Below are 288,358 nucleotides of genomic sequence, written 5' to 3' on the forward strand. Positions count from 1 at the left end.
CGCGACAATAAATGGACTTTTCCTGTTAATAGAGGGTTTTAGCTTAACGTTTCCTGAGGTAAACATTCAATTTTCATCTGTTTTAAATAAAAACATAAAACAATTCAATTTAAAATCGATAATGAGATTACAAAACCATTTAAAGCGAGTAATAAAGCTTTTGTAGGCATGAGCGACAGTAAATGGACTTTTCTTGTCAATAGAGGGTTTTAGCTTCACGTTTCCCAAGGTAAGCATTCAGTTATAATCTGCTTTAACAAAAAATGTAAAAAATTCAACTTGAAATCAATAATGAGATTATAAAACCATTTAAAGCGAGTAATAAGGCTTTTGACGGCATGAGCGACAATAAATGGTCTTTTCCTGTTAATAGAGGGTTTTAGCTTAACGTTTCCTGAGGTAAACAGTCAATTTTAATCTGTTTTAACTAAAAACATAAAACAATTCAATTTAAAATCAATAATGAGATTATAAAACCATTTAAAGTGTGTAATAAAGCTTTTGTAGGCATAAACAACAATAAATGGACTTTTCTTGACAATAGAGAGTTTTAGCTTCACGTTTCCCAAGGTAAGCATTCAATTATAATATGTTTTCACAAAAAATGTAAAAAATTAAACTTGAAATCAATAATGAGATTATAAAACCATTTAAAGCGAGTAATAAGGCTTTTGGCGGCATGAGCGACAATAAATGGACTTTTCCTGTTAATAGAGGGTTTTAGCTTAACGTTTCCTGAGGTAAAGATTCAATTTTAATCTGTTTTAAATAAAAACATAAAACAATTATATTTAAAATCAATAATGAGATTATAAAACCATTTAAAGCGAGTAATAAAGCTTTTGTAGGCATGAGCAACAGTAAATGGACTTTTCTTGTCAATAGAGAGTTTTAGCTTCACGTTTCCCAAGGTAAGCATTCAATTATAATATGTTTTCACAAAAAATGTAAAAAATTCAACTTGAAATCAATAATGAGATTATAAAAGCATTTAAAGCGAGTAATAAGGCTTTTGACGGCATGAGCGACAGTAAATGGACTTTTCCTGTTAATAGAGGGTTTTAGCTTAATGTTTCCTGAGGTAAACATTCAATTTTAATCTGTTTTAAATAAAAACATAAAACAATTCAATTTAAAATCAATAATGAGATTATAAAACCATTTAAAGTGAGTAATAAAGCTTTTGTAGGCATGAACGACAATAAATGGACTTTTCTTGTCAATAGAGGGTTTTAGCTTCACGTTTCCCAAGGTAAGCATTCAACTATAATCTGTTTTAGTAAAAAATGTAAAAAATTCAACTTGAAATCAATAATGAGATTATAAAACCATTTAAAGCGCGTAATAAGGCTTTTGAAGGCATGAGCGACAATAAATGCATTTTTCCTGTTAATAAAGGGTTTTAGCCTAAAGTTTCCTTAGGTAAACATTCAATTTTAAACTGTTTCAACTAAAAATGTAAAAAAATTCAACTTGAAATAAATAATGAGACTATAAAACCATTGAAAGCGAGTAATAAGGATTTTGAAGGCATAAGTGACTATAAATGCTCTTTTTATGTCAAATGTGGGCTTTAGCCGCATGTTTCTCGAGGTCAACATTCAATTATAATTAATTTTAAAAAAATGTAAAAAAATTCAACTCAAAATCAATAATGAGATTAGGAAACCATTTAAAGCGTGTAATAAGCCTTTTGAAGGCATGAGCGACAATAAATGGAGTTTTCCTATTAATAGAGGGTTTTAGCTTAACGTTTCCCGAGGTAAACATTCAATTATAATTTGTTTTAACTAAAGATGAAAAAAATTCCACTTGAAATCAATAATGAGACTATAAAATCATTGAAAGCGAGTAACAAAGATTTTGAAGGCATGAGTGACTATAAATCCATTTTTTATGTCAAATGAAGGCTTTAGCCACACGTTTCCCGAGGTAAACATTCAATTATAATTAGTTTTTAAAAAAATATAAAAAAATTCAACTCAAAATCAATAATGAGATCATGTAACCATTTAAGGTGAGTGATAAGGCTTTTGTAGGCATGAGCGATAATAAATTGATTTTTCTTGTCAATAAAGAGTTTTAGCTTCACGTTTCCCAAGGTAAGCATTCAATTATAATCTGTTTTAACGAAAAATGTAAAAAATTCAACTTGAAATCAATAATGAGATTATAAAAGCATTTAAAGCGACTAATAAGGCTTTTGACGGCATGAGCGACAATAAATGGACTTTTCCTGTTAATAGAGGGTTTTAGCTTAACGTTTCCTGAGGTAAACATTCAATTTTAATCTGTTTTAAATAAAAACATAAAACAATTCAATTTAAAATCAATAATGAGATTATAAAACCATTTAAAGCGAGTAATAAAGCTTTTGTAGGCATGAGCGACAGTAAATGGACTTTTCTTGTCAATAGAGGGTTTTAGCTTCACGTTTCCCAAGGTAAGCATTCAATTATAATCTGTTTTAACAAAAAATGTTAAAAATTCAACTTGAAATCAATAATGAGATTATAAAACCATTTAAAGCGTTTAATAAGGCTTTTGACGGCATGAGCGACAATAAATGGACTTTTCCTGTTAATAGAGGGTTTTAGCTTAACGTTTCCTGAGGTAAACATTCAATTTTAATCTATTTTAAATAAAAACATAAAACAATTCAATTTAAAATCGATAATGAGATTACAAAACCATTTAAAGCGAGTAATAAAGCTTTTGTAGGCATGAGAGACAGTAAATGGACTTTTCTTGTCAATAGAGGGTTTTAGCTTAACGTTCCCCAAGGTAAGCATTCAGTTATAATCTGTTTTAACAAAAAATGTAAAAAGTTCAACTTGAAATCAATAATGAGATTATAAAACCATTTAAAGCGAGTAATAAGGCTTTTGAAGGCATGAGTGACAATAAATGCAATTTTCCTGTTAATAGAGGGTTTTAGCCTAAAGTTTCCTGAGGTAAACATTCAATTTTAAACTGTTTCAACTAAAAATGTAAAAAAATTCAACTTGAAATAAATAATGAGACTATAAAACCATTGAAAGCGAGTAATAAGGATTTTTAAGGCATGAGTGACTGTAAATGCTCTTTTTATGTCAAATGAGGGCTTTAGCCCCACGTTTCTTGAGGTCAACATTCAATTATAATTAGTTTTAAAAAAATGTAAAAAAATTCAACTCAAAATCAATAATGAGATTAGGAAACCATTTAAAGCGTGTAATAAGCCTTTTGAAGGCATGAGCGACAATAAATGGACTTTTCCTATTAATAAAGAGTTTTTAGCTTCACGTTTCCCAAGGTAAGCATTCAATTATAATCTATTTTAACAAAAAAATGTAAAAAATTCAACTTGAAATCAATACTGAGATTATAAAACCATTTAAAGCGAATAATAAGGCTTTTGAAGGCATGAGCGACAATAAATTGACTTTTCGTATTAATAGAGGGTTTTAGCTTAACGTTTCCTGAGGTTAACATTCAATTTTAATCTGTTTTAAATAAAAATATAAAAAAATTCAATCTAAAATCAATAATGAAATTATAAAACCATTTAAAGCGAGTAATAAGACTTTTGTAGGCAAGAGCGACAGTAAATGGACTTTTCTTGTCAATAGAGGGTTTTAGCTTCACGTTTCCCAAGGTAAGCATTCAATTATAATCTGTTTTAACGAAAAATGTAAACAATTCAACTTGAAATCAATAATGAGATTATAAACCCATTTAAAGCGAGTAATAAGGCTTTTGAAGGCATGAGCGATAATAAATGGACTTTTCTTGTCAATAGAGCGTTTTAGCTTCACGTTTCCCAAGGTAATCATTCAATTATAATCTGTTTTAACAAAAAATGTAAAAAATTCAACTTGAAGTCAATAATGAGATTATAAAACCATTTAAAGCAAGTAATAAGGCTTTTGAAGGAATGAGCGACAATAAATGAACTTTTCCTTGTTAACAGAGGGTTTTAGCTTAACGTTTCCTCAGGTAAACATTCAATTTTAGTCTGTATTAAATAAATATAGAAAAAAATTGAATTTAAAATCAATAATGAGATTATAAAACTATTTAAAGCGAGTAATAAGGCTTTTGTAGGCATGAGCGACAGTAAATGAACTTTTCTTGTCAATAGAGGGTTTTAGCTTCACGTTTCCCAAGGTAAGCATTCAATTATAATCTGTTTTAACAAAAAATGTAAAAAATTCAACTTGAAATCAATAGTGAGATTATAAAACCATTTAAAGTGAGTTATATGGCTTTTGAAGGCATTAGCAACAATAAATGCATTTTTCCTGTTAATAGAGGGTTTTAGCCTAACGTTTCCTGAGGTAAACATTCAATTTTAAACTGCTTCAACTAAAAATGTACAAAAATTCAACTTGAAATAAATAATGAGACTATAAAACCATTGAAAGCGAGTAATAAGGATTTTGAAGGCATGAGTGACTATAAATGCTCTTTTTATGTCAAATGAGGGCTTTAGCCCCACGTTTCTCGAGGTCAACATTCAATTATAATTAGTTTTAAAAAAAATGTAAAAAAATTCAACTCAAAATCAATAATGAGATTAGGAAACCATTTAAAGCGTGTAATAAGCCTTTTGAAGGCATGAGCGACAATAAATGGAGTTTTCCTATTAATAGAGGGTTTTAGCTTAACGTTTCCGGGGTAAACATTCAATTATAATCTGTTTTAACTAAAGATGTAAAAAAATTCCACTTGAAATCAATAATGAGACTATAAAACCATTGAAAGCGAGTAATAAAGATTTTCAAGGCATGAGTGACTATAAATCCTTTTTTTATGTCAAATGAAGGCTTTAGCCACACGTTTCCCGAGGTAAACATTCAATTATAATCAATTTTAAAAAAAATATAAAAAAATTCAATTTAAAATCAATAATGAGATCATGAAACCATTTAAAGCCAATAATAAGGCTTTTGAAGGCATGAACGATAATAAAAGGACTTTTCTTGTCAATAAAGAGTTTCAACTTCACGTTTCCCAAGGTAAGCATTCAACTATAATCTGTTTTAACAAAAAATGTAAAAAATTCAACTTGAAATCAATAATGAGATTATAAAACCATTTAAAGCGCGTAATAAGGCTTTCGAAGGCATGAACGACAATAAATGCATTTTTCCTGTTAATAGAGGGTTTTAGCCTAAAGTTTCCTGAGGTAAACATTCAATTTTAAACTGTTTCAACTAAAAATGTAAAAAAATTCAACTTGAAATAAATAATGAGACTATAAAACCATTGAAAGCGAGTAATAAGGATTTTGAAGGCATAAGTGACTATAAATGCTCTTTTTATGTCAAATGTGGGCTTTAGCCGCATGTTTCTCGAGGTCAACATTCAATTATAATTAATTTTAAAAAAATGTAAAAAAATTCAACTCAAAATCAATAATGAGATTAGGAAACCATTTAAAGCGTGTAACAAGCCTTTTGAAGGCATGAGCGACAATAAATGGAGTTTTCCTATTAATAGAGGGTTTTAGCTTAACGTTTCCTGAGGTAAACAATCAATTATAATCTGTTTTAAATAAAAACATAAAACAATTCAATTTAAAATCAATAATGAGATTATAAAACCATTTAAAGTGAGTAATAAAGCTTTTGTAGGCATGAACGACAATAAATGGACTTTTCTTGTCAATAGAGGGTTTTAGCTTCACGTTTCTCAAGGTAAGCATTCAATTATAATCTGTTTTAACAAAAAATGTAAAAAATTCAACTTGAAATCAATAATGAGATTATAAAACCATTTAAAGCGAGTAATATGGCTTTTGAAGGCATTAGCAACAATAAATGCATTTTTCCTGTTAATAGAGGGTTTTAGCCTAACCTTTCCTGAGGTAAACATTCAATTTTAAACTGTTTCAACTAAAAATGTAAAAAAATTCAACTTGAAATAAATAATGAGACTATAAAACCATTGAAAGCGAGTAATAAGGATTTTGAAGGCATAAGTGACTATAAATGCTCTTTTTATGTCAAATGTGGGCTTTAGCCGCATGTTTCTCGAGGTCAACATTCAATTATAATTAATTTTAAAAAAATGTGAAAAAATTCAACTCAAAATCAATAATGAGATTAGGAAACCATTTAAAGCGTGTAACAAGCCTTTTGAAGGCATGAGCGACAATAAATGGAGTTTTCCTATTAATAGAGGGTTTTAGCTTAACGTTTCCCGAGGTAAACATTCAATTATAATCTGTTTTAACTAAAGATGAAAAAAATTCCACTTGAAATCAATAATGAGACTATAAAACCATTGAAAGCGAGTAATAAAGATTTTGAAGGCATGAGTGACTATAAATCCATTTTTTATGTCAAATGAAGGCTTTAGCAACACGTTTCCCGAGGTAAACATTCAATTATAATCAGTTTTAAAAAAAATAAAAAAAAAATCAACTCAAAATCAATAATGAGATCATGAAACCATTTAAGGCGAGTAATAAGGCTTTTGAAGGCATGAGCGATAATAAATTGATTTTTCTTGTCAATAAAGAGTTTTAGCTTCACGTTTCCCAAGGTAAGCATTCAATTATAATCTGTTTTAACGAAAAATGTAAAAAATTCAACTTGAAATCAATAATAAGATTATAAAAGCATTTAAAGCGAGTAATAAGGCTTTTGACGGCATGAGCGACAATAAATGGACTTTTCCTGTTAATAGAGGGTTTTAGCTTAACGTTTCCTGAGGTAAACATTCAATTTTAATCTGTTTTAAAAAAAAACATAAAACAATTCAATTTAAAATCAATAATGAGATTATAAAACCATTTAAAGCGAGTAATAAAGCTTTTGTAGGCATGAGCGACAATAAATGGACTTTTCCTGTTAATAGAGGGTTTTAGCTTAACGTTTCCTGAGGTAAACATTCAATTTTAATCTGTTTTAAATAAAAATAGAAAAAAATTCAATTTAAAATCAATAAAGAGATGATAAAACCATTTAAACGAGTAATAAGGCTTTTGTAGGCATGAGCGACGGTAAATGAACTTTTCTTGTCAATAGAGGGTTTTAGCTTCACGTTTCCCAAGGTAAGCATTCAATTATAATCTGTTTTAACAAAAAATGTAAAAAATTCAACTTGAAATCAATAATGTGATTATAAAACCATTTAAATCGAGTAATAAGGCTTTTGAAGACATGAGCGACAATAAATGCATTTTCCCTGTTAATAGAGGGTTTTAGCCTAACGTTTCCTAAGGTAAACATTCAATTTTAATCTGTTTTAAATAAAAATATAAAAAAATTTAAAATGAATAATGAGATTATAAAACCATTTAAAGTGAGTAATAAGGCTTTTGTACGCATCAGCGACAGTAAATGGAGTTTTCTCGTCAATAGAGGGTTTTTGCTTCACGTTTCCCAAGGTAAGCATTCAATTATAATATGTTTTAACAAAAAATGTAAAAAATTCAACTTGAAATCAATAATGAGATTATAAAACCATTTAAAGCGAGTAGTAAGGCTTTTGACGGCATGAGCGAACATAAATGGACTTTTCTTGTCAATAGAGGGTTTTAGCTTCACGTTTCTCAAGGTAAGCATTCAACTATTATCTGTTTTAACAAAAAATGTAAAAAATTAAAATTGAAAACAATAATGAGATTATAAAACCATTTAAAGCGAGTAATAAGACTTTTGAAAACATGAGCGACAATAAATACATTTTTCCTGTTAATAGAGGGTTTTAGCCTAACGTTTCCTGAGGTAAACATTCAATTTTAATCTGTTTTAAATAAAAACATAAAACAATTCAATTTAAAATCGATAATGAGATTAAAAAACCATTTAAAGCGAGTAATAAAGCTTTTGTAGGCATGAGCGACAGTAAACGGACTTTTCTTGTCAATAGAGGGTTTTAGCTTCACGTTTCCCAAGGTAAGCATTTAGTTATAATCTGCTTTAACAAAAAATGTAAAAAATTCAACTTGAAATCAATAATGAGATTATAAAACCATTTAAAGCGAGTAATAAGGCTTTTGAAGGCATGAGCGACAATAAATGTATTTTTCCTGTTAATAGAGGGTTTTAGCCTAACGTTTCCTGCGGTAAACATTCAATTTTATACTGTTTCAACTAAAAATGTAAAAAAATTCAACTTGAAATAAATAATGAGACTATAAAACCATTGAAAGCGTGTAATAAGGATTTTGAAGGCATGAATGACTATAAATGCTCTTTTTATGTCAAATGAGGGCTTCAGCCCCATGTTTCTCGAGGTTAACATTCAATTATAATTAGTTTTAAAAAAAATGTAAAAAAATTCAACTATAAATCAATAATGAGATTAGGAAACCATTTAAAGCGTGTAATAAGCCTTTTGAAGGCATGAGCGACAATAAATGGAGTTTTCCTATTAATAGAGGGTTTTAGCTTAACGTTTCCCGAGGTAAACATTCAATTATAATCTGTTTTAACTAAAGAAGTAAAAAAATTCCACTTGAAATCAATAATGAGATAATAAAACCATTGAAAGCGAGTAATAAAGATTTTGAAGGCATAACTGACTATAAATCCTTTTTTTATGTCAAATGAAGGCTTTAGCCACACGTTTCCCGAGATAAACAATTAATTATAATCAGTTTTAAAAGAAATACAAAAAAATTCAGCCTAAAATCAATAATGAGATCATGAAACCATTTAAAGCGAGTAATAAGGCTTTTGAAGGCATGAGCGATAATAAATGGACTTTTCTTGTCAATAAAGAGATTTAGCTTCACGTTTCCCAAGGTAAGCATTCAATTATAATCTGTTTTAACAAAAAATGTAAAAAATTCAACTTGAAATCAATAATGAGATTATAAAACCATTTAAAGCGAGTAATAAGGCTTTTGACGGCATGAGCGACAATAAGTGGACTTTTCCTGTTAATAGAGGGTTTTAGCTTAACGTTTCCTGAGGTAAACATTCAATTTTAATCTGTTTTAAATAAAAACATAAAACAATTCAATTTAAAATCAATAATGAGATTATAAAACCATTTAAAACGAGTAATAAAGCTTTTGTAGGCATGAGCGACAGTAAATGGACTTTTCTTGTCAATAGAGGGTTTTAGCTTCACGTTTCCCAAGGTAAGCATTCAATTATAATCTGTTTTAACAAAAAATGTAAAAAATTCAACTTGAAATCAATAATGAGATTATAAAACCATTTAAAGCGAGTAATAAGGCTTTTGACTGCATGAGCGACAATAAATGGACTTTTCCTGTTAATAGAGGGTTTTATCTTAACGTTTCCTGAGGTAAACATTCAATTTTAATCTGTTTTAAATAAAAACATAAAACAATTATATTTAAATTAATAATGAGATTATAAAACCATTTAAAGCGAGTAATAAAGCTTTTGTAGGCATGAGCAACAGTAAATGGACTTTTCTTGTCAATAGAGAGTTTTAGCTTCACGTTTCCCAAGGTAAGCATTCAATTACAATATGTTTTCATAAAAAATGTAAAAAATTCAACTTGAAATCAATAATGAGATTATAAACTATTTAAAGCGAGTAATAAGGCTTTTGACAGCATGAGCGACAATAAATGGACTTTTCCTGTTAATAGAGGGTTTTAGCTTAACGTTTCCTGAGGTAAACATTCAATTTTAATCTGTTTTAAATAAAAACATAAAACAATTCAATTTAAAATCAATAATGAGATTATAAAACCATTTAAAGTGAGTAATAAAGCTTTTGTAGGCATGAACGACAATAAATGGACTTTTCTTGTCAATAGAGGGTTTTAGCTTCACGTTTCCCAAGGTAAGCATTCAACTATAATCTGTTTTAACAAAAAATGTAAAAAATTCAACTTGAAATCAATAATGAGATTATAAAACCATTTAAAGCGCGTAATAAGGCTTTTGAAAGCATGAGCGACAATAAATGCATTTTTCCTGTTAATAGAGGGTTTTAGCCTAAAGTATCCTGAGGTAAACATTCAATTTTAAACTGTTTCAACTAAAAATGTAAAAAAATTCAACTTGAAATAAATAATGAGACTATAAAACCATTGAAAGCGAGTAATAAGGATTTTGAAGGCATAAGTGACTATAAATGCTCTTTTTATGTCAAATGTGGGCTTTAGCCGCATGTTTCTCGAGGTCAACATTCAATTATAATTAATTTTAAAAAAATGTAAAAAAATTCAACTCAAAATCAATAATGAGATTAGGAAACCATTTAAAGCGTGTAATAAGCCTTTTGAAGGCATGAGCGACAATAAATGGAGTTTTCCTATTAATAGAGGGTTTTAGCTAAACGTTTCCCAAGGTAAACATTCAATTATAATCTGTTTTAACTAAAGATGAAAAAAATTCCACTTGAAATCAATAATGAGACTATAAAATCATTGAAAGCGAGTAACAAAGATTTTGAAGGCATGAGTGACGATAAATCCATTTTTTATGTCAAATGAAGGCTTTAGCCACTCGTTTCCCGAGGTAAACATTCAATTATAATCAGTTTTTAAAAAAATATAAAAAAATTCAACTCAAAATCAATAATGAGATCATGAAACCATTTAAGGCGAGTAATAAGGCTTTTGAAGGCATGAGCGATAATAAATTGATTTTTCTTGTCAATAAAGAGTTTTAGCTTCACGTTTCCCAAGGTAAGCATTCAATTATAATCTGTTTTAACGAAAAAAGTAAAAAATTCAACTTGAAATCAATAATGAGATTATAAAAGCATTTAAAGCGAGTAATAAGGCTTTTGACGGCATGAGCGACAATAAATGGACTTTTCCTATTAATAGAGGGTTTTAGCTTAACGTTTCCTGAGGTAAACATTCAATTTTAATCAGTTTTAAATAAAAACATAAAACAATTCAATTTAAAATCAATAATGAGATTATAAAACCATTTAAAGCGAGTAATAAAGCTTTTGTAGGCATGAGCGACAGTAAATGGACTTTTCTTGTCAATAGAGGGATTTAGCTTCACGTTTCCCAAGGTAAGCATTCAATTATAATCTGTTTTAACAAAAAATGTAAAAAATTCAACTTGAAATCAATAATGAGATTATAAAACCATTTAAAGCGTGTAATAAGGCTTTTGACGGCATGAGCGACAATAAATGGACTTTCCCTGTTAATAGAGGGTTTTAGCTTAACGTTTCCTGAGGTAAACATTCAATTTTAATCTGTTTTAAATAAAAACATAAAATAATTCAATTTAAAATCGATAATGAGATTACAAAACCATTTAAAGCAAGTAATAAAGCTTTTGTAGGCATGAGAGACAGTAAATGGACTTTTCTTGTCAATAGAGGGTTTTAGCTTAACGTTCCCCAAGGTAAGCATTCAGTTATAATCTGCTTTAACAAAAAATGTAAAAAATTCAACTTGAAATCAATAATGAGATTATAAAACCATTCAAAGCGAGTAATAAGGCTTTTGAAGGCATGAGTGACAATAAATGCAATTTTCCTGTTAATAGAAGGTTTTAGCCTAAAGTTTCCTGAGGTAAACATTCAATTTTAAACTGTTTCAACTAAAAATGTAAAAAAATTCAACTTGAAATAAATAATGAGACTATTAAACCATTGAAAGCGAGTAATAAGGATTTTTAAGGCATGAGTGACTATAAATGCTCTTTTTATGTCAAATGAGGGCTTTAGCCCCACGTTTCTTGAGGTCAACATTCAATTATAATTAGTTTTAAAAAAATGTAAAAAAATTCAACTCAAAATCAATAATGAGATTAGGAAACCATTTAAAGCGTGTAATAAGCCTTTTGAAGGCATGAGCGACAATAAATGGACTTTTCCTATTAATAAAGAGTTTTAGCTTCACGTTTCCTAAGGTAAGCATTCAATTATAATCTATTTTAACAAAAAAATGTAAAAAATTCAACTTGAAATCAATACTGAGATTATAAAACCATTTAAAGCGAATAATAAGGCTTTTGAAGGCATGAGCGACAATAAATTGACTTTTCCTGTTAATAGAGGGTTTTAGCTTAACGTTTCCTGAGGTTAACATTCAATTTTAATCTGTTTTAAATAAAAATATAAAAAAATTCAATCTAAAATCAATAATGAAATTATAAAACCATTTAAAGCGAGTAATAAGACTTTTGTAGGCAAGAGCCACAGTAAATGGACTTTTCTTGTCAATAGAGGGTTTTAGCTTCACGTTTCCCAAGGTAAGCATTCAATTATAATCTGTTTTCACAAAAAATGTAAACAATTCAACTTGAAATCAATAATGAGATTATAAAGCCATTTAAAGCGAGTAATAAGGCTTTTGAAGGCATGAACGATAATAACTGGACTTTTCTTGTCAATAGAGAGTTTTAACTTCACGTTTCCCAAGGTAAGCATTCAATTATAATCTGTTTTAACAAAAAATGTAAAAAATTCAACTTGAAGTCAATAATGAGATTATAAAACCATTTAAAGCAAGTAATAAGGCTTTTGAAGGCATGAGCGACAATAAATGAACTTTTTCATGTTAATAGAGGGTTTTAGCTTAACGTTTCCTGAGGTAAACATTCAATTTTAGTCTGTATTAAATAAATATAGAAAAAAATTCAATTTAAAATCAATAATGAGATTATAAAACTATTTAAAGTGAGTAATAAGGCTTTTGTAGGCATGAGCGACAGTAAATGGACTTTTCTTGTCAATAGAGGGTTTTAGCTTCACGTTTCCCAAGGTAAGCTTTCAATTATAATCTGTTTTAACAAAAAATATAAAAAATTCAACTTGAAATCAATAATGAGATTATAAAACCATTTAAAGCGAGTTATATGGCTTTTGAAGGCATTAGCAACAAAAAATGCATTTTTCCTGTTAATAGAGGGTTTTAGCCTAACGTTTCCTGAGGTAAACATTCAATTTTAAACTGTTTCAACTAAAAATGTACAAAAATTCAACTTGAAATAAATAATGAGACTATAAAACCATTGAAAGCGAGTAATAAGGATTTTGAAGGCATGAGTGACTATAAATGCTCTTTTTATGTCAAATGTGGGCTTTAGCCGCATGTTTCTCGAGGATAACATTCAATTATAATTAATTTTAAAAAACCGTAAAAAAATTCAACTCAAAATCAATAATGAGATTAGGAAACCATTTAAAGCGTGTAACAAGCCTTTTGAAGGCATGAGCGACAATAAATGGAGTTTTCCTATTAATAGAGGGTTTTAGCTTAACGTTTCCCGAGGTAAACATTCAATTATAATCTGTTTTAACTAAAGATGAAAAAAATTCCACTTGAAATCAATAATGAGACTATAAAACCATTGAAAGCGAGTAATAAAGATTTTCAAGGCATGAGTGACTATAAATCCTTTTTTTATGTCAAATGAAGGCTTTAGCCACACGTTTCCCGAGGTAAACATTCAATTATAATCAGTTTTAAAAAAAATATAAAAAAATTCAACTCAAAATCAATAATGAGATCATGAAACCATTTAAGGCGTGTAATAAAGCTTTTGAAGGCATGAGCGATAATAAATTGATTTTTCTTGTCAATAAAGAGTTTTAGCTTCACGTTTCCCAAGGTAAGCATTCAATTATAATCTGTTTTCACAAAAAATGTAAAAAATTCAACTTGAAATCAATAATAAGATTATAAAAGCATTTAAAGCGAGTAATAAGGCTTTTGACGGCATGAGCGACAATAAATGGACTTTTCCTGTTAATAGAGGGTTTTAGCTTAACGTTTCCTGAGGTAAACATTCAATTTTAATCTGTTTTAAATAAAAACATAAAACAATTCAATTTAAAATCAATAATGAGATTATAAAACCATTTAAAGCGAGTAATAAAGCTTTTGTAGGCATGAGCGACAGTAAATGGACTTTTCTTGTCAATAGAGGGTTTTAGCTTCACGTTTCCCACGGTAAGCATTCAATTATTATCTGTTTTAACAAAAAATGTAAAAAAATCAACTTGAAATCAATAATGAGATTATAAAACCATTTAAAGCGTGTAATAAGGCTTTTGACGGCATGAGCGACAATAAATGGACTTTTCCTGTTAATAGAGGGTTTTAGCTTAACGTTTCCTGAGGTAAACATTCAATTTTAATCTGTTTTAAATAAAAACATAAAACAATTCAATTTAAAATCGATAATGAGATTACAAAACCATTTAAAGCGAGTAATAAAGCTTTTGTAGGCATGAGCGACAGTAAATGGACTTTTCTTGTCAATAGAGGGTTTTAGCTTCACGTTTCCCAAGGTAAGCATTCAGTTATAATCTGCTTTAACAAAAAATGTAAAAAATTCAACTTAAAATCAATAATAAGATTATAAAACCATTTAAAGCGAGTAATAAGGCTTTTGACGGCATGAGCGACAATAAATGGACTTTTCCTGTTAATAGAGGGTTTTAGCTTAACGTTTCCTGAGGTAAACATTCAATTTTAATCTGTTTTAACTAAAAACATAAAACAATTCAATTTAAAATCAATAATGAGATTATAAAACCATTTAAAGTGTGTAATAAAGCTTTTGTAGGCATAAACGACAATAAATGGACTTTTCTTGACAATAGAGAGTTTTAGCTTCACGTTTCCCAAGGTAAGCATTCAATTATAATATGTTTTCTCAAAAAATGTAAAAAATTCAACTTGAAATCAATAATGAGATTATGAAACCATTTAAAGCGAGTAATAAGGCTTTTGGCGGCATGAGCGACAATAAATGAACTTTTCCTGTTAATAGAGGGTTTTAGCTTAACGTTTCCTGAGGTAAACATTCAATTTTAATCTGTTTTAAATAAAAACATAAAACAATTATATTTAAAATCAATAATGAGATTATAAAACCATTTAAAGCGAGTAATAAAGCTTTTGTAGGCATGAGCAACAGTAAATGGACTTTTCTTGTCAATAGAGAGTTTTAGCTTCACGTTTCCCAAGGTAAGCATTCAATTATAATATGTTTTCACAAAAAATGTAAAAAATTCAACTTGAAATCAATAATGAGATTATAAAAGCATTTAAAGCGAGTAATAAGGCTTTTGACGGCATGAGCGACAATAAATGGACTTTTCCTGTTAATAGAGGGTTTTAGCTTAACGTTTCCTGAGGTAAACATTCAATTTTAATCTGTTTTAAATAAAAACATAAAACAATTCAATTTAAAATCAATAATGAGATTATAAAACCATTTAAAGTGAGTAATAAAGCTTTTGTAGGCATGAACGACAATAAATGGACTTTTCTTGTCAATAAAGGGTTTTAGCTTCACGTTTCCCAAGGTAAGCATTCAGTTATAATCTGCTTTAACAAAAAATGTAAAAAATTCAACTTGAAATCAATAATGAGATTATAAAACCATTTAAAGCGAGTAATAAGGCTTTTGAAGGCATGAGCGACAATAAATGTATTTTTCCTGTTAATAGAGGGTTTTAGCCTAACGTTTCCTGCGGTAAACATTCAATTTTATACTGTTTCAACTAAAAATGTAAAAAAATTCAACTTGAAATAAATAATGAGACTATAAAACCATTGAAAGCGTGTAATAAGGATTTTGAAGGCATGAATGACTATAAATGCTCTTTTTATGTCAAATGAGGGCTTCAGCCCCATGTTTCTCGAGGTTAACATTCAATTATAATTAGTTTTAAAAAAAATGTAAAAAAATTCAACTATAAATCAATAATGAGATTAGGAAACCATTTAAAGCGTGTAATAAGCCTTTTGAAGGCATGAGCGACAATAAATGGAGTTTTCCTATTAATAGAGGGTTTTAGCTTAACGTTTCCCGAGGTAAACATTCAATTATAATCTGTTTTAACTAAAGAAGTAAAAAAATTCCACTTGAAATCAATAATGAGATAATAAAACCATTGAAAGCGAGTAATAAAGATTTTGAAGGCATAACTGACTATAAATCCTTTTTTTATGTCAAATGAAGGCTTTAGCCACACGTTTCCCGAGATAAACAATTAATTATAATCAGTTTTAAAAGAAATACAAAAAAATTCAGCCTAAAATCAATAATGAGATCATGAAACCATTTAAAGCGAGTAATAAGGCTTTTGAAGGCATGAGCGATAATAAATGGACTTTTCTTGTCAATAAAGAGATTTAGCTTCACGTTTCCCAAGGTAAGCATTCAATTATAATCTGTTTTAACAAAAAATGTAAAAAATTCAACTTGAAATCAATAATGAGATTATAAAACCATTTAAAGCGAGTAATAAGGCTTTTGACGGCATGAGCGACAATAAGTGGACTTTTCCTGTTAATAGAGGGTTTTAGCTTAACGTTTCCTGAGGTAAACATTCAATTTTAATCTGTTTTAAATAAAAACATAAAACAATTCAATTTAAAATCAATAATGAGATTATAAAACCATTTAAAACGAGTAATAAAGCTTTTGTAGGCATGAGCGACAGTAAATGGACTTTTCTTGTCAATAGAGGGTTTTAGCTTCACGTTTCCCAAGGTAAGCATTCAATTATAATCTGTTTTAACAAAAAATGTAAAAAATTCAACTTGAAATCAATAATGAGATTATAAAACCATTTAAAGCGAGTAATAAGGCTTTTGACTGCATGAGCGACAATAAATGGACTTTTCCTGTTAATAGAGGGTTTTATCTTAACGTTTCCTGAGGTAAACATTCAATTTTAATCTGTTTTAAATAAAAACATAAAACAATTATATTTAAAATCAATAATGAGATTATAAAACCATTTAAAGCGAGTAATAAAGCTTTTGTAGGCATGAGCAACAGTAAATGGACTTTTCTTGTCAATAGAGAGTTTTAGCTTCACGTTTCCCAAGGTAAGCATTCAATTACAATATGTTTTCATAAAAAATGTAAAAAATTCAACTTGAAATCAATAATGAGATTATAAAACCATTTAAAGCGAGTAATAAGGCTTTTGACAGCATGAGCGACAATAAATGGACTTTTCCTGTTAATAGAGGGTTTTAGCTTAACGTTTCCTGAGGTAAACATTCAATTTTAATCTGTTTTAAATAAAAACATAAAACAATTCAATTTAAAATCAATAATGAGATTATAAAACCATTTAAAGTGAGTAATAAAGCTTTTGTAGGCATGAACGACAATAAATGGACTTTTCTTGTCAATAGAGGGTTTTAGCTTCACGTTTCCCAAGGTAAGCATTCAACTATAATCTGTTTTAACAAAAAATGTAAAAAATTCAACTTGAAATCAATAATGAGATTATAAAACCATTTAAAGCGCGTAATAAGGCTTTTGAAAGCATGAGCGACAATAAATGCATTTTTCCTGTTAATAGAGGGTTTTAGCCTAAAGTATCCTGAGGTAAACATTCAATTTTAAACTGTTTCAACTAAAAATGTAAAAAAATTCAACTTGAAATAAATAATGAGACTATAAAACCATTGAAAGCGAGTAATAAGGATTTTGAAGGCATAAGTGACTATAAATGCTCTTTTTATGTCAAATGTGGGCTTTAGCCGCATGTTTCTCGAGGTCAACATTCAATTATAATTAATTTTAAAAAAATGTAAAAAAATTCAACTCAAAATCAATAATGAGATTAGGAAACCATTTAAAGCGTGTAATAAGCCTTTTGAAGGCATGAGCGACAATAAATGGAGTTTTCCTATTAATAGAGGGTTTTAGCTTAACGTTTCCCAAGGTAAACATTCAATTATAATCTGTTTTAACTAAAGATGAAAAAAATTCCACTTGAAATCAATAATGAGACTATAAAATCATTGAAAGCGAGTAACAAAGATTTTGAAGGCATGAGTGACGATAAATCCATTTTTTATGTCAAATGAAGGCTTTAGCCACTCGTTTCCCGAGGTAAACATTCAATTATAATCAGTTTTTAAAAAAATATAAAAAAATTCAACTCAAAATCAATAATGAGATCATGAAACCATTTAAGGCGAGTAATAAGGCTTTTGAAGGCATGAGCGATAATAAATTGATTTTTCTTGTCAATAAAGAGTTTTAGCTTCACGTTTCCCAAGGTAAGCATTCAATTATAATCTGTTTTAACGAAAAAAGTAAAAAATTCAACTTGAAATCAATAATGAGATTATAAAAGCATTTAAAGCGAGTAATAAGGCTTTTGACGGCATGAGCGACAATAAATGGACTTTTCCTATTAATAGAGGGTTTTAGCTTAACGTTTCCTGAGGTAAACATTCAATTTTAATCAGTTTTAAATAAAAACATAAAACAATTCAATTTAAAATCAATAATGAGATTATAAAACCATTTAAAGCGAGTAATAAAGCTTTTGTAGGCATGAGCGACAGTAAATGGACTTTTCTTGTCAATAGAGGGATTTAGCTTCACGTTTCCCAAGGTAAGCATTCAATTATAATCTGTTTTAACAAAAAATGTAAAAAATTCAACTTGAAATCAATAATGAGATTATAAAACCATTTAAAGCGTGTAATAAGGCTTTTGACGGCATGAGCGACAATAAATGGACTTTCCCTGTTAATAGAGGGTTTTAGCTTAACGTTTCCTGAGGTAAACATTCAATTTTAATCTGTTTTAAATAAAAACATAAAATAATTCAATTTAAAATCGATAATGAGATTACAAAACCATTTAAAGCAAGTAATAAAGCTTTTGTAGGCATGAGAGACAGTAAATGGACTTTTCTTGTCAATAGAGGGTTTTAGCTTAACGTTCCCCAAGGTAAGCATTCAGTTATAATCTGCTTTAACAAAAAATGTAAAAAATTCAACTTGAAATCAATAATGAGATTATAAAACCATTCAAAGCGAGTAATAAGGCTTTTGAAGGCATGAGTGACAATAAATGCAATTTTCCTGTTAATAGAGGGTTTTAGCCTAAAGTTTCCTGAGGTAAACATTCAATTTTAAACTGTTTCAACTAAAAATGTAAAAAAATTCAACTTGAAATAAATAATGAGACTATAAAACCATTGAAAGCGAGTAATAAGGATTTTTAAGGCATGAGTGACTATAAATGCTCTTTTTATGTCAAATGAGGGCTTTAGCCCCACGTTTCTTGAGGTCAACATTCAATTATAATTAGTTTTAAAAAAATGTAAAAAAATTCAACTCAAAATCAATAATGAGATTAGGAAACCATTTAAAGCGTGTAATAAGCCTTTTGAAGGCATGAGCGACAATAAATGGACTTTTCCTATTAATAAAGAGTTTTAGCTTCACGTTTCCTAAGGTAAGCATTCAATTATAATCTATTTTAACAAAAAAATGTAAAAAATTCAACTTGAAATCAATACTGAGATTATAAAACCATTTAAAGCGAATAATAAGGCTTTTGAAGGCATGAGCGACAATAAATTGACTTTTCCTGTTAATAGAGGGTTTTAGCTTAACGTTTCCTGAGGTTAACATTCAATTTTAATCTGTTTTAAATAAAAATATAAAAAAATTCAATCTAAAATCAATAATGAAATTATAAAACCATTTAAAGCGAGTAATAAGACTTTTGTAGGCAAGAGCCACAGTAAATGGACTTTTCTTGTCAATAGAGGGTTTTAGCTTCACGTTTCCCAAGGTAAGCATTCAATTATAATCTGTTTTCACAAAAAATGTAAACAATTCAACTTGAAATCAATAATGAGATTATAAAGCCATTTAAAGCGAGTAATAAGGCTTTTGAAGGCATGAACGATAATAACTGGACTTTTCTTGTCAATAGAGAGTTTTAACTTCACGTTTCCCAAGGTAAGCATTCAATTATAATCTGTTTTAACAAAAAATGTAAAAAATTCAACTTGAAGTCAATAATGAGATTATAAAACCATTTAAAGCAAGTAATAAGGCTTTTGAAGGCATGAGCGACAATAAATGAACTTTTTCATGTTAATAGAGGGTTTTAGCTTAACGTTTCCTGAGGTAAACATTCAATTTTAGTCTGTATTAAATAAATATAGAAAAAAATTCAATTTAAAATCAATAATGAGATTATAAAACTATTTAAAGTGAGTAATAAGGCTTTTGTAGGCATGAGCGACAGTAAATGGACTTTTCTTGTCAATAGAGGGTTTTAGCTTCACGTTTCCCAAGGTAAGCTTTCAATTATAATCTGTTTTAACAAAAAATATAAAAAATTCAACTTGAAATCAATAATGAGATTATAAAACCATTTAAAGCGAGTTATATGGCTTTTGAAGGCATTGGCAACAAAAAATGCATTTTTCCTGTTAATAGAGGGTTTTAGCCTAACGTTTCCTGAGGTAAACATTCAATTTTAAACTGTTTCAACTAAAAATGTACAAAAATTCAACTTGAAATAAATAATGAGACTATAAAACCATTGAAAGCGAGTAATAAGGATTTTGAAGGCATGGGTGACTATAAATGCTCTTTTTATGTCAAATGTGGGCTTTAGCCGCATGTTTCTCGAGGATAACATTCAATTATAATTAATTTTAAAAAACCGTAAAAAAATTCAACTCAAAATCAATAATGAGATTAGGAAACCATTTAAAGCGTGTAACAAGCCTTTTGAAGGCATGAGCGACAATAAATGGAGTTTTCCTATTAATAGAGGGTTTTAGCTTAACGTTTCCCGAGGTAAACATTCAATTATAATCTGTTTTAACTAAAGATGAAAAAAATTCCACTTGAAATCAATAATGAGACTATAAAACCATTGAAAGCGAGTAATAAAGATTTTCAAGGCATGAGTGACTATAAATCCTTTTTTTATGTCAAATGAAGGCTTTAGCCACACGTTTCCCGAGGTAAACATTCAATTATAATCAGTTTTAAAAAAAATATAAAAAAATTCAACTCAAAATCAATAATGAGATCATGAAACCATTTAAGGCGTGTAATAAAGCTTTTGAAGGCATGAGCGATAATAAATTGATTTTTCTTGTCAATAAAGAGTTTTAGCTTCACGTTTCCCAAGGTAAGCATTCAATTATAATCTGTTTTCACAAAAAATGTAAAAAATTCAACTTGAAATCAATAATAAGATTATAAAAGCATTTAAAGCGAGTAATAAGGCTTTTGACGGCATGAGCGACAATAAATGGACTTTTCCTGTTAATAGAGGGTTTTAGCTTAACGTTTCCTGAGGTAAACATTCAATTTTAATCTGTTTTAAATAAAAACATAAAACAATTCAATTTAAAATCAATAATGAGATTATAAAACCATTTAAAGCGAGTAATAAAGCTTTTGTAGGCATGAGCGACAGTAAATGGACTTTTCTTGTCAATAGAGGGTTTTAGCTTCACGTTTCCCACGGTAAGCATTCAATTATTATCTGTTTTAACAAAAAATGTAAAAAAATCAACTTGAAATCAATAATGAGATTATAAAACCATTTAAAGCGTGTAATAAGGCTTTTGACGGCATGAGCGACAATAAATGGACTTTTCCTGTTAATAGAGGGTTTTAGCTTAACGTTTCCTGAGGTAAACATTCAATTTTAATCTGTTTTAAATAAAAACATAAAACAATTCAATTTAAAATCGATAATGAGATTACAAAACCATTTAAAGCGAGTAATAAAGCTTTTGTAGGCATGAGCGACAGTAAATGGACTTTTCTTGTCAATAGAGGGTTTTAGCTTCACGTTTCCCAAGGTAAGCATTCAGTTATAATCTGCTTTAACAAAAAATGTAAAAAATTCAACTTAAAATCAATAATAAGATTATAAAACCATTTAAAGCGAGTAATAAGGCTTTTGACGGCATGAGCGACAATAAATGGACTTTTCCTGTTAATAGAGGGTTTTAGCTTAACGTTTCCTGAGGTAAACATTCAATTTTAATCTGTTTTAACTAAAAACATAAAACAATTCAATTTAAAATCAATAATGAGATTATAAAACCATTTAAAGTGTGTAATAAAGCTTTTGTAGGCATAAACGACAATAAATGGACTTTTCTTGACAATAGAGAGTTTTAGCTTCACGTTTCCCAAGGTAAGCATTCAATTATAATATGTTTTCTCAAAAAATGTAAAAAATTCAACTTGAAATCAATAATGAGATTATGAAACCATTTAAAGCGAGTAATAAGGCTTTTGGCGGCATGAGCGACAATAAATGAACTTTTCCTGTTAATAGAGGGTTTTAGCTTAACGTTTCCTGAGGTAAACATTCAATTTTAATCTGTTTTAAATAAAAACATAAAACAATTATATTTAAAATCAATAATGAGATTATAAAACCATTTAAAGCGAGTAATAAAGCTTTTGTAGGCATGAGCAACAGTAAATGGACTTTTCTTGTCAATAGAGAGTTTTAGCTTCACGTTTCCCAAGGTAAGCATTCAATTATAATATGTTTTCACAAAAAATGTAAAAAATTCAACTTGAAATCAATAATGAGATTATAAAAGCATTTAAAGCGAGTAATAAGGCTTTTGACGGCATGAGCGACAATAAATGGACTTTTCCTGTTAATAGAGGGTTTTAGCTTAACGTTTCCTGAGGTAAACATTCAATTTTAATCTGTTTTAAATAAAAACATAAAACAATTCAATTTAAAATCAATAATGAGATTATAAAACCATTTAAAGTGAGTAATAAAGCTTTTGTAGGCATGAACGACAATAAATGGACTTTTCTTGTCAATAAAGGGTTTTAGCTTCATGTTTCCCAAGGTAAGCATTCAGTTATAATCTGCTTTAACAAAAAATGTAAAAAATTCAACTTGAAATCAATAATGAGATTATAAAACCATTTAAAGCGAGTAATAAGGCTTTTGAAGGCATGAGCGACAATAAATGTATTTTTCCTGTTAATAGAGGGTTTTAGCCTAACGTTTCCTGCGGTAAACATTCAATTTTATACTGTTTCAACTAAAAATGTAAAAAAATTCAACTTGAAATAAATAATGAGACTATAAAACCATTGAAAGCGTGTAATAAGGATTTTGAAGGCATGAATGACTATAAATGCTCTTTTTATGTCAAATGAGGGCTTCAGCCCCATGTTTCTCGAGGTTAACATTCAATTATAATTAGTTTTAAAAAAAATGTAAAAAAATTCAACTATAAATCAATAATGAGATTAGGAAACCATTTAAAGCGTGTAATAAGCCTTTTGAAGGCATGAGCGACAATAAATGGAGTTTTCCTATTAATAGAGGGTTTTAGCTTAACGTTTCCCGAGGTAAACATTCAATTATAATCTGTTTTAACTAAAGAAGTAAAAAAATTCCACTTGAAATCAATAATGAGATAATAAAACCATTGAAAGCGAGTAATAAAGATTTTGAAGGCATAACTGACTATAAATCCTTTTTTTATGTCAAATGAAGGCTTTAGCCACACGTTTCCCGAGATAAACAATTAATTATAATCAGTTTTAAAAGAAATACAAAAAAATTCAGCCTAAAATCAATAATGAGATCATGAAACCATTTAAAGCGAGTAATAAGGCTTTTGAAGGCATGAGCGATAATAAATGGACTTTTCTTGTCAATAAAGAGATTTAGCTTCACGTTTCCCAAGGTAAGCATTCAATTATAATCTGTTTTAACAAAAAATGTAAAAAATTCAACTTGAAATCAATAATGAGATTATAAAACCATTTAAAGCGAGTAATAAGGCTTTTGACGGCATGAGCGACAATAAGTGGACTTTTCCTGTTAATAGAGGGTTTTAGCTTAACGTTTCCTGAGGTAAACATTCAATTTTAATCTGTTTTAAATAAAAACATAAAACAATTCAATTTAAAATCAATAATGAGATTATAAAACCATTTAAAACGAGTAATAAAGCTTTTGTAGGCATGAGCGACAGTAAATGGACTTTTCTTGTCAATAGAGGGTTTTAGCTTCACGTTTCCCAAGGTAAGCATTCAATTATAATCTGTTTTAACAAAAAATGTAAAAAATTCAACTTGAAATCAATAATGAGATTATAAAACCATTTAAAGCGAGTAATAAGGCTTTTGACTGCATGAGCGACAATAAATGGACTTTTCCTGTTAATAGAGGGTTTTATCTTAACGTTTCCTGAGGTAAACATTCAATTTTAATCTGTTTTAAATAAAAACATAAAACAATTATATTTAAAATCAATAATGAGATTATAAAACCATTTAAAGCGAGTAATAAAGCTTTTGTAGGCATGAGCAACAGTAAATGGACTTTTCTTGTCAATAGAGAGTTTTAGCTTCACGTTTCCCAAGGTAAGCATTCAATTACAATATGTTTTCATAAAAAATGTAAAAAATTCAACTTGAAATCAATAATGAGATTATAAAACCATTTAAAGCGAGTAATAAGGCTTTTGACAGCATGAGCGACAATAAATGGACTTTTCCTGTTAATAGAGGGTTTTAGCTTAACGTTTCCTGAGGTAAACATTCAATTTTAATCTGTTTTAAATAAAAACATAAAACAATTCAATTTAAAATCAATAATGAGATTATAAAACCATTTAAAGTGAGTAATAAAGCTTTTGTAGGCATGAACGACAATAAATGGACTTTTCTTGTCAATAGAGGGTTTTAGCTTCACGTTTCCCAAGGTAAGCATTCAACTATAATCTGTTTTAACAAAAAATGTAAAAAATTCAACTTGAAATCAATAATGAGATTATAAAACCATTTAAAGCGCGTAATAAGGCTTTTGAAAGCATGAGCGACAATAAATGCATTTTTCCTGTTAATAGAGGGTTTTAGCCTAAAGTATCCTGAGGTAAACATTCAATTTTAAACTGTTTCAACTAAAAATGTAAAAAAATTCAACTTGAAATAAATAATGAGACTATAAAACCATTGAAAGCGAGTAATAAGGATTTTGAAGGCATAAGTGACTATAAATGCTCTTTTTATGTCAAATGTGGGCTTTAGCCGCATGTTTCTCGAGGTCAACATTCAATTATAATTAATTTTAAAAAAATGTAAAAAAATTCAACTCAAAATCAATAATGAGATTAGGAAACCATTTAAAGCGTGTAATAAGCCTTTTGAAGGCATGAGCGACAATAAATGGAGTTTTCCTATTAATAGAGGGTTTTAGCTTAACGTTTCCCAAGGTAAACATTCAATTATAATCTGTTTTAACTAAAGATGAAAAAAATTCCACTTGAAATCAATAATGAGACTATAAAATCATTGAAAGCGAGTAACAAAGATTTTGAAGGCATGAGTGACGATAAATCCATTTTTTATGTCAAATGAAGGCTTTAGCCACTCGTTTCCCGAGGTAAACATTCAATTATAATCAGTTTTTAAAAAAATATAAAAAAATTCAACTCAAAATCAATAATGAGATCATGAAACCATTTAAGGCGAGTAATAAGGCTTTTGAAGGCATGAGCGATAATAAATTGATTTTTCTTGTCAATAAAGAGTTTTAGCTTCACGTTTCCCAAGGTAAGCATTCAATTATAATCTGTTTTAACGAAAAAAGTAAAAAATTCAACTTGAAATCAATAATGAGATTATAAAAGCATTTAAAGCGAGTAATAAGGCTTTTGACGGCATGAGCGACAATAAATGGACTTTTCCTATTAATAGAGGGTTTTAGCTTAACGTTTCCTGAGGTAAACATTCAATTTTAATCAGTTTTAAATAAAAACATAAAACAATTCAATTTAAAATCAATAATGAGATTATAAAACCATTTAAAGCGAGTAATAAAGCTTTTGTAGGCATGAGCGACAGTAAATGGACTTTTCTTGTCAATAGAGGGATTTAGCTTCACGTTTCCCAAGGTAAGCATTCAATTATAATCTGTTTTAACAAAAAATGTAAAAAATTCAACTTGAAATCAATAATGAGATTATAAAACCATTTAAAGCGTGTAATAAGGCTTTTGACGGCATGAGCGACAATAAATGGACTTTCCCTGTTAATAGAGGGTTTTAGCTTAACGTTTCCTGAGGTAAACATTCAATTTTAATCTGTTTTAAATAAAAACATAAAATAATTCAATTTAAAATCGATAATGAGATTACAAAACCATTTAAAGCAAGTAATAAAGCTTTTGTAGGCATGAGAGACAGTAAATGGACTTTTCTTGTCAATAGAGGGTTTTAGCTTAACGTTCCCCAAGGTAAGCATTCAGTTATAATCTGCTTTAACAAAAAATGTAAAAAATTCAACTTGAAATCAATAATGAGATTATAAAACCATTCAAAGCGAGTAATAAGGCTTTTGAAGGCATGAGTGACAATAAATGCAATTTTCCTGTTAATAGAGGGTTTTAGCCTAAAGTTTCCTGAGGTAAACATTCAATTTTAAACTGTTTCAACTAAAAATGTAAAAAAATTCAACTTGAAATAAATAATGAGACTATAAAACCATTGAAAGCGAGTAATAAGGATTTTTAAGGCATGAGTGACTATAAATGCTCTTTTTATGTCAAATGAGGGCTTTAGCCCCACGTTTCTTGAGGTCAACATTCAATTATAATTAGTTTTAAAAAAATGTAAAAAAATTCAACTCAAAATCAATAATGAGATTAGGAAACCATTTAAAGCGTGTAATAAGCCTTTTGAAGGCATGAGCGACAATAAATGGACTTTTCCTATTAATAAAGAGTTTTAGCTTCACGTTTCCTAAGGTAAGCATTCAATTATAATCTATTTTAACAAAAAAATGTAAAAAATTCAACTTGAAATCAATACTGAGATTATAAAACCATTTAAAGCGAATAATAAGGCTTTTGAAGGCATGAGCGACAATAAATTGACTTTTCCTGTTAATAGAGGGTTTTAGCTTAACGTTTCCTGAGGTTAACATTCAATTTTAATCTGTTTTAAATAAAAATATAAAAAAATTCAATCTAAAATCAATAATGAAATTATAAAACCATTTAAAGCGAGTAATAAGACTTTTGTAGGCAAGAGCCACAGTAAATGGACTTTTCTTGTCAATAGAGGGTTTTAGCTTCACGTTTCCCAAGGTAAGCATTCAATTATAATCTGTTTTCACAAAAAATGTAAACAATTCAACTTGAAATCAATAATGAGATTATAAAGCCATTTAAAGCGAGTAATAAGGCTTTTGAAGGCATGAACGATAATAACTGGACTTTTCTTGTCAATAGAGAGTTTTAACTTCACGTTTCCCAAGGTAAGCATTCAATTATAATCTGTTTTAACAAAAAATGTAAAAAATTCAACTTGAAGTCAATAATGAGATTATAAAACCATTTAAAGCAAGTAATAAGGCTTTTGAAGGCATGAGCGACAATAAATGAACTTTTTCATGTTAATAGAGGGTTTTAGCTTAACGTTTCCTGAGGTAAACATTCAATTTTAGTCTGTATTAAATAAATATAGAAAAAAATTCAATTTAAAATCAATAATGAGATTATAAAACTATTTAAAGTGAGTAATAAGGCTTTTGTAGGCATGAGCGACAGTAAATGGACTTTTCTTGTCAATAGAGGGTTTTAGCTTCACGTTTCCCAAGGTAAGCTTTCAATTATAATCTGTTTTAACAAAAAATATAAAAAATTCAACTTGAAATCAATAATGAGATTATAAAACCATTTAAAGCGAGTTATATGGCTTTTGAAGGCATTAGCAACAAAAAATGCATTTTTCCTGTTAATAGAGGGTTTTAGCCTAACGTTTCCTGAGGTAAACATTCAATTTTAAACTGTTTCAACTAAAAATGTACAAAAATTCAACTTGAAATAAATAATGAGACTATAAAACCATTGAAAGCGAGTAATAAGGATTTTGAAGGCATGGGTGACTATAAATGCTCTTTTTATGTCAAATGTGGGCTTTAGCCGCATGTTTCTCGAGGATAACATTCAATTATAATTAATTTTAAAAAACCGTAAAAAAATTCAACTCAAAATCAATAATGAGATTAGGAAACCATTTAAAGCGTGTAACAAGCCTTTTGAAGGCATGAGCGACAATAAATGGAGTTTTCCTATTAATAGAGGGTTTTAGCTTAACGTTTCCCGAGGTAAACATTCAATTATAATCTGTTTTAACTAAAGATGAAAAAAATTCCACTTGAAATCAATAATGAGACTATAAAACCATTGAAAGCGAGTAATAAAGATTTTCAAGGCATGAGTGACTATAAATCCTTTTTTTATGTCAAATGAAGGCTTTAGCCACACGTTTCCCGAGGTAAACATTCAATTATAATCAGTTTTAAAAAAAATATAAAAAAATTCAACTCAAAATCAATAATGAGATCATGAAACCATTTAAGGCGTGTAATAAAGCTTTTGAAGGCATGAGCGATAATAAATTGATTTTTCTTGTCAATAAAGAGTTTTAGCTTCACGTTTCCCAAGGTAAGCATTCAATTATAATCTGTTTTCACAAAAAATGTAAAAAATTCAACTTGAAATCAATAATAAGATTATAAAAGCATTTAAAGCGAGTAATAAGGCTTTTGACGGCATGAGCGACAATAAATGGACTTTTCCTGTTAATAGAGGGTTTTAGCTTAACGTTTCCTGAGGTAAACATTCAATTTTAATCTGTTTTAAATAAAAACATAAAACAATTCAATTTAAAATCAATAATGAGATTATAAAACCATTTAAAGCGAGTAATAAAGCTTTTGTAGGCATGAGCGACAGTAAATGGACTTTTCTTGTCAATAGAGGGTTTTAGCTTCACGTTTCCCACGGTAAGCATTCAATTATTATCTGTTTTAACAAAAAATGTAAAAAAATCAACTTGAAATCAATAATGAGATTATAAAACCATTTAAAGCGTGTAATAAGGCTTTTGACGGCATGAGCGACAATAAATGGACTTTTCCTGTTAATAGAGGGTTTTAGCTTAACGTTTCCTGAGGTAAACATTCAATTTTAATCTGTTTTAAATAAAAACATAAAACAATTCAATTTAAAATCGATAATGAGATTACAAAACCATTTAAAGCGAGTAATAAAGCTTTTGTAGGCATGAGCGACAGTAAATGGACTTTTCTTGTCAATAGAGGGTTTTAGCTTCACGTTTCCCAAGGTAAGCATTCAGTTATAATCTGCTTTAACAAAAAATGTAAAAAATTCAACTTAAAATCAATAATAAGATTATAAAACCATTTAAAGCGAGTAATAAGGCTTTTGACGGCATGAGCGACAATAAATGGACTTTTCCTGTTAATAGAGGGTTTTAGCTTAACGTTTCCTGAGGTAAACATTCAATTTTAATCTGTTTTAACTAAAAACATAAAACAATTCAATTTAAAATCAATAATGAGATTATAAAACCATTTAAAGTGTGTAATAAAGCTTTTGTAGGCATAAACGACAATAAATGGACTTTTCTTGACAATAGAGAGTTTTAGCTTCACGTTTCCCAAGGTAAGCATTCAATTATAATATGTTTTCTCAAAAAATGTAAAAAATTCAACTTGAAATCAATAATGAGATTATGAAACCATTTAAAGCGAGTAATAAGGCTTTTGGCGGCATGAGCGACAATAAATGAACTTTTCCTGTTAATAGAGGGTTTTAGCTTAACGTTTCCTGAGGTAAACATTCAATTTTAATCTGTTTTAAATAAAAACATAAAACAATTATATTTAAAATCAATAATGAGATTATAAAACCATTTAAAGCGAGTAATAAAGCTTTTGTAGGCATGAGCAACAGTAAATGGACTTTTCTTGTCAATAGAGAGTTTTAGCTTCACGTTTCCCAAGGTAAGCATTCAATTATAATATGTTTTCACAAAAAATGTAAAAAATTCAACTTGAAATCAATAATGAGATTATAAAAGCATTTAAAGCGAGTAATAAGGCTTTTGACGGCATGAGCGACAATAAATGGACTTTTCCTGTTAATAGAGGGTTTTAGCTTAACGTTTCCTGAGGTAAACATTCAATTTTAATCTGTTTTAAATAAAAACATAAAACAATTCAATTTAAAATCAATAATGAGATTATAAAACCATTTAAAGTGAGTAATAAAGCTTTTGTAGGCATGAACGACAATAAATGGACTTTTCTTGTCAATAAAGGGTTTTAGCTTCACGTTTCCCAAGGTAAGCATTCAGTTATAATCTGCTTTAACAAAAAATGTAAAAAATTCAACTTGAAATCAATAATGAGATTATAAAACCATTTAAAGCGAGTAATAAGGCTTTTGAAGGCATGAGCGACAATAAATGTATTTTTCCTGTTAATAGAGGGTTTTAGCCTAACGTTTCCTGCGGTAAACATTCAATTTTATACTGTTTCAACTAAAAATGTAAAAAAATTCAACTTGAAATAAATAATGAGACTATAAAACCATTGAAAGCGTGTAATAAGGATTTTGAAGGCATGAATGACTATAAATGCTCTTTTTATGTCAAATGAGGGCTTCAGCCCCATGTTTCTCGAGGTTAACATTCAATTATAATTAGTTTTAAAAAAAATGTAAAAAAATTCAACTATAAATCAATAATGAGATTAGGAAACCATTTAAAGCGTGTAATAAGCCTTTTGAAGGCATGAGCGACAATAAATGGAGTTTTCCTATTAATAGAGGGTTTTAGCTTAACGTTTCCCGAGGTAAACATTCAATTATAATCTGTTTTAACTAAAGAAGTAAAAAAATTCCACTTGAAATCAATAATGAGATAATAAAACCATTGAAAGCGAGTAATAAAGATTTTGAAGGCATAACTGACTATAAATCCTTTTTTTATGTCAAATGAAGGCTTTAGCCACACGTTTCCCGAGATAAACAATTAATTATAATCAGTTTTAAAAGAAATACAAAAAAATTCAGCCTAAAATCAATAATGAGATCATGAAACCATTTAAAGCGAGTAATAAGGCTTTTGAAGGCATGAGCGATAATAAATGGACTTTTCTTGTCAATAAAGAGATTTAGCTTCACGTTTCCCAAGGTAAGCATTCAATTATAATCTGTTTTAACAAAAAATGTAAAAAATTCAACTTGAAATCAATAATGAGATTATAAAACCATTTAAAGCGAGTAATAAGGCTTTTGACGGCATGAGCGACAATAAGTGGACTTTTCCTGTTAATAGAGGGTTTTAGCTTAACGTTTCCTGAGGTAAACATTCAATTTTAATCTGTTTTAAATAAAAACATAAAACAATTCAATTTAAAATCAATAATGAGATTATAAAACCATTTAAAACGAGTAATAAAGCTTTTGTAGGCATGAGCGACAGTAAATGGACTTTTCTTGTCAATAGAGGGTTTTAGCTTCACGTTTCCCAAGGTAAGCATTCAATTATAATCTGTTTTAACAAAAAATGTAAAAAATTCAACTTGAAATCAATAATGAGATTATAAAACCATTTAAAGCGAGTAATAAGGCTTTTGACTGCATGAGCGACAATAAATGGACTTTTCCTGTTAATAGAGGGTTTTATCTTAACGTTTCCTGAGGTAAACATTCAATTTTAATCTGTTTTAAATAAAAACATAAAACAATTATATTTAAAATCAATAATGAGATTATAAAACCATTTAAAGCGAGTAATAAAGCTTTTGTAGGCATGAGCAACAGTAAATGGACTTTTCTTGTCAATAGAGAGTTTTAGCTTCACGTTTCCCAAGGTAAGCATTCAATTACAATATGTTTTCATAAAAAATGTAAAAAATTCAACTTGAAATCAATAATGAGATTATAAAACCATTTAAAGCGAGTAATAAGGCTTTTGACAGCATGAGCGACAATAAATGGACTTTTCCTGTTAATAGAGGGTTTTAGCTTAACGTTTCCTGAGGTAAACATTCAATTTTAATCTGTTTTAAATAAAAACATAAAACAATTCAATTTAAAATCAATAATGAGATTATAAAACCATTTAAAGTGAGTAATAAAGCTTTTGTAGGCATGAACGACAATAAATGGACTTTTCTTGTCAATAGAGGGTTTTAGCTTCACGTTTCCCAAGGTAAGCATTCAACTATAATCTGTTTTAACAAAAAATGTAAAAAATTCAACTTGAAATCAATAATGAGATTATAAAACCATTTAAAGCGCGTAATAAGGCTTTTGAAAGCATGAGCGACAATAAATGCATTTTTCCTGTTAATAGAGGGTTTTAGCCTAAAGTATCCTGAGGTAAACATTCAATTTTAAACTGTTTCAACTAAAAATGTAAAAAAATTCAACTTGAAATAAATAATGAGACTATAAAACCATTGAAAGCGAGTAATAAGGATTTTGAAGGCATAAGTGACTATAAATGCTCTTTTTATGTCAAATGTGGGCTTTAGCCGCATGTTTCTCGAGGTCAACATTCAATTATAATTAATTTTAAAAAAATGTAAAAAAATTCAACTCAAAATCAATAATGAGATTAGGAAACCATTTAAAGCGTGTAATAAGCCTTTTGAAGGCATGAGCGACAATAAATGGAGTTTTCCTATTAATAGAGGGTTTTAGCTTAACGTTTCCCAAGGTAAACATTCAATTATAATCTGTTTTAACTAAAGATGAAAAAAATTCCACTTGAAATCAATAATGAGACTATAAAATCATTGAAAGCGAGTAACAAAGATTTTGAAGGCATGAGTGACGATAAATCCATTTTTTATGTCAAATGAAGGCTTTAGCCACTCGTTTCCCGAGGTAAACATTCAATTATAATCAGTTTTTAAAAAAATATAAAAAAATTCAACTCAAAATCAATAATGAGATCATGAAACCATTTAAGGCGAGTAATAAGGCTTTTGAAGGCATGAGCGATAATAAATTGATTTTTCTTGTCAATAAAGAGTTTTAGCTTCACGTTTCCCAAGGTAAGCATTCAATTATAATCTGTTTTAACGAAAAAAGTAAAAAATTCAACTTGAAATCAATAATGAGATTATAAAAGCATTTAAAGCGAGTAATAAGGCTTTTGACGGCATGAGCGACAATAAATGGACTTTTCCTATTAATAGAGGGTTTTAGCTTAACGTTTCCTGAGGTAAACATTCAATTTTAATCAGTTTTAAATAAAAACATAAAACAATTCAATTTAAAATCAATAATGAGATTATAAAACCATTTAAAGCGAGTAATAAAGCTTTTGTAGGCATGAGCGACAGTAAATGGACTTTTCTTGTCAATAGAGGGATTTAGCTTCACGTTTCCCAAGGTAAGCATTCAATTATAATCTGTTTTAACAAAAAATGTAAAAAATTCAACTTGAAATCAATAATGAGATTATAAAACCATTTAAAGCGTGTAATAAGGCTTTTGACGGCATGAGCGACAATAAATGGACTTTCCCTGTTAATAGAGGGTTTTAGCTTAACGTTTCCTGAGGTAAACATTCAATTTTAATCTGTTTTAAATAAAAACATAAAATAATTCAATTTAAAATCGATAATGAGATTACAAAACCATTTAAAGCAAGTAATAAAGCTTTTGTAGGCATGAGAGACAGTAAATGGACTTTTCTTGTCAATAGAGGGTTTTAGCTTAACGTTCCCCAAGGTAAGCATTCAGTTATAATCTGCTTTAACAAAAAATGTAAAAAATTCAACTTGAAATCAATAATGAGATTATAAAACCATTCAAAGCGAGTAATAAGGCTTTTGAAGGCATGAGTGACAATAAATGCAATTTTCCTGTTAATAGAGGGTTTTAGCCTAAAGTTTCCTGAGGTAAACATTCAATTTTAAACTGTTTCAACTAAAAATGTAAAAAAATTCAACTTGAAATAAATAATGAGACTATAAAACCATTGAAAGCGAGTAATAAGGATTTTTAAGGCATGAGTGACTATAAATGCTCTTTTTATGTCAAATGAGGGCTTTAGCCCCACGTTTCTTGAGGTCAACATTCAATTATAATTAGTTTTAAAAAAATGTAAAAAAATTCAACTCAAAATCAATAATGAGATTAGGAAACCATTTAAAGCGTGTAATAAGCCTTTTGAAGGCATGAGCGACAATAAATGGACTTTTCCTATTAATAAAGAGTTTTAGCTTCACGTTTCCTAAGGTAAGCATTCAATTATAATCTATTTTAACAAAAAAATGTAAAAAATTCAACTTGAAATCAATACTGAGATTATAAAACCATTTAAAGCGAATAATAAGGCTTTTGAAGGCATGAGCGACAATAAATTGACTTTTCCTGTTAATAGAGGGTTTTAGCTTAACGTTTCCTGAGGTTAACATTCAATTTTAATCTGTTTTAAATAAAAATATAAAAAAATTCAATCTAAAATCAATAATGAAATTATAAAACCATTTAAAGCGAGTAATAAGACTTTTGTAGGCAAGAGCCACAGTAAATGGACTTTTCTTGTCAATAGAGGGTTTTAGCTTCACGTTTCCCAAGGTAAGCATTCAATTATAATCTGTTTTCACAAAAAAATGTAAACAATTCAACTTGAAATCAATAATGAGATTATAAAGCCATTTAAAGCGAGTAATAAGGCTTTTGAAGGCATGAACGATAATAACTGGACTTTTCTTGTCAATAGAGAGTTTTAACTTCACGTTTCCCAAGGTAAGCATTCAATTATAATCTGTTTTAACAAAAAATGTAAAAAATTCAACTTGAAGTCAATAATGAGATTATAAAACCATTTAAAGCAAGTAATAAGGCTTTTGAAGGCATGAGCGACAATAAATGAACTTTTTCATGTTAATAGAGGGTTTTAGCTTAACGTTTCCTGAGGTAAACATTCAATTTTAGTCTGTATTAAATAAATATAGAAAAAAATTCAATTTAAAATCAATAATGAGATTATAAAACTATTTAAAGTGAGTAATAAGGCTTTTGTAGGCATGAGCGACAGTAAATGGACTTTTCTTGTGAATAGAGGGTTTTAGCTTCACGTTTCCCAAGGTAAGCTTTCAATTATAATCTGTTTTAACAAAAAATATAAAAAATTCAACTTGAAATCAATAATGAGATTATAAAACCATTTAAAGCGAGTTATATGGCTTTTGAAGGCATTAGCAACAAAAAATGCATTTTTCCTGTTAATAGAGGGTTTTAGCCTAACGTTTCCTGAGGTAAACATTCAATTTTAAACTGTTTTAACTAAAAATGTACAAAAATTCAACTTGAAATAAATAATGAGACTATAAAACCATTGAAAGCGAGTAATAAGGATTTTGAAGGCATGAGTGACTATAAATGCTCTTTTTATGTCAAATGTGGGCTTTAGCCGCATGTTTCTCGAGGATAACATTCAATTATAATTAATTTTAAAAAACCGTAAAAAAATTCAACTCAAAATCAATAATGAGATTAGGAAACCATTTAAAGCGTGTAACAAGCCTTTTGAAGGCATGAGCGACAATAAATGGAGTTTTCCTATTAATAGAGGGTTTTAGCTTAACGTTTCCCGAGGTAAACATTCATATATAATCTGTTTTAACTAAAGATGAAAAAAATTCCACTTGAAATCAATAATGAGACTATAAAACCATTGAAAGCGAGTAATAAAGATTTTCAAGGCATGAGTGACTATAAATCCTTTTTTTATGTCAAATGAAGGCTTTAGCCACACGTTTCCCGAGGTAAACATTCAATTATAATCAGTTTTAAAAAAAATATAAAAAAATTCAACTCAAAATCAATAATGAGATCATGAAACCATTTAAGGCGTGTAATAAAGCTTTTGAAGGCATGAGCGATAATAAATTGATTTTTCTTGTCAATAAAGAGTTTTAGCTTCACGTTTCCCAAGGTAAGCATTCAATTATAATCTGTTTTCACAAAAAATGTAAAAAATTCAACTTGAAATCAATAATAAGATTATAAAAGCATTTAAAGCGAGTAATAAGGCTTTTGACGGCATGAGCGACAATAAATGGACTTTTCCTGTTAATAGAGGGTTTTAGCTTAACGTTTCCTGAGGTAAACATTCAATTTTAATCTGTTTTAAATAAAAACATAAAACAATTCAATTTAAAATCAATAATGAGATTATAAAACCATTTAAAGCGAGTAATAAAGCTTTTGTAGGCATGAGCGACAGTAAATGGACTTTTCTTGTCAATAGAGGGTTTTAGCTTCACGTTTCCCACGGTAAGCATTCAATTATTATCTGTTTTAACAAAAAATGTAAAAAAATCAACTTGAAATCAATAATGAGATTATAAAACCATTTAAAGCGTGTAATAAGGCTTTTGACGGCATGAGCGACAATAAATGGACTTTTCCTGTTAATAGAGGGTTTTAGCTTAACGTTTCCTGAGGTAAACATTAAATTTTAATCTGTTTTAAATAAAAACATAAAACAATTCAATTTAAAATCGATAATGAGATTACAAAACCATTTAAAGCGAGTAATAAAGCTTTTGTAGGCATGAGCGACAGTAAATGGACTTTTCTTGTCAATAGAGGGTTTTAGCTTCACGTTTCCCAAGGTAAGCATTCAGTTATAATCTGCTTTAACAAAAAATGTAAAAAATTCAACTTAAAATCAATAATAAGATTATAAAACCATTTAAAGCGAGTAATAAGGCTTTTGACGGCATGAGCGACAATAAATGGACTTTTCCTGTTAATAGAGGGTTTTAGCTTAACGTTTCCTGAGGTAAACATTCAATTTTAATCTGTTTTAACTAAAAACATAAAACAATTCAATTTAAAATCAATAATGAGATTATAAAACCATTTAAAGTGTGTAATAAAGCTTTTGTAGGCATAAACGACAATAAATGGACTTTTCTTGACAATAGAGAGTTTTAGCTTCACGTTTCCCAAGGTAAGCATTCAATTATAATATGTTTTCTCAAAAAATGTAAAAAATTCAACTTGAAATCAATAATGAGATTATGAAACCATTTAAAGCGAGTAATAAGGCTTTTGGCGGCATGAGCGACAATAAATGGACTTTTCCTGTTAATAGAGGGTTTTAGCTTAACGTTTCCTGAGGTAAACATTCAATTTTAATCTGTTTTAAATAAAAACATAAAACAATTATATTTAAAACCAATAATGAGATTATAAAACCATTTAAAGCGAGTAATAAAGCTTTTGTAGGCATGAGCAACAGTAAATGGACTTTTCTTGTCAATAGAGAGTTTTAGCTTCACGTTTCCCAAGGTAAGCATTCAATTATAATATGTTTTCACAAAAAATGTAAAAAATTCAACTTGAAATCAATAATGAGATTATAAAAGCATTTAAAGCGAGTAATAAGGCTTTTGACGGCATGAGCGACAATAAATGGACTTTTCCTGTTAATAGAGGGTTTTAGCTTAACGTTTCCTGAGGTAAACATTCAATTTTAATCTGTTTTAAATAAAAACATAAAACAATTCAATTTAAAATCAATAATGAGATTATAAAACCATTTAAAGTGAGTAATAAAGCTTTTGTAGGCATGAACGACAATAAATGGACTTTTCTTGTCAATAGAGGGTTTTAGCTTCACGTTTCCCAAGGTAAGCATTCAACTATAATCTGTTTTAACAAAAAATGTAAAAAATTCAACTTGAAATCAATAATGAGATTATAAAACCATTTAAAGCGCGTAATAAGGCTTTTGAAGGCATGAGCGACAATAAATGCATTTTTCCTGTTAATAGAGGGTTGTAGCCTAAAGTTTCCTTAGGTAAACATTCAATTTTAAACTGTTTCAACTAAAAATGTAAAAAAATTCAACTTGAAATAAATAATGAGACTATAAAACCATTGAAAGCGAGTAATAAGGATTTTGAAGGCATAAGTGACTATAAATGCTCTTTTTATGTCAAATGTGGGCTTTAGCCGCATGTTTCTCGAGGTCAACATTCAATTATAATTAATTTTAAAAAAATGTAAAAAAATTCAACTCAAAATCAATAATGAGATTAGGAAACCATTTAAAGCGTGTAATAAGCCTTTTGAAGGCATGAGCGACAATAAATGGAGTTTTCCTATTAATAGAGGGTTTTAGCTTAACGTTTCCCGAGGTAAACATTCAATTATAATTTGTTTTAACTAAAGATGAAAAAAATTCCACTTGAAATCAATAATGAGACTATAAAATCATTGAAAGCGAGTAACAAAGATTTTGAAGGCATGAGTGACTATAAATCCATTTTTTATGTCAAATGAAGGCTTTAGCCACACGTTTCCCGAGGTAAACATTCAATTATAATCAGTTTTTAAAAAAATATAAAAAAATTCAACTCAAAATCAATAATGAGATCATGTAACCATTTAAGGCGAGTAATAAGGCTTTTGTAGGCATGAGCGATAATAAATTGATTTTTCTTGTCAATAAAGAGTTTTAGCTTCACGTTTCCCAAGGTAAGCATTCAATTATAATCTGTTTTAACGAAAAATGTAAAAAATTCAACTTGAAATCAATAATGAGATTATAAAAGCATTTAAAGCGAGTAATAAGGCTTTTGACGGCATGAGCGACAATAAATGGACTTTTCCTATTAATAGAGGGTTTTAGCTTAACGTTTCCTGAGGTAAACATTCAATTTTAATCTGTTTTAAATAAAAACATAAAACAATTCAGTTTAAAATCAATAATGAGATTATAAAACCATTTAAAGCGAGTAATAAAGCTTTTGTAGGCATGAGCGACAGTAAATGGACTTTTCTTGTCAATAGAGGGTTTTAGCTTCACGTTTCCCAAGGTAAGCATTCAATTATAATCTGTTTTAACAAAAAATATAAAAAATTCAACTTGAAATCAATAATGAGATTATAAAACCATTTAAAGCGTGTAATAAGGCTTTTGACGACATGAGCGACAATAAATGGACTTTTCCTATTAATAGAGGGTTTTAGCTTAACGTTTCCTGAGGTAAACATTCAATTTTAATCTATTTTAAATAAAAACATAAAACAATTCAATTTAAAATCGATAATGAGATTACAAAACCATTTAAAGCAAGTAATAAAGCTTTTGTAGGCATGAGAGACAGTAAATGGACTTTTCTTGTCAATAGAGGGTTTTAGCTTAACGTTCCCCAAGGTAAGCATTCAGTTATAATCTGCTTTAACAAAAAATGTAAAAAATTCAACTCGAAATCAATAATGAGATTATAAAACCATTTAAAGCGAGTAATAAGGATTTTTAAGGCATGAGTGACTATAAATGCTATTTTTATGTCAAATGAGGGCTTTAGCCCCACGTTTCTTGAGGTCAACATTCAATTATAATTAGTTTTAAAAAAATGTAAAAAACTTCAACTCAAAATCAATAATGAGATTAGGAAACCATTTAAAGCGTGTAATAAGCCTTTTGAAGGCATGAGCGACAATAAATGGACTTTTCCTATTAATAAAGAGTTTTAGCTTCACGTTTCCCAAGGTAAGCATTCAATTATAATCTATTTTAACAAAAAAATGTAAAAAATTCAACTTGAAATCAATACTGAGATTATAAAACCATTTAAAGCGAATAATAAGGCTTTTGAAGGCATGAGCGACAATAAATTGACTTTTCCTATTAATAGAGGGTTTTAGCTTAACGTTTCCTGAGGTTAACATTCAATTTTAATCTGTTTTAAATAAAAATATAAAAAAATTCAATCTAAAATCAATAATGAAATTATAAAACCATTTAAAGCGAGTAATAAGACTTTTGTAGGCAAGAGCGACAGTAAATGGACTTTTCTTGTCAAGAGAGGGTTTTAGCTTCACGTTTCCCAAGGTAAGCATTCAATTATAATCTGTTTTAACGAGAAATGTAAACAATTCAACTTGAAATCAATAATAAGATTATAAAGCCATTTAAAGCGAGTAATAAGGCTTTTGAAGGCATGAGCGATAATAAATGGACTTTTCTTGTCAATAGAGCGTTTTAGCTTCACGTTTCCCAAGGTAATCATTCAATTATAATCTGTTTTAACAAAAAATGTAAAAAATTCAACTTGAAGTCAATAATGAGATTATAAAACCATTTAAAGCAAGTAATAAGGCTTTTGAAGGCATGAGCGACAATAAATGAACTTTTCCTTGTTAACAGAGGGTTTTAGCTTAACGTTTCCTCAGGTAAACATTCAATTTTAGTCTGTATTAAATAAATATAGAAAAAAATTGAATTTAAAATCAATAATGAGATTATAAAACTATTTAAAGCGAGTAATAAGGCTTTTGTAGGCATGAGCGACAGTAAATGGACTTTTCTTGTCAATAGAGGGTTTTAGCTTCACGTTTCCTAAGGTAAGCATTCAATTATAATCTGTTTTAACAAAAAATGTAAAAAATTCAACTTGAAATCAATAGTGAGATTATAAAACCATTTAAAGTGAGTTATATGGCTTTTGAAGGCATTAGCAACAATAAATGCATTTTTCCTGTTAATAGAGGGTTTTAGCCTAACGTTTCCTGAGGTAAACATTCAATTTTAAACTGCTTCAACTAAAAATGTACAAAAATTCAACTTGAAATAAATAATGAGACTATAAAACCATTGAAAGCGAGTAATAAGGATTTTGAAGGCATGAGTGACTATAAATGCTCTTTTTATGTCAAATGAGGGCTTTAGCCCCACGTTTCTCGAGGTCAACATTCAATTATAATTAGTTTTAAAAAAAATGTAAAAATATTCAACTCAAAATCAATAATGAGATTAGGAAACCTTTTAAAGCGTGTAATAAGCCTTTTGAAGGCATGAGCGACAATAAATGGAGTTTTCCTATTAATAGAGGGTTTTAGCTTAACCTTTCCCGGGGTAAACATTCAATTATAATCTGTTTTAACTAAAGATGTAAAAAAATTCCACTTGAAATCAATAATGAGACTATAAAACCATTGAAAGCGAGTAATAAAGATTTTCAAGGCATGAGTGACTATAAATCCTTTTTTTATGTCAAATGAAGGCTTTAGCCACACGCTTCCCGAGGTAAACATTCAATTATAATCAGTTTTAAAAAAAATATAAAAAAATTCAACTTAAAATCAATAATGAGATCATGAAACCATTTAAAGCCAATAATAAGGCTTTTGAAGGCATGAGCGATAATAAAAGGACTTTTCTTGTCAATAAAGAGTTTCAACTTCACGTTTCCCAAGGTAAGCATTCAATTATAATCTGTTTTAACAAAAAATGTAAAAAATTCAACTTGAAATCAATAATGAGATTATAAAACCATTTAAAGCGAGTAATAAGGCTTTTGAAGGCATGAGCGACAATAAATGCATTCTTCCTGTTAATAGAGGGTTTTAGCCTAAAGTTTCCTGAGGTCAACATTCAATTTTAAACTGTTTCAATTAAAAATGTAAAAAAATTCAACTTTAAATAAATAATGAGACTATAAAACCATTGAAAGCGAGTAATAAGGATTTCGAAGGCATGAGTGACTATAAATGCTCTTTTTATGTCAAATGAGGGCTTTAGCCCCACGTTTCTCGAGGTCAACATTCAATTATAAATAGTTTTTAAAAAAATGTAAAAAAATTCAACTCAAAATCAATAATGAGATTAGAAAACCATTTAAAGCGTGTAATAAGTCTTTTGAAGGCATGAGCGACAATAAATGGACTTTTCCTATTAATAGAGAGTTTTAGCTTCATGTTTCCCAAGTTAAGAATTCAATTATAATCTATTTTAACAAAAAAATGTAAAAAATTCAACTTGAAATCAATACTGAGATTATAAAACCATTTAAAGCGAACAATAAGGCTTTTGAAGGCATGAGCGACAATAAATGGACTTTTCTTGTTAATAGAGGGTTTTAGCTTAACGTTTCCTGAGGTTAACATTCAATTTTAATCTGTTTTAAATAAAAATATAAAAAAATTCAATCTAAAATCAATAATGAGATTATAAAACCATTTAAAGCGAGTAATAAGACTTTTGTAGGCAAGAGCGACAGTAAATTGACTTTTCTTGTTAATAGTGGGTTTTAGCTTCACATTTCCCAAGGTAAGCATTCAATTATAATCTGTTTTAACGAAAAATGTAAAAAATTCAACTTGAAATCAATAATGAGATTATAAAAACATTTAAAGTGAGTAATAAGGCTTTTGACGGCATGAGTGACAATAAATGGACTTTTCCTGTTAATAGAGGGTTTTAGCTTAACGTTTCCTGAGGTAAATATTCAATTTTAATCTGTTTTAAATAAAAACATAAAACAATTCAATTTAAAATCAATAATGAGATTATAAAACCATTTAAAGCGAGTAATAAAGCTTTTGTAGGCATGAGCGACAGTAAATGGACTTTTCTTGTCAATAGAGGGTTTTAGCTTCACGTTTCCCAAGGTAAGCATTCAGTTATAATCTGCTTTAACAAAAAATGTAAAAAATTCAACTTGAAATCAATAATGAGATTATAGAACCATTTAAAGCGAGTAATAAGGCTTTTGAAGGCATGAGCGATAATAAATGCAATTTTCCTGTTAATAGAGGGTTTTAGCCTAAAGTTTCCTGAGGTAAACATTCAATTTTAAACTGTTTCAACTAAAAATGTAAAACAATTCAACTTGAAATAAATAGTGAGACTATAAAACCATTGAAAGCGAGTAATAAGGATTTTTAAGGCATGAGTGACTATAAATGCTCTTTTTTATGTCAAATGAGGGCTTTGGCCCCACGTTTTTCGAGGTCAACATTCAATTATAATTACTTTAAAAAAATGTAAAAAAATTCAACTCAAAATCAATAATGAGATTAGGAAACCATTTAAAGCGTGTAATAAGCCTTTTGAAGGCATGAGCGACAATAAATGGACTTTTCCTATTAATAGAGAGTTTTAGCTTCACGTTTCCCAAGGTAAGCATTCAATTATAATCTATTTTAACAAAAAAATGTAAAAAATTCAACTTGAAATCAATACTGAGATTATAAAACCATTGAAAGCGAGTAATAAGGCTTTTGAAGGCATGAGTGACAATAAATCCTTTTTTTATGTCAAATGAAGGCTTTAGCCACACGTTTCCCGAGGTAAATATTCAATTATAATCAGTTTTAAAAAAAATATAAAAAAATTCAACTCAAAATCAATAATGAGATCATGAAACCATTTAAAGCGAGTAATAAGGCTTTTGAAGGCATGAGCAATAATAAATGGACTTTTCTTGTCAATAAAGAGTTTTAGCTTCACGTTTCCCAAGGTAAGCATTCAATTATAATCTGTTTTAACGAAAAATGTAAAAAATTCAACTTGAAATCAATAATGAGATTATAAAAGCATTTAAAGTGAGTAATAAGGCTTTTGACGGCATGAGTGAAAATAAATGGACTTTTCCTGTTAATAGAGGGTTTTAGCTTAACGTTTCCTGAGGTAAATATTCAATTTTAATCTGTTTTAAATAAAAACATAAAACAATTCAATTTAAAATCAATAATGAGATTATAAAACCATTTAAAGCGAGTAATAAAGCTTTTGTAGGCATGAGCGACAGTAAATGGACTTTTCTTGTCAATAGAGGGTTTTAGCTTCACGTTTCCCAAGGTAAGCATTCAGTTATAATCTGCTTTAACAAAAAATGTAAAAAATTCAACTTGAAATCAATAATGAGATTATAGAACCATTTAAAGCGAGTAATAAGGCTTTTGAAGGCATGAGCGATAATAAATGCAATTTTCCTGTTAATAGAGGGTTTTAGCCTAAAGTTTCCTGAGGTCAACATTCAATTTTAAACTGTTTCAACTAAAAATGTAAAACAATTCAACTTGAAATAAATAGTGAGACTATAAAACCATTGAAAGCGAGTAATAAGGATTTTTAAGGCATGAGTGACTATAAATGCTCTCTTTTATGTCAAATGAGGGCTTTAGCCCCACGTTTCTCGAGGTCAACATTCAATTATAATTACTTTAAAAAAATGTAAAAAAATTCAACTCAAAATCAATAATGAGATTAGGAAACCATTTAAAGCGTGTAATAAGCCTTTTGAAGGCATGAGCGACAATAAATGGACTTTTCCTATTAATAGAGAGTTTTAGCTTCACGTTTCCCAAGGTAAGCATTCAATTATAATCTATTTTAACAAAAAAATGTAAAAAATTCAACTTGAAATCAATACTGAGATTATAAAACCATTTAAAGCGAATAATAAGGCTTTTGAAGGCATGAGCGACAATAAATTGACTTTTCTTGTTAATAGAGGGTTTTAGCTTAACGTTTTCTGAGGTTAACATTCAATTTTAATCTGTTTTAAATAAAAATATAAAAAAAATTCAATCTAAAATCAATAATGAGATTATAAAACCATTTAAAGCGAGTAATAAGACTTTTGTAGGCAAGAGCGACAGTAAATTGACTTTTCTTGTTAATAGTGGGTTTTAGCTTCACATTTCCCAAGGTAAGCATTCAATTATAATCTGTTTTAACGAAAAATGTAAAAAATTCAACTTGAAATCAATAATGAGATTATAAAACCATTTAAAGCGAGTAATAAGGCTTTTGAAGGCATGAGCGACAATAAATGCAATTTTCCTGTTAATAGAGGGTTTTAGCCTAAAGTTTCCTGAGGTCAACATTCAATTTTAAACTGTTTCAACTAAAAATGTAAAACAATTCAACTTGAAATAAATAATGAGACTATAAAACCATTGAAAGCGAGTAATAAGGATTTCGAAGGCATGAGTGACTATAAATGCTCTTTTTATGTCAAATGAGGGCTTTGGCCCCACGTTTCTCGAGGTCAACATTCAATTATAATTAGTTTTAAAAAAAATGTAAAAATATTCAACTCAAAATCAATAATGAGATTAGGAAACCGTTGAAAGCGTGTAATAAGCCTTTTGAAGGCATGAGCGACAATAAATGGACTTTTCCTATTAATAGAGAGTTTTAGCTTCACGTTTCCCGAGGTAAGCATTCAATTATAATCTATTTTAACTAAAGATGTAAAAAAATTCCACTCGAAATCAATAATGAGACTATAAAACCATTGAAAGCGAGTAATAAAGATTTTGAAGGCATGAGTGACAATAAATCCTTTTTTTATGTCAAATGAAGGCTTTAGCCACACGTTTCCCGAGGTAAATATTCAATTATAATCAGTTTTAAAAAAAATATAAAAAAATTCAACTCAAAATCAATAATGAGATCATGAAACCATTTAAAGCGAGTAATAAGGCTTTTGAAGGCATGAGCAATAATAAATGGACTTTTCTTGTCAATAAAGAGTTTTAGCTTCACGTTTCCCAAGGTAAGCATTCAATTATAATCAGTTTTAACGAAAAATGTAAAAAATTCAACGTGAAATCAATAATGAGATTATAAAAGCATTTAAAGTGAGTAATAAGGCTTTTGACGGCATGAGTGAAAATAAATGGACTTTTCCTGTTAATAGAGGGTTTTAGCTTAACGTTTCCTGAGGTAAATATTCAATTTTAATCTGTTTTAAATAAAAACATAAAACAATTCAATTTAAAATCAATAATGAGATTATAAAACCATTTAAAGCGAGTAATAAAGCTTTTGTAGGCATGAGCGACAGTAAATGGACTTTTCTTGTCAATAGAGGGTTTTAGCTTCACGTTTCCCAAGGTAAGCATTCAGTTATAATCTGCTTTAACAAAAAATGTAAAAAATTCAACTTGAAATCAATAATGAGATTATAGAACCATTTAAAGCGAGTAATAAGGCTTTTGAAGGCATGAGCGATAATAAATGCAATTTTCCTGTTAATAGAGGGTTTTAGCCTAAAGTTTCCTGAGGTCAACATTCAATTTTAAACTGTTTCAACTAAAAATGTAAAACAATTCAACTTGAAATAAATAGTGAGACTATAAAACCATTGAAAGCGAGTAATAAGGATTTTTAAGGCATGAGTGACTATAAATGCTCTCTTTTATGTCAAATGAGGGCTTTAGCCCCACGTTTCTCGAGGTCAACATTCAATTATAATTACTTTAAAAAAATGTAAAAAAATTCAACTCAAAATCAATAATGAGATTAGGAAACCATTTAAAGCGTGTAATAAGCCTTTTGAAGGCATGAGCGACAATAAATGGACTTTTCCTATTAATAGAGAGTTTTAGCTTCACGTTTCCCAAGGTAAGCATTCAATTATAATCTATTTTAACAAAAAAATGTAAAAAATTCAACTTGAAATCAATACTGAGATTATAAAACCATTTAAAGCGAATAATAAGGCTTTTGAAGGCATGAGCGACAATAAATTGACTTTTCTTGTTAATAGAGGGTTTTAGCTTAACGTTTTCTGAGGTTAACATTCAATTTTAATCTGTTTAAAATAAAAATATAAAAAAAATTCAATCTAAAATCAATAATGAGATTATAAAACCATTTAAAGCGAGTAATAAGACTTTTGTAGGCAAGAGCGACAGTAAATTGACTTTTCTTGTTAATAGTGGGTTTTAGCTTCACATTTCCCAAGGTAAGCATTCAATTATAATCTGTTTTAACGAAAAATGTAAAAAATTCAACTTGAAATCAATAATGAGATTATAAAACCATTTAAAGCGAGTAATAAGGCTTTTGAAGGCATGAGCGACAATAAATGCATTCTTCCTGTTAATAGAGGGTTTTAGCCTAAAGTTTCCTGAGGTCAACATTCAATTTTAAACTGTTTCAACTAAAAATGTAAAAAATTTCAACTTGAAATAAATAATGAGACTATAAAACCATTGAAAGCGAGTAATAAGGATTTCGAAGGCATGAGTGACTATAAATGCTCTTTTTATGTCAAATGAGGGCTTTAGCCCCACGTTTCTCGAGGTCAACATTCAATTATAATTAGTTTTAAAAAAAATGTAAAAATATTCAACTCAAAATCAATAATGAGATTAGGAAACCGTTGAAAGCGTGTAATAAGCCTTTTGAAGGCATGAGCGACAATAAATGGAGTTTTCCTATTAATAGAGGGTTTTAGCTTAACGTTTCCCGAGGTAAACATTCAATTATAATCTGTTTTAACTAAAGATGTAAAAAAATTCCACTCGAAATCAATAATGAGACTATAAAACCATTGAAAGCGAGTAATAAAGATTTTGAAGGCATGAGTGACTATAAATCCTTTTTTTATGTCAAATGAAGGCTTTAGCCACACGTTTCCCGAGGTAAATATTCAATTATAATCAGTTTTAAAAAAAATATAAAAAAATTCAACTCAAAATCAATAATGAGATCATGAAACCATTTAAAGCGAGTAATAAGGCTTTTGAAGGCATGAGCAATAATAAATGGACTTTTCTTGTCAATAAAGAGTTTTAGCTTCACGTTTCCCAAGGTAAGCATTCAATTATAATCAGTTTTAACGAAAAATGTAAAAAATTCAACGTGAAATCAATAATGAGATTATAAAAGCATTTAAAGTGAGTAATAAGGCTTTTGACGGCATGAGTGAAAATAAATGGACTTTTCCTGTTAATAGAGGGTTTTAGCTTAACGTTTCCTGAGGTAAATATTCAATTTTAATCTGTTTTAAATAAAAACATAAAACAATTCAATTTAAAATCAATAATGAGATTATAAAACCATTTAAAGCGAGTAATAAAGCTTTTGTAGGCATGAGCGACAGTAAATGGACTTTTCTTGTCAATAGAGGGTTTTAGCTTCACGTTTCCCAAGGTAAGCATTCAGTTATAATCTGCTTTAACAAAAAATGTAAAAAATTCAACTTGAAATCAATAATGAGATTATAGAACCATTTAAAGCGAGTAATAAGGCTTTTGAAGGCATGAGCGATAATAAATGCAATTTTCCTGTTAATAGAGGGTTTTAGCCTAAAGTTTCCTGAGGTCAACATTCAATTTTAAACTGTTTCAACTAAAAATGTAAAACAATTCAACTTGAAATAAATAGTGAGACTATAAAACCATTGAAAGCGAGTAATAAGGATTTTTAAGGCATGAGTGACTATAAATGCTCTCTTTTATGTCAAATGAGGGCTTTAGCCCCACGTTTCTCGAGGTCAACATTCAATTATAATTACTTTAAAAAAATGTAAAAAAATTCAACTCAAAATCAATAATGAGATTAGGAAACCATTTAAAGCGTGTAATAAGCCTTTTGAAGGCATGAGCGACAATAAATGGACTTTTCCTATTAATAGAGAGTTTTAGCTTCACGTTTCCCAAGGTAAGCATTCAATTATAATCTATTTTAACAAAAAAATGTAAAAAATTCAACTTGAAATCAATACTGAGATTATAAAACCATTTAAAGCGAATAATAAGGCTTTTGAAGGCATGAGCGACAATAAATTGACTTTTCTTGTTAATAGAGGGTTTTAGCTTAACGTTTTCTGAGGTTAACATTCAATTTTAATCTGTTTAAAATAAAAATATAAAAAAAATTCAATCTAAAATCAATAATGAGATTATAAAACCATTTAAAGCGAGTAATAAGACTTTTGTAGGCAAGAGCGACAGTAAATTGACTTTTCTTGTTAATAGTGGGTTTTAGCTTCACATTTCCCAAGGTAAGCATTCAATTATAATCTGTTTTAACGAAAAATGTAAAAAATTCAACTTGAAATCAATAATGAGATTATAAAACCATTTAAAGCGAGTAATAAGGCTTTTGAAGGCATGAGCGACAATAAATGCATTCTTCCTGTTAATAGAGGGTTTTAGCCTAAAGTTTCCTGAGGTCAACATTCAATTTTAAACTGTTTCAACTAAAAATGTAAAAAATTTCAACTTGAAATAAATAATGAGACTATAAAACCATTGAAAGCGAGTAATAAGGATTTCGAAGGCATGAGTGACTATAAATGCTCTTTTTATGTCAAATGAGGGCTTTAGCCCCACGTTTCTCGAGGTCAACATTCAATTATAATTAGTTTTAAAAAAAATGTAAAAATATTCAACTCAAAATCAATAATGAGATTAGGAAACCGTTGAAAGCGTGTAATAAGCCTTTTGAAGGCATGAGCGACAATAAATGGAGTTTTCCTATTAATAGAGGGTTTTAGCTTAACGTTTCCCGAGGTAAACATTCAATTATAATCTGTTTTAACTAAAGATGTAAAAAAATTCCACTCGAAATCAATAATGAGACTATAAAACCATTGAAAGCGAGTAATAAAGATTTTGAAGGCATGAGTGACTATAAATCCTTTTTTTATGTCAAATGAAGGCTTTAGCCACACGTTTCCCGAGGTAAATATTCAATTATAATCAGTTTTAAAAAAAATATAAAAAAATTCAACTCAAAATTAATAATGAGATCATGAAACCATTTAAAGCGAGTAATAAGGCTTTTGAAGGCATGAGCAATAATAAATGGACTTTTCTTGTCAATAAAGAGTTTTAGCTTCACGTTTCCCAAGGTAAGCATTCAATTATAATCAGTTTTAACGAAAAATGTAAAAAATTCAACGTGAAATCAATAATGAGATTATAAAAGCATTTAAAGTGAGTAATAAGGCTTTTGACGGCATGAGTGACAATAAATGGACTTTTCCTGTTAATAGAGGGTTTTAGCTTAACGTTTCCTGAGGTAAATATTCAATTTTAATCTGTTTTAAATAAAAACATAAAACAATTCAATTTAAAATCAATAATGAGATTATAAAACCATTTAAAGCGAGTAATAAAGCTTTTGTAGGCATGAGCGACAGTAAATGGACTTTTCTTGTCAATAGAGGGTTTTAGCTTCACGTTTCCCAAGGTAAGCATTCAGTTATAATCTGCTTTAACAAAAAATGTAAAAAATTCAACTTGAAATCAATAATGAGATTATAGAACCATTTAAAGCGAGTAATAAGGCTTTTGAAGGCATGAGCGATAATAAATGCAATTTTCCTGTTAATAGAGGGTTTTAGCCTAAAGTTTCCTGAGGTCAACATTCAATTTTAAACTGTTTCAACTAAAAATGTAAAACAATTCAACTTGAAATAAATAGTGAGACTATAAAACCATTGAAAGCGAGTAATAAGGATTTTTAAGGCATGAGTGACTATAAATGCTCTCTTTTATGTCAAATGAGGGCTTTAGCCCCACGTTTCTCGAGGTCAACATTCAATTATAATTACTTTAAAAAAATGTAAAAAAATTCAACTCAAAATCAATAATGAGATTAGGAAACCATTTAAAGCGTGTAATAAGCCTTTTGAAGGCATGAGCGACAATAAATGGACTTTTCCTATTAATAGAGAGTTTTAGCTTCACGTTTCCCAAGGTAAGCATTCAATTATAATCTATTTTAACAAAAAAATGTAAAAAATTCAACTTGAAATCAATACTGAGATTATAAAACCATTTAAAGCGAATAATAAGGCTTTTGACGGCATGAGCGACAATAAATTGACTTTTCTTGTTAATAGAGGGTTTTAGCTTAACGTTTTCTGAGGTTAACATTCAATTTTAATCTGTTTAAAATAAAAATATAAAAAAAATTCAATCTAAAATCAATAATGAGATTATAAAACCATTTAAAGCGAGTAATAAGACTTTTGTAGGCAAGAGCGACAGTAAATTGACTTTTCTTGTTAATAGTGGGTTTTAGCTTCACATTTCCCAAGGTAAGCATTCAATTATAATCTGTTTTAACGAAAAATGTAAAAAATTCAACTTGAAATCAATAATGAGATTATAAAACCATTTAAAGCGAGTAATAAGGCTTTTGAAGGCATGAGCGACAATAAATGCATTCTTCCTGTTAATAGAGGGTTTTAGCCTAAAGTTTCCTGAGGTCAACATTCAATTTTAAACTGTTTCAACTAAAAATGTAAAAAATTTCAACTTGAAATAAATAATGAGACTATAAAACCATTGAAAGCGAGTAATAAGGATTTCGAAGGCATGAGTGACTATAAATGCTCTTTTTATGTCAAATGAGGGCTTTAGCCCCACGTTTCTCGAGGTCAACATTCAATTATAATTAGTTTTAAAAAAAATGTAAAAATATTCAACTCAAAATCAATAATGAGATTAGGAAACCGTTGAAAGCGTGTAATAAGCCTTTTGAAGGCATGAGCGACAATAAATGGAGTTTTCCTATTAATAGAGGGTTTTAGCTTAACGTTTCCCGAGGTAAACATTCAATTATAATCTGTTTTAACTAAAGATGTAAAAAAATTCCACTCGAAATCAATAATGAGACTATAAAACCATTGAAAGCGAGTAATAAAGATTTTGAAGGCATGAGTGACTATAAATCCTTTTTTTATGTCAAATGAAGGCTTTAGCCACACGTTTCCCGAGGTAAATATTCAATTATAATCAGTTTTAAAAAAAATATAAAAAAATTCAACTCAAAATCAATAATGAGATCATGAAACCATTTAAAGCGAGTAATAAGGCTTTTGAAGGCATGAGCAATAATAAATGGACTTTTCTTGTCAATAAAGAGTTTTAGCTTCTCGTTTCCCAAGGTAAGCATTCAATTATAATCAGTTTTAACGAAAAATGTAAAAAATTCAACGTGAAATCAATAATGAGATTATAAAAGCATTTAAAGTGAGTAATAAGGCTTTTGACGGCATGAGTGACAATAAATGGACTTTTCCTGTTAATAGAGGGTTTTAGCTTAACGTTTCCTGAGGTAAATATTCAATTTTAATCTGTTTTAAATAAAAACATAAAACAATTCAATTTAAAATCAATAATGAGATTATAAAACCATTTAAAGCGAGTAATAAAGCTTTTGTAGGCATGAGCGACAGTAAATGGACTTTTCTTGTCAATAGAGGGTTTTAGCTTCACGTTTCCCAAGGTAAGCATTCAGTTATAATCTGCTTTAACAAAAAATGTAAAAAATTCAACTTGAAATCAATAATGAGATTATAGAACCATTTAAAGCGAGTAATAAGGCTTTTGAAGGCATGAGCGATAATAAATGCAATTTTCCTGTTAATAGAGGGTTTTAGCCTAAAGTTTCCTGAGGTCAACATTCAATTTTAAACTGTTTCAACTAAAAATGTAAAACAATTCAACTTGAAATAAATAGTGAGACTATAAAACCATTGAAAGCGAGTAATAAGGATTTTTAAGGCATGAGTGACTATAAATGCTCTCTTTTATGTCAAATGAGGGCTTTAGCCCCACGTTTCTCGAGGTCAACATTCAATTATAATTACTTTAAAAAAATGTAAAAAAATTCAACTTAAAATCAATAATGAGATTAGGAAACCATTTAAAGCGTGTAATAAGCCTTTTGAAGGCATGAGCGACAATAAATGGACTTTTCCTATTAATAGAGAGTTTTAGCTTCACGTTTCCCAAGGTAAGCATTCAATTATAATTTATTTTAACAAAAAAATGTAAAAAATTCAACTTGAAATCAATACTGAGATTATAAAACCATTTAAAGCGAATAATAAGGCTTTTGAAGGCATGAGCGACAATAAATTGACTTTTCTTGTTAATAGAGGGTTTTAGCTTAACGTTTTCTGAGGTTAACATTCAATTTTAATCTGTTTTAAATAAAAATATAAAAAAAATTCAATCTAAAATCAATAATGAGATTATAAAACCATTTAAAGCGAGTAATAAGACTTTTGTAGGCAAGAGCGACAGTAAATTGACTTTTCTTGTTAATAGTGGGTTTTAGCTTCACATTTCCCAAGGTAAGCATTCAATTATAATCTGTTTTAACGAAAAATGTAAAAAATTCAACTTGAAATCAATAATGAGATTATAAAACCATTTAAAGCGAGTAATAAGGCTTTTGAAGGCATGAGCGACAATAAATGCATTCTTCCTGTTAATAGAGGGTTTTAGCCTAAAGTTTCCTGAGGTCAACATTCAATTTTAAACTGTTTCAACTAAAAATGTAAAAAATTTCAACTTGAAATAAATAATGAGACTATAAAACCATTGAAAGCGAGTAATAAGGATTTCGAAGGCATGAGTGACTATAAATGCTCTTTTTATGTCAAATGAGGGCTTTAGCCCCACGTTTCTCGAGGTCAACATTCAATTATAATTAGTTTTAAAAAAAATGTAAAAATATTCAACTCAAAATCAATAATGAGATTAGGAAACCGTTGAAAGCGTGTAATAAGCCTTTTGAAGGCATGAGCGACAATAAATGGAGTTTTCCTATTAATAGAGGGTTTTAGCTTAACGTTTCCCGAGGTAAACATTCAATTATAATCTGTTTTAACTAAAGATGTAAAAAAATTCCACTCGAAATCAATAATGAGACTATAAAACCATTGAAAGCGAGTAATAAAGATTTTGAAGGCATGAGTGACTATAAATCCTTTTTTTATGTCAAATGAAGGCTTTAGCCACACGTTTCCCGAGGTAAATATTCAATTATAATCAGTTTTAAAAAAAATATAAAAAAATTCAACTCAAAATCAATAATGAGATCATGAAACCATTTAAAGCGAGTAATAAGGCTTTTGAAGGCATGAGCAATAATAAATGGACTTTTCTTGTCAATAAAGAGTTTTAGCTTCACGTTTCCCAAGGTAAGCATTCAATTATAATCAGTTTTAACGAAAAATGTAAAAAATTCAACGTGAAATCAATAATGAGATTATAAAAGCATTTAAAGTGAGTAATAAGGCTTTTGACGGCATGAGTGACAATAAATGGACTTTTCCTGTTAATAGAGGGTTTTAGCTGAACGTTTCCTGAGGTAAATATTCAATTTTAATCTGTTTTAAATAAAAACATAAAACAATTCAATTTAAAATCAATAATGAGATTATAAAACCATTTAAAGCGAGTAATAAAGCTTTTGTAGGCATGAGCGACAGTAAATGGACTTTTCTTGTCAATAGAGGGTTTTAGCTTCACGTTTCCCAAGGTAAGCATTCAGTTATAATCTGCTTTAACAAAAAATGTAAAAAATTCAACTTGAAATCAATAATGAGATTATAGAACCATTTAAAGCGAGTAATAAGGCTTTTGAAGGCATGAGCGATAATAAATGCAATTTTCCTGTTAATAGAGGGTTTTAGCCTAAAGTTTCCTGAGGTCAACATTCAATTTTAAACTGTTTCAACTAAAAATGTAAAACAATTCAACTTGAAATAAATAGTGAGACTATAAAACCATTGAAAGCGAGTAATAAGGATTTTTAAGGCATGAGTGACTATAAATGCTCTTTTTTATGTCAAATGAGGGCTTTAGCCCCACGTTTCTCGAGGTCAACATTCAATTATAATTACTTTAAAAAAATGTAAAAAAATTCAACTCAAAATCAATAATGAGATTAGGAAACCTTTTAAAGCGTGTAATAAGCCTTTTGAAGGCATGAGCGACAATAAATGGACTTTTCCTATTAATAGAGAGTTTTAGCTTCACGTTTCCCAAGGTAAGCATTCAATTATAATCTATTTTAACAAAAAAATGTAAAAAATTCAACTTGAAATCAATACTGAGATTATAAAACCATTTAAAGCGAATAATAAGGCTTTTGAAGGCATGAGCGACAATAAATTGACTTTTCTTGTTAATAGAGGGTTTTAGCTTAACGTTTCCTGAGGTTAACATTCAATTTTAATCTGTTTTAAATAAAAATATAAAAAAATTCAATCTAAAATCAATAATGAGATTATAAAACCATTTAAAGCGAGTAATAAGGCTTTTGAAGGCATGAGCGACAATAAATGCATTCTTCCTGTTAATAGAGGGTTTTAGCCTAAAGTTTCCTGAGGTCAACATTCAATTTTAAACTGTTTCAACTAAAAATGTAAAAAATTTCAACTTGAAATAAATAATGAGACTATAAAACCATTGAAAGCGAGTAATAAGGATTTCGAAGGCATGAGTGACTATAAATGCTCTTTTTATGTCAAATGAGGGCTTTAGCCCCACGTTTCTCGAGGTCAACATTCAATTATAATTAGTTTTAAAAAAAATGTAAAAATATTCAACTCAAAATCAATAATGAGATTAGGAAACCGTTTAAAGCGTGTAATAAGCCTTTTGAAGGCATGAGCGACAATAAATGGAGTTTTCCTATTAATAGAGGGTTTTAGCTTAACGTTTCCCGAGGTAAACATTCAATTATAATCTGTTTTAACTAAAGATGTAAAAAAATTCCACTCGAAATCAATAATGAGACTATAAAACCATTGAAAGCGAGTAATAAAGATTTTGAAGGCATGAGTGACTATAAATCCTTTTTTTATGTCAAATGAAGGCTTTAGCCACACGTTTCCCGAGGTAAATATTCAATTATAATCAGTTTTAAAAAAAATATAAAAAAATTCAACTCAAAATCAATAATGAGATCATGAAACCATTTAAAGCGAGTAATAAGGCTTTTGAAGGCATGAGCAATAATAAATGGACTTTTCTTGTCAATAAAGAGTTTTAGCTTCACGTTTCCCAAGGTAAGCATTCAATTATAATCTGTTTTAACGAAAAATTTAAAAAATTCAACTTGAAATCAATAATGAGATTAGAAAAGCATTTAAAGTGAGTAATAAGGCTTTTGACGGCATGAGTGACAATAAATGGACTTTTCCTGTTAATAGAGGGTTTTAACTTAACGTTTCCTGAGGTAAATATTCAATTTTAATCTGTTTTAAATAAAAACATAAAACAATTCAATTTAAAATCAATAATGAGATTATAAAACCATTTAAAGCGAGTAATAAAGCTTTTGTAGGCATGAGCGACAGTAAATGGACTTTTCTTGTCAATAGAGGGTTTTAGCTTCACGTTTCCCAAGGTAAGCATTCAGTTATAATCTGCTTTAACAAAAAATGTAAAAAATTCAACTTGAAATCAATAATGAGATTATAGAACCATTTAAAGCGAGTAATAAGGCTTTTGAAGGCATGAGCGATAATAAATGCAATTTTCCTGTTAATAGAGGGTTTTAGCCTAAAGTTTCCTGAGGTAAACATTCAATTTTAAACTGTTTCAACTAAAAATGTAAAACAATTCAACTTGAAATAAATAGTGAGACTATAAAACCATTGAAAGCGAGTAATAAGGATTTTTCAGGCATGAGTGACTATAAATGCTCTTTTTTATGTCAAATGAGGGCTTTAGCCCCACGTTTCTCGAGGTCAACATTCAATTATAATTACTTTAAAAAAATGTAAAAAAATTCAACTCAAAATCAATAATGAGATTAGGAAACAATTTAAAGCGTGTAATAAGCCTTTTGAAGGCATGAGCGACAATAAATGGACTTTTCCTATTAATAGAGAGTTTTAGCCTCACGTTTCGCAAGGTAAGCATTCAATTATAATCTATTTTAACAAAAAAATGTAAAAAATTCAACTTGAAATCAATACTGAGATTATAAAACCATTTAAAGCGAATAATAAGGCTTTTGAAGGCATGAGCGACAATAAATTGACTTTTCTTGTTAATAGAGGGTTTTAGCTTAACGTTTCCTGAGGTTAACATTCAATTTTAATCTGTTTTAAATAAAAATATAAAAAAATTCAATCTAAAATCAATAATGAGATTATAAAACCATTTAAAGCGAGTAATAAGACTTTTGTAGGCAAGAGCGAAAGTAAATTGACTTTTCTTGTTAATAGTGGGTTTTAGCTTCACATTTCCCAAGGTAAGCATTCAATTATAATCTGTTTTAACGAAAAATGTAAAAAATTCAACTTGAAATCAATAATGAGATTATAAAACCATTTAAAGCGAGTAATAAGGCTTTTGAAGGCATGAGCGACAATAAATGCATTCTTCCTGTTAATAGAGGGTTTCAGCCTAAAGTTTCCTGAGGTCAACATTCAATTTTAAACTGTTTCAACTAAAAATGTAAAAAATTTCAACTTGAAATAAATAATGAGACTATAAAACCATTGAAAGCGAGTAATAAGGATTTCGAAGGCATGAGTGACTATAAATGCTCTTTTTATGTCAAATGAGGGCTTTAGCCCCACGTTTCTCGAGGTCAACATTCAATTATAATTAGTTTTAAAAAAAATGTAAAAATATTCAACTCAAAATCAATAATGAGATTAGGAAACCGTTTAAAACGTGTAATAAGCCTTTTGAAGGCATGAGCGACAATAAATGGAGTTTTCCTATTAATAGAGGGTTTTAGCTTAACGTTTCCCGAGGTAAACATTCAATTATAATCTGTTTTAACTAAAGATGTAAAAAAATTCCACTTGAAATCAATAATGAGACTATAAAACCATTGAAAGCGAGTAATAAAGATTTTGAAGGCATGAGTGACTATAAATCCTTTTTTTATGTCAAATGAAGGCTTTAGCCACATGTTTCCCGAGGTAAATTTTCAATTATAATCAGTTTTAAAAAAAATATAAAAAAATTCAACTCAAAATCAATAATGAGATCATGAAACCATTTAAAGCGAGTAATAAGGCTTTTGAAGGCATGAGCAATAATAAATGGACTTTTCTTGTCAATAAAGAGTTTTAGCTTCACGTTTCCCAAGGTAAGCATTCAATTATAATCTGTTTTAATAAAAAATGTAAAAAATTCAACTTGAAATCAATATTGAGATTATAAAAGCATTTAAAGTGAGTAATAAGGCTTTTGACGGCATGAGTGACAATAAATGGACTTTTCCTGTTAATAGAGGGTTTTAACTTAACGTTTCCTGAGGTAAATATTCAATTTTAATCTGTTTTAAATAAAAACATAAAACAATTCAATTTAAAATCAATAATGAGATTATAAAACCATTTAAAGCGAGTAATAAAGCTTTTGTAGGCATGAGCGACAGTAAATGGACTTTTCTTGTCAATAGAGGGTTTTAGCTTCACGTTTCCTAAGGTAAGCATTCAGTTATAATCTGCTTTAACAAAAAATGTAAAAAATTCAACTTGAAATCAATAATGAGATTATAGAACCATTTAAAGCGAGTAATAAGGCTTTTGAAGGCATGAGCGATAATAAATGCAATTTTCCTGTTAATAGAGGGTTTTAGCCTAAAGATTCCTGAGGTAAACATTCAATTTTAAACTGTTTCAACTAAAAATGTAAAACAATTCAACTTGAAATAAATAGTGAGACTATAAAACCATTGAAAGCGAGTAATAAGGATTTTTAAGGCATGAGTGACTATAAATGCTCTTTTTTATGTCAAATGAGGGCTTTAGCTCCACATTTCTCGAGGTCAACATTCAATTATAAATAGTTTTAAAAAAAATGTAAAAAAATTCAACTTAAAATCAATAACGAGATTAGGAAACCATTTAAAGCGTGTAATAAGCCTTTTGAAGGCATGAGCGACAATAAATGGAGTTTTCCTATTAATAGAGATTTTTAGCTTCACGTTTCCCAAGGTAAGAATTCAATTATAATCTGTTTTAACAAAAAAATGTAAAAAATTCAACTTGAAATCAATACTGAGATTATAAAACCATTTAAAGCGAATAATAAGGCTTTTGAAGGTATGAGCGACAATAAATGGACTTTTCTTGTTAATAGAGGGTTTTAGCTTAACGTTTCCTGAGGTTAACATTCAATTTTAATCTGTTTTAAATAAAAATATAAAAAAATTCAATCTAAAATCAATAATGAGATTATAAAACCATTTAAAGCGAGTAATAAGACTTTTGTAGGCAAGAGCGACAGTAAATTGACTTTTCTTGTTAATAGAGGGTTTTAGCTTCACGTTTCCCAAGGTAAGCATTCAATTATAATCTGTTTTAACGAAAAATGTAAAAAATTCAACTTGAAATCAATAATGAGATTATAAAACCATTTAAAGTGAGTCATAAGGCTTTTGAAGGCATGAGCGATAATAAATCGATTTTTCTTGTCAATAGAGGGTTTTAGCTTCACGTTTCCCAAGGTAAGCATCAATTATAATCTGTTTTAACAAAAAATGTAAAAAATTCAACTTGAAATCAATAATGAGATTATAAAACCATTTAAAGCAAGTAATAAGGCTTTTGAAGGCATGAGCGACAATAAATTCATTTTTGCTGTTAATAGAGGGTTTTAGTCAAACGTTTCCTGAGGTAAACATTCAATTTTAAACTGTGTCAACTAAAAATGTAAAAAAATTCAACTTGAAATAAATAATGAGATTATAAAACAATTGAAAGCTTGTAATAAGGATTTTGAAGGCATGAGGGACTATAAATGCTCTTTTTATGTCAAATAAAGGCTTTAGCCCCACGTTTCTCGAGGTCGACATTCAATTATAATTAGTTTTAAAAAAAATATAAAAAAATTTAACTCAAAATCAACAATGAGATTAGGAAACCATTTAAAGCGTGTAATAAGCCTTATGAAGGCATGGGCGGCAATAAATGCACTTTTCCTATTAATAGAGGGTTTTAGCTTAACGTTTCCCGAGGTAAACATTCAATTATAATCTGTTTTAACAAAAGATGTAAAAAAATTCCACTTGAAATCAATAATGAGACTATAAAACCATTGAAAGCGAGTAATAAAGATTTTGAAGGCATGAGTGACTATAAATGCTCTTTTTATGTCAAATGAAGGCTTTAGCCATACGTTTCTCGAGGTAAACATTCAATTATAATCAGTTTCAAAAAAAATATAAAAAAATTCAACTTAAAATCAATAATCAGATCATGAAACCATTTAAAGCGAGTAATAAGGCTTTTGAAGGCATGAGCTATAATAAATAGACTTTTCCTATTAATACAGGGTTTTAGCTTAACGTTTCCCGAGGTAAACATTCAATTATAAGCTATTTTAACAACATATATAAAAAAATTCCACTTGAAATCAATAATGAGGCTATAAAACCATTGAAAGCGAGTAATAAGGATTTTGAAGACGTGAGTGATTATAAATGCTTTTTTTATGTCAAATGAAGGCTTTAGCCCCACGTTTCCCGAGGTAAACATTCAATTATAATCAGTTTTAAAAAATATATAAAAAAATTAAACTTAAAATAACTAATGAGATCATGAAACCATTTAAAGCGAGTAATAAGGCTTTTGAAGGCATGAGCAATAATAAATGGACTTTCTTGTCAATAGAGAGTTTTAGCTTCACGTTTCCCAAGGTAAGCATTCAATTATAATCTGTTTTAACAAAAAATGTGAAAAATTCAACTTGAAATCATTAATGAGATTATAAAACCATTTAAAGCGAGTAATAAGGCTTTTGAAGGCATGAGCGATAATAAATGGACTTTTCTTGTCAATAGAGGGTTTTTGCTTCACGTTTCCCAAGGTAAGCATTCAATTATAATATGTTTTAACAAAAAATGTAAAAAATTCAACTTGACATCAATAATGAGATTATAAAACCATTTAAAGCGAGTAATAAGGCTTTTGAAGGCATGAGCGATAATAAATGGACTTTTCTTGTCAATAGAGAGTTTTAGTTTCACGTTTCCCAAGGTAAGCATTCAATTATAATCAGTTGTAACAAAAAATGTAAAAAATTCAACTTGAAACCAATAATGAGATTATAAAACCGTTTAAAGCGACTAATAAGGCTTTTGAAGGCATGAGCGACAATAAATGGAGTTTTCCTGTTAATAGAGGGTTTTAGCTTAACGTTTCCTGAGGTAAACATTCAATTTTAAACTGTTTCAACTAAAAATGTAAAAAAATTCAACTTGAAATAAATAATGAGACTATAAAACAATTGAAAGCTTGTAATAAGGATTTTGAAGGCACGAGTGACTATAAATGCTCTTTTTATGTCAAATAAAGGCTTTAGCCCCACGTTTCTCGAGGTCGACATTCAATTATAATTAGTTTTAAAAAAAATGTAAAAAAATTCAACTCAAAATCAACAATGAGATTTGGAAACCATTTAAAGCGTGTAATAAGCCTTGTGAAGGCATGGGCGGCAATAAATGCACTTTTCCTATTAATAGAGGGTTTTAGCTTAACGTTTCCCGAGGTAAACATTAAATTATAATCTGTTTTAACAAAAGATGTAAAAAAATTCCACTTGAAATCAATAATGAGACTATAAAACCATTGAAAGCGAGTAATAAAGATTTTGAAGGCATGAGTGACTATAAATGCTCTTTTTATGTCAAATGAAGGCTTTAGCCATACGTTTCCCGAGGTAAACATTCAATTATAATCAGTTTTAAAAAAAATATAAAAAAATTCAACTTAAAATCAATAATGAGATCATGAAACCATTTAAAGCGAGTAATAAGGCTTTTGAAGGCATGAGATATAATAAATGGACTTTTCCTATTAATACAGGGTTTTAGCTTAACGTTTCCCGAGGTAAACATTCAATTATAAGCTATTTTAATAACAGATATAAAAAAATTCCACTTGAAATCAATAATGAGACTATAAAACCATTGAAAGCGAGTAATAAGGATTTTGAAGGCATGAGTGATTATAAATGCTTTTTTTATGTCAAATGAAGGCTTTTGCTCCACGTTTCCCGAGGTAAACATTCGATTATAATCAGTTTTAAAAAATATATAAAAAAATTCAACTTAAAATCAATAATGAGATCATGAAACCATTTAAAGCGAGTAATAAGGCTTTTGAAGGCATGAGCAATAATAAATGGACTTTCTTGTCAATAGAGAGTTTTAGCTTCACGTTTCCCAAGGTAAGCATTCAATTATAATCTGTTTTAACAAAAAATGTGAAAAATTCAACTTGAAATCATTAATGAGATTATAAAACCATTTAAAGCGAGTAATAAGGCTTTTGAAGGCATGAGCGATAATAAATGGACTTTTCTTGTCAATAGAGGGTTTTTGCTTCACGTTTCCCAAGGTAAGCATTCAATTATAATATGTTTTAACAAAAAATGTAAAAAATTCAATTTGAAATCAATAATGAGATTATAAAACCATTTAAAGCGAGTAATAAGGCTTTTGAAGGCATGAGCGATAATAAATGGACTTTTCTTGTCAATAGAGAGTTTTAGTTTCACGTTTCCCAAGGTAAGCATTCAATTATAATCAGTTGTAACAAAAAATGTAAAAAATTCAACTTGAAACCAATAATGAGATTATAAAACCGTTTAAAGCGACTAATAAGGCTTTTGAAGGCATGAGCGACAATAAATGGAGTTTTCCTGTTAATAGAGGGTTTTAGCTTAACGTTTCCTGAGGTAAACATTCAATTTTAAACTGTTTCAACTAAAAATGTAAAAAAATTCAACTTGAAATAAATAATGAGACTATAAAACAATTGAAAGCTTGTAATAAGGATTTTGAAGGCACGAGTGACTATAAATGCTCTTTTTATGTCAAATAAAGGCTTTAGCCCCACGTTTCTCGAGGTCGACATTCAATTATAATTAGTTTTAAAAAAAATGTAAAAAAATTCAACTCAAAATCAACAATGAGATTTGGAAACCATTTAAAGCGTGTAATAAGCCTTGTGAAGGCATGGGCGGCAATAAATGCACTTTTCCTATTAATAGAGGGTTTTAGCTTAACGTTTCCCGAGGTAAACATTCAATTATAATCTGTTTTAACAAAAGATGTAAAAAAATTCCACTTGAAATCAATAATGAGACTATAAAACCATTGAAAGCGAGTAATAAAGATTTTGAAGGCATGAGTGACTATAAATGCTCTTTTTATGTCAAATGAAGGCTTTAGCCATACGTTTCCCGAGGTAAACATTCAATTATAATCAGTTTTAAAAAAAATATAAAAAAATTCAACTTAAAATCAATAATGAGATCATGAAACCATTTAAAGCGAGTAATAAGGCTTTTGAAGGCATGAGATATAATAAATGGACTTTTCCTATTAATACAGGGTTTTAGCTTAACGTTTCCCGAGGTAAACATTCAATTATAAGCTATTTTAATAACAGATATAAAAAAATTCCACTTGAAATCAATAATGAGACTATAAAACCATTGAAAGCGAGTAATAAGGATTTTGAAGGCATGAGTGATTATAAATGCTTTTTTTATGTCAAATGAAGGCTTTTGCTCCACGTTTCCCGAGGTAAACATTCGATTATAATCAGTTTTAAAAAATATATAAAAAAATTCAACTTAAAATCAATAATGAGATCATGAAACCATTTAAAGCGAGTAATAAGGCTTTTGAAGGCATGAGCAATAATAAATGGACTTTCTTGTCAATAGAGAGTTTTAGCTTCACGTTTCCCAAGGTAAGCATTCAATTATAATCTGTTTTAACAAAAAATGTGAAAAATTCAACTTGAAATCATTAATGAGATTATAAAACCATTTAAAGCGAGTAATAAGGCTTTTGAAGGCATGAGCGATAATAAATGGACTTTTCTTGTCAATAGAGGGTTTTTGCTTCACGTTTCCCAAGGTAAGCATTCAATTATAATATGTTTTAACAAAAAATGTAAAAAATTCAATTTGAAATCAATAATGAGATTATAAAACCATTTAAAGCGAGTAATAAGGCTTTTGAAGGCATGAGCGATAATAAATGGACTTTTCTTGTCAATAGAGAGTTTTAGTTTCACGTTTCCCAAGGTAAGCATTCAATTATAATCAGTTGTAACAAAAAATGTAAAAAATTCAACTTGAAACCAATAATGAGATTATAAAACCGTTTAAAGCGACTAATAAGGCTTTTGAAGGCATGAGCGACAATAAATGGAGTTTTCCTGTTAATAGAGGGTTTTAGCTTAACGTTTCCTGAGGTAAACATTCAATTTTAAACTGTTTCAACTAAAAATGTAAAAAAATTCAACTTGAAATAAATAATGAGACTATAAAACAATTGAAAGCTTGTAATAAGGATTTTGAAGGCACGAGTGACTATAAATGCTCTTTTTATGTCAAATAAAGGCTTTAGCCCCACGTTTCTCGAGGTCGACATTCAATTATAATTAGTTTTAAAAAAAATGTAAAAAAATTCAACTCAAAATCAACAATGAGATTTGGAAACCATTTAAAGCGTGTAATAAGCCTTGTGAAGGCATGGGCGGCAATAAATGCACTTTTCCTATTAATAGAGGGTTTTAGCTTAACGTTTCCCGAGGTAAACATTCAATTATAATCTGTTTTAACAAAAGATGTAAAAAAATTCCACTTGAAATCAATAATGAGACTATAAAACCATTGAAAGCGAGTAATAAAGATTTTGAAGGCATGAGTGACTATAAATGCTCTTTTTATGTCAAATGAAGGCTTTAGCCATACGTTTCCCGAGGTAAACATTCAATTATAATCAGTTTTAAAAAAAATATAAAAAAATTCAACTTAAAATCAATAATGAGATCATGAAACCATTTAAAGCGAGTAATAAGGCTTTTGAAGGCATGAGATATAATAAATGGACTTTTCCTATTAATACAGGGTTTTAGCTTAACGTTTCCCGAGGTAAACATTCAATTATAAGCTATTTTAATAACAGATATAAAAAAATTCCACTTGAAATCAATAATGAGACTATAAAACCATTGAAAGCGAGTAATAAGGATTTTGAAGGCATGAGTGATTATAAATGCTTTTTTTATGTCAAATGAAGGCTTTTGCTCCACGTTTCCCGAGGTAAACATTCGATTATAATCAGTTTTAAAAAATATATAAAAAAATTCAACTTAAAATCAATAATGAGATCATGAAACCATTTAAAGCGAGTAATAAGGCTTTTGAAGGCATGAGCAATAATAAATGGACTTTCTTGTCAATAGAGAGTTTTAGCTTCACGTTTCCCAAGGTAAGCATTCAATTATAATCTGTTTTAACAAAAAATGTGAAAAATTCAACTTGAAATCATTAATGAGATTATAAAACCATTTAAAGCGAGTAATAAGGCTTTTGAAGGCATGAGCGATAATAAATGGACTTTTCTTGTCAATAGAGGGTTTTTGCTTCACGTTTCCCAAGGTAAGCATTCAATTATAATATGTTTTAACAAAAAATGTAAAAAATTCAACTTGAAATCAATAATGAGATTATAAAACCATTTAAAGCGAGTAATAAGGCTTTTGAAGGCATGAGCGATAATAAATGGACTTTTCTTGTCAATAGAGAGTTTTAGTTTCACGTTTCCCAAGGTAAGCATTCAATTATAATCAGTTGTAACAAAAAATGTAAAAAATTCAACTTGAAACCAATAATGAGATTATAAAACCGTTTAAAGCGACTAATAAGGCTTTTGAAGGCATGAGCGACAATAAATGGAGTTTTCCTGTTAATAGAGGGTTTTAGCTTAACGTTTCCTGAGGTAAACATTCAATTTTAAACTGTTTCAACTAAAAATGTAAAAAAATTCAACTTGAAATAAATAATGAGACTATAAAACAATTGAAAGCTTGTAATAAGGATTTTGAAGGCACGAGTGACTATAAATGCTCTTTTTATGTCAAATAAAGGCTTTAGCCCCACGTTTCTCGAGGTCGACATTCAATTATAATTAGTTTTAAAAAAAATGTAAAAAAATTCAACTCAAAATCAACAATGAGATTTGGAAACCATTTAAAGCGTGTAATAAGCCTTGTGAAGGCATGGGCGGCAATAAATGCACTTTTCCTATTAATAGAGGGTTTTAGCTTAACGTTTCCCGAGGTAAACATTAAATTATAATCTGTTTTAACAAAAGATGTAAAAAAATTCCACTTGAAATCAATAATGAGACTATAAAACCATTGAAAGCGAGTAATAAAGATTTTGAAGGCATGAGTGACTATAAATGCTCTTTTTATGTCAAATGAAGGCTTTAGCCATACGTTTCCCGAGGTAAACATTCAATTATAATCAGTTTTAAAAAAAATATAAAAAAATTCAACTTAAAATCAATAATGAGATCATGAAACCATTTAAAGCGAGTAATAAGGCTTTTGAAGGCATGAGATATAATAAATGGACTTTTCCTATTAATACAGGGTTTTAGCTTAACGTTTCCCGAGGTAAACATTCAATTATAAGCTATTTTAATAACAGATATAAAAAAATTCCACTTGAAATCAATAATGAGACTATAAAACCATTGAAAGCGAGTAATAAGGATTTTGAAGGCATGAGTGATTATAAATGCTTTTTTTATGTCAAATGAAGGCTTTTGCTCCACGTTTCCCGAGGTAAACATTCGATTATAATCAGTTTTAAAAAATATATAAAAAAATTCAACTTAAAATCAATAATGAGATCATGAAACCATTTAAAGCGAGTAATAAGGCTTTTGAAGGCATGAGCAATAATAAATGGACTTTCTTGTCAATAGAGAGTTTTAGCTTCACGTTTCCCAAGGTAAGCATTCAATTATAATCTGTTTTAACAAAAAATGTGAAAAATTCAACTTGAAATCATTAATGAGATTATAAAACCATTTAAAGCGAGTAATAAGGCTTTTGAAGGCATGAGCGATAATAAATGGACTTTTCTTGTCAATAGAGGGTTTTTGCTTCACGTTTCCCAAGGTAAGCATTCAATTATAATATGTTTTAACAAAAAATGTAAAAAATTCAACTTGAAATCAATAATGAGATTATAAAACCATTTAAAGCGAGTAATAAGGCTTTTGAAGGCATGAGCGATAATAAATGGACTTTTCTTGTCAATAGAGAGTTTTAGTTTCACGTTTCCCAAGGTAAGCATTCAATTATAATCAGTTGTAACAAAAAATGTAAAAAATTCAACTTGAAACCAATAATGAGATTATAAAACCGTTTAAAGCGACTAATAAGGCTTTTGAAGGCATGAGCGACAATAAATGGAGTTTTCCTGTTAATAGAGGGTTTTAGCTTAACGTTTCCTGAGGTAAACATTCAATTTTAAACTGTTTCAACTAAAAATGTAAAAAAATTCAACTTGAAATAAATAATGAGACTATAAAACAATTGAAAGCTTGTAATAAGGATTTTGAAGGCACGAGTGACTATAAATGCTCTTTTTATGTCAAATAAAGGCTTTAGCCCCACGTTTCTCGAGGTCGACATTCAATTATAATTAGTTTTAAAAAAAATGTAAAAAAATTCAACTCAAAATCAACAATGAGATTTGGAAACCATTTAAAGCGTGTAATAAGCCTTGTGAAGGCATGGGCGGCAATAAATGCACTTTTCCTATTAATAGAGGGTTTTAGCTTAACGTTTCCCGAGGTAAACATTCAATTATAATCTGTTTTAACAAAAGATGTAAAAAAATTCCACTTGAAATCAATAATGAGACTATAAAACCATTGAAAGCGAGTAATAAAGATTTTGAAGGCATGAGTGACTATAAATGCTCTTTTTATGTCAAATGAAGGCTTTAGCCATACGTTTCCCGAGGTAAACATTCAATTATAATCAGTTTTAAAAAAAATATAAAAAAATTCAACTTAAAATCAATAATGAGATCATGAAACCATTTAAAGCGAGTAATAAGGCTTTTGAAGGCATGAGATATAATAAATGGACTTTTCCTATTAATACAGGGTTTTAGCTTAACGTTTCCCGAGGTAAACATTCAATTATAAGCTATTTTAATAACAGATATAAAAAAATTCCACTTGAAATCAATAATGAGACTATAAAACCATTGAAAGCGAGTAATAAGGATTTTGAAGGCATGAGTGATTATAAATGCTTTTTTTATGTCAAATGAAGGCTTTTGCTCCACGTTTCCCGAGGTAAACATTCGATTATAATCAGTTTTAAAAAATATATAAAAAAATTCAACTTAAAATCAATAATGAGATCATGAAACCATTTAAAGCGAGTAATAAGGCTTTTGAAGGCATGAGCAATAATAAATGGACTTTCTTGTCAATAGAGAGTTTTAGCTTCACGTTTCCCAAGGTAAGCATTCAATTATAATCTGTTTTAACAAAAAATGTGAAAAATTCAACTTGAAATCATTAATGAGATTATAAAACCATTTAAAGCGAGTAATAAGGCTTTTGAAGGCATGAGCGATAATAAATGGACTTTTCTTGTCAATAGAGGGTTTTTGCTTCACGTTTCCCAAGGTAAGCATTCAATTATAATATGTTTTAACAAAAAATGTAAAAAATTCAACTTGAAATCAATAATGAGATTATAAAATCGTTTAAAGCGACTAATAAGGCTTTTGAAGGCATGAGCGATAATAAATGGACTTTTCTTGTCAATAGAGAGTTTTAGTTTCACGTTTCCCAAGGTAAGCATTCAATTATAATCAGTTTTAACAAAAAATGTAAAAAATTAAACTTGAAATCAATAATGAGATTATAAAATCGTTTAAAGCGACTAATAAGGCTTTTGAAGGCATGAGCGACAATAAATGGACTTTTCCTGTTAATAAAGGGTTTTAGCTTAACGTTTCCTGAGGTAAACATTCAATTTTAATCTGCTTTAAATAAAAATAGAAAAAAATTCAATTTAAAATCAGTAATGAGATTATAAAACCATTTAAAGCAAGTAATAAGGCTTTTGTAGGCATGAGCGACAGTAAATGGACTTTTCTTGTCAATAGAGGGTTTTAGCTTCACGTTTCTCAAGGTAAGCATTCAATTATAATTTGTTTTAACAGAAAATGTTAAAAATTCAACTTGAAATCAATAATGAGATTATAAAACCATTTAACGCGAGTAATAAGGCTTTTGAATGCATGAGCGACAATAAATGCATTTTTCCTGTTAATAGAGGGTTTTAGCCAAACGTTTCCTGAGGTAAACATTTAATTTTAAACTGTTTCAACAAAAAATGTAAAAAAATTCAACTTGAAATAAATAATGAGACTATAAAACCATTGAAAGCGAGTAATAAGGATTTTGAAGGCATGAGTGAGTATAAATGCTTTTTTTATGTGAAATGAAGGCTTTAGCCCCACGTTTCCTGAGGTAAACATTCAATTATAATCAGTTTTAAAAAAAATATAAAAAAATTCAACTTAAAATCAATAATGAGATCATGAAACCAATTGAAGCGAGTAATAAGGCTTTTGAAGGCAAGAACGATAATAAATGGACTTTTCTTGTCAATAAAGAGTTTTAGCTTCACGTTTCCCAAGGTAAGCATTCAATTATAATCTGTTTTAACAAAAAATGTAAAAAATTCAACTTGAAATCAATAATGAGATTATAAAACCATTTAAAGTAAGTAATAAGGCTTTTGAAGGCATGGGCGACTATAAATGTATTTTTCCTATTAATAGAGGGTTTTAGCCAAACGTTCCCTGAGGTAAACATTCAATTTTAAACTGTTTCAACTAAAAATGTAAAAAAATTCAACTTGAAATAAATAATGAGACTATAAATCTATTGAAAGTGAGTAATAAGGATTTTGAAGGCATGGGTGACTATAAATACTCTTTTTATGTCAAATGAGGGCTTTAGCCCCACGTTTCTCGAGGTCAACATTCAATTATAATTAGTTTTAAAAAAAATGTAAAAAAATTCAACTCAAAATCAATAATGAGATTAGGAAACCATTTAAAGCGTGTAATAAGCCTTTTGAAGGCATGAGCGACAATAAATGGAGTTTTCCTATTAATAGAGGGGTTTAGCTTAACGTTTCCCGAGGTAAACATTCAATTATAATCTGTTTTAACTAAAGATGTAAAAAAATTCCACTTGAAATCAATAATGAGACTATAAAACCATTGAAAGCGAGTAATAAAGATTTTGAAGGCATGAGTGACTGTAAATCCTTTTTTTATGTCAAATGAAGGCTTTAGCCACACGTTTCCCGAGGTAAACATTCAATTATAATCAGTTTTAAAAAAAATATAAAAAAATTCAACTTAAAATCAATAATGAGATCATGAAACCATTTAAAGCGAGTAATAAGGCTTTTGAAGGCATGAGCGATAATAAATGGACTTTTCTTGTCAATAGAGAGTTTTAGCTTCACGTTTCCCAAGGTAAGCATTCAATTATAATCTGCTTTAACAAAAAATGTAAAAAATTCAACTTGAAATCAATAATGAGATTATAAAACCATTTAAAGCGAGTAATAAGGGTTTTGAAGGCATGAACGACAATAAATGCATTTTTCCTGTTAATAAAGGGTTTTAGCCTAAAGTTTCTTGAGGTAAACATTCAATTTTAAACTGTTTCAACTAAAAATGTAAAAAAATTCAACTTGAAATAAATAATGAGACTATAAAACCATTGAAAGCGAGTAATAAGGATTTTGAAGGCATGATTAATTATAAATGCTCTTTTTATGTCAAATGAGGGCTTTGGCCCCACGTTTCTTGAGGTCAACATTCAATTATAAACAGTTTTTAAAAAAATGTAAAAAAATTCAACTCAAAATCAATAATGAGATTAGGAAACCATTTAAAGCGTGTAATAAGCCTTTTGAAGGCATGAGCGACAATAAATGGACTTTTCCTATTAATAGAGAGTTTTAGCTTCACGTTTCCCAAGGTAAAAATTCAATTATAATCTGTTTTAACAAAAAAATGTAAAAAATTCAACTTGAAATCAATATTGAGATTATAAAACCATTTAAAGCGAATAATAAGGCTTTTGAAGGCATGAGCAATAATAAATAGACTTTTCTTGTTAATAGTGGGTTTTAGCTTAACGTTTCCTGAGGTTAACATTGAATTTTAATCTGTTTTAAATAAAAATATAAAAAAATTCAATCTAAAATCAATAATGAGATTATAAAACCATTTAAAGCGATTAATAAGACTTTTGTAGGCAAGAGCGACAATAAATTGACTTTTCTTGTTAATAGAGGGTTTTAGCTTCACGTTTCCCAAGGTAAGCATTCAATTATAATCTGTTTTAACGAAAAATGTAAAAAATTCAACTTGAAATCAATAATGAGATTATAAAACCATTTAAAGCGAGTAATAAGGCTTTTGAAGGCATGAGCGATAATAAATGGACTTTTCTTGTCAATAGAGGGTTTTAGCTTCACGTTTCCCAAGGTAAGCATTCAATTATAATCTGTTTTAACAAAAAATGTAAAAAATTCAACTTGAAATCAATAATGAGATTATAAAACCATTTAAAGTAAGTAATAAGGCTTTTGAAGGCATGGGCGACTATAAATGCATTTTTCCTATTAATAGAGGGTTTTAGCCAAACGTTCCCTGAGGTAAACATTCAATTTTAAACTGTTTCAACTAAAAATGTAAAAAAATTCAACTTGAAATAAATAATGAGACTATAAATCTATTGAAAGTGAGTAATAAGGATTTTGAAGGCATGGGTGACTATAAATACTCTTTTTATGTCAAATGAGGGCTTTAGCCCCACGTTTCTCGAGGTCAACATTCAATTATAATTAGTTTTAAAAAAAATGTAAAAAAATTCAACTTAAAATCAATAATGAGATTAGGAAACCATTTAAAGCGTGTAATAAGCCTTTTGAAGGCATGAGCGACAATAAATGGAGTTTTCCTATTAATAGAGGGGTTTAGCTTAATGTTTCCCGAGGTAAACATTCAATTATAATCTGTTTTAACTAAAGATGTAAAAAAATTCCACTTGAAATCAATAATGAGACTATAAAACCATTGAAAGCGAGTAATAAAGATTTTGAAGGCATGAGTGACTATAAATCCTTTTTTTATGTCAAATGAAGGCTTTAGCCACACGTTTCCCGAGGTAAACATTCAATTATAATCAGTTTTAAAAAAAATATAAAAAAATTCAACTTAAAATCAATAATGAGATCATGAAACCATTTAAAGCGAGTAATAAGGCTTTTGAAGGCATGAGCGATAATAAATGGACTTTTCTTGTCAATAAAGAGTTTTAGCTTCACGTTTCCCAAGGTAAGCATTCAATTATAATCTGCTTTAACAAAAAATATAAAAAATTCAACTTGAAATCAATAATGAGATTATAAAACCATTTAAAGCGAGTAATAAGGGTTTTGAAGGCATGAACGACAATAAATGCATTTTTCCTGTTAATAAAGGGTTTTAGCCTAAAGTTTCTTGAGGTAAACATTCAATTTTAAACTGTTTCAACTAAAAATGTAAAAAAATTCAACTTGAAATAAATAATGAGACTATAAAACCATTGAAAGCGAGTAATAAGGATTTTGAAGGCGTGATTAATTATAAATGCTCTTTTTATGTCAAATGAGGGCTTTGGCCCCACGTTTCTCGAGGTCAACATTCAATTATAAATAGTTTTTAAAAAAATGTAAAAAAATTCAACTCAAAATCAATAATGAGATTAGGAAACCATTTAAAGCGTGTAATAAGCCTTTTGAAGGCATGAGCGACAATAAATGGACTTTTCCTATTAATAGAGAGTTTTAGCTTCACGTTTCCCAAGGTAAAAATTCAATTATAATCTGTTTTAACAAAAAAATGTAAAAAATTCAACTTGAAATCAATACTGAGATTATAAAACCATTTAAAGCGAATAATAAGGCTTTTGAAGGCATGAGCAATAATAAATAGACTTTTCTTGTTAATAGTGGGTTTTAGCTTAACGTTTCCTGAGGTTAACATTGAATTTTAATCTGTTTTAAATAAAAATATAAAAAAATTCAATCTAAAATCAATAATGAGATTATAAAACCATTTAAAGCGATTAATAAGACTTTTGTAGGCAAGAGCGACAGTAAATTGACTTTTCTTGTTAATAGAGGGTTTTAGCTTCACGTTTCCCAAGGTAAGCATTCAATTATAATCTGTTTTAACGAAAAATGTAAAAAATTCAACTTGAAATCAATAATGAGATTATAAAACCATTTAAAGCGAGTAATAAGGCTTTTGAAGGCATGAGCGATAATAAATGGACTTTTCTTGTCAATAAAGGGTTTTAGCTTCACGTTTCCTAAGGTAAGCATTCAATTATAATCTGTTTTAACAAAAAATGTAAAAAATTCAACTTGAAATCAATAATGAGATTATAAAACCATTTAAAGCAAGTAATAAGGCTTTTGAAGGCATGAGCGACAATAAATTCATTTTTCCTGTTAATAGAGAGTTTTAGTCAAACGTTTCCTGAGGTAAACATTCAATTTTAAACTGTTTCAACTAAAAATGTAAAAAAATTCAACTTGAAATAAATAATGAGACTATAAAACAATTGAAAGCTTGTAATAAGGATTTTGAAGGCATGAGTGACTATAAATGCTCTTTTTATGTCAAATAAAGGCTTTAGCCCCACGTTTCTCGAGGTCGACATTCAATTATAATTAGTTTTAAAAAAAATGTAAAAAAATTCAACTCAAAATCAACAATGAGATTAGGAAACCATTTAAAGCGTGTAATAAGCCTTGTGAAGGCATGGGCCGAAATAAATGCACTTTTCCTATTAATAGAGGGTTTTAGCTTAACATTTCCCGAGGTAAACATTCAATTATAATCTGTTTTGACAAAAGATGTAAAAAAATTCCACTTGAAATCAATAATGAGACTATAAAACCATTGAAAGCGAGTAATAAAGATTTTGAAGGCATGAGTGACTATAAATGCTCTTTTTATGTCAAATGAAGGCTTTAGCCATACGTTTCCCAAGGTAAACATTTAATTATAATCAGTTTTAAAAAAATATAAAAAAATTCAACTTAAAATCAATAATGAGATCATGAAACCATTTAAAGCGAGTAATAAGGCTTTTGAAGGCATGAGCTATAATAAATGGACTTTTCCTATTAATACAGGGTTTTAGCTTAACGTTTCCCGAGGTAAACATTCAATTATAAGCTATTTTAACAACAGATATAAAAAAATTCCACTTGAAATCAATAATGAGACTATAAAACCATTGAAAGCGAGTAATAAGGATTTTGAAGGCATGAGTGATTATAAATGCTTTTTTTATGTCAAATGAAGGCTTTTGAAATACCCCATACTTTGATATAGTGATAAATAAAGTTGATCGAATGCAAATTGAGGTCAATTAAAATGTTTAAAAGTGATAAAAGATGAAAGGAGTAGTTTAGGATAAAAATATTTCATAAGTGAGAAAATAATAATAAAATAATAATAATTTTATCATAGGAGAATTTGTGAGATAAAAGGCGATTCAGAAGTCAAGTGAGGCATAATAAGGTATTTCAGGTACCAAGGAGACAAGATAAAATTTTTAAAATATTAATATTTAGCCGGATGTCGAAATCAGTCAAGAAGAAAGATCATATGGTTGATTCAAGTGGGGGAGAAGATGACAAGCCCGACTCTATAAAAATAATTGTCATGACATACATGTGATGGATAACATGTTTGCATGCTAAGAGAGTCCCGAAAAAAATTTACAAAAGTCGGTATTGTACCTAGAGGTACAACAAAGTTGAGTTAAACCTCGAACTAGATCAAATAGAGAATTTACAATGACATTAAGAATTTTAATGTCCCAGAATGGTTTAATATGGTAATTCGGAGTTCGAGGATCAATTTGGAGTCAAACCGAAATTTTCGCTATCTAGGGGCAAAATGGTCATTTGCCACTTGAGGACAAAATGAGAATTTTTAGAAAAGATTTTTGGCCCCATTTGGCTTATTGGAGTAAGATTTGAAGTTTAGAAGTGAAAAATTTTAATTTCGGTATAATTTGGAGTAAAAGGGTAAAATGGTAATTTTACCATTCGAAATCAAAAATTTAATTTTTGAAAGGATTTTGATCAAATTTAATTATTTGGAGTGTGAAATGAGTATGAGGAGTGAAAATTATGCATTATGGCAAATTTTCAATTTTTGGGGTAAAAATGTACTTTTTGAAAAGTTTGGGGGCAAAAGTGTAATTTTGAAGAATTTGCACCACCAAAACTTTGGAAAAATCTGAAAATTTCACTTAAGACTTGGATAAGTCAAAGGGAATGCATGGTGGAAAAAGTAGGACAAATGGATGGCTAGAAAAAAAAATGAATTAATAAAATATTCAAAATATGAATAAAATAATATTATTTCATTAAACAATAAGAAGGCATAAAAAAATCAGCCCACCCATTCTTCTTCTTCAACATTCGGCCAAGCAAGAAACAAGAGAGAGAAAGGAGAAAATAAAACCCTAGCCAAGAAATTTAAAGGGAAAATAAGTGGAAATTCAAAAATCAAGTGAAAAAAAGGTAACATTTCTTAAATTTGTCTTGTGCTTTACCTTTCCCATGCATTTTCCATCATTTTTCATGGTTGAATCATGTGATTTGAGGATGATTTTAATTCTGGTCATATGGGTTTAGAGAGAGAAAGTTGTTAGATAAATTTGATTTTGAGCTATGTTAGTGTTTAGTGTTAGTTTAACATGTTTATGAGTAAAACAACAAGAAAAATATTTATCTTCTCCATGAATTTCTCTAGGCCGAATCTAGCCAATGGTATGTGAGGATGAGGTTGACTTTTATTTTAAGAGAATTGGGTGGAGAAATGATGAATTATGAGGTTGGAAATTAAATGGGAATTTTCGGTGCAATAAATTGAAATTTTTACCCACTAGGGGTAAAAGCGTAATTTATAGTCCGAACTGATAAATTGGACCAAATTCACAGTCATTGAGGTATTGTGGATATAATTGGATAATTGAAATTGAAATGGATGGAATTGGAGTCGAATTGGGGATTTTAGGACTTTACACCGTGTATAGGCGAGTTAGGTCGGACACCGCAATTAAGCGATTGTTTAAACATTTCAAATCCTATCTAGTGCATACGCATGGATAAGAGCCTGAAATAATTTATGATAAATTGACACAATTTATTAAAATTTGTGTCATAGATTATGGATAGGTGGTGAGTCAATTGTTTCGGGTAAGAGACTGCACCCGAGGGCGGAAGATAGGAGTATTTCTACTCCTAATACTGTGAGTGAACTTATTATCGTCTTAATTATCTAGACTAGTTTTATACAACTGTGTGATTTTATGAAAAATGAGTTTAAATGGTAAATTGCTATGTTTTAAGAGAAGTTGTAATTTTATAAAATGATTTTATAAATTTTCTGAAAAATCGAATATTGGTTTTGAAAATCGAGTAATTGGAGACTGCTAGTTTGTGTTGCAAATTTATGGTTTTGAATTGAATGGCTTATGACAATAAATGAGCATGAATGGCTAAACTGATTTTGGTGTTATAATTATTTATACTGTGTATTCAACCTTGAGAGGCTAGGTTGCGATAAATTGCCATGTCATGCTAGAATGAATTTTATTGATTGGGGGATTATATATTAATTATTTACTGCAGAGGGGGTTCCGTGGACCAGCCTATTAGAGGGGCACGGTAAAATCCATTATATTATTACCTCGAACGGAGAGGCGCGTAGGGTATCTCCTGGGGTAAAGCTTAGGGTTCACTTCACGCCAAACCACCACGTGAAGGGGAACTCAGCCAACGTCAAGGAACGACTGTATTTTCTCAAACTAAAAATATATTTTAAGTGTATACAAAAATTTTAACAGCCTTGGCGGACTCGGTTGGATGCCCTTCGCAAGGTATCACCGAGTATGAGTTTTGGCATGAGCCAAAGTTTTAAGAAATTCATAAGCCAAGTTGATTACTCGATTTATATGGATTGATTTTATTTGGTTGAAATGAATTGAAAGGTAATGAAATTACAGTATGATGACTTATTTTAATTGTCTCCATTTACTCGACTTTAGATGGTATCTGTTTACTCACTGGGATTATAAAATCTCACCCCTTCTCCCTATACATTTTTCAGGCTTAGGACAGTTTGTAGATAGTCTAGTAGGACGAGAACTAAGCTTGGAACTGCATTATAGAAAGTAAGAGTTCACAGTCTTACATCCTCTTGGTCAATTGGAGCCCACGTGTCATTGCAGATCAAAACTTATATTTTGGTTATCTGTATTTCTATTCATACAAATTTTACTTTACTTTCATGTGCGAAAAATTATTTACGAATATTTCTATAAAAAATTATTTTATGAGAAAATAGAATATTTTATTGATTATTTTTGAATAGTACTAGTTGTTAACAATTTGCTTTCAAATGAACATTTTAGATACTTATTTTGTTTTTAAATCATTAAATATATATTTTCTGCTTACCTACTACATTTTTAGCAAGTTTTGAGATTTTTGACGAAAAATTACGAAAATACCCCTGTGAGCCAGAAAATAATATTTTATTATTTTTATTTGAAAATGACTTATGATTTTTTCAAATGCGAGATTTAATAACTATTGCTCACCGGGGAGATGCGAAAGTTAATGCTAAGCCTTGCGGGGTTTCAATCAGCATTCGGGGTGAAGAATGTCTGTCGAGGCCTCGCGGCGGTTGTCACGGGCCCGATGGGGAGTTCCAGGTCGTGACAATTTTATTGGTATCAGAGCATGGTTTAAAGATCAGATATTTTGATTTTAAAGCTTTGGATTTTAAAGTTTTTGATTTTAAAGTTGTTTTAAGGAATCTACACTGACACTGCGTGGCCCCAAGTCCAGTTAAGTTAAGATAAGTTAAGATAAGTTAAGTTAGGTTAGATTGAATAGTATGTATGCATCTTCATATAGAAATCTACCTACTTTTGAGATGCATAAATAATTAAACAATTACTATTTGATTGCATATAGGTTTTGAGGTACACTGGTGACATACACACCATGTTTAGAAGAGGTGGTAGTCCCGATACCTCTCATAGTGATAGCGAGGGATCTCTAGATTCTACGGCTAGAAGCAAATGGCACCTTGATACAGGTGATTCGGAAGGTGGTCCGTCTCAAATTCCTAATAATAGAATTCCTAAGAACTTATCAGAATGGGTTCATAATAAGGGTAGCGTCGAGAGTAGCAAGAATTTTGAAAGTGAGAGTAGCTCCAATACATCGAAAATTGAACAAGATTTCCTTTCGAAACAACCTGGAAAGCACCCTAGAGAATGGACGAGGGAAGAAATTGCAAGGGGATATATTCATTTTAGGAAGAGCGTGACAGTAGTCCGACACTTTTCACCAGGCTGTGGGAGAAATGTAAGGGGACAACTAGAAAAAGATAAGGAGAAAGTAACAGTGGCAAGTAAACCCCTTAGAAAAGTGTCAGGTGTAGGACATTTTCCTCCCGGATGTGGAAGAAATGCTGCACCAGTAAGTGCTGAGGAAATTAGGAGAATACAACAAGTTTGGATTGAAGAACAAAGGAGGAAAACCCGGAAGAGGATCTTTAGGAGGACTCGGAGTAGAATTTTTCGATAAGATCAGATTAAGATGATGATCCCAAGGACATGTAATATTTTCGTAGGATTTTACACTACCTTAACTCTAAGTAGATGTTGTGTAAAAGATATAATAATTATCTGTACAAAGAAGTAAAAATAGTTTGGCTTTTAAAGTATAGGACTAGAATGTATTATAAAATGGCTGTTTAAGTAACTGAAGGTATATGGGAATCTTTAGTATGATAGAGATAAATTGGTAATATAATTATTGAGGAAGGTTATAGAAGGAAGCAATAAGGTTATAAATGACATTCGGAATGGATAATGTGATTACGTTAATGATTGTAATTTAAGCATGAAGGGGATTATTCAGTGATGTTATGAAATTATGAGGTAATAGTTGGGCACAAATACAACCAAATGAAGTTAAATTATGGAATATGGGGAATATAAAATTTTGATTCAGTAAGGATTGCGAGAATAAAGTGAGGAGGAAGCTGGGCTGTTTTCGTAGTTAATTATACTGAAAGTCAATAAGATTATTGGAGTATAAGAGAAAGAAGATAATTGGATAGGGATGACAATAATTTGAGGAAAGTTGTAGATAGTAAGCAACTTATGTGTGGAGTGGTATATGTATCATGAATTTATTACATTGTATGGAAAGGATGTTATGAGGTGGAATTTTATGAACATTGATAAAAGTCAAAAGATGACATGAGATGAAAGTATTAATCTAGCTTAATGTGTATGACAAGAAAATAGAAGGTACCTATACTTATGGAACTCATGATATATATCTAGAAGGGAAACCACTGGTTGAGAATGATTGATGTGGTGACTTTGAAAGCAGACAAATAGCTTTGATGGGAAAATTTCTAATAGCTACAGTACTTCAGCATTGACTGTTCAACATTATACTGCTCCGAATACCTCACGCCTATGATGCATGAGTAAGATGGGAGTGACACGATAATGAGCTTACAAATTGAATTTTGGTTGTTGGTCATTGTGTTTTGTTATCTGGGAGTCTTCAATATTCTGGAGAATGTTTACCCAAATGAATTGAAAAACTTCTTTATTGCCTTGTATATAGGCATATAATTAAAAGAAAAAAATTTGAAAGATTCTTGAGATGACTATATTGAGATGAGATACCAAGTAATAAAAGTGTGAAGGAAGAATTACGAGACTGGTATAGAAAATCAGTTTATGTAGAATATCATTATGAGAAATTGTAATATCTATTTTGATACAGTAAAATGACAAGGGTTAGTAACAACATGAGGCTAATTGTGTGGCACCCTAGAAACCTATGAAGATGAGTTAGGGATTGAATGGATGAGTACGTATTTATATACCTTTAAGATTAAGTGTTTTAGGAATACATAAACATCTTTGAGAAGAGATTATAATCATACATAGCAAGTATGAAACATAAAATTTTTAAAACTTGCTGAGAAGCCTAGCGGCTAAATCACAAGTTAAGGAATCACATGCTGTGAGACATAAGTTTAAGATAGATATTCCCAAGGAAATACTTAAGAGAAGTTTTGCTCTGGATCTCGTTAAAGCGAGCACTAAGTTATGTAATTATATAAAAAAAAGAAGAAGCTGTAAGCTGAGAGTGATATTAGTATTAATATTGAAAAATACTTGACGAGAATCTAGTTTTAAGTTTTACAATTTCAAGTACAATTTATAAATTGGTTAAGGAAGAATGATGTTATGTTCATATGAAGGAGTGGAACAAAGGATGATAGAAGTTGACCTTGAAAATGAAGTCAGATAATGAAACTTTCCTAATATATTATGGAAATTGGAATTCGAAAATGCTTAAGGCATACATGATTCAAATGGGTTCGAGTCTTAAGTGACAAATCAATATCGTAATGCAAGAAAGATACAAGGTAATATAGAGGCATGAAAGATGATTAAGGACAAAAGGATGACTCTTAGGAATTGTGGTATTGCATGAGATGCAATGATCAAGTTAAGATAAATCTTTGAGGCATCAATAGGATTATAAAGCATACACGCATAATAGATTATAATTCAATGGAGATGACATTGTGATGAATGATATATAATATAAGGAAACTCAAACATATGGTTGGAAATGATATGAATGATATGAAGTTATATACAAGTATAATAAGAATGTTGACATGCACTATAAGAATTATTATATTGAAACTAGGATTGGGATACGGATGAATAAAGGGGGAATGTAGTCCAAGGCATGTGAACACATGGATTCCTATATATAAAGAGAGATGTTGAGATTTGAAAATGCATTTATCTATGTATATATGAAATTGATAATTTTACTAACTAAAGTGAAGAATGGTTATCAGTAATTGAGAGATTTTGAAATAATGTCCAGAGAGGTCAGTGAGCTAAAGTGTTAACGAACATGTAATGAACGATTAAAGTTATGAATGACTTTGAAGGTAAACCTTGGATTGTTTAAGTTCTTAATGGAACTCTAATAAAGGAAGGGTATGGACCAGTATAAGATAGATGAATCAAGGTTGAGAAATTTGGTACAGAGCGAATTAATAAAATGATGAATAGGTATACATAAGTAAGTATGATATGTGATCGAAATCAGTATAATTGAGGTGAAGTTATGGTTCAAATTTAATAATGGTGATAAAGGCATGCTTAGTGTCTCGATATAAGAGATCATGGTTATGAAAAGTATTACTGATCCAGTTCCAAAGGATGATAAGTGCCATAAATAAAACATTTAATTGAACTGAAGGTGAACGAGGTGAATAAATTGAATGTCCCTATAGAAGAAACAAGGAGTAGGATCATAGAAGAAGATTGATAACGCAACATCAACGGGAATTCGAGGACGAATTCTATTTAAGTGGGGGAGATTGAAATACCCCATACTTTGATATAGCGATAAATAAAGTTGATCGAATGCAAATTGAGGTCAATTAAAATGTTTAAAAGTGATAAAAGACGAAAGGAGTAGTTTAGGATAAAAATATTTCATAAGTGAGAAAATAATAATAAAATAATAATAATTTTATCATAGGAGAATTTGTGAGATAAAAGGCGATTCAGAAGTCAAGTGAGGCATAATAAGGTATTTCAGGTACCAAGGAGACAAGATAAAATTTTTAAAATATTAATATTTAGCCGGATGTCGAAATCAGTCAAGAAGAAAGATCATATGGTTGATTCAAGTGGGGGAGAAGATGACAAGCCAGACTCTATAAAAATAATTGTCATGACATACATGTGATGGATAACATGTTTGCATGCTAAGAGAGTCCCGAAAAAAATTTACAAAAGTCGGTATTGTACCTAGAGGTACAACAAAGTTGAGTTAAACCTCGAACTAGATCAAATAGAGAATTTACGATGACATTGAGAATTTTAATGTCCCAGAATGGTTTAATATGGTAATTCGGAGTTCGAGGATCAATTTGGAGTCAAACCGAAATTTTCGCTATCTAGGGGCAAAATGGTCATTTGCCACTTGAGGACAAAATGAGAATTTTTAGAAAAGATTTTTGGCCCCATTTGGCTTATTGGAGTAAGATTTGAAGTTTAGAAGTGAAAAATTTTAATTTCGGTATAATTTGGAGTAAAAGGGTAAAATGATAATTTTACCATTCGAAATCAAAAATTTAATTTTTGAAAGGATTTTGATCAAATTTAATTATTTGGAGTGTGAAATGAGTATGAGGAGTGAAAATTATGCATTATGGCAAATTTTCAATTTTTGGGGTAAAAATGTAATTTTTGAAAAATTTGGGGGCAAAAGTGTAATTTTGAAGAATTTGCACCACCAAAACTTTGGAAAAATCTGGAAATTTCACTTAAGACTTGGATAAGTCAAAGGGAATGCATGGTGGAAAAAGTAGGACAAATGGATGGCTAGAAAAAAAAATGAATTAATAAAATATTCAAAATATGAATAAAATAATATTATTTCATTAAGCAATAAAAAGGCATAAAAAAATCAGCCCACCCATTCTTCTTCTTCAACATTCGGCCAAGCAAGAAACAAGAGAGAGAAAGGAGAAAATAAAACCCTAGCCAAGAAATTTAAAGGGAAAATAAGTGGAAATTCAAAAATCAAGTGAAAAAAGGTAACATTTCTTAAATTTGTCTTGTGCTTTACCTTTCCCATGCATTTTTCATCATTTTTCATGGTTGAATCATGTGATTTGAGGATGATCTTAATTCTGGTCATATGGGTTTAGAGAGAGAAAGTTGTTAGATAAATTTGATTTTGAGCTATGTTAGTGTTTAGTGTTAGTTTAACATATTTATGAGTAAAACAACAAGAAAAATATTTATCTTCTCCATGAATTTCTCTAGGCCGAATCTAGCCAATGGTATGTGAGGATGAGGTTGACTTTATTTTAAGAGAATTGGGTGGAGAAATGATGAATTATGAGGTTGGAAATTAAATGGGAATTTTCGGTGCAATAAATTGAAATTTTTACCCACTAGGGGTAAAAGCGTAATTTATAGTCCAAACTGATAAATTGGACCAAATTCACAGTCATTGTGGTATTGTGGATATAATTGGATAATTGAAATTGAAATGGATGGAATTGGAGTCGAATTGGGGATTTTAGGACTTTACACCGTGTATAGGCGAGTTAGGTCGGACACCGCAATTAAGCGATTGTTTAAACATTTCAAATCCTATCTAGTGCATACGCATGGATAAGAGCCTGAAATAATTTATGATAAATTGACACAATTTATTAAATTTTGTGTCATAGATTATGGATAGGTGGTGAGTCAATTGTTTCGGGTAAGAGACTGCACCCGAGGGCGGAAGATAGGAGTATTTCTACTCCTAATACTGTGAGTGAACTTATTATCGTCTTAATTATCTAGAGTAGTTTTATACAACTGTGTGATTTTATGAAAAATGAGTTTAAATGGTAAATTGCTATGTTTTAAGAGAAGTTGAATTTTATAAAATGATTTTATAAATTTTCTGGAAAATCGAATATTGGTTTTGAAAATAGAGTAATTGGAGACTGCTAGTTTGTGTTGCAAATTTATGGTTTTGAATTGAATGGCTTATGACAATAAATGAGCATGAATGGCTAAACTGATTTTGGTGTTATAATTATTTATACTGTGTATTCAGCCTTGAGAGGCTAGGTTGCGATAAATTGCCATGTCATGCTAGAATGAATTTTATTGATTGGTGGATTATATATTAATTATTTACTGCAGAGGGGGTTCCGTGGACCAGCCTATTAGAGGGGTACGGTAAACTCCATTATATTATTACCTCAAACGGAGAGGCGCGTAGGGTATCTCCTGGGGTAAAGCTTAGGGTTCACTTCACGCCAAACCACCACGTGAAGGGGAACTCAGCCAACGCCAAGGAACGGCTGTGTTTTCTCAAACTAAAAATATATTTTAAGTGTATACAAAAATTTTAACAGCCTTGGCGGACTCGGTTGGATGCCCTGTGCAAGGTATCACCGAGTATGAGTTTTGGCATGAGCCAAAGTTTTAAGAAATTCATAAGCCAAGTTGATTACTCGATTTATATGGATTGATTTTATTTGGTTGAAATGAATTGAAAGGTAATGAAATTAGAGTATGATGACTTATTTTAGTTGTCTCCATTTACTCGGCTTTAGATACTTTAGATGGTATCTGTTTACTCACTGGGATTATAAAATCTCACCCCTTCTTCCTATACATTTTTCAGGCTCAGGACAGTTTGTAGATAGTCGAGTAGGACGAGAACTAAGCTTGGAACTGCATTATAGAAAGTAAGAGTTCACAGTCTTACATCCTCTTGGTCAATTGGAGCCCACGTGTCATTGCAGATCAAAACTTATATTTTGGTTATCTGTATTTCTATTCATACAATTTTTACTTTACTTTCATGTGCGAAAAATTATTTACGAATATTTCTATAAAAAATTATTTTATGAGAAAATAGAATATTTTATTGATTATTTTTGAATAGTACTAGTTGTTAACAATTTGCTTTCAAATGAACATTTTAGATACTTATTTTGTTTTTAAATCATTAAATATATATTTTCTGCTTACCTACTACATTTTTAGCAAGTTTTGAGATTTTTGACGAAAAATTACGAAAATACCCTTGTGAGCCAGAAAATAATGTTTTATTGTTTTTATTTGAAAATGACTTATGATTTTTTGAAATGCGAGATTTATTAACTGTTGCTCACCGGGGAGATGCGGAAGTTAATGCTAAGCCTTGCGGGGTTTCAATAGGCATTCGGGGTGAAGAATGTCTGTCGAGGCCTCGCGGCGGTTGTCACGGGCCCGATGGGGAGTTTCCGGTCGTGACAGCTTTAGCCATACGTTTCCCGAGGTAAACATTCAATTATAATTAGTTTTAAAAAATATATAAAAAAATTCAACTTAAAATCAATAATGAGATCATGAAACCATTTAAAGCGAGTAATAAGGCTTTTGAAGGCATGACCAATAATAAATAGACTTTCTTGTCAATAGAGAGTTTTAGCTTCACGTTTCCCAAGGTAAGCATTCAATTATAATATGTTTTAACAAAAAATGTGAAAAATTCAACTTGAAATCATTAATGAGATTATAAAAACATTTAAAGCGAGTAATAAGACTTTTGAAGGCATGAGCGATAATAAATTGACTTTTCTTGTCAATAGAGGGTTTTAGCTTCACGTTTCCCAAGGTAAGCATTCAATTATAATCTGTTTTAACAAAAAATGAAAAAAATTCAACTTGAAATCAATAATGAGATTATAAAACCATTTAAAGCGAGTAATAAGGCTTTTGAAGGCATGAGCGATAATAAATGGACTTTTCTTGTCAATAGAGAGTTTTAGTTTCACGTTTCCCAAGGTAAGCATTCAATTATAATCAGTTTTAACTAAAAATGTAAAAAATTCAACTTGAAATCAATAATGAGATTATAAAACCGTTTAAAGCGACTAATAAGGCTTTTGAAGGCATGAGCGACAATAAATGGACTTTTCCTGTTAATAGAGGGTTTTAGCTTAACGTTTCCTGAGGTAAACATTCAATTTTAAACTGTTTCAACTAAAAATGTAAAAAAATTCAACTTGAAATAAATAATGAGACTATAAAACAATTAAAAGCTTGTAATAAGGATTTTGAAGGCACGAGTGACTATAAATGCTCTTTTTATGTCAAATAAAGGCTTTAGCCCCACGTTTCTCGAGGTCGACATTCAATTATAATTAGTTTTAAAAAAAATGTAAAAAAATTCAACTCAAAATCAACAATGAGATAAGGAAACCATTTAAAGTGTGTAATAAGCCTTGTGAAAGCATGGGCGGCAATAAATGCACTTTTCCTATTAATAGAGGGTTTTAGCTTAACGTTTCCCGAGGTAAACATTCAATTATAATCTGTTTTAACAAAAGATGTAAAAAAATTCCACTTGAAATCAATAATGAGACTATAAAACCATTGAAAGCGAGTAATAAAGATTTTGAAGGCATGAGTGACTATAAATGCTCTTTTTATGTCAAATGAAGGCTTTAGCCATACGTTTCCCGAGGTAAACATTCAATTATAATCAGTTTTAAAAAATATATAAAAAAATTCAACTTAAAATCAATAATGAAATCATGAAACCATTTAAAGCGAGTAATAAGGCTTTTGAAGGCATGAGCTATAATAAATGGACTTTTCCTATTAATACAGGGTTTTAGCTTAACGTTTCCCAAGGTAAACATTCAATTATAAGCTATTTTAACAACAGATATAAAAAAATTCCACTTGAAATCAATAATGAGACTATAAAACCATTGAAAGCGAGTAATAAGGATTTTGAAGGCATGAGTGATTATAAATGCTTTTTTTATGTCAAATGAAGGCTTTAGCCCCACGTTTCCCGAGGTAAACATTCATATATAATCAGTTTTAAAAAATATATAAAAAAATTCAACTTAAAATCAATAATGAGATCATGAAACCATTTAAAGCGAGTAATAAGGCTTTTGAAGGCATAAGCAATAATAAATGGACTTTCTTGTCAATAGAGAGTTTTAGCTTTACGTTTCCCAAGGTCAGCATTCAATTATAATCTGTTTTAACAAAAAATGTGAAAAATTCAACTTCAAATCATTAATGAGATTATAAAACCATTTAAAGCGAGTAATAAGGCTTTTGAAGGCATGAGCGATAATAAATGGACTTTTCTTGTCAATAGAGAGTTTTAGTTTCACGTTTCCCAAGGTAAGCATTCAATTATAATCAGTTTTAACAAAAAATGTAAAAAATTCAACTTGAAATCAATAATGAGATTATAAAACTGTTTAAAGCGACTAATAAGGCTTTTGAAGGCATGAGCGACAATAAATGGACTTTTCTTGTTAATAGAGGGTTTTGGCTTAACGTTTCCTGAGGTAAACATTCAATTTTAATCTGTTTTAAATAAAAATAGAAAAAAATTCAATTTAAAATCAGTAATGAGATTATAAAACCATTTAAAGCGAGTAATAAGGCTTTTGTAGATATGAGCGACAATAAATGGACTTTTCTTGTCAATAGAGGGTTTTAGCTTCACGTTTCTCAAGGTAAGCATTCAATTATAATTTGTTTTAACAAAAAATGTAAAAAATTCAACTTGAAATCAATAATGAGATTATAAAACCGTTTAACGCGAGTAATAAGGCTTTTGAACGCATGAGCGACAATAAATACATTTTTCCTGTTAATAGAGGGTTTTAGCCAAACGTTTCCTGAGGTAAACATTTAATTTTAAACTGTTTCAACTAAAAATGTAAAAAAATTCAACTTGAAATAAATAATGAGACTATAAAACCATTGAAAGCGAGTAATAAGGATTTTGAAGGCATGAGTGAGCATAAATGCTTTTTTTATGTCGAATGAAGGCTTTAGCCCCACATTTCCTGAAGTAAACATTCAATTATAATCAGTTTTACAAAAAATATAAAAAAATTCAACTTAAAATCAATAATGAGATCATGAAACCATTTAAAGCCAGTAATAAGGCTTTTGAAGGCATAAGCAATAATAAATGGACTTTCTTGTCAATAGAGAGTTTTAGCTTCACGTTTCCCAAGGTCAGCATTCAATTATAATCTGTTTTAACAAAAAATGTAAAAAATTCAACTTGAAATCAATAATGAGATTATAAAACCATTTAAAGCGAGTAATAAGGCTTTTGAAGGCATGAATGACTATAAATGCATTTTTCCTATTAATAGAGGGTTTTAGCCAAACGTTTCCTGAGGTAAACATTCGATTTTAAACTGTTTCAACTAAAAATGTAAAAAAATTCAACTTGAAATAAATAATGAGACTATAAAACCATTGAAAGCGAGTAATAAGGATTTGGAAGGCATGGGTGACTATAAATGCTCTTTTTATGTCAAATGAGGGCTTTAGCCCCACGTTTCTCGAGGTAACATTCAATTATAATTAGTTTTAAAAAAATGTAAAAAAAATTCAACTCAAAATCAATAATGAGATTAGGAAACCATTTAAAGCGTGTAATAAGCCTTTTGAAGGCATGAGCGACAATAAATGGAGTTTTCCTATTAATAGAGGGTTTTAACTTAACGTTTCCCGAGGTAAACATTCAATTATAATCTGTTTTCACTAAAGATGTAAAAAAGTTCCACTTGAAATCAATAATGAGACTATAAAACCATTGAAAGCGAGTAATAAGGATTTTGAAGGCATGAGTGTGTATAAATGCTTTTTTTATGTCAAATGAAGGCTTTAGCCCCACGTTTTCTGAGGTAAACATTCAATTATAATCAGTTTTAAAAAAAATATAAAAAAATTCAACTTAAAATCAATAATGAGATCATGAAACCATTTAAAGCGAGTAATAAGGCTTTTGAAGGCATGAGCGATAATAAATGGACTTTTCTTGTCAATAGAGAGTTTTAGCTTCACGTTTCCCAAGGTAAGCATTCAATTATAATCTGTTTTAACAAAAAATGTAAAAAATTCAACTTGAAATCAATAATGAGATTATAAAACCATTTAAAGCGAGTAATAAGGCTTTTGAAGGCATGAGCGACTATAAATGCATTTTTCCTATTAATAGAGGGTTTTAGCCAAACGTTTCCTGAGGTAAACATTCAATTTTAAACTGTTTCAACTAAAAATGTAAAAAAATTCAACTTGAAATAAATAATGAGACTATAAATCCATTGAAAGCGAGTAATAAGGATTTTGAAGGCATGGGTGACTATAAATGCTCTTTTTATGTCAAATGAGGGCTTTAGCCCCACGTTTCTCGAGGTCAACATTCAATTATAATTAGTTTTAAAAAAAATGTAAAAAAATTCAACTCAAAATCAATAATGAGATTAGGAAACCATTTAAAGCGTGTAATAAGCCTTTTGAAGGCATGAGCGACAGTAAATGGAGTTTTCCTATTAATAGAGGGTTTTAGCTTAACGTTTCCCGAGGTAAACATTCAATTATAATCTGTTTTAACAAAAGATGTAAAAAAATTCCACTTGAAATCAATAATGAGACTATAAAACCATTGAAAGCAAGTAATAAAGATTTTGAAGGCATGAGTGACTGTGAATGCTCTTTTTATGTCAAATGAAGTCTTTAGCCACACGTTTCTTGAGGTAAACATTCAATTATAATTAGTTTTAAAAAAAATTTAAATAAATTCAACTTAAAATCAATAATGAGATCATGAACCATTTAAAGCGAGTAATAAGGCTTTTGAAGGCATGAGCTATAATAAATGGACTTTTCCAATTAATAGAGGGTTTTAGCTTAACGTTTCCCGAGATAAACATTCAATTATAAGCTGTTTTAACAAAATATTTAAAAAAATTCCACTTGAAATCAATAATGAGACTATAAAACCATTGAAAGCGAATAATAAGGATTTTGAAGGCATGAGTTACTATAAATGCTTTTTTTATGTCAAATGAAGGCTTTAGCCTCATGTTTCCCGAGGTAAACATTCAATTATAATCAGTTTTAAAAAAAATATAAAAAAATTCAACTTAAAATCAATAATGAGATCATGAAACCATTTAAAGCGAGTAATAAGGCTTTTGCATGCATGAGCGACAATAAATGGACTTTTCTTGTCAATAGAGGGTTTTAGCTTCACGTTTCCCAAGGTAAGCATTCAATTATAATCTGTTTGAACAAAAAATGTAAAAAATTCAACTTGAAATCAATAATGAGATTATAAAACCATTTAAAGCGACTAATAAGGCTTTTGAAGGCATGAGCGACAATAAATGGACTTTTCCTGTTAATAGACGGTTTTAGCTTAACGTTTCCTGAGGTAAACATTCAATTTTAATCTGTTTTAAATAAAAATAGAAAAAAATTCAATTTAAAACCAATAATGAGATTATAAAACCATTTAAAGCGAGTAATAAGGCTTTTGTAAGCATGAGCGACAGTAAATGGACTTTTCTTGTCAATAAAGGGTTTTAGCTTCACGTTTCCCAAGGTAAGCATTCAATTATAATTTGTTTTAACAAAAAATGTAAAAAATTGAACTTGAAATCAATAATGAGATTATAAAACCATTTAAAGCTAGTAATAAGGCTTTTGAAGGCATGAGCGACAATAAATGCATTTTTCCTGTTAATAGAGGGTTTTAGCCTAGCGTTTCCTTAGGTAAACATTCAATTTTAAACTGTTTCAACTTAAAATGTAAAAAAATTCAACTTGAAATAAATAATGATACTATAAAACCATTGAAATCGAGTAATAAGGATTTTGAAGGCATGAGTGACTACAAATGCTTTTTTTATGACAAATGAAGGCTTTAGCCCCACGTTTCCTGAGGTAAACATTGAATTATAATTAGTTTTAAAAAAATATAAAAAAATTCAACTTAAAATCAATAATGAGATCATGAAACCATTTAAAGCGAGTAATAAGACTTTTGAAGGCATGAGCGATAATAAATGGACTTTTCTTGTCAATAGAGAGTTTTAGCCTTACGTTTCCCAAGGTAAGCATTCAATTATAATCTGTTTTAACAAAAAATGTAAAAAATTCAACTTGAAATCAATAATGAGATTATAAAACCATTTAAAACGAGTAATAAGGTTTTTGAAGGCATGAACGATAATAAATGCATTTTTCCTGTTAATAAAGGGTTTTAGCCTAACGTTTCCTGAGGTAAACACACAATTTTAATCTGTTTTAAATAAAAATATAAAACAATTCAATTTAAAATCAATAATGAGATTATAAAATCATTTAAAGCGAGTAATAAGGCTTTTGTAGGCATGAGCGACAGTAAATAGACTTTTCTCGTCAATAGAGTGTTTTAGCTTCACGTTTCCCAAGGTAAGCATTCAATTATAATTTGTTTTAACAAAAAATGTAAAACATTCAACTTGAAATCAATAATGAGATTAAAAAACCATTTAAATTGAGTAATAAGGCTTTTGAAGGCATCAGCGATAATAAATGGACTTTTCTTGTCAATAGAGGGTTTTAGCTTCACGTTTCCCAAGGTAAGCATTCAGTTATAGTCTGTTTTAACAAAAAATGTAATAAAATTCAACTTGAAATCAATAATGAGATTATAAAACCATTTAAAGCGAGTAATAAGGCTTTTAAAGGCATGAGCGATAATAAATGGACTTTTCTTGTCAATAGAAAGTTTTAGCTTAACATTTACCAAGCTAAGCATTCAATTATAATCTGTTTTAACAAAAAATGTAATAATTCAACTTGAAATCAATAATGAGAATATAAGACCATTTAAAGCGAGTAATAAGGCTTTTGAAGACATAAGTGACAATAAATGCATATTTCCTGTTAATAGAGGGTTTTAGCCTAACGTTTCCTGAGGTAAACATTCAATTTTAATTTGTTTTAAATAAAAATATAAAAAAATTCAATTTAAAATCAATAATGAGATTATAAAACCATTTAAAGTGAGTAATAAGGCTTTTGTAGGCATGAGCGACAGTAAATGGACTTTTCTCGTCAATAGAGGGTTTTAGCTTCACGTTTCCCAAGGTAAGCATTTAATTATAATCTGTTTTAACAAAAAATGTAAAACATTCAACTTGAAATCAATAATGAGATTATAAAACCATTTAAAGCGAGTAATAAGGCTTTTGAAGGCATCAGCGATAATAAATGGACTTTTCTTGTCAATAGAGAGTTTTAACTTCACGTTTCCCAAGGTAAGCATTCAATTATAACCTGTTTTAACAAAAAATGTAAAAAATTCAACTTGAAATCAATAATGAGATTATAAAACCATTTAAAGTGAGTAATAAGGCTTTTGAAGGCATGAGCGACAATAAATGCATTTTTCCTGTTAATGGAGGGTTTTAGCCTAACGTTTCCTGAGTAAAACATTCAATTTTAAACTGTTTCAACTAAAAATGTAAAAAAATTCAACTTGAAATAGATAATGAGACTATAAAACCATTGAAAGCGAGTAATAAGGATTTTGAAGGCATGGGTGACTATAAATGCTCTTTTATGTCAAATGAGGGCTTTAGCCCCATGTTTCTCGAGGTCAACATTCAATTATAATTAGTTTTTAAAAAAATGTAAAAAAATTCAACTCAAAATCAATAATGAGATTAGGAAACCATTTAAAGCGTGTAATAAGCCTTTTGAAGGCATGAGCGACAATAAATGGACTTTTCCTATTAATAAAGGGTTTTAGCTTAACGTTTACCAAGGTAAACATTCAATTATAATCTGTTTTAACAAAAGATGTAAAAAAATTCCACTTGAAATTAATAATGAGACTATAAAACCATTGAAAGCAACTAAGAAAGATTTTGAAGACATGAGTGACTATGAATGCTCTTTTTATGTCAAATGAAGGCTTTAGCCACACGTTTCCCGAGGTAAACATTCAATTATAATCAGTTTTAAAAAAACTTTAAAAAAATTCAACTTAAAATCAATAATGAGATCATGAAACCATTTAAAAGAGAGTAATAAGGCTCTTGAAGGCATGAGCTACAATAAATGGACTTTTCCTATTAATAGAGTGTTTTAGCTTAACGTTTCCCGAGGTAAACATTCAATTATAAGCTGTTTTAACAAAAGATATAAAACAATTTCACTTGAAATCAATAATGAGACTATAAAACTATTGAAATGGAGTAAAAAGGATTTTGAAGGCATGAGTTACTATAAATGCTTTTTTGATGTCAAATGAAGGCTTTAGCCCCACGTTTCCCAAGGTAAACATTCAATTATAATCAGTTTAAAAAAAAAAATAAAAACATTCAACTTAAAATCAATAATGATATCATGAAACCATTTAAAGCGAGTAATAAGGCTTTTGTAGGCATGAGCGACAGTAAATGGACTTCTCTTATCAATAGAGGGTTTTAGCTTCACGTTTCCCAAGGTAAGCATTCAATTATAATTTGTTTTAACAAAAAATGTAAAAAATTCAACGTGAAATCAATAACGAGATTATAAAACCATTGAAAGCGAGTAATAAGGCTTTTGAAGGCATGAGCGATAATAAATGGACTTCTCTTGTCAATAGAGAGTTTTAGCTTCACGTTTCCCAAGCTAAGCATTCAATTATAATCTGTTTTAACAAAAAATGTAAAAAATTCAACTTGAAATCAATAATGAGTTTATAAAACCATTTAAAGCGAGTAATAAGGCTTTTGAAGGTATGAGCGACAGTAAAGGCATTTCTCCTGTTAATAGAGGGTTTTAGCCTAACATTTCCTGAGGTAAACATTCAATTTTAATCTGTGTAAAATAAAAATATAAAAAAACTCAATTTAAAATCAATAATGAGATTATAAAACCATTTAAAGCGAGTGATAAGGCTTTTGTAGGCATGAGCGACAGTAAATGAACTTTTCTTGTCAATAGAGGGTTTTAGCTTCACGTTTCCCAAGGTAAGCATTCAATTATAATCTGTTTTAACAAAAAATAAAAAAAATTCAACTTGAAATCAATAATGAGATTATAAAACCATTTAAAGCGAGTAATAAGGCTTTTGAAGGCATGAGCGATACTAAATGGACTTTTCTTGTCAATAGAGAGTTTTAGCTTCACGTTTCCCAAGCTAAGCATTCAATTATAATCTGTTTTAACAAAAAATGTAAAAAATTCAACGTGAAATCAATAACGAGATTATAAAACCATTGAAAGCGAGTAATAAGGCTTTTGAAGGCATGAGCCATAATAAATGGACTTCTCTTGTCAATAGAGAGTTTTAGCTTCACGTTTCCCAAGCTAAGCATTCAATTATAATCTGTTTTAACAAAAAATGTAAAAAATTCAACTTGAAATCAATAATGAGTTTATAAAACCATTTAAAGCGAGTAATAAGGCTTTTGAAGGTATGAGCGACAGTAAAGGCATTTCTCCTGTTAATAGAGGGTTTTAGCCTAACATTTCCTGAGGTAAACATTCAATTTTAATCTGTGTTAAATAAAAATATAAAAAAACTCAATTTAAAATCAATAATGAGATTATAAAACCATTTAAAGCGAGTGATAAGGCTTTTGTAGGCATGAGCGACAGTAAATGAACTTTTCTTGTCAATAGAGGGTTTTAGCTTCACGTTTCCCAAGGTAAGCATTCAATTATAATCTAATTTAACAAAAAATGTAAAAAATTCAACTTGAAATCAATAATGAGATTATAAAACCATTTAAAGCGAGTAATAAGGCTTTTGAAGGCATGAGCGATAATAAATGGACTTTTCTTGTCAATAGAAAGTTTTAGCTTAACATTTCCCAAGCTAAGCATTCAATTATAATCTGTTTTAACAAAAAATGTAAAAAATTCAACTTGAAATCAATAATGAGAATATAAGATCATTTAAAGCGAGTAATAAGACTTTTGAAGAGATGAGCGACAATAAATGCATTTTTCCTGTTAATAGAGGGTTTTAGCCTAACGTTTCCTGAGGTAAACATTCAATTGTAATCTGTTTTAAATAAAAGTATAAAAAAATTCAATTTAAAATCTATAATGAGATTATAAAACCATTTAAAGCGAGTAATAAGACTTTTGTAGGCAAGAGCGACAGTAAATGGACTTTTCCTGTCAATAGAGGGTTTTAGCTTAACGTTTCCCAAGGTAAGCATTCAATTATAATCTGTTTTAACAAAAAATGTAAAAAATTCAACTTGAAATCAATAATGAGATTATAAAACCATTTAAAGCGAGTAATAAGGCTTTTGAAGGCATGAACGATACTAAATGGACTTTGCTTGTCAATAGAGAGTTTTAGCTTCACGTTTCCCAAGCTAAGCATTCAATTATAATCAGTTTTAACAAAAAATGTAAAAAATTCAACTTGAAATCAATAATGAGATTATACAACCATTTAAAGCGAGTAATAAGGCTTTTGAAGGCATGAGCGACAGTAAATGCATTTCTCCTGTTAATAGAGGGTTTTAGCCTAATGTTTCCTGAGGTAAACATTCAATTTTAATCTGTTTTAAATAAAAATATAAAAGAATTCAATTTAAAATCAATAATGAGATTATAAAGCCATTTAAAGCGAGTAATAAGGCTTTTGTAGGCATGAGCGACAGTAAATGGACTTTTCTTGTCAATAGAGGGTTTTAGCTTCACGTTTCCCAAGGTAAGCATGCAATTATAATCTGTTTTAACAAAAAATGTAAAAAATTCAACTTGAAATCAATAATGAGATTATAAAACCATTTAAAGCGAGTAATAAGGCTTTTGAAGGCATGAGCGATAATAAATGAACTTTTCTTGTCAATAGAAAGTTTTATCTTAACATTTCCCAAGCTAAGCATTCAATTATAATCTGTTTTAACAAAAAATGTAAAAAATTCAACTTGAAATCAATAATGAGAATAGAAGAGCATTTAAAGCGAGTAATAAGGCTTTTGAAGACATGAGCGACAATAAATGCATTTTTCCTGTTAATAGAGGGTTTTAACCTAACGTTTCCTGAGGTAAACATTCAATTTTAATATGTTTTAAATAAAAATATAAAAAAAGTCAATTTAAAATCAATAATGAGATTATAAAACCATTTAAAGTGAGTAATAAGGCTTTTGTAGGCATGAGCGACAGTAAATGGACTTTTCTCGTCAATAGAGGGTTTTAGCTTCACGTTTCCCAAGGTAAGCATTTAATTATAATCTGTTTTAACAAAAAATGTAAAACATTCAACTTGAAATCAATAATGAGATTATAAAACCATTTAAAGCGAGTAATAAGGCTTTTGAAGGCATCAGCGATAATAAATGGACTTTTCTTGTCAATAGAGAGTTTTAGCTTCACGTTTCCCAAGGTAAGCATTCAATTATAACCTGTTTTAACAAAAAATGTAAAAAATTCAACTTGAAATCAATAATGAGATTATAAAACCATTTAAAGTGAGTAATAAGGCTTTTGAAGGCATGGGCGACAATAAATGCATTTTACTTGTTAATGGAGGGTTTTAGCCTAACGTTTCCTGAGTAAAACATTCAATTTTAAACTGTATCAACTAAAAATGTAAAAAAATTCAACTTGAAATAGATAATGAGACTATAAAACCATTGAAAGTGAGTAGTAAGGATTTTGAAGGCATGAGTGACTATAAATGCTCTTTTTATGTCAAATGAGGGCTTTAGCCCCACGTTTCTCGAGGTCAACATTCAATTATAATTAGTTTTAAAAAAAATGTAAAAAAATTCAACTCAAAATCAATAACGAGATTAGGAAACCATTTAAATCGTGTAATAAGCCTTTTGAATGCATGGGCGACAATAAATGGACTTTTCCTATTAAGAGAGGGTTTTAGCTTAACGTTTCCTGAGGTTAACATTCAATTTTAATCTGTTTTAAATAAAAATATAAAAAACTTCAATCTAAAACCAATAATGAGATTATAAAACCATTTAAAGCGAGTAATAAGACTTTTGTAGGCAAGAGCGACAGTAAATGGACTTTTCCTGTCAATAGAGGGTTTTAGCTTAACGTTTCCCAAGGTAAGCATTCAATTATAATCTGTTTTAACAAAAAATAAAAAAAATTCAACTTGAAATCAATAATGAGATTATAAAACCATTTAAAGCGAGTAATAAGGCTTTTGAAGGCATGAGCGATACTAAATGGACTTTTCTTGTCAATAGAGAGTTTTAGCTTCACGTTTCCCAAGCTAAGCATTGAATTATAATCTGTTTTAACAAAAAATGTAAAAAATTCAACTTGAAATCAATAATGAGATTATAAAACCATTTAAAGCGAGTAATAAGGCTTTTGAAGGCATAAGCGACAGTAAATGGACTTTTCTTGTCAATAGAGGGTTTTAGCTTAACGTTTCCCAAGGTAAGCATTCAATTATAATCTGTTTTAACAAAAAATGTAAAAAATTCAACTTGAAATCAATAATGAGATTATAAAACCATTTAAAGCGAGTAATAAGGCTTTTGAAGGCATGAGCGATAATAAATGAACTTTTCTTGTCAATAGAAAGTTTTATCTTAACATTTCCCAAGCTGAGCATTCAATTATAATCTGTTTTAACAAAAAATGTAAAAAATTCAACTTGAAATCAATAATGAGAATACAAGACCATTTAAAGCGAGTAATAAAGCTTTTGAAGACATGAGCGAAAATAAATACATTTTTCCTGTTAATAGAGGGTTTTAGCCTAACGTTTCCTGAGGTAAACATTCAATTTTAATATGTTTTAAATAAAAATATAAAAAAATCCAATTTAAAATCAATAATGAGATTATAAACCCATTTAAAGCGAGTAATAAGACTTTTGTAGGCAAGAGCGACAGTAAATGGACTTTTCTTGTCAATAGAGGGTTTTAGCTTCACGTTTCCCAAGGTAAGCATTCAATTATAATCTGTTTTAACAAAAAATGTAAAAAATTCAACTTGAAATCAATAATGAGATTATAAAACCATTTAAAGCGAGTAATAAGGCTTTTGAAGGCATGAGCGATAATAAATGGATTTTTCTTGTCAATAGAAAGTTTTAGCTTAACGTTTCCCAAGCTAAGCATTCAATTATAATCTATTTTAACAAAAAATGTAAAAAATTCAACTTGAAATCAATAATGAGATTATAAAACCATTTAAAGCGAGTAATAAGGCGTTTGAAGACATAAGTGACAATAAATGCATTTTTCCTGTTAATAGAGGGTTTTAGCCTAACGTTTCCTGAGGTAAACATTCAATTTTAAACTGTTTCAACTAAAAATGTAAAAAAATTCAACTTGAAACAAATAATGAGATTATAAAACCATTGAAAGCGAGTAATAAGGATTTTGAAGGCATGAGTGACTATAAATGCTCTTTTTATGTCAAATGAGGGCTCTAGCCCCACGTTTCTCGAGGTCAACATTCAATTATAATTAGTTTTAAAAAAAATGTAAAAAAATTCAACTCAAAATCAATAACGAGATTAGGAAACCATTTAAATCGTGTAATAAGCCTTTTGAAGGCATGGGCGACAATAAATGGACTTTTCCTATTTATAGAGGGTTTTAGCCTAACGTTTCCGGAGGTTAACATTCAATTTTAATCTGTTTTAAATATAAATATAAAAAAATTCAATCTAAAATCAATAATAAGATTATAAAACCATTTAAAGCGAGTAATAAGACGTTTGTAGGCAAGAGCGACAGTAAATGGACTTTTCTTGTCAATAGAGGGTTTTAGCCTCACGTTTCCCAAGGTAAGCATTCAATTATAATCTGTTTTAACGAAAAATGTAAAAAATTCAACTTGAAATCAATAATTAGATTATAAAACCATTTAAAGCGAGTAATAAGGCTTTTGAAGGCTTGAACGATAATAAATGGACTTTTCTTGTCAATAGAGAGTTTTAGCTTCACGTTTCCCATGGTAAGCATTCAATTATAATCTGTTTTAACAAAAAATGTAAAAAATTCAACTTGAAATCAATAATGAGATTATAAAACCATTTAAAGCGAGTAATAAGGCTTTTGAAGGCATGAGCGACAATAAATGGACTTTTCCTATTAATAGAGGGTTTTAGCTTAACGTGTCCTGAGGTAAACATTCAATTTTAATCTGTTTTAAATAATAACAGAAAAAAATTCAATTTAAAATCGATAATGAAATTATAGAACCATTTAAAGCGAGTAATAAGGCTTTCGTAGGCATGAGCGACAGTAAATGGACTTTTCTTGTCAATAAAGGGTTTTAGCTTCACATTTCCCAAGGTAAGCATTTAATTATAATCTGTTTTAACAAAAAATGTAAAAAATTCAACTTGAAATCAATAATGAGATTATAAAACCATTTAAAGCGAGTAATAAGGCTTTTGAAGACCTGAGCGACAATAAATGCATTTTTCCTGTTAATAGAGGGTTTTAGCCTAACGTTTCCTAAGGTAAACATTCAATTTTAATCTGTTTTAAATACAAATATAAAAAAATTCAATTTAAAATGAATAATGAGATTATAAAACCATTTCAAGTGAGTAATAAGGCTTTTGTAGGCATGAGCGACAGTAAATAGACTTTTCTCGTAAATAGAGGGTTTTTGCTTCACGTTTCCCAAGGTAAGCATTCAATTATAATCTGTTTTAATAAAAAATGTAAAAAATTCAACTTGAAATCAATAATGAGATTATAAAACCATTTAAAGCGAGTAATAAGGCTTTTGAAGGTATGAGCGATAATAAATGGACTTTTCTTGTCAATAGAAAGTTTTAGCTTCACGTTTCTTGAGGTAAACATTCAATTTTAATCTGTTTTAAATAAAAACATAAAACAATTCAATTTAAAATCAATAATGACATTATAAAATCATTTAAAGCGAGTAATAAAGCTTTTATAGGCATGAGTGACAGTAAATGGACATTTCTTGTCAATAAAGGGTTTTAGCTTCACGTTTCCCAAGGTAAGCATTCAGTTATAATCTGCTTTAACAAAAAATGTAAAAAATTCCACTTGAAATCAATAATGAGATTATAAAACCATTTAAAGCGAGTAATAAGGCTTTTGAAGGCATGAGCGACAATAAATGCATTTTTCCTGTTAATAGAGGGTTTTAGCCTAAAGTTTCCTGAGTTAAACATTCAATTTTAAACTGTTTCAACTAAAAATGTCAAAAAATTTAACTTGAAATAAATAATGAGACTATAAAACCATTGAAAGCGAGTAATAACGATTTTGAAGGCATGAGTGACTCTAAATACTCTTTTTATGTCAAATGAGGGCTTTAGCCCCACGTTTCTCGAGGTCAACATTCAATTATAATTAGTTTTAAGAAAAATGTAAAAAAATTCAACTCAAAATCAATAATGAGATTAGGAAACCATTTAAAGCGTGTAATAAGCCTTTTGAAGGCATGAGCGACAATAAATGGACTTTTCCTATTAATAGAGAATTTTAGCTTCACGTTTCCCAAGGTAAGCATTCAATTATAATCTATTTTAACAAAAAATGTAAAAAATTCAACTTTAAGTCAATACTGAGATTATAAAACCATTTAAAGAGAATAATAAGGCTTTTGAAGGCATGAGCGACAATAAATGGAATTTTCTTGTTAATAGAGGGTTTTAGCTTAACGTTTCCTGAGGTTAACATTCAATTTTAATCTATTTTAAATCAAAATATAAAAAAATTGAATCTAAAATCAATAATGAGATTATAAAACCATTTAAAGCGAATAATAAGACTTTTGTAGGCAAGAGCGACAGTAAATGGACTTTTCTTGTCAATAGAGGGTTTTAGCTTCACGTTTCCCAAGGTAAGTATTCAATTATAATCTGTTTTAACGAAAAATGTAAAAAATTCAGCTTGAAATCAATAATGAGATTATAAAACCATTTAAAGTGAGTAATAAGGCTTTTGAAGGCATGGGCGATAATAAATGGACTTTTCTTGTCAATAGAGGGTTTTAGCCTAAGGTTTCCTGAGGTAAACATTCAATTGTAATCTGTGTTAAATACAAACATAAAAAATTCAATTGAAAATCAATAATGAGATTATAAAACCATTTAAAGCGAGTAATAAGGCTTTTGTAGGCATGAGCGACAGTAAATGGACTTTTCTTGTCAATAGAGGGTTTTAGCTTCACGTTTCCCAAGGTAAGCATTCAATTATAATCTGTTTTAACAAAAGATGTAAAAAATTCAACTTGAAATCAATAATTAGATTATAAAACCATTTAAAGCGAGTAATAAGGCTTTTGAAGGCATAAGCGACAATAAATGCATTTTTCCTGTCAATAGAGGGTGTTAGCCTAAGGTTTCCTGAGGTAAACATTCAATTGTAATCTGTGTTAAATACAAACATAAAAAATTCAATTGAAAATCAATAATGAGATTATAAAACCATTTAAAGCGAGTAATAAGGCTTTTGTAGGCATGAGCGACAGTAAATGGACTTTTCTTGTCAATAGAGGGTTTTAACTTCACGTTTCCCAAGGTAAGCATTCAATTATAATTTGTTTTGACAAAAAATGTAAAAAATTCAACTTGAAATCAATAATGAGAATATAAGACCATTTAAAGCGAGTAATAAGGTTTTTGAAGACATGAGCGACAATAAATGCATTTTTCTTGTAAATAGAGGGTTTTAGCCTAACGTTTCCTGAGGTAAACATTCAATTGTAATCTGTTTTAAATAAAAATATAAAAAAATTCAATTTAAAATCAATAATGAGATTATAAAACCATTTAAAGCGAGTAATAAGGCTTTTGTAGGCATGAGCTACAGTAAATGGACTTTTCTTGTCAAAAGAGGGTTTTAGCTTCACGATTCCCAAGGTAAGCATTCAATTATAATCTGTTTTAACAAAAAATGAAAAAAATTCAACTTGAAATCAATAATGAGATTATAAAACCATTTAAAGCGAGTAATAAGGCTTTTGAAGGAATGAGCAATAATAAATGGACTTTTCTTGTCAATAGAAAGTTTTAGCTTAACATTTCCCAAGCTAAGCATTCAATTATAATCTGTTTTAACAAAAAATGTAAACAATTCAACTTGAAATCAATAATGAGAATATAAGACCATTTAAAGCGAGTAATAAGGCTTTTGAAGACATGAGTGACAATAAATGCATTTTTCCTGTTAAAAGAGGGTTTTAGCCTAACGTTTCCTGAGGTAAACATTCAATTTTAATCTGTTTTAAATAAAAATATAAAAAAATTTAATTTAAAATCAATAATGAGATTATAAACCCATTTAAAGCGAGTAATAAGACTTTTGTAGGCAAGAGCGACAGTAAATGGAATTTTCTTGTCAATAGAGGGTTTTAGCTTAACGTTTCCCAAGGTAAGCATTCAATTATAATCTGTTTTAACAAAAAATGTAAAAAATTCAACTTGAAATCAATAATGAGATTATAAAACCATTTAAAGCGAGTAATTAGGCTTTTGAAGGCATGAGCGATAATAAATGGACTTTTCTTGTCAATAGAAAGTTTTAGCTTAACGTTTCCCAAGCTAAGCATTCAATTATAATCTGTTTTAACAAAAAATGTAAAAAATTCAACTTGAAATCAATAATGAGAATATAAAACCATTTAAAGTGAGTAATAAGGCTTTTGAAGACATAAGCGACAATAAATGCATTTTTCCTGTTAATAGAGGGTTTTAGCCTAACGTTTTCTGAGGTAAATATTCAATTTTAATCTGTTTTAAATAAACATATAAAAAATTTCAGTTTAAAATCAATAATGAGATTATAAAAACATTTAAAGTGAGTAATAAGGCTTTTGTAGGCATGAGCGACAGTAAATGGACTTTTCTCGTCAATAGAGGGTTTTAGCTTCACGTTTCCCAAGGTAAGCATTCAATTATAATCTGTTTTAACAAAAAATGGAAAAAATTCAACTTGAAATCAATAATGAGTTTATAAAACCATTTAAAGCTAGTAATAAGGCTTTTGAAGGTATAAGCGACAATAAATGCATTTTTCCTGTTAATAGAGGGTTTTAGCCTAACGTTTCCTAAGGTAAACATTCAATTGTAATCTGTGTTAAATAAAAAGATAAAAAAATTCAATTTAAAACCAATAATGAGATTATAAAATCATTTAAAGCGAGTAATAAGACTTTTGTAGGCATAAGCGACAGTAAATGGACTTTTCCTGTCAATAGAGGGTTTTAGCTTAACGTTTCCCAAGGTAAGCATTCAATTATAATCTGTTTTAACAAAAAATGTAAAAAATTCAACTTGAAATCAATAATGAGATTATAAAACCATTTAAAGCGAGTAATAAGGCTTTTGAAGGCATGAGCGATAATAAATGGACTTCTCTCGTCAATAGAGAGTTTTAGCTTCACGTTTCCCAAGCTAAGCATTCAATTATAATCTGTTTTAACAAAAAATGTAAAAAATTCAACTTGAAATCAATAATGAGTTTATAAAACCATTTAAAGCGAGTAATAAGGCTTTTGAAGGTATGAGCGACAGTAAAGGCATTTCTCCTGTTAATAGAGGGTTTTAGCCTAACATTTCCTGAGGTAAACATTCAATTTTAATCTGTGTTAAATAAAAATATAAAAAAACTCAATTTAAAATCAATAATGAGATTATAAAATCATTTAAAGCGAGTGATAAGGCTTTTGTAGGCATGAGCGACAGTAAATGAACTTTTCTTGTCAATAGAGGGTTTTAGCTTCACGTTTCCCAAGGTAAGCATTCAATTATAATCTGTTTTAACAAAAAATAAAAAAAATTCAACTTGAAATCAATAATGAGATTATAAAACCATTTAAAGCGAGTAATAAGGCTTTTGAAGGCATGAGTGATACTAAATGGACTTTTCTTGTCAATAGAGAGTTTTAACTTCACGTTTCCCAAGCTAAGCATTCAATTATAATCTGTTTTAACAAAAAATGTAAAAAATTCAACGTGAAATCAATAACGAGATTATAAAACCATTGAAAGCGAGTAATAAGGCTTTTTAAGGCATGAGCGATAATAAATGGACTTCTCTTGTCAATAGAGAGTTTTAGCTTCACGTTTTCCAAGCTAAGCATTCAATTATAATCTGTTTTAACAAAAAATGTAAAAAATTCAACTTGAAATCAATAATGAGTTTATAAAACCATTTAAAGCGAGTAATAAGGCTTTTGAAGGTATGAGCGACAGTAAAGGCATTTCTCCTGTTAATAGAGGGTTTTAGCCTAACATTTCCTGAGGTAAACATTCAATTTTAATCTGTGTTAAATAAAAATATAAAAAAACTCAATTTAAAATCAATAATGAGATTATAAAACCATTTAAAGCGAGTGATAAGGCTTTTGTAGGCATGAGCGACAGTAAATGAACTTTTCTTGTCAATAGAGGGTTTTAGCTTCACGTTTCCCAAGGTAAGCATTCAATTATAATCTAATTTAACAAAAAATGTAAAAAATTCAACTTGAAATCAATAATGAGATTATAAAACCATTTAAAGCGAGTAATAAGGCTTTTGAAGGCATGAGCGATAATAAATGGACTTTTCTTGTCAATAGAAAGTTTTAGCTTAACATTTCCCAAGCTAAGCATTCAATTATAATCTGTTTTAACAAAAAATGTAAAAAATTCAACTTGAAATCAATAATGAGAATATAAGATCATTTAAAGCGAGTAATAAGGCTTTTGAAGAGATGAGCGACAATAAATGCATTTTTCCAGTTAATAGAGGGTTTTAGCCTAACGTTTCCTGAGGTAGACATTCAATTGTAATCTGTTTTAAATAAAAGTATAAAAAAATTCAATTTAAAATCAATAATGAGATTATAAAACCATTTAAAGCGAGTAATAAGACTTTTGTAGGCAAGAGCGACAGTAAATGGACTTTTCCTATCAATAGAGGGTTTTAGCTTAACGTTTCCCAAGGTAAGCATTCAATTATAATCTGTTTTAACAAAAAATGTAAAAAATTCAACTTGAAATCAATAATGAGATTATAAAACCATTTAAAGCGAGTAATAAGGCTTTTGAAGGCATGAGCGATACTAAATGGACTTTGCTTGTCAATAGAGAGTTTTAGCTTCACGTTTCCCAAGCTAAGCATTCAATTATAATCAGTTTTAACAAAAAATGTAAAAAATTCAACTTGAAATCAATAATGAGATTATACAACCATTTAAAGCGAGTAATAAGGCTTTTGAAGGCATGAGCGACAGTAAATGCATTTCTCCTGTTAATAGAGGGTTTTAGCCTAATGTTTCCTGAGGTAAACATTCAATTTTAATCTGTTTTAAATAAAAATATAAAAGAATTCAATTTAAAATCAATAATGAGATTATAAAGCCATTTAAAGCGAGTAATAAGGCTTTTGTAGGCATGAGCGACAGTAAATGGACTTTTCTTGTCAATAGAGGGTTTTAGCTTCACGTTTCCCAAGGTAAGCATTCAATTATAATCTGTTTTAACAAAAAATGTAAAAAATTCAACTTGAAATCAATAATGAGATTATAAAACCATTTAAAGCGAGTAATAAGGCTTTTGAAGGCATGAGCGATAATAAATGAACTTTTCTTGTCAATAGAAAGTTTTACCTTAACATTTCCCAAGCTAAGCATTCAATTATGATCTGTTTTAACAAAAAATGTAAAAAATTCAACTTGAAATCAATAATGAGAATAGAAGAGCATTTAAAGCGAGTAATAAGGCTTTTGAAGACATGAGCGACAATAAATGCATTTTTCCTGTTAATAGAGGGTTTTAACCTAACGTTTCCTGAGGTAAACATTCAATTTTAATATGTTTTAAATAAAAATATAAAAAAAGTCAATTTAAAATCAATAATGAGATTATAAAACCATTTAAAGTGAGTAATAAGGCTTTTGTAGGCATGAGCGACAGTAAATGGACTTTTCTCGTCAATAGAGGGTTTTAGCTTCACGTTTCCCAAGGTAAGCATTTAATTATAATCTGTTTTAACAAAAAATGTAAAACATTCAACTTGAAATCAATAATGAGATTATAAAACCATTTAAAGCGAGTAATAAGGCTTTTGAAGGCATCAGCGATAATAAATGGACTTTTCTTGTCAATAGAGAGTTTTAGCTTCACGTTTTCCAAGGTAAGCATTCAATTATAACCTGTTTTAACAAAAAATGTAAAAAATTCAACTTGAAATCAATAATGAGATTATAAAACCATTTAAAGTGAGTAATAAGGCTTTTGAAGGCATGGGCGACAATAAATGCATTTTACTTGTTAATGGAGGGTTTTAGCCTAACGTTTCCTGAGTAAAACATTCAATTTTAAACTGTATCAACTAAAAATGTAAAAAAATTTAACTTGAAATAGATAATGAGACTATAAAACCATTGAAAGTGAGTAGTAAGGATTTTGAAGGCATGAGTGACTATAAATGCTCTTTTTATGTCAAATGAGGGCTTTAGCTCCACGTTTCTCGAGGTCAACATTCAATTATAATTAGTTTTAAAAAAAATGTAAAAAAATTCAACTCAAAATCAATAACGAGATTAGGAAACCATTTAAATCGTGTAATAAGCCTTTTGAATGCATGGGCGACAATAAATGGACTTTTCCTATTAAGAGAGGGTTTTAGCTTAACGTTTCCTGAGGTTAACATTCAATTTTAATCTGTTTTAAATAAAAATATAAAAAACTTCAATCTAAAACCAATAATGAGATTATAAAACCATTTAAAGCGAGTAATAAGACTTTTGTAGGCAAGAGCGACAGTAAATGGACTTTTCCTGTCAATAGAGGGTTTTAGCTTAACGTTTCCCAAGGTAAGCATTCAATTATAATCTGTTTTAACAAAAAATAAAAAAAATTCAACTTGAAATCAATAATGAGATTATAAAACCATTTAAAGCGAGTAATAAGGCTTTTGAAGGCATGAGCGATACTAAATGGACTTTTCTTGTCAATAGAGAGTTTTAGCTTCACGTTTCCCAAGCTAAGCATTCAATTATAATCTGTTTTAACAAAAAATGTAAAAAATTCAACTTGAAATCAATAATGAGATTATAAAACCATTTAAAGCGAGTAATAAGGCTTTTGAAGGCATAAGCGACAGTAAATGGACTTTTCCTGTCAATAGAGGGTTTTAGCTTAACGTTTCCCAAGGTAAGCATTCAATTATAATCTGTTTTAACAAAAAATGTAAAAAATTCAACTTGAAATCAATAATGAGATTATAAAACCATTTAAAGCGAGTAATAAGGCTTTTGAAGGCATGAGCGATAATAAATGAACTTTTCTTGTCAATAGAAAGTTTTATCTTAACATTTCCCAAGCTGAGCATTCAATTATAATCTGTTTTAACAAAAAATGTAAAAAATTCAACTTGAAATCAATAATGAGAATACAAGACCATTTAAAGCGAGTAATAAAGCTTTTGAAGACATGAGCGAAAATAAATACATTTTTCCTGTTAATAGAGGGTTTTAGCCTAACGTTTCCTGAGGTAAACATTCAATTTTAATATGTTTTAAATAAAAATATAAAAAAATTCAATTTAAAATCAATAATGAGATTATAAACCCATTTAAAGCGAGTAATAAGACTTTTGTAGGCAAGAGCGACAGTAAATGGACTTTTCTTGTCAATAGAGGGTTTTAGCTTAACGTTTCCCAAGGTAAGCATTCAATTATAATCTGTTTTAACAAAAAATGTAAAAAATTCAACTTGAAATCAATAATGAGATTATAAAACCATTTAAAGCGAGTAATAAGGCTTTTGTAGGCATGAGCGATAATAAATGGACTTTTCTTGTCAATAGAAAGTTTTAGCTTAACGTTTCCCAAGCTAAGCATTGAATTATAATCTGTTTTAACAAAAAATGTAAAAAATTCAACTTGAAATCAATAATGAGATTATAAAACCATTTAAAGTGAGTAATAAGGCGTTTGAAGACATAAGTGACAATAAATGCATTTTTCCTGTTAATAGAGGGTTTTAGCCTAACGTTTCCTGAGGTAAACATTCAATTTTAAACTGTTTCAACTAAAAATGTAAAAAAATTCAACTTGAAACAAATAATGAGATTATAAAACCATTGAAAGCGAGTAATAAGGATTTTGAAGGCATGAGTGACTATAAATGCTCTTTTTATGTCAAATGAGGGCTCTAGCCCCACGTTTCTCGAGGTCAACATTCAATTATAATTAGTTTTAAAAAAAATGTAAAAAAATTCAACTCAAAATCAATAACGAGATTAGGAAACCATTTAAATCGTGTAATAAGCCTTTTGAAGGCATGGGCGACAATAAATGGACTTTTCCTATTAATAGAGGGTTTTAGCCTAACGTTTCCTGACGTTAACATTCAATTTTAATCTGTTTTAAATATAAATATAAAAAAATTCAATCTAAAATCAATAATGAGATTATAAAACCATTTAAAGCGAGTAATAAGACTTTTGTAGGCAAGAGCGACAGTAAATGGACTTTTCTTGTCAATAGAGGGTTTTAGCCTCACGTTTCCCAAGGTAAGCATTCAATTATAATCTGTTTTAACGAAAAATGTAAAAAATTCAACTTGAAATCAATAATGAGATTATAAAACCATTTAAAGCGAGTAATAAGGCTTTTGAAGGCTTGAGCGATAATAAATGGACTTTTCTTGTCAATAGAGAGTTTTAGCTTCACGTTTCCCATGGTAAGCATTCAATTATAATCTGTTTTAACAAAAAATGTAAAAAATTCAACTTGAAATCAATAATGAGATTATAAAACCATTTAAAGCGAGTAATAAGGCTTTTGAAGGCATGAGCGACAATAAATGGACTTTTCCTGTTAATAGAGGGTTTTAGCTTAACGTGTCCTGAGGTAAACATTCAATTTTAATCTGTTTTAAATAATAACAGAAAAAAATTCAATTTAAAATCGATAATGAAATTATAGAACCATTTAAAGCGAGTAATAAGGCTTTCGTAGGCATGAGCGACAGTAAATGGACTTTTCTTGTCAATAAAGGGTTTTAGCTTCACATTTCCCAAGGTAAGCATTTAATTATAATCTGTTTTAACAAAAAATGTAAAAAATTCAACTTGAAATCAATAATGAGATTATAAAACCATTTAAAGCGAGTAATAAGGCTTTTGAAGACCTGAGCGACAATAAATGCATTTTTCCTGTTAATAGAGGGTTTTAGCCTAACGTTTCCTAAGGTAAACATTCAATTTTAATCTGTTTTAAATACAAATATAAAAAAATTCAATTTAAAATGAATAATGAGATTATAAAACCATTTCAAGTGAGTAATAAGGCTTTTGTAGGCATGAGCGACAGTAAATAGACTTTTCTCGTAAATAGAGGGTTTTTGCTTCACGTTTCCCAAGGTAAGCATTCAATTATAATCTGTTTTAATAAAAAATGTAAAAAATTCAACTTGAAATCAATAATGAGATTATAAAACCATTTAAAGCGAGTAATAAGGCTTTTGAAGGTATGAGCGATAATAAATGGACTTTTCTTGTCAATAGAAAGTTTTAGCTTCACGTTTCTTGAGGTAAACATTCAATTTTAATCTGTTTTAAATAAAAACATAAAACAATTCAATTTAAAATCAATAATGACATTATAAAATCATTTAAAGCGAGTAATAAAGCTTTTATAGGCATGAGTGACAGTAAATGGACATTTCTTGTCAATAAAGGGTTTTAGCTTCACGTTTCCCAAGGTAAGCATTCAGTTATAATCTGCTTTAACAAAAAATGTAAAAAATTCCACTTGAAATCAATAATGAGGTTATAAAACCATTTAAAGCGAGTAATAAGGCTTTTGAAGGCATGAGCGACAATAAATGCATTTTTCCTGTTAATAGAGGGTTTTAGCCTAAAGTTTCCTGAGGTAAACATTCAATTTTAAACTGTTTCAACTAAAAATGTGAAAAAATTTAACTTGAAATAAATAATGAGACTATAAAACCATTGAAAGCGAGTAATAACGATTTTGAAGGCATGAGTGACTCTAAATACTCTTTTTATGTCAAATGAGGGCTTTAGCCCCACGTTTCTCGAGGTCAACATTCAATTATAATTAGTTTTAAGAAAAATGTAAAAAAATTCAACTCAAAATCAATAATGAGATTAGGAAACCATTTAAAGCGTGTAATAAGCCTTTTGAAGGCATGAGCGACAATAAATGGACTTTTCCTATTAATAGAGAATTTTAGCTTCACGTTTCCCAAGGTAAGCATTCAATTATAATCTATTTTAACAAAAAATGTAAAAAATTCAACTTTAAGTCAATACTGAGATTATAAAACCATTTAAAGAGAATAATAAGGCTTTTGAAGGCATGAGCGACAATAAATGGACTTTTCTTGTTAATAGAGGGTTTTAGCTTAACGTTTCCTGAGGTTAACATTCAATTTTAATCTATTTTAAATCAAAATATAAAAAAATTGAATCTAAAATCAATAATGAGATTATAAAACCATTTAAAGTGAGTAATAAGACTTTTGTAGGCAAGAGCGACAGTAAATGGACTTTTCTTGTCAATAGAGGGTTTTAGCTTCACGTTTCCCAAGGTAAGTATTCAATTATAATCTGTTTTAACGAAAAATGTAAAAAATTCAGCTTGAAATCAATAATGAGATTATAAAACCATTTAAAGTGAGTAATAAGGCTTTTGAAGGCATGAGCGATAATAAATGGACTTTTCTTGTCAATAGAGGGTTTTAGCCTAAGGTTTCCTGAGGTAAACATTCAATTGTAATCTGTGTTAAATACAAACATAAAAAATTCAATTGAAAATCAATAATGAGATTATAAAACCATTTAAAGCGAGTAATAAGGCTTTTGTAGGCATGAGCGACAGTAAATGGACTTTTCTTGTCAATAGAGGGTTTTAGCTTCACGTTTCCCAAGGTAAGCATTCAATTATAATCTGTTTTAACAAAAGATGTAAAAAATTCAACTTGAAATCAATAATTAGATTATAAAACCATTTAAAGCGAGTAATAAGGCTTTTGAAGGCATAAGCGACAATAAATGCATTTTTCCTGTCAATAGAGTGTGTTAGCCTAAGGTTTCCTGAGGTAAACATTCAATTGTAATCTGTGTTAAATACAAACATAAAAAATTCAATTGAAAATCAATAATGAGATTATAAAACCATTTAAAGCGAGTAATAAGGCTTTTGTAGGCATGAGCGACAGTAAATAGATTTTTCTTGTCAATAGAGGGTTTTAACTTCACGTTTCTCAAGGTAAGCATTCAATTATAATTTGTTTTGACAAAAAATGTAAAAAATTCAACTTGAAATCAATAATGAGAATATAAGACCATTTAAAGCGAGTAATAAGGTTTTTGAAGACATGAGCGACAATAAATGCATTTTTCCTGTAAATAGAGGGTTTTAGCCTAACGTTTCCTGAGGTAAACATTCAATTGTAATCTGTTTTAAATAAAAATATAAAAAAATTCAATTTAAAATCAATAATGAGATTATAAAACCATTTAAAGCAAGTAATAAGGCTTTTGTAGGCATGAGCGACAGTAAATGGACTTTTCTTGTCAAAAGAGGGTTTTAGCTTCACGATTCCCAAGGTAAGCATTCAATTATAATCTGTTTTAACAAAAAATGAAAAAAATTCAACTTGAAATCAATAATGAGATTATAAAACCATTTAAAGCGAGTAATAAGGCTTTTGAAGGAATGAGCAATAATAAATGGACTTTTCTTGTCAATAGAAAGTTTTAGCTTAACATTTCCCAAGCTAAGCATTCAATTATAATCTGTTTTAACAAAAAATGTAAAAAATTCAACTTGAAATCAATAATGAGAATATAAGACCATTTAAAGCGAGTAATAAGGCTTTTGAAGACATGAGTGACAATAAATGCATTTTTCCTGTTAAAAGAGGGTTTTAGCCTAACGTTTCCTGAGGTAAACATTCAATTTTAATCTGTTTTAAATAAAAATATAAAAAAATTTAATTTAAAATCAATAATGAGATTATAAACCCATTTAAAGCGAGTAATAAGACTTTTGTAGGCAAGAGCGACAGTAAATGGACTTTTCTTGTCAATAGAGGGTTTTAGCTTAACGTTTCCCAAGGTAAGCATTCAATTATAATCTGTTTTAACAAAAAATGTAAAAAACTCAACTTGAAATCAATAATGAGATTATAAAACCATTTAAAGCGAGTAATTAGGCTTTTGAAGGCATGAGCGATAATAAATGGACTTTTCTTGTCAATAGAAAGCTTTAGCTTAACGTTTCCCAAGCTAAGCATTCAATTATAATCTGTTTTAACAAAAAATGTAAAAAATTCGACTTGAAATCAATAATGAGAATATAAAACCATTTAAAGTGAGTAATAAGGCTTTTGAAGACATAAGCGACAATAAATGCATTTTTCCTGTTAATAGAGAGTTTTAGCCTAACGTTTTCTGAGGTAAATATTTAATTTTAATATGTTTTAAATAAACATATAAAAAATTTCAGTTTAAAATCAATAATGAGATTATAAAAACATTTAAAATGAGTAATAAGGCTTTTGTAGGCATAAGCGACAGTAAATGGACTTTTCTCGTCAATAGAGGGTTTTAGCTTCACGTTTCCCAAGGTAAGCATTCAATTATAATCTGTTTTAACAAAAAATGAAAAAAATTCAACTTGAAATCATTAATGAGATTATAAAACCATTTAAAGCGAGTAATAAGGCTTTTGAAGGTATAAGCGACAATAAATGCATTTTTCTTGTTAATAGAGGGTTTTAGCCTAACGTTTCCTGAGGTAAACATTCAATTGTAATCTGTGTTAAATAAAAAGATAAAAAAATTCAATTTAAAACCAATAATGAGATCATAAAATCATTTAAAGCGAGTAATAAGGCTTTTGAAGGCATAAGTGACAGTAAATGGACTTTTCCTGTCAATAGAGGGTTTTAGCTTAACGTTTCCCAAGGTAAGCATTCAATTATAATCTGTTTTAACAAAAAATGTAAAAAATTCAACTTGAAATCAATAATGAGATTATAAAACCATTTAAAGCGAGTAATAAGGCTTTTGAAGGTATGAGCGATAATAAATGGACTTTTCTTGTCAATAGAAAGTTTTAGATTAACCTTTCCCAAGCTAAGCATTCAATTAAAATCTGTTTTAACAAAAAATGTAAAAAATTCAACTTCAAATCAATAATGAGAATATAAGACCATTTAAAGCGAGTGATAAGGCTTTTGAAGACATGAGCGACAATAAATGCATTTTTCCTGTTAAAAGAGGGTTTTAGCCTAACGTTTCCTGAGGTAAACATTCAATTTTAATCTGTTTTAAATAAAAATGTAAAAAAATTTAATTTAAAATCAATAATGAGATTATAAACCCATTTAAAGCGAGTAATAAGACTTTTGTAGGCAAGAGCGATAGTAAATGGACTTTTCTTGTCAATAGAGAGGTTTAGCTTAACGTTTCCCAAGGTAAGCATTCAATTATAATCTGTTTTAACAAAAAATGTAAAAAATTCAACTTGAAATCAATAATGAGATTATAAAACCATTTAAAGCGAGTAATAAGGCTTTTGAAGGCATGAGCGATAATAAATGGACTTTTCTTGTCAATAGAAAGTTTTAGCTTAACGTTTCCCAAGCTAAGCATTCAATTATAATCTGTTTTAACAAAAAATGTAAAAAATTCAACTTGAAATCAATAATGAGAATATAAAACCATTTAAAGCGAGTAATAAGGCTTTTGAAGACATAAGCGACAATAAATGCATTTTTCCTGTTAATAGAGGGTTTTAGCCTAACGTTTCCTGAGGTAAATATTCAATTTTAATCTGTTTTAAATAAAAATATAAAAAATTTCAGTTTAAAATCAATATTGAGATTATAAAAACATTTAAAGTGAGTAATAAGGCTTTTGTAGACATGAGCGACAGTAAATGGACTTTTCTCGTCAATAGAGGGTTTTAGCTTCACGTTTCCCAAGGTAAGCATTCAATTATAATCTGTTTTAACAAAAAATGTAAAAAATTCAATTTGAAATCAATAATGAGATTATAAAACCATTTAAAGCGAGTAATAAGGCTTTTGAAGGTATAAGCGACAATAAATGCATTTTTCCTGTTAATAGAGGGTTTTAGCCTAACGTTTCCTGAGGTAAACATTCAATTGTAATCTGTGTTAAATAAAAATATAAAAAAATTCAATTTAAAACCAATAATGAGATTATAAAACCATTTAAAGCGAGTAATAAGTCTTTTGTAGGCAAGAGCGACAGTAAATGGACTTTTCTCGTCAATAGAGGGTTTTAGCTTAACGTTTCCCAAGGTAAGCATTCAATTATAATCTGTTTTAACAAAAAATGTAAAAAATTCAACTTGAAATCAATAATGAGATTATAAAACCATTTAAAGCGAGTAATAAGGCTTTTGAAGGCATGAGCGATACTAAATGGACTTTTCTTGTCAATAGAGAGTTTTAGCTTCACGTTTCCAAAGCTAAGCATTCAATTATAATCTGTTTTAATAAAAAATGTAAAAAATTCAACTTGAAATCAATAATGAGATTATAAAACCATTTAAAGCGAGTAATAAGGCTTTTGAAGGCATGAGCGACAGTAAATGCATTTCTCCAATTAATAGTGGGTTTTGGCCTAACGTTTCCTGAGGTAAACATTCAATTTTAATCTGTTTTAAATAAAAATATAACAAAATTCAATTTAAAATCAATAATGAGATTATAAAACCATTTAAAGCGAGTAATAAGGCTTTTGTAGGCATAAGCGACAGTAAATGGACTTTTCTTGTCAATAGAGGATTTTAGCTTCACGTTTCCCAAGGTAAGCATTCAATTATGATCTGTTTTAACAAAAAATGTAAAAAATTCAACTTGAAATCAATAATGAGATTATAAGACCATTTAAAGCGAGTAATAAGGCTTTTGAAGGCATGAGCGATAATAAATGGACTTTTCTTGTCAATAAAAAGTTTTAGCTTAACGTTTCCCAAGGTAAGCATTCAATTATAATCTGTTTTGACAAAAAATGTAAAATATTCAACTTGAAATCAATAATGAGAATATAAGACCATTTAAAGCGAGTAATAAGGCTTTTGAAGACATGAGCGACAATAAATGCATTTTTCCTGTTAATAGAGGGTTTTAGCCTAACGTTTCCTGAGGCAAACATTCAATCGTAATCTGTTTTAAATAAAAATATAAAAAAATTCAATTTAAAATCAATAATGAGATTATAAAACCTTTTAAAGCGAGTAATAAGACTTTTGTAGGCAAGAGCGACAGTAAATGGACTTTTCTTGTCAATAGAGGGTTTTAGCTTCACGTTTCCCAAGGTAAGCATTCAATTATAATCTATTTTAACAAAAAATGTAAAAAATTCAACTTGAAATCAATAATGAGATTATAAAACCATTTAAAGCGAGTAATAAGGCTTTTGAAGGCATGAGCGATAATAAATGGACTTTTCTTGTCAATAGAAAGTTTTAGCTTAACGTTTCCCAAGCTAAGCATTCAATTATAATCTGTTTTAACAAAAGATGTAAAAAATTAAACTTGAAATCAATAATGAGAATATAAAACCATTTAAAGCGAGTAATAAGGCTTTTGAAGACATAAGCGACAATAAATGCATTTTTCCTGTTAATAGAGGGTTTTAGCCTAACGTTTCCTGAGGTAAATATTCAAATTTAATCTGTTTTAAATAAAAATATAAAAAATTTCAGTTTAAAATCAATAATGAGATTATAAAAACATTTAAAGTGCGTAATAAGGCTTTTGTAGACATGAGCGACAGTAAATGGACTTTTCTCGTCAATAGAGGGTTTTAGCTTCACGTTTCCCAAGGTAAGCATTCAATTATAATCTGTTTTAACAAAAAATGTAAAAATTTCAACTTGAAATCAATAATGAGATTATAAAACCATTTAAAGCGAGTAATAAGGCTTTTGAAGGTATAAGCGACAATAAATGCATTTTTCCTGTTAATAGATGGTTTTAGCCTACCGTTTCCTGAGGTAAACATTCAATTGTAATCTGTGTTAAATAAAAATATAAAAAAATTCAATTTAAAACCAATAATGAGATTTTAAAACCATTTAAAGCGAGTAATAAGACTTTTGTAGGCATAAGCGACAGTAAATGGACTTTTCCTGTCAATAGAGGGTTTTAGCTTAACGTTTCCCAAGGTAAGCATTCAATTATAATCCGTTTTAACAAAAAATGTAAAAAATTCAACTTGAAATCAATAATGAGATTATAAAACCATTTAAAGCGAGTAATAAGGCTTTTGAAGGCATGAGCGATAATAAATGGACTTTTCTTGTCAATAGAAAGTTTTAGCTTAACATTTCCCAAGCTAATCACTCAATTGTAATCTGTTTTAAAAAAAAAATGTAAAAAATTCAACTTGAAATCAATAATAAGAATATAAGACCATTTAAAGCGAGTAATAAGGCTTTTGAAGACATGAGCGACAATAAATGCATTTTTCCTGTTAAAAGAGGGTTTTAGCCTAACGTTTCCTGAGGTAAACATTCAAGTTTAATCTGTTTTAAATAAAAATATAAAAGAATTCAATTTAAAATCAATATTGAGATTATAAAACCATTTAAAGCGAGTAATAAGGCTTTTGTAAGCATGAGCGACAGTAAATGGACTTTTCTTGTCAATAGAGGGTTTTAGCTTCACGTTTCCCAAGGTAAGCATTCAATTATAATCTGTTTTAAGAAAAAATGTAAAAAATTCAACTTCAAATCAATAATGAGATTATAAAACCATTTAAAGCGAGTAATAAGGCTTTTGAAGGAATGAGCGATAATAAATGGACTTTTCTTGTCAATAGAAAGTTTTAGCTTAACATTTCCCAAGCTAAGCATTCAATTATAATCTGTTTTAACAAAAAATGTAAAAAATTCAACTTGAAATCAATAATGAGAATATAAAACCATTTAAAGTGAGTAATAAGGCTTTTGAAAACATAAGCGACAATAAATGCATTTTTCCTGTTAATAGAATTAGCCTAACGTTTCCTGAGGTAAATATTCAATTTTAATCTGTTTTAAATAAACATATAAAAAATTTCAGTTTAAAATCAATAATGAGATTATAAAAACATTTAAAGTGAGTAATAAGGCTTTTGTAGGCATGAGCGATAGTAAATGGACTTTTCTCGTCAATAGAGGGTTTTAGCTTCACGTTTCCCAAGGTAAGCATTCAATTATAATCTGTTTTAACAAAAAATGTAAAAATTCAACTTGAAATCAATAATGAGATTATAAAACCATTTAAAGCGAGTAATAAGGCTTTTGAAGGTATAAGCGACAATAAATGCATTTTTCCTGTTAATAGAGGGTTTTAGCCTAACGTTTCCTGAGGTAAACATTCAATTGTAATCTGTGTTAAATAAAAATATAAAAAAATTCAATTTAAAACCAATAATGAGATTATAAAACCATTTAAAGTGAGTAATAAGACTTTTGTAGGCATAAGCGACAGTAAATGGACTTTTCCTGTCAATAGAGGGTTTTAGCTTAACGTTTCCCAAGGTAAGCATTCAATTATAATCTGTTTTAACAAAAAATGTAAAAAATTCAACTTGAAATCAATAATGAGATTATAAAACCATTTAAAGCGAGTAATAAGGCTTTTGAAGGCATGAGCGATAATAAATGGACTTTTCTTGTCAATAGAAAGTTTTAGATTAACCTTTCCCAAGCTAAGCATTCAATTATAATCTGTTTTAACAAAAAATGTAAAAAATTCAACTTGAAATCAATAATGAGAATATAAGACCATTTAAAGCGAGTAATAAGGCTTTTGAAGACATGAGCGACAATAAATGCATTTTTCCTGTTAAAAGAGGGTTTTAGCCTAACGTTTCCTGAGGTAAACATTCAATTTTAATCTGTTTTAAATAAAAATATAAAAAAATTTAATTTAAAATCAATAATGAGATTATAAACCCATTTAAAGCGAGTAATAAGACTTTTGTAGGCAAGAGCGACAGTAAATGGACTTTTCTTGTCAATAGAGGGTTTTAGCTTAACGTTTCCCAAGGTAAGCAATCAATTATAATCTGTTTTAACAAAAAATGTAAAAAATTCAACTTGAAATCAATAATGAGATTATAAAACCATTTAAAGCGAGTAATAAGGCTTTTGAAGGCATGAGCGATAATAAATGGACTTTTCTTGTCAATAGAAAGTTTTAGCTTAACGTTTCCCAAGCTAAGCATTCAATTATAATCTGTTTTAACAAAAAATTGAAAAAATTCAACTTGAAATCAATAATGAGAATATAAAACCATTTAAAGCGAGTAATAAGGCTTTTGAAGACATAAGCGACAATAAATGCATTTTTCCTGTTAATAGAGGGTTTTAGCCTAACGTTTCCTGATGTAAATATTCAATTTTAATCTGTTTTAAATAAAAATATAAAAAATTTCAGTTTAAAATCAATATTGAGATTATAAAAACATTTAAAGTGAGTAATAAGGCTTTTGTAGACATGAGCGACAGTAAATGGACTTTTCTCGTCAATAGAGGGTTTTAGCTTCACGTTTCCCAAGGTAAGCATTCAATTATAATCTATTTTAACAAAAAATATAAAAAATTCAACTTGAAATCAATAATGAAATTATAAAACCATTTAAAGCGAGTAATAAGGCTTTTGAAGGTATAAGAGACAATAAATGCATTTTTCCTGTTAATAGAGGGTTTTAGCCTAACCTTTCCTGAGGTAAACATTCAATTGTAATCTGTGTTAAATAAAAATATAAAAAAATTCAATTTAAAACCAATAATGAGATTATAAAACCATTTAAAGCGAGTAATAAGACTTTTGTAGGCATAAGCGACAGTAAATGGACTTTTCCTGTCAATAGAGGGTTTTAGCTTAACGTTTCCCAAGGTAAGCATTCAATTATAATCCGTTTTAACAAAAAATGTAAAAAATTCAACTTGAAATCAATAATGAGATTATAAAACCATTTAAAGCGAGTAATAAGGCTTTTGAAGGCATGAGCGATAATAAATGGACTTTTCTTGTCAATAGAAAGTTTTAGCTTAACATTTCCCAAGCTAATCATTCAATTGTAATCTGTTTTAAAAAAAAAATGTAAAAAATTCAACTTGAAATCAATAATAAGAATATAAGACCATTTAAAGCGAGTAATAAGGCTTTTGAAGACATGAGCGACAATAAATGCATTTTTCCTGTTAAAAGAGGGTTTTAGCCTAACGTTTCCTGAGGTAAACATTCAAGTTTAATCTGTTTTAAATAAAAATATAAAAAAATTCAATTTAAAATCAATATTGAGATTATAAAACCATTTAAAGCGAGTAATAAGGCTTTTGTAAGCATGAGCGACAGTAAATGGACTTTTCTTGTCAATAGAGGGTTTTAGCTTCACGTTTCCCAAGGTAAGCATTCAATTATAATCTGTTTTAAGAAAAAATGTAAAAAATTCAACTTCAAATCAATAATGAGATTATAAAACCATTTAAAGCGAGTAATAAGGCTTTTGAAGGAATGAGCGATAATAAATGGACTTTTCTTGTCAATAGAAAGTTTTAGCTTAACATTTCCCAAGCTAAGCATTCAATTATAATCTGTTTTAACAAAAAATGTAAAAAATTCAACTTGAAATCAATAATGAGAATATAAAACCATTTAAAGTGAGTAATAAGGCTTTTGAAAACATAAGCGACAATAAATGCATTTTTCCTGTTAATAGAATTAGCCTAACATTTCCTGAGGTAAATATTCAATTTTAATCTGTTTTAAATAAACATATAAAAAATTTCAGTTTAAAATCAATAATGAGATTATAAAAACATTTAAAGTGAGTAATAAGGCTTTTGTAGGCATGAGCGATAGTAAATAGACTTTTCTCGTCAATAGAGGGTTTTAGCTTCACGTTTCCCAAGGTAAGCATTCAATTATAATCTGTTTTAACAAAAAATGTAAAAAATTCAACTTGAAATCAATAATGAGATTATAAAACCATTTAAAGCGAGTAATAAGGCTTTTGAAGGTATAAGCGACAATAAATGCATTTTTCCTGTTAATAGAGGGTTTTAGCCTAACGTTTCCTGAGGTAAACATTCAATTGTAATCTGTGTTAAATAAAAATATAAAAAAATTCAATTTAAAACCAATAATGAGATTATAAAACCATTTAAAGCGAGTAATAAGACTTTTGTAGGCATAAGCGACAGTAAATGGACTTTTCCTGTCAATAGAGGGTTTTAGCTTAACGTTTCCCAAGGTAAGCATTCAATTATAATCTGTTTTAACAAAAAATGTAAAAAATTCAACTTGAAATCAATAATGAGATTATAAAACCATTTAAAGCGAGTAATAAGGCTTTTGAAGGCATGAGCGATAATAAATGGACTTTTCTTGTCAATAGAAAGTTTTAGATTAACCTTTCCCAAGCTAAGCATTCAATTATAATCTGTTTTAACAAAAAATGTAAAAAATTCAACTTGAAATCAATAATGAGAATATAAGACCATTTAAAGCGAGTAATAAGGCTTTTGAAGACATGAGCGACAATAAATGCATTTTTCCTGTTAAAAGAGGGTTTTAGCCTAACGTTTCCTGAGGTAAACATTCAATTTTAATCTGTTTTAAATAAAAATATAAAAAAATTTAATTTAAAATCAATAATGAGATTATAAACCCATTTAAAGCGAGTAATAAGACTTTTGTAGGCAAGAGCGACAGTAAATGGACTTTTCTTGTCAATAGAGGGTTTTAGCTTAACGTTTCCCAAGGTAAGCAATCAATTATAATCTGTTTTAACAAAAAATGTAAAAAATTCAACTTGAAATCAATAATGAGATTATAAAACCATTTAAAGCGAGTAATAAGGCTTTTGAAGGCATGAGCGATAATAAATGGACTTTTCTTGTCAATAGAAAGTTTTAGCTTAACGTTTCCCAAGCTAAGCATTCAATTATAATCTGTTTTAACAAAAAATTGAAAAAATTCAACTTGAAATCAATAATGAGAATATAAAACCATTTAAAGCGAGTAATAAGGCTTTTGAAGACATAAGCGACAATAAATGCATTTTTCCTGTTAATAGAGGGTTTTAGCCTAACGTTTCCTGAGGTAAATATTCAATTTTAATCTGTTTTAAATAAAAATATAAAAAATTTCAGTTTAAAATCAATAATGAGATTATAAAAACATTTAAAGTGCGTAATAAGGCTTTTGTAGACATGAGCGACAGTAAATGGACTTTTCTCGTCAATAGAGGGTTTTAGCTTCACGTTTCCCAAGGTAAGCATTCAATTATAATCTGTTTTAACAAAAAATGTAAAAAATTCAACTTGAAATCAATAATGAGATTATAAAACCATTTAAAGCGAGTAATAAGGCTTTTGAAGGTATAAGCGACAATAAATGCATTTTTCCTGTTAATAGAGGGTTTTAGCCTAACGTTTCCTGAGGTAAACATTCAATTGTAATCTGTGTTAAATAAAAATATAAAAAAATTCAATTTAAAACCAATAATGAGATTATAAAACCATTTAAAGCGAGTAATAAGACTTTTGTAGGCATAAGCGACAGTAAATGGACTTTTCCTGTCAATAGAGGGTTTTAGCTTAACGTTTCCCAAGGTAAGCATTCAATTATAATCTGTTTTAACAAAAAATGTAAAAAATTCAACTTGAAATCAATAATGAGATTATAAAACCATTTAAAGCGAGTAATAAGGCTTTTGAAGGCATGAGCGATAATAAATGGACTTTTCTTGTCAATAGAAAGTTTTAGATTAACCTTTCCCAAGCTAAGCATTCAATTATAATCTGTTTTAACAAAAAATGTAAAAAATTCAACTTGAAATCAATAATGAGAATATAAGACCATTTAAAGCGAGTAATAAGGCTTTTGAAGACATGAGCGACAATAAATGCATTTTTCCTGTTAAAAGAGGGTTTTAGCCTAACGTTTCCTGAGGTAAACATTCAATTTTAATCTGTTTTAAATAAAAATATAAAAAAATTTAATTTAAAATCAATAATGAGATTATAAACCCATTTAAAGCGAGTAATAAGACTTTTGTAGGCAAGAGCGACAGTAAATGGACTTTTCTTGTCAATAGAGGGTTTTAGCTTAACGTTTCCCAAGGTAAGCAATCAATTATAATCTGTTTTAACAAAAAATGTAAAAAATTCAACTTGAAATCAATAATGAGATTATAAAACCATTTAAAGCGAGTAATAAGGCTTTTGAAGGCATGAGCGATAATAAATGGACTTTTCTTGTCAATAGAAAGTTTTAGCTTAACGTTTCCCAAGCTAAGCATTCAATTATAATCTGTTTTAACAAAAAATTGAAAAAATTCAACTTGAAATCAATAATGAGAATATAAAACCATTTAAAGCGAGTAATAAGGCTTTTGAAGACATAAGCGACAATAAATGCATTTTTCCTGTTAATAGAGGGTTTTAGCCTAACGTTTCCTGAGGTAAATATTCAATTTTAATCTGTTTTAAATAAAAATATAAAAAATTTCAGTTTAAAATCAATAATGAGATTATAAAAACATTTAAAGTGCGTAATAAGGCTTTTGTAGACATGAGCGACAGTAAATGGACTTTTCTCGTCAATAGAGGGTTTTAGCTTCACGTTTCCCAAGGTAAGCATTCAATTATAATCTGTTTTAACAAAAAATGTAAAAAATTCAACTTGAAATCAATAATGAGATTATAAAACCATTTAAAGCGAGTAATAAGGCTTTTGAAGGTATAAGCGACAATAAATGCATTTTTCCTGTTAATAGATGGTTTTAGCCTACCGTTTCCTGAGGTAAACATTCAATTGTAATCTGTGTTAAATAAAAATATAAAAAAATTCAATTTAAAACCAATAATGAGATTATAAAACCATTTAAACCGAGTAATAAGACTTTTGTAGGCATAAGCGACAGTAAATGGACTTTTCCTGTCAATAGAGGGTTTTAGCTTAACGTTTCCCAAGGTAAGCATTCAATTATAATCCGTTTTAACAAAAAATGTAAAAAATTCAACTTGAAATCAATAATGAGATTATAAAACCATTTAAAGCGAGTAATAAGGCTTTTGAAGGCATGAGCGATAATAAATGGACTTTTCTTGTCAATAGAAAGTTTTAGCTTAACATTTCCCAAGCTAATCATTCAATTGTAATCTGTTTTAAAAAAAAAATGTAAAAAATTCAACTTGAAATCAATAATAAGAATATAAGACCATTTAAAGCGAGTAATAAGGCTTTTGAAGACATGAGCGACAATAAATGCATTTTTCCTGTTAAAAGAGGGTTTTAGCCTAACGTTTCCTGAGGTAAACATTCAAGTTTAATCTGTTTTAAATAAAAATATAAAAGAATTCAATTTAAAATCAATATTGAGATTATAAAACCATTTAAAGCGAGTAATAAGGCTTTTGTAAGCATGAGCGACAGTAAATGGACTTTTCTTGTCAATAGAGGGTTTTAGCTTCACGTTTCCCAAGGTAAGCATTCAATTATAATCTGTTTTAAGAAAAAATGTAAAAAATTCAACTTCAAATCAATAATGAGATTATAAAACCATTTAAAGCGAGTAATAAGGCTTTTGAAGGAATGAGCGATAATAAATGGACTTTTCTTGTCAATAGAAAGTTTTAGCTTAACATTTCCCAAGCTAAGCATTCAATTATAATCTGTTTTAACAAAAAATGTAAAAAATTCAACTTGAAATCAATAATGAGAATATAAAACCATTTAAAGTGAGTAATAAGGCTTTTGAAAACATAAGCGACAATAAATGCATTTTTCCTGTTAATAGAATTAGCCTAACGTTTCCTGAGGTAAATATTCAATTTTAATCTGTTTTAAATAAACATATAAAAAATTTCAGTTTAAAATCAATAATGAGATTATAAAAACATTTAAAGTGAGTAATAAGGCTTTTGTAGGCATGAGCGATAGTAAATGGACTTTTCTCGTCAATAGAGGGTTTTAGCTTCACGTTTCCCAAGGTAAGCATTCAATTATAATCTGTTTTAACAAAAAATGTAAAAAATTCAACTTGAAATCAATAATGAGATTATAAAACCATTTAAAGCGAGTAATAAGGCTTTTGAAGGTATAAGCGACAATAAATGCATTTTTCCTGTTAATAGTGGGTTTTGGCCTAACGTTTCCTGAGGTAAACATTCAATTTTAATCTGTGTTAAATAAAAATATAAAAGAATTCAATTTAAAATCAATATTGAGATTATAAAACCATTTAAAGCGAGTAATAAGGCTTTTGTAGGCATAAGCGACAATAAATGGACTTTTCTTGTCAATAGAGGATTTTAGCTTCACGTTTCCCAAGCTAAGCATTCAATGATGATCTGTTTTACAAAAAAATGTAAAAAATTCAACTTGAAATCAATAATGAGATTATAAAACCATTTAAAGCGAGTAAGAAGGCTTTTGAAGGCATGAGCGATAATAAATGGACTTTTCTTGTCAATAGAAAGTTTTAGCTTAACGTTTCCCAAGGTAAGCATTCAATTATAATCTGTTTTGACAAAAAATGTAAAAAATTCAACTTGAAATCAATAATGAGATTATAAGACCATTTAAAGCGAGTAATAAGGCTTTTGAAGACATGAGCGACAATAAATGCATTTTTCCTGTTAATAGAGGGTTTTCGCCTAACGTTTCCTGAGGCAAACATTCAATTGTAATCTGTTTTAAATAAAAATATAAAAAAATTCAAATTAAAATCAATAATGAGATTATAAAACCATTTAAAGCGAGTAATAAGACTTTTGTAGGCAAGAGCGACAGTAAATGGATTTTTCTTGTCAATAGAGGGTTTTAGCTTAACGTTTCCCAAGGTAAGCATTCAATTATAATCTATTTTAACAAAAAATGTAAAAAATTCAACTTGAAATCAATAATGAGATTGTAAAACCATTTAAAGCGAGTAATAAGGCTTTTGAAGGCATGAGCGATACTAAATGGACATTTCTTCTCAATAGAAAGTTTTAGCTTAACGTTTCCCAAGCTAAGCATTCAATTATAATCTGTTTTAACAAAAAATGTAAAAAATTCAACTTGAAATCAATAATGAGATTATAAAACCATTTAAAGCGAGTAATAAGGCTTTTGAAGGTATAAGCGACAATAAATGCATTTTTCCTGTTAATAGAGGGTTTTAGCCTAACGTTTCCTCAGGTAAACATTCAATTGTAATCTGTGTTAAATAAAAATTTTAAAAAATTCAATTTAAAACCAATAATGAGATTATAAAACCATTTAAAGTGAGTAATAAGACTTTTGTAGGCAAGAGCGACAGTAAATGGACTTTTCTCGTCAATAGAGGGTTTTAGCTTAACGTTTCCCAAGGTAAGCATTCAATTATAATCTGTTTTAACAAAAAATGTAAAAAATTCAACTTGAAATCAATAATGAGATTATAAAACCATTTAAAGCGAGTAATAAGGCTTTTGAAGGCATGAGCGATACTAAATGGACTTTTCTTGTCAATAGAGAGTTTTAGCTTCACGTTTCCCAAGCTAAGCATTCAATTATAATCTGTTTTAACAAAAAATGTAAAAAATTCAACTTGAAATCAATAATGAGATTATAAAACAATTTAAAGCGAGTAATAAGGCTTTTGAAGGCATGAGCGACAGTAAATACATTTCTCCAATTAATAGTGGGTTTTGGCCTAACGTTTCCTGAGGTAAACATTCAATTTTAATTTGTTTTAAATAAAAATATAACAAAATTCAATTTAAAATCAATAATGAGATTATAAAACCATTTAAAGCGAGTAATAAGGCTTTTGTAGGCATAAGCGACAGTAAATGGACTTTTCTTGTCAATAGAGGATTTTAGCTTCACGTTTCCCAAGGTAAGCATTCAATTATAATCTGTTTTAACAAAAAATGTAAAAAATTCAACTTGAAATCAATAATGAGATTATAAAACCATTTAAAGCGAGTAATAAGGCTTTTGAAGGCATGAGCGATAATAAATGGACTTTTCTTGTCAATAGAAAGTTTTAGCTTAACGTTTCCCAAGCTAAGCATTCAATTATAATCTATTTTAACAAAAAATATAAAAAATTCAACTTGAAATCAATAATGAGAATATAAAACCATTTAAAGCGAGTAATAAAGCTTTTGAAGACATAAGCGACAATAAATGCATTTTTCCTGTTAATAGAGGGTTTTAGCCTAACGTTTCCTGAGGTAAATATTCAATTTTAATCTGTTTTAAATAAAAATATAAAAAATTTCAGTTTAAAATCAATAATGAGATTATAAAAACATTTAAAGTGAGTAATAAGGCTTTTGTAGACATGAGCGACAGTAAATGGACTTTTCTCGTCAATAGAGGGTTTTAGCTTCACGTTTCCCAAGGTAAGCATTCAATTATAATCTGTTTTAACAAAAAATGTAAAAAATTCAACTTGAAATCAATAATGAGATTATAAAACCATTTAAAGCGAGTAATAAGGCTTTTGAAGGTATAAGCGACAATAAATGCATTTTTCCTGTTAATAGAGGGTTTTAGCCTAACGTTTCCTCAGGTAAACATTCAATTGTAATCTGTGTTAAATAAAAATTTTAAAAAATTCAATTTAAAACCAATAATGAGATTATAAAACCATTTAAAGTGAGTAATAAGACTTTTGTAGGCAAGAGCGACAGTAAATGGACTTTTCTCGTCAATAGAGGGTTTTAGCTTAACGTTTCCCAAGGTAAGCATTCAATTATAATCTGTTTTAACAAAAAATGTAAAAAATTCAACTTGAAATCAATAATGAGATTGTAAAACCATTTAAAGCGAGTAATAAGGCTTTTGAAGGCATGAGCGATACTAAATGGACTTTTCTTGTCAATAGAGAGTTTTAGCTTCACGTTTCCCAAGCTAAGCATTCAATTATAATCTGTTTTAACAAAAAATGTAAAAAATTCAACTTGAAATCAATAATGAGATTATAAAACAATTTAAAGCGAGTAATAAGGCTTTTGAAGGCATGAGCGACAGTAAATGCATTTCTCCAATTAATAGTGGGTTTTGGCCTAACGTTTCCTGAGGTAAACATTCAATTTTAATCTGTTTTAAATAAAAATATAACAAAAGTCAATTTAAAATCAATAATGAGATTATAAAACCATTTAAAGCGAGTAATAAGGCTTTTGTAGGCATAAGCGACAGTAAATGGACTTTTCTTGTCAATAGAGGATTTTAGCTTCACGTTTCCCAAGGTAAGCATTCAATTATAATCTATTTTAACAAAAAATGTAAAAAATTCAACTTGAAATCAATAATGAGATTATAAAACCATTTAAAGCGAGTAATAAGGCTTTTGAAGGCATGAGCGATAATAAATGGACTTTTCTTGTCAATAGAAAGTTTTAGCTTAACGTTTCCCAAGCTAAGCATTCAATTATAATCTGTTTTAACAAAAAATGTAAAAAATTCAACTTGAAATCAATAATGAGAATATAAAACCATTTAAAGCGAGTAATAAGGCTTTTGAAGACATAAGCGACAATAAATGCATTTTTCCTGTTAATAGAGGGTTTTAGCCTAACGTTTCCTGAGGTAAATATTCAATTTTAATCTGTTTTAAATAAAAATATAAAAAATTTCAGTTTAAAATCAATAATGAGATTATAAAAACATTTAAAGTGAGTAATAAGGCTTTTGTAGACATGAGCGACAGTAAATGGACTTTTCTCGTCAATAGAGGGTTTTAGCTTCACGTTTCCCAAGGTAAGCATTCAATTATAATCTGTTTTAACAAAAAATGTAAAAAATTCAACTTGAAATCAATAATGAGATTATAAAACCATTTAAAGCGAGTAATAAGGCTTTTGAAGGTATAAGCGACAATAAATGCATTTTTCCTGTTAATAGAGGGTTTTAGCCTAACGTTTCCTCAGGTAAACATTCAATTGTAATCTGTGTTAAATAAAAATTTTAAAAAATTCAATTTAAAACCAATAATGAGATTATAAAACCATTTAAAGTGAGTAATAAGACTTTTGTAGGCAAGAGCGACAGTAAATGGACTTTTCTCGTCAATGGAGGGTTTTAGCTTAACGTTTCCCAAGGTAAGCATTCAATTATAATCTGTTTTAACAAAAAATGTAAAAAATTCAACTTGAAATCAATAATGATATTGTAAAACCATTTAAAGCGAGTAATAAGGCTTTTGAAGGCATGAGCGATACTAAATGGACTTTTCTTGTCAATAGAGAGTTTTAGCTTCACGTTTCCCAAGCTAAGCATTCAATTATAATCTGTTTTAACAAAAAATGTAAAAAATTCAACTTGAAATCAATAATGAGATTATAAAACAATTTAAAGCGAGTAATAAGGCTTTTGAAGGCATGAGCGACAGTAAATGCATTTCTCCAATTAATAGTGGGTTTTGGCCTAACGTTTCCTGAGGTAAACATTCAATTTTAATCTGTTTTAAATAAAAATATAACAAAAGTCAATTTAAAATCAATAATGAGATTATAAAACCATTTAAAGCGAGTAATAAGGCTTTTGTAGGCATAAGCGACAGTAAATGGACTTTTCTTGTCAATAGAGGATTTTAGCTTAACGTTTCCCAAGGTAAGCATTCAATTATAATCTGTTTTAACAAAAAATGTAAAAAATTCAACTTGAAATCAATAATGAGATTATAAAACCATTTAAAGCGAGTAATAAGGCTTTTGAAGGCATGAGCGATAATAAATGGACTTTTCTTGTCAATAGAAAGTTTTAGCTTAACGTTTCCCAAGCTAAGCATTCAATTATAATCTGTTTTAACAAAAAATGAAAAAAATTCAACTTCAAATCAATAATGAGAATATAAGACCATTTAAAGCGAGTAATAAGGCTTTTGAAGACATGAGTGACAATAAATGCATTTTTTCTGTTAAAAGAGGGTTTTAGCCTAACGTTTCCTGAGGTAAACATTCAATTTTAATCTGTTTTAAATAAAAATATAAAAAAATTTAATTTAAAATCAATAATGAGATTATAAACCCATTTAAAGCGAGTAATAAGACTTTTGTAGGCAAGAGCGACAGTAAATGGACTTTTCTTGTCAATAGATGGTTTTAGCTTAACGTTTCCCAAGGTAAGCATTCAATTATAATCTGTTTTAACAAAAAATGTAAAAAATTCAACTTGAAATCAATAATGAGATTATAAAACCATTTAAAGCGAGTAATAAGGCTTTTGAAGGCATGAGCGATAATAAATGGACTTTTCTTGTCAATAGAAAGTTTTAGCTTAACATTTCCCAAGCTAAGCATTCAATTATAATCTGTTTTAACAAAAAATGTAAAAAATTCAACTTGAAATCAATAATGAGAATATAAAACCATTTAAAGCGAGTAATAAGGCTTTTCAAGACATAAGCGACAATAAATGCATTTTTCCTGTTAATAGAGGGTTTTAGCCTAACGTTTCCTGAGGTAAATATTCAATTTTAATCAGTTTTAAATAAAAATATAAAAAATTTCAGTTTAAAATCAATATTGAGATTATAAAAACATTTAAAGTGAGTAATAAGGCTTTTGTAGACATGAGCGACAGTAAATGGACTTTTCTCGTCAATAGAGGGTTTTAGCTTCACGTTTCCCAAGGTAAGCATTCAATTATAATCTGTTTTAACAAAAAATGTAAAAAATTCAACTTGAAATCAATAATGAGATTATAAAACCATTTAAAGCGAGTAATAAGGCTTTTGAAGGTATAAGCGACAATAAATGCATTTTTCCTGTTAATAGAGGGTTTTAGCCTAACGTTTCCTGAGGTAAACATTCAATTGTAATCTGTGTTAAATAAAAATATAAAAAAATTCAATTTAAAACCAATAATGAGATTATAAAACCATTTAAAGCGAGTAATAAGACTTTTGTTGGCAAGAGCGACAGTAAATGGACTTTTCTCGTCAATAGAGGGTTTTAGCTTAACGTTTCCCAAGGTAAGCATTCAATTATTATCTGTTTTAACAAAAAATGTAAAAAATTCAACTTGAAATCAATAATGAGATTATAAAACCATTTAAAGCGAGTAATAAGGCTTTTGAAGGCATGAGCGATAATAAATGGACTTTTCTTGTCAATAGAAAGTTTTAGATTAACCTTTCCCAAGCTAAGCATTCAATTATAATCTGTTTTAACAAAAAATGTAAAAAATTCAACTTGAAATCAATAATGAGAATATAAGGCCATTTAAAGCGAGTAATAAGGCTTTTGAAGACATGAGCAACAATAAATGCATTTTTCCTGTTAAAAGAGGGTTTTAGCCTAACGTTTCCTGAGGTAAACATTCAATTTTAATCTATTTTAAATAAAAATATAAAAAAATTTAATTTAAAATCAATAATGAGATTATAAACCCATTTAAAGGGAGTAATAAGACTTTTGTAGGCAAGAGCGACAGTAAATGGACTTTTCTTGTCAATAGAGGGTTTTAGCTTAACGTTTCCCAAGGTAAGCATTCAATTATAATCTGTTTTAACAAAAAATGTAAAAAATTCAACTTGAAATCAATAATGAGATTATAAAACCATTTAAAGCGAGTAATAAGGCTTTTGAAGGCATGAGCGACAGTAAATGCATTTCTCCAATTAATAGTGGGTTTTGGCCTAACGTTTCCCGAGGTAAACATTCAATTTTAATCTGTTTTAAATAAAATTATAACAAAATTCAATTTAAAATCAATAATGAGATTATAAAACCATTTAAAGCGAGTAATAAGGATTTTGTAGGTATAAGCGACAATAAATGGACTTTTCTTGTCAATAGAGGATTTTAGCTTCACGTTTCCCAAGGTAAGCATTCAATTATGATCTGTTTTAACAAAAAATATAAAAAATTCAACTTGAAACCAATAATGAGATTATAAAACCATTTAAAGCGAGTAAGAAGGCTTTTGAAGGCATGAGCGATAATAAATGGACTTTTCTTGTCAATAGAAAGTTTTAGCTTAACGTTTCCCAAGGTAAGCATTCAATTATAATCTGTTTTGACAAAAAATGTAAAAAATTCAACTTGAAATCAATAATGAGAATATAAGACCATTTAAAGCGAGTAATAAGGCTTTTGAAGACATGAGCGACAATAAATGCATTTTTCCTGTTAATAGAGGGTTTTAGCCTAACGTTTCCTGAGGCAAACATTCAATTGTAATCTGTTTTAAATAAAAATATAAAAAAATTCAATTCAAAATCAATAATGAGATTATAAAACCATTTAAAGCGAGTAATAAGACTTTTGTAGGCAAGAGCGACAGTAAATGGACTTTTCTTGTCAATAGAGGGTTTTAGCTTAACGTTTCCCAAGGTAAGCATTCAATTATAATCTGTTTTAACAAAAAATGTAAAAAATTCAAATTGAAATCAATAATGAGATTATAAAACCATTTAAAGCGAGTAATAAGGCTTTTGAAGGCATGAGCGATAATAAATGGACTTTTCTTGTCAATAGAAAGTTTTAGCTTAACGTTTCCCAAGCTAAGCATTCAATTATAATCTGTTTTAACAAAAAATGTAAAAAATTCAACTTGAAATCAATAATGAGAATATCAAACCATTTAAAGCGAGTAATAAGGCTTTTGAAGACATAAGCGACAATAAATGCATTTTTCCTGTTAATAGAGGGTTTTAGCCTAACGTTTCCTGAGGTAAATATTCAATTTTAATCTGTTTTAAATAAAAATATAAAAAATTTCAGTTTAAAATCAATAATGAGATTATAAAAACATTTAAAGTGAGTAATAAGGCTTTTGTAGACATAAGCGACAGTAAATGGACTTTTCTCGTCAATATAAGGTTTTAGCTTCACGTTTCCCAAGGTAAGCATTCAATTATAATCTGTTTTAACAAAAAATGTAAAAAATTCAACTTGAAATCAATAATGAGATTATAAAACCATTTAAAGCGAGTAAGAAGGCTTTTGAAGGCATGAGCGATAATAAATGGACTTTTCTTGTCAATAGAAAGTTTTAGCTTAACGTTTCCCAAGGTAAGCATTCAATTATAATCTGTTTTGACAAAAAATGTAAAAACTTCAACTTGAAATCAATAATGAGAATATAAGACCATTTAAAGCGAGTAATAAGGCTTTTGAAGACATGGGCGACAATAAATGCATTTTTCCTGTTAAAAGAGGGATTTAGCCTAACGTTTCCCGAGGTAAACATTCAATTTTAATCTGTTTTAAATAAAAATATAAAAAAATTTAATTTAAAATCAATAATGAGATTATAAACCCATTTAAAGCGAGTAATAAGACTTTTGTAGGCAAGAGCGACAGTAAATGGACTTTTCTTGTCAATAGAGGGTTTTAACCTAACGTTTCCCAAGGTAAGCATTCAATTATAATCTGTTTTAACAAAAAATGTAAAAAATTCATCTTGAAATCAATAATGAGATTATAAAACCATTTAAAGCGAGTAATAAGGCTTTTGAAGGCATGAGCGATAATAAATGGACTTTTCTTGTCAATAGAAAGTTTTAGCTTAACGTTTCCCAAGCTAAGCATTCAATTATAATCTGTTTTAACAAAAAATGTAAAAAATTCAACTTGAAATCAATAATGAGAATATAAAACCATTTAAAGCGAGTAATAAGGCTTTTGAAGACATAAGCGACAATAAATGCATTTTTCCTGTTAATAGAGGGTTTTAGCCTAACGTTTCCTGAGGTAAATATTCAATTTTAATCTGTTTTACATAAAAATATAAAAAATTTCAGTTTAAAATCAATAATGAGACTATAAAAACATTTAAAGTGAGTAATAAGGGTTTTGTAGGCATGCGCGACAGTAAATGGACTTTTCTCGTCAATAGAGGGTTTTAGCTTCACGTTTCCCAAGGTAAGCATTCAATTATAATCTGTTTTAACAAAAAATGTAAAAAATTCAACTTGAAATCAATAATGAGATTATAAAACCATTTAAAGCGAGTAATAAGGCTTTTGAAGGTATAAGCGACAATAAATGCATTTTTCCTGTTAATAGAGGGTTTTAGCCTAACGTTTCCTGAGGTAAACATTCAATTGTAATCTATGTTAAATAAAAATATAAAAAAATTCAATTTAAAACCAATAATGAGATTATAAAACCATTTAAAGCGAGTAATAAGACTTTTGTAGGCAAGAGCGACAGTAAATGAACTTTTCTCGTCAATAGAGGGTTTTAGCTTAACGTTTACCAAGGTAAGCATTCAATTATAATCTGTTTTAACAAAAAATGTAAAAAATTCAACTTGAAATCAATAATGAGATTATAAAACCATTTAAAGCGAGTAATAAGGCTTTTGAAGGCATGAGAGATAATAAATGGACTTTTCTTGTCAATAGAAAGTTTTAGATTAACCTTTCCCAAGCTAAGCATTCAATTATATTCTGTTTTAACAAAAAATGTAAAAAATTCAACTTGAAATCAATAATGAGAATATAAGACCATTTAAAGCGAGTAATAAGGCTTTTGAAGACATGAGCGACAATAAATGCATTTTTCCTGTTAAAAGAGGGATTTAGCCTAACGTTTCCTGAGGTAAACATTCAATTTTAATCTGTTTTAAATAAAAATATAAAAAAATTTAATTTAAAATCAATAATGAGATTATAAACCCATTTAAAGCGAGTAATAAGACTTTTGTAGGCAAGAGCGACAGTAAATGGACTTTTCTTGTCAATAGAGGGTTTTAGCTTCACGTTTCCCAAGGTAAGCATTCAATTATAATCTGTTTTAACAAAAAATGTAAAAAATTCAACTTGAAATCAATAATGAGATTATAAAACCATTTAAAGCGAGTAATAAGGCTTTTGAAGGCATGAGCGATAATAAATGTACTTTTCTTGTCAATAGAAAGTTTTAGCTTACCGTTTCCCAAGCTAAGCATTCAATTATAATCTGTTTTAACAAAAAATGTAAAAAATTCAACTTGAAATCAATAATGAGAATATAAGACCATTTAAAGCGAGTAATAAGGCTTTTCAAGACATAAGCGACAATAAATGCATTTTTCCTGTTAATAGAGGGTTTTAGCCTAACGTTTCCTGAGGTAAATATTCAATTTTAATCTGTTTTACATAAAAATATAAAAAATTTCAGTTTAAAATCAATAATGAGACTATAAAAACATTTAAAGTGAGTAATAAGGGTTTTGTAGGCATGAGCGACAGTAAATGGACTTTTCTCGTCAATAGAGGGTTTTAGCTTCACGTTTCCCAAGGTAAGCATTCAATTATAATCTGTTTTAACAAAAAATGTAAAAAATTCAACTTGAAATCAATAATGAGATTATAAAACCATTTAAAGCGAGTAATAAGGCTTTTGAAGGTATAAGGGACAATAAATGCATTTTTCCTGTTAATAGAGGGTTTTAGCCTAACGTTTCCTGAGGTAAACATTCAATTGTAATCTGTGTTAAATAAAAATATAAAAAAATTCAATTTAAAACCAATAATGAGATTATAAAACCATTTAAAGCGAGTAATAAGACTTTTGTAGGCATAAGCGACAGTAAATGGACTTTTCCTGTAAATAGAGGGTTTTAGCTTAACGTTTCCCAAGGTAAGCATTCAATTATAATCTGTTTTAACAAAAAATGTAAAAAATTCAACTTGAAATCAATAATGATATTATAAAACCATTTAAAGCGAGTAATAAGGCTTTTGAAGGCATGAGCGATAATAAATGGACTTTTCTTGTCAATAGAAAGTTTTAGATTAACCTTTCCCAAGCTAAGCATTCAATTATAATCTGTTTTAACAAAAAATGTAAAAAATTCAACTTGAAATCAATAATGAGAATATAAGACCATTTAACGCGATTAATAAGGCTTTTGAAGACATGAGCGACAATAAATGCATTTTTCCTGTTAAAAGAGGGATTTAGCCTAACGTTTCCTGAGGTAAACATTCAATTTTAATCTGTTTTAAATAAAAATGTAAAAAAATTTAATTTAAAATCAATAATGAGATTATAAACCCATTTAAAGCGAGTAATAAGACTTTTGTAGGCAAGAGCGACAGTAAATGGACTTTTCTTGTCAATAGAGGGTTTTAGCTTCACGTTTCCCAAGGTAAGCATTCAATTATAATCTGTTTTAACAAAAAATGTAAAAAATTCAACTTGAAATCAATAATGAGATTATAAAACCATTTAAAGCGAGTAATAAGGCTTTTGAAGGCATGAGCGATAATAAATGTACTTTTCTTGTCAATAGAAAGTTTTAGCTTACCGTTTCCCAAGCTAAGCATTCAATTATAATCTGTTTTAACAAAAAATGTAAAAAATTCAACTTGAAATCAATAATGAGAATATAAGACCATTTAAAGCGAGTAATAAGGCTTTTCAAGACATAAGCGACAATAAATGCATTTTTCCTGTTAATAGAGGGTTTTAGCCTAACGTTTCCTGAGGTAAATATTCAATTTTAATCTGTTTTACATAAAAATATAAAAAATTTCAGTTTAAAATCAATAATGAGACTATAAAAACATTTAAAGTGAGTAATAAGGGTTTTGTAGGCATGAGCGATAGTAAATGGACTTTTCTCGTCAATAGAGGGTTTTAGCTTCACGTTTCCCAAGGTAAGCATTCAATTATAATCTGTTTTAACAAAAAATGTAAAAAATTCAACTTGAAATCAATAATGAGATTATAAAACCATTTAAAGCGAGTAATAAGGCTTTTGAAGGTATAAGGGACAATAAATGCATTTTTCCTGTTAATAGAGGGTTTTAGCCTAACGTTTCCTGAGGTAAACATTCAATTGTAATCTGTGTTAAATAAAAATATAAAAAAATTCAATTTAAAACCAATAATGAGATTATAAAACCATTTAAAGCGAGTAATAAGACTTTTGTAGGCATAAGCGACAGTAAATGGACTTTTCCTGTAAATAGAGGGTTTTAGCTTAACGTTTCCCAAGGTAAGCATTCAATTATAATCTGTTTTAACAAAAAATGTAAAAAATTCAACTTGAAATCAATAATGATATTATAAAACCATTTAAAGCGAGTAATAAGGCTTTTGAAGGCATGAGCGATAATAAATGGACTTTTCTTGTCAATAGAAAGTTTTAGATTAACCTTTCCCAAGCTAAGCATTCAATTATAATCTGTTTTAACAAAAAATGTAAAAAATTCAACTTGAAATCAATAATGAGAATATAAGACCATTTAAAGCGATTAATAAGGCTTTTGAAGACATGAGCGACAATAAATGCATTTTTCCTGTTAAAAGAGGGATTTAGCCTAACGTTTCCTGAGGTAAACATTCAATTTTAATCTGTTTTAAATAAAAATATAAAAAAATTTAATTTAAAATCAATAATGAGATTATAAACCCATTTAAAGCGAGTAATAAGACTTTTGTAGGCAAGAGCGACAGTAAATGGACTTTTCTTGTCAATAGAGGGTTTTAGCCTAACGTTTCCCAAGGTAAGCATTCAATTATAATCTGTTTTAACAAAAAATGTAAAAAAATCAACCTGAAATCAATAATGAGATTATAAAACCATTTAAAGAGAGTAATAAGGCTTTTGAAGGCATGAGCGATAATAAATGGACTTTTCTTGTCAATAGAAAGTTTTAGCTTAACGTTTCCCAAGCTAAGCATTCAATTATAATCTGTTTTAACAAAAAATGTAAAAAATTCAACTTGAAATCAATAATGAGAATATAAAATCATTTAAAGCGAGTAATAAGGCTTTTGAAGACATAAGCGACAATAAATGCATTTTTCCTGTTAATAGAGTGTTTTAGCCTAACGTTTCCTGAGGTAAATATTCAATTTTAATCTGTTTTACATAAAAATATAAAAAATTTCAGTTTAAAATCAATAATGAGACTATAAAAACATTTAAAGTGAGTAATAAGAGTTTTGTAGGCATGAGCGACAGTAAATGGACTTTTCTCGTCAATAGAGGGTTTTAGCTTCACGTTTCCCAAGGTAAGCATTCAATTATAATCTGTTTTAACAAAAAATGTAAAAAATTCAACTTGAAATCAATAATGAGATTATAAAACCATTTAAAGCGAGTAATAAGGCTTTTGAAGGTATAAGCGACAATAAATGCATTTTTTCTGTTAATAGAGGGTTTTAGCCTAACGTTTCCTGAGGTAAACATTCAATTGTAATCTGTGTTAAATAAAAATATAAAAAAATTCAATTGAAAACCAATAATGAGATTATAAAACCATTTCAAGCGAGTAATAAGACTTTTGTAGGCATAAGCGACAGTAAATGGACTTTTCCTGTCAATAGAGGGTTTTAGCTTAACGTTTCCCAAGGTAAGCATTCAATTATAATCTGTTTTAACAAAAAATGTAAAAAATTCAACTTGAAATCAATAATGAGATTATAAAACCATTTAAAGCGAGTAAGAAGGCTTTTGAAGGCATGAGCGATAATAAATGGACTTTTCTTGTCAATAGAAAGTTTTAGCTTAACGTTTCCCAAGGTAAGCATTCAATTATAATCTGTTTTGACAAAAAATGTAAAAACTTCAACTTGAAATCAATAATGAGAATATAAGACCATTTAAAGCGAGTAATAAGGCTTTTGAAGACATGGGCGACAATAAATGCATTTTTCCTGTTAAAAGAGGGATTTAGCCTAACGTTTCCCGAGGTAAACATTCAATTTTAATCTGTTTTAAATAAAAATATAAAAAAATTTAATTTAAAATCAATAATGAGATTATAAACCCATTTAAAGCGAGTAATAAGACTTTTGTAGGCAAGAGCGACAGTAAATGGACTTTTCTTGTCAATAGAGGGTTTTAACCTAACGTTTCCCAAGGTAAGCATTCAATTATAATCTGTTTTAACAAAAAATGTAAAAAATTCATCTTGAAATCAATAATGAGATTATAAAACCATTTAAAGCGAGTAATAAGGCTTTTGAAGGCATGAGCGATAATAAATGGACTTTTCTTGTCAATAGAAAGTTTTAGCTTAACGTTTCCCAAGCTAAGCATTCAATTATAATCTGTTTTAACAAAAAATGTAAAAAATTCAACTTGAAATCAATAATGAGAATATAAAACCATTTAAAGCGAGTAATAAGGCTTTTGAAGACATAAGCGACAATAAATGCATTTTTCCTGTTAATAGAGGGTTTTAGCCTAACGTTTCCTGAGGTAAATATTCAATTTTAATCTGTTTTACATAAAAATATAAAAAATTTCAGTTTAAAATCAATAATGAGACTATAAAAACATTTAAAGTGAGTAATAAGGGTTTTGTAGGCATGCGCGACAGTAAATGGACTTTTCTCGTCAATAGAGGGTTTTAGCTTCACGTTTCCCAAGGTAAGCATTCAATTATAATCTGTTTTAACAAAAAATGTAAAAAATTCAACTTGAAATCAATAATGAGATTATAAAACCATTTAAAGCGAGTAATAAGGCTTTTGAAGGTATAAGCGACAATAAATGCATTTTTCCTGTTAATAGAGGGTTTTAGCCTAACGTTTCCTGAGGTAAACATTCAATTGTAATCTATGTTAAATAAAAATATAAAAAAATTCAATTTAAAACCAATAATGAGATTATAAAACCATTTAAAGCGAGTAATAAGACTTTTGTAGGCAAGAGCGACAGTAAATGAACTTTTCTCGTCAATAGAGGGTTTTAGCTTAACGTTTACCAAGGTAAGCATTCAATTATAATCTGTTTTAACAAAAAATGTAAAAAATTCAACTTGAAATCAATAATGAGATTATAAAACCATTTAAAGCGAGTAATAAGGCTTTTGAAGGCATGAGAGATAATAAATGGACTTTTCTTGTCAATAGAAAGTTTTAGATTAACCTTTCCCAAGCTAAGCATTCAATTATATTCTGTTTTAACAAAAAATGTAAAAAATTCAACTTGAAATCAATAATGAGAATATAAGACCATTTAAAGCGAGTAATAAGGCTTTTGAAGACATGAGCGACAATAAATGCATTTTTCCTGTTAAAAGAGGGATTTAGCCTAACGTTTCCTGAGGTAAACATTCAATTTTAATCTGTTTTAAATAAAAATATAAAAAAATTTAATTTAAAATCAATAATGAGATTATAAACCCATTTAAAGCGAGTAATAAGACTTTTGTAGGCAAGAGCGACAGTAAATGGACTTTTCTTGTCAATAGAGGGTTTTAGCCTAACGTTTCCCAAAGTAAGCATTCAATTATAATCTGTTTTAACAAAAAATGTAAAAAATTCAACTTGAAATCAATAATGAGATTATAAAACCATTTAAAGCGAGTAATAAGGCTTTTGAAGGCATGAGCGATAATAAATGGACTTTTCTTGTCAATAGGAAGTTTTAGCTTAACGTTTCCCAAGCTAAGCATTCAATTATAATCTGTTTTAACAAAAAATGTAAAAAATTCAACTTGAAATCAATAATGAGAATATAAAACCATTTAAAGCGAGTAATAAGGCTTTTGAAGACATAAGCGACAATAAATGCATTTTTCCTGTTAATAGAGGGTTTTAGCCTAACGTTTCCTGAGGTAAATATTCAATTTTAATCTGTTTTAAATTAAAACATAAAAAATTTCAGTTTAAAATCAATATTGAGATTATAAAAACATATAAAGTGAGTAATAAGGCTTTTGTAGACATGAGCGACAGTAAATGGACTTTTCTCGTCAATAGAGGGTTTTAGCTTCACGTTTCCCAAGGTAAGCATTCAATTATAATCTGTTTTAACAAAAAATGTAAAAAATTCAACTTGAAATCAATAATGAGATTATAAAACCATTTAAAGCGAGTAATAAGGCTTTTGAAGGCATGAGCGATACTAAATGGACTTTTCTTGTCAATAGAGAGTTTTAGCTTCACGTTTCCCAAGCTAAGCATTCAATTATAATCTGTTTTAACAAAAAATGTAAAAAATTCAACTTGAAATCAATAATGAGATTATAAAACCATTTAAAGCGAGTAATAAGGCTTTTGAAGGCATGAGCGATACTAAATGGACTTTTCTTGTCAATAGAGAGTTTTAGCTTCACGTTTCCCAAGCTAAGCATTCAATTATAATCTGTTTTAATAAAAAATGTAAAAAATTCAACTTGAAATCAATAATGAGATTATAAAACCATTTAAAGCGAGTAATAAGGCTTTTGAAGGCATGAGCGACAGTAAATGCATTTCTCCAATTAATAGTGGGTTTTGGCCTAACGTTTCCTGAGGTAAACATTCAATTTTAATCTGTTTTAAATAAAAATATAACAAAATTCAATTTAAAATCAATAATGAGATTATAAAACCATTTAAAGCGAGTAATAAGGCTTTTGTAGGCATAAGCGACAGTAAATGGACTTTTCTTGTCAATAAAGGATTTTAGCTTCACGTTTCCCAAGGTAAGCATTCAATTATAATCTGTTTTAACAAAAAATGTAAAAAATTCAACTTGAAATCAATAATGAGATTATAAAACCATTTAAAGCGAGTAATAAGGCTTTTGAAGGTATAAGCGACAATAAATGCATTTTTCCTGTTAATAGAGGGTTTTAGCCTAACGTTTCCTGAGGTAAACATTCAATTGTAATCTGTGTTAAATAAAAATATAAAAAAATTCAATTTAAAACCAATAATGAGATTATAAAACCATTTCAAGCGAGTAATAAGACTTTTGTAGGCAAGAGCGACAGTAAATGAACTTTTCTCGTCAATAGAGGGTTTTAGCTTAACGTTTCCCTAGGTAAGCATTCAATTATAATCTGTTTTAACAAAAAATGTAAAAAATTCAACTTGAAATCAATAATGAGATTATAAAACCATTTAAAGCGAGTAATAAGGCTTTTGAAGGCATGAGCGATACTAAATGGACTTTTCTTGTCAATAGAGAGTTTTAGCTTCACGTTTCCCAAGCTAAGCATTCAATTATAATCTGTTTTAACAAAAAATGTAAAAAATTCAACTTGAAATCAATAATGAGATTATAAAACAATTTAAAGCGAGTAATAAGGCTTTTGAAGGCATGAGCGACAGTAAATGCATTTCTCCAATTAATAGTGGGTTTTGGCCTAACGTTTCCTGAGGTAAACATTCAATTTTAATCTGTTTTAAATAAAAATAAAACAAAATTCAATTTAAAATCAATAATGAGATTATAAAACCATTTAAAGCGAGTAATAAGGCTTTTGTAGGCATAAACGACAGTAAATGGACTTTTCTTGTCAATAAAGGATTTTAGCTTCACGTTTCCCAAGGTAAGCATTCAATTATAATCTGTTTTAACAAAAAATGTAATAAATTCAACTTGAAATCAATAATGAGATTATAAAACCATTTAAAGCGAGTAAGAAGGCTTTTGAAGGCATGAGCGATAATAAATGGACTTTTCTTGTCAATAGAAAGTTTTAGCTTAACGTTTCCCAAGGTAAGCATTCAATTATAATCTGTTTTGATAAAAAATGTAAAAAATTCAACTTGAAATCAATAATGAGAATATAAGACCATTTAAAGCGAGTAATAAGGCTTTTGAAGACATGAGCGACAATAAATGCATTTTTCCTGTTAATAGAGGGTTTTAGCCTAACGTTTCCTGAGGCAAACATTCAATTGTAATCTGTTTTAAATAAAAATATAAAAAAATTCAATTTAAAATCAATAATGAGATTATAAAACCATTTAAAGCGAGTAATAAGACTTTTGTAGGCAAGAGCGACAGTAAATGGACTTTTCTTGTCAATAGAGGGTTTTAGCTTAACGTTTCCCAAGGTAAGCATTCAATTATAATCTATTCAACAAAAAATGTAAAAAAGTCAACTTGAAATCAATAATGAGATTATAAAACCATTTAAAGCGAGTAATAAGGCTTTTGAAGGCATGAGCGATAATAAATGGACTTTTCTTGTCAATAGAAAGTTTTAGCTTAACGTTTCCCAAGCTAAGCATTCAATTATAATCTGTTTTAACAAAAAATGTAAAAAATTCAACTTGAAATCAATAATGAGAATATCAAACCATTTAAAGCGAGTAATAAGGCTTTTGAAGACATAAGCGACAATAAATGCATTTTTCCTGTTAATAGAGGGTTTTAGCCTAACGTTTCCTGAGGTAAATATTCAATTTTAATCTGTTTTAAATAAAAATATAAAAAATTTCAGTTTAAAATCAATAATGAGATTATAAAAATATTTAAAGTGAGTAATAAGGCTTTCGTAGACATGAGCGACAGTAAATGGACTTTTCTCGTCAATAGAGGGTTTTAGCTTCACGTTTCCCAAGGTAAGCATTCAATTATAATCTGTTTTAACAAAAAATGTAAAAAATTCAACGTGAAATCAATAATGAGATTATAAAACCATTTAAAGCGAGTAATAAGGCTTTTGAAGGTATAAGCGACAATAAATGCATTTTTCCTGTTAATAGAGGGTTTTGGCCTACCGTTTCCTGAGGTAAACATTCAATTGTAATCTGTGTTAAATAAAAATATAAAAATATTCAATTTAAAACTAATAATGAGATTATAAAACCATTTAAAGCGAGTAATAAGACTTTTGTAGGCATAAGCGACAGTAAATGGACTTTTCCTGTCAATAGAGGGTTTTAGCTTAACGTGTCCCAAGGTAAGCATTCAATTATAATCTGTTTTAACAAAAAATGTAAAAAATTCAACTTGAAATCAATAATGAGATTATAAAACCATTTCAAGCGAGTAATAAGGCTTTTGTAGGCATAAGCGACAGTAAATGGACTTTTCTTGTCAATAGAGGATTTTAGCTTCACGTTTCCCAAGGTAAGCATTCAATTATAATCTGTGTTAACAAAAAATGTAAAAAATTCAACTTGAAATCAATAATGAGATTATAAAACCATTTAAAGCGAGTAAGAAGGCTTTTGAAGGCATGAGCGATAATAAATGGACTTTTCTTGTCAATAGAAAGTTTTAGCTTAACGTTTCCCAAGGTAAGCATTCAATTATAATCTGTTTTGACAAAAAATGTAAAAAATTCAACTTGAAATCAATAATGAGAATATAAGACCATTTAAAGCGAGTAATAAGGCTTTTGAAGACATGAGCGACAATAAATGCATTTTTCCTGTTAATAGAGGGTTTTAGCCTAACGTTTTCTGAGGCAAACATTCAATTGTAATCTGTTTTAAATAAAAATATAAAAAAATTCAATTTAAAATCAATAATGAGATTATAAAACCATTTAAAGCGAGTAATAAGACTTTTGTAGGCAAGAGCGACAGTAAATGGACTTTTCTTGTCAATAGAGGGTTTTAGCTTAACGTTTCCCAAGGTAAGCATTCAATTATAATCTATTTTAACAAAAAATGTAAAAAATTCAACATGAAATAAATAATGAGATTATAAAACCATTTAAAGCGAGTAATAAGGCTTTTGAAGGCATGAGCGATAATAAATGGACTTTTCTTGTCAATAGAAAGTTTTAGCTTAACGTTTCCCAAGCTAAGCATTCAATTATAATCTGTTTTAACAAAAAATGTAAAAAATTCAACTTGAAATCAATAATGAGAATATCAAACCATTTAAAGCGAGTAATAAGGCTTTTGAAGACATAAGCGACAATAAATGCATTTTTCCTGTTTATAGAGGGTTTTAGCCTAACGTTTCCTGAGGTAAATATTCAATTTTAATCTGTTTTAAATAAAAATATAAAAAATTTCAGTTTAAAATCAATAATGAGATTATAAATACATTTAAAGTGAGTAATAAGGCTTTTGTAGACATGAGCGACAGTAAATGGACTTTTCTCGTCAATACAGGGTTTTAGCTTCACGTTTCCCAAGGTAAGCATTCAATTATAATCTGTTTTAACAAAAAATGTAAAAAATTCAACTTGAAATCAATAATGAGAATATAAAACCATTTAAAGCGAGTAATAAGGCTTTTGAAGACATAAGCGACAATAAATGCATTTTTCCTGTTAATAGAGTGTTTTAGCCTAACGTTTCCTGAGGTAAATATTCAATTTTAATCTGTTTTACATAAAAATATAAAAAATTTCAGTTTAAAATCAATAATGAGACTATAAAAACATTTAAAGTGAGTAATAAGGGTTTTGTAGGCATGAGCGACAGTAAATGGACTTTTCTCGTCAATAGAGGGTTTTAGCTTCACGTTTCCCAAGGTAAGCATTCAATTATAATCTGTTTTAACAAAAAATGTAAAAAATTCAACTTGAAATCAATAATGAGATTATAAAACCATTTAAAGCGAGTAATAAGGCTTTTGAAGGTATAAGCGACAATAAATGCATTTTTTCTGTTAATAGAGGGTTTTAGCCTAACGTTTCCTGAGGTAAACATTCAATTGTAATCTGTGTTAAATAAAAATATAAAAAAATTCAATTGAAAACCAATAATGAGATTATAAAACCATTTCAAGCGAGTAATAAGACTTTTGTAGGCATAAGCGACAGTAAATGGACTTTTCCTGTCAATAGAGGGTTTTAGCTTAACGTTTCCCAAGGTAAGCATTCAATTATAATCTGTTTTAACAAAAAATGTAAAAAATTCAACTTGAAATCAATAATGATATTATAAAACCATTTAAAGCGAGTAATAAGGCTTTTGAAGGCATGAGCGATAATAAATAGACTTTTCTTGTCAATAGAAAGTTTTAGATTAACCTTTCCCAAGCTAAGCATTCAATTATAATCTGTTTTAACAAAAAATGTAAAAAATTCAACTTGAAATCAATAATGAGAATATAAGACCATTTAAAGCGAGTAATAAGGCTTTTGAAGACATGAGCGAAAATAAATGCATTTTTCCTGTTAAAAGAGGGATTTAGCCTAACGTTTCCTGAGGTAAACATTCAATTTTAATCTGTTTTAAATAAAAATATAAAAAAATTTAATTTAAAATCAATAATGAGATTATAAACCCATTTAAAGCGAGTAATAAGACTTTTGTAGGCAAGAGCGACAGTAAATGGACTTTTCTTGTCAATAGAGGGTTTTAGCCTAACGTTTCCCAAAGTAAGCATTCAATTATAATCTGTTTTAACAAAAAATGTAAAAAATTCAACTTGAAATCAATAATGAGATTATAAAACCATTTAAAGCGAGTAATAAGGCTTTTGAAGGCATGAGCGATAATAAATGGACTTTTCTTGTCAATAGGAAGTTTTAGCTTAACGTTTCCCAAGCTAAGCATTCAATTATAATCTGTTTTAACAAAAAATGTAAAAAATTCAACTTGAAATCAATAATGAGAATATAAAACCATTTAAAGCGAGTAATAAGGCTTTTGAAGACATAAGCGACAATAAATGCATTTTTCCTGTTAATAGAGGGTTTTAGCCTAACGTTTCCTGAGGTAAATATTCAATTTTAATCTGTTTTAAATTAAAACATAAAAAATTTCAGTTTAAAATCAATATTGAGATTATAAAAACATATAAAGTGAGTAATAAGGCTTTTGTAGACATGAGCGACAGTAAATGGACTTTTCTCGTCAATAGAGGGTTTTAGCTTCACGTTTCCCAAGGTAAGCATTCAATTATAATCTGTTTTAACAAAAAATGTAAAAAATTCAACTTGAAATCAATAATGAGATTATAAAACCATTTAAAGCGAGTAATAAGGCTTTTGAAGGTATAAGCGACAATAAATGCATTTTTCCTGTTAATAGAGGGTTTTAGCCTAACGTTTCCTGAGGTAAACATTCAATTGTAATCTGTGTTAAATAAAAATATAAAAAAATTCAATTTAAAACCAATAATGAGATTATAAAACCATTTCAAGCGAGTAATAAGACTTTTGTAGGCAAGAGCGACAGTAAATGAACTTTTCTCGTCAATAGAGGGTTTTAGCTTAACGTTTCCCAAGGTAAGCATTCAATTATAATCTGTTTTAACAAAAAATGTAAAAAATTCAACTTGAAATCAATAATGAGATTATAAAACCATTTAAAGCGAGTAATAAGGCTTTTGAAGGCATGAGAGATAATAAATGGACTTTTCTTGTCAATAGAAAGTTTTAGATTAACCTTTCCCAAGCTAAGCATTCAATTATATTCTGTTTTAACAAAAAATGTAAAAAATTCAACTTGAAATCAATAATGAGAATATAAGACCATTTAAAGCGAGTAATAAGGCTTTTGAAGACATGAGCGACAATAAATGCATTTTTCCTGTTAAAAGAGGGATTTAGCCTAACGTTTCCTGAGGTAAACATTCAATTTTAATCTGTTTTAAATAAAAATATAAAAAAATTTAATTTAAAATCAATAATGAGATTATAAACCCATTTAAAGCGAGTAATAAGACTTTTGTAGGCAAGAGCGACAGTAAATGGACTTTTCTTGTCAATAGAGGGTTTTAGCTTCACGTTTCCCAAGGTAAGCATTCAATTATAATCTGTTTTAACAAAAAATGTAAAAAATTCAACTTGAAATCAATAATGAGATTATAAAACCATTTAAAGCGAGTAATAAGGCTTTTGAAGGCATGAGCGATACTAAATGGACTTTTCTTGTCAATAGAGAGTTTTAGCTTCACGTTTCCCAAGCTAAGCATTCAATTATAATCTGTTTTAACAAAAAATGTAAAAAATTCAACTTGAAATCAATAATGAGATTATAAAACCATTTAAAGCGAGTAATAAGGCTTTTGAAGGCATGAGCGATACTAAATGGACTTTTCTTGTCAATAGAGAGTTTTAGCTTCACGTTTCCCAAGCTAAGCATTCAATTATAATCTGTTTTAACAAAAAATGTAAAAAATTCAACTTGAAATCAATAATGAGAATATCAAACCATTTAAAGCGAGTAATAAGGCTTTTGAAGACATAAGCGACAATAAATGCATTTTTCCTGTTTATAGAGGGTTTTAGCCTAACGTTTCCTGAGGTAAATATTCAATTTTAATCTGTTTTAAATAAAAATATAAAAAATTTCAGTTTAAAATCAATAATGAGATTATAAATACATTTAAAGTGAGTAATAAGGCTTTTGTAGACATGAGCGACAGTAAATGGACTTTTCTCGTCAATACAGGGTTTTAGCTTCACGTTTCCCAAGGTAAGCATTCAATTATAATCTGTTTTAACAAAAAATGTAAAAAATTCAACTTGAAATCAATAATGAGATTATAAAACCATTTAAAGCGAGTAATAAGGCTTTTGAAGGTATAAGCGACAATAAATGCATTTTTCCTGTTAATAGAGGGTTTTGGCCTACCGTTTCCTGAGGTAAACATTCAATTGTAATCTGTGTTAAATAAAAATATAAAAAAATTCAATTTAAAACCAATAATGAGATTATAAAATCATTTAAAGCGAGTAATAAGACTTTTGTAGGCATAAGCGACAGTAAATGGACTTTTCCTGTCAATAGAGGGTTTTAGCTTAACGTTTCCCAAGGTAAGCATTCAATTATAATCTGTTTTAACAAAAAATGTAAAAAATTCAACTTGAAATCAATAATGAGATTATAAAACCATTTAAAGCGAGTAATAAGGCTTTTGAAGGCATGAGCGATAATAAATGGACTTTTCTTGTCAATAGAAAGTTTTAGCTTAACATTTCCCAAGCTAAGCATTCAATTATAATCTGTTTTGACAAAAAATGTAAAAAATTCAACTTGAAATCAATAATGAGAATATAAGACCATTTAAAGCGAGTAATAACGCTTTTGAAGAAATGAGCGACAATAAATGCATTTTTCCTGTTAAAAGAGGGTTTTAGCCTAACGTTTCCTGAGGGAAACATTCAGTTTTAATCTGTTTTAAATAAAAATATAAAAAAAATTAATTTAAAATCAATAATGAGATTATAAACCCATTTAAAGCGAGTAATAAGACTTTTGTAGGCAAGAGCGACAGTAAATGGACTTTTCTTGTCAATAGAGGGTTTTAGCTTAACGTTTCCCAAGGTAAGCATTCAATTATAATCTGTTTTAACAAAAAATGTAAAAAATTCAACTTGAAATCAATAATGAGATTATAAAATCATTTAAAGCGAGTAATAAGGCTTTTGAAGGAATGAGCGATAATAAATGGACTTTTCTTGTCAATAGAAAGTTTTAGCTTAACATTTCCCAAGCTAAGCATTCAATTATAATCTGTTTTAACAAAAAATGTAAAAAATTCAACTTGAAATCTATAATGAGAATATAAGACCATTTAAAGCGAGTAATAAGGCTTTTGAAGACATGAGCGACAATAAATGCATTTTTCCTGTTAAAAGAGGGTTTTAGCCTAACGTTTCCTGAGGTAAACATTCAATTTTAATCTGTTTTAAATAAAAATATAAAAGAATTCAATTTAAAATCAATAATGAGATTATAAAACCATTTAAAGTGAGTAATAAGGCTTTTGTAAGCATGAGCGACAGTAAATGAACTTTTCTTGTCAATAGAGGGTTTTAGCTTCACGTTTCCCAAGGTAAGCATTCAATTATAATCTGTTTTAACAAAAAATGTAAAAAATTCAACTTGAAATCAATAATGAGATTATAAAACCATTTAAAGCGAGTAATAAGGCTTTTGAAGGAATGAGCGATAATAAATGGACTTTTCTTGTCAATAGAAAGTTTTAGCTTAACATTTCCCAAGCTAAGCATTCAATTATAATCTGTTTTAACAAAAAATGTAAAAAACTCAACTTGAAATCAATAATGAGAATATAAGACCATTTAAAGCGAGTAATAAGGCTTTTGAAGACATGAGTGACAATAAATGCATTTTTCCTGTTAAAAGAGGGTTTTAGCCTAACGCTTGCTGAGGTAAACATTCAATTTTAATCTATTTTAAATAAAAATATAAAGAAATTTAATTTAAAATCAATAATGAGATTATAAACCCATTTAAAGCGAGTAATAAGACTTTTGTAGGCAAGAGCGATAGTAAATGGACTTTTCTTGTCAATAGAGGGTTTTAGCTTAACGTTTCCCAAGGTAAGCATTCAATTATAATCTGTTTTAACAAAAAATGTAAAAAATTCAACTTGAAATCAATAATGAGATTATAAAACCATTTAAAGCGAGTAATAAGGCTTTTGAAGGCATGAGCGATAATAAATGGACTTTTCTTGTCAATAGAAAGTTTTAGCTTAACGTTTCCCAAGCTAAGCATTCAATTATAATCTATTTTAACAAAAAATGTAAAAAATTCAACTTGAAATCAATAATGAGAATATAAAACCATTTAAAGCGAGTAATAAGGCTTTTGAAGACATAAGCGACAATAAATGCATTTTTCCTGTTAATAGAGGGTTTTAGCCTAACGTTTCCTGAGGTAAATATTCAATTTTAATCTGTTTTAAATAAAAATATAAAAAATTTCAGTTTAAAATCAATATTGAGATTATAAAAACATTTAAAGTGAGTAATAAGGCTTTTGTAGACATGAGCGACAGTAAATGGACTTTTCTCGTCAATAGAGGGTTTTAGCTTCACGTTTCCCAAGGTAAGCATTCAATTATAATCTGTTTTAACAAAAAATGTAAAAAATTCAACTTGAAATCAATAATGAGATTATAAAACCATTTAAAGCGAGTAATAAGGCTTTTGAAGGTATAAGCGACAATAAATGCATTTTTCCTGTTAATAGAGGGTTTTAGCCTAACGTTTCCTGAGGTAAACATTCAATTGTAATCTGTGTTAAATAAAAATATAAAAAAATTCAATTTAAAACCAATAATAAGATTATAAAACCATTTAAAGCGAGTAATAAGACTTTTGTAGGCAAGAGCGACAGTAAATGGACTTTTCTCGTCAATAGAGGGTTTTAGCTTAACGTTTCCCAAGGTAAGCATTCAATTATAATCTGTTTTAACAAAAAATGTAAACAATTCAACTTGAAATCAATAATGAGATTATAAAACCATTTAAAGCGAGTAATAAGGCTTTTGAAGGCATGAGCGATACTAAATGGACTTTTCTTGTCAATAGAGAGTTTTAGCTTCACGTTTCCCAAGCTAAGCATTCAATTATAATCTGTTTTAACAAAAAATGTAAAAAATTCAACTTAAAATCAATAATGAGATTATAAAACCATTTAAAGCGAGTAATAAGGCTTTTGAAGGCATGAGCGACAGTAAATGCATTTCTTCAATTAATAGTCGGTTTTGGCCTAACGTTTCCTGAGGTAAACATTCAATTTTAATCTGTTTTAAATAAAAATATAACAAAATTCAATTTAAAATCAATAATGAGATTATAAAACCATTTAAAGCGAGTAATAAGGCTTTTGTAGGCATGAGCAACAGTAAATGGACTTTTCTTGTCAATAGAGGATTTTAGCTTCACGTTTCCCAAGGTAAGCATTCAATTATAATCTGTTTTAACAAAAAATGTAAAAAATTCAACTTGAAATCAATAATGAGAATATAAAACCATTTAAAGCGAGTAATAAGGCTTTTGAAGACATAAGCGACAATAAATGCATTTTTCCTGTTAATAGAGGCTTTTAGCCTAACGTTTCCTGAGGTAAATATTCAATTTTAATCTATTTTAAATCAAAATATAAAAAATTTCAGTTTAAAATGAATAATGAGATTATAAAAACATTTAAAGTGAGTAATAAGGCTTTTGTAGACATGAGCGACAGTAAATGGACTTTTCTCGTCAATAGAGGGTTTTAGCTTTACGTTTCCCAAGGTAAGCATTCAATTATAATCTGTTTTAACAAAAAATGTAAAAAATTCAACTTGAAATCATTAATGAGATTATAAAACCATTTAAAGCGAGTAATAAGGCTTTTGAAGGTATAAGCGACAATAAATGCATTTTTCCTGTTAATAGAGGGTTTTAGCCTAACGTTTCCTGAGGTAAACATTCAATTGTAATCTGTGTTAAATAAAAATATAAAAAAAATTCAATTTAAAACCAATAATGAGATTATAAAATCATTTAAAGCGAGTAATAAGACTTTTGTAGGCATAAGCGACAGTAAATGGACTTTTCCTGTCAATAGAGGGTTTTAGCTTAACGTTTCCCAAGGTAAGCATTCAATTATAATCTGTTTTAACAAAAAATGTAAAAAATTCAACTTGAAATCAATAATGAGATTATAAAACCATTTAAAGCGAGTAATAAGGCTTTTGAAGGCATGAGCGATAATAAATGGACTTTTCTTGTCAATAGAAAGTTTTAGCTTAACATTTCCCAAGCTAAGCATTCAATTATAATCTGTTTTGACAAAAAATGTAAAAAATTCAACTTGAAATCAATAATGAGAATATAAGACCATTTAAAGCGAGTAATAACGCTTTTGAAGAAATGAGCGACAATAAATGCATTTTTCCTGTTAAAAGAGGGTTTTAGCCTAACGTTTCCTGAGGTAAACATTCAGTTTTAATCTGTTTTAAATAAAAATATAAAAAAAATTAATTTAAAATCAATAATGAGATTATAAACCCATTTAAAGCGAGTAATAAGACTTTTGTAGGCAAGAGCGACAGTAAATGGACTTTTCTTGTCAATAGAGGGTTTTAGCTTAACGTTTCCCAAGGTAAGCATTCAATTATAATCTGTTTTAACAAAAAATGTAAAAAATTCAACTTGAAATCAATAATGAGATTATAAAACCATTTAAAGCGAGTAATAAGGCTTTTGAAGGAATGAGCGATAATAAATGGACTTTTCTTGTCAATAGAAAGTTTTAGCTTAACATTTCCCAAGCTAAGCATTCAATTATAATCTGTTTTAACAAAAAATGTAAAAAATTCAACTTGAAATCTATAATGAGAATATAAGACCATTTAAAGCGAGTAATAAGGCTTTTGAAGACATGAGCGACAATAAATGCATTTTTCCTGTTAAAAGAGGGTTTTAGCCTAACATTTCCTGAGGTAAACATTCAATTTTAATCTGTTTTAAATAAAAATATAAAAGAATTCAATTTAAAATCAATAATGAGATTATAAAACCATTTAAAGTGAGTAATAAGGCTTTTGTAAGCATGAGCGACAGTAAATGAACTTTTCTTGTCAATAGAGGGTTTTAGCTTCACGTTTCCCAAGGTAAGCATTCAATTATAATCTGTTTTAACAAAAAATGTAAAAAATTCAACTTGAAATCAATAATGAGATTATAAAACCATTTAAAGCGAGTAATAAGGCTTTTGAAGGAATGAGCGATAATAAATGGACTTTTCTTGTCAATAGAAAGTTTTAGCTTAACATTTCCCAAGCTAAGCATTCAATTATAATCTGTTTTAACAAAAAATGTAAAAAACTCAACTTGAAATCAATAATGAGAATATAAGACCATTTAAAGCGAGTAATAAGGCTTTTGAAGACATGAGTGACAATAAATGCATTTTTCCTGTTAAAAGAGGGTTTTAGCCTAACGCTTGCTGAGGTAAACATTCAATTTTAATCTATTTTAAATAAAAATATAAAGAAATTTAATTTAAAATCAATAATGAGATTATAAACCCATTTAAAGCGAGTAATAAGACTTTTGTAGGCAAGAGCGATAGTAAATGGACTTTTCTTGTCAATAGAGGGTTTTAGCTTAACGTTTCCCAAGGTAAGCATTCAATTATAATCTGTTTTAACAAAAAATGTAAAAAATTCAACTTGAAATCAATAATGAGATTATAAAACCATTTAAAGCGAGTAATAAGGCCTTTGAAGGCATGAGCGATAATAAATGGACTTTTCTTGTCAATAGAAAGTTTTAGATTAACCTTTCCCAAGCTAAGCATTCAATTATAATCTGTTTTAACAAAAAATGTAAAAAATTCAACTTGAAATCAATAATGAGAATATAAGACCATTTAAAGCGAGTAATAAGGCTTTTGAAGACATGAGCGACAATAAATGCATTTTTCCTGTTAAAAGAGGGTTTTAGCCTAACGTTTCCTGAGGTAAACATTCAATTTTAATCTGTTTTAAATAAAAATATAAAAAAATTTAATTTAAAATCAATAATGAGATTATAAACCCATTTAAAGCGAGTAATAAGACTTTTGTAGGCATAAGCGACAGTAAATGGACTTTTCTTGTCAATAGAGGGTTTTAGCTTAACGTTTCCCAAGTTAAGCATTCAATTATAAACTGTTTTAACCAAAAATGTAAAAAATTCAACTTGAAATCAATAATGAGATTATAAAACCATTTAAAGCGAGTAATAAGGCTTTTGAAGGCATGAGCGATAATAAATGGACTTTTCTTGTCAATAGAAAGTTTTAGCTTAACGTTTCCCAAGCTAAGCATTCAATTATAATCTGTTTTAACAAAAAATGTAAAAAATTCAACTTGAAATCAATAATGAGAATATAAGACCATTTAAAGCGAGTAATAAGGCTTTTGAAGACATGAGTGACAATAAATGCATTTTTTCTGTTAAAAGAGGGTTTTAGCCTAACGTTTCCTGAGGTAAACATTCAATTTTAATCTGTTTTAAATAAAAATATAAAAAAATTTAATTTAAAATCAATAATAAGATTATAAACCCATTTAAAGCGAGTAATAAGACTTTTGTAGGCAAGAGCGACAGTAAATGGACTTTTCTTGTCAATAAAGGGTTTTAGCTTAACGTTTCCCAATGTAAGCATTCAATTATAATCTGTTTTAACAAAAAATGTAAAAAATTCAACTTGAAATCAATAATGAGATTATAAAACCATTTAAAGCGAGTAATATGGCTTTTGAAGGCATGAGCGATAATAAATGGACTTTTCTTGTCAATAGAAAGTTTTAACTTAACGTTTCCCAAGCTAAGCATTCAATTATAATCTGTTTTAACAAAAAATGTAAAAAATTCAACTTGAAATCAATAATGAGAATATAAAACCATTTAAAGCGAGTAATAAGGCTTTTGAAGACATAAGCGACAATAAATGCATTTTTCCTGTTAATAGAGGCTTTTAGCCTAACGTTTCCTGAGGTAAATATTCAATTTTAATCTATTTTAAATCAAAATATAAAAAATTTCAGTTTAAAATCAATAATGAGATTATAAAAACATTTAAAGTGAGTAATAAGGCTTTTGTAGACATGAGCGACAGTAAATGGACTTTTCTCGTCAATAGAGGGTTTTAGCTTTACGTTTCCCAAGGTAAGCATTCAATTATAATCTGTTTTAACAAAAAATGTAAAAAATTCAACTTGAAATCATTAATGAGATTATAAAACCATTTAAAGCGAGTAATAAGGCTTTTGAAGGTATAAGCGACAATAAATGCATTTTTCCTGTTAATAGAGGGTTTTAGCCTACCGTTTCCTGAGGTAAACATTCAATTGTAATCTGTGTTAAATAAAAATATAAAAAAATTCAATTTAAAACCAATAATGAGATTATAAAACCATTTAAAGCGAGTAATAAGACTTTTGTAGGCATAAGCGACAGTAAATGGACTTTTCCTGTCAATAGAGGGTTTTAGCTTAACGTTTCCCAAGCTAAGCATTCAATTGTAATCTGTTTTAACAAAAAATGTAAAAAATTCAACTTGAAATCAATAATGAGATTATAAAACCATTTAAAGCGAGTAATAAGGCTTTTGAAGGCATGAGCGATAATAAATGGACTTTTCTTGTCAATAGAAAGTTTTAGCTTAACATTTCCCAAGCTAAGCATTCAATTATAATCTGTTTTAACAAAAAATGTAAAAAATTCAACTTGAAATCAATAATGAGAATATAAGACCATTTAAAGCGAGTAATAAGGCTTTTGAAGACAAGAGCGACAGTAAATGGACTTTTCTTGTCAATAGAGGGTTTTAGCTTAACGTTTCCCAAGGTAAGCATTCAATTATAATCTGTTTTAACAAAAAATGTAAAAAATTCAACTTGAAATCAATAATGAGATTATAAAACCATTTAAAGCGAGTAATAAGGCTTTTGAAGGCATGAGCGATAATAAATGGACTTTTCTTGTCAATAGAAAGTTTTAGCTTAACGTTTCCCAAGCTAAGCATTCAATTATAATCTGTTTTAACAAAAAATGTAAAAAATTCAACTTGAAATCAATAATGAGAATATAAAACCATTTAAAGCGAGTAATAAGGCTTTTGAAGACATAAGCGACAATAAATGCATTTTTCCTATTAATAGAGGGTTTTAGCCTAACGTTTCCTAAGGTAAATATTCAATTTTAATCTGTTTTAAATAAAAATATAAAAAATTTCAGTTTAAAATCAATAATGAGATTATTAAAACATTTAAAGTGAGTAATAAGGCTTTTGTAGGCATGAGCGACAGTAAATGGACTTTTCTCGTCAATAGAGGGTTTTAGCTTCACGTTTCCCAAGGTAAGCATTCAATTATAATCTGTTTTAACAAAAAATGTAAAAAATTCAACTTGAAATCAATAATGAGATTATAAAACCATTTAAAGCAAGTAATAAGGCTTTTGAAGGTATAAGCGACAATAAATGCATTTTTCCTGTTAATAGAGGGTTTTAGCCTAACGTTTCCTGAGGTAAACATTCAATTGTAATCTGTGTTAAATAAAAATATAAAAAAATTCAATTTAAGACCAATAATGAGATTATAAAACCATTTAAAGCAAGTAATAAGACTTTTGTAGGCATAAGCGACAGTAAATGGACTTTTCCTGTCAATAGAGGGTTTTAGCTTAACGTTTCCCAAGGTAAGCATTCAATTATAATCTGTTTTAACAAAAAATGTAAAAAATTCAACTTGAAATCAATAATGAGATTATAAAACCATTTAAAGCGAGTAATAAGGCTTTTGAAGGCATGAGCGATAATAAATGGACTTTTCTTGTCAATAGAAAGTTTTAGATTAACCTTTCCCAAGCTAAGCATTCAATTATAATCTGCTTTAACAAAAAATGTAAAAAATTCAACTTGAAATCAATAATGAGAATATAAGACCATTTAAAGCGAGTAATAAGGCTTTTGAAGACATGAGCGACAATAAATGCATTTTTCCTGTTAAAAGAGGGTTTTAGCCTAACGTTTCCTGAGGTAAACATTCAATTTTAATCTGTTTTAAATAAAAATATAAAAAAATTTAATTTAAAATCAATAATGAGATTATAAACCCATTTAAAGCGAGTAATAAGACTTTTGTAGGCAAGAGGGACAGTAAATGGACTTTTCTTGTCAATAGAGCGTTTTAGCTTAACGTTTCCCAAGGTAAGCATTCAATTATAAATTGTTTTAACAAAAAATGTAAAAAATTCAACTTGAAATCAATAATGAGATTATAAAACCATTTAAAGCGAGTAATAAGGCTTTTGAAGGCATGAGCGATAATAAATGGACTTTTCTTGTCAATAGAAAGTTTTAGCTTAACGTTTCCCAAGCTAAGCATTCAATTATAATCTGTTTTAACAAAAAATGTAAAAAATTCAACTTGAAATCAATAATGAGAATATAAGACCATTTAAAGAGAGTAATAAGGCTTTTGAAGACATGAGTGACAATAAATGCATTTTTTCTGTTAAAAGAGGGTTTTAGCCTAACGTTTCCTGAGGTAAACATTCAATTTTAATCTATTTTAAATAAAAATATAAAAAAATTTAATTTAAAATCAATAATGAGATTATAAACCCATTTAAAGCGAGTAATAAGACTTTTGTAGGCAAGAGCGACAGTAAATTGACTTTTCTTGTCAATAGAGGGTTTTAGCTTAACGTTTCCCAAGGTAAGCATTCAATTATAATCTGTTTTAACAAAAAATGTAAAAAATTCAACTTGAAATCAATAATGAGATTATAAAACCATTTAAAGCGAGTAATAAGGCTTTTGAAGGCATGAGCGATACTAAATGGACTTTTCTTGTCAATAGAGAGTTTTAGCTTCACGTTTCCCAAGCTAAGCATTCAATTATAATCTGTTTTAACAAAAAATGTAAAAAATTCAACTTGAAATCAATAATGAGATTATAAAACCATTTAAAGCGAGTAATAAGGCTTTTGAAGGCATTAACGATAATAAATGGACTTTTCTTGTCAATAGAAAGTTTTAGCTTAACGTTTCCCAAGCTAAGCATTCAATTATAATCTGTTTTAACAAAAAATGTAAAAAATTCAACTTGAAATCAATAATGAGAATATAAAACCATTTAAAGCGAGTAATAAGGCTTTTGAAGACATAAGCGACAATAAATGCATTTTTCCTGTTAATAGAGGCTTTTAGCCTAACGTTTCCTGAGGTAAATATTCAATTTTAATCTGTTTAAACAAAAATATAAAAAATTACAGTTTAAAATCAATAATGAGGTTATAAAAATATTTAAAGTGAGTAATAAGGCTTTTGTAGACATGAGCGACAGTAAATGGACTTTTCTCGTCAATAGAGGGTTTTAGCTTAACGTTTCCCAAGGTAAGCATTCAATTATAATCTGTTTTAACAAAAAATGTAAAAAATTCAACTTGAAATCAATAATGAGATTATAAAACCATTTAAAGCGAGTAATAAGGCTTTTGAAGGTATAAGCGACAATAAATGCATTTTTCCTGTTAATAGAGGGTTTTAGCCTAACGTTTCCTGAGGTAAACATTCAATTGTAATCTGTGTTAAATAAAAATATAAAAAAATTCAATTTAAAACCAATAATGAGATTATAAAACCATTTAAAGCGAGTAATAAGACTTTTGTAGGCATAAGCGACAGTAAATGGACTTTTCCTGTCAATAGAGGGTTTTAGCTTAACGTTTCCCAAGCTAAGCATTCAATTGTAATATGTTTTAACAAAAAATGTAAAAAATTCAACTTGAAATCAATAATGAGATTATAAAACCATTTAAAGCGAGTAATAAGGCTTTTGAAGGCATGAGCGATAATAAATGGACTTTTCTTGTCAATAGAAAGTTTTAGCTTAACATTTCCCAAGCTAAGCATTCAATTATAATCCGTTTTAACAAAAAATGTAAAAAATTCAACTTGAAATCAATAATGAGAATATAAGACCATTTAAAGCGAGTAATAAGGCTTTTGAAGACAAGAGCGACAGTAAATGGACTTTTCTTGTCAATAGAGGGTTTTAGCTTAACATTTCCCAAGCTAAGCATTCAATTATAATCTGTTTTAACAAAAAATGTAAAAAATTCAACTTGAAATCAATAATGAGAATATAAGACCATTTAAAGCGAGTAATAAGGCTTTTGAAGACATGAGCGACAATAAATGCATTTTTCCTGTTAAAAGAGGGTTTTAGCCTAACGTTTCCTGAGGTAAACATTCAATTTTAATCTGTTTTAAATAAAAATATAAAAGAATTCAATTTAAAACCAATAATGAGATTATAAAACCATTTAAAGCAAGTAATAAGACTTTTGTAGGCATAAGCGACAGTAAATGGACTTTTCCTGTCAATAGAGGGTTTTAACTTAACGTTTCCCAAGGTAAGCATTCAATTATAATCTGTTTTAACAAAAAATGTAAAAAATTCAATTTGAAATCAATAATGAGATTATAAAACCATTTAAAGCGAGTAATAAGGCTTTTGAAGGCATGAGCGATAATAAATGGACTTTTCTTGTCAATAGAAAGTTTTAGCTTAACGTTTCCTAAGCTAAGCATTCAATTATAATCTGTTTTAACAAAAAATGTAAAAAATTCAACTTGAAATCAATAATGAGAATATAAAACCATTTAAAGCGAGTAATAAGGCTTTTGAAGACATAAGCGACAATAAATGCATTTTTCCTGTTAATAGAGGGTTTTAGCCTAACGTTTCCTGAGGTAAATATTCAATTTTAATCTGTTTTAAATAAAAATATAAAAAATTACAGTTTAAAATCAATAATGAGATTATAAAAACATTTAAAGTGAGTAATAAGGCTTTTGTAGACATGAGCGACAGTAAATGGACTTTTCTCGTCAATAGAGGGTTTTAGCTTCACGTTTCCCGAGGTAAGCATTCAATTATAATCTGTTTTAACAAAAAATGTAAAAAATTCAACTTGAAATCAATAATGAGATTATAAAACCATTTAAAGCGAGTAATAAGGCTTTTGAAGGTATAAGCGACAATAAATGCATTTTTCCTGTTAATAGAGGGTTTTAGCCTAACGTTTCCTGAGGTAAACATTCAATTGTAATCTGTGTTAAATAAAAATATAAAAAAATTCAATTTAAAACCAATAATGAGATTATAAAACCATTTAAAGCGAGTAATAAGACTTTTGTAGGCATAAGCGACAGTAAATGGACTTTTCCTGTCAATAGAGGGTTTTAGCTTAACGTTTCCCAAGCTAAGCATTCAATTGTAATATGTTTTAACAAAAAATGTAAAAAATTCAACTTGAAATCAATAATGAGATTATAAAACCATTTAAAGCGAGTAATAAGGCTTTTGAAGGCATGAGCGATAATAAATGGACTTTTCTTGTCAATAGAAAGTTTTAGCTTAACATTTCCCAAGCTAAGCATTCAATTATAATCCGTTTTAACAAAAAATGTAAAAAATTCAACTTGAAATCAATAATGAGAATATAAGACCATTTAAAGCGAGTAATAAGGCTTTTGAAGACAAGAGCGACAGTAAATGGACTTTTCTTGTCAATAGAGGGTTTTAGCTTAACATTTCCCAAGCTAAGCATTCAATTATAATCTGTTTTAACAAAAAATGTAAAAAATTCAACTTGAAATCAATAATGAGAATATAAGACCATTTAAAGCGAGTAATAAGGCTTTTGAAGACATGAGCGACAATAAATGCATTTTTCCTGTTAAAAGAGGGTTTTAGCCTAACGTTTCCTGAGGTAAACATTCAATTTTAATCTGTTTTAAATAAAAATATAAAAGAATTCAATTTAAAACCAATAATGAGATTATAAAACCATTTAAAGCAAGTAATAAGACTTTTGTAGGCATAAGCGACAGTAAATGGACTTTTCCTGTCAATAGAGGGTTTTAACTTAACGTTTCCCAAGGTAAGCATTCAATTATAATCTGTTTTAACAAAAAATGTAAAAAATTCAATTTGAAATCAATAATGAGATTATAAAACCATTTAAAGCGAGTAATAAGGCTTTTGAAGGCATGAGCGATAATAAATGGACTTTTCTTGTCAATAGAAAGTTTTAGCTTAACGTTTCCTAAGCTAAGCATTCAATTATAATCTGTTTTAACAAAAAATGTAAAAAATTCAACTTGAAATCAATAATGAGAATATAAAACCATTTAAAGCGAGTAATAAGGCTTTTGAAGACATAAGCGACAATAAATGCATTTTTCCTGTTAATAGAGGGTTTTAGCCTAACGTTTCCTGAGGTAAATATTCAATTTTAATCTGTTTTAAATAAAAATATAAAAAATTACAGTTTAAAATCAATAATGAGATTATAAAAACATTTAAAGTGAGTAATAAGGCTTTTGTAGACATGAGCGACAGTAAATGGACTTTTCTCGTCAATAGAGGGTTTTAGCTTCACGTTTCCCGAGGTAAGCATTCAATTATAATCTGTTTTAACAAAAAATGTAAAAAATTCAACTTGAAATCAATAATGAGATTATAAAACCATTTAAAGCGAGTAATAAGGCTTTTGAAGGTATAAGCGACAATAAATGCATTTTTCCTGTTAATAGAGGGTTTTAGCCTAACGTTTCCTGAGGTAAACATTCAATTGTAATCTGTGTTAAATAAAAATATAAAAAAATTCAATTTAAAACCAATAATGAGATTATAAAACCATTTAAAGCGAGTAATAAGACTTTTGTAGGCATAAGCGACAGTAAATGGAGTTTTCCTGTGAATAGAGGGTTTTAGCTTAACGTTTCACAAGGTAAGCATTCAATTATAATCTGTTTTAACAAAAAATGTAAAAAATTCAACTTGAAATCAATAATGAGATTATAAAACCATTTAAAGCGAGTAATAAGGCTTTTGAAGGCATGAACGATAATAAATGGACTTTTCTTGTCAATAGAAAGTTTTAGCTTAACGTTTCCCAAGCTAAGCATTCAATTATAATCTGTTTTAACAAAAAATGTAAAAAATTCAACTTGAAATCAATAATGAGAATATAAGACCATTTAAAGCGAGTAATAAGGCTTTTGAAGACATGAGTGACAATAAATGCATTTTTTCTGTTAAAAGAGGGTTTTAGCCTAACGTTTCCTGAGGTAAACATTCAATTTTAATCTGTTTTAAATAAAAATATAAAAAAATTTAAATTAAAATCAATAATGAGATTATAAACCCATTTAAAGCGAGTAATAAGACTTTTGTAGGCAAGAGCGACAGTAAATGGACTTTTCTTGTCAATAGAGGGTTTTAGCTTAACGTTTCCCAAGGTAAGCATTCAATTATAATCTAATTTAACAAAAAATGTAAAAAATTCAACTTGAAATCAATAATGAGATTATAAAACCATTTAAAGCGAGTAATAAGGCTTTTGAAGGCATGAACGATAATAAATGGACTTTTCTTGTCAATAGAAAGTTTTAGCGTAACGTTTCCCAAGCTAAGCATTCAATTATAATCTGTTTTAACAAAAAATGTAAAAAATTCAACTTGAAATCAATAATGAGAATATAAAACCATTTAAAGCGAGTAATAAGGCTTTTGAAGACATAAGCGACAATAAATGCATTTTTCCTGTTAATAGAGGCTTTTAGCCTAACGTTTCCTGAGGTAAACATTCAATTGTAATCTGTGTTAAATAAAAATATAAAAAAATTCAATTTAAAACCAATAATGAGATTATAAAACCATTTCAAGCGAGTAATAAGACTTTTGTAGGCATGAGCGATAATAAATGGACTTTTCCTGTCAATAGAGGGTTTTAGCTTAACGTTTCCCAAGGTAAGCATTCAATTATAATCTGTTTTAACAAAAAATGTAAAAAATTCAACTTGAAATCAATAATGAGATTATAAAACCATTTAAAGCGAGTAATAAGGCTTTTGAAGGCATGAGCGATACTGAATGGACTTTTCTTGTCAATAGAGAGTTTTAGCTTCACGTTTCCCAAGCTAAGCAATCAATTATAATCTGTTTTAACAAAAACTGTAAAAAATTCAACTTGAAATCAATAATGAGATTATAAAACCATTTAAAGCGAGTAATAAGGCTTTTGAAGGCATGAGCGACAGTAAATGCATTTCTTCTGTTAATAGAGGGTTTTAGCCTAACGTTTCCTGAGGTAAACATTCAATTTTAATCTGTTTTAAATAAAAATATAAAAGAATTCAATTTAAAATCAATAATGAGATTATAAAACCATTTAAAGCGAGTAATAAGGCTTTTGTAGACATGAGCGACAGTAAATGGACTTTTCTCGTCAATAGAGGGTTTTAGCTTCACGTTTCCCAAGGTAAGCATTCAATTATAATCTGTTTTAACAAAAAATGTAAAAAATTCAACTTGAAATCAATAATGAGATTATAAAACCATTTAAAGCGAGTAATAAGGCTTTTGAAGGTATAAGCGACAATAAATGCATTTTTCCTGTTAATAGAGGGTTTTAGCCTAACGTTTCCTGAGGTAAACATTCAATTGTAATCTGTGTTAAATAAAAATATAAAAAAATTCAATTTAAAACCAATAATGAGATTATAAAACCATTTAAAGCGAGTAATAAGACTTTTGTAGGCATAAGCGACAGTAAATGGAGTTTTCCTGTGAATCGAGGGTTTTAGCTTAACGTTTCCCAAGGTAAGCATTCAATTATAATCTGTTTTAACAAAAAATGTAAAAAATTCAACTTGAAATCAATAATGAGATTATAAAACCATTTAAAGCGAGTAATAAGGCTTTTGAAGGCATGAGCGATAATAAATGGACTTTTCTTGTAAATAGAAAGTTTTAGCTTAACATTTCCCAAGCTAAGCATTCAATGATAATCTGTTTTAACAAAAAATGTAAAAAATTCAACTTGAAATCAATAATGAGAATATAAGACCATTTAAAGAGAGTAATAAGGCTTTTGAAGACATGAGCGACAATAAATGCATTTTTCCAGTTAAAAGAGGGTTTTAGCCTAACAATTCCTGAGGTAAACATTCAATTTTAATCTGTTTTAAATAAAAATATAAAAGAATTCAATTTAAAATCAATAATGAGATTATAAAACCATTTAAAGCGAGTAATAAGGCTTTTGAAGGCATGAGCGATAATAAATGGACTTTTCTTGTCAATAGAAAGTTTTAGCTTAACATTTCCCAAGCTAAGCATTCAATTATAATCTGTTTTAACAAAAAATATAAAAAATTCAACTTGAAATCAATAATGAGAATATAAGACCATTTAAAGCGAGTAATAAGGCTTTTGAAGGCATGAACGACAATAAAAGCATTTTTCCAGTTAAAAGAGGGTTTTAGCCTAACGTTTCCTGAGGTAAACATTCAATTTTAATCTGTTTTAAATAAAAATATAAAAGAATTCAATTTAAAATCAATAATGAGATTATAAAACCATTTAAAGCGAGTAATAAGGCTTTTGTAAGCATGAGCGAAAGTAAATGGACTTTTCTTGTCAATAGAGGGTTTTAGCTTCACGTTTCCCAAGGTAAGCATTCAATTATAATTTGTTTTAACAAAAAATGTAAAAAATTCAACTTGAAATCAATAATGAGATTATAAAACCATTTAAAGCGAGTAATAAGGCTTTTGAGGGAATGAGCGATAATAAATGGACTTTTCTTGTCAATAGAAAGTTTTAGCTTAACATTTCACAAGCTAAGCATTCAATTATAATCTGTTTTAACAAAAAATGTAAAAAATTCAACTTGAAATCAATAATGAGAATATAAGACCATTTAAAGCGAGTAATAAGGCTTTTGAAGACATGAGTGACAATAAATGCATTTTTCCTGTTAAAAGAGGGTTTTAGCCTAACGCTTCCTGAGGTAAACATTCAATTTTAATCTGTTTTAAATAAAAATATAAAAAAATTTAATTTACAATCAATAATGAGATTATAAACCCATTTAAAGCGAGTAATAAGTCTTTTGTAGGCAAGAGCGACAGTAAATTGACTTTTCTTGTCAATAGAGGGTTTTAGCTTAACGTTTCCCAAGGTAAGCATTCAATTATAATCTGTTTTAACAAAAAATGTAAAAAATTCAACTTGAAATCAATAATGAGATTATAAAACCATTTAAAGCGAGTAATAAGGCTGTTGAAGGCATGAGCGATAATAAATGGACTTTTTTTGTCAATAGAAAGTTTTAGCTTAACGTTTCCCAAGCTAAGCATTCAATTATAATCTGTTTTAACAAAAAATGTAAAAAATTCAACTTGAAATCAATAATGAGAATATAAAACCATTTAAAGCGAGTAATAAGGCTTTTGAAGACATAAGCGACAATAAATGCATTTTTCCTGTTAATAGAGGGTTTTAGCCTAACGTTTCCTGAGGTAAATATTCAATTTTAATCTGTTTTAAATAAAAATATAAAAAATTCTAGTTTAAAATCAATAATGAGATTATAAAAACATTTAAAGTGAGTAATAAGGCTTTTGTAGGCATGAGCGACAGTAAATAGACTTTTCTCGTCAATAGAGGGTTTTAACTTCACGTTTCCCAAGGTAAGCATTCAATTATAATCTTTTTTAACAAAAAATGTAAAAATATCAACTTGAAATCAATAATGAGATTATAAAACCATTTAAAGTGAGTAATAAGGCTTTTGAAGGTATAAGCGACAATAAATGCATTTTTCCTGTTAATAGAGGGTTTTAGCCTAACGTTTCCTGAGGTAAACATTCAATTGTAATCTGTGTTAAATAAAAATATAAAAAAATTCAATTTAAAACCAATAATGAGATTATAAAACCATTTAAAGCGAGTAATAAGACTTTTGTAGGCATAAGCGACAGTAAATGGACTTTTCCTGTCAATAGAGGGTTTTAGCTTAACGTTTCTCAAGGTAAGCATTCAATTATAATCTGTTTTAACAAAAAATGTAAAAAATTCAACTTGAAATCAATAATGAGATTATAAAACCATTTAAAGCGAGTAATAAGGCTTTAGAAGGCATGAGTGATAATAAATGGACTTTTCTTGTCAATAGAAAGTTTTAGATTAACCTTTCCCAAGCTAAGCATTCAATTATAATCTGTTTTAACAAAAAATGTAAGAAATTCAACTTGAAATCAATAATGAGAATATAAGACCATTTAAAGCGAGTAATAAGGCTTTTGAAGACATGAGCGACAATAAATGCATTTTTCCAGTTAAAAGAGGGTTTTAGCCTAACGTTTCCTGAGGTAAACATTCAATTTTAATCTGTTTTAAATAAAAATATAAAAAAATTTAATTTAAAATCAATAATGAGATTATAAACCCATTTAAAGCGAGTAATAAGACTTTTGTAGGCAAAAGCTACAGTAAATGGACTTTTCTTGTCAATAGAGGGTTTTAGCTTAACGTTTCCCAAGGTAAGCAATCAATTATAATCTGTTTTAACAAAAAATGTAAAAAATTCAACTTGAAATCAATAATGAGATTATAAAACCATTTAAAGCGAGTAATAAGGCTTTTGAAGGCATGAGCGATAATAAATGGACTTTTCTTGTCAATAGAAAGTTTTAGCTTAACGTTTCCCAAGCTAAGCATTCAATTATATTCTGTTTTAACAAAAAATGTAAAAAATTCAACTTGAAATCAATAATGAGATTATAAAACCATTTCAAGCGAGTAATAAGGCTTTTGAAGGTATAAGCGACAATAAATGTATTTTTCCTGTTAATAGAGGGTTTTAGCCTAACGTTTCCTGAGGTAAACATTCAATTGTAATCTGTGTTAAATAAAAATATAAAAAAATTCAATTTAAAACCAATAATGAGATTATAAAACCATTTAAAGCGGGTAATAAGACTTTTGTAGGCAAGAGCGACAGTAAATGGACTTTTCCTGTCAATAGAGGGTTTTAGCTTAACGTTTCCCAAGGTAAGCATTCAATTATAATCTGTTTTAACAAAAAATGTAAAAAATTCAGCTTGAAATCAATAATGAGGTTATAAAACCATTTAAAGCGAGTAATAAGGCTTTTGAAGGCATGAGCGATACTAAATGGACTTTTCTTGTCAATAGAGAGTTTTAGCTTCACGTTTCCCAAGCTAAGCATTCAATTATAATCTGTTTTAACAAAAAATGTAAAAATTCAACTTGAAATCAATAATGAGATTATAAAACAATTTAAAGCGAGTAATAAGGCTTTCGAAGGCATGAGCGACAGTAAATGCATTTCTCCAATTAATAGAGGGTTTTGGCCTAACGCTTCCTGAGGTGAACATTCAATTTTAATCTGTTTTAAATAAAAATATAAAAAAATTTAATTTACAATCAATAAAGAGATTATAAACCCATTTAAAGCGAGTAATAAGACTTTTGTAGGCAAGAGCGACAGTAAATTGACTTTTCTTGTCAATAGAGGGTTTTAGCTTAACGTTTCCCAAGGTAAGCATTCAATTATAATCTGTTTTAACAAAAAATGTAAAAAATTCAACTTGAAATCAATAATGAGATTATAAAACCATTTAAAGCGAGTAATAAGGCTTTTGAAGGCATGAGCGATAATAAATGGACTTTTCTTGTCAATAGAAAGTTTTAGCTTAACGTTTCCCAAGCTAAGCATTCAATTATAATCTGTTTTAACAAAAAATGTAAAAAATTCAACTTGAAATCAATAATGAGAATATAAAACCATTTAAAGCGAGTAATAAGGCTTTTGAAGACATAAGCGACAATAAATGCATTTTTCCTGTTAATAGAGGGTTTTAGCCTAACGTTTCCTGAGGTAAATATTCAATTTTAATCTGTTTTAAATAAAAATATAAAAAATTCTAGTTTAAAATCAATAATGAGATTATAAAAACATTTAAAGTGAGTAATAAGGCTTTTGTAGGCATGAGCGACAGTAAATGGACTTTTCTCGTCAATAGAGGGTTTTAGCTTCACGTTTCCCAAGGTAAGCATTCAATTATAATCTGTTTTAACAAAAAATGTAAAAAATTCAAATTGAAATCAATAATGAGATTATAAAACCATTTAAAGCGAGTAATAAGGCTTTTGAAGGTATAAGCGACAATAAATGCATTTTTCCTGTTAATAGAGGGTTTTAGCCTAACGTTTCCTGAGGTAAACATTCAATTGTAATCTGTGTTAAATAAAAATATAAAAAAATTCAATTTAAAACCAATAATGAGATTATAAAACCATTTAAAGCGAGTAATAAGACTTTTGTAGGCATAAGCGACAGTAAATGGACTTTTCCTGTCAATAGAGGGTTTTAGCTTAACGTTTCTCAAGGTAAGCATTCAATTATAATCTGTTTTAACAAAAAATGTAAAAAATTCAACTTGAAATCAATAATGAGATTATAAAACCATTTAAAGCGAGTAATAAGGCTTTAGAAGGCATGAGCGATAATAAATGGACTTTTCTTGTCAATAGAAAGTTTTAGATTAACCTTTCCCAAGCTAAGCATTCAATTATAATCTGTTTTAACAAAAAATGTAAGAAATTCAACTTGAAATCAATAATGAGAATATAAGACCATTTAAAGCGAGTAATAAGGCTTTTGAAGACATGAGTGACAATAAATGCATTTTTCCTGTTAAAAGAGGGTTTTAGCCTAACGTTTCCTGAGGTAAACATTCAATTTTAATCTGTTTTAAATAAAAATATAAAAAAATTTAACTTAAAATCAATAATGAGATTATAAACCCATTTAAAGCGAGTAATAAGACTTTTGTAGGCAAGAGCGACAGTAAATGGACTTTTCTTGTCAATAGAGGGTTTTAGCTTAACGTTTCCCAGGGTAAGCATTCAATTATAATCTGTTTTAACAAAAAATGTAAAAAATTCAACTTCAAATCAATAATGAGATTATAAAACCATTTAAAGCGAGTAATAAGGCTTTTGAAGACATAAGCGACAATAAATGCATTTTTCCTGTTAATAGAGGGTTTTAGCCTAACGTTTCCTGAGGTAAATATTCAATTTTAATCTGTTTTAAATAAAAATATAAAAAATTTCAGTTTAAAATCAATAATGAGATTATAAAAATATTTAAAGTGAGTAATAAGGCTTTTGTAGACATGAGCGACAGTAAATGGACTTTTCTCGTCAATAGAGGGTTTTAGCTTCACGTTTCCCAAGGTAAGCATTCAATTATAATCTGTTTTAACAAAAAATGTAAAAAATTCAACTTGAAATCAATAATGAGATTATAAAACCATTTAAAGCGAGTAATAAGGCTTTTGAAGGCATGAGCGATAATAAATGGACTTTTCTTGTCAATAGAAAGTTTTAGCTTAACGTTTCCCAAGCTGAGCATTCAATTATAATCTGTTTTGACAAAAAATGTAAAAAATTCAACTTGAAATCAATAATGAGAATATAAGACCATTTAAAGCGAGTAATAAGGCTTTTGAAGACATGAGCGACAATAAATGCATTTTTCCTGTTAATAGAGGGTTTTAGCCTAACGTTTCCTGAGGTAAACATTCAATTGTAATCTGTTTTAAATAAAAATATAAAAAAATTCAATTTAAAATCAATAATGAGATTATAAAACCATTTAAAGCGAGTAATAAGACTTTTGTAGGCAAGAGCGACAGTAAATGGACTTTTCCTGTCAATAGAGGGTTTTAGCTTAACGTTTCCCAAGGTAAGCATTCAATTAAAATCTGTTTTAACAAAAAATGTAAAAAATTCAACTTGAAATCAATAATGAGATTATAAAACCATTTAAAGCGAGTAATAAGGCTTTTGAAGGCATGAGCGATACTGAATGGACTTTTCTTGTCAATAGAGAGTTTTAGCTTCACGTTTCCCAAGCTAAGCAATCAATTATAATCTGTTTTAACAAAAACTGTAAAAAATTCAACTTGAAATCAATAATGAGATTATAAAACCATTTAAAGCGAGTAATAAGGCTTTTGAAGGCATGAGCGACAGTAAATGCATTTCTTCTGTTAATAGAGGGTTTTAGCCTAACGTTTCCTGAGGTAAACATTCAATTTTAATCTGTTTTAAATAAAAATATAAAAGAATTCAATTTAAAATCAATAATGAGATTATAAAACCATTTAAAGCGAGTAATAAGGCTTTTGTAGGCATGAGCGACAGTAAATGGACTTTTCTTGTCAATAGAGGGTTTTAGCTTCACGTTTCCCAAGGTAAGCATTCAATGATAATCTGTTTTAACAAAAAATGTAAAAAATTCAACTTGAAATCAATAAAGAGATTATAAAACCATTTAAAGCCAGTAATAAGGCTTTTGAAGGAATGAGCGATAATAAATGGACTTTTCTTGTCAATAGAAAGTTTTAGCTTAACATTTCCCAAGCTAAGCATTCAATTATAATCTGTTTTAACAAAAAATGTAAACAATTCAACTTGAAATCAATAATGAGAATATAAGACCATTTAAAGCGAGTAATAAGGCTTTTGAAGACATGAGTGACAATAAATGCATTTTTCCTGTTAAAAGAGGGTTTTAGCCTAACGTTTCCTGAGGTAAACATTCAATTTTAATCTGTTTTAAATAAAAATATAAAAAAATTTAACTTAAAATCAATAATGAGATTATAAACCCATTTAAAGCGAGTAATAAGACTTTTGTAGGCAAGAGCGACAGTAAATGGACTTTTCTTGTCAATAGAGGGTTTTAGCTTAACGTTTCCCAGGGTAAGCATTCAATTATAATCTGTTTTAACAAAAAATGTAAAAAATTCAACTTCAAATCAATAATGAGATTATAAAACCATTTAAAGCGAGTAATAAGGCTTTTGAAGACATAAGCGACAATAAATGCATTTTTCCTGCTAATAGAGGGTTTTAGCCTAACGTTTCCTGAGGTAAATATTCAATTTTAATCTGTTTTAAATAAAAATATAAAAAATTTCAGTTTAAAATCAATAATGAGATTATAAAAATATTTAAAGTGAGTAATAAGGCTTTTGTAGACATGAGCGACAGTAAATGGACTTTTCTCGTCAATAGAGGGTTTTAGCTTCACGTTTCCCAAGGTAAGCATTCAATTATAATCTGTTTTAACAAAAAATGTAAAAAATTCAACTTGAAATCAATAATGAGAATATAAGACCATTTAAAGCGAGTAATAAGGCTTTTGAAGACATGAGTGACAATAAATGCATTTTTCCTGTTAAAAGAGGGTTTTAGCCTAACGTTTCCTGAGGTAAACATTCAATTTTAATCTGTTTTAAATAAAAATATAAAAAAATTTAACTTAAAATCAATAATGAGATTATAAACCCATTTAAAGCGAGTAATAAGACTTTTGTAGGCAAGAGCGACAGTAAATGGACTTTTCTTGTCAATAGAGGGTTTTAGCTTAACGTTTCCCAGGGTAAGCATTCAATTATAATCTGTTTTAACAAAAAATGTAAAAAATTCAACTTCAAATCAATAATGAGATTATAAAACCATTTAAAGCGAGTAATAAGGCTTTTGAAGACATAAGCGACAATAAATGCATTTTTCCTGCTAATAGAGGGTTTTAGCCTAACGTTTCCTGAGGTAAACATTCAATTTTAATCTGTTTTAAATAAAAATATAAAAAAATTTAACTTAAAATCAATAATGAGATTATAAACCCGTTTAAAGCGAGTAATAAGACTTTTGTAGGCAAGAGCGACAGTAAATGGACTTTTCTTGTCAATAGAGGGTTTTAGCTTAACGTTTCCCAGGGTAAGCATTCAATTATAATCTGTTTTAACAAAAAATGTAAAAAATTCAACTTCAAATCAATAATGAGATTATAAAACCATTTAAAGCGAGTAATAAGGCTTTTGAAGACATAAGCGACAATAAATGCATTTTTCCTGCTAATAGAGGGTTTTAGCCTAACGTTTCCTGAGGTAAATATTCAATTTTAATCTGTTTTAAATAAAAATATAAAAAATTTCAGTTTAAAATCAATAATGAGATTATAAAAATATTTAAAGTGAGTAATAAGGCTTTTGTAGACATGAGCGACAGTAAATGGACTTTTCTCGTCAATAGAGGGTTTTAGCTTCACGTTTCCCAAGGTAAGCATTCAATTATAATCTGTTTTAACAAAAAATGTAAAAAATTCAACTTGAAATCAATAATGAGAATATAAGACCATTTAAAGCGAGTAATAAGGCTTTTGAAGACATGAGTGACAATAAATGCATTTTTCCTGTTAAAAGAGGGTTTTAGCCTAACGTTTCCTGAGGTAAACATTCAATTTTAATCTGTTTTAAATAAAAATATAAAAAAATTTAACTTAAAATCAATAATGAGATTATAAACCCATTTAAAGCGAGTAATAAGACTTTTGTAGGCAAGAGCGACAGTAAATGGACTTTTCTTGTCAATAGAGGGTTTTAGCTTAACGTTTCCCAGGGTAAGCATTCAATTATAATCTGTTTTAACAAAAAATGTAAAAAATTCAACTTCAAATCAATAATGAGATTATAAAACCATTTAAAGCGAGTAATAAGGCTTTTGAAGACATAAGCGACAATAAATGCATTTTTCCTGCTAATAGAGGGTTTTAGCCTAACGTTTCCTGAGGTAAATATTCAATTTTAATCTGTTTTAAATAAAAATATAAAAAATTTCAGTTTAAAATCAATAATGAGATTATAAAAATATTTAAAGTGAGTAATAAGGCTTTTGTAGACATGAGCGACAGTAAATGGACTTTTCTCGTCAATAGAGGGTTTTAGCTTCACGTTTCCCAAGGTAAGCATTCAATTATAATCTGTTTTAACAAAAAATGTAAAAAATTCAACTTGAAATCAATAATGAGAATATAAGACCATTTAAAGCGAGTAATAAGGCTTTTGAAGACATGAGTGACAATAAATGCATTTTTCCTGTTAAAAGAGGGTTTTAGCCTAACGTTTCCTGAGGTAAACATTCAATTTTAATCTGTTTTAAATAAAAATATAAAAAAATTTAACTTAAAATCAATAATGAGATTATAAACCCATTTAAAGCGAGTAATAAGACTTTTGTAGGCAAGAGCGACAGTAAATGGACTTTTCTTGTCAATAGAGGGTTTTAGCTTAACGTTTCCCAGGGTAAGCATTCAATTATAATCTGTTTTAACAAAAAATGTAAAAAATTCAACTTCAAATCAATAATGAGATTATAAAACCATTTAAAGCGAGTAATAAGGCTTTTGAAGACATAAGCGACAATAAATGCATTTTTCCTGCTAATAGAGGGTTTTAGCCTAACGTTTCCTGAGGTAAATATTCAATTTTAATCTGTTTTAAATAAAAATATAAAAAATTTCAGTTTAAAATCAATAATGAGATTATAAAAATATTTAAAGTGAGTAATAAGGCTTTTGTAGACATGAGCGACAGTAAATGGACTTTTCTCGTCAATAGAGGGTTTTAGCTTCACGTTTCCCAAGGTAAGCATTCAATTATAATCTGTTTTAACAAAAAATGTAAAAAATTCAACTTGAAATCAATAATGAGATTATAAAACCATTTAAAGCGAGTAATAAGGCTTTTGAAGGCATGAGCGATAATAAATGGACTTTTCTTGTCAATAGAAAGTTTTAGCTTAACGTTTCCCAAGCTAAGCATTCAATTATAATCTGTTTTGACAAAAAATGTAAAAAATTCAACTTGAAATCAATAATGAGAATATAAGACCATTTAAAGCTAGTAATAAGGCTATTGAAGACATGAGCGACAATAAATGCATTTTTCCTGTTAATAGAGGGTTTTAGCCTAACGTTTCCTGAGGTAAACATTCAATTGTAATATGTTTTAAATAAAAATATAAAAAAATTCAATTTAAAATCAATAATGAGATTATAAAACCATTTAAAGCGAGTAATAAGACTTTTGTAGGCAAGAGCGACAGTAAATGGACTTTTCCTGTCAATAGAGGGTTTTAGCTTAACGTTTCCCAAGGTAAGCATTCAATTATAATCTGTTTTAACAAAAAATGTAAAAAATTCAACTTGAAATCAATAATGAGATTATAAAACCATTTAAAGCGAGTAATAAGGCTTTTGAAGGCATGAGCGATACTGAATGGACTTTTCTTGTCAATAGAGAGTTTTAGCTTCACGTTTCCCAAGCTAAGCAATCAATTATAATCTGTTTTAACAAAAACTATAAAAAATTCAACTTGAAATCAATAATGAGATTATAAAACCATTTAAAGCGAGTAATAAGGCTTTTGAAGGCATGAGCGACAGTAAATGCATTTCTTCTGTTAATAGAGGGTTTTAGCCTAACGTTTCCTGAGGTAAACATTCAATTTTAATCTGTTTTAAATAAAAATATAAAAGAATTCAATTTAAAATCAATAATGAGATTATAAAACCATTTAAAGCGAGTAATAAGGCTTTTGTAGGCATGAGCGACAGTAAATGGACTTTTCTTGTCAATAGAGGGTTTTAGCTTCACGTTTCCCAAGGTAAGCATTCAATTATAATCTGTTTTAACAAAAAATGTAAAAAATTCAACTTGAAATCAATAATGAGATTATAAAACCATTTAAAGCGAGTAATAAGGCTTTTGAAGGTATAAGCGACAATAAATGCATTTTTCCTGTTAATAGAGGGTTTTAGCCTAACGTTTCCTGAGGTAAACATTCAATTGTAATCTGTGTTAAATAAAAATATAAAAAAATTCAATTTAAAACCAATAATGAGATTATAAAACCATTTAAAGCGAGTAATAAGACTTTTGTAGGCATAAGCGACAGTAAATGGAGTTTTCCTGTGAATCGAGGGTTTTAGCTTAACGTTTCCCAAGGTAAGCATTCAATTATAATCTGTTTTAACAAAAAATGTAAAAAATTCAACTTGAAATCAATAATGAGATTATAAAACCATTTAAAGCGAGTAATAAGGCTTTTGAAGGCATGAGCGATAATAAATGGACTTTTCTTGTAAATAGAAAGTTTTAGCTTAACATTTCCCAAGCTAAGCATTCAATGATAATCTGTTTTAACAAAAAATGTAAAAAATTCAACTTGAAATCAATAATGAGAATATAAGACCATTTAAAGAGAGTAATAAGGCTTTTGAAGACATGAGCGACAATAAATGCATTTTTCCAGTTAAAAGAGGGTTTTAGCCTAACAATTCCTGGGGTAAACATTCAATTTTAATCTGTTTTAAATAAAAATATAAAAGAATTCAATTTAAAATCAATAATGAGATTATAAAACCATTTAAAGCGAGTAATAAGGCTTTTGAAGGCATGAGCGATAATAAATGGACTTTTCTTGTCAATAGAAAGTTTTAGCTTAACATTTCCCAAGCTAAGCATTCAATTATAATCTGTTTTAACAAAAAATATAAAAAATTCAACTTGAAATCAATAATGAGAATATAAGACCATTTAAAGCGAGTAATAAGGCTTTTGAAGACATGAACGACAATAAAAGCATTTTTCCAGTTAAAAGAGGGTTTTAGCCTAACGTTTCCTGAGGTAAACATTCAATTTTAATCTGTTTTAAATAAAAATATAAAAGAATTCAATTTAAAATCAATAATGAGATTATAAAACCATTTAAAGCGAGTAATAAGGCTTTTGTAAGCATGAGCGATAGTAAATGGACTTTTCTTGTCAATAGAGGGTTTTAGCTTCACGTTTCCCAAGGTAAGCATTCAATTATAATTTGTTTTAACAAAAAATGTAAAAAATTCAACTTGAAATCAATAATGAGATTATAAAACCATTTAAAGCGAGTAATAAGGCTTTTGAGGGAATGAGCGATAATAAATGGACTTTTCTTGTCAATAGAAAGTTTTAGCTTAACATTTCACAAGCTAAGCATTCAATTATAATCTGTTTTAACAAAAAATGTAAAAAATTCAACTTGAAATCAATAATGAGAATATAAGACCATTTAAAGCGAGTAATAAGGCTTTTGAAGACATGAGTGACAATAAATGCATTTTTCCTGTTAAAAGAGGGTTTTAGCCTAACGCTTCCTGAGGTAAACATTCAATTTTAATCTGTTTTAAATAAAAATATAAAAAAATTTAATTTACAATCAATAATGAGATTATAAACCCATTTAAAGCGAGTAATAAGTCTTTTGTAGGCAAGAGCGACAGTAAATTGACTTTTCTTGTCAATAGAGGGTTTTAGCTTAACGTTTCCCAAGGTAAGCATTCAATTATAATCTGTTTTAACAAAAAATGTAAAAAATTCAACTTGAAATCAATAATGAGATTATAAAACCATTTAAAGCGAGTAATAAGGCTGTTGAAGGCATGAGCGATAATAAATGGACTTTTTTTGTCAATAGAAAGTTTTAGCTTAACGTTTCCCAAGCTAAGCATTCAATTATAATCTGTTTTAACAAAAAATGTAAAAAATTCAACTTGAAATCAATAATGAGAATATAAAACCATTTAAAGCGAGTAATAAGGCTTTTGAAGGCATAAGCGACAATAAATGCATTTTTCCTGTTAATAGAGGGTTTTAGCCTAACGTTTCCTGAGGTAAATATTCAATTTTAATCTGTTTTAAATAAAAATATAAAAAATTCTAGTTTAAAATCAATAATGAGATTATAAAAACATTTAAAGTGAGTAATAAGGCTTTTGTAGGCATGAGCGACAGTAAATAGACTTTTCTCGTCAATAGAGGGTTTTAACTTCACGTTTCCCAAGGTAAGCATTCAATTATAATCTTTTTTAACAAAAAATGTAAAAATATCAACTTGAAATCAATAATGAGATTATAAAACCATTTAAAGTGAGTAATAAGGCTTTTGAAGGTATAAGCGACAATAAATGCATTTTTCCTGTTAATAGAGGGTTTTAGCCTAACGTTTCCTGAGGTAAACATTCAATTGTAATCTGTGTTAAATAAAAATATAAAAAAATTCAATTTAAAACCAATAATGAGATTATAAAACCATTTAAAGCGAGTAATAAGACTTTTGTAGGCATAAGCGACAGTAAATGGACTTTTCCTGTCAATAGAGGGTTTTAGCTTAACGTTTCTCAAGGTAAGCATTCAATTATAATCTGTTTTAACAAAAAATGTAAAAAATTCAACTTGAAATCAATAATGAGATTATAAAACCATTTAAAGCGAGTAATAAGGCTTTAGAAGGCATGAGTGATAATAAATGGACTTTTCTTGTCAATAGAAAGTTTTAGATTAACCTTTCCCAAGCTAAGCATTCAATTATAATCTGTTTTAACAAAAAATGTAAGAAATTCAACTTGAAATCAATAATGAGAATATAAGACCATTTAAAGCGAGTAATAAGGCTTTTGAAGACATGAGCGACAATAAATGCATTTTTCCAGTTAAAAGAGGGTTTTAGCCTAACGTTTCCTGAGGTAAACATTCAATTTTAATCTGTTTTAAATAAAAATATAAAAAAATTTAATTTAAAATCAATAATGAGATTATAAACCCATTTAAAGCGAGTAATAAGACTTTTGTAGGCAAAAGCTACAGTAAATGGACTTTTCTTGTCAATAGAGGGTTTTAGCTTAACGTTTCCCAAGGTAAGCAATCAATTATAATCTGTTTTAACAAAAAATGTAAAAAATTCAACTTGAAATCAATAATGAGATTATAAAACCATTTAAAGCGAGTAATAAGGCTTTTGAAGGCATGAGCGATAATAAATGGACTTTTCTTGTCAATAGAAAGTTTTAGCTTAACGTTTCCCAAGCTAAGCATTCAATTATATTCTGTTTTAACAAAAAATGTAAAAAATTCAACTTGAAATCAATAATGAGATTATAAAACCATTTCAAGCGAGTAATAAGGCTTTTGAAGGTATAAGCGACAATAAATGTATTTTTCCTGTTAATAGAGGGTTTTAGCCTAACGTTTCCTGAGGTAAACATTCAATTGTAATCTGTGTTAAATAAAAATATAAAAAAATTCAATTTAAAACCAATAATGAGATTATAAAACCATTTAAAGCGGGTAATAAGACTTTTGTAGGCAAGAGCGACAGTAAATGGACTTTTCCTGTCAATAGAGGGTTTTAGCTTAACGTTTCCCAAGGTAAGCATTCAATTATAATCTGTTTTAACAAAAAATGTAAAAAATTCAGCTTGAAATCAATAATGAGGTTATAAAACCATTTAAAGCGAGTAATAAGGCTTTTGAAGGCATGAGCGATACTAAATGGACTTTTCTTGTCAATAGAGAGTTTTAGCTTCACGTTTCCCAAGCTAAGCATTCAATTATAATCTGTTTTAACAAAAAATGTAAAAAATTCAACTTGAAATCAATAATGAGATTATAAAACAATTTAAAGCGAGTAATAAGGCTTTCGAAGGCATGAGCGACAGTAAATGCATTTCTCCAATTAATAGAGGGTTTTGGCCTAACGCTTCCTGAGGTGAACATTCAATTTTAATCTGTTTTAAATAAAAATATAAAAAAATTTAATTTACAATCAATAAAGAGATTATAAACCCATTTAAAGCGAGTAATAAGACTTTTGTAGGCAAGAGCGACAGTAAATTGACTTTTCTTGTCAATAGAGGGTTTTAGCTTAACGTTTCCCAAGGTAAGCATTCAATTATAATCTGTTTTAACAAAAAATGTAAAAAATTCAACTTGAAATCAATAATGAGATTATAAAACCATTTAAAGCGAGTAATAAGGCTTTTGAAGGCATGAGCGATAATAAATGGACTTTTCTTGTCAATAGAAAGTTTTAGCTTAACGTTTCCCAAGCTAAGCATTCAATTATAATCTGTTTTAACAAAAAATGTAAAAAATTCAACTTGAAATCAATAATGAGAATATAAAACCATTTAAAGCGAGTAATAAGGCTTTTGAAGACATAAGCGACAATAAATGCATTTTTCCTGTTAATAGAGGGTTTTAGCCTAACGTTTCCTGAGGTAAATATTCAATTTTAATCTGTTTTAAATAAAAATATAAAAAATTCTAGTTTAAAATCAATAATGAGATTATAAAAACATTTAAAGTGAGTAATAAGGCTTTTGTAGGCATGAGCGACAGTAAATGGACTTTTCTCGTCAATAGAGGGTTTTAGCTTCACGTTTCCCAAGGTAAGCATTCAATTATAATCTGTTTTAACAAAAAATGTAAAAAATTCAAATTGAAATCAATAATGAGATTATAAAACCATTTAAAGCGAGTAATAAGGCTTTTGAAGGTATAAGCGACAATAAATGCATTTTTCCTGTTAATAGAGGGTTTTAGCCTAACGTTTCCTGAGGTAAACATTCAATTGTAATCTGTGTTAAATAAAAATATAAAAAAATTCAATTTAAAACCAATAATGAGATTATAAAACCATTTAAAGCGAGTAATAAGACTTTTGTAGGCATAAGCGACAGTAAATGGACTTTTCCTGTCAATAGAGGGTTTTAGCTTAACGTTTCTCAAGGTAAGCATTCAATTATAATCTGTTTTAACAAAAAATGTAAAAAATTCAACTTGAAATCAATAATGAGATTATAAAACCATTTAAAGCGAGTAATAAGGCTTTAGAAGGCATGAGCGATAATAAATGGACTTTTCTTGTCAATAGAAAGTTTTAGATTAACCTTTCCCAAGCTAAGCATTCAATTATAATCTGTTTTAACAAAAAATGTAAGAAATTCAACTTGAAATCAATAATGAGAATATAAGACCATTTAAAGCGAGTAATAAGGCTTTTGAAGACATGAGTGACAATAAATGCATTTTTCCTGTTAAAAGAGGGTTTTAGCCTAACGTTTCCTGAGGTAAACATTCAATTTTAATCTGTTTTAAATAAAAATATAAAAAAATTTAACTTAAAATCAATAATGAGATTATAAACCCATTTAAAGCGAGTAATAAGACTTTTGTAGGCAAGAGCGACAGTAAATGGACTTTTCTTGTCAATAGAGGGTTTTAGCTTAACGTTTCCCAGGGTAAGCATTCAATTATAATCTGTTTTAACAAAAAATGTAAAAAATTCAACTTCAAATCAATAATGAGATTATAAAACCATTTAAAGCGAGTAATAAGGCTTTTGAAGACATAAGCGACAATAAATGCATTTTTCCTGTTAATAGAGGGTTTTAGCCTAACGTTTCCTGAGGTAAATATTCAATTTTAATCTGTTTTAAATAAAAATATAAAAAATTTCAGTTTAAAATCAATAATGAGATTATAAAAATATTTAAAGTGAGTAATAAGGCTTTTGTAGACATGAGCGACAGTAAATGGACTTTTCTCGTCAATAGAGGGTTTTAGCTTCACGTTTCCCAAGGTAAGCATTCAATTATAATCTGTTTTAACAAAAAATGTAAAAAATTCAACTTGAAATCAATAATGAGATTATAAAACCATTTAAAGCGAGTAATAAGGCTTTTGAAGGCATGAGCGATAATAAATGGACTTTTCTTGTCAATAGAAAGTTTTAGCTTAACGTTTCCCAAGCTGAGCATTCAATTATAATCTGTTTTGACAAAAAATGTAAAAAATTCAACTTGAAATCAATAATGAGAATATAAGACCATTTAAAGCGAGTAATAAGGCTTTTGAAGACATGAGCGACAATAAATGCATTTTTCCTGTTAATAGAGGGTTTTAGCCTAACGTTTCCTGAGGTAAACATTCAATTGTAATCTGTTTTAAATAAAAATATAAAAAAATTCAATTTAAAATCAATAATGAGATTATAAAACCATTTAAAGCGAGTAATAAGACTTTTGTAGGCAAGAGCGACAGTAAATGGACTTTTCCTGTCAATAGAGGGTTTTAGCTTAACGTTTCCCAAGGTAAGCATTCAATTAAAATCTGTTTTAACAAAAAATGTAAAAAATTCAACTTGAAATCAATAATGAGATTATAAAACCATTTAAAGCGAGTAATAAGGCTTTTGAAGGCATGAGCGATACTGAATGGACTTTTCTTGTCAATAGAGAGTTTTAGCTTCACGTTTCCCAAGCTAAGCAATCAATTATAATCTGTTTTAACAAAAACTGTAAAAAATTCAACTTGAAATCAATAATGAGATTATAAAACCATTTAAAGCGAGTAATAAGGCTTTTGAAGGCATGAGCGACAGTAAATGCATTTCTTCTGTTAATAGAGGGTTTTAGCCTAACGTTTCCTGAGGTAAACATTCAATTTTAATCTGTTTTAAATAAAAATATAAAAGAATTCAATTTAAAATCAATAATGAGATTATAAAACCATTTAAAGCGAGTAATAAGGCTTTTGTAGGCATGAGCGACAGTAAATGGACTTTTCTTGTCAATAGAGGGTTTTAGCTTCACGTTTCCCAAGGTAAGCATTCAATGATAATCTGTTTTAACAAAAAATGTAAAAAATTCAACTTGAAATCAATAAAGAGATTATAAAACCATTTAAAGCCAGTAATAAGGCTTTTGAAGGAATGAGCGATAATAAATGGACTTTTCTTGTCAATAGAAAGTTTTAGCTTAACATTTCCCAAGCTAAGCATTCAATTATAATCTGTTTTAACAAAAAATGTAAACAATTCAACTTGAAATCAATAATGAGAATATAAGACCATTTAAAGCGAGTAATAAGGCTTTTGAAGACATGAGTGACAATAAATGCATTTTTCCTGTTAAAAGAGGGTTTTAGCCTAACGTTTCCTGAGGTAAACATTCAATTTTAATCTGTTTTAAATAAAAATATAAAAAAATTTAACTTAAAATCAATAATGAGATTATAAACCCATTTAAAGCGAGTAATAAGACTTTTGTAGGCAAGAGCGACAGTAAATGGACTTTTCTTGTCAATAGAGGGTTTTAGCTTAACGTTTCCCAGGGTAAGCATTCAATTATAATCTGTTTTAACAAAAAATGTAAAAAATTCAACTTCAAATCAATAATGAGATTATAAAACCATTTAAAGCGAGTAATAAGGCTTTTGAAGACATAAGCGACAATAAATGCATTTTTCCTGCTAATAGAGGGTTTTAGCCTAACGTTTCCTGAGGTAAATATTCAATTTTAATCTGTTTTAAATAAAAATATAAAAAATTTCAGTTTAAAATCAATAATGAGATTATAAAAATATTTAAAGTGAGTAATAAGGCTTTTGTAGACATGAGCGACAGTAAATGGACTTTTCTCGTCAATAGAGGGTTTTAGCTTCACGTTTCCCAAGGTAAGCATTCAATTATAATCTGTTTTAACAAAAAATGTAAAAAATTCAACTTGAAATCAATAATGAGAATATAAGACCATTTAAAGCGAGTAATAAGGCTTTTGAAGACATGAGTGACAATAAATGCATTTTTCCTGTTAAAAGAGGGTTTTAGCCTAACGTTTCCTGAGGTAAACATTCAATTTTAATCTGTTTTAAATAAAAATATAAAAAAATTTAACTTAAAATCAATAATGAGATTATAAACCCATTTAAAGCGAGTAATAAGACTTTTGTAGGCAAGAGCGACAGTAAATGGACTTTTCTTGTCAATAGAGGGTTTTAGCTTAACGTTTCCCAGGGTAAGCATTCAATTATAATCTGTTTTAACAAAAAATGTAAAAAATTCAACTTCAAATCAATAATGAGATTATAAAACCATTTAAAGCGAGTAATAAGGCTTTTGAAGACATAAGCGACAATAAATGCATTTTTCCTGCTAATAGAGGGTTTTAGCCTAACGTTTCCTGAGGTAAACATTCAATTTTAATCTGTTTTAAATAAAAATATAAAAAAATTTAACTTAAAATCAATAATGAGATTATAAACCCATTTAAAGCGAGTAATAAGACTTTTGTAGGCAAGAGCGACAGTAAATGGACTTTTCTTGTCAATAGAGGGTTTTAGCTTAACGTTTCCCAGGGTAAGCATTCAATTATAATCTGTTTTAACAAAAAATGTAAAAAATTCAACTTCAAATCAATAATGAGATTATAAAACCATTTAAAGCGAGTAATAAGGCTTTTGAAGACATAAGCGACAATAAATGCATTTTTCCTGCTAATAGAGGGTTTTAGCCTAACGTTTCCTGAGGTAAATATTCAATTTTAATCTGTTTTAAATAAAAATATAAAAAATTTCAGTTTAAAATCAATAATGAGATTATAAAAATATTTAAAGTGAGTAATAAGGCTTTTGTAGACATGAGCGACAGTAAATGGACTTTTCTCGTCAATAGAGGGTTTTAGCTTCACGTTTCCCAAGGTAAGCATTCAATTATAATCTGTTTTAACAAAAAATGTAAAAAATTCAACTTGAAATCAATAATGAGAATATAAGACCATTTAAAGCGAGTAATAAGGCTTTTGAAGACATGAGTGACAATAAATGCATTTTTCCTGTTAAAAGAGGGTTTTAGCCTAACGTTTCCTGAGGTAAACATTCAATTTTAATCTGTTTTAAATAAAAATATAAAAAAATTTAACTTAAAATCAATAATGAGATTATAAACCCATTTAAAGCGAGTAATAAGACTTTTGTAGGCAAGAGCGACAGTAAATGGACTTTTCTTGTCAATAGAGGGTTTTAGCTTAACGTTTCCCAGGGTAAGCATTCAATTATAATCTGTTTTAACAAAAAATGTAAAAAATTCAACTTCAAATCAATAATGAGATTATAAAACCATTTAAAGCGAGTAATAAGGCTTTTGAAGACATAAGCGACAATAAATGCATTTTTCCTGCTAATAGAGGGTTTTAGCCTAACGTTTCCTGAGGTAAATATTCAATTTTAATCTGTTTTAAATAAAAATATAAAAAATTTCAGTTTAAAATCAATAATGAGATTATAAAAATATTTAAAGTGAGTAATAAGGCTTTTGTAGACATGAGCGACAGTAAATGGACTTTTCTCGTCAATAGAGGGTTTTAGCTTCACGTTTCCCAAGGTAAGCATTCAATTATAATCTGTTTTAACAAAAAATGTAAAAAATTCAACTTGAAATCAATAATGAGAATATAAGACCATTTAAAGCGAGTAATAAGGCTTTTGAAGACATGAGTGACAATAAATGCATTTTTCCTGTTAAAAGAGGGTTTTAGCCTAACGTTTCCTGAGGTAAACATTCAATTTTAATCTGTTTTAAATAAAAATATAAAAAAATTTAACTTAAAATCAATAATGAGATTATAAACCCATTTAAAGCGAGTAATAAGACTTTTGTAGGCAAGAGCGACAGTAAATGGACTTTTCTTGTCAATAGAGGGTTTTAGCTTAACGTTTCCCAGGGTAAGCATTCAATTATAATCTGTTTTAACAAAAAATGTAAAAAATTCAACTTCAAATCAATAATGAGATTATAAAACCATTTAAAGCGAGTAATAAGGCTTTTGAAGACATAAGCGACAATAAATGCATTTTTCCTGCTAATAGAGGGTTTTAGCCTAACGTTTCCTGAGGTAAACATTCAATTTTAATCTGTTTTAAATAAAAATATAAAAAAATTTAACTTAAAATCAATAATGAGATTATAAACCCATTTAAAGCGAGTAATAAGACTTTTGTAGGCAAGAGCGACAGTAAATGGACTTTTCTTGTCAATAGAGGGTTTTAGCTTAACGTTTCCCAGGGTAAGCATTCAATTATAATCTGTTTTAACAAAAAATGTAAAAAATTCAACTTCAAATCAATAATGAGATTATAAAACCATTTAAAGCGAGTAATAAGGCTTTTGAAGACATAAGCGACAATAAATGCATTTTTCCTGCTAATAGAGGGTTTTAGCCTAACGTTTCCTGAGGTAAATATTCAATTTTAATCTGTTTTAAATAAAAATATAAAAAATTTCAGTTTAAAATCAATAATGAGATTATAAAAATATTTAAAGTGAGTAATAAGGCTTTTGTAGACATGAGCGACAGTAAATGGACTTTTCTCGTCAATAGAGGGTTTTAGCTTCACGTTTCCCAAGGTAAGCATTCAATTATAATCTGTTTTAACAAAAAATGTAAAAAATTCAACTTGAAATCAATAATGAGAATATAAGACCATTTAAAGCGAGTAATAAGGCTTTTGAAGACATGAGTGACAATAAATGCATTTTTCCTGTTAAAAGAGGGTTTTAGCCTAACGTTTCCTGAGGTAAACATTCAATTTTAATCTGTTTTAAATAAAAATATAAAAAAATTTAACTTAAAATCAATAATGAGATTATAAACCCATTTAAAGCGAGTAATAAGACTTTTGTAGGCAAGAGCGACAGTAAATGGACTTTTCTTGTCAATAGAGGGTTTTAGCTTAACGTTTCCCAGGGTAAGCATTCAATTATAATCTGTTTTAACAAAAAATGTAAAAAATTCAACTTCAAATCAATAATGAGATTATAAAACCATTTAAAGCGAGTAATAAGGCTTTTGAAGACATAAGCGACAATAAATGCATTTTTCCTGCTAATAGAGGGTTTTAGCCTAACGTTTCCTGAGGTAAATATTCAATTTTAATCTGTTTTAAATAAAAATATAAAAAATTTCAGTTTAAAATCAATAATGAGATTATAAAAATATTTAAAGTGAGTAATAAGGCTTTTGTAGACATGAGCGACAGTAAATGGACTTTTCTCGTCAATAGAGGGTTTTAGCTTCACGTTTCCCAAGGTAAGCATTCAATTATAATCTGTTTTAACAAAAAATGTAAAAAATTCAACTTGAAATCAATAATGAGAATATAAGACCATTTAAAGCGAGTAATAAGGCTTTTGAAGACATGAGTGACAATAAATGCATTTTTCCTGTTAAAAGAGGGTTTTAGCCTAACGTTTCCTGAGGTAAACATTCAATTTTAATCTGTTTTAAATAAAAATATAAAAAAATTTAACTTAAAATCAATAATGAGATTATAAACCCATTTAAAGCGAGTAATAAGACTTTTGTAGGCAAGAGCGACAGTAAATGGACTTTTCTTGTCAATAGAGGGTTTTAGCTTAACGTTTCCCAGGGTAAGCATTCAATTATAATCTGTTTTAACAAAAAATGTAAAAAATTCAACTTCAAATCAATAATGAGATTATAAAACCATTTAAAGCGAGTAATAAGGCTTTTGAAGACATAAGCGACAATAAATGCATTTTTCCTGCTAATAGAGGGTTTTAGCCTAACGTTTCCTGAGGTAAATATTCAATTTTAATCTGTTTTAAATAAAAATATAAAAAATTTCAGTTTAAAATCAATAATGAGATTATAAAAATATTTAAAGTGAGTAATAAGGCTTTTGTAGACATGAGCGACAGTAAATGGACTTTTCTCGTCAATAGAGGGTTTTAGCTTCACGTTTCCCAAGGTAAGCATTCAATTATAATCTGTTTTAACAAAAAATGTAAAAAATTCAACTTGAAATCAATAATGAGATTATAAAACCATTTAAAGCGAGTAATAAGGCTTTTGAAGGCATGAGCGATAATAAATGGACTTTTCTTGTCAATAGAAAGTTTTAGCTTAACGTTTCCCAAGCTAAGCATTCAATTATAATCTGTTTTGACAAAAAATGTAAAAAATTCAACTTGAAATCAATAATGAGAATATAAGACCATTTAAAGCTAGTAATAAGGCTATTGAAGACATGAGCGACAATAAATGCATTTTTCCTGTTAATAGAGGGTTTTAGCCTAACGTTTCCTGAGGTAAACATTCAATTGTAATATGTTTTAAATAAAAATATAAAAAAATTCAATTTAAAATCAATAATGAGATTATAAAACCATTTAAAGCGAGTAATAAGACTTTTGTAGGCAAGAGCGACAGTAAATGGACTTTTCCTGTCAATAGAGGGTTTTAGCTTAACGTTTCCCAAGGTAAGCATTCAATTATAATCTGTTTTAACAAAAAATGTAAAAAATTCAACTTGAAATCAATAATGAGATTATAAAACCATTTAAAGCGAGTAATAAGGCTTTTGAAGGCATGAGCGATACTGAATGGACTTTTCTTGTCAATAGAGAGTTTTAGCTTCACGTTTCCCAAGCTAAGCAATCAATTATAATCTGTTTTAACAAAAACTATAAAAAATTCAACTTGAAATCAATAATGAGATTATAAAACCATTTAAAGCGAGTAATAAGGCTTTTGAAGGCATGAGCGACAGTAAATGCATTTCTTCTGTTAATAGAGGGTTTTAGCCTAACGTTTCCTGAGGTAAACATTCAATTTTAATCTGTTTTAAATAAAAATATAAAAGAATTCAATTTAAAATCAATAATGAGATTATAAAACCATTTAAAGCGAGTAATAAGGCTTTTGTAGGCATGAGCGACAGTAAATGGACTTTTCTTGTCAATAGAGGGTTTTAGCTTCACGTTTCCCAAGGTAAGCATTCAATTATAATCTGTTTTAACAAAAAATGTAAAAAATTCAACTTGAAATCAATAATGAGATTATAAAACCATTTAAAGCGAGTAATAAGGCTTTTGAAGGTATAAGCGACAATAAATGCATTTTTCCTGTTAATAGAGGGTTTTAGCCTAACGTTTCCTGAGGTAAACATTCAATTGTAATCTGTGTTAAATAAAAATATAAAAAAATTCAATTTAAAACCAATAATGAGATTATAAAACCATTTAAAGCGAGTAATAAGACTTTTGTAGGCATAAGCGACAGTAAATGGAGTTTTCCTGTGAATCGAGGGTTTTAGCTTAACGTTTCCCAAGGTAAGCATTCAATTATAATCTGTTTTAACAAAAAATGTAAAAAATTCAACTTGAAATCAATAATGAGATTATAAAACCATTTAAAGCGAGTAATAAGGCTTTTGAAGGCATGAGCGATAATAAATGGACTTTTCTTGTCAATAGAAAGTTTTAGCTTAACGTTTCCCAAGCTGAGCATTCAATTATAATCTGTTTTGACAAAAAATGTAAAAAATTCAACTTGAAATCAATAATGAGAATATAAGACCATTTAAAGCGAGTAATAAGGCTTTTGAAGACATGAGCGACAATAAATGCATTTTTCCTGTTAATAGAGGGTTTTAGCCTAACGTTTCCTGAGGTAAACATTCAATTGTAATCTGTTTTAAATAAAAATATAAAAAAATTCAATTTAAAATCAATAATGAGATTATAAAACCATTTAAAGCGAGTAATAAGACTTTTGTAGGCAAGAGCGACAGTAAATGGACTTTTCCTGTCAATAGAGGGTTTTAGCTTAACGTTTCCCAAGGTAAGCATTCAATTATAATCTGTTTTAACAAAAAATGTAAAAAATTCAACTTGAAATCAATAATGAGATTATAAAACCATTTAAAGCGAGTAATAAGGCTTTTGAAGGCATGAGCGATACTGAATGGACTTTTCTTGTCAATAGAGAGTTTTAGCTTCACGTTTCCCAAGCTAAGCAATCAATTATAATCTGTTTTAACAAAAATTGTAAAAAATTCAACTTGAAATCAATAATGAGATTATAAAACCATTTAAAGCGAGTAATAAGGCTTTTGAAGGCATGAGCGACAGTAAATGCATTTCTTCTGTTAATAGAGGGTTTTAGCCTAACGTTTCCTGAGGTAAACATTCAATTTTAATCTGTTTTAAATAAAATATAAAAGAATTCAATTTAAAATCAATAATGAGATTATAAAACCATTTAAAGCGAGTAATAAGGCTTTTGTAGGCATGAGCGACAGTAAATGGACTTTTCATGTCAATAGAGGGTTTTAGCTTCACGTTTCCCAAGGTAAGCATTCAATTATAATCTGTTTTAACAAAAAATGTAAAAAATTCAACTTGAAATCAATAATGAGATTATAAAACCATTTAAAGCCAGTAATAAGGCTTTTGAAGGAATGAGCGATAATAAATGGACTTTTCTTGTCAATAGAAAGTTTTAGCTTAACATTTCCCAAGCTAAGCATTCAATTATAATCTGTTTTAACAAAAAATGTAAAAAATTCAACTTGAAATCAATAATGAGAATATAAGACCATTTAAAGCGAGTAATAAGGCTTTTGAAGACATGAGTGACAATAAATGCATTTTTCCTGTTAAAAGAGGGTTTTAGCCTAACGTTTCCTGAGGTAAACATTCAATTTTAATCTGTTTTAAATAAAAATATAAAAAAATTTAACTTAAAATCAATAATGAGATTATAAACCCATTTAAAGCGAGTAATAAGACTTTTGTAGGCAAGAGCGACAGTAAATGGACTTTTCTTGTCAATAGAGGGTTTTAGCTTAACGTTTCCCAGGGTAAGCATTCAATTATAATCTGTTTTAACAAAAAATGTAAAAAATTCAACTTCAAATCAATAATTAGATTATAAAACCATTTAAAGCGAGTAATAAGGCTTTTGAAGACATAAGCGACAATAAATGCATTTTTCCTGTTAATAGAGGGTTTTAGCCTAACGTTTCCTGAGGTAAATATTCAATTTTAATCTGTTTTAAATAAAAATATAAAAAATTTCAGTTTAAAATCAATAATGAGATTATAAAAATATTTAAAGTGAGTAATAAGGCTTTTGTAGACATGAGCGACAGAAAATGGACTTTTCTCGTCAATAGAGGGTTTTAGCTTCACGTTTCCCAAGGTAAGCATTCAATTATAATCTGTTTTAACAAAAAATGTAAAAAATTCAACTTGAAATCAATAATGAGATTATAAAACCATTTAAAGCGAGTAATAAGACTTTTGTAGGCAAGAGCGACAGTAAATGGACTTTTCCTGTCAATAGAGGGTTTTAGCTTAACGTTTCCCAAGGTAAGCATTCAATTATAATCTGTTTTAACAAAAAATGTAAAAAATTCAACTTGAAATCAATAATGAGATTATAAAACCATTTAAAGCGAGTAATAAGGCTTTTGAAGGCATGAGCGATACTGAATGGACTTTTCTTGTCAATAGAGAGTTTTAGCTTCACGTTTCCCAAGCTAAGCAATCAATTATAATCTGTTTTAACAAAAACTGTAAAAAATTCAACTTGAAATCAATAATGAGATTATAAAACCATTTAAAGCGAGTAATAAGGCTTTTGAAGGCATGAGCGACAGTAAATGCATTTCTTCTGTTAATAGAGGGTTTTAGCCTAACGTTTCCTGAGGTAAACATTCAATTTTAATCTGTTTTAAATAAAAATATAAAAGAATTCAATTTAAAATCAATAATGAGATTATAAAACCATTTAAAGCGAGTAATAAGGCTTTTGTAGGCATGAGCGACAGTAAATGGACTTTTCTTGTCAATAGAGGGTTTTAGCTTCACGTTTCCCAAGGTAAGCATTCAATTATAATCTGTTTTAACAAAAAATGTAAAAAATTCAACTTGAAATCAATAATGAGATTATAAAACCATTTAAAGCCAGTAATAAGGCTTTTGAAGGAATGAGCGATAATAAATGGACTTTTCTTGTCAATAGAAAGTTTTAGCTTAACATTTCCCAAGCTAAGCATTCAATTATAATCTGTTTTAACAAAAAATGTAAAAAATTCAACTTGAAATCAATAATGAGAATATAAGACCATTTAAAGCGAGTAATAAGGCTTTTGAAGACATGAGCGACAATAAATGCATTTTTCCTGTTAAAAGAGGGTTTTAGCCTAACGTTTCCTGAGGTAAACATTCAATTTTAATCTGTTTTAAATAAAAATATAAAAAAATTTAACTTAAAATCAATAATGAGATTATAAACCCATTTAAAGCGAGTAATAAGACTTTTGTAGGCAAGAGCGACAGTAAATGGACTTTTCTTGTCAATAGAGGGTTTTAGCTTAACGTTTCCCAAGGTAAGCATTCAATTATAATTTGTTTTAACAAAAAATGTAAAAAATTCAACTTCAAATCAATAATGAGATTATAAAACCATTTAAAGCGAGTAATAAGGCTTTTGAAGGCATGAGCGATAATAAATGGACTTTTCTTGTCAATAGAAAGTTTTAGCTTAACGTTTCCCAAGCTAAGCATTCAATTATAATCTGTTTTAACAAAAAATGTAAAAAATTCAACTTGAAATCAATAATGAGAATATAAAACCATTTAAAGCGAGTAATAAGGCTTTTGAAGACATAAGCGACAATAAATGCATTTTTCCTGTTAATAGAGGGTTTTAGCCTAACGTTTCCTGAGGTAAATATTCAATTTTAATCTGTTTTAAATAAAAAAATAAAAAATTTCAGTTTAAAATCAATAATGAGATTATAAAAACATTTAAAGTGAGTAATAAGGCTTTTGTAAACATGAGCGACAGTAAATGGACTTTTCTCGTCAATAGAGGGTTTTAGCTTCACGTTTCCCAAGATAAGCATTCAATTTATAATCTGTTTTAACAAAAAATGTAAAAAATTCAACTTGAAATCAATAATGAGATTATAAAACCATTTAAAGCGAGTAATAAGGCTTTTGAAGGTATAAGCGACAATAAATGCATTTTTCCTGTTAATAGAGGGTTTTAGCCTTACGTTTCCTGAGGTAAACATTCAATTGTAATCTGTGTTAAATAAAACTATAAAAAAATTCAATTTAAAACCAATAATGAGATTATAAAACCATTTAAAGCGAGTAATAAGACTTTTGTAGGCATAAGCGACAGTAAATGGACTTTTCCTGTCAATAGAGGGTTTTAGGTTAACGTTTCCCAAGGTAAGCAATCAATTATAATTTGTTTTAACAAAAAATGTAAAAAATTCAACTTGAAATTAATAATGAGATTATAAAACCATTTCAAGCGAGTAATAAGGCTTTTGAAGGTATAAGCGACAATAAATGCATTTTTCCTGTTAATAGAGGGTTTTAGCCTTACGTTTCCTGAGGTAAACATTCAATTGTAATCTGTGTTAAATAAAAATATAAAAAAAATCAATTTAAAACCAATAATGAGATTATAAAACCATTTAAAGCGAGTAATAAGACTTTTGTAGGCATAAGCGACAGTAAATGGACTTTTCCTGTCAATTTAGGGTTTTAGCTTAACGTTTCTCAAGGTAAGCATTCAATTATAATTTGTTTTAACAAAAAATGTATAAAATTCAACTTGAAATCAATAATGAGATTATAAAACCATTTAAACCGAGTAATAAGGCTTTAGAAGGCATGAGCGATAATAAATGGACTTTTCTTGTCAATAGAAAGTTATAGATTAACCTTTCCCAAGCTAAGCATTCAATTATAATCTGTTTTAACAAAAAATGTAAAAAATTCAACTTGAAATCAATAATGAGAATATAAGACCATTTAAAGCGAGTAATAAGGCTTTTGAAGACATGAGCGACAATAAATGCATTTTTCCTATTAAAAGAGGGTTTTAGCCTAACGTTTCCTGAGGTAAACATTCAATTTTAATCTGTTTTAAATAAAAATATAAAAAAATTTAATTTAAAATCAATAATGAGATTATAAACCCATTTAAAGCGAGTAATAAGACTTTTGTAGGCAAAAGCTACAGTAAATGGACTTTTCTTGTCAATAGAGGGTTTTAGCTTAACGTTTCCCAAGGTAAGCATTCAATTATAATCTGTTTTAACAAAAAATGTAAAAAATTCAACTTGAAATCAATAATGAGATTATAAAACCATTTAAAGCGAGTAATAAGGCTTTTGAAGGTATAAGCAACAATAAATGCATTTTTCCTGTTAATAGAGGGTTTTAGCCTAACGTTTTCTGAGGTAAACATTCAATTGTAATCTGTGTTAAATAAAAATATAAAAAAATTCAATTTAAAACTAATAATGAGATTATAAAACCATTTAAAGCGAGTAATAAGACTTTTGTAGGCATAAGCGACAGTAAATGGACTTTTCCTGTCAATAGAGGGTTTTAGCTTAACGTTTCTCAAGGTAAGCATTCAATTATAATCTGTTTTAACAAAAAATGTAAAAAATTCAACTTGAAATCAATAATGAGATTATAAAACCATTTAAAGCGAGTAATAAGGCTTTTGAAGGTATAAGCGACAATAAATGCATTTTTCCTGTTAATAGAGGGTTTTAGCCTAACGTTTCCTGAGGTAAACATTCAATTGTAATCTGTGTTAAATAAAAATATAAAAAAATTCAATTTAAAACCAATAATGAGATTATAAAACCATTTAAAGCGAGTAATAAGACTTTTGTAGGCATAAGCGACAGTAAATGGACTTTTCCTGTCAATAGAGGGTTTTAGCTTAACGTTTCTCAAGGTAAGCATTCAATTATAATCTGTTTTAACAAAAAATGTAAAAAATTCAACTTGAAATCAATAATGAGATTATAAAACCATTTAAAGCGAGTAATAAGGCTTTAGAAGGCATGAGCGATAATAAATGGACTTTTCTTGTCAATAGAAAGTTTTAGCTTAACGTTTCCCAAGCTAAGCATTCAATTATAATCTGTTTTAACAAAAAATGTTAAAAATTCAACTTGAAATCAATAATGAGAATACAAAACCATTTAAAGCGAGTAATAAGGCTTTTGAAGACATAAGCGACAATAAATGCATTTTTCCTGTTAATAGAGGGTTTTAGCCTAACGTTTCCTGAGGTAAACATTCAATTTTAATCTGTTTTAAATAAAAATATAAAAAAAATTAATTTAAAATCAATAATGAGATTATAAACCCATTTAAAGCGAGTAATAAGACTTTTGTAGGCAAAAGCTACAGTAAATGGACTTTTCTTGTCAATAGAGGGTTTTAGCTTAACGTTTCCCAAGGTAAGCATTCAATTATAATCTGTTTTAACAAAAAATGTAAAAAATTCAACTTGAAATCAATAATGAGATTATAAAACCATTTAAAGCGAGTAATAAGGCTTTTGAAGGCATGAGCGATAATAAATGGACTTTTCTTGTTAATAGAAAGTTTTAGCTTAACGTTTCCCAAGCTAAGCATTCAATTATAATCTGTTTTAACAAAAAATGTAAAAAATTCAACTTGAAATCAATAATGAGAATATAAGACCATTTAAAGCGAGTAATAAGGCTTTTGAAGACATGAGTGACAATAAATGCATTTTTCCTGTTAAAAGAGGGTTTTAGCCTAACGTTTCCTGAGGTAAACATTCAATTTTAATCTGTTTTAAATAAAAATATAAAAAAATTTAACTTAAAATCAATAATGAGATTATAAACCCATTTAAAGCGAGTAATAAGACTTTTGTAGGCAAGAGCGACAGTAAATGGACTTTTCTTGTCAATAGAGGGTTTTAGCTTAACGTTTCCCAGGGTAAGCATTCAATTATAATCTGTTTTAACAAAAAATGTAAAAAATTCAACTTCAAATCAATAATTAGATTATAAAACCATTTAAAGCGAGTAATAAGGCTTTTGAAGACATAAGCGACAATAAATGCATTTTTCCTGTTAATAGAGGGTTTTAGCCTAACGTTTCCTGAGGTAAATATTCAATTTTAATCTGTTTTAAATAAAAATATAAAAAATTTCAGTTTAAAATCAATAATGAGATTATAAAAATATTTAAAGTGAGTAATAAGGCTTTTGTAGACATGAGCGACAGAAAATGGACTTTTCTCGTCAATAGAGGGTTTTAGCTTCACGTTTCCCAAGGTAAGCATTCAATTATAATCTGTTTTAACAAAAAATGTAAAAAATTCAACTTGAAATCAATAATGAGATTATAAAACCATTTAAAGCGAGTAATAAGACTTTTGTAGGCAAGAGCGACAGTAAATGGACTTTTCCTGTCAATAGAGGGTTTTAGCTTAACGTTTCCCAAGGTAAGCATTCAATTATAATCTGTTTTAACAAAAAATGTAAAAAATTCAACTTGAAATCAATAATGAGATTATAAAACCATTTAAAGCGAGTAATAAGGCTTTTGAAGGCATGAGCGATACTGAATGGACTTTTCTTGTCAATAGAGAGTTTTAGCTTCACGTTTCCCAAGCTAAGCAATCAATTATAATCTGTTTTAACAAAAACTGTAAAAAATTCAACTTGAAATCAATAATGAGATTATAAAACCATTTAAAGCGAGTAATAAGGCTTTTGAAGGCATGAGCGACAGTAAATGCATTTCTTCTGTTAATAGAGGGTTTTAGCCTAACGTTTCCTGAGGTAAACATTCAATTTTAATCTGTTTTAAATAAAAATATAAAAGAATTCAATTTAAAATCAATAATGAGATTATAAAACCATTTAAAGCGAGTAATAAGGCTTTTGTAGGCATGAGCGACAGTAAATGGACTTTTCTTGTCAATAGAGGGTTTTAGCTTCACGTTTCCCAAGGTAAGCATTCAATTATAATCTGTTTTAACAAAAAATGTAAAAAATTCAACTTGAAATCAATAATGAGATTATAAAACCATTTAAAGCCAGTAATAAGGCTTTTGAAGGAATGAGCGATAATAAATGGACTTTTCTTGTCAATAGAAAGTTTTAGCTTAACATTTCCCAAGCTAAGCATTCAATTATAATCTGTTTTAACAAAAAATGTAAAAAATTCAACTTGAAATCAATAATGAGAATATAAGACCATTTAAAGCGAGTAATAAGGCTTTTGAAGACATGAGCGACAATAAATGCATTTTTCCTGTTAAAAGAGGGTTTTAGCCTAACGTTTCCTGAGGTAAACATTCAATTTTAATCTGTTTTAAATAAAAATATAAAAAAATTTAACTTAAAATCAATAATGAGATTATAAACCCATTTAAAGCGAGTAATAAGACTTTTGTAGGCAAGAGCGACAGTAAATGGACTTTTCTTGTCAATAGAGGGTTTTAGCTTAACGTTTCCCAAGGTAAGCATTCAATTATAATTTGTTTTAACAAAAAATGTAAAAAATTCAACTTCAAATCAATAATGAGATTATAAAACCATTTAAAGCGAGTAATAAGGCTTTTGAAGGCATGAGCGATAATAAATGGACTTTTCTTGTCAATAGAAAGTTTTAGCTTAACGTTTCCCAAGCTAAGCATTCAATTATAATCTGTTTTAACAAAAAATGTAAAAAATTCAACTTGAAATCAATAATGAGAATATAAAACCATTTAAAGCGAGTAATAAGGCTTTTGAAGACATAAGCGACAATAAATGCATTTTTCCTGTTAATAGAGGGTTTTAGCCTAACGTTTCCTGAGGTAAATATTCAATTTTAATCTGTTTTAAATAAAAAAATAAAAAATTTCAGTTTAAAATCAATAATGAGATTATAAAAACATTTAAAGTGAGTAATAAGGCTTTTGTAAACATGAGCGACAGTAAATGGACTTTTCTCGTCAATAGAGGGTTTTAGCTTCACGTTTCCCAAGATAAGCATTCAATTTATAATCTGTTTTAACAAAAAATGTAAAAAATTCAACTTGAAATCAATAATGAGATTATAAAACCATTTAAAGCGAGTAATAAGGCTTTTGAAGGTATAAGCGACAATAAATGCATTTTTCCTGTTAATAGAGGGTTTTAGCCTTACGTTTCCTGAGGTAAACATTCAATTGTAATCTGTGTTAAATAAAACTATAAAAAAATTCAATTTAAAACCAATAATGAGATTATAAAACCATTTAAAGCGAGTAATAAGACTTTTGTAGGCATAAGCGACAGTAAATGGACTTTTCCTGTCAATAGAGGGTTTTAGGTTAACGTTTCCCAAGGTAAGCAATCAATTATAATTTGTTTTAACAAAAAATGTAAAAAATTCAACTTGAAATTAATAATGAGATTATAAAACCATTTCAAGCGAGTAATAAGGCTTTTGAAGGTATAAGCGACAATAAATGCATTTTTCCTGTTAATAGAGGGTTTTAGCCTTACGTTTCCTGAGGTAAACATTCAATTGTAATCTGTGTTAAATAAAAATATAAAAAAAATCAATTTAAAACCAATAATGAGATTATAAAACCATTTAAAGCGAGTAATAAGACTTTTGTAGGCATAAGCGACAGTAAATGGACTTTTCCTGTCAATTTAGGGTTTTAGCTTAACGTTTCTCAAGGTAAGCATTCAATTATAATTTGTTTTAACAAAAAATGTATAAAATTCAACTTGAAATCAATAATGAGATTATAAAACCATTTAAACCGAGTAATAAGGCTTTAGAAGGCATGAGCGATAATAAATGGACTTTTCTTGTCAATAGAAAGTTTTAGATTAACCTTTCCCAAGCTAAGCATTCAATTATAATCTGTTTTAACAAAAAATGTAAAAAATTCAACTTGAAATCAATAATGAGAATATAAGACCATTTAAAGCGAGTAATAAGGCTTTTGAAGACATGAGCGACAATAAATGCATTTTTCCTGTTAAAAGAGGGTTTTAGCCTAACGTTTCCTGAGGTAAACATTCAATTTTAATCTGTTTTAAATAAAAATATAAAAAAATTTAATTTAAAATCAATAATGAGATTATAAACCCATTTAAAGCGAGTAATAAGACTTTTGTAGGCAAAAGCTACAGTAAATGGACTTTTCTTGTCAATAGAGGGTTTTAGCTTAACGTTTCCCAAGGTAAGCATTCAATTATAATCTGTTTTAACAAAAAATGTAAAAAATTCAACTTGAAATCAATAATGAGATTATAAAACCATTTAAAGCGAGTAATAAGGCTTTAGAAGGCATGAGCGATAATAAATGGACTTTTCTTGTCAATAGAAAGTTTTAGATTAACCTTTCCCAAGCTAAGCATTCAATTATAATCTGTTTTAACAAGAAATGTAAAAAATTCAACTTGAAATCAATAATGAGATTATAAAACCATTTAAAGCGAGTAATAAGGCTTTTGAAGACATGAGTGACAATAAATGCATTTTTCCTATTAAAAGAGGGTTTTAGCCTAACGTTTCCTGAGGTAAACATTCAATTTTAATCTGTTTTAAATAAAAATATAAAAAAATTTAATTTAAAATCAATAATGAGATTATAAACCCATTTAAAGCGAGTAATAAGACTTTTGTAGGCAAAAGCTACAGTAAATGGACTTTTCTTGTCAATAGAGGGTTTTAGCTTAACGTTTCCCAAGGTAAGCATTCAATTATAATCTGTTTTAACAAAAAATGTAAAAAATTCAACTTGAAATCAATAATGAGATTATAAAACCATTTAAAGCGAGTAATAAGGCTTTTGAAGGTATAAGCAACAATAAATGCATTTTTCCTGTTAATAGAGGGTTTTAGCCTAACGTTTTCTGAGGTAAACATTCAATTGTAATCTGTGTTAAATAAAAATATAAAAAAATTCAATTTAAAACTAATAATGAGATTATAAAACCATTTAAAGCGAGTAATAAGACTTTTGTAGGCATAAGCGACAGTAAATGGACTTTTCCTGTCAATAGAGGGTTTTAGCTTAACGTTTCTCAAGGTAAGCATTCAATTATAATCTGTTTTAACAAAAAATGTAAAAAATTCAACTTGAAATCAATAATGAGATTATAAAACCATTTAAAGCGAGTAATAAGGCTTTTGAAGGTATAAGCGACAATAAATGCATTTTTCCTGTTAATAGAGGGTTTTAGCCTAACGTTTCCTGAGGTAAACATTCAATTGTAATCTGTGTTAAATAAAAATATAAAAAAATTCAATTTAAAACCAATAATGAGATTATAAAACCATTTAAAGCGAGTAATAAGACTTTTGTAGGCATAAGCGACAGTAAATGGACTTTTCCTGTCAATAGAGGGTTTTAGCTTAACGTTTCTCAAGGTAAGCATTCAATTATAATCTGTTTTAACAAAAAATGTAAAAAATTCAACTTGAAATCAATAATGAGATTATAAAACCATTTAAAGCGAGTAATAAGGCTTTAGAAGGCATGAGCGATAATAAATGGACTTTTCTTGTCAATAGAAAGTTTTAGCTTAACGTTTCCCAAGCTAAGCATTCAATTATAATCTGTTTTAACAAAAAATGTTAAAAATTCAACTTGAAATCAATAATGAGAATACAAAACCATTTAAAGCGAGTAATAAGGCTTTTGAAGACATAAGCGACAATAAATGCATTTTTCCTGTTAATAGAGGGTTTTAGCCTAACGTTTCCTGAGGTAAACATTCAATTTTAATCTGTTTTAAATAAAAATATAAAAAAAATTAATTTAAAATCAATAATGAGATTATAAACCCATTTAAAGCGAGTAATAAGACTTTTGTAGGCAAAAGCTACAGTAAATGGACTTTTCTTGTCAATAGAGGGTTTTAGCTTAACGTTTCCCAAGGTAAGCATTCAATTATAATCTGTTTTAACAAAAAATGTAAAAAATTCAACTTGAAATCAATAATGAGATTATAAAACCATTTAAAGCGAGTAATAAGGCTTTTGAAGGCATGAGCGATAATAAATGGACTTTTCTTGTTAATAGAAAGTTTTAGCTTAACGTTTCCCAAGCTAAGCATTCAATTATAATCTGTTTTAACAAAAAATGTAAAAAATTCAACTTGAAATCAATAATGAGAATATAAAACCATTTAAAGCGAGTAATAAGGCTTTTGAAGACATAAGCGACAATAAATGCATTTTTCATGTTAATAGAGGGTTTTAGCCTAACGTTTCCTGAGGTAAATATTCAATTTTAATCTGTTTTAAATAAAAATATAAAAAATTTCAGTTTAAAATCAATAATGAGATTATAAAAACATTTAAAGTGAGTAATAAGGCTTTTGTAGACATGAGCGACAGTAAATGGACTTTTCTCGTCAATAGAGGGTTTTAGCTTCACGTTTCCCAAGGTAAGCATTCAATTATAATCTGTTTTAACAAAAAATGTAAAAAATTCAACTTGAAATCAATAATGAGATTATAAAACCATTTAAAGCGAGTAATAAGGCTTTTGTAGACATGAGCGATAATAAATGGACTTTTCTTGTCAATAGAAAGTTTTAGCTTAACATTTCCCAAGCTAAGCATTCAATTATAATCTGTTTTAACAAAAAATGTAAAAAATTCAACTTGAAATCAATAATGAGAATATAAGACCATTTAAAGCGAGTAATAAGGCTTTTGAAGACATGAGTGACAATAAATGCATTTTTCCTTTTAAAAGAGGGTTTTAGCCTAACATTTCCTGAGGTAAACATTCAATTTTAATCTGTTTTAAATAAAAATATAAAAAAATTTAACTTAAAATCAATAATGAGATGATAAACCCATTTAAAGCGAGTAATAAGACTTTTGTAGGCAAGAGCGACAGTAAATGGACTTTTCTTGTCAATAGAGGGTTTTAGCTTAACGTTTCCCAAGGTAAGCATTCAATTATAATCTGTTTTAACAAAAAATGTAAAAAATTCAACTTCAAATCAATAATGAGATTATAAAACCATTTAAAGCGAGTAATAAGGCTTTTGAAGGTATAAGCGACAATAAATGCATTTTTCCTGTTGATAGAGGGTTTTAGCCTAACGTTTCCTGAGGTAAACATTCAATTGTAATCTGTGTTAAATAAAAATATAAAAAAATTCAATTTAAAACCAATAATGAGATTATAAAACCATTTAAAGCGAGTAATAAGACTTTTGTAGGCATAAGCGACAGTAAATGGACTTTTCCTGTCAATAGAGGGTTTTAGCTTAACGTTTCCCAAGCTAAGCATTCAATTATAATTTGTTTTAACAAAAAATGTAAAAAATTCAACTTGAAATCAATAATGAGATTATAAAACCATTTAAAGCGAGTAATAAGGCTTTTGAAGACATAAGCGACAATAAATGCATTTTTCCTGTTAATAGAGTGTTTTAGCCTAACGTTTCCTGAGGTAAATATTCAATTTTAATCTGTTTTAAATAAAAATATAAAAAATTTCAGTTTAAAATCAATAATGAGATTATAAAAACATTTAAAGTGAGTAATAAGGCTTTTGTAGACATGAGCGACAGTAAATGGACTTTTCTCGTCAATAGAGGGTTTTAGCTTCACGTTTCCCAACGTAAGCATTCAATTATAATCTGTTTTAACAAAAAATGTAAAAAATTCAACTTGAAATCAATAATGAGATTATAAAACCATTTAAAGCGAGTAATAAGGCTTTTGAAGGAATGAGCGATAATAAATGGACTTTTCTTGTCAATAGAAAGTTTTAGCTTAACGTTTCCCAAGCTAAGCATTCAATTATAATCTGTTTTAACAAAAAATGTAAAAAATTCAACTTGAAATCAATAATGAGAATATAAGACCATTTAAAGCGAGTAATAAGGCTTTTGAAGATATGAGTGACAATAAATGCATTTTTCCTGTTAAAAGAGGGTTTTAGCCTAACGTTTCCTGAGGTAAACATTCAATTTTAATCTGTTTTAAATAAAAATATAAAAAAATTTAATTTAAAATCAATAATGAGATTATAAACCCATTTAAAGCGAGTAATAAGACTTTTGTAGGCAAAAGCGACAGTAAATGGACTTTTCTTCTCAATAGAGGGTTTTAGCTTAACGTTTCCCAAGGTAAGCATTCAATTATAATCTGTTTTAACAAAAAATGTAAAAAATTCAACTTGAAATCAATAATGAGATTATAAAACCATTTAAAGCGAGTAATAAGGCTTTAGAAGGCATGAGCGATAATAAATGGACTTTTCTTGTCAATAGAAAGTTTTAGATTAACCTTTCCCAAGCTAAGCATTCAATTATAATCTGTTTTAACAAAAAATGTAAAAAATTCAACTTGAAATCAATAATGAGAATATAAGACCATTTAAAGCGAGTAATAAGGCTTTTGAAGACATGAGCGACAATAAATGCATTTTTCCTGTTAAAAGAGGGTTTTAGCCTAACGTTTCCTGAGGTAAACATTCAATTTTAATCTGTTTTAAATAAAAATATAAAAAAATTTAATTTAAAATCAATAATGAGATTATAAACCCATTTAAAGCGAGTAATAAGACTTTTGTAGGCAAAAGCTACAGTAAATGGACTTTTCTTGTCAATAGAGGGTTTTAGCTTAACGTTTCCCAAGGTAAGCATTCAATTATAATCTGTTTTAACAAAAAATGTAAAAAATTCAACTTGAAATCAATAATGAGATTATAAAACCATTTAAAGCGAGTAATAAGGCTTTAGAAGGCATGAGCGATAATAAATGGACTTTTCTTGTCAATAGAAAGTTTTAGATTAACCTTTCCCAAGCTAAGCATTCAATTATAATCTGTTTTAACAAGAAATGTAAAAAATTCAACTTGAAATCAATAATGAGATTATAAAACCATTTAAAGCGAGTAATAAGGCTTTTGAAGACATGAGTGACAATAAATGCATTTTTCCTGTTAAAAGAGGGTTTTAGCCTAACGTTTCCTGAGGTAAACATTCAATTTTAATCTGTTTTAAATAAGAATATAAAAAAATTTAATTTAAAATCAATAATGAGATTATAAACCCATTTAAAGCGAGTAATAAGACTTTTGTAGGCAAAAGCTACAGTAAATGGACTTTTCTTGTCAATAGAGGGTTTTAGCTTAACGTTTCCCAAGGTAAGCATTCAATTATAATCTGTTTTAACAAAAAATGTAAAAAATTCAACTTGAAATCAATAATGAGATTATAAAACCATTTAAAGCGAGTAATAAGGCTTTAGAAGGCATGAGCGATAATAAATGGACTTTTCTTGTCAATAGAAAGTTTTAGATTAACCTTTCCCAAGCTAAGCATTCAATTATAATCTGTTTTAACAAAAAATGTAAAAAATTTAACTTGAAATCAATAATGAGAATATAAGACCATTTAAAGCGAGTAATAAGGCTTTTGAAGACATGAGCGACAATAAATGCATTTTTCCTGTTAAAAGAGGGTTTTAGCCTAACGTTTCCTGAGGTAAACATTCAATTTTAATCTGTTTTAAATAAAAATATAAAAAAAATTAATTTAAAATCAATAATGAGATTATAAACCCATTTAAAGCGAGTAATAAGACTTTTGTAGGCAAAAGCTACAGTAAATGGACTTTTCTTGTCAATAGAGGGTTTTAGCTTAACGTTTCCCAAGGTAAGCATTCAATTATAATCTGTTTTAACAAAAAATGTAAAAAATTCAACTTGAAATCAATAATGAGATTATAAAACCATTTAAAGCGAGTAATAAGGCTTTTGAAGGCATGAGCGATAATAAATGGACTTTTCTTGTCAATAGCAAGTTTTAGCTTAACGTTTCCCAAGCTAAGCATTCAATTATAATCTGTTTTAACAAAAAATGTAAAAAATTCAACTTGAAATCAATAATGAGAATATAAAACCATTTAAAGCGAGTAATAAGGCTTTTGAAGACATAAGCGACAATAAATGCATTTTTCCTGTTAATAGAGTGTTTTAGCCTAACGTTTCCTGAGGTAAATATTCAATTTTAATCTGTTTTAAATAAAAATATAAAAAATTTCTGTTTAAAATCAATAATGAGATTATAAAAACATTTAAAGTGAGTAATAAGGCTTTTGTAGACATGAGCGACAGTAAATGGACTTTTCTCGTCAATAGAGGGTTTTAGCTTCACGTTTCCCAAGGTAAGCATTCAATTATAATCTGTTTTAACAAAAAATGTAAAAAATTCAACTTGAAATCAATAATGAAATTATAAAACCATTTAAAGCGAGTAATAAGGCTTTTGAAGGAATGAGCGATAATAAATGGACTTTTCTTGTCAATAGAAAGTTTTAGCTTAACGTTTCCCAAGCTAAGCATTCAATTATAATCTGTTTTAACAAAAAATGTAAAAAATTCAACTTGAAATCAATAATGAGAATATAAGACCATTTAAAGCGAGTAATAAGGCTTTTGAAGATATGAGTGACAATAAATGCATTTTTCCTGTTAAAAGAGGGTTTTAGCCTAACGTTTCCTGAGGTAAACATTCAATTTTAATCTGTTTTAAATAAAAATATAAAAAAATTTAATTTAAAATCAATAATGAGATTATAAACCCATTTAAAGCGAGTAATAAGACTTTTGTAGGCAAAAGCTACAGTAAATGGACTTTTCTTGTCAATAGAGGGTTTTAGCTTAACGTTTCCCAAGGTAAGCATTCAATTATAATCTGTTTTAACAAAAAATGTAAAAAATTCAACTTGAAATCAATAATGAGATTATAAAACCATTTAAAGCGAGTAATAAGGCTTTAGAAGGCATGAGCGATAATAAATGGACTTTTCTTGTCAATAGAAAGTTTTAGATTAACCTTTCCCAAGCTAAGCATTCAATTATAATCTGTTTTAACAAAAAATGTAAAAAATTCAACTTGAAATCAATAATGAGAATATAAGACCATTTAAAGCGAGTAATAAGGCTTTTGAAGACATGAGCGACAATAAATGCATTTTTCCTGTTAAAAGAGGGTTTTAGCCTAACGTTTCCTGAGGTAAACATTCAATTTTAATCTGTTTTAAATAAAAATATAAAAAAATTTAATTTAAAATCAATAATGAGATTATAAACCCATTTAAAGCGAGTAATAAGACTTTTGTAGGCAAAAGCTACAGTAAATGGACTTTTCTTGTCAATAGAGGGTTTTAGCTTAACGTTTCCCAAGGTAAGCATTCAATTATAATCTGTTTTAACAAAAAATGTAAAAAATTCAACTTGAAATCAATAATGAGATTATAAAACCATTTAAAGCGAGTAATAAGGCTTTTGAAGGCATGAGCGATAATAAATGGACTTTTCTTGTCAATAGAAAGTTTTAGCTTAACGTTTCCCAAGCTAAGCATTCAATTATAATCTGTTTTAACAAAAAATGTAAAAAATTCAACTTGAAATCAATAATGAGAATATAAGACCATTTAAAGCGAGTAATAAGGCTTTTGAAGGCATGAGCGATAATAAATGGACTTTTCTTATCAATAGAAAGTTTTAGCTTAACGTTTCCCAAGCTAAGCATTCAATTATAATCTGTTTTAACAAAAAATGTAAAAAATTCAACTTGAAATCAATAATGAGAATATAAAACCATTTAAAGCGAGTAATAAGGCTTTTGAAGACATAAGCGACAATAAATGCATTTTTCCTGTTAATAGAGGGTTTTAGCCTAACGTTTCCTGAGGTAAATATTCAATTTTAATCTATTTTAAATAAAAATATAAAAAACTTCAGTTTAAAATCAATAATGAGATTATAAAAACATTTAAAGTGAGTAATAAGGCTTTTGTAGACATGAGCGACAGTAAATGGACTTTTCTCGTCAATAGAGGGTTTTAGCTTCACGTTTCCCAAGGTAAGCATTCAATTATAATCTGTTTTAACAAAAAATGTAAAAAATTCAACTTGAAATCAATAATGAGATTATAAAACCATTTAAAGCGAGTAATAAGGCTTTTGAAGGTATAAGCGACAATAAATGCATTTTTCCTGTTAATAGAGGGTTTTAGCCTAACGTTTCCTGAGGTAAACATTCAATTAGAATCTGTGTTAAATAAAAATATAAAAAAATTCAATTTAAAACCAATAATGAGATTATAAAACCATTTAAAGCGAGTAATAAGACTTTTGTAGGCAAAAGCTACAGTAAATGGACTTTTCTTGTCAATAGAGGGTTTTAGCTTAACGTTTCCCAAGGTAAGCATTCAATTATAATCTGTTTTAACAAAAAATGTAAAAAATTCAACTTGAAATCAATAATGAGATTATAAAACCATTTAAAGCGAGTAATAAGGCTTTTGTAGGCATAAGCGACAGTAAATGGACTTTTCTTGTCAATAGAGGATTTTAGCTTCACGTTTCCCAAGGTAAGCATTCAATTATAATCTGTTTTAACAAGAAATGTAAAAAATTCAACTTGAAATCAATAATGAGATTATAAAACCATTTAAAGCGAGTAATAAGGCTTTTGAAGACATGAGTGACAATAAATGCATTTTTCCTGTTAAAAGAGGGTTTTAGCCTAACGTTTCCTGAGGTAAACATTCAATTTTAATCTGTTTTAAAAAAAATATAAAAAAATTTAATTTAAAATCAATAATGAGATTATAAACCCATTTAAAGCGAGTAATAAGACTTTTGTAGGCAAAAGCTACAGTAAATGGACTTTTCTTGTCAATAGAGGGTTTTAGCTTAACGTTTCCCAAGGTAAGCATTCAATTATAATCTGTTTTAACAAAAAATGTAAAAAATTCAACTTGAAATCAATAATGAGATTATAAAACCATTTAAAGCGAGTAATAAGGCTTTAGAAGGCATGAGCGATAATAAATGGACTTTTCTTGTCAATAGAAAGTTTTAGATTAACCTTTCCCAAGCTAAGCATTCAATTATAATCTGTTTTAACAAAAAATGTAAAAAATTTAACTTGAAATCAATAATGAGAATATAAGACCATTTAAAGCGAGTAATAAGGCTTTTGAAGACATGAGCGACAATAAATGCATTTTTCCTGTTAAAAGAGGGTTTTAGCCTAACGTTTCCTGAGGTAAACATTCAATTTTAATCTGTTTTAAATAAAAATATAAAAAAAATTAATTTAAAATCAATAATGAGATTATAAACCCATTTAAAGCGAGTAATAAGACTTTTGTAGGCAAAAGCTACAGTAAATGGACTTTTCTTGTCAATAGAGGGTTTTAGCTTAACGTTTCCCAAGGTAAGCATTCAATTATAATCTGTTTTAACAAAAAATGTAAAAAATTCAACTTGAAATCAATAATGAGATTATAAAACCATTTAAAGCGAGTAATAAGGCTTTTGAAGGAATGAGCGATAATAAATGGACTTTTCTTGTCAATAGAAAGTTTTAGCTTAACGTTTCCCAAGCTAAGCATTCAATTATAATCTGTTTTAACAAAAAATGTAAAAAATTCAACTTGAAATCAATAATGAGAATATAAGACCATTTAAAGCGAGTAATAAGGCTTTTGAAGATATGAGCGACAATAAATGCATTTTTCCTGTTAAAAGAGGGTTTTAGCCTAACGTTTCCTGAGGTAAACATTCAATTTTAATCTGTTTTAAATAAAAATATAAAAAAATTTAATTTAAAATCAATAATGAGATTATAAACCCATTTAAAGCGAGTTATAAGACTTTTGTAGGCAAAAGCTACAGTAAATGGACTTTTCTTGTCAATAGAGGGTTTTAGCTTAACGTTTCCCAAGGTAAGCATTCAATTATAATCTGTTTTAACAAAAAATGTAAAAAATTCAACTTGAAATCAATAATGAGATTATAAAACCATTTAAAGCGAGTAATAAGGCTTTAGAAGGCATGAGCGATAATAAATGGACTTTTCTTGTCAATAGAAAGTTTTAGATTAACCTTTCCCAAGCTAAGCATTCAATTATAATCTGTTTTAACAAAAAATGTAAAAAATTCAACTTGAAATCAATAATGAGAATATAAGACCATTTAAAGCGAGTAATAAGGCTTTTGAAGACATGAGCGACAATAAATGCATTTTTCCTGTTAAAAGAGGGTTTTAGCCTAACGTTTCCTAAGGTAAACATTCAATTTTAATCTGTTTTAAATAAAAATATAAAAAAATTTAATTTAAAATCAATAATGAGATTATAAACCCATTTAAAGCGAGTAATAAGACTTTTGTAGGCAAAAGCTACAGTAAATGGACTTTTCTTGTCAATAGAGGGTTTTAGCTTAACGTTTCCCAAGGTAAGCATTCAATTATAATCTGTTTTAACAAAAAATGTAAAAAATTCAACTTGAAATCAATAATGAGATTATAAAACCATTTAAAGCGAGTAATAAGGCTTTAGAAGGCATGAGCGATAATAAATGGACTTTTCTTGTCAATAGAAAGTTTTAGATTAACCTTTCCCAAGCTAAGCATTCAATTATAATCTGTTTTAACAAAAAATGTAAAAAATTCAACTTGAAATCAATAATGAGAATATAAGACCATTTAAAGCGAGTAATAAGGCTTTTGAAGACATGAGCGACAATAAATGCATTTTTCCTGTTAAAAGAGGGTTTTAGCCTAACGTTTCCTGAGGTAAACATTCAATTTTAATCTGTTTTAAATAAAAATATAAAAAAATTTAATTTAAAATCAATAATGAGATTATAAACCCATTTAAAGCGAGTAATAAGACTTTTGTAGGCAAAAGCTACAGTAAATGGACTTTTCTTGTCAATAGAGGGTTTTAGCTTAACGTTTCCCAAGGTAAGCATTCAATTATAATCTGTTTTAACAAAAAATGTAAAAAATCCAACTTGAAATCAATAATGAGATTATAAAACCATTTAAAGCGAGTAATAAGGCTTTTGAAGGCATGAGCGATAATAAATGGACTTTTCTTGTCAATAGAAAGTTTTAGCTTAACGTTTCCCAAGCTAAGCATTCAATTATAATCTGTTTTAACAAAAAATGTAAAAAATTCAACTTGAAATCAATAATGAGAATATAAAACCATTTAAAGCGAGTAATAAGGCTTTTGAAGACATGAGCGATAATAAATGGACTTTTCTTGTCAATAGAAAGTTTTAGATTAACCTTTCCCAAGCTAAGCATTCAATTATAATCTGTTTTAACAAAAAATGTAAAAAATTCAACTTGAAATCAATAATGAGAATATAAGACCATTTAAAGCGAGTAATAAGGCTTTTGAAGGCATGAGCGATAATAAATGGACTTTTCTTATCAATAGAAAGTTTTAGCTTAACGTTTCCCAAGCTAAGCATTCAATTATAATCTGTTTTAACAAAAAATGTAAAAAATTCAACTTGAAATCAATAATGAGAATATAAAACCATTTAAAGCGAGTAATAAGGCTTTTGAAGACATAAGCGACAATAAATGCATTTTTCCTGTTAATAGAGGGTTTTAGCCTAACGTTTCCTGAGGTAAATATTCAATTTTAATCTATTTTAAATAAAAATATAAAAAACTTCAGTTTAAAATCAATAATGAGATTATAAAAACATTTAAAGTGAGTAATAAGGCTTTTGTAGACATGAGCGACAGTAAATGGACTTTTCTCGTCAATAGAGGGTTTTAGCTTCACGTTTCCCAAGGTAAGCATTCAATTATAATCTGTTTTAACAAAAAATGTAAAAAATTCAACTTGAAATCAATAATGAGATTATAAAACCATTTAAAGCGAGTAATAAGGCTTTTGAAGGTATAAGCGACAATAAATGCATTTTTCCTGTTAATAGAGGGTTTTAGCCTAACGTTTCCTGAGGTAAACATTCAATTAGAATCTGTGTTAAATAAAAATATAAAAAAATTCAATTTAAAACCAATAATGAGATTATAAAACCATTTAAAGCGAGTAATAAGACTTTTGTAGGCATAAGCGACAGTAAATGGAGTTTTCCTGGGAATAGAGGGTTTTAGCTCAACGTTTCCCAAGGTAAGCATTCAATTATAATCTATTTTAACAAAAAATGTAAAAAATTCAACTTGAAATCAATAATGAGAATATAAGACCATTTAAAGCGAGTAATAAGGCTTTTGAAGACATGAGTGACAATAAATGCATTTTTCCTGTTAAAAGTGGGTTTTAGCCTAACGTTTCCTAACGTAAACATTCAATTTTAATCTGTTTTAAATAAAAATATAAACAAATTTAACTTAAAATCAATAATGAGATTATAAACCCATTTAAAGCGAGTAATAAGACTTTTGTAGGCAAGAGCGACAGTAAATGGACTTTTCTTGTCAATAGAGGGTTTTAGCTTAACGTTTCCCAAGCTAAGCATTCAATTATAATCTGTTTTAATAAAAAATGTAAAAAATTCAACTTGAAATCAATAATGAGAATATAAGACCATTTAAAGCAAGTAATAAGGCTTTTGAAGACATGAGTGACAATAAATGCATTTTTCCTGTTAAAAGAGGGTTTTAGCCTAACGTTTCCTAAGGTAAACATTCAATTTTAATCTGTTTTAAATAAAAATATAAAAAAATTCAATTTAAAACCAATAATGAGATTATAAAACCATTTAAAGCGAGTAATAAGACTTTTGTAGGCATAAGCGACAGTAAATGGAGTTTTCCTGCGAATAGAGGGTTTTAGCTTAACGTTTCCCAAGGTAAGCATTCAATTATAATCTATTTTAACAAAAAATGTAAAAAATTCAACTTGAAATCAATAATGAGAATATAAGACCATTTAAAGCGAGTAATAAGGCTTTTGAAGACATGAGTGACAATAAATGCATTTTTCCTGTTAAAAGAGGGTTTTAGCCTAACGTTTCCTGAGGTAAACATTCAATTTTAATCTGTTTTAAATAAAAATATAAAAAAATTTAACTTAAAATCAATAATGAGATTATAAACCCATTTAAAGCGAGTAATAAGACTTTTGTAGGCAAGAGCGACAGTAAATGGACTTTTCTTGTCAATAGAGGGTTTTAGCTTAACGTTTCCCAAGCTAAGCATTCAATTATAATCTGTTTTAACAAAAAATGTAAAAAATTCAACTTGAAATCAATAATGAGAATATAAGACCATTTAAAACGAGTAATAAGGCTTTTGAAGACATGAGTGACAATAAATGCATTTTTCCTGTTAAAAGAGGGTTTTAGCTTAACGCTTCCTGAGGTAAACATTCAATTTTAATCTGTTTTAAATAAAAATATAAAAAAATTTAATTTAAAATCAATAATGAGATTATAAACCCATTTAAAGCGAGTAATAAGACTTTTGTAGGCAAGAGCGACAGTAAATGGACTTTTCTTGTCAATAGAGGGTTTTAGCTTAACGTTTCCCAAGGTAAGCATTCAATTATAATCTGTTTTAACAAAAAATGTAAAAAATTCAACTTGAAATCAATAATGAGATTATAAAACCATTTAAAGCGAGTAATAAGGATTTTGAAGGCATGAGCGATAATAAATGGACTTTTCTTGTCAATAGAAAGTTTTAGCTTAACGTTTCCCAAGCTAAGCATTCAATTATAATCTGTTTTAACAAAAAATGTAAAAAATTCAACTTGAAATCAATAATGAGAATACAAAACCATTTAAAGCGAGTAATAAGGCTTTTGAAGACATAAGCGACAATAAATGCATTTTTCCTGTTAATAGAGGGTTTTAGCCTAACGTTTCCTAAGGTAAACATTCAATTGTAATCTGTGTTAAATAAAAATATAAAAAAAATTCAATTTAAAACCAATAATGAGATTATAAAACCATTTAAAGCGAGTAATAAGACTTTTGTAGGCAAGAGCGACAGTAAATGGACTTTTCCTGTCAATAGAGGGTTTTAGCTTAACGTTTCCCAAGGTAAGCATTCAATTATAATCTGTTTTAACAAAAAATGTAAAAAATTCAACTTGAAATCAATAATGAGATTATAAAACCATTTAAAGCGAGTAATAAGGCTTTTGAAGGCATGAGCGATACTAAATGGACTTTTCTTGTCAATAGAGAGTTTTAGCTTCACGTTTCCCAAGCTAAGCATTCAATTATAATCTGTTTTAACAAAAAATGTAAAAAATTCAACTTGAAATCAATAATGAGATTATAAAACAATTTAAAGCGAGTAATAAGGCTTTTGAAGGCATGAGCGACAGTAAATGCATTTCTCCAATTAATAGAGGGTTTTGGCCTAACGTTTGCTGAGGTAAACATTCAATTTTAATCTGTTTTAAATAAAAATATAATAGAATTCAATTTAAAATCAATAATGAGATTATAAAACCATTTAAAGCGAGTAATAAGGCTTTTGTAGGCATAAGCGACAGTAAATGGACTTTTCTTGTCAATAGAGGATTTTAGCTTCACGTTTCGCAAGGTAAGCATTTAATTATAATCTGTTTTAACAAAAAATGTAAAAAATTCAACTTGAAATCAATAATGAGATTATAAAACCATTTAAAGCGAGTAATAAGGCTTTTGAAGGTATAAGCGACAATAAATGCATTTTTCCTGTTAATAGAGGGTTTTAGCCTAACGTTTCCTGAGGTAAACATTCAATTGTAATCTGTGTTAAATAAAAATATAAAAAAATTCAATTTAAAACCAATAATGAGATTATAAAACCATTTAAAGCGAGTAATAAGACTTTTGTAGGCAAGAGCGACAGTAAATGGACTTTTCCTGTCAATAGAGGGTTTTAGCTTAACGTTTCCCAAGGTAAGCATTCAATTATAATCTGTTTTAACAAAAAATGTAAAAAATTCAACTTGAAATCAATAATGAGATTATAAAACCATTTAAAGCGAATAATAAGGCTTTTGAAGGCATGAGCGATACTAAATGGACTTTTCTTGTCAATAGAGAGTTTTAGCTTCACGTTTCCCAAGCTAAGCATTCAATTATAATCTGTTTTAACAAAAAATGTAAAAAATTCAACTTGAAATCAATAATGAGATTATAAAACCATTTAAAGCGAGTAGTAAGACTTTTGAAGGCATGAGCGACAGTAAATGCATTTCTCCAATTAATAGAGGGTTTTGGCCTAACGTTTCCTGAGGTAAACATTCAATTTTAATCTGTTTTAAATAAAAATATAACAGAATTCAATTTAAAATCAATAATGAGATTATAAAACCATTTAAAGCGAGTAATAAGGCTTTTGTAGGCATAAGCGACAGTAAATGGACTTTTCTTGTCAATAGAGGATTTTAGCTTCACGTTTCCCAAGGTAAGCATTCAATTATAATCTGTTTTAACAAGAAATGTGAAAAATTCAACTTGAAATCAATAATGAGATTATAAAACCATTTAAAACGAGTAATAAGGCTTTTGAAGGCATGAGCGATAATAAATGGACTTTTCTTGTCAATAGAAAGTTTTAGCTTAACGTTTCCCAAGCTAAGCATTCAATTATAATCTGTTTTGACAAAAAATGTAAAAAATTCAACTTGAAATCAATAATCAGAATATAAGACCATTTAAAGCGAGTAATAAGGCTTTTGAAGACATGAGCGACAATAAATGCATTTTTCCTGTTAATAGAGGGTTTTAGCCTAACGTTTCCTGAGGTAAACATTCAATTGTAATCTGTTTTAAATAAAAATATAAAAAAATTAAATTTAAAACCAATAATGAGATTATAAAACCATTTAAAGCGAGTAATAAGACTTTTGTAGGCAAGAGCGACAGTAAATGGACTTTTCCTGTCAATAGAGGGTTTTAGCTTAACGTTTCCCAAGGTAAGCATTCAATTATAATCTGTTTTAACAAAAAATGTAAAAAATTCAACTTCAAATCAATAATGAGATTATAAAACCATTTAAAGCGAATAATAAGGCTTTTGAAGGCATGAGCGATACTAAATGGACTTTTCTTGTCAATAGAGAGTTTTAGCTTCACGTTTCCCAAGCTAAGCATTCAATTATAATATGTTTTAACAAAAAATGTAAAAAATTCAACTTGAAATCAGTAATGAGATTATAAAACCATTTAAAGCGAGTAGTAAGACTTTTGAAGGCATGAGCGACAGTAAATGCATTTCTCCAATTAATAGAGGGTTTTGGCCTAACGTTTCCTGAGGTAAACATTCAATTTTAATCTGTTTTAAATAAAAATATAACAGAATTCAATTTAAAATCAATAATGAGATTATAAAACCATTTAAAGCGAGTAATAAGGCTTTTGCAGGCATAAGCGACAGTAAATGGACTTTTCTTGTCAATAGAGGATTTTAGCTTCACGTTTCCCAAGGTAAGCATTCAATTATAATCTGTTTTAACAAAAAATGTAAAAAATTCAACTTGAAATCAATAATGAGATTATAAAACCATTTAAAGCGAGTAATAAGGCTTTTGAAGGCATGAGCGATAATAAATGGACTTTTCTTGTCAATAGAAAGTTTTAGCTTAACGTTTCCCAAGCTAAGCATTCAATTATAATCTGTTTTGACAAAAAATGTAAAAAATTCAACTTGAAATCAATAATCAGAATATAAGACCATTTAAAGCGAGTAATAAGGCTTTTGAAGACATGAGCGAAAATAAATGCATTTTTCCTGTTAATAGAGGGTTTTAGCCTAACGTTTCCTGAGGTAAACATTCAATTGTAATCTGTTTTAAATAAAAATATAAAAAAATTCAATTTAAAATCAATAATGAGATTATAAAACCATTTAAAGTGAGTAATAAGACTTTTGTAGGCAAGAGCGACAGTAAATGGACTTTTCCTGTCAATAGAGGGTTTTAGCTTAACGTTTCCCAAGGTAAGCATTCAATTATAATCTGTTTTAACAAAAAATGTAAAAAATTCAACTTGAAATCAATAATGAGATTATAAAACCATTTAAAGCGAGTAATAAGGCTTTTGAAGGCATGAGCGATACTGAATGGACTTTTCTTGTCAATAGAGAGTTTTAGCTTCACGTTTCCCAAGCTAAGCAATCAATTATAATATGTTTTAACAAAAACTGTAAAAAATTCAACTTGAAATCAATAATGAGATTATAAAACCATTTAAAGCGAGTAATAAGGCTTTTGAAGGCATGAGCTACAGTAAATGCATTTCTTCTGTTAATAGAGGGTTTTAGCCTAACGTTTCCTGAGGTAAACATTCAATTTTAATCTGTTTTAAATAAAAATATAAAAGAATTCAATTTAAAATAAATAATGAGATTATAAAACCATTTAAAGCGAGTAATAAGGCTTTTGTAGGCATGAGCGACAGTAAATGGACTTTTCTTGTCAATAGAGGGTTTTAGCTTCACATTTCCCAAGGTAAGCATTCAATTATAATCTGTTTTAACAAAAAATGTAAAAAATTCAACTTGAAATCATTAATGAGATTATAAAACCATTTAAAGCGAGTAATAAGGCTTTTGAAGGAATGAGCGATAATAAATGGACTTTTCTTGTCAATAGAAAGTTTTAGCTTAACATTTCCCAAGCTAAGCATTCAATTATAATCTGTTTTAACAAAAAATGTAAAAAATTCAACTTGAAATCAATAATGAGAATATAAGACCATTTAAAGCGAGTAATAAGGCTTTTGAAGACATGAGTGACAATAAATGCATTTTTCCTGTTAAAAGAGGGTTTTAGCCTAACGTTTCCTGAGGTAAACATTCAATTTTAATCTGTTTTAAATAAAAATATAAAAAAATTTAACTTAAAATCAATAATGAGATTATAAACCCATTTAAAGCGAGTAATAAGACTTTTGTAGGCAAGAGCGACAGTAAATGGACTTTTCTTGTCAATAGAGGGTTTTAGCTTAACGTTTCCCAAGGTAAGCATTCAATTATAATCTGTTTTAACAAAAAAAGTAAAAAATTCAACTTCAAATCAATAATGAGATTATAAAACCATTTAAAGCGAGTAATAAGGCTTTTGAAGGCATGAGCGATAATAAATGGACTTTTCTTGTCAATAGAAAGTTTTAGCTTAACGTTTCCCAAGCTAAGCATTCAATTATAATCTGTTTTAACAAAAAATGTAAAAAATTCAACTTGAAATCAATAATGAGAATATAAAACCATTTAAAGCGAGTAATAAGTCTTTTGAAGACATAAGCGACAATAAATGCATTTTTCCTGTTAATAGAGGGTTTTAGCCTAACGTTTCCTGAGGTAAATATTCAATTTTAATCTGTTTTAAATAAAAATATAAAAAATTTCAGTTTAAAATCAATAATGAGATTATAAAAACATTTAAAGTGAGTAATAAGGCTTTTGTAGACATGAGCGACAGTAAATGGACTTTTCTCGTCAATAGAGGGTTTTAGCTTCACGTTTCCCAAGGTAAGCATTCAATTATAATCTGTTTTAACAAAAAATGTAAAAAAGTCAACTTGAAATCAATAATGAGATTATAAAACCATTTAAAGCGAGTAATAAGGCTTTTGAAGGTATAAGCGACAATAAATGCATTTTTCCTGTTACTAGAGGGTTTTAGCCTAACGTTTCCTAAGGTAAATATTCAATTTTAATCTGTTTTAAATAAAAATATAAAAAATTTCAGTTTAAAATCAATAATGAGATTATAAAAACATTTAAAGTGAGTAATAAGGCTTTTGTAGACATGAGCGACAGTAAATGGACTTTTCTCGTCAATAGAGGGTTTTAGCTTCACGTTTCCCAAGGTAAGCATTCAATTATAATCTGTTTTAACAAAAAATGTAAAAAAGTCAACTTGAAATCAATAATGAGATTATAAAACCATTTAAAGCGAGTAATAAGGCCTTTGAAGGTATAAGCGACAATAAATGCATTTTTCCTGTTAATAGAGGGTTTTAGCCTAACGTTTCCTGAGGTAAATATTCAATTTTAATCTGTTTTAAATAAAAATATAAAAAATTTCAGTTTAAAATCAATAATGAGATTACAAAAACATTTAAAGTGAGTAATAAGGCTTTTGTAGACATGAGCGACAGTAAATGGACTTTTCTCGTCAATAGAGGGTTTTAGCTTCACGTTTCCCAAGGTAAGCATTCAATTATAATCTGTTTTAACAAAAAATGTAAAAAAGTCAACTTGAAATCAATAATGAGATTATAAAACCATTTAAAGCGAGTAATAAGGCTTTTGAAGGTATAAGCGACAATAAATGCATTTTTCCTGTTAATAGAGGGTTTTAGCCTAACGTTTCCTGAGGTAAACATTTAATTGTAATCTGTGTTAAATAAAAATATAAAAAAATTCAATTTAAAACCAATAATGAGATTATAAAACCATTTAAAGCGAGTAATAAGACTTTTGTAGGCATAAGCGACAGTAAATGGACTTTTCCTGTCAATAGAGGGTTTTAGCTTAACGTATCCCAAGGTAAGCATTCAATTATAATTTGTTTTAACAAAAAATGTAAAAAATTCAATTTCAAATCAATAATGAGATTATAAAACCATTTAAAGCGAGTAATAAGGCTTTTGAAGGCATGAGCGATAATAAATGGACTTTTCTTGTCAATAGAAAGTTTTAGCTTAACATTTCCCAAGCTAAGCATTCAATTATAATCTGTTTTAACAAAAAATGTAAAAAATTCAACTTGAAATCAATAATGGGAATATAAGACCGTTTAAAGCAAGTAATAAGGCTTTTGAAGACATGAGCGACAATAAATGCATTTTTCCTGTTAAAAGAGGGTTTTAGCCTAACGTTTCCTGAGGTAAACATGCAATTTTAATATGTTTTAAATAAAAATATAAAAAAATTTAATTTAAAATCAATAATGAGATTATAAACCCATTTAAAGCGAGTAATAAGACTTTTGTAGGCAAGAGCGACAGTAAATGGTCTTTTCTTGTTAATAGAGGGTTTTAGCTTCACGTTTCCCAAGGTAAGCATTCAATTATAATCTGTTTTAACAAAAAATGTAAAAAATTCAACTTGAAATCAATAATGAGATTATAAAACTATTTAAAGCGAGTAATAAGGCTTTTGAAGGCATGAGCGATAATAAATGGACTTTTCTTGTCAATAGAAAGCTTTAGCTTAACGTTTCCCAAGCTAAGCATTCAATTATAATCTGTTTTAACAACAAATGTAAAAAATTCAACTTGAAATCAATAATGAGAATATAAAACCATTTAAAGCGAGTAATAAGGCTTTTGAAGACATAAGCGACAATAAATGCATTTTTCCTGTTAATAGAGGGTTTTAACCTAACGTTTCCTGAGGTAAATATTCAATTTTAATCTGTTTTAAATAAAAATATAAAAAATTTCAGTTTAAAATCAATAATGAGATTATAAAAATATTTAAAGTGAGTAATAAGGCTTTTGTAGACATGAGCGACAGTAAATGGACTTTTCTCGTCAATAGAGGGTTTTAGCTTCACTTTTCCCAAGCTAAGCATTCAATTATAATCTGTTTTAACAAAAAATGTAAAAAATTCAACTTGAAATCAATAATGAGATTATAAAACCATTTAAAGCGAGTAATAAGGCTTTTGAAGGTATAAGCGACAATAAATGCATTTTTCCTGTTAATAGAGGGTTTTAGCCTAACGTTTCCTGAGGTAAACAGTCAATTGTAATCTGTGTTAAATAAAAATATAAAAAATATCAATTTAAAACCAATAATGAGATTATAAAACCATTTAAAGCGAGTAATAAGACTTTTGTAGGCAAGAGCGACAGTAAATGGACTTTTCCTGTCAATAGAGCGTTTTAGCTTAACGTTTCCCAAGGTAAGCATTCAATTATCATCTGTTTTAACAAAAAATGTAAAAAATTCAACTTGAAATCAATAATGAGATTATAAAACCATTTAATGGGAGTAATAAGGCTTTTGAAGGCATGAGCGATACTAAATGGACTTTTCTTGTCAATAGAGAGTTTTAGCTTCACGTTTCCCAAGCTAAGCATTCAATTATAATCTGTTTTAACAAAAAATGTAAAAAATTCAACTTGAAATCAATAATGAGATTATAAAACCATTTAAAGCGAGTAATAAGGCTTTTGAAGGCATGAGCGACAGTAAATGCATTTCTCCTGTTAATAGAGGGTTTTAGCCTAACGTTTCCTGAGGTAAACATTCAATTTTAATCTGTTTTAAATAAAAATATAACGAATTCAATTTAAAATCAATAATGAAATTATAAAACCATTTAAAGCGAGTAATAAGGCTTTTGTAGGCATAAGCGACAGTAAATGGATTTTTCTTGTCAATAGAGGGTTTTAGCTTCACGTTTCCCAAGGTAAGCATTCAATTATAATCTGTTTTAACAGAAAATGTAAAAAATTCAACTTGAAATCAATAATGAGATTATAAAACCATTTAAAGCGAGTAATAAGGCTTTTGAAGGCATGAGCGATAATAAATGGACTTTTCTTGTCAATAGAAAGTTTTAGCTTAACATTTCCCAAGCTAAGCATTCAATTATAATCTGTTTTAACAAAAAATGCAAAAAATTCAACTTGAAATCAATAATGAGAATATAAGACCATTTAAAGCGAGTAATAAGGCTTTTGAAGACATGAGCGACAATAAATGCATTTTTCCTGTTAATAGAGGGTTTTAGCCTAACGTTTTCTGAGGTAAAAATTCAATTTTAATCCGTTCTAAATAAAAATATAAAAAAATTCAATTTAAAATCAATGATGAGATTATAAACCCATTTAAAGCGAGTAATAAGACTTTTGTAGGCAAGAGCGACAGTAAATGGACTTTCTTGTCAATAGAGGGTTTTAGCTTCACGTTTCCCAAGGTAAGCATTCAATTATAATCTGTTTTAACAAAAAATGTAAAAAATTCAACTTGAAATCAATAATGAGATTATAAAACCATTTAAAGCGAGTAATAAGGGTTTTGAAGGCATGAGCGATAATAAATGGACTTTTCTTGTCAATAGAAAGTTTTAGCTTAACATTTCCCAAGCTAAGCATTCAATTATAATCTGTTTTAACAAAAAAATGTAAAAAATTCAACTTGAAATCAATAATGGGAATATAAGACCATATAAAGCGAGTAATAAGGCTTTTGAAGACATGAGCGACAATAAATGCATTTTTCCTGTTAAAAGAGGGTTTTAGCCTAACGTTTCCTGAGGTAAACATGCAATTTTAATATGTTTTAAATAAAAATATAAAAAAATTTAATTTAAAATCAATAATGAGATTATAAACCCATTTAAAGCGAGTAATAAGACTTTTGTAGGCAAGAGCGACAGTAAATAGACTTTTCTTGTTAATAGAGGGTTTTAGCTTCACGTTTCCCAAGGTAAGCATTCAATTATAATCTGTTTTAACAAAAAATGTAAAAAATTCAACTTGAAATCAATAATGAGATTATAAAACTATTTAAAGCGAGTAATAAGGCTTTTGAAGGCATGAGCGATAATAAATGGACTTTTCTTGTCAATAGAAAGCTTTAGCTTAACGTTTCCCAAGCTAAGCATTCAATTATAATCTGTTTTAACAAAAAATGTAAAAAATTCAACTTGAAATCAATAATGAGAATATAAAACCATTTAAAGCGAGTAATAAGGCTTTTGAAGACATAAGCGACAATAAATGCATTTTTCCTGTTAATAGAGGGTTTTAACCTAACGTTTCCTGAGGTAAATATTCAATTTTAATCTGTTTTAAATAAAAATATAAAAAATTTCAGTTTAAAATCAATAATGAGATTATAAAAATATTTAAAGTGAGTAATAAGGCTTTTGTAGACATGAGCGACAGTAAATGGACTTTTCTCGTCAATAGAGGGTTTTAGCTTCACTTTTCCCAAGCTAAGCATTCAATTATAATCTGTTTTAACAAAAAATGTAAAAAATTCAACTTGAAATCAATAATGAGATTATAAAACCATTTAAAGCGAGTAATAAGGCTTTTGAAGGTATAAGCGACAATAAATGCATTTTTCCTGTTAATAGAGGGTTTTAGCCTAACGTTTCCTGAGGTAAACAGTCAATTGTAATCTGTGTTAAATAAAAATATAAAAAAATTCAATTTAAAACCAATAATGAGATTATAAAACCATTTAAAGCGAGTAATAAGACTTTTGTAGGCAAGAGCGACAGTAAATGGGCTTTTCCTGTCAATAGAGCGTTTTAGCTTAACGTTTCCCAAGGTAAGCATTCAATTATCATCTGTTTTAACAAAAAATGTAAAAAATTCAACTTGAAATCAATAATGAGATTATAAAACCATTTAATGGGAGTAATAAGGCTTTTGAAGGTATGAGCGATACTAAATGGACTTTTCTTGTCAATAGAGAGTTTTAGCTTCACGTTTCCCAAGCTAAGCATTCAATTATAATCTGTTTTAACAAAAAATGTAAAAAATTCAACTTGAAATCAATAATGAGATTATAAAACCATTTAAAGCGAGTAATAAGGCTTTTGAAGGCATGAGCGACAGTAAATGCATTTCTCCTGTTAATAGAGGGTTTTAGCCTAACGTTTCCTGAGGTAAACATTCAATTTTAATCTGTTTTAAATAAAAATATAACGAATTCAATTTAAAATCAATAATGAAATTATAAAACCATTTAAAGCGAGTAATAAGGCTTTTGTAGGCATAAGCGACAGTAAATGGATTTTTCTTGTCAATAGAGGGTTTTAGCTTCACGTTTCCCAAGGTAAGCATTCAATTATAATCTGTTTTAACAAAAAATGTAAAAAATTCAACTTGAAATCAATAATTAGATTATAAAACCATTTAAAGCGAGTAATAAGGTTTTTGAAGGCATGAGCGATAATAAATGGACTTTTCTTGTCAATAGAAAGTTTTAGCTTAACATTTCCCAAGCTAAGCATTCAATTATAATCTGTTTTAACAAAAAATGCAAAAAATTCAACTTGAAATCAATAATGAGAATATAAGACCATTTAAAGCGAGTAATAAGGCTTTTGAAGACATGAGCGACAATAAATGCATTTTTCCTGTTAATAGAGGGTTTTAGCCTAACGTTTTCTGAGGTAAACATTCAATTTTAATCCGTTCTAAATAAAAATATAAAAAAATTCAATTTAAAATCAATGATGAGATTATAAACCCATTTAAAGCGACTAATAAGACTTTTGTAGGCAAGAGCGACAGTAAATGGACTTTCTTGTCAATAGAGGGTTTTAGCTTCACGTTTCCCAAGGTAAGCATTCAATTATAATCTGTTTTAACAAAAAATGTAAAAAATTCAACTTGAAATCAATAATGAGATTATAAAACCATTTAAAGCGAGTAATAAGGGTTTTGAAGGCATGAGCGATAATAAATGGACTTTTCTTGTCAATAGAAAGTTTTAGCTTAACGTTTCCCAAGCTAAGCATTCAATTATAATATGTTTTAACAAAAAATGTAAAAAATTCAACTTGAAATCAATAATGAGAATATAAAACCATTTAAAGCGAGTAATAAGGCTTTTGAAGACATAACCGACAATAAATTCATTTTTCTTGTTAATAGAGGGTTTTAGCCTAACGTTTCCTGAGGTAAATATTCAATTTTAATCTGTTTTAAATAAAAATACAAAAAATTTCAGTTTAAAATCAATAATGAGATTATAAAATCATTTAAAGTGTGTAATAAGGCTTTTGTAGACATGAGCGACAGTAAATGGACTTTTCTCGTCAATAGAGGGTTTTAGCTTCACGTTTCCCAAGGTAAGCATTCAATTATAATCTGTTTTAACAAAAAATATAAAAAATTCAACTTCAAATCAATAATGAGATTATAAAACCATTTAAAGCGAGTAATAAGGCTTTTGAAGGCATGAGCGATACTAAATGGGCTTTTCTTGTCAATAGAGAGTTTTAGCTTCACGTTTCCCAAGCTAAGATTCAATTATAATCTGTTTTAACAAAAAATGTAAAAAATTCAACTTGAAATCAATAATGAGATTATAAAACCTTTTAAAGCGAGTAATAAGGCTTTTGAAGGCATGAGCGACTGTAAATGCATTTCTCCAGTTAATAGAGGGTTTTAGCCTAACGTTTCCTGAGGTAAACATTCAATTTTAATCTGTTTTAAATAAAAATATAACAGAATTCAATTTAAAAGCAATAATGAGATTATAAAACCATTTAAAGCGAGTAATAAGCCTTTTGTATGCATAAGCGACAGTAAATGGACTTTTCTTGTCAATAGAGGGTTTTAGCTTCACGTTTCCCAAGGTAAGCATTCAATTATATTCTGTTTTCACAAAAAATGTAAAAAATTCAACCTGAAATCAATAATGAGATTATAAAACCATTTAAAGCGAGTAATAAGGCTTTTGAAGGCATGAGCGATAATAAATAGACTTTTCTTGTCAATAGAAAGTTTTAGCTTAACATTTCCCAAGCTAAGCATTCAATTATAATCTGTTTTAACAAAAAATGTAAAAAATTCAACTTGAAATCAATAATGAGAATATAAGACCATTTAAAGCGAGTAATAGGGCTTTATAAGACATGAGCGACAATAAATGCATTTTTCTTGTTAAAAGAGGGTTTTAGCCTAACGTTTCCTGAGGTAAACATTCAATTTTAATCTGTTTTAAATAAAAATATAAAAAAATTTAATTTAAAATCAATAATGAGATTATAAACCCATTTAAAGCGAGTAATAAGACTTTTGTAGGCAAGAGCGACAGTAAATGGACTTTTCTTGTCAATAGAGGGTTTTAGCTTAACGTTTCCAAAGGTAAGCATTCAATTATAATCTGTTTTAACAAAAAATGTAAAAAATTCAACTTGAAATCAATAATGAGATTATAAAACCATTTAAAGCGAGTAATAAGGCTTTTGAAGGCATGAGCGATAATAAATGGACTTTTCTTGTCAATAGAAAGTTTTCGCTTAACGTTTCCCAAGCTAAGCATTCAATTATAATCTGTTTTAACAAAAAATGTAAAAAATTCAACTTGAAATCAATAATGAGAATATAAAACCATTTAAAGCGAGTAATAAGGCTTTTGAAGACATAAGCGACAATAAATGCATTTTTCCTGTTAATAGAGGGTTTTAGCCTAACGTTTCCTGAGGTAAATATTCAATTTTAATCTGTTTTAAATAAAAATACAAAAAATTTCAGTTTAAAATCAATAATGAGATTATAAAATCATTTAAAGTGTGTAATAAGGCTTTTGTAGACATGAGCGACAGTAAATGGACTTTTCTCGTCAATAGAGGGTTTTAGCTTCACGTTTCCCAAGGTAAGCATTCAATTATAATCTGTTTTAACAAAAAATATAAAAAATTCAACTTGAAATCAATAATGAGATTATAAAACCATTTAAAGCGAGTAATAAGGCTTTTGAAGGCATGAGCGATACTAAATGGACTTTTCTTGTCAATAGAGAGTTTTAGCTTCACGTTTCCCAAGCTAAGCATTCAATTATAATCTGTTTTAACAAAAAATGTAAAATATTCAACTTGAAATCAATAATGAGATTATAAAACCATTTAAAGCGAGTAATAAGGCTTTTGAAGGCATGAGCGACTGTAAATGCATTTCTCCAGTTAATAGAGGGTTTTAGCCTAACGTTTCCTGAGGTAAACATTCAATTTTAATCTATTTTAAATAAAAATATAACAGAATTCAATTTAAAAGCAATAAAGAGATTATAAAACCATTTAAAGCGAGTAATAAGCCTTTTGTAGGCATAAGCGACAGTAACTGGACTTTTCTTGTCAATAGAGGGTTTTAGCTTCACGTTTCCCAAGGTAAGCATTCAATTATAATCTGTTTTAACAAAAAATGTAAAAAATTCAACCTGAAATCAATAATGAGATTATAAAACCATTTAAAGCGAGAAATAAGGCTTTTGAAGGCATGAGCGATACTAAATGGACTTTTCTTGTCAATAGAGAGTTTTAGCTTCACGTTTCCCAAGCTAAGCATTCAATTATAATCTGTTTTAACAAAAAATGTAAAAAATTCAACTTGAAATCAATAATGAGATTATAAAACCATTTAAAGCGAGTAATAAGGCTTTTGAAGGCATGAGCGATAGTAAATGCATTTCTCCAGTTAATAGAGGGTTTTAGCCTAACGTTTCCTGAGGTAAACATTCAATTTTATTCTGTTTTAAATAAAAATATAACAGAATTCAATTTAAAATCAATAATGAGATTATAAAACCATTTAAAGCGAGTAATAAGGCTTTTGTAGGCATAAGCGACAGTAAATGGACTTTTCTCGTCAATAAAGGGTTTTAGCTTCACGTTTCCCAAGGTAAGCATTCAATTATAATCTGTTTTAACAAAAAATATAAAAAATTCAACTTGAAATCAATAATGAGATTATAAAACCATTTAAAGCGAGTAATAAGGCTTTTGAAGGCATGAGCGATACTAAATGGACTTTTCTTGTCAATAGAGAGTTTTAGCTTCACGTTTCCCAAGCTAAGCATTCAATTATAATCTGTTTTAACAAAAAATGTAAAAAATTCAACTTCAAATGAATAATGAGATTATAAAACCATTTAAAGCGAGTAATAAGGCTTTTGAAGGCATGAGCGATAATAAATGGACTTTTCTTGTCAATAGAAAGTTTTAGCTTAACGTTTCCCAAGCTAAGCATTCAATTATAATCTGTTTTAACAAAAAATGTAAAAAATTCAACTTGAAATCAATAATGAGAGTATAAAACCATTTAAAGCGAGTAATAATGCCTTTGAAGACATAAGCGACAATAAATGCATTTTTCCTGTTAATAGAGGGTTTTAGCCTAACGTTTCCTGAGGTAAATATTCAATTTTAATCTGTTTTAAATAAAAATATAAAAAATTTCAGTTTAAAATCAATAATGAGATTATAAAATCATTTAAAGTGTGTAATAAGGCTTTTGTAGACATAAGCGACAGTAAATGGACTTTTCTCGTCAATAGAGGGTTTTAGCTTCACGTTTCCGAAGGTAAGCATTCAATTATAATCTGTTTTAACAAAAAATGTAAAAAATTCAACTTGAAATCAATAATGACATTATAAAACCATTTAAAACGAGTAATAAGGCTTTTGAAGGCATGAGCGATACTAAATGGACTTTTCTTGTCAATAGAAAGTTTTAGCTTAACATTTCCCAAGCTAAGCATTCAATTATAATCTGTTTTAACAAAAAATGTAAAAAATTCAACTTGAAATCAATAATGAGAATATAAGACCATTTAAAGCGAGTAATAAGGCTTTTGAAGACATAAGCGACAGTAAATGGAATTTTCTCGTCAATAGAGGGTTTTAGCTTCACGTTTCCGAAGGTAAGCATTGAATTATAATCTGTTTTAACAAAAAATGTAAAAAATTCAACTTGAAATCAATAATGAGATTATAAAACCATTTAAAGCGAGTAATAAGGCTTTTGAAGACATGAGCGACAATAAATGCATTTTTTCTATTAAAAGAGGGTTTTAGCCTAACGTTTCCTGAGGTAAACATTCAATTTTAATCTGTTTTAAATAAAAATATAAAAAAATTTAATTTAAAATCAATAATGAGATTATAAACCCATTTAAAGCGAGTAATAAGACTTTTGTAGGCAAGAGCGACAGTAAATGGACTTTTCTTGTCAATAGAGGGTTTTAGCTTAACGTTTCCCAAGGTAAGCATTCAATTATAATCTGTTTTAACAAAAAAATGTAAAAAATTCAACTTGAAATCAATAATGAGCTTATAAAACCATTTAAAGCGAGTAATAAGGCTTTTGAAGGCATGAGCGATAATAAATGGACTTTTCTTGTCAATAGAAAGTTTTAGCTTAACGTTTCCCAAGCTAAGCATTCAATTATAATCTGTTTTAACAAAAAATGTAAAAAATTCAACTTGAAATCAATAATGAGAATATAAAACCATTTAAAGCGAGTAATAAGGCTTTTGAAGACATAAGCGACAATAAATGCATTTTTCCTGTTAATAGAGGGTTTTAGCCTAACGTTTCCTGAGGTAAATATTCAATTTTAATCTGTTTTAAATAAAAATACAAAAAATTTCAGTTTAAAATCAATAATGAGATTATAAAATCATTTAAAGTGTGTAATAAGGCTTTTGTAGACATGAGCGACAGTAAATGGACTTTTCTCGTCAATAGAGGGTTTTAGCTTCACGTTTCCCAAGGTAAGCATTCAATTATAATCTGTTTTAACAAAAAATATAAAAAATTCAACTTCAAATCAATAATGAGATTATAAAACCATTTAAAGCGAGTAATAAGGCTTTTGAAGGCATGAGCGATACTAAATGGGCTTTTCTTGTCAATAGAGAGTTTTAGCTTCACGTTTCCCAAGCTAAGCATTCAATTATAATCTGTTTTAACAAAAAATGTAAAAAATTCAACTTGAAATCAATAATGAGATTATAAAACCATTTAAAGCGAGTAATAAGGCTTTTGAAGGCATGAGCGATAGTAAATGCATTTCTCCAGTTAATAGAGGGTTTTAGCCTAACGTTTCCTGAGGTAAACATTCAATTTTAATCTGTTTTAAATAAAAATATAACAGAATTCAATTTAAAAGCAATAAAGAGATTATAAAACCATTTAAAGCGAGTAATAAGCCTTTTGTAGGCATAAGCGACAGTAACTGGACTTTTCTTGTCAATAGAGGGTTTTAGCTTCACGTTTCCCAAGGTAAGCATTCAATTATAATCTGTTTTAACAAAAAATGTAAAAAATTCAACCTGAAATCAATAATGAGATTATAAAACCATTTAAAGCGAGAAATAAGGCTTTTGAAGGCATGAGCGATACTAAATGGACTTTTCTTGTCAATAAAGAGTTTTAGCTTCACGTTTCCCAAGGTAAGCATTCAATTATAATCTGTTTTAACAAAAAATGTAAAAAATTCAACTTGAAATCAATAATGAGATTATAAAACCATTTAAAGCGAGTAATAAGGCTTTTGAAGGCATGAGCGATAGTAAATGCATTTCTCCAGTTAATAGAGGGTTTTAGCCTAACGTTTCCTGAGGTAAACATTCAATTTTATTCTGTTTTAAATAAAAATATAACAGAATTCAATTTAAAATCAATAATGAGATGATAAAACCATTTAAAGCGAGTAATAAGGCTTTTGTAGGCATAAGCGACAGTAAATGGACTTTTCTCGTCAATAGAGGGTTTTAGCTTCACGTTTCCCAAGGTAAGCATTCAATTATAATCTGTTTTAACAAAAAATATAAAAAATTCAACTTGAAATCAATAATGAGATTATAAAACCATTTAAAGCGAGTAATAAGGCTTTTGAAGGCATGAGCGATAATAAATGGACTTTTCTTGTCAATAGAAAGTTTTAGCTTAACGTTTCCCAAGCTAAGCATTCAATTATAATCTGTTTTAACAAAAAATGTAAAAAATTCAACTTGAAATCAATAATGAGAATATAAAACCATTTAAAGCGAGTAATAATGCCTTTGAAGACATAAGCGACAATAAATGCATTTTTCCTGTTAATAGAGGGTTTTAGCCTAACGTTTCCTGAGGAAAATATTCAATTTTAATCTATTTTAAATAAAAATATAAAAAATTTCAGTTTAAAATCAATAATGAGATTATAAAAACATTTAAAGTGAGTAATAAGGATTTTGTAGACATGAGCGACAGTAAATGGACTTTTCTCGTCAATAGAGGGTTTTAGCTTCACGTTTCCCAAGGTAAGCATTCAATTATAATCTGTTTTAACAAAAAATGTAAAAAATTCAACTTGAAATCAATAATGAGATTATAAAACCATTTAAAGCGAGTAATAAGGCTTTTGAAGGTATAAGCGACAATAAATGCATTTTTCCTGTTAATAGAGGGTTTTAGCCTAACGTTTCCTTAGGTAAACATTCAATTGTAATCTGTGCTAAATAAAAATATAAAAAAATTCAATTTAAAACCAATAATGAGATTATAAAACCATTTAAAGCGAGTAATAAGGCTTTTGTAGGCATAAGCGACAGTAAATGGAGTTTTCCTGTGAATAGAGGGTTTTAGCTTAACGTTTCCCAAGGTAAGCATTCAATTATAATCTGTTTTAACAAAAAATGTAAAAAATTCAACTTGAAATCAATAATGAGATTATAAAACCATTTAAAGCGAGTAATAAGTCTTTTGAAGGCATGACCGATAATAAGTGGACTTTTCTTGTCAATAGAAAGTTTTAGCTTAACATTTCCCAAGCTAAGCATTCAATTATAATCTGTTTTAACAAAAAATGTAAAAAATTCAACTTGAAATCAATAATGAGAATACAAAACCATTTAAAGCGAGTAATAAGGCTTTTGAAGACATAAGCGACAATAAATGCATTTTTCCTGTTAATAGAGGGTTTTAGCCTAACGTTTCCTGAGGTAAACATTCAATTGTAATCTGTGTTAAATAAAAATATAAAAAAATTCAATCTAAAACCAATAATGAGATTATAAAACCATTTAAAGCGAGTAATAAGACTTTTGTAGGCAAGAGCGACAGTAAATGAACTTTTCCTGTCAATAGAGGGTTTTAGCTTAACGTTTCCCAAGGTAAGCATTCAATTATTATCTGTTTTAACAAAAAATGTAAAAAATTCAACTTGAAATCAATAATGAGATTATAAAACCATTTAAAGCGAGTAATAAGGCTTTTGAAGGCATGAGCGATACTAAATGGACTTTTCTTGTCAATAGAGAGTTTTAGCTTCACGTTTCCCAAGCTAAGCATTCAATTATAATCTGTTTTAACAAAAAATGTAAAAAATTCAACTTGAAATCAATAATGAGATTATAAAACAATTTAAAGCGAGTAATAAGGCTTTTGAAGGCATGAGCGACAGTAAATGCATTTCTCCAATTAATAGAGGGTTTTGGCCTAACGTTTCCTGAGGTAAAAATTCAATTTTAATCTGTTTTAAATAAAAATATAACAGAATTCAATTTAAAATCAATAATGAGATTATAAAACCATTTAAAGCGAGTAATAAGGCTTTTGTAGGCATAAGCGACAGTAAATGGACTTTTCTTGTCAATAGAGGGTTTTAGCTTCACGTTTCCTAAGGTAAGCATTTAATTATAATCTGTTTTAACAAAAAATGTAAAAAATTCAACTTGAAATCAATAATGAGATTATAAAACCATTTAAAGCGAGTAATAAGGCTTTTGAAGGTATAAGCGACAATAAATGCATTTTTCCTGTTAATAGAGGGTTTTAGCCTAACGTTTCCTGAGGTAAACATTCAATTGTAATCTGTGTTAAAAAAAAATATAAAAAAATTCAATTTAAAACCAATAATGAGATTATAAAACCATTTAAAGCGAGTAATAAGACTTTTGTAGGCAAGAGCGACAGTAAATGGACTTTTCCTGTCAATAGAGGGTTTTAGCTTAACGTTTCCCAAGGTAAGCATTTAATTATAATCTGTTTTAACAAAAAATGTAAAAAATTCAACTTGAAATCAATAATGAGATTATAAAACCATTTAAAGCGAATAATAAGGCTTTTGAAGGCATGAGCGATACTAAATTGACTTTTCTTGTCAATAGAGAGTTTTAGCTTCACGTTTCCCAAGCTAAGCATTCAATTATAATCTGTTTTAATCAAAAATGTAAAAAATTCAACTTGAAATCAATAATGAGATTATAAAACCATTTAAAGCGAGTACTAAGACTTTTGAAGGCATGAGCGACAGTAAATGCATTTCTCCAATTAATAGAGGGTTTTGGCCTAACGTTTCCTGAGGTAAACATTCAATTTTAATCTGTTTTAAATAAAAATATAACAAAATTCAATTTAAAATCAATAATGAGATTATAAAACCATTTAAAGCGAGTAATAAGGCTTTTGTAGGCATAAGCGACAGTAAATGGACTTTTCTTGTCAATAGAGGATTTTAGCTTCACGTTTCCCAAGGTAAGCATTCAATTATAATCTGTTTTAACAAAAAATGTAAAAAATTCAACTTGAAATCAATAATGAGATTATAAAACCATTTAAAGCGAGTAATAAGGCTTTTGAAGGCATGAACGATAATAAATGGACTTTTCTTGTCAATAGAAAGTTTTAGCTTAACGTTTCCCAAGCTAAGCATTCAATTATAATCTGTTTTGAAAAAAAGTGTAAAAAATTCAACTTGAAATCAATAATCAGAATATAAGACCATTTAAAGCGAGTAATAAGGCTTTTGAAGACATGAGCGAAAATAAATGCATTTTTCCTGTTAATAGAGGGTTTTAGCCTAACGTTTCCTGAGGTAAACATTCAATTGTAATCTGTTTTAAATAAAAATATAAAAAAATTCAATTTAAAATCAATAATGAGATTATAAAACTATTTAAAGCGAGTAATAAGACTTTTGTAGGCAAGAGCGACAGTAAATGGACTTTTCCTGTCAATAGAGGGTTTTAGCTTAACGTTTCCCAAGGTAAGCATTCAATTATAATCTGTTTTAACAAAAAATGTAAAAAATTCAACTTGAAATCAATAATGAGATTATAAAACCATTTAAAGCGAATAATAAGACTTTTGAAGGCATGAGCGATACTAAATGGACTTTTCTTGTCAATAGGGAGTTTTAGCTTCACGTTTCCCAAGCTAAGCATTCAATTATAATCTGTTTTAACAAAAAATGTAAAAAATTCAACTTGAAATCAATAATGAGATTATAAAACCATTTAAAGCGAGTAATAAGACTTTTGAAGGCATGAGAAACAGTAAATGCATTTCTCCAATTAATAGAGGGTTTTGGCCTAACGTTTCCTGAGGTAAACATTCAATTTTAATCTGTTTTAAATAAAAATATAACAGAATTCAATTTAAAATCAATAATGAGATTATAAAACCATTTAAAGCGAGTAATAAGGCTTTTGTAGGCATAAGCGACAGTAAATGGATTTTTCTTGTCAATAGAGGGTTTTAGCTTCACGTTTCCCAAGGTAAGCATTCAATTATAATCTGTTTTAACAAAAAATGTAAAAAATTCAACTTGAAATCAATAATGAGATTATAAAACTATTTAAAGCGAGTAATAAGGCTTTTGAAGGCATGAGCGATAATAAATGGACTTTTCTTGTCAATAGAAAGCTTTAGCTTAACGTTTCCCAAGCTAAGCATTCAATTATAATCTGTTTTGACAAAAAATGTAAAAAATTCAACTTGAAATCAATAATGAGAATATAAGACCATTTAAAGCGAGTAATAAGGCTTTTGAAGACATTAGCGACAATAAATGCATTTTTCCTGTTAATAGAGGGTTTTAGCCTAACGTTTCCTGAGGTAAACATTCAATTGTAATCTGTTTTAAATAAAAATATAAAAAAATTCAATTTAAAATCAATAATGAGATTATAAAACCATTTAAAGCGAGTAATAAGGCTTTTGAAGGCATGAGCGATAATAAATGGACTTTTCTTGTCAATAGAAAGTTTTAGCTTAACATTTCCCAAGCTAAGCATTCAATTATAATCTGTTTTAACAAAAAATGTAAAAAATTCAACTTGAAATCAATAATGAGAATATAAGACCATTTAAAGCGAGTAATAAGGCTTTTGAAGACATGAGCGACAATAAATGCATTTTTCCTGTTAAAAGAGGGTTTTAGCCTAACGTTTCCTGAGGTAAACATTCAATTTTATTCTGTTTTAAATAAAAATATAACAGAATTCAATTTAAAATCAATAATGAGATTATAAAACCATTTAAAGCGAGTAATAAGGCTTTTGTAGGCATAAGCGACAGTAAATGGACTTTTCTCGTCAATAGAGGGTTTTAGCTTCACGTTTCCCAAGGTAAGCATTCAATTATAATCTGTTTTAACAAAAAATGTAAAAAATTCAACTTGAAATCAATAATGAGATTATAAAACCATTTAAAGCGAGTAATAAGGCTTTTGAAGGCATGAGCGATACTAAATGGACTTTTCTTGTCAATAGAGAGTTTTAGCTTCACGTTTCCCAAGCTAAGCATTCAATTATAATCTGTTTTAACAAAAAATGTAAAAAATTCAACTTGAAATCAATAATGAGATTATAAAACCATTTAAAGCGAGTAATAAGGCTTTTGAAGGCATGAGCGATACTAAATGGACTTTTCTTGTCAATAGAGAGTTTTAGCTTCACGTTTCCCAAGCTAAGCATTCAATTATAATCTGTTTTAACAAAAAATGTAAAAAATTCAACTTGAAATCAATAATGAGATTATAAAACCATTCAAAGCGAGTAATAAGGCTTTTGAAGGCATGAGCGATAATAAATGGACTTTTCTTGTCAATAGAAAGTTTTAGCTTAACGTTTCCCAAGCTAAGCATTCAATTATAATCTGTTTTAACAAAAAATGTAAAAAATGAAACTTGAAATCAATAATGAGAATATAAAACCATTTAAAGCGAGTAATAAGGCTTTTGAAGACATAAGCGACAATAAATGCATTTTTCCTATTAATAGAGGGTTTTAGCCTAACGTTTCCTGAGGTAAATATTCAATTTTAATCTGTTTTAAATAAAAATATAAAAAATTTCAGTTTAAAATCAATAATGAGATTATAAAATCATTTAAAGTGTGTAATAAGGCTTTTGTAGACATGAGCGACAGTAAATGGACTTTTCTCGTCAATAGAGGGTTTTAGCTTCACGTTTCCCAAGGTAAGCATTCAATTATAATCTGTTTTAACAAAAAATGTAAAAAATTCAACTTGAAATCAATAATGAGATTATAAAACCATTTAAAGCGAGTAATAAGGCTTTTGAAGGTATAAGCGACAATAAATGCATTTTTCCTGTTAATAGAGGGTTTTAGCCTAACGTTTCCTGAGGTAAACATTCAATTGTAATCTGTGTTAAATAAAAATATAAAAAAATTCAATTTAAAACCAATAATGAGATTATAAAACCTTTTAAAGCGAGTAATAAGGCTTTTGAAGGTATAAGCGACAATAAATGCATTTTTCCTGTTAATAGAGGGTTTTAGCCTAACGTTTCCTGAGGTAAACATTCAATTGTAATCTGTGTTAAATAAAAATATAAAAAAATTCAATTTAAAACCAATAATGAGATTATAATCCCATTTAAAGCGAGTAATAAGACTTTTGTAGGTAAGAGCGACAGTAAATGGACTTTTCTTGTCAATAGAGGGTTTTAGCTTAACGTTTCCCAAGGTAAGCATTCAATTATAATCTGTTTTAACAAAAAATGTAAAAAATTCAACTTCAAATCAATAATGAGATTATAAAACCATTTAAAGCGAGTAATAAGGCTTTTGAAGGCATGAGCGATAATAAATGGACTTTTCTTGTCAATAGAAAGTTTTAGCTTAACGTTTCCCAAGCTAAGCATTCAATTATAATCTGTTTTAACAAAAAATGTAAAAAATTCAACTTCAAATCAATAATGAGAATATAAGACCATTTAAAGCGAGTAATAAGGCTTTTGAAGACATGAGTGACAATAAATGCATTTTTCCTGTTAAAAGAGGGTTTTGGCCTAACGTTTCTTGAGGTAAACATTCAATTTTAATCTGTTTTAAATAAAAAGATAACAGAATTCAATTTAAAATCAATAATGAGATTATAAAACCATTTAAAGCGAGTAATAAGGCTTTTGTAGGCATAAGCGATAGTAAATGGACTTTTCTTGTCAATAGAGGATTTTAGCTTCACGTTTCGCAAGGTAAGCATTTATTTATAATCTGTTTTAACAAAAAATGTAAAAAATTCAACTTGAAATCAATAATGAGATTATAAAACCATTTAAAGCGAGTAATAAGGCTTTTGAAGGTATAAGCGACAATAAATGCATTTTTCCTGTTAATAGAGGGTTTTAGCCTAACGTTTCTTGAGGTAAACATTCAATTGTAATCTGTGTTAAAAAAATATATAAAAAAATTCAATTTAAAACCAATAATGAGATTATAAAACCATTTAAAGCGAGTAATAAGACTTTTGTAGGCAAGAGCGACAGTAAATGGACTTTTCCTGTCAATAGAGGGTTTTAGCTTAACGTTTCCCAAGGTAAGCATTCAATTATAATCTGTTTTAACAAAAAATGTAAAAAATTCAACTTGAAATCAATAATGAGATTATAAAACCATTTAAAGCGAATAATAAGGCTTTTGAAGGCATGAGCGATACTAAATGGACTTTTCTTGTCAATAGAGAGTTTTAGCTTCACGTTTCCCAAGCTAAGCATTCAATTATAATCTGTTTTAACAAAAAATGTAAAAAATTCAACTTGAAATCAATAATGAGATTATAAAACCATTTAAAGCGAGTAATAAGACTTTTGAAGGCATGAGAAACAGTAAATGCATTTCTCCAATTAATAGAGGGTTTTGGCCTAACGTTTCCTGAGGTAAACATTCAATTTTAATCTGTTTTAAATAAAAATATAACAGAATTCAATTTAAAATCAATAATGAGATTATAAAACCATTTAAAGCGAGTAATAAGGCTTTTGTAGGCATAAGCGACAGTAAATGGACTTTTCTTGTCAATAGAGGATTTTAGCTTCACGTTTCCCAAGGTAAGCATTCAATTATAATCTGTTTTAACAAAAAATGTAAAAAATTCAACTTGAAATCAATAATGAGATTATAAAACTATTTAAAGAGAGTAATAAGGCTTTTGAAGGCATGAGCGATAATAAATGGACTTTTCTTGTCAATAGAAAGCTTTAGCTTAACGTTTCCCAAGCTAAGCATTCAATTATAATCTGTTTTGACAAAAAATGTAAAAAATTCAACTTGAAATCAATAATGAGAATATAAGACCATTTAAAGCGAGTAATAAGGCTTTTGAAGACATGAGCGACAATAAATGCATTTTTCCTGTTAATAGAGGGTTTTAGCCTAACGTTTCCTGAGGTAAACATTCAATTGTACTCTGTTTGAAATAAAAATATAAAAAAATTCAATTTAAAATCAATAATGAGATTATAAAACCATATAAAGCGAGTAATAAGGCTTTTGAAGGCATGAGCGATAATAAATGGACTTTTCTTGTCAATAGAAAGTTTTAGCTTAACATTTCCCAAGCTAAGCATTCAATTATAATCTGTTTTAACAAAAAATGTAAAAAATTCAACTTGAAATCAATAATGAGAATATAAGACCATTTAAAGCGAGTAATAAGGCTTTTGAAGACATGAGCGACAATAAATGCATTTTTCCTGTTAAAAGAGGGTTTTAGCCTAACGTTTCCTGAGGTAAACATTCAATTTTATTCTGTTTTAAATAAAAATATAACAAAATTCAATTTAAAATCAATAATGAGATTATAAAACCATTTAAAGCGAGTAATAAGGCTTTTGTAGGCATAAGCGACAGTAAATGGACTTTTCTCGTCAATAGAGGGTTTTAGCTTCACGTTTCCTAAGGTAAGCATTCAATTATAATCTGTTTTAACAAAAAATGTAAAAAATTCAACTTGAAATCAATAATGAGATTATAAAACCATTTAAAGCGAGTAATAAGGCTTTTGAAGGCATGAGCGATACTAAATGGACTTTTCTTGTCAATAGAGAGTTTTAGCTTCACGTTTCCCAAGCTAAGCATTCAATTATAATCTGTTTTAACAAAAAATGTAAAAAATTCAACTTGAAATCAATAATGAGATTATAAAACCATTCAAAGCGAGTAATAAGGCTTTTGAAGGCATGAGCGATAATAAATGGACTTTTCTTGTCAATAGAAAGTTTTAGCTTAACGTTTCCCAAGCTAAGCATTCAATTATAATCTTTTTTAACAAAAAATGTAAAAAATGAAACTTGAAATCAATAATGAGATTATAAAACCATTTAAAGCGAGTAATAAGGCTTTTGAAGACATAAGCGACAATAAATGCATTTTTCCTATTAATAGAGGGTTTTAGCCTAACGTTTCCTGAGGTAAATATTCAATTTTAATCTGTTTTAAATAAAAATATAAAAAATTTCAGTTTAAAATCAATAATGAGATTATAAAATCATTTAAAGTGCGTAATAAGGCTTTTGTAGACATGAGCGACAGTAAATGGACTTTTCTCGTCAATAGAGGGTTTTAGCTTCACGTTTCCCAAGGTAAGCATTCAATTATAATCTGTTTTAACAAAAAATGTAAAAAATTCAATTTAAAACCAATAATGAGATTATAAACCCATTTAAAGCGAGTAATAAGACTTTTGTAGGTAAGAGCGACAGTAAATGGACTTTTCTTGTCAATAGAGGGTTTTAGCTTAACGTTTCCCAAGGTAAGCATTCAATTATAATCTGTTTTAACAAAAAATGTAAAAAATTCAACTTCAAATCAATAATGAGATTATAAAACCATTTAAAGCGAGTAATAAGGCTTTTGAAGGCATGAGCGATAATAAATGGACTTTTCTTGTCAATAGAAAGTTTTAGCTTAACGTTTCCCAAGCTAAGCATTCAATTATAATCTGTTTTAACAAAAAATGTAAAAAATTCAACTTGAAATCAATAATGAGAATATAAGACCATTTAAAGCGAGTAATAAGGCTTTTGAAGACATGAGTGACAATAAATGCATTTTTCCTGTTAAAAGAGGGTTTTGGCCTAACGTTTCTTGAGGTAAACATTCAATTTTAATCTGTTTTAAATAAAAATATAACAGAATTCAATTTAAAATCAATAATGAGATTATAAAACCATTTAAAGCGAGTAATAAGGCTTTCGTAGGCATAAGCGACAGTAAATGGACTTTTCTTGTCAATAGAGGATTTTAGCTTCACGTTTCGCAAGGTAAGCATTTAATTATAATCTGTTTTAACAAAAAATGTAAAAAATTCAACTTGAAATCAATAATGAGATTATAAAACCATTTAAAGCGAGTAATAAGGCTTTTGAAGGTATAAGCGACAATAAATGCATTTTTCCTGTTAATAGAGGGTTTTAGCCTAACGTTTCCTGAGGTAAACATTCAATTGTAATCTGTGTTAAAAAAATATATAAAAAAATTCAATTTAAAACCAATAATGAGATTATAAAACCATTTAAAGCGAGTAATAAGACTTTTGTAGGCAAGAGCGACAGTAAATGGACTTTTCCTGTCAATAGAGGGTTTTAGCTTAACGTTTCCCAAGGTAAGCATTCAATTATAATCTGTTTTAACAAAAAATGTAAAAAATTCAACTTGAAATCAATAATGAGATTATAAAACCATTTAAAGCGAATAATAAGGCTTTTGAAGGCATGAGCGATACTAAATGGACTTTTCTTGTCAATAGAGAGTTTTAGCTTCACGTTTCCCAAGCTAAGCATTCAATTATAATCTGTTTTAACAAAAAATGTAAAAAATTCAACTTGAAATCAATAATGAGATTATAAAACCATTTAAAGCGAGTAATAAGACTTTTGAAGGCATGAGCGACAGTAAATGCATTTCTCCAATTAATAGAGGGTTTTGGCCTAACGTTTCCTGAGGTAAACATTCAATTTTAATCTGTTTTAAATAAAAATATAACAGAATTCAATTTAAAATCAATAATGAGATTATAAAACCATTTAAAGCGAGTAATAAGGCTTTTGTAGGCATAAGCGACAGTAAATGGACTTTTCTTGTCAATAGAGGATTTTAGCTTCACGTTTCGCAAGGTAAGCATTTAATTATAATCTGTTTTAACAAAAAATGTAAAAAATTCAACTTGAAATCAATAATGAGATTATAAAACCATTTAAAGCGAGTAATAAGGCTTTTGAAGGTATAAGCGACAATAAATGCATTTTTTCTGTTAATAGAGGGTTTTAGCCTAACGTTTCCTGAGGTAAACATTCAATTGTAATCTGTGTTAAAAAAATATATAAAAAAATTCAATTTAAAACCAATAATGAGATTATAAAACCATTTAAAGCGAGTAATAAGACTTTTGTAGGCAAGAGCGACAGTAAATGGACTTTTCCTGTCAATAGAGGGTTTTAGCTTAACGTTTCCCAAGGTAAGCATTCAATTATAATCTGTTTTAACAAAAAATGTAAAAAATGAAACTTGAAATCAATAATGAGATTATAAAACCATTTAAAGCGAATAATAAGGCTTTTGAAGGCATGAGCGATACTAAATGGACTTTTCTTGTCAATAGAGAGTTTTAGCTTCACGTTTCCCAAGCTAAGCATTCAATTATAATCTGTTTTAACAAAAAATGTAAAAAATTCAACTTGAAATCAATAATGAGATTATAAAACCATTTAAAGCGAGTAATAAGACTTTTGAAGGCATGAGCGACAGTAAATGCATTTCTCCAATTAATAGAGGGTTTTGGCCTAACGTTTCCTGAGGTAAACATTCAATTTTAATCTGTTTTAAATAAAAATATAACAGAATTCAATTTAAAATCAATAATGAGATTATAAAACCATTTAAAGCGAGTAATAAGGCTTTTGTAGGCATAAGCGACAGTAAATGGACTTTTCTTGTCAATAGAGGATTTTAGCTTCACGTTTCCCAAGGTAAGCATTCAATTATAATCTGTTTTAACAAAAAATGTAAAAAATTCAACTTGAAATCAATAATGAGATTATAAAACCATTTAAAGCGAGTAATAAGGCTTTTGAAGGCATGAGCGATAATAAATGGACTTTTCTTGTCAATAGAAAGTTTTAGCTTAACGTTTCCCAAGCTAAGCATTCAATTATAATCTGTTTTGACAAAAAATGTAAAAAATTCAACTTGAAATCAATAATCAGAATATAAGACCATTTAAAGCGAGTAATAAGGCTTTTGAAGACATGAGCGAAAATAAATGCATTTTTCCTGTTAATAGAGGGTTTTAGCCTAACGCTTCCTGAGGTAAACATTCAATTGTAATCTGTTTTAAATAAAAATATAAAAAAATTCAATTTAAAATCAATAATGAGATTATAAAACCATTTAAAGCGAGTAATAGGACTTTTGTAGGCAAGAGCAACAGTAAATGGACTTTTCCTGTCAATAGAGGGTTTTAGCTTAACGTTTCCCAAGGTAAGCATTCATTTATAATCTGTTTTAACAAAAAATGTAAAAAATTCAACTTGAAATCAATAATGAGATTATAAAACTATTTAAAGCGAGTAATAAGGCTTTTGAAGGCATGAGCGATACTGAATGGACTTTTCTTGTCAATAGAGAGTTTTAGCTTCACGTTTCCCAAGCTAAGCAATCAATTATAATCTGTTTTAACAAAAACCGTAAAAAATTCAACTTGAAATCAATAATGAGATTATAAAACCATTTAAAGCGAGTAATAAGGCTTTTGAAGGCATGAGCGACAGTAAATGCATTTCTTCTGTTAATAGAGGGTTTTAGCCTAACGTTTCCTGAGGTAAACATTCAATTTTAATCTGTTTTAAATAAAAATATAAAAGAATTCAATTTAAAATCAATAATGAGATTATAAAACCATTTAAAGCGAGTAATAAGGCTTTTGTAGGCATGAGCGACAGTAAATGGACTTTTCTTGTCAATAAAGGGTTTTAGCTTCACGTTTCCCAAGGTAAGCATTCAATTATAATCTGTTTTAACAAAAAATGTAAAAAATTCAACTTGAAATCAATAATGAGATTATAAAACCATTTAAAGCGAGTAATAAGGCTTTTGAAGGAATGAGCGATAATAAATGGACTTTTCTTGTCAATAGAAAGTTTTAGCTTAACATTTCCCAAGCTAAGCATTCAATTATAATCTGTTTTAACAAAAAATGTAAAAAATTCAACTTGAAATCAATAATGAGAATATAAGACCATTTAAAGCGAGTAATAAGGCTTTTGAAGACATGAGTGACAATAAATGCATTTTTCCTGTTAAAAGAGGGTTTTAGCCTAACCTTTCCTGAGGTAAACATTCAATTTTAATCTGTTTTAAATAAAAATATAAAAAAATTTAACTTAAAATCAATAATGAGATTATAAACCCATTTAAAGCGAGTAATAAGACTTTTGTAGGCAAGAGCGACAGTAAATGGACTTTTCTTGTCAATAGAGGGTTTTAGCTTAACGTTTCCCAAGGTAAGCATTCAATTATAATCTGTTTTAACAAAAAATGTAAAAAATTCAACTTCAAATCAATAATGAGATTATAAAACCATTTAAAGCGAGTAATAAGGCTTTTGAAGGCATGAGCGATAATAAATGGACTTTTCTTGTCAATAGAAAGTTTTAGCTTAACGTTTCCCAAGCTAAGCATTCAATTATAATCTGTTTTAACAAAAAATGTAAAAAATTCAACTTGAAATCAATAATGAGATTATAAAACCATTTAAAGCAAGTAATAAGGCTTTTGAAGACATAAGCGACAATAAATGCATTTTTCCTGTTAATAGAGGGTTTTAGCCTAACGCTTCCTGAGGTAAACATTCAATTGTAATCTGTTTTAAATAAAAATATAAAAAAATTCAATTTAAAATCAATAATGAGATTATAAAACCATTTAAAGCGAGTAATAGGACTTTTGTAGGCAAGAGCAACAGTAAATGGACTTTTCCTGTCAATAGAGGGTTTTAGCTTAACGTTTCCCAAGGTAAGCATTCATTTATAATCTGTTTTAACAAAAAATGTAAAAAATTCAACTTGAAATCAATAATGAGATTATAAAACTATTTAAAGCGAGTAATAAGGCTTTTGAAGGCATGAGCGATACTGAATGGACTTTTCTTGTCAATAGAGAGTTTTAGCTTCACGTTTCCCAAGCTAAGCAATCAATTATAATCTGTTTTAACAAAAACCGTAAAAAATTCAACTTGAAATCAATAATGAGATTATAAAACCATTTAAAGCGAGTAATAAGGCTTTTGAAGGCATGAGCGACAGTAAATGCATTTCTTCTGTTAATAGAGGGTTTTAGCCTAACGTTTCCTGAGGTAAACATTCAATTTTAATCTGTTTTAAATAAAAATATAAAAGAATTCAATTTAAAATCAATAATGAGATTATAAAACCATTTAAAGCGAGTAATAAGGCTTTTGTAGGCATGAGCGACAATAAATGGACTTTTCTTGTCAATAGAGGGTTTTAGCTTCACGTTTCCCAAGGTAAGCATTCAATTATAATCTGTTTTAACAAAAAATGTAAAAAATTCAACTTGAAATCAATAATGAGATTATAAAACCATTTAAAGCGAGTAATAAGGCTTTTGAAGGAATGAGCGATAATAAATGGACTTTTCTTGTCAATAGAAAGTTTTAGCTTAACATTTCCCAAGCTAAGCATTCAATTATAATCTGTTTTAACAAAAAATGTAAAAAATTCAACTTGAAATCAATAATGAGAATATAAGACCATTTAAAGCGAGTAATAAGGCTTTTGAAGACATGAGTGACAATAAATGCATTTTTCCTGTTAAAAGAGGGTTTTAGCCTAACCTTTCCTGAGGTAAACATTCAATTTTAATCTGTTTTAAATAAAAATATAAAAAAATTTAACTTAAAATCAATAATGAGATTATAAACCCATTTAAAGCGAGTAATAAGACTTTTGTAGGCAAGAGCGACAGTAAATGGACTTTTCTTGTCAATAGAGGGTTTTAGCTTAACGTTTCCCAAGGTAAGCATTCAATTATAATCTGTTTTAACAAAAAATGTAAAAAATTCAACTTCAAATCAATAATGAGATTATAAAACCATTTAAAGCGAGTAATAAGGCTTTTGAAGGCATGAGCGATAATAAATGGACTTTTCTTGTCAATAGAAAGTTTTAGCTTAACGTTTCCCAAGCTAAGCATTCAATTATAATCTGTTTTAACAAAAAATGTAAAAAACTCAACTTGAAATCAATAATGAGAATATAAGACCATTTAAAGCGAGTAATAAGGCTTTTGAAGACATGAGTGACAATAAATGCATTTTTCCTGTTAAAAGAGGGTTTTGGCCTAACGTTTCCTGAGGTAAACATTCAATTTTAATCTGTTTTAAATAAAAATATAACAGAATTCAATTTAAAATCAATAATGAGATTATAAAACCATTTAAAGCGAGTAATAAGGCTTTTGTAGGCATAAGCGACAGTAAATGGACTTGTCTTGTCAATAGAGGATTTTAGCTTCACGTTTCGCAAGGTAAGCATTTAATTATAATCTGTTTTAACAAAAAATGTAAAAAATTCAACTTGAAATCAATAATGAGATTATAAAACCATTTAAAGCGAGTAATAAGGCTTTTGAAGGTATAAGCGACAATAAATGCATTTTTCCTGTTAATAGAGGGTTTTAGCCTAACGTTTCCTGAGGTAAACATTCAATTGTAATCTGTGTTAAATAAAAATATAAAAAAATTCAATTTAAAACCAATAATGAGATTATAAAACCATTTAAAGCGAGTAATAAGACTTTTGTAGGCAAGAGCGACAGTAAATGGACTTTTCCTGTCAATAAAGGGTTTTAGCTTAACGTTTCCCAAGGTAAGCATTCAATTATAATCTGTTTTAACAAAAAATGTAAAAAATTCAACTTGAAATCAATAATGAGATTATAAAACCATTTAAAGCGAATAATAAGGCTTTTGAAGGCATGAGCGATACTAAATGGACTTTTCTTGTCAATAGAGAGTTTTAGCTTCACGTTTCCCAAGCTAAGCATTCAATTATAATCTGTTTTAACAAAAAATGTAAAAAATTCAACTTGAAATCAATAATGAGATTATAAAACCATTTAAAGCGAGTAATAAGACTTTTGAAGGCATGAGAAACAGTAAATGCATTTCTCCAATTAATAGAGGGTTTTGGCCTAACGTTTCCTGAGGTAAACATTCAATTTTAATCTGTTTTAAATAAAAATATAACAGAATTCAATTTAAAATCAATAATGAGATTATAAAACCATTTAAAGCGAGTAATAAGGCTTTTGTAGGCATAAGCGACAGTAAATGGATTTTTCTTGTCAATATAGGGTTTTAGCTTCACGTTTCCCAAGGTAAGCATTCAATTATAATCTGTTTTAACAAAAAATGTAAAAAATTCAACTTGAAATCAATAATGAGATTATAAAACTATTTAAAGCGAGTAATAAGGCTTTTGAAGGCATGAGCGATAATAAATGGACTTTTCTTGTCAATAGAAAGCTTTAGCTTAACGTTTCCCAAGCTAAGCATTCAATTATAATCTGTTTTGACAAAAATTGTAAAAAATTCAACTTGAAATCAATAATTAGAATATAAGACCATTTAAAGCGAGTAATAAGGCTTTTGAAGACATGAGCGACAATAAATGCATTTTTCCTGTTAATAGAGGGTTTTAGCCTAACGTTTCCTGAGGTAAACATTCAATTGTAATCTGTTTTAAATAAAAATATAAAAAAATTCAATTTAAAATCAATAATGAGATTATAAAACCATTTAAAGCGAGTAATAAGGCTTTTGAAGGCATGAGCGATAATAAATGGACTTTTCTTGTCAATAGAAAGTTTTAGCTTAACATTTCCCAAGCTAAGCATTCAATTATAATCTGTTTTAACAAAAAATGTAAAAAATTCAACTTGAAATCAATAATGAGAATATAAGACCATTTAAAGCGAGTAATAAGGCTTTTGAAGACATGAGCGACAATAAATGCATTTTTCCTGTTAAAAGAGGGTTTTAGCCTAACGTTTCCTGAGGTAAACATTCAATTTTATTCTGTTTTAAATAAAAATATAACAGAATTCAATTTAAAATCAATAATGAGATTATAAAACCATTTAAAGCGAGTAATAAGGCTTTTGTAGGCATAAGCGACAGTAAATGGACTTTTCTCGTCAATAGAGGGTTTTAGCTTCACGTTTCCCAAGGTAAGCATTCAATTATAATCTGTTTTAACAAAAAATATAAAAAATTCAACTTGAAATCAATAATGAGATTATAAAACCATTTAAAGCGAGTAATAAGGCTTTTGAAGGAATGAGCGATAATAAATGGACTTTTCTTGTCAATAGAAAGTTTTAGCTTAACATTTCCCAAGCTAAGCATTCAATTATAATCTGTTTTAACAAAAAATGTAAAAAATTCAACTTGAAATCAATAATGAGAATATAAGACCATTTAAAGCGAGTAATAAGGCTTTTGAAGACATGAGTGACAATAAATGCATTTTTCCTGTTAAAAGAGGGTTTTAGCCTAACCTTTCCTGAGGTAAACATTCAATTTTAATCTGTTTTAAATAAAAATGTAACAGAATTCAATTTAAAATCAATAATGAGATTATAAAACCATTTAAAGCGAGTAATAAGGCTTTTGTAGGCATAAGCGACAGTAAATGGACTTTTCTTGTCAATAGAGGATTTTAGCTTCACGTTTCCCAAGGTAAGCATTCAATTATAATCTGTTTTAACAAAAAATATAAAAAATTCAACTTGAAATCAATAATGAGATTATAAAACCATTTAAAGCGAGTAATAAGGCTTTTGAAGGAATGAGCGATAATAAATGGACTTTTCTTGTCAATAGAAAGTTTTAGCTTAACATTTCCCAAGCTAAGCATTCAATTATAATCTGTTTTAACAAAAAATGTAAAAAATTCAACTTGAAATCAATAATGAGAATATAAGACCATTTAAAGCGAGTAATAAGGCTTTTGAAGACATGAGTGACAATAAATGCATTTTTCCTGTTAAAAGAGGGTTTTAGCCTAACCTTTCCTGAGGTAAACATTCAATTTTAATCTGTTTTAAATAAAAATGTAACAGAATTCAATTTAAAATCAATAATGAGATTATAAAACCATTTAAAGCGAGTAATAAGGCTTTTGTAGGCATAAGCGACAGTAAATGGACTTTTCTTGTCAATAGAGGATTTTAGCTTCACGTTTCCCAACGTAAGCATTCAATTATAATCTGTTTTAACAAAAAATGTAAAAAATTCAACTTGAAATCAATAATGAGATTATAAAACTATTTAAAGCGAGTAATAAGGCTTTTGAAGGCATGAGCGATAATAAATGGACTTTTCTTGTCAATAGAAAGCTTTAGCTTAACGTTTCCCAAGCTAAGCATTCAATTATAATCTGTTTTGACAAAAAATGTAAAAAATTCAACTTGAAATCAATAATTAGAATATAAGACCATTTAAAGCGAGTAATAAGGCTTTTGAAGACATGAGCGACAATAAATGCATTTTTCCTGTTAATAGAGGGTTTTAGCCTAACGTTTCCTGAGGTAAACATTCAATTGTAATCTGTTTTAAATAAAAATATAAAAAAATTCAATTTAAAATCAATAATGAGATTATAAAACCATTTAAAGCGAGTAATAAGGCTTTTGAAGGCATGAGCGATAATAAATGGACTTTTCTTGTCAATAGAAAGTTTTAGCTTAACATTTCCCAAGCTAAGCATTCAATTATAATCTGTTTTAACAAAAAATGTAAAAAATTCAACTTGAAATCAATAATGAGAATATAAGACCATTTAAAGCGAGTAATAAGGCTTTTGAAGACATGAGTGACAATAAATGCATTTTTCCTGTTAAAAGAGGGTTTTAGCCTAACCTTTCCTGAGGTAAACATTCAATTTTAATCTGTTTTAAATAAAAATGTAACAGAATTCAATTTAAAATCAATAATGAGATTATAAAACCATTTAAAGCGAGTAATAAGGCTTTTGTAGGCATAAGCGACAGTAAATGGACTTTTCTTGTCAATAGAGGATTTTAGCTTCACGTTTCCCAAGGTAAGCATTCAATTATAATCTGTTTTAACAAAAAATGTAAAAAATTCAACTTGAAATCAATAATGAGATTATAAAACCATTTAAAGCGAGTAATAAGGCTTTTGAAGGCATGAGCGATAATAAATGGACTTTTCTTGTCAATAGAAAGTTTTAGCTTAACATTTCCCAAGCTAAGCATTCAATTATAATCTGTTTTAACAAAAAATGTAAAAAATTCAACTTGAAATCAACAATGAGAATATAAGACCATTTAAAGCGAGTAATAAGGCTTTTGAAGACATGAGTGACAATAAATGCATTTTTCCTGTTAAAAGAGGGTTTTAGCCTAACGTTTCCTGAGGTAAATATTCAATTTTAATCTGTTTTAAATAAAAATATAAAAAATTTCAGTTTAAAATCAATAATGAGATTATAAAAACATTTAAAGTGAGTAATAAGGCTTTTGTAGACATGAGCGACAGTAAATGGACTTTTCTCGTCAATAGAGGGTTTTGGCTTCACGTTTCCCAAGGTAAGCATTCAATTATAATCTGTTTTAACAAAAAATGTAAAAAATTCAACTTGAAATCAATAATGAGATTATAAAACCATTTAAAGCGAGTAATAAGGCTTTTGAAGGTATAAGCGACAATAAATGCATTTTTCCTGTTAATAGAGGGTTTTAGCCTAACGTTTCCTGAGGTAAACATTCAATTGTAATCTGTGTTAAATAAAAATATAAAAAAATTCAATTTAAAACCAATAATGAGATTATAAAACCATTTAAAGCGAGTAATAAGGCTTTTGAAGGTATAAGCGACAATAAATGCATTTTTCCTGTTAATAGAGGGTTTTAGCCTAACGTTTCCTGAGGTAAACATTCAATTGTAATCTGTGTTAAATAAAAATATAAAAAAATTCAATTTAAAACCAATAATGAGATTATAAACCCATTTAAAGCGAGTAATAAGACTTTTGTAGGTAAGAGCGACAGTAAATGGACTTTTCTTGTCAATAGAGGGTTTTAGCTTAACGTTTCCCAAGGTAAGCATTCAATTATAATCTGTTTTAACAAAAAATGTAAAAAATTCAACTTCAAATGAATAATGAGATTATAAAACCATTTAAAGCGAGTAATAAGGCTTTTGAAGGCATGAGCGATAATAAATGGACTTTTCTTGTCAATAGAAAGTTTTAGCTTAACGTTTCCCAAGCTAAGCATTCAATTATAATCTGTTTTAACAAAAAATGTAAAAAATTCAACTTGAAATCAATAATGAGAATATAAGACCATTTAAAGCGAGTAATAAGGCTTTTGAAGACATGAGTGACAATAAATGCATTTTTCCTGTTAAAAGAGAGTTTTGGCCTAACGTTTCCTGAGGTAAACATTCAATTTTAATCTGTTTTAAATAAAAATATAACAGAATTCAATTTAAAATCAATAATGAGATTATAAAACCATTTAAAGCGAGTAATAAGGCTTTTGTAGGCATAAGCGACAGTAAATGGACTTTTCTTGTCAATAGAGGATTTTAGCTTCACGTTTCGCAAGGTAAGCATTTAATTATAATCTATTTTAACAAAAAATGTAAAAAATTCAACTTGAAATCAATAATGAGATTATAAAACCATTTAAAGCGAGTAATAAGGCTTTTGAAGGTATAAGCGACAATAAATGCATTTTTCCTGTTAATAGAGGGTTTTAGCCTAACGTTTCCTGAGGTAAACATTCAATTGTAATCTGTGTTAAATAAAAATATAAAAAAATTCAATTTAAAACTAATAATGAGATTATAAAACCATTTAAAGCGAGTAATAAGACTTTTGTAGGCAAGAGCGACAGTAAATGGACTTTTCTTGTCAATAGAGGGTTTTAGCTTAACGTTTCCCAAGGTAAGCATTCAATTATAATCTGTTTTAACAAAAAATGTAAAAAATTCAACTTGAAATCAATAATGAGATTATAAAACCATTTAAGCGAATAATAAGGCTTTTGAAGGCATGAGCGATACTAAATGGACTTTTCTTGTCAATAGAGAGTTTTAGCTTCACGTTTCCCAAGCTAAGCATTCAATTATAATCTGTTTTAACAAAAAATGTAAAAAATTCAACCTGAAATCAATAATGAGATTATAAAACCATTTAAAGCGAGTAATAAGGCTTTTGAAGGCATGAGCGACAGTAAATGCATTTCTCCAATTAATAGAGGATTTTGGCCTAACGTTTCCTGAGGTAAACATTCAATTTTAATCTGTTTTAAAGAAAAATATAACAGAATTCAATTTAAAATCAATAATGAGATTATAAAACCATTTAAAGCGAGTAATAAGGCTTTTGTAGGCATAAGCGACAGTAAATGGACTTTTCTTGTCAATAGAGGATTTTAGCTTCACGTTTCGCAAGGTAAGCATTTAATTATAATCTGTTTTAACAAAAAAATGTAAAAAATTCAACTTGAAATCAATAATGAGATTATAAAACCATTTAAAGCGAGTAATAAGGCTTTTGAAGGTATAAGCGACAATAAATGCATTTTTCCTGTTAATAGAGGGTTTTAGCCTAACGTTTCCTGAGGTAAACATTCAATTGTAATCTGTGTTAAAAAAAAATATAAAAAAATTCAATTTAAAACCAATAATGAGATTATAAAACCATTTAAAGCGAGTAATAAGACTTTTGTAGGCAAGAGCGACAGTAAATGGACTTTTCCTGTCAATAGAGGGTTTTAGCTTAACGTTTCCCAAGGTAAGCATTCAATTATAATCTGTTTTAACAAAAAATGTAAAAAATTCAACTTGAAATCAATAATGAGATTATAAAACCATTTAAAGCGAATAATAAGGCTTTTGAAGGCATGAGCGATACTAAATGGACTTTTCTTGTCAATAGAGAGTTTTAGCTTCACGTTTCCCAAGCTAAGCATTCAATTATAATCTGTTTTAACAAAAAATGTAAAAAATTCAACTTGAAATCAATAATGAGATTATAAAACCATTTAAAGCGAGTAATAAGACTTTTGAAGGCATGAGCGACAGTAAATGCATTTCTCCAATTAATAGAGGGTTTTGGCCTAACGTTTCCTGAGGTAAACATTCAATTTTAATCTGTTTTAAATAAAAATGTAACAGAATTCAATTTAAAATCAATAATGAGATTATAAAACCATTTAAAGCGAGTAATAAGGCTTTTGTAGGCATAAGCGACAGTAAATGGACTTTTCTCGTCAATAGAGGATTTTAGCTTCACGTTTCGCAAGGTAAGCATTTAATTATAATCTATTTTAACAAAAAATGTAAAAAATTCAACTTGAAATCAATAATGAGATTATAAAACCATTTAAAGCGAGTAATAAGGCTTTTGAAGGTATAAGCGACAATAAATGCATTTTTCCTGTTAATAGAGGGTTTTAGCCTAACGTTTCCTGAGGTAAACATTCAATTGTAATCTGTGTTAAATAAAAATATAAAAAAATTCAATTTAAAACTAATAATGAGATTATAAAACCATTTAAAGCGAGTAATAAGACTTTTGTAGGCAAGAGCGACAGTAAATGGACTTTTCTTGTCAATAGAGGGTTTTAGCTTAACGTTTCCCAAGGTAAGCATTCAATTATAATCTGTTTTAACAAAAAATGTAAAAAATTCAACTTGAAATCAATAATGAGATTATAAAACCATTTAAGCGAATAATAAGGCTTTTGAAGGCATGAGCGATACTAAATGGACTTTTCTTGTCAATAGAGAGTTTTAGCTTCACGTTTCCCAAGCTAAGCATTCAATTATAATCTGTTTTAACAAAAAATGTAAAAAATTCAACCTGAAATCAATAATGAGATTATAAAACCATTTAAAGCGAGTAATAAGGCTTTTGAAGGCATGAGCGACAGTAAATGCATTTCTCCAATTAATAGAGGATTTTGGCCTAACGTTTCCTGAGGTAAACATTCAATTTTAATCTGTTTTAAAGAAAAATATAACAGAATTCAATTTAAAATCAATAATGAGATTATAAAACCATTTAAAGCGAGTAATAAGGCTTTTGTAGGCATAAGCGACAGTAAATGGACTTTTCTTGTCAATAGAGGATTTTAGCTTCACGTTTCGCAAGGTAAGCATTTAATTATAATCTGTTTTAACAAAAAATGTAAAAAATTCAACTTGAAATCAATAATGAGATTATAAAACCATTTAAAGCGAGTAATAAGGCTTTTGAAGGTATAAGCGACAATAAATGCATTTTTCCTGTTAATAGAGGGTTTTAGCCTAACGTTTCCTGAGGTAAACATTCAATTGTAATCTGTGTTAAAAAAAAATATAAAAAAATTCAATTTAAAACCAATAATGAGATTATAAAACCATTTAAAGCGAGTAATAAGACTTTTGTAGGCAAGAGCGACAGTAAATGGACTTTTCCTGTCAATAGAGGGTTTTAGCTTAACGTTTCCCAAGGTAAGCATTCAATTATAATCTGTTTTAACAAAAAATGTAAAAAATTCAACTTGAAATCAATAATGAGATTATAAAACCATTTAAAGCGAATAATAAGGCTTTTGAAGGCATGAGCGATACTAAATGGACTTTTCTTGTCAATAGAGAGTTTTAGCTTCACGTTTCCCAAGCTAAGCATTCAATTATAATCTGTTTTAACAAAAAATGTAAAAAATTCAACTTGAAATCAATAATGAGATTATAAAACCATTTAAAGCGAGTAATAAGACTTTTGAAGGCATGAGCGACAGTAAATGCATTTCTCCAATTAATAGAGGGTTTTGGCCTAACGTTTCCTGAGGTAAACATTCAATTTTAATCTGTTTTAAATAAAAATGTAACAGAATTCAATTTAAAATCAATAATGAGATTATAAAACCATTTAAAGCGAGTAATAAGGCTTTTGTAGGCATAAGCGACAGTAAATGGACTTTTCTCGTCAATAGAGGGTTTTAGCTTCACGTTTCCCAAGGTAAGCATTCAATTATAATCTGTTTTAACAAAAAATATAAAAAATTCAACTTGAAATCAATAATGAGATTATAAAACCATTTAAAGCGAGTAATAAGGCTTTTGAAGGCATGAGCGATACTAAATGGACTTTTCTTGTCAATAGAGAGTTTTAGCTTCACGTTTCCCAAGCTAAGCATTCAATTATAATCTGTTTTAACAAAAAATGTAAAAAATTCAACTTGAAATCAATAATGAGATTATAAAACCATTTAAAGCGAGTAATAAGGCTTTTGAAGGAATGAGCGATAATAAATGGACTTTTCTTGTCAATAGAAAGTTTTAGCTTAACATTTCCCAAGCTAAGCATTCAATTATAATCTGTTTTAACAAAAAATGTAAAAAATTCAACTTGAAATCAATAATGAGAATATAAGACCATTTAAAGCGAGTAATAAGGCTTTTGAAGACATGAGTGACAATAAATGCATTTTTCCTGTTAAAAGAGGGTTTTAGCCTAACGTTTCCTGAGGTAAAAATTCAATTTTAATCTGTTTTAAATAAAAATATAAAAAAATTTAACTTAAAATCAATAATGAGATTATAAACCCATTTAAAGCGAGTAATAAGACTTTTGTAGGCAAGAGCGACAGTAAATGGACTTTTCTTGTCAATAGAGGGTTTTAGCTTAACGTTTCCCAAGGTAAGCATTCAATTATAATCTGTTTTAACAAAAAATGTAAAAAATTCAACTTCAAATCAATAATGAGATTATAAAACCATTTAAAGCGAGTAATAAGGCTTTTGAAGGCATGAGCGATAATAAATGGACTTTTCTTGTCAATAGAAAGTTTTAGCTTAACGTTTCCCAAGCTAAGCATTCAATTATAATCTGTTTTAACAAAAAATGTAAAAAATTCAACTTGAAATCAATAATGAGAATATAAAACCATTTAAAGCAAGTAATAAGGCTTTTGAAGACATAAGCGACAATAAATGCATTTTTCCTGTTAATAGAGGGTTTTAGCCTAACGTTTCCTGAGGTAAATATTCAATTTTCATCTGTTTTAAATAAAAATATAAAAAATTTCAGTTTAAAATCAATAATGAGATTATAAAAACATTTAAAGTGAGTAATAAGGCTTTTGTAGACATGAGCGACAGTAAATGGACTTTTCTCGTCAATAGAGGGTTTTGGCTTCACGTTTCCCAAGGTAAGCATTCAATTATAATCTGTTTTAACAAAAAATGTAAAAAATTCAACTTGAAATCAATAATGAGATTATAAAACCATTTAAAGCGAGTAATAAGGCTTTTGAAGGTATAAGCGACAATAAATGCATTTTTCCTGTTAATAGAAGGTTTTAGCCTAACGTTTCCTGAGGTAAACATTCAATTGTAATCTGTGTTAAATAAAAATATAAAAAAATTCAATTTAAAACCAATAATGAGATTATAAAACCATTTAAAGCGAGTAATAAGGCTTTTGAAGGTATAAGCGACAATAAATGCATTTTTCCTGTTAATAGAGGGTTTTAGCCTAACGTTTCCTGAGGTAAACATTCAATTGTAATCTGTGTTAAATAAAAATATAAAAAAATTCAATTTAAAACCAATAATGAGATTATAAACCCATTTAAAGCGAGTAATAAGACTTTTGTAGGTAAGAGCGACAGTAAATGGACTTTTCTTGTCAATAGAGGGTTTTAGCTTAACGTTTCCCAAGGTAAGCATTCAATTATAATCTGTTTTAACAAAAAATGTAAAAAATTCAACTTCAAATCAATAATGAGATTATAAAACCATTTAAAGCGAGTAATAAGGCTTTTGAAGGCATGAGCGATAATAAATGGACTTTTCTTGTCAATAGAAAGTTTTAGCTTAACGTTTCCCAAGCTAAGCATTCAATTATAATCTGTTTTAACAAAAAATGTAAAAAATTCAACTTGAAATCAATAATGAGAATGTAAGACCATTTAAAGCGAGTAATAAGGCTTTTGAAGTCATGAGTGACAATAAATGCATTTCTCCAATTAATAGAGGGTTTTGGCCTAACGTTTCCTGAGGTAAACATTCAATTTTAATCTGTTTTAAAGAAAAATATAACAGAATTCAATTTAAAATCAATAATGAGATTATAAAACCATTTAAAGCGAGTAATAAGGCTTTTGTAGGCATAAGCGACAGTAAATGGACTTTTCTTGTCAATAGAGGATTTTAGCTTCACGTTTCGCAAGGTAAGCATTTAATTATAATCTATTTTAACAAAAAATGTAAAAAATTCAACTTGAAATCAATAATGAGATTATAAAACCATTTAAAGCGAGTAATAATGCTTTTGAAGGTATAAGCGACAATAAATGCATTTTTCCTGTTAATAGAGGGTTTTAGCCTAACGTTTCCTGAGGTAAACATTCAATTGTAATCTGTGTTAAATAAAAATATAAAAAAATTCAATTTAAAACTAATAATGAGATTATAAAACCATTTAAAGCGAGTAATAAGACTTTTGTAGGCAAGAGCGACAGTAAATGGACTTTTCTTGTCAATAGAGGGTTTTAGCTTAACGTTTCCCAAGGTAAGCATTCAATTATAATCTGTTTTAACAAAAAATGTAAAAAATTCAACTTGAAATCAATAATGAGATTATAAAACCATTTAAGCGAATAATAAGGCTTTTGAAGGCATGAGCGATACTAAATGGACTTTTCTTGTCAATAGAGAGTTTTAGCTTCACGTTTCCCAAGCTAAGCATTCAATTATAATCTGTTTTAACAAAAAATGTAAAAAATTCAACCTGAAATCAATAATGAGATTCTAAAACCATTTAAAGCGAGTAATAAGGCTTTTGAAGGCATGAGCGACAGTAAATGCATTTCTCCAATTAATAGAGGATTTTGGCCTAACGTTTCCTGAGGTAAACATTCAATTTTAATCTGTTTTAAAGAAAAATATAACAGAATTCAATTTAAAATCAATAATGAGATTATAAAACCATTTAAAGCGAGTAATAAGGCTTTTGTAGGCATAAGCGACAGTAAATGGACTTTTCTTGTCAATAGAGGATTTTAGCTTCACGTTTCGCAAGGTAAGCATTTAATTATAATCTGTTTTAACAAAAAAATGTAAAAAATTCAACTTGAAATCAATAATGAGATTATAAAACCATTTAAAGCGAGTAATAAGGCTTTTGAAGGTATAAGCGACAATAAATGCATTTTTCCTGTTAATAGAGGGTTTTAGCCTAACGTTTCCTGAGGTAAACATTCAATTGTAATCTGTGTTAAAAAAAAATATAAAAAAATTCAATTTAAAACCAATAATGAGATTATAAAACCATTTAAAGCGAGTAATAAGACTTTTGTAGGCAAGAGCGACAGTAAATGGACTTTTCCTGTCAATAGAGGGTTTTAGCTTAACGTTTCCCAAGGTAAGCATTCAATTATAATCTGCTTTAACAAAAAATGTAAAAAATTCAACTTGAAATCAATAATGAGATTATAAAACCATTTAAAGCGAAGAATAAGGCTTTTGAAGGCATGAGCGATACTAAATGGACTTTTCTTGTCAATAGAGAGTTTTAGCTTCACGTTTCCCAAGCTAAGCATTCAATTATAATCTGTTTTAACAAAAAATGTAAAAAATTCAACTTGAAATCAATAATGAGATTATAAAACCATTTAAAGCGAGTAATAAGACTTTTGAAGGCATGAGCGACAGTAAATGCATTTCTCCAATTAATAGAGGGTTTTGGCCTAACGTTTCCTGAGGTAAACATTCAATTTTAATCTGTTTTAAATAAAAATGTAACAGAATTCAATTTAAAATCAATAATGAGATTATAAAACCATTTAAAGCGAGTAATAAGGCTTTTGTAGGCATAAGCGACAGTAAATGGACTTTTCTCGTCAATAGAGGGTTTTAGCTTCACGTTTCCCAAGGTAAGCATTCAATTATAATCTGTTTTAACAAAAAATATAAAAAATTCAACTTGAAATCAATAATGAGATTATAAAACCATTTAAAGCGAGTAATAAGGCTTTTGAAGGCATGAGCGATACTAAATGGACTTTTCTTGTCAATAGAGAGTTTTAGCTTCACGTTTCCCAAGCTAAGCATTCAATTATAATCTGTTTTAACAAAAAATGTAAAAAATTCAACTTGAAATCAATAATGAGATTATAAAACCATTTAAAGCGAGTAATAAGGCTTTTGAAGGAATGAGCGATAATAAATGGACTTTTCTTGTCAATAGAAAGTTTTAGCTTAACATTTCCCAAGCTAAGCATTCAATTATAATCTGTTTTAACAAAAAATGTAAAAAATTCAACTTGAAATCAATAATGAGAATATAAGACCATTTAAAGCGAGTAATAAGGCTTTTGAAGACATGAGTGACAATAAATGCATTTTTCCTGTTAAAAGAGGGTTTTAGCCTAACGTTTCCTGAGGTAAAAATTCGATTTTTATCTGTTTTAAATAAAAATATAAAAAAATTTAACTTAAAATCAATAATGAGATTATAAACCCATTTAAAGCGAGTAATAAGACTTTTGTAGGCAAGAGCGACAGTAAATGGACTTTTCTTGTCAATAGAGGGTTTTAGCTTAACGTTTCCCAAGGTAAGCATTCAATTATAATCTGTTTTAACAAAAAATGTAAAAAATTCAACTTCAAATCAATAATGAGATTATAAAACCATTTAAAGCGAGTAATAAGGCTTTTGAAGGCATGAGCGATAATAAATGGACTTTTCTTGTCAATAGAAAGTTTTAGCTTAACGTTTCCCAAGCTAAGCATTCAATTATAATCTGTTTTAACAAAAAATGTAAAAAATTCAACTTGAAATCAATAATGAGAATATAAAACCATTTAAAGCAAGTAATAAGGCTTTTGAAGACATAAGCGACAATAAATGCATTTTTCCTGTTAATAGAGGGTTTTAGCCTAACGTTTCCTGAGGTAAATATTCAATTTTAATCTGTTTTAAATAAAAATATAAAAAATTTCAGTTTAAAATCAATAATGAGATTATAAAAACATTTAAAGTGAGTAATAAGGCTTTTGTAGACATGAGCGACAGTAAATGGACTTTTCTCGTCAATAGAGGGTTTTGGCTTCACGTTTCCCAAGGTAAGCATTCAATTATAATCTGTTTTAACAAAAAATGTAAAAAATTCAACTTGAAATCAATAATGAGATTATAAAACCATTTAAAGCGAGTAATAAGGCTTTTGAAGGTATAAGCGACAATAAATGCATTTTTCCTGTTAATAGAGGGTTTTAGCCTAACGTTTCCTGAGGTAAACATTCAATTGTAATCTGTGTTAAATAAAAATATAAAAAAATTCAATTTAAAACCAATAATGAGATTATAAAACCATTTAAAGCGAGTAATAAGGCTTTTGAAGGTATAAGCGACAATAAATGCATTTTTCCTGTTAATAGAGGGTTTTAGCCTAACGTTTCCTGAGGTAAACATTCAATTGTAATCTGTGTTAAATAAAAATATAAAAAAATTCTATTTAAAACCAATAATGAGATTATAAACCCATTTAAAGCGAGTAATAAGACTTTTGTAGGTAAGAGCGACAGTAAATGGACTTTTCTTGTCAATAGAGGGTTTTAGCTTAACGTTTCCCAAGGTAAGCATTCAATTATAATCTGTTTTAACAAAAAATGTAAAAAATTCAACTTCAAATCAATAATGAGATTATAAAACCATTTAAAGCGAGTAATAAGGCTTTTGAAGGCATGAGCGATAATAAATGGACTTTTCTTGTCAATAGAAAGTTTTAGCTTAACGTTTCCCAAGCTAAGCATTCAATTATAATCTGTTTTAACAAAAAATGTAAAAAATTCAACTTGAAATCAATAATGAGAATGTAAGACCATTTAAAGCGAGTAATAAGGCTTTTGAAGTCATGAGTGACAATAAATGCATTTTTCCTGTTAAAAGAGAGTTTTGGCCTAACGTTTCCTGAGGTAAACATTCAATTTTAATCTGTTTTAAATAAAAATATAACAGAATTCAATTTAAAATCAATAATGAGATTATAAAACCATTTAAAGCGAGTAATAAGGCTTTTGTAGGCATAAGCGACAGTAAATGGACTTTTCTTGTCAATAGAGGATTTTAGCTTCACGTTTCGCAAGGTAAGCATTTAATTATAATCTATTTTAACAAAAAATGTAAAAAATTCAACTTGAAATCAATAATGAGATTATAAAACCATTTAAAGCGAGTAATAAGGTTTTTGAAGGTATAAGCGACAATAAATGCATTTTTCCTGTTAATAGAGGGTTTTAGCCTAACGTTTCCTGAGGTAAACATTCAATTGTAATCTGTGTTAAATAAAAATATAAAAAAATTCAATTTAAAACTAATAATGAGATTATAAAACCATTTAAAGCGAGTAATAAGACTTTTGTAGGCAAGAGCGACAGTAAATGGACTTTTCTTGTCAATAGAGGGTTTTAGCTTAACGTTTCCCAAGGTAAGCATTCAATTATAATCTGTTTTAACAAAAAATGTAAAAAATTCAACTTGAAATCAATAATGAGATTATAAAACCATTTAAGCGAATAATAAGGCTTTTGAAGGCATGAGCGATACTAAATGGACTTTTCTTGTCAATAGAGAGTTTTAGCTTCACGTTTCCCAAGCTAAGCATTCAATTATAATCTGTTTTAACAAAAAATGTAAAAAATTCAACTTGAAATCAATAATGAGATTATAAAACCATTTAAAGCGAGTAATAAGGCTTTTGAAGGCATGAGCGACAGTAAATGCATTTCTCCAATTAATAGAGGATTTTGGCCTAACGTTTCCTGAGGTAAACATTCAATTTTAATCTGTTTTAAAGAAAAATATAACAGAATTCAATTTAAAATCAATAATGAGATTATAAAACCATTTAAAGCGAGTAATAAGGCTTTTGTAGGCATAAGCGACAGTAAATGGACTTTTCTAGTCAATAGAGGATTTTAGCTTCACGTTTCGCAAGGTAAGCATTTAATTATAATCTGTTTTAACAAAAAATGTAAAAAATTCAACTTGAAATCAATAATGAGATTATAAAACCATTTAAAGCGAGTAATAAGGCTTTTGAAGGTATAAGCGACAATAAATGCATTTTTCCTGTTAATAGAGGGTTTTAGCCTAACGTTTCCTGAGGTAAACATTCAATTGTAATCTGTGTTAAAAAAAAATATAAAAAAATTCAATTTAAAACCAATAATGAGATTATAAAACCATTTAAAGCGAGTAATAAGACTTTTGTAGGCAAGAGCGACAGTAAATGGACTTTTCCTGTCAATAGAGGGTTTTAGCTTAACGTTTCCCAAGGTAAGCATTCAATTATAATCTGTTTTAACAAAAAATGTAAAAAATTCAACTTGAAATCAATAATGAGATTATAAAACCATTTAAAGCGAATAATAAGGCTTTTGAAGGCATGAGCGATACTAAATGGACTTTTCTTGTCAATAGAGAGTTTTAGCTTCACGTTTCCCAAGCTAAGCATTCAATTATAATCTGTTTTAACAAAAAATGTAAAAAATTCAACTTGAAATCAATAATGAGATTATAAAACCATTTAAAGCGAGTAATAAGACTTTTGAAGGCATGAGCGACAGTAAATGCATTTCTCCAATTAATAGAGGGTTTTGGCCTAACGTTTCCTGAGGTAAACATTCAATTTTAATCTGTTTTAAATAAAAATGTAACAGAATTCAATTTAAAATCAATAATGAGATTATAAAACCATTTAAAGCGAGTAATAAGGCTTTTGTAGGCATAAGCGACAGTAAATGGACTTTTCTTGTCAATAGAGGATTTTAGCTTCACGTTTCCCAAGGTAAGCATTCAATTATAATCTGTTTTAACAAAAAATGTAAAAAATTCAACTTGAAATCAATAATGAGATTATAAAACCATTTAAAGCGAGTAATAAGGCTTTTGAAGGCATGAGCGATAATAAATGGACTTTTCTTGTCAATAGAAAGTTTTAGCTTAACGTTTCCCAAGCTAAGCATTCAATTATAATCTGTTTTGACAAAAAATGTAAAAAATTCAACTTGAAATCAATAATCAGAATATAAGACCATTTAAAGCGAGTAATAAGGCTTTTGAAGACATGAGCGAAAATAAATGCATTTTTCCTGTTAATAGAGGGTTTTAGCCTAACGTTTCCTGAGGTAAACATTCAATTGTAATCTGTTTTAAATAAAAATATAAAAAAATTCAATTTAAAATCAATAATGAGATTATAAAACCATTTAAAGCGAGTAATAAGACTTTTGTAGGCAAGAGCGACAGTAAATGGACTTTTCCTGTCAATAGAGGGTTTTAGCTTAACTTTTCCCAAGGTAAGCATTCAATTATAATCTGTTTTAAAAAAAAATGTAAAAAATTCAACTTGAAATCAATAATGAGATTATAAAACCATTTAAAGCGAGTAATAAGGCTTCTGAAGGCATGAGCGATACTGAATGGACTTTTCTTGTCAATAGAGAGTTTTAGCTTCACGTTTCCCAAGCTAAGCAATCAATTATAATCTGTTTTAACAAAAACTGTAAAAAATTCAACTTGAAATCAATAATGAGATTATAAAACCATTTAAAGCGAGTAATAAGGCTTTTGAAGGCATGAGCGACAGTAAATGCATTTCTTCTGTTAATAGAGGGTTTTAGCCTAACGTTTCCTGAGGTAAACATTCAATTTTAATCTGTTTTAAATAAAAATATAAAAGAATTCAATTTAAAATCAATAATGAGATTATAAAACCATTTAAAGCGAGTAATAAGGCTTTTGTAGGCATGAGCGACAGTAAATGGACTTTTCTTGTCAATAGAGGGTTTTAGCTTCACGTTTCCCAAGGTACGCATTCAATTATAATCTGTTTTAACAAAAAATGTAAAAAATTCAACTTGAAATCAATAATGAGATTATAAAACCATTTAAAGCGAGTAATAAGGCTTTTGAAGGAATGAGCGATAATAAATGGACTTTTCTTGTCAATAGAAAGTTTTAGCTTAACATTTCCCAAGCTAAGCATTCAATTATAATCTGTTTTAACAAAAAATGTAAAAAATTCAACTTGAAATCAATAATGAGAATATAAGACCATTTAAAGCGAGTAATAAGGCTTTTGAAGACATGAGGGACAATAAATGCATTTTTCCTGTTAAAAGAGGGTTTTAGCCTAACGTTTCCTGAGGTAAACATTCAATTTTAATCTGTTTTAAATAAAAATATAAAAAAATTTAACTTAAAATCAATAATGAGATTATAAACCCATTTAAAGCGAGTAATAAGACTTTTGTAGGCAAGAGCGACAGTAAATGGACTTTTCTTGTCAATAGAGGGTTTTAGCTTAACGTTTCCCAAGGTAAGCATTCAATTATAATCTGTTTTAACAAAAAATGTAAAAAATTCAACTTCAAATCAATAATGAGATTATAAAACCATTTAAAGCGAGTAATAAGGCTTTTGAAGGCATGAGCGATAATAAATGGACTTTTCTTGTCAATAGAAAGTTTTAGCTTAACGTTTCCCAAGCTAAGCATTTAATTATAATCTGTTTTAACAAAAAATGTAAAAAATTCAACTTGAAATCAATAATGAGAATATAAGACCATTTAAAGCGAGTAATAAGGCTTTTGAAGACATGAGTGACAATAAATGCATTTTTCCTGTTAAAAGAGGGTTTTGGCCTAACGTTTCCTGAGGTAAACATTCAATTTTAATCTGTTTTAAATAAAAATATAACAGAATTCAATTTAAAATCAATAATGAGATTATAAAACCATTTAAAGCGAGTAATAAGGCTTTTGTAGGCATAAGCGACAGTAAATGGACTTTTCTTGTCAATAGAGGATTTTAGCTTCACGTTTCGCAAGGTAAGCATTTAATTATAATCTGTTTTAACAAAAAATGTAAAAAATTCAACTTGAAATCAATAATGAGATTATAAAACCATTTAAAGCGAGTAATAAGGCTTTTGAAGGTATAAGCGACAATAAATGCATTTTTCCTGTTAATAGAGGGTTTTAGCCTAACGTTTCCTGAGGTAAACATTCAATTGTAATCTGTGTTAAAAAAAATATAAAAAAATTCAATTTAAAACCAATAATGAGATTATAAAACCATTTAAAGCGAGTAATAAGACTTTTGTAGGCAAGAGCGACAGTAAATGGACTTTTCCTGTCAATACAGGGTTTTAGCTTAACGTTTCCCAAGGTAAGCATTCAATTATAATCTGTTTTAACAAAAAATGTAAAAAATTCAACTTGAAATCAATAATGAGATTATAAAACCATTTAAAGCGAATAATAAGGCTTTTGAAGGCATGAGCGATACTAAATGGACTTTTCTTGTCAATAGAGAGTTTTAGCTTCACGTTTCCCAAGCTAAGCATTCAATTATAATCTGTTTTAACAAAAAATGTAAAAAATTCAACTTGAAATCAATAATGAGATTATAAAACCATTTAAAGCGAGTAATAAGACTTTTGAAGGCATGAGAAACAGTAAATGCATTTCTCCAATTAATAGAGGGTTTTGGCCTAACGTTTCCTGAGGTAAACATTCAATTTTAATCTGTTTTAAATAAAAATATAACAGAATTCAATTTAAAATCAATAATGAGATTATAAAACCATTTAAAGCGAGTAATAAGGCTTTTGTAGGCATAAGCGACAGTAAATGGATTTTTCTTGTCAATAGAGGGTTTTAGCTTCACGTTTCCCAAGGTAAGCATTCAATTATAATCTGTTTTAACAAAAAATGTAAAAAATTCAACTTGAAATCAATAATGAGATTATAAAACTATTTAAAGCGAGTAATAAGGCTTTTGAAGACATGAGCGATAATAAATGGACTTTTCTTGTCAATAGAAAGCTTTAGCTTAACGTTTCCCAAGCTAAGCATTCAATTATAATCTGTTTTGACAAAAAATGTAAAAAATTCAACTTGAAATCAATAATGAGAATATATGTCAAGCCCGACCTTATAAAATACTTTCCATGTCATTCATATGATTGACAATATGCTTGCATACTTGGAAAGCCCTGAAAGAAAAATTGTTAAAAGACGACAATGTACCAAATGGTACAATTAAGTTAATTTAAGTCTCGAACTAGATCAAATAGAGAATTTAAAATGAAATTAAGAATATTAAAGTCCCAGAATGGTTTAATATGGTGATTTGGAGTTCGAGGATCAATTTGAAGTCAAACTAGAATTTTTACTGTCCAGGGGCAAAATGGTCATTTGCCACCCAAGGACACAATGGGAATTTTTAGAAAAGAATTTTTTTAGCCCCATTTGACTTATTGGAGTATGATTTGAGTATTGGAGTATAATTTGAGGGTTTGGCAGTGAAAAAGTTTAATTCCAGTGATTTCTAGAGTGTAGGGGCAAAATCGTAATTTTGCCACTCGCGGACAAAATTTGAGATTTTGAGAGAATTTAGATCAAATTTGACAAATTGGAGAATGGTATGAGTATAAGGGATGAAAAATATGTCTATGGGCAATTTTTCAATTTTTGGGGCAAAAATGTAATTTTTGACTTTTACGGGGGTAAAAGTGTAAATTTCAAAAATTACTCCACCAAGACTTTGGATAAGTCTGAGAATTTTACCTAAGCTATGGATATGTGGGACAAGTGTATGGTGAAAATTTGGAAATAAATGGATGGCTAGAATTTAAGGAATTAATAAAACATTAAAAAAATGAATAAAATAATATTATATTATTTTAGCCTTTAAAAAGGTGAAAATTCCGGAATTCTCATCTTCTTCAGCTGTCCAAACCAGGGGAGAAAAGGGGAAAAAAAAAACAAGAATCCTACCTGAAAAATTTGGAGAAAATCAAGAGAAATCAAGAAATCAAGCATTAAAAAGGTAAATTTCATTGATTTTCCTTGTGATTTTCACTACCCATGCATTTTTTTCTCATTTCCATGCAAAATTAGAAAGTGGGTATGGACACCCATGCTGGCCAAACCTCCATGGATGAGTTTTGAGCTTGATTTTTGGTTGATTTTAATTGAATTAAGTGATTTTAGTTAAGTTATATTGAAATATAGCAAAAATAAGCTAGAAATATAATTTTCTCCCATTGAAACCCATTATGCTGAATTTTCTAGGGGAATATTGGCTGCTGATCTTGATGGTTATTTGAGGAATTATGATGAATAATGATGAATTATGAGCCTAGAAAAATAATGGAAATTTTCGGAGCAAAAATACAAATTTTTACCCACTAGGGGTATTTTCGTAATTTATTATCGGGACTGATAATTTGCACCACACTGAGGGACATTAAGTCAATTTGGGTGCAATTGAGGTATAGAAACTGAAAAAAATTAATTTGGAGTTTAAATGGACGCTTATATCAATTTATCGCGTAAAAGACCGAAATAGGCTAACACCGCATTTAGGCAAAAATTTAGACATTTTTGCATTCCATATCAAGCATTAGTAGTCTAAATTAGTTTAATTTCAATTTAGTACCAATGTGGTGAATTTCTCGATTTTGTACTGTGTCAAGGTGGTGAGTCCTCTAATAAAGGCAAGGGAATTGCACCCGAGGACCAATAGTCTGAGTATTTCGAAAATCCTCACTCTAGACACGGTGAGTAACCTTAGCATCATTTTAATTATCTAAAGTATGTTTTTATTCGGTTTTGGTGAATTTTATGAAAATGAGTTCAAATGGTAAATTTTTATGTTTTGTAAACAAAATGAGTTTAAATGAAAATATTTTATAAATTGTCTTGAAACGAAATAACGATTTTGAAAAATAGAGTAATTGGAGACCACTGATATGTTGTAAATTTAAAATTGAATTAATGGCTTATGTTATTGTATTGGCATGACTGGCTGGGCTGTGTTTTTATGAATTATATGAATTGCTTTATTTTACCCTTGCAGGCTGGGTAGTAATATATTAGCCCTGTCATGCTGTCAAAATTTTATTGTATGGTGGGTTTGACCTGCTGCAGTGGGCTGGATTCTGTGGACTAGCCTATTAGAGGGGCACGGAATCCTGTTATATTTTTACCTCGGTTGGAGAGGCGAGTAGGGTAACTCCTGAGGTATAACTTTTAGAGTTCACTTCACGCCAAACCACCTCGTGAAGGGGAACTCGGCCAACGTCAAGGAATGGCTATGTTTTCAAAATAAAAACATGACTTTCTAATAGCCTTGGCGGACTCAGTTGGGATAGCCCTCGGCCAAGGTATCCCAAATAACTGAGTATGATAATAATTTTTGACATGAGCCAAGCTTTTTAAGAAATTCATAAGCCATACTGATTACTTGCTTTAAATAAATTGATTTCATTTGGTTGAAATAAGTTGAAAGATGATAAATTACAGTTTGATGAAATGTTTTAATAGTCTCCTTTTACTCGACTTTAGATATTTTGAGTGATGTTTGTTTACTCACTGGGATTTTATAATCTCACCACCCTCATTTCCACCCATTTCAGGTTCAGAATAGATTGTAGATAACTGATATCGACGAGGATTACAGTTGAACTTGTCACATCCAAAGACTGTAGGTTCATTTTTTTTTATACTTTTGGTCATTCGGGGGCCCACGTGTCACTGTAAATTAAATTCTATACTTTGGTTATCTGTATTACGGTATGTAAGAATTTATTTTGCTTTTACGCTATAAAAATTATTTATGCAGTGTTCTTAAAATATCGTTTTATGTGAAAATTGAATATTTTTATTTTATTATAACAGTCATAATTCCATTTTAAACGAATGTTTTAGACATCCAAAATTATTTTTGATTAAGAAATATGTGTTTTCCACTTACATACTATATTTTTAGATGATTTTTTTAGATTTTTGGGATAAATGACAAAAATACCCTTGTGAGACGAAAATTATTATTTCATTTGTTTAAGTTGGAAACAGTTTAAAATCTTTTAAAATGTGGTATTTGGAAACAGTTACCCACAGGGGAAATGAGAAGCTGATATTAAAGCCTTGCGGGGTCTCGGTTGACATTCCGGGTAATGAATGTAAATTGAGACGTCGCGGCGGTTGTCACGGGCTCGATGGGAGTTTCGGGTCGTGACAATATAAGACCATTTAAAGCGAGTAATAAGGCTTTTGAAGACATGAGCGACAATAAATGCATTTTTCCTGTTAATAGAGGGTTTTAGCCTAACGTTTCCTGAGGTAAACATTCAATTGTAATCTGTTTTAAATAAAAATATAAAAAAATTCAATTTAAAATCAATAATGAGATTATAAAACCATTTAAAGCGAGTAATAAGGCTTTTGAAGGCATGAGCGATAATAAATGGACTTTTCTTGTCAATAGAAAGTTTTAGCTTAACATTTCCCAAGCTAAGCATTCAATTATAATCTGTTTTAACAAAAAATGTAAAAAATTCAACTTGAAATCAATAATGAGAATATAAGACCATTTAAAGCGAGTAATAAGGCTTTTGAAGACATGAGCGACAATAAATGCATTTTTCCTGTTAAAAGAGGGTTTTAGCCTAACGTTTCCTGAGGTAAACATTCAATTTTATTCTGTTTTAAATAAAAATATAACAGAATTCAATTTAAAATCAATAATGAGATTATAAAACCATTTAAAGCGAGTAATAAGGCTTTTGTAGGCATAAGCGACAGTAAATGGACTTTTCTCGTCAATAGAGGGTTTTAGCTTCACGTTTCCCAAGGTAAGCATTCAATTATAATCTGTTTTAACAAAAAATATAAAAAATTCAACTTGAAATCAATAATGAGATTATAAAACCATTTAAAGTGAGTAATAAGGCTTTTGAAGGCATGAGCGATACTAAATGGACTTTTCTTGTCAATAGAGGGTTTTAGCTTCACGTTTCCCAAGCTAAGCATTCAATTATAATCTGTTTTAACAAAAAATGTAAAAAATTCAACTTGAAATCAATAATGAGATTATAAAACCATTTAAAGCGAGTAATAAGGCTTTTGAAGGAATGAGCGATAATAAATGGACTTTTCTTGTCAATAGAAAGTTTTAGCTTAACATTTCCCAAGCTAAGCATTCAATTATAATCTGTTTTAACAAAAAATGTAAAAAATTCAACTTGAAATCAATAATGAGAATATAAGACCATTTAAAGCGAGTAATAAGGCTTTTGAAGACATGAGCGACAATAAATGCATTTTTCCTGTTAAAAGAGGGTTTTAGCCTAACGTTTCCTGAGGTAAACATTCAATTTTATTCTGTTTTAAATAAAAATATAACAGAATTCAATTTAAAATCAATAATGAGATTATAAAACCATTTAAAGCGAGTAATAAGGCTTTTGTAGGCATAAGCGACAGTAAATGGACTTTTCTCGTCAATAGAGGGTTTTAGCTTCACGTTTCCCAAGGTAAGCATTCAATTATAATCTGTTTTAACAAAAAATATAAAAAATTCAACTTGAAATCAATAATGAGATTATAAAACCATTTAAAGCGAGTAATAAGGCTTTTGAAGGTATAAGCGACAATAAATGCATTTTTCCTGTTAATAGAGGGTTTTAGCCTAACGTTTCCTGAGGTAAACATTCAATTGTAATCTGTGTTAAATAAAAATATAAAAAAATTCAATTTAAAACCAATAATGAGATTATAAAACCATTTAAAGCGAGTAATAAGACTTTTGTAGGCAAGAGCGACAGTAAATGGACTTTTCCTGTCAATAGAGGGTTTTAGCTTCACGTTTCCCAAGGTAAGCATTCAATTATAATCTGTTTTAACAACAAATGTAAAAAATTCAACTTGAAATCAATAATGAGATTATAAAACCATTTAAAGCGAGTAATAAGGCTTTTGAAGGCATGAGCGATAATAACTGGACTTTTCTTGTCAATAGAAAGTTTTAGCTTAACATTTCCCAAGCTAAGCATTCAATTATAATCTGTTTTAACAAAAAATGTAAAAAATTCAACTTGAAATCAATAATGAGAATATAAGACCATTTAAAGCGAGTAATAAGGCTTTTGAAGACATGAGCGACAATAAATGGATTTTTCCTGTTAATAGAGGGTTTTAGCCTAACGTTTTCTGAGGTAAACATTCAATTTTAATCCGTTCTAAATAAAAATATAAAAAAATTCAATTTAAAACCAATGATGAGATTATAAACCCATTTAAAGCGAGTAATAAGACTTTTGTAGGCAAGAGCGACAGTAAATGGACCTTCTTGTCAATAGAGGGTTTTAGCTTAACGTTTCCCAAGGTAAGCATTCAATTATAATCTATTTTAACAAAAAATGTAAAAAATTCAACTTGAAATCAATAATGAGATTATAAAACCGTTTAAAGCGAGTAATAAGGCTTTTGAAGGCATGAGCGATAATAAATGGACTTTTCTTTTCAATAGAAAGTTTTAGCTTAACGTTTCCCAAGCTAAGCATTCAATTATAATCTGTTTTAACAAAAAATGTAAAAAATTCAACTTGAAATCAATAATGAGAATATAAAACCATTTAAAGCGAGTAATAAGGCTTTTGAAGACATAAGCGACAATAAATGCATTTTTCCTGTTAATAGAGGGTTTTAGCCTAACGTTTCCTGAGGTAAATATTCAATTTTAATTTGTTTTAAATAAAAATACAAAAAATTTCAGTTTAAAATCAATAATGAGATTATAAAATCATTTAAAGTGTGTAATAAGGCTTTTGTAGACATGAGCGACAGTAAATGGACTTTTCTCGTCAATAGAGGGTTTTAGCTTCACGTTTCCCAAGGTAAGCATTCAATTATAATCTGTTTTAACAAAAAATATAAAAAATTCAACTTGAAATCAATAATGAGATTATAAAACCATTTAAAGCGAGTAATAAGGCTTTTGAAGGCAAGAGCGACTGTAAATGCATTTCTCCAGTTAATAGAGGGTTTTAGCCTAACGTTTCCTGAGGTAAACATTCAATTTTAATCTGTTTTAAATAAAAATATAACAGAATTCAATTTAAAAGCAATAATGAGATTATAAAACCATTTAAAGCGAGTAATAAGCCTTTTGTAGGCATAAGCGACAGTAAATGGACTTTTCTTATCAATAGAGGGTTTTAGCTTCACGTTTCCCAAGGTAAGCATTCAATTATATTCTGTTTTAACAAAACATGTAAAAAATTCAACCTGAAATCAATAATGAGATTATAAAACCATTTAAAGCCAGTAATAAGGCTTTTGAAGGCATGAGCGATACTAAATGGACTTTTCTTGTCAATAGAGAGTTTTAGCTTCACGTTTCCCAAGCTAAGCATTCAATTATAATCTGTTTTAACAAAAAATGTAAAAAATTCAACTTGAAATCAATAATGAGATTATAAAACCATTTAAAGCGAGTAATAAGGCTTTTGAAGGCATGAGCGATAGTAAATGCATTTCTCCAGTTAATAGAGGGTTTTAGCCTAACGTTTCCTCAGGTACACATTCAATTTTATTCTGTTTTAAATAAAAATATAACAGAATTCAATTTAAAATCAATAATGAGATTATAAAACCATTTAAAGCGAGTAATAAGGCTTTTGTAGGCATAAGCGACAGTAAATGGACTTTTCTCGTCAATAGAGGGTTTTAGCTTTACGTTTCCCAAGGTAAGCATTCAATTATAATCTGTTTTAACAAAAAATATAAAAAATTCAACTTCAAATCAATAATGAGATTATAAAACCATTTAAAGCGAGTAATAAGGCTTTTGAAGGCATGAGCGATAATAAATGGACTTTTCTTGTCAATAGAAAGTTTTAGCTTAACGTTTCCCAAGCTAAGCATTCAATTATAATCTGTTTTAACAAAAAATGTAAAAAATTCAACTTGAAATCAATAATGAGAATATAAAACCATTTAAAGCAAGTAATAAGGCTTTTGAAGACATAAGCGACAATAAATGCATTTTTCCTGTTAATAGAGGGTTTTAGCCTAACGTTTCCTGAGGTAAATATTCAATTTTAATCTGTTTTAAATAAAAATATAAAAAATTTCAGTTTAAAATCAATAATGAGATTATAAAAACATTTAAAGTGAGTAATAAGGCTTTTGTAGACATGAGCGACAGTAAATGGACTTTTCTCGTCAATAGAGGGTTTTGGCTTCACGTTTCCCAAGGTAAGCATTCAATTATAATCTGTTTTAACAAAAAATGTAAAAAATTCAACTTGAAATCAATAATGAGATTATAAAACCATTTAAAGCGAGTAATAAGGCTTTTGAAGGTATAAGCGACAATAAATGCATTTTTCCTGTTAATAGAGGGTTTTAGCCTAACGTTTCCTGAGGTAAACATTCAATTGTAATCTGTGTTAAATAAAAATATAAAAAAATTCAATTTAAAACCAATAATGAGATTATAAAACCATTTAAAGCGAGTAATAAGGCTTTTGAAGGTATAAGCGACAATAAATGCATTTTTCCTGTTAATAGAGGGTTTTAGCCTAACGTTTCCTGAGGTAAACATTCAATTGTAATCTGTGTTAAATAAAAATATAAAAAAATTCTATTTAAAACCAATAATGAGATTATAAACCCATTTAAAGCGAGTAATAAGACTTTTGTAGGTAAGAGCGACAGTAAATGGACTTTTCTTGTCAATAGAGGGTTTTAGCTTAACGTTTCCCAAGGTAAGCATTCAATTATAATCTGTTTTAACAAAAAATGTAAAAAATTCAACTTCAAATCAATAATGAGATTATAAAACCATTTAAAGCGAGTAATAAGGCTTTTGAAGGCATGAGCGATAATAAATGGACTTTTCTTGTCAATAGAAAGTTTTAGCTTAACGTTTCCCAAGCTAAGCATTCAATTATAATCTGTTTTAACAAAAAATGTAAAAAATTCAACTTGAAATCAATAATGAGAATGTAAGACCATTTAAAGCGAGTAATAAGGCTTTTGAAGTCATGAGTGACAATAAATGCATTTTTCCTGTTAAAAGAGAGTTTTGGCCTAACGTTTCCTGAGGTAAACATTCAATTTTAATCTGTTTTAAATAAAAATATAACAGAATTCAATTTAAAATCAATAATGAGATTATAAAACCATTTAAAGCGAGTAATAAGGCTTTTGTAGGCATAAGCGACAGTAAATGGACTTTTCTTGTCAATAGAGGATTTTAGCTTCACGTTTCGCAAGGTAAGCATTTAATTATAATCTATTTTAACAAAAAATGTAAAAAATTCAACTTGAAATCAATAATGAGATTATAAAACCATTTAAAGCGAGTAATAAGGTTTTTGAAGGTATAAGCGACAATAAATGCATTTTTCCTGTTAATAGAGGGTTTTAGCCTAACGTTTCCTGAGGTAAACATTCAATTGTAATCTGTGTTAAATAAAAATATAAAAAAATTCAATTTAAAACTAATAATGAGATTATAAAACCATTTAAAGCGAGTAATAAGACTTTTGTAGGCAAGAGCGACAGTAAATGGACTTTTCTTGTCAATAGAGGGTTTTAGCTTAACGTTTCCCAAGGTAAGCATTCAATTATAATCTGTTTTAACAAAAAATGTAAAAAATTCAACTTGAAATCAATAATGAGATTATAAAACCATTTAAGCGAATAATAAGGCTTTTGAAGGCATGAGCGATACTAAATGGACTTTTCTTGTCAATAGAGAGTTTTAGCTTCACGTTTCCCAAGCTAAGCATTCAATTATAATCTGTTTTAACAAAAAATGTAAAAAATTCAACTTGAAATCAATAATGAGATTATAAAACCATTTAAAGCGAGTAATAAGGCTTTTGAAGGCATGAGCGACAGTAAATGCATTTCTCCAATTAATAGAGGATTTTGGCCTAACGTTTCCTGAGGTAAACATTCAATTTTAATCTGTTTTAAAGAAAAATATAACAGAATTCAATTTAAAATCAATAATGAGATTATAAAACCATTTAAAGCGAGTAATAAGGCTTTTGTAGGCATAAGCGACAGTAAATGGACTTTTCTAGTCAATAGAGGATTTTAGCTTCACGTTTCGCAAGGTAAGCATTTAATTATAATCTGTTTTAACAAAAAATGTAAAAAATTCAACTTGAAATCAATAATGAGATTATAAAACCATTTAAAGCGAGTAATAAGGCTTTTGAAGGTATAAGCGACAATAAATGCATTTTTCCTGTTAATAGAGGGTTTTAGCCTAACGTTTCCTGAGGTAAACATTCAATTGTAATCTGTGTTAAAAAAAAATATAAAAAAATTCAATTTAAAACCAATAATGAGATTATAAAACCATTTAAAGCGAGTAATAAGACTTTTGTAGGCAAGAGCGACAGTAAATGGACTTTTCCTGTCAATAGAGGGTTTTAGCTTAACGTTTCCCAAGGTAAGCATTCAATTATAATCTGTTTTAACAAAAAATGTAAAAAATTCAACTTGAAATCAATAATGAGATTATAAAACCATTTAAAGCGAATAATAAGGCTTTTGAAGGCATGAGCGATACTAAATGGACTTTTCTTGTCAATAGAGAGTTTTAGCTTCACGTTTCCCAAGCTAAGCATTCAATTATAATCTGTTTTAACAAAAAATGTAAAAAATTCAACTTGAAATCAATAATGAGATTATAAAACCATTTAAAGCGAGTAATAAGACTTTTGAAGGCATGAGCGACAGTAAATGCATTTCTCCAATTAATAGAGGGTTTTGGCCTAACGTTTCCTGAGGTAAACATTCAATTTTAATCTGTTTTAAATAAAAATGTAACAGAATTCAATTTAAAATCAATAATGAGATTATAAAACCATTTAAAGCGAGTAATAAGGCTTTTGTAGGCATAAGCGACAGTAAATGGACTTTTCTTGTCAATAGAGGATTTTAGCTTCACGTTTCCCAAGGTAAGCATTCAATTATAATCTGTTTTAACAAAAAATGTAAAAAATTCAACTTGAAATCAATAATGAGATTATAAAACCATTTAAAGCGAGTAATAAGGCTTTTGAAGGCATGAGCGATAATAAATGGACTTTTCTTGTCAATAGAAAGTTTTAGCTTAACGTTTCCCAAGCTAAGCATTCAATTATAATCTGTTTTGACAAAAAATGTAAAAAATTCAACTTGAAATCAATAATCAGAATATAAGACCATTTAAAGCGAGTAATAAGGCTTTTGAAGACATGAGCGAAAATAAATGCATTTTTCCTGTTAATAGAGGGTTTTAGCCTAACGTTTCCTGAGGTAAACATTCAATTGTAATCTGTTTTAAATAAAAATATAAAAAAATTCAATTTAAAATCAATAATGAGATTATAAAACCATTTAAAGCGAGTAATAAGACTTTTGTAGGCAAGAGCGACAGTAAATGGACTTTTCCTGTCAATAGAGGGTTTTAGCTTAACTTTTCCCAAGGTAAGCATTCAATTATAATCTGTTTTAAAAAAAAATGTAAAAAATTCAACTTGAAATCAATAATGAGATTATAAAACCATTTAAAGCGAGTAATAAGGCTTCTGAAGGCATGAGCGATACTGAATGGACTTTTCTTGTCAATAGAGAGTTTTAGCTTCACGTTTCCCAAGCTAAGCAATCAATTATAATCTGTTTTAACAAAAACTGTAAAAAATTCAACTTGAAATCAATAATGAGATTATAAAACCATTTAAAGCGAGTAATAAGGCTTTTGAAGGCATGAGCGACAGTAAATGCATTTCTTCTGTTAATAGAGGGTTTTAGCCTAACGTTTCCTGAGGTAAACATTCAATTTTAATCTGTTTTAAATAAAAATATAAAAGAATTCAATTTAAAATCAATAATGGGATTATAAAACCATTTAAAGCGAGTAATAAGGCTTTTGTAGGCATGAGCGACAGTAAATGGACTTTTCTTGTCAATAGAGGGTTTTAGCTTCACGTTTCCCAAGGTACGCATTCAATTATAATCTGTTTTAACAAAAAATGTAAAAAATTCAACTTGAAATCAATAATGAGATTATAAAACCATTTAAAGCGAGTAATAAGGCTTTTGAAGGAATGAGCGATAATAAATGGACTTTTCTTGTCAATAGAAAGTTTTAGCTTAACATTTCCCAAGCTAAGCATTCAATTATAATCTGTTTTAACAAAAAATGTAAAAAATTCAACTTGAAATCAATAATGAGAATATAAGACCATTTAAAGCGAGTAATAAGGCTTTTGAAGACATGAGGGACAATAAATGCATTTTTCCTGTTAAAAGAGGGTTTTAGCCTAACGTTTCCTGAGGTAAACATTCAATTTTAATCTGTTTTAAATAAAAATATAAAAAAATTTAACTTAAAATCAATAATGAGATTATAAACCCATTTAAAGCGAGTAATAAGACTTTTGTAGGCAAGAGCGACAGTAAATGGACTTTTCTTGTCAATAGAGGGTTTTAGCTTAACGTTTCCCAAGGTAAGCATTCAATTATAATCTGTTTTAACAAAAAATGTAAAAAATTCAACTTCAAATCAATAATGAGATTATAAAACCATTTAAAGCGAGTAATAAGGCTTTTGAAGGCATGAGCGATAATAAATGGACTTTTCTTGTCAATAGAAAGTTTTAGCTTAACGTTTCCCAAGCTAAGCATTTAATTATAATCTGTTTTAACAAAAAATGTAAAAAATTCAACTTGAAATCAATAATGAGAATATAAGACCATTTAAAGCGAGTAATAAGGCTTTTGAAGACATGAGTGACAATAAATGCATTTTTCCTGTTAAAAGAGGGTTTTGGCCTAACGTTTCCTGAGGTAAACATTCAATTTTAATCTGTTTTAAATAAAAATATAACAGAATTCAATTTAAAATCAATAATGAGATTATAAAACCATTTAAAGCGAGTAATAAGGCTTTTGTAGGCATAAGCGACAGTAAATGGACTTTTCTTGTCAATAGAGGATTTTAGCTTCACGTTTCGCAAGGTAAGCATTTAATTATAATCTGTTTTAACAAAAAATGTAAAAAATTCAACTTGAAATCAATAATGAGATTATAAAACCATTTAAAGCGAGTAATAAGGCTTTTGAAGGTATAAGCGACAATAAATGCATTTTTCCTGTTAATAGAGGGTTTTAGCCTAACGTTTCCTGAGGTAAACATTCAATTGTAATCTGTGTTAAAAAAAATATAAAAAAATTCAATTTAAAACCAATAATGAGATTATAAAACCATTTAAAGCGAGTAATAAGACTTTTGTAGGCAAGAGCGACAGTAAATGGACTTTTCCTGTCAATACAGGGTTTTAGCTTAACGTTTCCCAAGGTAAGCATTCAATTATAATCTGTTTTAACAAAAAATGTAAAAAATTCAACTTGAAATCAATAATGAGATTATAAAACCATTTAAAGCGAATAATAAGGCTTTTGAAGGCATGAGCGATACTAAATGGACTTTTCTTGTCAATAGAGAGTTTTAGCTTCACGTTTCCCAAGCTAAGCATTCAATTATAATCTGTTTTAACAAAAAATGTAAAAAATTCAACTTGAAATCAATAATGAGATTATAAAACCATTTAAAGCGAGTAATAAGACTTTTGAAGGCATGAGAAACAGTAAATGCATTTCTCCAATTAATAGAGGGTTTTGGCCTAACGTTTCCTGAGGTAAACATTCAATTTTAATCTGTTTTAAATAAAAATATAACAGAATTCAATTTAAAATCAATAATGAGATTATAAAACCATTTAAAGCGAGTAATAAGGCTTTTGTAGGCATAAGCGACAGTAAATGGATTTTTCTTGTCAATAGAGGGTTTTAGCTTCACGTTTCCCAAGGTAAGCATTCAATTATAATCTGTTTTAACAAAAAATGTAAAAAATTCAACTTGAAATCAATAATGAGATTATAAAACTATTTAAAGCGAGTAATAAGGCTTTTGAAGACATGAGCGATAATAAATGGACTTTTCTTGTCAATAGAAAGCTTTAGCTTAACGTTTCCCAAGCTAAGCATTCAATTATAATCTGTTTTGACAAAAAATGTAAAAAATTCAACTTGAAATCAATAATGAGAATATATGTCAAGCCCGACCTTATAAAATACTTTCCATGTCATTCATATGATTGACAATATGCTTGCATACTTGGAAAGCCCTGAAAGAAAAATTGTTAAAAGACGACAATGTACCAAATGGTACAATTAAGTTAATTTAAGTCTCGAACTAGATCAAATAGAGAATTTAAAATGAAATTAAGAATATTAAAGTCCCAGAATGGTTTAATATGGTGATTTGGAGTTCGAGGATCAATTTGAAGTCAAACTAGAATTTTTACTGTCCAGGGGCAAAATGGTCATTTGCCACCCAAGGACACAATGGGAATTTTTAGAAAAGAATTTTTTTAGCCCCATTTGACTTATTGGAGTATGATTTGAGTATTGGAGTATAATTTGAGGGTTTGGCAGTGAAAAAGTTTAATTCCAGTGATTTCTAGAGTGTAGGGGCAAAATCGTAATTTTGCCACTCGCGGACAAAATTTGAGATTTTGAGAGAATTTAGATCAAATTTGACAAATTGGAGAATGGTATGAGTATAAGGGATGAAAAATATGTCTATGGGCAATTTTTCAATTTTTGGGGCAAAAATGTAATTTTTGACTTTTACGGGGGTAAAAGTGTAAATTTCAAAAATTACTCCACCAAGACTTTGGATAAGTCTGAGAATTTTACCTAAGCTATGGATATGTGGGACAAGTGTATGGTGAAAATTTGGAAATAAATGGATGGCTAGAATTTAAGGAATTAATAAAACATTAAAAAAATGAATAAAATAATATTATATTATTTTAGCCTTTAAAAAGGTGAAAATTCCGGAATTCTCATCTTCTTCAGCTGTCCAAACCAGGGGAGAAAAGGGGAAAAAAAAAACAAGAATCCTACCTGAAAAATTTGGAGAAAATCAAGAGAAATCAAGAAATCAAGCATTAAAAAGGTAAATTTCATTGATTTTCCTTGTGATTTTCACTACCCATGCATTTTTTTCTCATTTCCATGCAAAATTAGAAAGTGGGTATGGACACCCATGCTGGCCAAACCTCCATGGATGAGTTTTGAGCTTGATTTTTGGTTGATTTTAATTGAATTAAGTGATTTTAGTTAAGTTATATTGAAATATAGCAAAAATAAGCTAGAAATATAATTTTCTCCCATTGAAACCCATTATGCTGAATTTTCTAGGGGAATATTGGCTGCTGATCTTGATGGTTATTTGAGGAATTATGATGAATAATGATGAATTATGAGCCTAGAAAAATAATGGAAATTTTCGGAGCAAAAATACAAATTTTTACCCACTAGGGGTATTTTCGTAATTTATTATCGGGACTGATAATTTGCACCACACTGAGGGACATTAAGTCAATTTGGGTGCAATTGAGGTATAGAAACTGAAAAAAATTAATTTGGAGTTTAAATGGACGCTTATATCAATTTATCGCGTAAAAGACCGAAATAGGCTAACACCGCATTTAGGCAAAAATTTAGACATTTTTGCATTCCATATCAAGCATTAGTAGTCTAAATTAGTTTAATTTCAATTTAGTACCAATGTGGTGAATTTCTCGATTTTGTACTGTGTCAAGGTGGTGAGTCCTCTAATAAAGGCAAGGGAATTGCACCCGAGGACCAATAGTCTGAGTATTTCGAAAATCCTCACTCTAGACACGGTGAGTAACCTTAGCATCATTTTAATTATCTAAAGTATGTTTTTATTCGGTTTTGGTGAATTTTATGAAAATGAGTTCAAATGGTAAATTTTTATGTTTTGTAAACAAAATGAGTTTAAATGAAAATATTTTATAAATTGTCTTGAAACGAAATAACGATTTTGAAAAATAGAGTAATTGGAGACCACTGATATGTTGTAAATTTAAAATTGAATTAATGGCTTATGTTATTGTATTGGCATGACTGGCTGGGCTGTGTTTTTATGAATTATATGAATTGCTTTATTTTACCCTTGCAGGCTGGGTAGTAATATATTAGCCCTGTCATGCTGTCAAAATTTTATTGTATGGTGGGTTTGACCTGCTGCAGTGGGCTGGATTCTGTGGACTAGCCTATTAGAGGGGCACGGAATCCTGTTATATTTTTACCTCGGTTGGAGAGGCGAGTAGGGTAACTCCTGAGGTATAACTTTTAGAGTTCACTTCACGCCAAACCACCTCGTGAAGGGGAACTCGGCCAACGTCAAGGAATGGCTATGTTTTCAAAATAAAAACATGACTTTCTAATAGCCTTGGCGGACTCAGTTGGGATAGCCCTCGGCCAAGGTATCCCAAATAACTGAGTATGATAATAATTTTTGACATGAGCCAAGCTTTTTAAGAAATTCATAAGCCATACTGATTACTTGCTTTAAATAAATTGATTTCATTTGGTTGAAATAAGTTGAAAGATGATAAATTACAGTTTGATGAAATGTTTTAATAGTCTCCTTTTACTCGACTTTAGATATTTTGAGTGATGTTTGTTTACTCACTGGGATTTTATAATCTCACCACCCTCATTTCCACCCATTTCAGGTTCAGAATAGATTGTAGATAACTGATATCGACGAGGATTACAGTTGAACTTGTCACATCCAAAGACTGTAGGTTCATTTTTTTTTATACTTTTGGTCATTCGGGGGCCCACGTGTCACTGTAAATTAAATTCTATACTTTGGTTATCTGTATTACGGTATGTAAGAATTTATTTTGCTTTTACGCTATAAAAATTATTTATGCAGTGTTCTTAAAATATCGTTTTATGTGAAAATTGAATATTTTTATTTTATTATAACAGTCATAATTCCATTTTAAACGAATGTTTTAGACATCCAAAATTATTTTTGATTAAGAAATATGTGTTTTCCACTTACATACTATATTTTTAGATGATTTTTTTAGATTTTTGGGATAAATGACAAAAATACCCTTGTGAGACGAAAATTATTATTTCATTTGTTTAAGTTGGAAACAGTTTAAAATCTTTTAAAATGTGGTATTTGGAAACAGTTACCCACAGGGGAAATGAGAAGCTGATATTAAAGCCTTGCGGGGTCTCGGTTGACATTCCGGGTAATGAATGTAAATTGAGACGTCGCGGCGGTTGTCACGGGCTCGATGGGAGTTTCGGGTCGTGACAATATAAGACCATTTAAAGCGAGTAATAAGGCTTTTGAAGACATGAGCGACAATAAATGCATTTTTCCTGTTAATAGAGGGTTTTAGCCTAACGTTTCCTGAGGTAAACATTCAATTGTAATCTGTTTTAAATAAAAATATAAAAAAATTCAATTTAAAATCAATAATGAGATTATAAAACCATTTAAAGCGAGTAATAAGGCTTTTGAAGGCATGAGCGATAATAAATGGACTTTTCTTGTCAATAGAAAGTTTTAGCTTAACATTTCCCAAGCTAAGCATTCAATTATAATCTGTTTTAACAAAAAATGTAAAAAATTCAACTTGAAATCAATAATGAGAATATAAGACCATTTAAAGCGAGTAATAAGGCTTTTGAAGACATGAGCGACAATAAATGCATTTTTCCTGTTAAAAGAGGGTTTTAGCCTAACGTTTCCTGAGGTAAACATTCAATTTTATTCTGTTTTAAATAAAAATATAACAGAATTCAATTTAAAATCAATAATGAGATTATAAAACCATTTAAAGCGAGTAATAAGGCTTTTGTAGGCATAAGCGACAGTAAATGGACTTTTCTCGTCAATAGAGGGTTTTAGCTTCACGTTTCCCAAGGTAAGCATTCAATTATAATCTGTTTTAACAAAAAATATAAAAAATTCAACTTGAAATCAATAATGAGATTATAAAACCATTTAAAGTGAGTAATAAGGCTTTTGAAGGCATGAGCGATACTAAATGGACTTTTCTTGTCAATAGAGGGTTTTAGCTTCACGTTTCCCAAGCTAAGCATTCAATTATAATCTGTTTTAACAAAAAATGTAAAAAATTCAACTTGAAATCAATAATGAGATTATAAAACCATTTAAAGCGAGTAATAAGGCTTTTGAAGGAATGAGCGATAATAAATGGACTTTTCTTGTCAATAGAAAGTTTTAGCTTAACATTTCCCAAGCTAAGCATTCAATTATAATCTGTTTTAACAAAAAATGTAAAAAATTCAACTTGAAATCAATAATGAGAATATAAGACCATTTAAAGCGAGTAATAAGGCTTTTGAAGACATGAGCGACAATAAATGCATTTTTCCTGTTAAAAGAGGGTTTTAGCCTAACGTTTCCTGAGGTAAACATTCAATTTTATTCTGTTTTAAATAAAAATATAACAGAATTCAATTTAAAATCAATAATGAGATTATAAAACCATTTAAAGCGAGTAATAAGGCTTTTGTAGGCATAAGCGACAGTAAATGGACTTTTCTCGTCAATAGAGGGTTTTAGCTTCACGTTTCCCAAGGTAAGCATTCAATTATAATCTGTTTTAACAAAAAATATAAAAAATTCAACTTGAAATCAATAATGAGATTATAAAACCATTTAAAGCGAGTAATAAGGCTTTTGAAGGTATAAGCGACAATAAATGCATTTTTCCTGTTAATAGAGGGTTTTAGCCTAACGTTTCCTGAGGTAAACATTCAATTGTAATCTGTGTTAAATAAAAATATAAAAAAATTCAATTTAAAACCAATAATGAGATTATAAAACCATTTAAAGCGAGTAATAAGACTTTTGTAGGCAAGAGCGACAGTAAATGGACTTTTCCTGTCAATAGAGGGTTTTAGCTTCACGTTTCCCAAGGTAAGCATTCAATTATAATCTGTTTTAACAACAAATGTAAAAAATTCAACTTGAAATCAATAATGAGATTATAAAACCATTTAAAGCGAGTAATAAGGCTTTTGAAGGCATGAGCGATAATAACTGGACTTTTCTTGTCAATAGAAAGTTTTAGCTTAACATTTCCCAAGCTAAGCATTCAATTATAATCTGTTTTAACAAAAAATGTAAAAAATTCAACTTGAAATCAATAATGAGAATATAAGACCATTTAAAGCGAGTAATAAGGCTTTTGAAGACATGAGCGACAATAAATGGATTTTTCCTGTTAATAGAGGGTTTTAGCCTAACGTTTTCTGAGGTAAACATTCAATTTTAATCCGTTCTAAATAAAAATATAAAAAAATTCAATTTAAAACCAATGATGAGATTATAAACCCATTTAAAGCGAGTAATAAGACTTTTGTAGGCAAGAGCGACAGTAAATGGACCTTCTTGTCAATAGAGGGTTTTAGCTTAACGTTTCCCAAGGTAAGCATTCAATTATAATCTATTTTAACAAAAAATGTAAAAAATTCAACTTGAAATCAATAATGAGATTATAAAACCGTTTAAAGCGAGTAATAAGGCTTTTGAAGGCATGAGCGATAATAAATGGACTTTTCTTTTCAATAGAAAGTTTTAGCTTAACGTTTCCCAAGCTAAGCATTCAATTATAATCTGTTTTAACAAAAAATGTAAAAAATTCAACTTGAAATCAATAATGAGAATATAAAACCATTTAAAGCGAGTAATAAGGCTTTTGAAGACATAAGCGACAATAAATGCATTTTTCCTGTTAATAGAGGGTTTTAGCCTAACGTTTCCTGAGGTAAATATTCAATTTTAATTTGTTTTAAATAAAAATACAAAAAATTTCAGTTTAAAATCAATAATGAGATTATAAAATCATTTAAAGTGTGTAATAAGGCTTTTGTAGACATGAGCGACAGTAAATGGACTTTTCTCGTCAATAGAGGGTTTTAGCTTCACGTTTCCCAAGGTAAGCATTCAATTATAATCTGTTTTAACAAAAAATATAAAAAATTCAACTTGAAATCAATAATGAGATTATAAAACCATTTAAAGCGAGTAATAAGGCTTTTGAAGGCAAGAGCGACTGTAAATGCATTTCTCCAGTTAATAGAGGGTTTTAGCCTAACGTTTCCTGAGGTAAACATTCAATTTTAATCTGTTTTAAATAAAAATATAACAGAATTCAATTTAAAAGCAATAATGAGATTATAAAACCATTTAAAGCGAGTAATAAGCCTTTTGTAGGCATAAGCGACAGTAAATGGACTTTTCTTATCAATAGAGGGTTTTAGCTTCACGTTTCCCAAGGTAAGCATTCAATTATATTCTGTTTTAACAAAACATGTAAAAAATTCAACCTGAAATCAATAATGAGATTATAAAACCATTTAAAGCCAGTAATAAGGCTTTTGAAGGCATGAGCGATACTAAATGGACTTTTCTTGTCAATAGAGAGTTTTAGCTTCACGTTTCCCAAGCTAAGCATTCAATTATAATCTGTTTTAACAAAAAATGTAAAAAATTCAACTTGAAATCAATAATGAGATTATAAAACCATTTAAAGCGAGTAATAAGGCTTTTGAAGGCATGAGCGATAGTAAATGCATTTCTCCAGTTAATAGAGGGTTTTAGCCTAACGTTTCCTCAGGTACACATTCAATTTTATTCTGTTTTAAATAAAAATATAACAGAATTCAATTTAAAATCAATAATGAGATTATAAAACCATTTAAAGCGAGTAATAAGGCTTTTGTAGGCATAAGCGACAGTAAATGGACTTTTCTCGTCAATAGAGGGTTTTAGCTTTACGTTTCCCAAGGTAAGCATTCAATTATAATCTGTTTTAACAAAAAATATAAAAAATTCAACTTGAAATCAATAATGAGATTATAAAACCATTTAAAGCGAGTAATAAGGCTTTTGAAGGCATGAGCGATACTAAGTGGACTTTTCTTGTCAATAGAGAGTTTTAGCTTCACATTTCCCAAGCTAAGCATTCAATTATAATCTGTTTTAACAAAAAATGTAAAAAATTCAACTTGAAATCAATAATGAGATTATAAAACCATTTAAAGCGAGTAATAAGGCTTTTGAAGGCATGAGCGATAATAAATGGACTTTTCTTGTCAATAGAAAGTTTTAGCTTAACATTTCCCAAGCTAAGCATTCAATTATAATCTATTTTAACAAAAAATGTAAAAAATTCAACTTGAAATCAATAATGAGAATATAAGACCATTTAAAGTGAGTAATAAGGCTTTTGAAGACATGAGCGACAATAAATGCATTTTTCCTGTTAAAAGAGGGTTTTAGCCTAACGTTTCCTGAGGTAAACATTCAATTTTAATCTGTTTTAAATAAAAATATAAAAAAATTTAATTTAAAATCAATAATGAGATTATAAACCTATTTAAAGCGAGTAATAAGACTTTTGTAGGCAAGAGCGACAGTAAATGGACTTTTCTTGTCAATAGAGGGTTTTAGCTTAACGTTTCCCAAGGTAAGCATTCAATTATAATCTGTTTTAACAAAAAATGTAAAAACTTCAACTTGAAATCAATAATGAGATTATAAAACCATTTAAAGCGAGTAATAAGGCTTTTGAAGACATGAGCGACAATAAATGCATTTTTCCTGTTAAAAGAGGGTTTTAGCCTAACGTTTCATGAGGTAAACATTCAATTTTAATCTGTTTTAAATAAAAATATAAAAAATTTAATTTAAAATCAATAATGAGATTATAAACCCATTTAAAGCGAGTAATAAGACTTTTGTAGGCAAGAGCAACAGTAAATGGACTTTTCTTGTCAATAGAGGGTTTTAGCTTAACGTTTCCCAAGGTAAGCATTCAATTATAATCTGTTTTAACAAAAAATGTAAAAAACTCAACTTGAAATCAATAATGAGATTATAAAACCATTTAAAGCGAGTAATAAGGCTTTTGAAGACATAAGCGACAATAAATGCATTTTTCCTGTTAATAGAGGGTTTTAGCCTAACGTTTCCTGAGGTAAATATTCAATTCTAATCTGTTTTAAATAAAAATATAAAAAATTTCAGTTTAAAATCAATAATGAGATTATACAATCATTTAAAGTGTGTAATAAGGCTTTTGTAGACATGAGCGACAGTAAATGGACTTTTCTCGTCAATAGAGGATTTTAGCTTCACGTTTCCCAAGGTAAGCATTCAATTATAATCTGTTTTAACAAAAAATATAAAAAATTCAACTTGAAATCAATAATGAGATTATAAAACCATTTAAAGCGAGTAATAAGGCTTTTGAAGGTATATGCGACAATAAATGCATTCTTCCTGTTAATAGAGGGTTTTAGCCTAACGTTTCCTGAGGTAAACATTCAATTGTAATCTGTGTTAAATAAAAATATAAAAAAATTCAATTTAAAACCAATAATGAGATTATAAAACCATTTAAAGTGAGTAATAAGACTTTTGTAGGCAAGAGCGACAGTAAATGGACTTTTCCTGTCAATAGAGGGTTTTAGCTTAACGTTTCCCAAGGTAAGCATTCAATTATAATCTGTTTTAACAAAAAATGTAAAAAATTCAACTTGAAATCAATAATGAGATTATAAAACCATTTAATGCGAGTAATAAGGCTTTTGAAGGCATGAGCGATACTAAATGGACTTTTCTTGTCAATAGAGAATTTTAGCTTCACGTTTCCCAAGCTAAGCATTCAATTATAATCTGTTTTAACAAAAAATGTAAAAAATTCAACTTGAAATCAATAATGAGATTATAAAATCATTTAAAGCGAGTAATAAGGCTTTTGAAGGCATGAGCGACAGTAAATGCATTTCTCCAGTTAATAGAGGGTTTTAGCCTAACGTTTCCTGAGGTAAACATTCAATTTTAATCTGTTTTAAATAAAAATATAACAGAATTCAATTTAAAATCAATAATGAGATTATAAAACCATTTAAAGCGAGTAATAAGGCTTTTGTAGGCATAAGCGACAGTAAATGGATTTTTCTTGTCAATAGAGGGTTTTAGCTTCACGTTTCCCAAGGTAAGCATTCAATTATAATCTGTTTTAACAAAAAATGTAAAAAATTCAACTTGAAATCAATAATGAGATTATAAAACCATTTAAAGCGAGTAATAAGGCTTTTGAAGGCATGAGGGATAATAAATGGACTTTTCCTGTCAATAGAAAGTTTTAGCTTAACATTCCCTAAGCTAAGCATTCAATTATAATCTGTTTTAATAAAAATGTAAAAAATTCAACTTGAAATCAATAATGAGAATATAAGACCATTTAAAGCGAGTAATAAGGCTATTGAAGACATGAGCGACAATAAATGCATTTTTCCTGTTAAAAGAGGGTTTTAGCCTAACGTTTCCTGAGGGAAACATTCAATTTTAATCTGTTTTAAATAAAAATATAAAAAAATTTAATTCAAAATCAATAATGAGATTATAAACCCATTTAAAGCGAGTAATAAGACTTTTGTAGGCAAGAGCGACAGTAAACGGACTTTTCTTGTCAATAGAGGGTTTTAGCTTAACATTTCCCAAGGTAACCATTTAATTATAATCTGTTTTAACAAAAAATGTAAAAAATTCAACTTGAAATCAATAATGAGATTATAAAACCATTTAAAGCGAGTAATAAGGCTTTTGAAGGCATGAGCGATAGTAAATGGACTTTTCTTGTCAATAGAAAGTTTTAGCTTAACGTTTCCCAAGCTAAGCATTCAATTATAATCTGTTTTAACAAAAAATGTAAAAAATTCAACTTGAAATCAATAATGAGAATATAAAACCATTTAAAGCGAGTAATAAGGCTTTTGAAGACATAAGCGACAATAAATGCATTTTTCCTGTTAATAGAGGCTTTTACCCTAACATTTCCTGAGGTAAATATTCAATTTTAATCTGTTTTAAATAAAAATACAAAAAATTTCAGTTTAAAATCAATAATGAGATTATAAAATCATTTAAAGTGTGTAATAAGGCTTTTGTAGACATGAGCGACAGTAAATGGACTTTTCTCGTAAATAGAGGGTTTTAGCTTCACGTTTCCCAAGGTAAGCATTCAATTATAATCTGTTTTAACAAAAAATATAAAAAATTCAACCTGAAATCAATAATGAGATTATAAAACCATTTAAAGCGAGTAATAAGGCTTTTGAAGGCATGAGCGATAATAAATGGACTTTTCTTGTCAATAGAAAGTTTTAGCTTAACATTTCCCAAGCTAAGCATTCAATTATAATCTGTTTTAACAAAAAATGTAAAAAATTCAACTTGAAATCAATAATGAGAATATAAGACCATTTAAAGCGAGTAATAAGGCTTTTGAAGACATGAGCGACAATAAATGTATTTTTCCTGTTAAAAGAGGGTTTTAGCCTAACGTTTCCTGAGGTAAACATTCAATTTTAATCTGTTTTAAATAAAAATATAAAAAAATTTAATTTAAAATCAATAATGAGATTATAAACCCATTTAAAGCGAGTAATAAGACTTTTGTAGGCAAGAGCGACAGTAAATGGACTTTTCTTGTCAATAGAGGGTTTTAGCTTAACGTTTCCCAAGGTAAGCATTCAATTATAATCTGTTTTAACAAAAAATGTAAAAAATTCAACTTGAAATCAATAATGAGATTATAAAACCATTTAAAGCAAGTAATAAGGCTTTTGAAGACATAAGCGACAATAAATGCATTTTTCCTGTTAATAGAGGGTTTTAGCCTAACGTTTCCTGAGGTAAATATTCAATTTTAATCTGTTTTAAATAAAAATATAAAAAATTTCAGTTTAAAATCAATAATGAGATTATAAAAACATTTAAAGTGTGTAATAAGGCTTTTGTAGACATGAGCGACAGTAAATGGACTTTTCTCGTCAATAGAGGGTTTTAGCTTCACGTTTCCCAAGGCAAGCATTCAATTATAATCTGTTTTAACAAAAAATGTAAAAAATTCAACTTGAAATCAATAATGAGAATATAAAACCATTTAAAGCGAGTAATAAGGCTTTTGAAGACATAAGCGACAATAAATGCATTTTTCCTGTTAATAGAGGGTTTTAGCCTAACGTTTCCTGAGGTAAATATTCAATTTTAATATGTTTTAAATAAAAATATAAAAAATTTCAGTTTAAAATCAATAATGAGATTATAAAATCATTTAAAGTGTGTAATAAGGCTTTTGTAGACATGAGCGACAGTAAATGGACTTTTCTCGTCAATAGAGGGTTTTAGCTTCACGTTTCCCAAGGTAAGCATTCAATTATAATCTGTTTTAACAAAAAATGTAAAAAATTCAACTTGAAATCAATAATGAGATTATAAAACCATTTAAAGCGAGTAATAAGGCTTTTGAAGGTATAAGCGACAATAAATGCATTTTTCCTGTTAATAGAGGGTTTTAGCCTAACGTTTCCTGAGGTAAACATTCAATTGTAATCTGTGTTAAATAAAAATATAAAAAAATTCAATTTAAAACCAATAATGAGGTTATAAAACCATTTAAAGCGAGTAATAAGACTTTTGTAGGCAAGAGCGACAGTAAATGGACTTTTCCTGTCAATAGAGGGTTTTAGCTTAACGTTTCCCAAGGTAAGCATTCAATTATAATCTGTTTTAACAAAAAATGTAAAAAATTCAACTTGAAATCAATAATGAGATTATAAAACCATTTAAAGCGAGTAATAAGGCTTTTGAAGGTATAAGCGACAATAAATGCATTTTTCCTGTTAATAGAGGGTTTTAGCCTAACGTTTCCTGAGGTAAACATTCAATTGTAATCTGTGTTAAATAAAAATATAAAAAAATTCAATTTGAAACCAATAATGAGGTTATAAAACCATTTAAAGCGATTAATAAGACTTTTGTAGGCAAGAGCGACAGTAAATGGACTTTTCCTGTCAATAGAGGGTTTTAGCTTAACGTTTCCCAAGGTAAGCATTCAATTATAATCTGTTTTAACAAAAAATGTAAAAAATTCAACTTGAAATCAATAATGAGATTATAAAACCATTTAAAGCGAGTAATAAGGCTTTTGAAGGCATGAGCGATACTAAATGGACTTTTCTTGTCAATAGAGAGTTTTAGCTTCACGTTTCCCAAGCTAAGCATTCAATTATAATCTGTTTTAACAAAAAATGTAAAAAATTCAACTTGAAATCAATAATGAGATTATAAAACCATTTAAAGCGAGTAATAAGGCTTTTGAAGGCATGAGCGATAGTAAATGCATTTCTCCAGTTAATAAAGGGTTTTAGCCTAACGTTTCCTGAGGTAAACATTAAATTTTATTCTGTTTTAAATAAAAATATAACAGAATTCAATTTAAAATCAATAATGAGATTATAAAACCATTTAAAGCGAGTAATAAGGCTTTTGTAGGCATAAGCGACAGTAAATGGACTTTTCTTGTCAATAGAGGGTTTTAGCTTCAGGTTTCCCAAGGTAAGCATTCAATTATAATCTGTTTTAACAAAAAATGTAAAAAATTCAACTTGAAATCAATCATGAGATTATAAAACCATTTAAAGCGTGTAATAAGGCTTTTGAAGGCATGAGCGATAATAAATGGACTTTTCTTGTCAATAGAGAGTTTTAGCTTAACATTTCCCAAGCTAAGCATTCAATTATAATCTGTTTTAACAAAAAAATGTAAAAAATTCAACTTGAAATCAATAATGAGAATATAAGACCATTTAAAGCGAGTAATAAGGCTTTTGAAGACATGAGCGACAATAAATTCATTTTTCCTGTTAAAAGAGGGTTTTAGCCTAACGTTTCCTGAGGTAAACATTCAATTTTAATCTGTTTTAAATAAAAATTTAAAAAAATTTAATTTCAAATCAATAATGAGATTATAAACCCATTTAAAGCGAGTAAAAAGACTTTTGTAGGCAAGAGCGACAGTAAATGGACTTTTCTTGTCAATAGAGGGTTTTAGCTTAACGTTTCCCAAGCTAAGCATTCAATTATAATCTGTTTTAACAAAAAATGTAAAAAACTCAACTTGAAATCAATAATGAGATTATAAAACCATTTAAAGCGAGTAATAAGGCTTTTGAAGACATAAGCGACAATAAATGCATTTTTCCTGCTAATAGAGGGTTTTAGCCTAACGTTTCCTGAGGTAAATATTCAATTTCAATCTGTTTTAAATAAAAATATAAAAAATTTCAGTTTAAAATAAATAATGAGATTATAAAATCATTTAAAGTGTGTAATAAGGCTTTTGTAGACATGAGCGACAGTAAATGGACTTTTCTCGTCAATAGAGGGTTTTAGCTTCACGTTTCCGAAGGTAAGCATTCAATTATAATCTGTTTTAACAAATAATGTAAAACATTCAACTTGAAATCAATAATGAGATTATAAAACCATTTAAAGCGAGTAATAAGGCTTTTGAAGGCATGAGCGATACTAAATGGATTTTTCTTGTCAATAGAGAGTTTTAGCTTAACATTTCCCAAGCTAAGCATTCAATTATAATCTGTTTTAACAAAAAATGTAAAAAATTCAACTTGAAATCAATAATGAGAATATAAGACCATTTAAAGCGAGTAATTAGGCTTTTGAAGACATGAGCGACAATAAATGCATTTTTCCTGTTAAAAGAGGGTTTTAGCCTAACGTTTCATGAGGTAAACATTCAATTTTAATCTGTTTTAAATAAAAATATAAAAAAATTTAATTTAAAAACAATAATGAGATTATAAACCCATTTAAAGCGAGTAATAAGACTTTTGTAGGCAAGAGCGACCGTAAATGGACTTTTCTTGTCAATAGAGGGTTTTAGCTTAACGTTTTCCAAGCTAAACATTCAATTATAATCTGTTTTAACAAAAAATGTAAAAAACTCAACTTGAAATCAATAATGAGATTATAAAACCATTTAAAGCGAGTAATAAGGCTTTTGAAGACATAAGCGACAATAAATGCATTTTTCCTGTTAATAGAGGGTTTTAGCCTAACGTTTCCTGAGGTAAATATTCAATTTTAATCTGTTTTAAATAAAAATATAAAAAATTTCAGTTTAAAATCAATAATGAGATTATAAAATCATTTAAAGTCTGTAATAAGGCTTTTGTAGACATGAGCGACAGTAAATGGACTTTTCTCGTCAATAGAGGGTTTTAGCTTCACGTTTCCCAAGGTAAGCATTCAATTATAATCTGTTTTAACAAAAAATGTAAAAAATTCAACTTGAAATCAATAATGAGATTATAAAACCATTTAAAGCGAGTAATAAGGCTTTTGAAGGTATAAGCGACAATAAATGCATTTTTCCTGTTAATAGAGGGTTTTAGCCTAACGTTTCCTGAGGTAAATATTCAATTTTAATCTGTTTTAAATAAAAATATAAAAAATTTCAGTTTAAAATAAATAATGAGATTATAAAATCATTTAAAGTGTGTAATAAGGCTTTTGTAGACATGAACGACAGTAAATGGACTTTTCTCGTCAATAGAGGGTTTTAGCTTCACGTTTCCGAAGGTAAGCATTCAATTATAATCTGTTTTAACAAAAAATGTAAAACATTCAACTTGAAATCAATAATGAGATTATAAAACCATTTAAAGCGAGTAATAAGGCTTTTGAAGGTATAAGCGACAATAAATGCATTTTTCCTGTTAATAGAGGGTTTTAGCCTAACGTTTCCTGAGGTAAACATTCAATTGTAATCTGTGTTAAATAAAAATATAAAAAAATTCAATTTAAAACCAATAATGAGATTATAAAACCATTTAAAGCGAGTAATAAGACTTTTGTAGGCAAGAGCGACAGTAAATGGACTTTTCCTGTCAATAAAGGGTTTTAGCTTAACGTTTCCCAAGGTAAGCATTCAATTATAATCTGTTTTAACAAAAAATGTAAAAAATTCAACTTGAAATCAATAATGAGATTATAAAACCATTTAAAGCGAGTAATAAGGCTTTTGAAGGCATGAGCGATACTAAATGGACTTTTCTTGTCAATAGAGAGTTTTAGCTTCACGTTTCCCAAGCTAAGCATTCAATTATAATCTGTTTTAACAAAAAATGTAAAAAATTCAATTTGAAATCAGTAATGAGATTATAAAACCATTTAAAGCGAGTAATAAGGCTTTTGAAGGCATGAGCGACAGTAAATGCATTTCTCCTGTTAATAGAGGGTTTTAGCCTAACGTTTCCTGAGGTAAACATTCAATTTTAATCTGTTTTAAATAAAAATATAACAGAATTCAATTTAAAATCAATAATGAGATTATAAAACCATTTAAAGCGAGTAATAAGGCTTTTGTAGGCATGAGCGACGGTAAATGGACTTTTCTTGTCAATAGAGGGTTTTAGCTTCACGTTTCCCAAGGTAAGCATTCAATTATAATCTGTTTTAACAAAAAATGTAAAAAATTCAACTTGAAATCAATAATGAGATTATAAAACCATTTAAAGTGAGTAATAAGGCTTTTGAAGGCATGAGCGATAATAAATGGACTTTTCTTGTCAATAGAAAGTTTTAGCTTAACATTTCCCAAGCTAAGCATTCAATTATAATCTGTTTTAACAAAAAATGTAAAAAATTCAACTTGAAATCAATAATGAGAATATAAGACCATTTAAAGCGAGTAATAAGGCTTTTGAAGACATGAGCGACAATAAATGCATTTTTCCTGTTAATAGAGGGTTTTAGCCTAACGTTTTCTGAGGTAAACATTCAATTTTAATCCGTTCTAAATAAAAATATAAAAAAATTCAATTCAAAATCAATGATGAGATTATAAACCCATTTAAAGCGAGTAATAAGACTTTTGTAGGCAAGAGCGACAGTAAATGGACTTTCTTGTCAATAGAGGGTTTTAGCTTAACGTTTCCCAAGGTAAGCATTCAATTATAATTTTTTTTAACAAAAAATGTAAAAAATTCAACCTGAAATCAATAATGAGATTATAAAACCATTTAAAGCGAGTAATAAGGCTTTTGAAGGCATGAGCGATAATAAATGGACTTTTCTTGTCAATAGAAAGTTTTAGCTTAACGTTTCCCAAGCTAAGCATTCAATTATAATCTGTTTTAACAAAAAACGTAAAAAATTCAACTTGAAATCAATAATGAGAATATAAAACCATTTAAAGCGAGTAATAAGGCTTTTGAAGACATAAGCGACAATAAATGCATTTTTCCTATTAATAGATGGTTTTAGCCTAACGTTTCCTAAGGTAAACATTCAATTTTAAATTGTTTCAACTAAAATGTAAAACCAAATAATGAGATTATAAAACCATTGAAAGTGAGTAATAAGGATTTTGAAGGCATGAGTGACTATAAATGCTCTTTTTATGTCAAATGAGGGCTCTAGCCCCACGTTTCTCGAGGTCAACATTCAATTATAATTAGTTTTAAAAAAAAATGTAAAAAAATTCAACTCAAAATCAATAATGAGATTAGGAAACCATTTAAATCGTGTAATAAGCCTTTTGAAGGCATGGGCGACAATAAATGGACTTTTCCTATTAATAGAGGGTTTTAGCTTAACGTTTCCTGAGGTTAACATTCAATTTTAATCTGTTTTAAATCAAAATATAAAAAAATTCAATCTAAAATCAATAATGAGATTATAAAACCATTTAAAGCGAGTAATAAGACTTTTGTAGGCAAGAGCGACAATAAATGGACTTTTCTTGTCAATAGAGGGTTTTAGCCTCACGTTTCCCAAGGTAAGCATTCAATTATAATCTGTTTTAACGAAAAATGTAAAAAATTCAACTTGAAATCAATAATGAGATTATAAAACCATTTAAAGCGAGTAATAAGGCTTTTGAAGGCTTGAGCGATAATAAATGGACTTTTCTTGTCAATAGAGAGTTTTAGCTTCACGTTTCCCATGGTAAGCATTCAATTATAATCTGTTTTAAAAAAAAATGTAAAAAATTCAACTTGAAATCAATAATGAGATTATAAAACCATTTAAAGCGAGTAATAAGACTTTTGAAGGCATGAGTGACAATAAATGGACTTTTCCTGTTAATAGAGGGTTTTAGCTTAACGTTTCCTGAGGTAAACATTCAATTTTAATCTGTTTTAAATAAAAACAGAAAAAAATTCAATTTAAAATCAATAATGAGATTATAAAACCATTTAAAGCGAGTAATAAGGCTTTCGTAGGCATGAGCGACAGT

This window comes from Theobroma cacao, chromosome 2 (assembly GCF_053813885.1).
Source record: "Theobroma cacao isolate CCN51 chromosome 2, ASM5381388v1, whole genome shotgun sequence".
Classification (NCBI taxonomy): domain Eukaryota; kingdom Viridiplantae; phylum Streptophyta; class Magnoliopsida; order Malvales; family Malvaceae; genus Theobroma; species Theobroma cacao.